The 224,881-nt window shown below is 51.0% G+C and overlaps 17 protein-coding genes, 1 long non-coding RNA gene and 4 other non-coding genes across 38 annotated transcripts; 9 read left to right on the forward strand and 13 right to left on the reverse strand.

The window, feature by feature from the left end:
• Nucleotides 1-19,909: 19,909 nt before the first annotated feature.
• SLC2A6 (solute carrier family 2 member 6) lies at nucleotides 19,910-24,780 on the forward strand. The gene is made up of 10 exons (XM_053996483.1): nucleotides 19,910-20,010; nucleotides 20,525-20,687; nucleotides 21,000-21,206; nucleotides 21,819-21,918; nucleotides 22,468-22,679; nucleotides 22,805-22,957; nucleotides 23,245-23,353; nucleotides 23,594-23,767; nucleotides 24,041-24,186; nucleotides 24,272-24,780. The coding sequence occupies exons 1-10, from the start codon at nucleotides 19,910-19,912 to the stop codon at nucleotides 24,425-24,427; spliced, it is 1,521 nt and encodes a 506-aa protein (XP_053852458.1). The 3' UTR covers nucleotides 24,428-24,780.
• A 4,323-nt stretch (nucleotides 24,781-29,103) lies between these two features.
• Nucleotides 29,104-35,658, reverse strand: CACFD1 (calcium channel flower domain containing 1). Of its 2 annotated transcripts, XM_053996700.1 has the most exons (5): nucleotides 35,308-35,658; nucleotides 30,672-30,744; nucleotides 30,130-30,255; nucleotides 29,916-30,023; nucleotides 29,104-29,528 (listed from the first exon to the last, which is right to left on the reverse strand). In XM_053996700.1, the coding sequence occupies exons 1-5, from the start codon at nucleotides 35,432-35,434 to the stop codon at nucleotides 29,435-29,437; spliced, it is 528 nt and encodes a 175-aa protein (XP_053852675.1). In that variant the 5' UTR covers nucleotides 35,435-35,658; the 3' UTR covers nucleotides 29,104-29,434. The 2 variants fall into 2 exon arrangements, with proteins under 2 accessions (XP_053852675.1, XP_053852674.1); XM_053996699.1 differs by lacking the exon at nucleotides 35,308-35,658 and having other exon boundaries at nucleotides 30,672-31,170.
• Nucleotides 35,659-36,690: 1,032 nt separating this feature from the next.
• Nucleotides 36,691-55,801, reverse strand: ADAMTS13 (ADAM metallopeptidase with thrombospondin type 1 motif 13). 6 transcript variants are annotated; one of them, XM_053996051.1, is made up of 29 exons: nucleotides 55,538-55,801; nucleotides 55,166-55,232; nucleotides 54,078-54,361; nucleotides 53,792-53,933; nucleotides 53,299-53,435; nucleotides 52,596-52,679; nucleotides 52,394-52,518; nucleotides 51,999-52,145; nucleotides 51,516-51,650; nucleotides 50,860-51,010; nucleotides 50,137-50,241; nucleotides 49,561-49,712; nucleotides 49,397-49,460; nucleotides 48,758-48,884; nucleotides 48,279-48,427; nucleotides 46,824-46,944; nucleotides 46,119-46,199; nucleotides 45,676-45,857; nucleotides 45,125-45,260; nucleotides 43,406-43,535; nucleotides 42,553-42,742; nucleotides 42,197-42,341; nucleotides 41,761-41,890; nucleotides 40,731-40,935; nucleotides 39,955-40,252; nucleotides 39,342-39,488; nucleotides 38,697-38,873; nucleotides 38,186-38,370; nucleotides 36,691-37,906 (listed from the first exon to the last, which is right to left on the reverse strand). In XM_053996051.1, exons 1-29 carry the CDS (start codon nucleotides 55,601-55,603, stop codon nucleotides 37,748-37,750), a joined length of 4,221 nt encoding a protein of 1,406 aa, XP_053852026.1. In that variant the 5' UTR covers nucleotides 55,604-55,801; the 3' UTR covers nucleotides 36,691-37,747. The 6 variants fall into 6 exon arrangements, with proteins under 6 accessions (XP_053852026.1, XP_053852028.1, XP_053852027.1 ...); XM_053996053.1 differs by having other exon boundaries at nucleotides 42,197-42,311; nucleotides 53,299-53,438; XM_053996052.1 differs by having other exon boundaries at nucleotides 42,197-42,314; nucleotides 53,299-53,438.
• Nucleotides 55,802-55,942: 141 nt separating this feature from the next.
• On the forward strand, nucleotides 55,943-60,819 carry REXO4 (REX4 homolog, 3'-5' exonuclease). The gene is made up of 8 exons (XM_053996060.1): nucleotides 55,943-56,273; nucleotides 56,705-57,063; nucleotides 57,346-57,498; nucleotides 58,241-58,434; nucleotides 58,916-59,004; nucleotides 59,226-59,300; nucleotides 59,562-59,636; nucleotides 60,246-60,819. Exons 1-8 carry the CDS (start codon nucleotides 56,079-56,081, stop codon nucleotides 60,345-60,347), a joined length of 1,242 nt encoding a protein of 413 aa, XP_053852035.1. The 5' UTR covers nucleotides 55,943-56,078; the 3' UTR covers nucleotides 60,348-60,819.
• On the reverse strand, nucleotides 60,683-72,896 carry STKLD1 (serine/threonine kinase like domain containing 1). Of its 3 annotated transcripts, none has more exons than XM_053996059.1 (19): nucleotides 72,792-72,896; nucleotides 72,172-72,267; nucleotides 71,715-71,759; nucleotides 70,339-70,413; nucleotides 69,622-69,726; nucleotides 69,369-69,439; nucleotides 68,683-68,798; nucleotides 68,215-68,327; nucleotides 67,965-68,125; nucleotides 67,400-67,530; nucleotides 66,689-66,772; nucleotides 65,917-66,033; nucleotides 65,233-65,367; nucleotides 64,230-64,358; nucleotides 63,279-63,416; nucleotides 62,590-62,718; nucleotides 62,188-62,325; nucleotides 61,792-61,871; nucleotides 60,683-60,971 (listed from the first exon to the last, which is right to left on the reverse strand). In XM_053996059.1, exons 1-19 carry the CDS (start codon nucleotides 72,804-72,806, stop codon nucleotides 60,909-60,911), a joined length of 1,941 nt encoding a protein of 646 aa, XP_053852034.1. In that variant the 5' UTR covers nucleotides 72,807-72,896; the 3' UTR covers nucleotides 60,683-60,908. The 3 variants fall into 3 exon arrangements, with proteins under 3 accessions (XP_053852034.1, XP_053852032.1, XP_053852033.1); XM_053996057.1 differs by having other exon boundaries at nucleotides 64,230-64,475; XM_053996058.1 differs by having other exon boundaries at nucleotides 64,230-64,475; nucleotides 72,172-72,318; nucleotides 72,792-72,887.
• A 93-nt stretch (nucleotides 72,897-72,989) lies between these two features.
• Nucleotides 72,990-86,070, forward strand: SURF4 (surfeit 4). Of its 2 annotated transcripts, XM_053996285.1 has the most exons (7): nucleotides 73,043-73,133; nucleotides 74,193-74,269; nucleotides 80,091-80,277; nucleotides 81,130-81,206; nucleotides 81,797-81,840; nucleotides 82,771-82,957; nucleotides 83,183-86,070. In XM_053996285.1, exons 2-7 carry the CDS (start codon nucleotides 74,243-74,245, stop codon nucleotides 83,447-83,449), a joined length of 789 nt encoding a protein of 262 aa, XP_053852260.1. In that variant the 5' UTR covers nucleotides 73,043-73,133; nucleotides 74,193-74,242; the 3' UTR covers nucleotides 83,450-86,070. The 2 variants fall into 2 exon arrangements, with proteins under 2 accessions (XP_053852259.1, XP_053852260.1); XM_053996284.1 differs by lacking the exon at nucleotides 74,193-74,269 and having other exon boundaries at nucleotides 72,990-73,133.
• A 255-nt stretch (nucleotides 86,071-86,325) lies between these two features.
• Nucleotides 86,326-89,420, reverse strand: SURF2 (surfeit 2). The gene is made up of 6 exons (XM_053996286.1): nucleotides 89,297-89,420; nucleotides 88,711-88,865; nucleotides 88,388-88,491; nucleotides 87,776-87,967; nucleotides 87,069-87,220; nucleotides 86,326-86,424 (listed from the first exon to the last, which is right to left on the reverse strand). Exons 1-6 carry the CDS (start codon nucleotides 89,402-89,404, stop codon nucleotides 86,341-86,343), a joined length of 795 nt encoding a protein of 264 aa, XP_053852261.1. The 5' UTR covers nucleotides 89,405-89,420; the 3' UTR covers nucleotides 86,326-86,340.
• A 64-nt stretch (nucleotides 89,421-89,484) lies between these two features.
• On the forward strand, nucleotides 89,485-94,529 carry LOC128817552 (surfeit locus protein 1). 2 transcript variants are annotated; one of them, XM_053996138.1, is made up of 9 exons: nucleotides 89,485-89,585; nucleotides 90,298-90,379; nucleotides 90,499-90,626; nucleotides 90,957-91,039; nucleotides 91,803-91,994; nucleotides 92,496-92,568; nucleotides 92,939-93,101; nucleotides 93,643-93,724; nucleotides 94,056-94,221. In XM_053996138.1, the coding sequence occupies exons 1-9, from the start codon at nucleotides 89,499-89,501 to the stop codon at nucleotides 94,120-94,122; spliced, it is 957 nt and encodes a 318-aa protein (XP_053852113.1). In that variant the 5' UTR covers nucleotides 89,485-89,498; the 3' UTR covers nucleotides 94,123-94,221. The 2 variants fall into 2 exon arrangements, with proteins under 2 accessions (XP_053852113.1, XP_053852114.1); XM_053996139.1 differs by lacking the exon at nucleotides 93,643-93,724 and having other exon boundaries at nucleotides 94,056-94,529.
• Nucleotides 94,530-95,042: 513 nt separating this feature from the next.
• Nucleotides 95,043-98,949, reverse strand: RPL7A (ribosomal protein L7a). The gene is made up of 8 exons (XM_053996140.1): nucleotides 98,895-98,949; nucleotides 98,229-98,349; nucleotides 97,815-97,964; nucleotides 96,932-97,072; nucleotides 96,521-96,600; nucleotides 96,066-96,196; nucleotides 95,632-95,701; nucleotides 95,043-95,201 (listed from the first exon to the last, which is right to left on the reverse strand). The coding sequence occupies exons 1-8, from the start codon at nucleotides 98,895-98,897 to the stop codon at nucleotides 95,097-95,099; spliced, it is 801 nt and encodes a 266-aa protein (XP_053852115.1). The 5' UTR covers nucleotides 98,898-98,949; the 3' UTR covers nucleotides 95,043-95,096.
• Nucleotides 96,271-96,344, reverse strand: LOC128817893 (small nucleolar RNA SNORD36). The gene has a single exon (XR_008440324.1). It is a non-coding gene; the product is annotated as a small nucleolar RNA SNORD36 (small nucleolar RNA).
• On the reverse strand, nucleotides 96,754-96,831 carry LOC128817898 (small nucleolar RNA SNORD36). The gene has a single exon (XR_008440329.1). It is a non-coding gene; the product is annotated as a small nucleolar RNA SNORD36 (small nucleolar RNA).
• On the reverse strand, nucleotides 97,146-97,215 carry LOC128817900 (small nucleolar RNA SNORD24). Its single transcript, XR_008440331.1, has one exon. It is a non-coding gene; the product is annotated as a small nucleolar RNA SNORD24 (small nucleolar RNA).
• LOC128817899 (small nucleolar RNA SNORD24) lies at nucleotides 98,034-98,106 on the reverse strand. The gene has a single exon (XR_008440330.1). It is a non-coding gene; the product is annotated as a small nucleolar RNA SNORD24 (small nucleolar RNA).
• A 42-nt stretch (nucleotides 98,950-98,991) lies between the features above and the next one.
• MED22 (mediator complex subunit 22) lies at nucleotides 98,992-105,986 on the forward strand. 4 transcript variants are annotated; one of them, XM_053996141.1, is made up of 4 exons: nucleotides 98,992-99,136; nucleotides 99,585-99,665; nucleotides 100,885-101,093; nucleotides 104,629-105,986. In XM_053996141.1, exons 1-4 carry the CDS (start codon nucleotides 99,014-99,016, stop codon nucleotides 104,825-104,827), a joined length of 612 nt encoding a protein of 203 aa, XP_053852116.1. In that variant the 5' UTR covers nucleotides 98,992-99,013; the 3' UTR covers nucleotides 104,828-105,986. The 4 variants fall into 4 exon arrangements, with proteins under 4 accessions (XP_053852116.1, XP_053852117.1, XP_053852120.1 ...); XM_053996142.1 differs by having other exon boundaries at nucleotides 104,635-105,986; XM_053996144.1 differs by having other exon boundaries at nucleotides 99,118-99,201.
• A 450-nt stretch (nucleotides 105,987-106,436) lies between these two features.
• Nucleotides 106,437-109,197, forward strand: SURF6 (surfeit 6). The gene is made up of 4 exons (XM_053996137.1): nucleotides 106,437-106,605; nucleotides 107,002-107,217; nucleotides 107,809-107,900; nucleotides 108,361-109,197. Exons 1-4 carry the CDS (start codon nucleotides 106,512-106,514, stop codon nucleotides 109,030-109,032), a joined length of 1,074 nt encoding a protein of 357 aa, XP_053852112.1. The 5' UTR covers nucleotides 106,437-106,511; the 3' UTR covers nucleotides 109,033-109,197.
• A 3,434-nt stretch (nucleotides 109,198-112,631) lies between these two features.
• GBGT1 (globoside alpha-1,3-N-acetylgalactosaminyltransferase 1 (FORS blood group)) lies at nucleotides 112,632-120,722 on the forward strand. The gene is made up of 7 exons (XM_053996431.1): nucleotides 112,632-112,776; nucleotides 113,477-113,592; nucleotides 114,370-114,432; nucleotides 115,613-115,663; nucleotides 115,763-115,798; nucleotides 117,755-117,889; nucleotides 119,018-120,722. Exons 2-7 carry the CDS (start codon nucleotides 113,528-113,530, stop codon nucleotides 119,700-119,702), a joined length of 1,035 nt encoding a protein of 344 aa, XP_053852406.1. The 5' UTR covers nucleotides 112,632-112,776; nucleotides 113,477-113,527; the 3' UTR covers nucleotides 119,703-120,722.
• A 162-nt stretch (nucleotides 120,723-120,884) lies between these two features.
• Nucleotides 120,885-122,317, forward strand: LOC128817892 (uncharacterized). Its single transcript, XR_008440323.1, has 4 exons — nucleotides 120,885-120,970; nucleotides 121,244-121,303; nucleotides 121,400-121,511; nucleotides 122,156-122,317. It is a non-coding gene; the product is annotated as an uncharacterized LOC128817892 (long non-coding RNA).
• A 2,781-nt stretch (nucleotides 122,318-125,098) lies between these two features.
• On the forward strand, nucleotides 125,099-181,723 carry RALGDS (ral guanine nucleotide dissociation stimulator). 4 transcript variants are annotated; one of them, XM_053996167.1, is made up of 18 exons: nucleotides 125,099-125,222; nucleotides 173,635-173,745; nucleotides 174,163-174,356; nucleotides 174,716-174,790; nucleotides 174,937-175,130; nucleotides 175,501-175,622; nucleotides 175,756-175,971; nucleotides 176,089-176,192; nucleotides 176,516-176,600; nucleotides 177,278-177,355; nucleotides 177,451-177,537; nucleotides 177,836-177,868; nucleotides 178,026-178,147; nucleotides 178,306-178,401; nucleotides 178,547-178,748; nucleotides 178,961-179,320; nucleotides 179,453-179,567; nucleotides 179,726-181,723. In XM_053996167.1, exons 1-18 carry the CDS (start codon nucleotides 125,205-125,207, stop codon nucleotides 179,899-179,901), a joined length of 2,388 nt encoding a protein of 795 aa, XP_053852142.1. In that variant the 5' UTR covers nucleotides 125,099-125,204; the 3' UTR covers nucleotides 179,902-181,723. The 4 variants fall into 4 exon arrangements, with proteins under 4 accessions (XP_053852142.1, XP_053852139.1, XP_053852140.1 ...); XM_053996164.1 differs by lacking the exon at nucleotides 125,099-125,222 and adding an exon at nucleotides 157,786-158,181; XM_053996165.1 differs by lacking the exon at nucleotides 125,099-125,222 and adding an exon at nucleotides 157,786-158,181 and having other exon boundaries at nucleotides 178,994-179,320.
• Nucleotides 181,724-182,335: 612 nt separating this feature from the next.
• GTF3C5 (general transcription factor IIIC subunit 5) lies at nucleotides 182,336-189,932 on the reverse strand. Its single transcript, XM_053996170.1, has 11 exons — nucleotides 189,777-189,932; nucleotides 188,911-189,133; nucleotides 188,478-188,676; nucleotides 187,164-187,359; nucleotides 186,695-186,799; nucleotides 186,111-186,225; nucleotides 185,364-185,444; nucleotides 184,763-184,860; nucleotides 184,035-184,117; nucleotides 183,599-183,741; nucleotides 182,336-183,000 (listed from the first exon to the last, which is right to left on the reverse strand). The coding sequence occupies exons 1-11, from the start codon at nucleotides 189,924-189,926 to the stop codon at nucleotides 182,843-182,845; spliced, it is 1,551 nt and encodes a 516-aa protein (XP_053852145.1). The 5' UTR covers nucleotides 189,927-189,932; the 3' UTR covers nucleotides 182,336-182,842.
• A 10-nt stretch (nucleotides 189,933-189,942) lies between these two features.
• On the reverse strand, nucleotides 189,943-196,881 carry CEL (carboxyl ester lipase). Its single transcript, XM_053996168.1, has 11 exons — nucleotides 195,083-196,881; nucleotides 194,656-194,806; nucleotides 194,104-194,226; nucleotides 193,567-193,764; nucleotides 193,338-193,468; nucleotides 192,810-192,917; nucleotides 192,469-192,586; nucleotides 192,012-192,198; nucleotides 191,563-191,766; nucleotides 191,129-191,326; nucleotides 189,943-190,756 (listed from the first exon to the last, which is right to left on the reverse strand). Exons 1-11 carry the CDS (start codon nucleotides 195,146-195,148, stop codon nucleotides 190,552-190,554), a joined length of 1,689 nt encoding a protein of 562 aa, XP_053852143.1. The 5' UTR covers nucleotides 195,149-196,881; the 3' UTR covers nucleotides 189,943-190,551.
• Nucleotides 196,882-197,248: 367 nt separating this feature from the next.
• Nucleotides 197,249-202,630, reverse strand: LOC128817848 (bile salt-activated lipase-like). The gene is made up of 11 exons (XM_053996733.1): nucleotides 202,452-202,630; nucleotides 202,025-202,175; nucleotides 201,472-201,594; nucleotides 200,935-201,132; nucleotides 200,706-200,836; nucleotides 200,178-200,285; nucleotides 199,846-199,963; nucleotides 198,809-198,995; nucleotides 198,360-198,563; nucleotides 197,926-198,123; nucleotides 197,249-197,485 (listed from the first exon to the last, which is right to left on the reverse strand). Exons 1-11 carry the CDS (start codon nucleotides 202,515-202,517, stop codon nucleotides 197,281-197,283), a joined length of 1,689 nt encoding a protein of 562 aa, XP_053852708.1. The 5' UTR covers nucleotides 202,518-202,630; the 3' UTR covers nucleotides 197,249-197,280.
• An 8,054-nt stretch (nucleotides 202,631-210,684) lies between these two features.
• Nucleotides 210,685-222,868, reverse strand: GFI1B (growth factor independent 1B transcriptional repressor). The gene is made up of 7 exons (XM_053996210.1): nucleotides 222,451-222,868; nucleotides 217,444-217,572; nucleotides 215,934-216,080; nucleotides 215,123-215,385; nucleotides 214,719-214,856; nucleotides 214,114-214,279; nucleotides 210,685-213,677 (listed from the first exon to the last, which is right to left on the reverse strand). Exons 2-7 carry the CDS (start codon nucleotides 217,556-217,558, stop codon nucleotides 213,499-213,501), a joined length of 1,008 nt encoding a protein of 335 aa, XP_053852185.1. The 5' UTR covers nucleotides 217,559-217,572; nucleotides 222,451-222,868; the 3' UTR covers nucleotides 210,685-213,498.
• Nucleotides 222,869-224,881: the final 2,013 nt, after the last annotated feature.

Raw genomic sequence — 224,881 nt, forward strand, 5'->3', positions numbered from 1 at the left:
AATTATGAACCCCCAAGCATCCAAGAGTCACTGGCAAGCGGTGGCACAGCTGATGCAGCTGCATGCAGAGGCAGAGCTAGCAGACAGCTTTCAAAGGGTTCCCCAGCACCTAAACCCACACAGCTCTGTTCTTTGCCCGGATCCAGCCCTCAGGATGTTTACAGGATGCTCTCAGGGTTTGTGTGCAAGGCTTTCCTCCTTGCTTGCACGCTACTGGAGCTCTTTGCCATGTGAGGGCTGCTCAGGGTGGCCCCAAAAGTCAGGCCCAAGTGCTCTGATTTGGAGTGAAAGAAGTAGCTCAGCACTGCCTGCAAGAGATGCCTCTGAGGGTGCACAACAGCTTCCTGAGGGGTCACCCCCATGGGCATCCACGGCCACGCTGGCTCTTCCTGGGTGTTTGTCACCCCAAATGCAAATACTCAACGCTGACCCTCCCCAGGATCCTGACCAGCAGTGCCAGCAGCCTCCCTCGCTTGCTGCAGCCAGGGATCAGAGCCTCCTTCACCCCAGCAGCTCATTTTGGGACTGTTTGGTCCCTCCTGGGCTGCAGTGACAGGCCCAGCCCTGCAGCAAGCCCTGGGGACATGGGCACTGTGGGCACGGTGAGAGCCTTGCGGGGATCCAGTGCTGGGAGGAGGGCACAGGGTGACCACAACACCCAGCTGGGGCTGAGCATGAGGGACCAAAGGTTGGCAAACCCCACGCAAACATGGAGGGCATGTTACCTGAGGAGCAGCTGAGTAGATAAAACCTCCTGCTCCCACCTGCCACATACTGAGCTGCAAAAAAACACCCAAATTGTCTTGCACACAGCAAAAGGTTTGCTTTGTCCCCTCCTCTCCCTGCTGATGCCCCAGGGCGATGCTCCAGCTCTGCCAACCATGCATCCCTTTGCACCCCAATGCAGGGCCAGCACCCACGTGGGACTGACACACACCTGGGCACAGCCACAGGGTCCCTGCCCTGGCACCAGCCCCGAGCTGATGGCAGCACCCGGCACCCCGACACGGGAGGAAGGTGCAGGGCTGGATCCACTATCCTGGGCAGGATATCCCCTGCAGCACCAATGCAGGGAAATATTATAAACATCTACAGCAACGTAGACAAAACAGTCTCTTGTAACCTTTTAGCGCTGCCGAGAGCTTTGCCTGTAAGAGCTCTTGAGCCCCTGCCAAAAATTCTGGCTGTTTTCATAAGAGTAGGTGTTTTCGTCTAAGGTGCAGTCTGAGTGCTGTGACCTTTGTCATGTCTGCTACTGAAATTTCCTGCTTCTCTGTTATTCTCTTCTTTGGTAAGACGATATGAAACCCAAAACTTTTATTGCCCCTTTTAAAGTGTCTTTATAGCTCCCCGTCTACTTCATATACTGTCTTACTCTTCAATGCTGGGATATTACTTATGGGATCCGGGCTTGATGCTGCAAAAGGCATTTGGGTTTCACAGAGCCCAAACTGCCTGGGCTTTTTTAAGATCAGCCAGAGGGGGGGAAGAAAAAAAAGGCAGAAAAAAGGAAAAAAAGGAATGAGAGGGGAGGGACTGGGCTTTCCGCTCCGGAGGCATCGGCATCTGCTACCAGCGCAGTCTCTCCCGCCTCTGCCAGGCCTCCGTGGGCACAAAACTCAAAATTTGCTTTGTGTCTGGGTCAGCATGGCGTGCCCACGGACCCCGTGGGGATGGCATTGCACAGCATCTCTTCCCCTGCCTCCATCCCCTGCCAGCTGTGCCCCGGAGCTGGCAGCTCAGATGTGGCCGGACAGCACAGCTGGTGCCAAACCCAGTGTGCAGCAGCTGGGGCACATCTGCCCCAGAGCTGGCACTGGGGGAGGCCAGCCCTGCTTGGGGGGCTCCCATGCACCCCATTTCCCAGCCCAGTTCTGGTATCAGAACAGACACATGAAGGATGTGTCCCTAGGGAAGGGTCGTGGGTGCCCAGGCTCCGTGCTCCCAATCCCATCCCTCGGGCTGTGGAGTGTCACCTCCCTGTCATCCTGGTGACAAAGATCCCTTGGGATCCCTGCACGCTCCCCAGCATCCCCACTGCAGTGGGAGCAGGGATCTGGTGTGCCAGAGGGGAGAGGGCTGGTGGAACTGTCCCCTCCAGGGGACATTCCCCCACACTTGCCTACGGCAGGGCTGGTGGAAGAGGGAACCAGAACCTACTCCTGCTGGAGGGGAGGCTTCCAGAGATGTCTAGTCAGGCTCAGCGCCAGCTAATCTTCCAGGCAAACTTTATCCAGATCCTTTTGGCTGCAGAAAGTGAAAAGCCAGCCAGACCCATACATAAAAGCCTGGTTTCTGCTGCCAGCTGCATGGGGCACTCCAGAAAAAGCCTTATCACCATGTGATTCTGAGAGACAGCTTCAGGTTTTTTCCCCTTCACGCTGCTCTTCCCTCCCCACCCTCCCACTGTCATTCCTCCACGCATGTCCAAGTGTTGAAACCAGCCAGGTTAATGCAGATGGTGGGGCCAAGGTTTTCCTTGTGCCCACGTAGAAGCTGTCAGGCCCCAGTGACACCACCCCACTTCAGAGAGTGGTGTTGCTCCATCCTGAGGCACCAGGAGTTCATTGGGAGCAGCCTTCTGCTTGGAATTGCCAAAGGAACCAAAGTTTCCCCTGGAAATTCAAGAGTGGTGGAAGGGGCAGGAGCTCTGTGGGGAGTCCAAGGGAGAACTCTTGCCCTGGGCTCCTCCATCACCCTCCAGCTCTGATGCGCCTGTGCCCTGTGAGAGGGATAAAATCAGGTCTGCAGGGGCAAAAGCAAGTCACCAGTCATGTCCTACACAGCTCTGGGGCTCCACAGCCCCAGGACATGGTGCAGATGCACTGTGAGAACCTAGCCTTGTCCATCAGCCTGGAAAAAAAGGGAGGTGGAGCAATGGAAGCACCTATTTGGGACCACTTGGTATCTCTCAGCTTTGCTCCAGCTATCCCAGCCCCAATGAACATCCTTTTTGGGTGTAAAAAGAAGGTCTCCTCCTCTGCTGAGCAGTCAGAAGGCACACAGGAACAGCAGGATGGAGTTAGGGCAGAGGCAACCACAGGAATCAGTAAAGTGGTACCTCCTGTGAGGGTGCCAATCTGCCTAACCCAGCATTTATGGGAGAAAAAACACTTTAATGCATCAGGATTCTGCTTAAAATGCCACACAATGGTCCAGCACATTTCTCTTCCCTCCTTTTTCCTCTCAGCAAGATCCCCAGCCAAACTTCCCAGCCCAGCTGGTGCAGGCAGGGCAGCCCCATCCCAGTGCCACTGGCAGCACTGGGGTATTTTTGGGGCACTGCAGACAGACTGAGCCACTCAGCTCCGGGGTGTTTTGGGGCTCAGCTGCAGCACCACAGCCAGCCTGAGGTCCTGCAGGGAGCCCCTCACACCCTCCCAGGTGTCCTTTTCCCCTGGCAGCACCGGACACGGACGTGGCTGTGGACTCAACCCAAACCACCAAACCCCGGGGCAGGGCAGATGTGGCACAGCCGGGCCACATCTGGGCCTTTCCAGGGATGCTTCCCCAGCTGCAAAACCCCTCTCCAGGCCCGGGTTTGGTGTCTCCAGCCTCCCCACTCCTCCGGCAGAGCGGTCCCGGGTCCAAGGTTTTTGGTTTAGGCCAATCTCCCAGAAATTCTGTCATCATGCAGTGCATCACGCACGCTGCCGGATCCGCATTACACAGAGCGTGGCCCCGCTCCAGCGCCTCTCAAAGGCAGTGGAAAAACCCTCCCTCGCTACGATGGGAGCTGGCTCGGGCCCTGTATGATCTGACAGATACCATGGAGCTGTCTTGAGCTGGGAATATCTCGTGGCCCCAAAGTTTTCTCCTGGAAAGGGACAGGGGCAGGGGGTCTGCAGAGCGGGTGCTCCTGGGGAAAGCTCCCGACCTCGCAACCGCCTTCCAACGAGCATTTAATGAGCCACCGTTATCTGATCCACGTGCTCCAAATGCAAGGAAAACGCTCAGGTTTCCAACTGCACACATCACCTGATGCTCATAAAACGAGCTGATGTGTCTGGGAAGCCCCAGACCCAAAGAAACATTATTTAAATGGAGGTGAAAAAAAAGTCAATTATGCTTTAAAAACACCCGTGTGGGCAGACAGGGATGGTGGCTGCTCTCCCCTGCTCTCCTCTGGTTTTCCAGCAAAGCAAATGCTCACTGATAAAACTCACAATCTCCTTATAAAGGCAGGATCGTTTTGCCTGTAAAAGGGAAGGTTTGGGGGAAGTTTTACTCACGTCTCTACTCTCTTTATGTCTTTATTTGCATTTTCATTTCCACAGTAGTGGAGCTAATCTGAATGGAGCAGGAGCGAGGGTCCAGGTTATAACCAAAGTATCAGGTAGCACCTTCACATCTGGAAGGGATTTTGACACAACTTCTCCCAGACTGTTACAGACAGTTTAAAAGCAAAATCTGATAAATAGCAAATGTTTAACAAGTCAATAGGAAGCTGCATTTGCAAGAACATGTGGCTCTAGCCGGCCTAGCACCGCCGCACTGCCAAGGCCCTTCAAACGCATCCGCACACATCCCCGCAGCACGCGGCGAGGGGCTGCTGGGCTCTGCCCCGGCCCAGGCTCAGTTACAGGGGGAAGGATTAAACACAGATGTGTCTTTGTATGGCCAGACATCTCCAGCTTCAAAGCCTGAGAGGGTCCCGAGCCTCCCTGCTTTGGTGGCGGGGACTGGCTTCTCCCTCCCGGCCTAAACCGAGCCCCGCTCGTTTCCGCGAGCCCCCAGCCTCGTGTTTATGGTGGGATAGGGGACAAAGGGAGCTGAAGTGCCCAGGAAGGCGCCACAGAGCCCGTTGTCACAAACCTCCTGGTGTGCTGGGCACTGCTGCCCCTGTCACGGGAGGTTTTGGGGCCGCAGTGACCGATGAGGCCCCACGCTGATGGTCACAAGCACACATTTTGCACAGCTTGGGATCCGTGAGGGCTCCAATCCACAAGGCAGAGGTGGATTACACCCATTTATGCCAATTTACGCCTTTAAAACTCCTTTTACAACCCTTGGGAGCCACATCCTCCCCAGGACAGAGGTCACTGGCCACACAGGCAATGCTCTCCTGAGAAAAAGTGCCATGGGACACAAAATCTTTTTCAGTGTTGCAACCCTGCCTGGTCTGGGGAGACATCACTCCCAAAATGTGGGAAGAGGCATTAAAAGGGAGAGAATTATGCAAGGAGGGGGGAGCAGAGGGGGAGGCAGAGGAATAAGAAGTGACCAGGAAAACCACCAGAAACCCTCCAGGATGCCTGCCTATATTTAAAGATAACGTGTCCAGCTCTCTTGCCAAATCCCACTCATTTGGAGACGAGCTCATGTTTTGGATTAATTTTAAGGCAGTTCCTAAAGCATCTCACTTGCACAAGGAAGAATTTATGCCTCCTTGGCCAAGGTGACCTTTTAAAATATCTCACTCACTATTTTTCAGCCTCTCACTCGTTTAAGATTGTCATTGCCCGGGTGCTGCGGGGCACTCGGTGCACACAGTTTGTGTTCTGGCATCCTCCAGCCCCACAGAACATCCTGGAGTGGGGTTGGGTGTGAGGATGGGGAGCCAGGGAAGGATTTCTCTGCAAATCAGAGCCCTTCCCTCATCTATGAGCATCACTCAGCCAAGCACTGAGAGCAGAAATAGCCCCTCCTGCACACCCACATCTCCCCAGGCACCCACCACGGGCTGCTTGAAAGTTTTCCCTTTAAACTCTTCCAGGTACTGGGTTTTTTGAACTAAAATATTGTGTGAACACGTGAATGTGCTTTTTGTCTGAGGAATTAAATTACAGATATTGCCCCCAAATGGTGACTGTCCTGTTGCACATGGGTTTTCTGCTCTGAGCCTCCCCAGAAGGAGCCACCTCAAGACATGCCCCAGCTGCTCAGTCTCTACGGGGAGGATTCATCCCAGACGTGTCATTCCCATCTCCCAGCCACAACATGGAGACAGTTTTGGAGCAGAAACATGAGAACAGTCACCCCCCAAACCTCCACCCATCCCACCTTCTCACCCAGGCATCTGCAGCATCCTAATCATCCCGGAATCCAAAGCACGTCCACGCAGGGATTTCAGATGCTTCCCATTCAGCTCCAACATTTGCAAAATGCTCAGCCACTGACTCACAGAGGGCCAGGACAGCCTCACTGCACCATGGCAGGACTCTACACCAGCCCAGAGGGGTTTTTGACTTTTAAAAAAAAGGGATTTTTGGGAACCAAGCGGCCCTAGGTACCACACAGCTTTCCCATCACACTCAGAGTGAGCAAGCAGGACGTGGGGCATGGAATTTGCTCATTTTTGCTGGTGATCCCAGATGCCACACTGGGGTTTTGAGGGAGTGATCGGAGCAGTGGAGGGGAAAAGCATCATCTGTGAGGGATTGGGAAGGGGGAGCTGCAGGGAGAGCTCAGTGTGGGGGTGCAGAAGGTGCAGGAAGGGAATCCAGAGGCTGCAGGATGTCACTCAGCTGCTGCTTGGGCTTTTGGGAGCAAAACAGGTAGGGCCAGACACTTTCTCTCCCTCTCACCTCAAGCCCTAAAGATCAAGTGACAATAGCAGTGATCAAAAATTGTCCCTTTGGCTGGAAAAAAAAAACATAAATCACAAGATCTCGCTGTTCCCTGTGTCCAAAGGCACCAAAAGCAGCATGAGGACATCCTTCCCACAGCAGCTGTGCTGCATGAGCATCCCTTAGGCCTTGGGGGAACTCAGACACACAGAGGCAGCCACAAAAATGAGACAGATATTTGGGGTTTCAGTTAAGCACAACCAGCAAGAAAAGTCAAGCTTGGGTTTGACTGGGTTTGGGAGATGAAGTTTTAGGGCAGCTCCATGGTTTGATCTAAAGCAGTTCAACCATAACCTCATCCCACGAGGGAAATGCAGAAATTCAAGGTGCTTCTTGTGCAACAGATGCTGCTCCCTACCCAGGCAGGTCTGGGACAGTGCTCAGAGCTTTGCTACATCCCTGTCCAGGCTAAAGGAGAGACCACACACAAAACGTTTTCAGGATGCCAGCAGCTGTGCACAAAGCATTTGGTTTACATTAATTATGTCTGGACAAAAAAAATAGAAGGGGGAGAGAAGGAGAGCAAGCGAGCGGAGAAGAAGGCAGGAGGGATGCAGGGAGGCTTCTGCATGCTGCTGATAAGATCTGCTCTGATCCCACGTGGAGGTCACAGCACATGCTGGGTGTCTTAACACCTCCTGCCACCCAGAATAGCCCTGTGAACACCTCTGGGAATGCCAGGCACAAACACAGCCCTTGACACTCTCAAAGACTTCGTGGGACCCTGTCCCCTGAGCTTTGTTCCCCTTCTGTTTCCTTCTTTCTCCTTCTCTGAGCAGAAATGTTCCCAAGAAAGCTGGAGGAAGGCAAAGCAAATTCTGCTGCTGGCAGCTACCAGGGTGGGAAGCAGCACATGAGAGGGGAAGAGGTGGATGGTAAGAGGAGTCATTAAAACCAGGAAAATCCCCTTTGTTCCACAGCTGTGCAGAAAGCCCAGCAGAGGCTGAACAAAGCCCTTCCCCATCTTCTCTCCGGGGTGTGCTGCGAGCAGTGGGGGCTCTGCAGGGTCAGGACCTGTCAACCCCCAGGGATGGACACTCTGTACCAGACCAGACCTGTGGGCCCCCTGTCCCCTCTCCAAGGGCAGAGGAGCCTGGTGAGGTGCAGGCTGAGCCTGCCTTGCCCTGGGCAAAAAGGCTGGATCGATCAGATCCCCACGAAGTAAAACCCACCATGAAAGGTCCATGATGCTGCTCACTGGGGGAGAGGGGAAGTGCTGCTCTCACCTCGGCCCCAGGCTCAGCAGCACACAGAGGGACATGCAGACCCCAGCTCCCAACAGAGGACACCTGCCTGCAGGGACTGGGCTGAGGGGCCACAAGAAGCTGCCTGTGACCTCCAGCAGCTGCACCCCTGCCATGCCCTGCACATCTTCCTGCCCCACATCCCCATCCCACGCAGCCTCCCTGGGCTCTGTGAGCCCACTGGCACTCCAGCAGTCGCTGAGCAAGGAGCTTGCTCTGACAGGAGCTGCACAAATCCTAAATCCATTCCCATCCCCCAGCAGGCAGCAGCCACCCAGCCAGGTCCTGCTCCAAAACAAGTGATGTCAGGTGGCAGCACTGCCAGGCACAGGCAGCTGGAAGAGCTGTGCTGCCATCCCAGAGGACCGCAGTGGTCAAGCCCCTCCCTGGCAGCAGCTGCCCCCTCCCAAAATCCGCTGCTCTCCGGGGCAAGCCTCGCTGCTTGATAAATTTTGGCGTCGCAGCAGCAGCGTCTCAGGGGGCCCAGCCTGCGCACGCCAGAGCTGGACTGACCCATGTCAGAGGTGATTAATTTATCAGGCTTTTGGCACCCACCGCTCCCCGCCAGAAAAACAATATCCCAAATTCCAGGCCCTCCCGCCCAGCAGATGTGTCTGCGGCCAGGGCGGCCGTCCCAGCCCAGCTCGCAGGAGCCGCTGCGGGGATGCAGCGCCCGAGGCTCCCGTGGTGCCGGCTGCTTCCCATCCCTGCGGGGAGCCCAGGGAAGAGCCTCCTCCGGGAGCAAAACCCGGGGCTTGGTGCTGGGCTGCCACCCCGTGGGTCCAGCCTCTCCCCCTGAGCAGGATGGGTGCTCAGGAATGACGGGGTGTCACCTCACCGAGCCCTCCAGCCCGGGATGAGCAGCACCATCGTGTCACAGCACTCAGCAGCCCTTGGAGCATGTCTGGGTTTGAAGCAAGCAAGCACTGGTTCAGGCCTAATTAAGTTAGCATTCATCTGTTATCATCAGGAAAGCACGCCAGGCCTCGAAGGGACAGATTAACGAAGTTGTTGTCGTTAGTGGAGAGGGTCAGAGGATGGGGATGGGGCACAGCATCACTGGGGGTGCTTGTTGAGCTCTGAACTCTCCATCCCTGCCCCTACCAGGGTTTAAAGCAGGAAATCAAGAGGGCAGTGATATCACTCAGATGCTGCAGAGCACTTGGATGCCAGGCAACCAAGAAATGGGAGATTTTCCGTCCTCTCCCTACTCCTCTGCCTCCCCCTGGGATTCCAAGGAGGGATGAGAGCCCCTTTGGAGCACAGCAGCAGCCAGCCCCTCTGCCTCCCAGCACTGGCCATGGGCAGACCTGCTCCTGGCCCAGCTCTGAGCTCGCCCTGACGTCAGGGCGAGGGGTAGAGAGCGAGGACACGGAGAAACAACCCATTATTTATCCCTAAAAGGTCACCGAGCACCTTGGAAGGGGCTGGAGCTGGATCCACACGGCCCAGAGGGGGCCAGTGTCTCCTCGAAGGAGAGGTTTCACAATTCATCTCATTTGCTCGCTGTGGCATTTTCATCACGGTAGTTCGACTTATGCAATTACATAAAAAACATCTAATGAAATCTCGGTGACACAAAACATGAACGTTTATATTGGCCTCCCCGTGCCGCGGAGTTGATTTTGGCCGGGCCGTCCAGACAGACATTCTGCATTCTTCAGAGATTAAGCACTGAAACGCTCCGGAGAAACCCAGCTGCCCGCTCCCCCTGCAGCCGCGCCGCTAATTCCAACCACATGCTCGCCGGCCGGGAAAAGGGAACGAGTCCCTTCCAAACACACGGGCACCCCGGGCACCCCCCGAGGGCATCCCGGCCGTGAGCACCCCCTGGGTGCTCCTAAATAAACAGCGCGGCGAGGCTGAGAGCTCGGCAGGGAGTGGGGATAAAGGGTCCTGCAGTGGGATTGTTGTGGAAATAGGAGGAGGAATGGGTAATCCGGAGTCGGAATGGGTAATCAGGATTGCTGTGGAAATAAGTGGAGGGATGGGTAATGCAGAGTCGGAATGGGTAATTGGGATTGTTGTGGAAATAAGAGGAGGGATGGGTAATCAGGAGTCGGGACCCTGCCTGTGCCACACCTCGCTGGGTTATCAATCATCCTCCAGAGGAAATCGATGAGCCCGAGAGGCTCTGGGCAATGGAATCCTCACCCTGCTTTAGTTGCCACCTCCCCACTTTAAAAGTTCTTCTGCCTCCCATTAAAATGGAGCTGATCTTTAAAATAAAGGAAAAAGAAGCCGAGGATGAGGCGTGGAGGGCAGGGAGTTTGTCCTCAGCTGTGCACAGAAAGCTGGGCAAGGAGTGACAGCCCTTGGGGTGGGGACAAGGGGAGCAGATACCCCATCCTGATACGGCCACATCACCCCTCAGGTGTGAGTGAGCCCTGAGCGCCCCAGAGCACAGACAGGTGCCACTGGGTGATGCTGCTGGGGGATGGCCACAGCACTGAGGAGCAGAGTCACCTTGCTGCCACCATCCAACACAAATCCCTGCTGCCACCATGGCCATTCCTGTGTTTTAAGGCTCAGAGCAGTGACTCCACTGCAAATCCCCATCCCTGTGCCTGTTGGATCCTGAGGAATGCAGCACATCCGTGGACGGGCTGTCCAGAAAGGCACCTGTCACACCAGGTGACACCACCAGAGCAAAAGCCACTGCAGTGATTTTTGCAGAGCTCCAAACCCTGCACAAGACCTCACTGGTGTCCCAGGACAAAGCAGGGCAGATCCCAGCCAGCGCCAGCTCAGGCCACCAGCAATTCCTCCAAGTGTTGGTCAGCCCAGGGACAGGGACCAGCACCGGCTCACTCAGATGTGGCCACCAGGCTCCTGCCCCACACCACTGACCACAGCTGGAGCTCTTGGAAAGCCCCAAACTGTCCCTTTTGTGACAACAGAGGGTCTGAAGCACAAAACCCACCAGCCCCAGTCCTTCAACCTCATCTTAAGGGCAGAAAATTTTGACATGGGCAAAACAAGATGTCAGGGCTGAAACTGCTGCTGGCACTGACCCTGCCGGGGCGTGGGAGGGATCCAGCAGTAACAAGGGGGGCTCAGTGAGCAGCAGCCCCCTCCCTTGGGCTGCAGGGAGTACCAGGTCTGCCCAAAGCCCCCTCCCCTCTGGCCCCATGGGGCCTGCCCACACGGGATATCTGCAAAGGCTCCGGCTTTACGCCCTGCACGGAAGGAGGAGGAAAGGCTGGAGGGGGGGGAAGAGGGAGAGGAAAAATAGCCCCTTATTCCACTTTCATCAAGGAAGCAACCAGCCGTCCAAAAAATTTAATGTCATATTTTAGCAAGAAAAACAGCTGTTGTGGTACTTTAAGGCCCAGCATATTTTGGCCAGAGCTGCATGTTGTGGATATTGGCTGAGTCAAGGTTAGCTGTTAAAAGGCAGAAATTCTAGACCCATATGAAGAAACATCGCGTTCCTCTATATACAGATAATATTTACTTCCAAGCCTGTTTTGTTTTGTTTTCTTCTCCCTCCTGGAGTGAGGCCTGGCCCCGAGGCTGTGGCTGCCCTTGGCATCGCTGCTCCCTGGGCAGGACAGAGCAGTTTGGGGGTGATGGGAGCAATGGGAAAAGCAAGGGAGGCTCAGCCTGGCACCTCATACTTGAGCTTCACCCTCTGATTTTCAGCCCTGCCAGGCTTTGTTTGAGCCATGCCTGGCGCACAGGGACAGAGAGAGGGACAGGAGCTGGGAGGGACGTGGTGGGTCCATCCCAGCAGCACAGGCACTGACAGGGGGTCAGTCACATCCCCACAGTGCCACAGCAAGGATGGGGGCACACGAGATGCCACTGGTCCTATGGCACAGCAGCCACAGGCCTTTCACCACTCACTTTGAGTCAAACTTTCATTCCTCCCAAGGGGGAAAGATGCCAACAAATCCATGGCAGGAAAAGGGGGAGCAAGGTCCCAGGCCATCAATCCCCCAGTCCCCAGGAAGGGCAGCTCTACCCTGGGTAAGGTGCCAGTATTAACCCTACAAAAAATGAGTGTAATTTTAACACAGTGCTTTGCAGCTTTATCTTTTTTATAAGTTTGTTGTGTCAGAGCAAATCTATTTCTACGTTGTCACCTGTTTAAACACCTGTATCCAGAGCTGTCCCCAAACTGGCCATGCCCAGGCTGTCAGGGGACAGGCATGGCACAAAGGTCTTTGTGAGGCAGCTCCTTCCAGCTCCCACCTGTGCTGTGAGAGCAAACAGAGCTCCTGGGGTCACCAAGGTGGGGCAGGAGTGAATTTCTACTGGAAATGAGACCCCAAAAGCCCAAAAAGAGGCCATGGAGTCCCCAGGTCCCCAGACCCGTGCGAGCACTGTGCCACCCAGGCTGGAAGTGACTCATCTTCTCGTAAAGCTGGTTTGCTAAGGAAGAAAGAAAAGCTTTTGCCACGAAACAATTCCTCTGTGCCTGCCAAGCTCAGCAGGAGCAATCCACGCTGTCTCTGCTTCCCTGGAGCACCCCACTGTGGTGCCACCTTCGGAGCTGGACCCTCATCTCCCTGCAGCACCAGGGTTTTCCCCTCCACTTCCCGCCCCATGCCACGCCAAACCCTCACCACAGAGCCACTAAACACAGCCCCACATGGATCACTAAACCCAGACATTTGGAGAGGAAAGGCTGCGGGTGAAGAAAAAAAAAGGGGAAAAGAAAAAAAAAAAAGGATTAAAAAAAAAAAAAAAGTCCAAGGTGGAACCACAATGTTTATAAAATGGGTCACTGAATTATACATAAAAATATTTTCCTTGTGGATGCAATTACTTCCTGGACTTGTTATTCCACAGATGCTTAAGTTCGCCTCAAGCAGCTCCAATAAATGCTTTACAGTCTGCAAGATCAACAGTAGCAGCGCTGGAGCGGATTGAGCAGCGCTGGTTCAAATTTGTCAGAAAACCACACAGTGTTTTCATGCGCACGTTTCAGAAACCCAAACAAAACCATTCCCAACCGTCGTGCTCCCTTTCCTTACGCTTTCTAATGGCTTTCACATGAGCTCCTCCAGACACGGGCACAGCCCCAGGGGCCGCAAACACCCAAAAAGTCCAGGGAGCTCTCGGGAGGGGACAGGCACCGAGCGAGGGGTGGCACCTGCCATCCCTGCTCCTGGATTTCCACGTCCCATCCTCCTGCAAGGTCTGGCTCACCCGTTAGGGACCCGGGGGGCAGTGGGATGTGCAAGGGGCTTAGGAGGCTTTCCCAAGGGAAATGAATTTTGGGGTCAGCCCTACCTGCCGGGTGACCGAGAGTTCAGGGGCTGCAGGGGACACGCGGCCTGTGGGGTTTAAAAGTGCAGGGACAACATCCCAGAGGAGCTGCTGCAAAGCTGGTGGGAAGGGAAAGGAGCTCCGTGGCATGGGCACATGAGTTAATTGCCATGGCAAGGACACGGTTTTGGGGTTTTTTCTTCTCTATCCAGTCACAAAATTGAGAGAAACTCAAAGTCATGAAGGTCCCTGAGGATATTCTAACGAACATAGGGCTCACCCTAAAGGCTCCTGAATCAAATCCTGGCGCACCACGAGCTTCCAAAACCTCCAATCCACCTTGGTTTAACTGAAGCTGTTTAGTGTCACTTTCAGTGATATCAAATGGGAAAGCAGTTGAGGGCTGGGGTGTTGGGGACAACCCAGGATCACAGGACAGGACACTGTTATGCCATTAAAATAATGTAATATCTGCCCAGAAATCCTCAAGAGTCTCTGCAGGGTTAACAGGTGGCTGTAACAAGATTATCCCATTTACAGATCAGCAGCGGGGCAGAAATGTGCTTTCAGGTCTCTGCTTTCACTCCGAATTTCATCCACGAGATTTTCTGGCAGCAGGATAAACAGGTTAAAAGGTGCCTATAAAAATGGGCTTATCAGAAGCTCCTGATTCTTCTCAAAGCATCTGCTTTGAGGATGCAGCTGCCTCCCACTGGCCCTTGTATGGGAATCCCAGCTCATCTTGGCCTTTTTACAGGATACTGCAGCAGAGGGAGGGAGAAGGCAGTACCAGGTCTGCCCAAAGTCCCAAATTAGCCACAAAATAAATAAAAATAAATTAACATTCCTGCCTTGGATCCCAGCCAGGGGATGGAGCAATGAGATGGGGATGCAGTCACCAGCAAACGGGTGCAGGGTCTGTGGGTCCCAGTGCAAACCTCCAGGGAAATGACTGTGGCCAAAGGTGGGAAAAGCAGGGATCCTGCACCATTCCTGGGGATGGCCCTGACAGGCTTGTGAATGCCAAGAGCATTTTTCTTCCCAAGGCGAAGCAGCTGGGCAACACCACACAGAAGGTGCCCTGCAGTATGTGGGATTCCACCGGAGCTGGCTACACCCAGCTCCAGGTCCCTGAGCCAGCAGTGCCCAGGTCAGAGGGGTCAGACCTGCCTCAAGTGTGACTGGGGGCGATGGGCAGGGCACTGCAGGGACAGGAGGTGTTGGAGGGGTCAGACCTGCCTCAAGGTGTGACTGGGGGCGATGGGCAGGGCAGTGCAGGGACAGGAGGTGTTGGAGGGGTCAGACCTGCCTCAAGGTGTGACTGGGGGCGATGGGCAGGGCACTGCAGGGACAGGAGGCCCCTGGGGACAGCACAGAGAGCATCCCTGGTACCCTGTGCCAGCCCTGACAGCAGCTCAGGTGTCCCCGACTGCCGGTGTCCCCTGGGCTCAGCACCCCACACAGCCCCTGTGGGCTCTCCCTGGCTGCTGGCACACTCCAATCCCTCTGCCCCACGCCCTGGCACCCTCCACCCTCCCAAACCCTCCTGATTTTGCCATTTGGAGCTGCAGTCATGCTCCAATGTGTTCCTCATTAGGAGGGGCAGACAGCCCAGCGCGGAGTCTGAGCCCTAATCTCCTTTCCAGTTGGTATCCGTCAGCAGATGTACAACAAGTGCTGGGATATTTTAGTGGGCATGTGTGGGACAGAGCCACTGGGTTTGTTTTTTTTTTTTTTTTTTTCCAGCCAGGGGGGATGGATAAAATGCCGTGGCTCCAGGCTGTGATGGACAGCAGGCCCAGGGAAGGCAGCTCTGCTGTGGTTTATTTTACCAAGAGATTTGTTGGAAGAAGTGGTGATGAAGTTAACAGCCTGCAAGCCATAATTGGCTCACATTAAAGCAAGGAAATGATATGTTTTGTTTTCCTCTTTTTTTTTTTTTTTTAATCATATTAAACAGGCAAAACCCACACAGAGCCAAAGAAGGAGCAGGCAGCAGCTCTCAGGAATTCAGGGGGGAGATTTTTTGTCCCAAGTGTAAAGAAATCCAGTCCTTGCCATCAAAGAAAAAGTAACTTCAAAATACCCAGCAGAAGTGGGCAAAGGAAGGGAGATCCAAAAAATTCAGGTTGTGGCATCACAACAGGCACTGCTCCAAAGCCTGGTCCACAGCTCCAAAGGGACACAGTAAAAAAAAATATTAAAATTTTTCTTCAAATAATTTTATTTATCCTGCCACCTGCCAGCAAATACAGGCTATCTAAAACCTTGCTGGTGCCTCTGGATGTGCAGGATATTTCCTGCATTTGTTCTTAAAATTCAATTTTTAGCCCCTGTGGCTGCATCCTGATGTGGGCTGAGCCTGGCAGTGGCAGAATCATCATCCCAAGGTCACAGGTCAGCGTCAGCCTCTCAGACATCCCTGCAGGGATTCCCATGGATGTGCAGCCCTGTTGCCCTGATTTTTAAAAGTGTTAGGTTTTCTTTTATAGTTCTTTTGAAAGTTTTAAAGTTCTTTTAAAAGTTTTATATGCCTTCTGATAATGTTTACATATTTCTACTGGAGTTTTCACGCACTGTCCATGTAAATAATGATTGTTTTGCATTCTTCTTTGTGGGAGGAGAGAATTGATGGGCTGTTGGTTTGACCAGTGTGGTTGGAGAGGTGGCAATTTCACCCTCCAATCCGCTGTCACTTTTGGAATGCTATATATTGCAAGGTCAGAAATAAAACTGGCTTTTTTTTTTCTCTTGAACTCACCAAGCTTCTGTGTACTCACTTTGTGTCCAATAGCGACACAGCCCTGTGCTCACCAAGTTTTCACCCAGCACCCAAACCCCACCCTGGCTCAGCACCAGGGCACTGAGAGCCAGCAGGGCCCACCCCAGCTGGGAGCAGCCACATCCCAGCCCATCCTGCCCAGAGCTGGATTTTGTGGAAAACCCAAAAGCACAGCATCCCTGGGGACACCCAGCCCTGCGATTGTCACTGCACAGGTGACCCCCACCACAGCACCCAGGCAAGGCAGGACAGATCCAAGGGGTGCGAGGACATCCAGGGATCCCTCCCTCTCTCAGGAGCCACCTGAGAGAGCCCTGGGGACATTCAGGACCCAGAAGAGTGTCCTGCCCTGACACTGCTCACACCCAAAGCTGTCACAGAAGTGACAGTGAGTGACAAAGTCACCACATGGCATAGGAAGGGCTGGAAACCCAGAACCTTTCCCCACGTCCCCTTTTTATCCACTGTGCCAGTTTCACTTGTACCCACAGCCACTGGAATTTGTGGGTCATGGGGATTTCATGTGACAGCAAAAAAAGTCCCACAAGCAGGTTAAAACATCCCACTTTTGGTACATTCCCCAGCCAGCTGAAGGGCACACACATCTTCCAGCTCATCCCAGCTCCTGAGGTAGCCAGGTTGGAAGTGGGACACTAAAACCTCTCACTCCAAACATGGGGACATGAACAACTCTTCCATTTGCATGGCAACAAGGAAATCCCTCAAATTCAACCATTTTCCAACTTATAAACAACAAAAAAAACCCAGATAACCCCAATGGGAAATTCTAATTTTGTTTGGAAATGTCATTTCCAAATGGCACATGAGAAATCACACTTGGACCCAGCCCTGCTGACAGGCAAATATTTATCCCCACAAAATTTCCACATAAACCCATCACTTTTGTCAGTAGGTCTGGACACTGGGAGCAGAGTGGGAAGGCAGGGAAAGGGAAGCCAGGAGGCACAGGGAGCACCAGCCCTGCCCAGCAGGTCAGAACCACAACGAGTCCTTCTCAGATCTCTGCAAGCTCCGCCAGCCTCATTCCGAGGCAAGATGCAGCTTTTTCCAAAGCATTCACAGCAAAGATTTAATAGGATTTCAATAGGATTGCACCTTTTTTCCAATACATGCAGCCCATGCCAGCCTCCCTTCCCAAAACCTGCAGCACTCCATCATTCAGCTCCGTGTTGGAGCGGGGAGGATCCTGTCCCACACACATTTCTCAGTCTATCAGGCAGAGTTATTCCTCTGCTCTGTGTTTGGATACTCACAAAGCCATTACCATCCCTCTCATGCACATCCATCATCAGGCCTTCAAACTCCAGAAAGCCCCAAAAAAAACTGTTTTCCACTCACCATGCAGCCTGCCAGGCTCTGCTCTTCTACTCTGCGTTCCTTCACCAATCGAAAGACGTTTCAGCAAGTTCAGAATCTGACAAAACAAACAGATGGCAGCCTGAGAGGTGGTGATTTTCTCCTCTGGGGGGGAGTGGGCTGAGGGATTCAGCCAGGGAAGAGCTGAGCTCTGTCTGCCTGGCTGGAAAAGCTAACCTGGGCTCCAGGTGCTGATGCCCAGGGAGCTGGGGGTGCAGGCATTATTTTCCAAAGGCGTGGGGTTTTGGAAAGCTGTGGGAGGAGCAGCTGGAGCTGCTTCCTGAGCTGGGAGTCCCCCAGTTGCACCTCCCAGGGGTGTATCCAACACCAGGCCAGACCCCAGCGAGCACCACCTTCACCCCATGTGTCCCCAGCAGCCACCTCCTGCACAGCTCTGCAAACCCAGCACACGCTGGAAATATTTCATCATTGTACCTCTGCAGCACCCTGACTGCTCCTCAACAGGGACCACGCTCCCCAAAATCACCCTCCAAGCAGCACCACGCTGCAAAACCCCAGCTCTGCTCCAGCCTCAGGATGTGGGGGATGCAGAGAGAACCATCCCTGCCCCAGCCCAGGGCAAACCAGCCCTGGGGCTGCCCCAGCCCAGCACAGACACCGGGCGTTCTTCCATCCTGATCCAGCACTCACCAGCTCAGACTCACAGCAAGATTTATGAAAGGATGTGGCCAGATGAGCGATAGAGATGGATAGCCCCGAGGAGTGACTGATTTCTCCCTTACAAGAGGGATAGAAATTAATTTATGAATTGGGTTAGTTGAGTTGCCAAGTGGCTTTGATGCTGGTTATTTTTTTGCATATGTTCGTGATCTATCTCCCAGCTGTTGGAGGGGGGAAGGTCCTGGGGAGCTGGAGCAATGCATCATTCAGCCGAGGCAGCCAACAGCTCTCAGCAAAACCAGATTGCCCTTTAATCAGCCAGGGGTTGCTCTGCTTTCCCAAAGTGGGCACCTCAGCCCTCCCCAGCTCACCCTGGAGCTGTTATTTGCTGCAGACGTGTAGGAGCCACTGCCATGTGACAATGGCCAAGCACAGCCCACCAGAGACAACGCTGCCACTGAGTCTGCTCTCACCTCACCCACCCCTTGTCTGTTTTGGAAGGACCCACAGCAGGTCAGGGAGATCTGGAGCACGGTGGTGGATCCCTTATTCCTTACCAAAAATGAACTTTTAGGGAAAAAAAAACAGCAAAGGGAGAAGCGAGGATGTGGTGCGAGGACCTGTTCCACCACACCCGAGGGACCCCTTTCCTCAGGGGACACTCAGGGACAGACCAGCCCGGGAGCTCAGCCCCGAGCCAAGAGCAGCACAGACAGCAGCTCCCCCCCGAGCTTCCCGGCGTTACAGGTGCTTGGAGGGTTTTCAAGACACAAAGTAATTTCCTGCTCGAAGCAGTTGACAAATCTGCACAGAAACTGGAGAACCCTCTGTGTTTCAGGGATGGACGCTGCAAAATCGTGTAGTGGAAGCCAGCCCAAACTCATGGAGCAAAGTGCAAGCAAGGGAGGAAACTGATGGTGCCTGCTGATGGAAGGGGAGCCGTGGTCACAGGGACCAGCTCCAGGTCTGTTGTGACCTCCCTGCTCAGACCAACACAGAGCTGAAATGTTTCTGGATGAACTGTCCTGCCCACCCCTCTGTCCCACCAATCCATGACCTTTCTTCCTACGGGGAAATCAGAGCCCCGAGTGCCTGAGTCAGCTGTAAATCCCCTGCAGGCTCAGACAGTAAAGGCAGCTCTTGGTGGTTGCAGAAGGAGAACCAGCTTGTGCAGAGGGAAGACACAGCAGCTCCTGAGGTGTCCCTGCAGCCCCCACGCAGACCTCGGGGTGCAGAAACCATCTACGTGTTCCAAAAAGCACCAGGGGCCAAGGGGAATGATGGAAACAAGAGAAGCACTGCGGTAGTTTGGGGAAACAGAGCTTGTGATAATTAAATGCAAGTGGCTCTGGTTCAGAGCTAGCAAGACACAGACTAAGCCCTTTCCCACAGCATGAGTTTGGACCCGCAGATGTCCCAGCACAACACTGCCCACAGAGCCCTGAGGGGTTGGGGGGAGCAGGGTGAGGGGGCAAATGCACCCATGGGCAGCCTGGGGCCCACCCCTTGTGGCAGAGGTGCTGCTCTCCCATTTCCATCCTCATCACTGCCCTTCATCCCTGTCCCCTGCTCCTTGTGCCCACTCCATGCTCACCTCCCTCTGCTTTCCTCTCCTGCCTCTTCCCCACCTCTGTTCTACACTGGAAACCCTTTCCCAGGGTGGCTCTGGAGGCTCCCACAGATGGAATTTTCCCTTGTAAACAGAGGCAGCACTGGGCCGGTCTGACTGGTACCAGTTCCTCAATGGGAGAGACGTGGCCTTAGCAAAGGGATGTTTCTGCTGGTGAACACAGCTCTGTGAGGACCATCCCTGCAAGTGTCACTGCAGGGGGAGGGTTTGGTGTCCGTGGGGCTGGGCAGGGTGAAGACTGCAGGACGCCTCTGTCACCATCGCAGTCACCCCGTGGCTCTCCTCCTGCTGGTTTTCCACCCCCCCACCCAGTTTCCTGCTGAGGGGCAGCCGGGTGTAAGCCCACGAGGCACAGATTTCTCTGATTAGGCAACGCCAGGCAGCCTCTCCCCTTTCGCTTTCAGCTGCCTCTTCTTCCCCTTCCCCTGGGCAGCCCCAGCATCCGCCCCGGGCGCAGCAGCGCACGGCCATGGAGCACAGGGACCGCGAGCCCCTCGTCAGGAAAACGAGCTCCTCGTACCGCACCTTCCCCGAGAGCACTGCCCGGAGGCTCGACAAGGAGTACCTGAGGTGAGGAGCAGGCTGGGGCCGCAGGGTGGGCAGAGGTTGGGCTGTGCCCCCCATCCCGAGGGCAGTGGGATGGGGGGAGCTGGGGGAAGAGCTGTTCCATATTCCTGCCATTGCTGAGCTGCTTTGAGACGGGATCTCATCCTGCCCAAGGTGGCTGGATGAGCCCACTTGGAAACCTGATGGCTTTGTGTGACTCCTATGGGGGCAAGAAGTCCTGCTGGGGGCCACGGGGGCTTTGAAAGAACCTTTTCCCTGCTCTGCTGGGATGAACCGGCTGCCGCTGGGTCTGTGGGGCCACCCAGCTCCAGCTTCTGCTTTTGTTGCTTTGTTGAACCCCCTGAAAACTGCCTGGCACAGAGAGAAGCACTAGCACAGAGAAACCCCACCAGCGCAGAGCCATTCCCCAGGAAAATCCCTCCGTGGGTGCCACCAGAGCCTCGGCAAAGGCTGGGGGAAGCAGGTTTAAGTTTCTGCTGGCACCCAACACGTGCGTGTCTCTCCGTGCCTCCCTCAGGAGCCTCCACAACAAGCGGCTCTACCTGGCTGTGTTTGCCGCTGTCCTGGGCAACTTCAGCTTCGGCTTCGCCCTGGTTTATCCCTCCCCCGTCATCCCTGCCCTGGAGGCTCATCCCAGCCCTGCGCTGAGGCTGGACCAGCACACAGCGCCCTGGTTCGGGGTAAGGAGCGGGGTTATCCCTGCCAGGCTGCGGGCAGAGCCGGGCTCACACAGCGCCCTGGTTCGGGGTAAGGAGCGGGGTTATCCGTGCCAGGCTGCGGGCAGAGCCGGGGGATGCCAGGCTCACACAGTGCCCTGGTTCGGGGTAAGGAGCGGGGTTATCCCTGCCAGGCTGCGGGCAGAGTGGGCAGAGCCGGGCTCACACAGTGCCCTGGTTCGGGGTAAGGAGCTGGGGGGCAGGATGGGGGCAGAGCCGGGGGATGCCCGGGAGGATGCCAGGCTCACACAGCCCCTCTCTCTGCATGCCCCGCAGTCGGTGTTCACGCTGGGAGCGGCGGCGGGCGGGCTCAGCACGATGCTGCTCAACGACTGCCTGGGCCGCAAGCTGAGCATCATGTTCTCGGCTCTGCCCTCGGCGCTGGGATACGCGCTGCTGGCCGGAGCCCAGGGCCTCTGGATGCTGCTGCTGGGCCGGGTGCTGACGGGCTATGCCGGCGGAGTGACCTCTGCCTCCATCCCGGTAATGTGCCAGGGGAATGCAGGGCAGCAGGTGCTGAGGCCGGGCTGGGGGTGGAAGGGCAGGAGGTGCTGTGGTACCCTGGATGAGCTGGGGGATGATGCTGGGGCACCTCGCTGCTTTCCGGAGGCATCAGCAGAGCCCCAGGGCTGTGTCTGGGCGAGCGGGGATGGGGAGGATGCAGCAGGTCAGCACCAGGGCTGGGGAGGGTGTGCCCGCTGTTGGTGCTGGACTTCCTCGCCTGCAGGAAAGACAAGGCAGGTCCTCGGCCCCTGCTCCTCCCAGCAGTTATTTCCTCCCAAACACCACGCTCGTGTTTCACACAGAGGGGAAGGCAGGAGTTGAGTAACAGCAGGGCACCTCTTTCCAGTAACGGAGGCACTGGAGCACTTCTCGCACACAGCGGGGAGGAGGGAAGTGGTGCTGCCGGCCAGGCTGTCCTCTCCTCTGGCCAGATGCAGCTGGACCCATCAGCTCCCCACCCTGAGAGGGCAATTCCCCAGCAATTTGTGTTTCCTCTAGTCACAGGGTGTGAGTTTGAGGTGACAGAGGGCAGGAGCAGCGGGTGACAAGGGGATGGTGCAGCTCCGTGAAGTGTGTGTTGTCCCTGTCCAGGTTTACATCTCGGAGATCTCCCACCCGGGGGTCAGGGGGATGCTGGGTGCCTGTCCCCAGATCATGGCAGTGCTGGGCTCCCTCGTCCTGTACGCTCTGGGCAAGTATCTCCGTGGTGTCCCAGTGTCCAGGGCAACACTGTGGGGAGGGAGAGCTTAAAATAAACAACCTTCTCAGCAGGTGAGGGTTTGTTGCCCTCATACCCACCACCACAGCTGTGCTGGACAGGGGGGCTGGACAGGGTCATTCATGCCCCGTGCCCTGGTGTGTGTGCTCTGAGGGATGAATCCATATGGAGCCCACATGGACCTGTGGCCATCGCTGTGCCCGCAGACCCAGGTCCTGATGAGGTTTTGCCAGGGCTCAAGGGCAGCACACAAAGATATCCCTGTGCATCACCTGCCAGCACATGCCCTGGCTGCAGCAGGATCTTGCTGGATACTCCCAGATTTGCTGGCATTTCCCCATATCATACTGCTGGAAATGCTGCTGTGATAAGAGAGAATACATTCAAAATATATTTTTTTTTTAAATTATGACTATTTTTCCTGATGGGTTTATTAAATGAAATCATTGGGGTGCCCAGGTGAAGGCAAGGCCAGGACACCCATTCCTGAGTGTTTTTCCCCTAACTGTGCTGCTCTGGCAGGGCTGGTCCTGGACTGGCGCTGGCTGGCCGTGGCCGGGGAGGTGCCAGTGCTTGCCATGGTCCTCCTGCTCTGCTTCATGCCCAACTCGCCCCGGTTCCTGCTCTCCCAGGGCAAGGAGGAGGAGGCTCTGGGCTCCCTGTGCTGGCTGCGGGGTGAGGACACAGATTATGGCCGGGAGTACGAGCAGATCAAGGACAGCCTGAGGAAGCAGGTGAGGAAGCTCAGCACAGGGAAATGTAACATGAAAACCGCAAAATCCATCCCCTGAGCAACTCCTGAGCCACCCTCTGGATGCCAGATGGTTTCCAGAGGTGTTTCTGCATTTGTCCCCTCCAGAGCCGTCGGGTTTCCTGTGCTGAGCTCAAGGACCCCTTCCTTTACAAGCCCATCCTGATCGCGGGGGGAATGAGGTTCCTGCAGCAGCTCTCGGGGGTCACCTGCATCCTTGTGTACCTGCAGCCAATATTCAAGAGAACATCTGTCATCCTGGTGAGCCCTGGGCTTCAGCTCCTGCTCGGGCTGCCTGGGCCTTCACTGAGGGTTGCCCAATGCTCCCACTTCCCTACAGACATAAAACCCTTTTTTAAAGGACCTGCCTTGCAAAAGGCTGAGGGAGGATGGGGAGCAGGACTGGCCCCACTGTGTCCCTGCTCCTCCTCTGAGTGCAGGCTCATCATCTCCAGTTTCCTACTGGGAGAACAGCCTTGGCCAAGTCATCAGCAGCTGTAGGCAGCTGCCCCTTCCCCCAGCTCAGCTTCCCCACTGGTTTTTTGCAGAAAGCAGAGTACGATGCAGCTCTGGTTGGCCTGGTGCGTCTGTCCGCGGTGGCCATTGCTGCTGTGTCCATGGACAAAGCTGGGAGGAAGATTCTCCTGTTTGTATCAGGTATGGCTCTCTCCACTTCTCCCACTGTCTTCCCAAGGGAAGCTCTTATTGGGGGATTTTCAGGAGCTCTGCGAGTGTGCAGGAGTGGGAACTTCAGCCCTACAGGGCTCAGGAAGGGAGGCAGGGAAGTCTCTTTCCCTTGGTGGTGGTTCAGCTCCTCAGCAGGGGCATTCCCAGGAGCTTGGCGTGGAGAGGATCACTCACCCATCATTCTCACTGTGCTGCTGCCTCTCTCCACAGCTGGTGTGATGTTGGTCTCCAACCTGACCATGGGGCTCTACATCCACTTTGTGCCAGCTTCTCACAACGGCACCGTGGCCAACACCACCCTGGTGAGCTCTGCCAACCTCCCTGCTGAGCCAACAAACTACATCACCCTCATCCCTCTCCTGGGAACCATGTTCTTCATCATGGGTAGGTGCAGAGAGCACAGGACTGGCCACCAGCCAGGGGAGGGTGTTTCTCATCCAAGGCAGAGTGATGTGGAGCAAGGAGATTGGGTTTGGAGGTGGAAGGGAGGCAGATGTCCCTGGAAGAGCAAGAAAGGTGGCATCTGAAGTCACTTTGAGGAATGACACGAATGGGAGGGATAATGATTGCTGTGGTTGCAGGGCAGGATTGCTCAGGGCTCTTCTGCTCTCCTCAGTGACCTTCAAAGCCTGGCCCCCTTGCCCTCCTCCCCTGCAGGTTACGCCATGGGCTGGGGCCCCATCACTTGGCTGCTGATGTCGGAGATCCTCCCTCTCAAAGCCCGTGGGGTCGCCTCGGGCCTCTGTGTGGTCGTGAGCTGGCTGACAGCCTTCACCCTGACCCAGTTCTTCCTCCCAGTCGTGGTGGGTACTGCCCAGGGGGTGTCAGCAGCCCCTCCTCAGCCCCCCTCTGCACCAGCTCACAGCTGCTTTCTGCCCCGCTTTCCAGAACGCCTTTGGCCTCGATGTGCCCTTCCTGTTCTTCGCTGTCATCAGTGCTGGGAACATCTTATTCACAGGCTGCTGTGTCCCTGAAACCAAAGGCAGGTCCCTGGAGCAGATCGAGGCCTTTTTCAGGACTGGCCGGAGGTCATTCCTGAGGTAGGAGCTGTCCTTGCCCAGGCTGAGGGCAAAGCAAACTTGTGCTGCTGGAAGTGGAGGCTGGAGCTCCATGTGGGAGAGGAAGGGGCACCAATGATCATCTTGCTCTGGCTGTAGAAGTTGCCAGCTGGAACTTTACCTTCTCCTCCTGTCACACAACACTACCTGTCAACCCTTGGGATGGGAGCAGGTCACCAGCAGGGACAGGCTGGAGATAAAGGTGTCCTGGAAGAATAACAGTGTGGACAGGAGACCATGGTTGCCCTTTGCTCAGCAGCCCGAGGGCTTGGCTGGAGCTGAGTTTACAGCTGGAGCTGTTCTGGCAAAAGCTCATCATGTAGCTGCAAGAATAAAACAGTTTTGCCTCCAACTGCAAGACATTGCCTTGATTTGCAGAGAAGGGAGGGATGGGAGAGGCAGAGCAGGACTGTGGCAAGGGGACCACAGCAGCCTGCAGCTCCCCAGAGGAGTCTCAGGCACTCAAGGACTGTGAAAGAGGCAGAGCCAGACCTTTTGTATAAAAAAACTGCCACGTTTTATTGCTCTAAAAACACACATTACACTAGAAGCCTAATGAATAAGACCAAATACAGTTCACAAAGAAAACCCAGGACAAAAGAATGGGAACAGACAAACATCCAGCTGTAGTGCAAGTGATTCCCTGTGGGAAAGACACAGTGAGTACTGACAACACTTTGTGCTGGGGTGGGGTTTGACCCACAAAGAGGGAGGTGGATGTGCCTCCACCTCTATTACTTTGAGATTTCAACTGCATAGTTAGTAGCAAACCAGTCTTACCCCTTTCCTGTGTGTGCTGCAAGACTAAGAACCTTTCATAATTATTTTTTAGAGCTAACCCGAGGTAAAACATGGCTGCAGGAGGTGGTTATGGCTGTGAGGAACAAATGGCCTTGCTCAGTCCAACCTGACTCCTCCCAAAAGGGCAGAAGCACAAAGGCTGAGCTGGGACATGATGTGCCCAAGCATTTGTCCAAGCTCCTGAAATGCACTTGGCAGCCTGAGGGCTGTTCCTGGGACATTCAGCCTGCTGTCCCGAGGAAGCAGGGGGTAAAACAGCGTGTTTGAGCCAGCCCTCCAGATGTGCCAGCTGCCATTCTGATCTCCTGCAGCAGGAGATGAGAAATCACCTAAGAGAAGATGTGCTTTATCACAGCATTAATTTAAAACAGCCTAGGACAGAGGGAAAGTGGTGGGCCAAAATAAAAAAACACAGAAAACATTCAGTATTAAACCTACCCTTTGCTGCTGAGACCCTTTTCCAGAAAGATGTTCAGCCCTGGCTTGAACACAACTTTTTCTAAGCATGGCCTGGCTACAAGAGGTCTCAAGAGCCTCTGGTTTCCACTGACTTTCTGAAGATCAGGATTTCTGGCAGCCCTGTGCTCGAGCATTCTCTTTCTCACATGGCTATGGACCAGGTCTTGATATCTTCACTTCAGTGAAACCCTTCCCTGAAGACAGTGGATGTTTTTTCCTGAGGAAAAAATGACAGAGATGAATTGAGCTTCCCAGGGCTCAGCCTAAGGAGGAAATGCCCCACTAGGAAACGAGGTTGGACTCTTCAGCTCCTGAGAGAACCTCACTGGAGGAGCATTTTCTGAGTGACCTCCTTCCTTCAGCACAGCGAGTCCCAGGGCTTTTGCTACAAGGTTTGGAGTGTGAGAAATCACAGTGGCCCTTTCCAGAGGTAGAATGGTGTTTTTATTCACTGCACACACAGAGAATCAATGGGTGCTGCAGAAGCAGCTCCTGCCCAGAGCAGCGAGCTCTGCCCTGCTCTTCACGCCCCGTGGGCAGCCCCAGGGGACACGGAGCTGCCACGCACGAGTGGCAGAGGCGTGGAAGAGTGGCACAGTGCATAAATGCAGCCCTGGTGACTGGTGTGTGACAGGCCACTGCTCCCCAGAGCTCCTTCCGCTCTTGGTGCCAACAGCTCACTGTGCTCAGCGTGTCACCCCTCCCTGAGCCCTCACATCATCTCCTTTCCAAGGCCTGGAGAGCAGACCGTGCCCCACAGAGCCCCTGTGGATCAGCCATCCGGCCTGGATGCCCTCAGCAGGGCTTGGGTTGAGCCTGTGAAACCTCCAGAGCAGGGTTTGAACTTCATTTGTCCTTGCACAGCTCCAAGCACCCCGAGGGTGCTTCTAAACACAACTAACAACCACCATGCACTGGCATTTAACTACTGTGATGCTACTCTACTCTAAAGCTCCTTCCTGTCTCCACCAAACGGGCCCACATGGAGGTGAGACCATCCACTGACTGTCACTACAGCTCCTACAAGCCACAGATGCTATCACAAGCCTGTCTGCAATGCTGGCAGCATCTGGCTTGGTTCCAGCTGCATCAGACAGCCAAAATTCTCAAGGGTTCCCACTCCAGACAGGCCCCTGCAGGAGTCACCACCCTTGGAGCATGGATCTGAGACACCTCCAGTGGTGACAGGCACAGACACTTCAAGCACTGTGGCCAAAGGTTGCAGCTCAGCTCTTTCAGGGGAGTCCCTGAGGCCCATTTTCAGCTCGGGGCTGAGCTTTGCTGCCCGCTCCTGATGGCAGATTGATGCAGATTTCCCCCTTGCCTCTGCCCCAGGGTCAGACCCTGCTGCCACAAAACACTGTGACAGCACTGCTGGGACTTCTGCCTCGGTGCCAAGGGAGCAGAGTGGACCCTGCAGGTGCCCTGGAGCAGAACCCACCTGCCCCAGCCCCAGGGACCATTGCAGGAGGAGAGGCAGATGAGGGTCCCACCCTGCAAGTCTCAGTCCTTGAGCTCTGCTTTGCCTTTGGCCTCCTGACACTAAAGCTACTGCAGAACTACTCACAGAGCAAAGCTGCCACTACCAGAGACATCGACATGCATCAGTGTGCAACATTCCTCTACTAAACACTACAGAACTCCCCACACCCCCCTGAAATCAAAGCACGTGCCCATTCCTGAGGCAGCACCAGCACCCAGAGGTTGTTCCCACATTCATCCATCCCTGCAGGCAGCAGGAGGCTGTGGGCCAATGGCCCCTGCATTACATCCAGCACCAGGGATCAGCCAAGGGCTGGGGGCTCCAAACCAGCACAGCTTTGAGGGAAAAAAGCTGCCTTGATGGAAAAAATCCAGGCTGGTGGTGCCTGCTCTGCGTCCCAGACAAGGGGTGTTGGAGCAACCCCAGCTGAAAGGTGGGGGGAAAGGGGCTTTGCACAAAAAGGGTGCCCAAATCCAGAGGCAGGGGCCTCTGGAAATCCTGACTGGTGGGAATCCTGACAGCTCCTGAGGAAGAAGCAGCAGCTCACAGGAGCTGGCAGCTTGAGGAAGGGCAGGGCCTAAGGAGAGTTTTCAGCATGGACAGACTCCTCTGACAGACAGCACTGGCCTCCAGCAGCGTTTCTCAGAGCACAGCACAACCCCTCTGTACCCAAGGATTCAAACAGGGACACAGAGCGCTAGTGGCTGTCCCAATCCAGCAGTTACAGCCCAATTTTCCTCCCTTTTCTCTCCCAGAAGAGGGGGAAAACACAGTTTGTCAAGCTTGTGGCCCAGAACAAGACAAAGGGGTCAAAGGACAGCACAGGTTTTTTGAAGAGTCTGAGAAATACTCTGAAGGCTGAAATGGGATTCTGCAGCAGCCAGGGTTCTCCCTGTTCTCAGAGACCCCTGGTGAAATGAGGCTGCCCTGTGAAGGACAGGAAACAGAGCACTCCCTTCTCCTATATCCAGAGAAAATGAGTCCCATCAAAGTACTTAAATAACTAGAAAAAAATTATTCCCCTTTTTCCTAATCAAAACAAAAAGCAACCATATAAAATCAAATAAATTAAAATCCCCGTGACAAACTGGGATGAGAAGAGGGGGATCTGGACTTAGTGAGCAGTTTTGTACTGCATGGTACAAAGCAAACAGAAAGTACAATGTGAAAACCACAAAAAGAGCCTGGAATAGCAAAGTAAAACATCCCAGCTGTCCACACTGAAATGGTGCAGCCTCCTCTCTGTTTGCACAGGGAAGTTGTGCCACCTTCCCATACAAAGCCAGCTCAGGATTGATGTAAAAAACCACAATCCCAAAGACAAAGGCTGTACCAGGCAAGCAGAGCAGGTCCCTCCACAGAGGGATGCAGGAGAAGAGTCCCAGGCTCACAAGGCAGGAATGCTCCTGCACATCAGTGACCCTCACACCAGCAAAAAATCCCACTTGGCTCAAGAAACAACATCCTTTTCAGCTGTGGTACAGCAAATATTGTTCCCTTCTGCCCCAGTAAAAGAGTGAAGCTTAAGAAAAGTGCCCTTATTAAGACAAAGTAATTAATTCTCATAATTCAAGTAAATGGCAGTCACTGCCTGCAGCTGTATCCAGAGGAAGCAGGGACTGTGCTTTGGAGGTCCCAGGACCTGCCCAGCAGCTCTGGCAGCTCCCCTGCAGAGATGGATTTTATCTTTAGATGGGTTTTTTTTCTGGAAATCCTTTCCTGTGCAGTGATGCCTCCAGTGCTTGGTCCCATAATTAAAATAGTGGAAGAAGACCAAGCTTAAGCACCAGGGGGTTTTGCAAACCCTGGGTTAGATGTTGTACCTGGGAAGGGCCATCCCAGGGAGTGTTCCTAAACACGTGGAACCTGCACTGGCAGGTCCTCTGCCCCTCCTCACCCATCCAGAGGACAGTCCAAAAAAAAAAAAAAAAAAAAAAAGAAAGGCTGGGAAAGCAGCACTCAGAGAGCCAGCACCTCTGCAGCAAAAAGAAAAGAAAATATTAAAAAATAGGAGCACTGTTTGGGTTGAGGGCTGAGGAGAGAAGGAGCGACGTGCTGAGGTCTGGCTGCTGGTGTGAGGAGAGGACAAGAGGACACAGCCTGCCCCAGCCCCTGAGATTTCCAGTTGCTGCAGTGTCCAGGGCAATCGTGGTGCAGCAGGGAGTGGAGAGGACAGAGGGAAGGGCAGAGTGGATTTCCTCATCTTCACCATCTCAGTGTCCAGGAGATGCTACCCCGAGCTCGTGCCCTTCAGAGAGCCTGTCCCTCCAGGCTCCCCGTGAGCTTCTCTTCATCCATCTGCTTCTGCTGCTGGTGGATGCGGGCGTAGGAAATGGCATCTCCCCTGTGGAGAGAAGGGACAGCGTGGGGATGGCAGGGATTGTCCCAGCTGGGGCCTGCCTCTCGTGCCAAGGGATTCCAGGGGTCAAACCACTCTTGCTGGCCCTCTCCACCCCCCAAAGCTGCTCTCTGCCCCAGAGCTGGGCCCATCCACCCAACAGCTGCAGAAAGAAGAGCGGGACCCTCAGAACTCCCAAAACTCAGAGCTTCAGCAGCCCCCGAGACCTTCCCTCCCAGGGCTCTGAGGCGAGGGAGATTTTCCCTGGCCGCGTTCACACCTCAGCACGGTTCAGGCAAGAGGAAAGCAGAGCCTCAGGGAGGCAGATGAGGCAAGGCCTGGAGCTCCATCTCCCCCTTCCCTGCCCTCCACGAGCAGCTGGACCTCTCTTACTTCTTTCCAAGGGCCGACAGGCCGTAGAGCACCCCGGTGGCGAAGGCGATGGCGTTGCCCAAGAGCGTGGTGAGCGTCAGGCTGAGCATGACGGGGAACACGGCCATCCTGGAAGACAGGGGCGGCCCTCAGAGCAGGGCCCCGCTGCCCGCGGGATGCGGGGATGTTCTTTCCCCGGGATGTGCCCACCATCAGCCCCCAGGAGCATCCTCACCCGCAGTAGAAAGCTGCTTTCTGCCAGGCCCGCAGCCTGTCGGCCCTGGCGGCCACGGCGTTGGCGAACTCGATGAACTGGCAGCAGAAAGGGGCCTCGCACAGGAACAGGACGAAGGCGTTGAGCCTCCAGAGAGAGCAAACCAGGGTTAATCCTGCTTTTAGTCACCAGAGTGGGCGTCAGCAATGCCCCCCAGGCCCACAGAGAGCTGACATTCCACGCTCTGTGCAGGTGGAGGGAATGGCGAGGCTGAGCCTTGCTCTGCTCTCCCCACTTCTTGATAATTTCCAAATTTCCAAGCCCTGCTGCCCCAGACTTATTTTGGACAAGGGTATCTCAGTATTTACCTAAGAATGCATGAAGAAATAATATAAACAGAATAAACCTAGCATCTCAACCTGCCTGATGGAGCAAGATCTGGCAGTTCCCAGAGCATGAAGGATGTTTCACTCCCATCCACTGCCCAAGCTTTGCCCCCCTCCGTGGGGTGTGGTTAACAATACCTCCCTCCCAGCAGGAAAATGGAAAGAAACCCTGCTCACATCATCCACACGCCGGCTGCGATGTTCAGGGGGTTGATGGTGACACAGTTCCAGAGACCAGCAAAGGCACAGGCTGGAAAGAAAGAGGATTTCAGTGACCACCATGACCAACTCTGTATGCCCTTGGCCAGCACCTGTGGGCACTGCAGGGCAGCACAGGATGATGGGTGGAAAGGTCTGGTGGCCCAAAAGGAGCCTGGAATGCAGAAAAGAGCCCTCCTCTGGTATCCTTTTGCTCCGAGTGCTGTTCCAACAATTATTTCCCTTGTGTAGAACAACATTTTGTTCCACATGGAGTCCAGGACGTGCACCTGGATTTTATGTGCCAAGGTAGACAAGCAGTGCCAGCAGGTTCCACCTCTGAGCAGCACAGGGCAAGTTCAGCAGAAACATGACTTGCACAGAGGAAAATAATAAATACAGCAGAGGTGAACCCAGCCTCTGACTCACTGCTGGTCCTGTGCAGCTTCACCAGAAATGGGCAGAGTTTGGGTCTCTGCTGATACCAAAGGAAGTGAATAAAGCCCAAAATAACCCCAGTGCTCCTGGCTCTGTAACTCGGGGAGAGGAACCAGGCAGCAGTGACCAAGCTGAGCTGCATCCACCTCCCTGCTGCCTCATTAAACTTGCAGAGTGTTCCCGGCACCTGATACGGCCCCTTCCCTCTGCCAGGGCCAGAGCTGGCACCGGGAACTCGAGCCCGAGGAGACCCGCTCAGCAAACAACATCACACTGCAAAACTCCAGCTAAAATGGATTCTAGAGCCTTTAAAGGCTGTCTTGGGGATGATGGAGAGCAGCAGAGTCCCTCTCCGAGGATGAGACCAGCCCTGGATAGAGGATTTTGGGTGTCTGCTGAGGGGATCCCTGAGCAGAGCTGCTGTGAGCAGCCCTGACCTTCAAAAGCCTGGCACATGCTTGCAAGGTTTCCTTTAAGCAGTCACTGCTGAATCCTCAAAGTTCCTTTAAAAATAGTTGTTTACCAGGCTGGGAAGCAGAATTACAGGCAATGACAGGACAGATTGAAGGTCATCCCATGAGCAAATGACCTCCTGGTCTTAGGAAATACCAAAAAACATTATTTTTTAACACTTCCTAGAACTAAGTCCACAGGACGCAAAATCTTTTGGAGAATCCTGTAAGAACAAGATCAGCTAGCAAAGGGGATATTCCAGAGGATGTGCTAATATCCATGCTCCAAGGGCACTTCTCACCCCACCATCCCACAGGTTCCGGTGTCAGTGTCCCCACACTGCAGGGGAAACTGAGGCACGGGGGTGGGATGATCTGTTCAGGTGCAAACAGCTGGAGAGGAGCAATGGCAAGCAGGATTCCTGGGAGCTGTGGGCAGCATGGAGAGCAGGGCCCAAACCAGGGGGCTCTAATTCCCTGTGACCACCAAATCCTTGGATGCTGATGGAAAAGGAGCTCGGGGGAAGCACCCCAGGTTCGTGGCATTTGTTGTCCCCCAGGAAATGACATTCCTGACAATAATGCTGAGTCACTTTCTGGCACTTTATAATTAGCAGAGCAGCAAAACCTCTCAGCTATCCCCAAAACACAGCCAGGGCTGGGGCAGGACCCTGCCTTGCTGAGCAGCATAGCAGAGCACAGAGCTCCAGGCAGTTCCCAGCAGGTCTCCACCACACAACAAACCAAGGGAAGCAGAATGTTCTTTTCCAAGCTAGTTGTTGTGTGGTTTTTTGTTGGTTTGTTTTGTTTTGTTTTTTTGTGTTTTTTTTTGTTTGTTTGTTTTTTGTTTGGCTTTTTTTTTTTCCTAATCAAACCAACCAGGGGTTGTTTTGCCAAGTTCCTGGTTTGGTTTTGTCCCCAAACACTCCAAAACAACCCTGCAGCACAGTGTCCCTGCAGCAGTCCTGGCTCAGCAACCAGCCTGGTTGCCAGAGGACTAATGACCCAGGAAGCAGAGCTGAGCAAGCCCCGCGTCAGCAGGAGCAGCAGGAAAGGAGTCAAAGGTTTAGGATCACAGGAGCATTGCCCCCAGAGCTGCTGCCAACAGCCACAGAACAACTTGGTGACCTTGGGTCTCCTTTGCAGAGCTGCTTGTCCCACACAGCCTGGTACATCCTTGTCCTGCCGGGGCAGGAGCTGATCCCACCCCTGCCCAGCCAAAGATTTCTTTTTAAAATATTTTCTTTTGGAACAGAGGCCTCACAACAGGGTTGAAACACAGATAATGCTCCGTGGCACGTAAGCTATGGGAGACAGACAGTTCTGCCATTTGTTTAACTGCTGTCCCATCTCGAATCCCTGAGGAAGCACAAATAACTGGGAGCTAAAATGAGGGGGGAAGGACACCCTTCCTACAAAGGCTCTATTCATTTCCAGCAGCTGGTCACTGTCCTCAACACAAGCCTATTTTTGCTCCTAGAGTGTTTTACAAAAGCCACAGACTCTCCTCGTCCCATTACAAACAGGAACACAAGGAGAGAAGGGACTTGGCCAAGGTCACCAAGCCAGCGTGTGCAGGAGCCAGAAAGGGATCCTGAACCTTGTCTGTCTGGTTCTTGCTCCAGCCCTTGGATTTTTCTGGCTGAAGCAAGCTGTGGCTGCAGGTGTTTGCATGTGGCAGATGTTGTCTGCTGGTCTCACCTCCACTAACGAAGTTTCTCTTCCTTTCTGAGGGAATTTTTCCTTCTGTAAGAAATATTCCAGCCCTGTAGCAGCATTACAATCCAGTTGCTCACAATCCTTATAAATTAGTTCTGTTCTTTCACAGCGAGCTCTGAGAACAACAGCAAACTCCAGCCTTGCTGGTTTACTCATCACCTCTTCTCCAAACCATCCACCTTCAACAAAGTGGTGCTGAACAAGCAGCATTTTGAAGAGGTAGCATGGGGCACTGGTTGTTTTTTCCACAATCCCCCTTTTCCCTGTTCATAAGGAGATTTTGTGCCTCTTTCTCTGCCTGATAAAGAGACAGTCAAGGCTCCAGAGCCAGCTGTCGCTCCCCAGATCTTTGGCAAACCCTGTAAAGAACCTGGCTCTTCTTCCAAAAACTTCTCCCAGACTCACCCAAAGACATAAAACTCTCATCTTTCCTGTAAAAACAAGCCACGAGGTCGCAGAGCCGTGAACAAAAGGTTGGGAAAATAATCCAAGTATAATTCAGCTGCTTTGAAACACAAAGACAGAGAGGGAAAAAGAAGAAATTTGCACTTTCAAACCACTCAGGAGCTGCTGTAGCACGAGGCTGGCAGTGCCACCAGCACGACCCACCAGCTCTTCACCCTCCATCCACATCACCCCAAGCTCTGCATGGGATAAAACTGCAGGAAAAGTGCTGAGGCTCCTGCTACAGCCACAGCCCGTGGGAAAGAAGCTGCTCCTCTGAACCCCCACCTGGGACCTGCTCCACAGACACTTCCCAGCTGGTTCTCCTGGCTGCTGGCCGGGCCAGGAGCGCGGGGGCCTCCGGCAGGGCACGGCGAGGCCGGGGTGTTCAGAGCAGTCCCACCAAATCCTGTCACACCTCCAGAATTTCAGCACCTAGCACATGGAAGGGTGAGAGCAGCACATGTTTTACCAGCCCGGCCAAAAAGGGCTTTCAGGAGCCTGCCCGGTGATACCACAGGGTGCAAATGTCAGCTCCAAAAACATCGTAGGGTTGTGCAGCCCAGCCCCAAGGCAAAAAGCAGGCATGGGAAGAGAGTGATCAGACACAAAGCTCCAGCTGATGGAATAAATCAGGGCTGATTGCACTGGCTGAGAAACCTTCTTGTTTAACATGAAGTCGTGGACCTGAAGCAGAAGAAATTCTCCATCCTGTGCTCTGCAGGAGATCAGACTAAGCGGTCATAACAGTCCCTCCTGCTTTTAAGAGCTATTAATCTCTCCACAGAATGTAGCAAAACAGCACTCCAGGACAGGCTGATTTCTGGCAAAGTTGCTGAGACTCTTTCCCTGGGAAAATTTTTTTCAGCAGCAGGTAATTCTGAGCTCAGCCAACTCACTCTGCGTCTGCAGCTCCGTTCTCTGTGTCCCACCAAACCCCTTAAAAGCACACAGCACAAACCAAAACCATTCTTCACCTTCAGTAAAACCCACGGGAAGGCCTTCTGCAATCAGCAACGGGAGCAATGGGAAACATGCTCTGACAGTCAGGATGGAGGGAAAAAAACCAAGTTGTAGGAACATATAAGCACCCAAAAGTCAAATAGGATAAACCAAACCCTGTGTGGCCACTCCTCCAGCCCTGACCTGACCCCTGTGAGCCTGGTGCTCATAGTAAAACCATCTAATTTGCCTGCCAGGCACCAGGGCTCAGCTGCTGCTCCCATCAGTGCCAGGGAGTGCCATAGCCAAGAAGAACCTCGGGGATTTGCAGATTGCCCCGTGACGTCCCCGCTGCCGGGTGCCAAAGTTCAGCAGGCTCGGTGAGCACAGAGCACATCCCTCGTGGGCAGCTGAACCCACCCTGCTCCAGGCACAGCCACTGCTCTCCCTTCTGCCCCAAACACAGCAAACCAGCCCCCAGAGCTGGCACCAACCCATCACCCCAAAACCCCTTCGTGGCACAGCCCCCGTGCGCCAACGTGACCCCCACAAAGGTGGCAGGACCCCGACAGGAGCTCTGTCATGCAGGAGGGGGCACGCAGAGGGGAGGGGATACTCACACATGCCCCCGATGACCCCGGCAATCCTGCAGAGCCACCTGTACCACCAGGTCATGCCCTCATCGGCGGCCGCTGGCTCGGGGGCTGCTGCTGCTGCTGCTGGGAACTGCTCATCCTGCGAGCTCATCTCCCCCGGCTGCCGGGGCCTCAGCGCCCTGCTGCCCACCTGAGCCCCCAGGTGTCACCCCCTCCTCCAGCCAGCCCAGGGGACAGCCCCTAAAGCCAGGCCTGGGCCCGTCCCCGTGTCCCCATGCAGGGCCTGGCCCCCCAGGGCTGACAATGGAGGGTGTCTGGCTGCAGAGCGGTGATGCCAGCGGGCCTGGAGCTGCTCCACGGCTGCCTCGAGCTGCATTGTGGGTCCCCCCCGGCAGCAGGCAGGGCTTTGGCTTTGATGTCACTCGCATTAAAAGGCTGTGGGCAGAGCTCTGCTGCTCATATTCATCAGCACAGGCACAGCCACGCACCTCACAGCAGCTCTGGATGCCCCCTGGAACAACTGGGTGTTGTTATCCAGGCCAGCCAGTGTTTGCTTTTCCAGAAAGGGAAACAGGAATCCTCACACTGACGGGAATTGAATGCTGTTGTAAAATTCTGCTCTCCAGATTAGAGGGTTGCACTCCTCTTATCTGACTGGAATCAGCACAGGCACAGCCACACACCTCACACCAGCTCTGGATGCCCCCTGGAACAACTGGGTGTTGTTATCCAGGCAAGCCAGTGTTTGCTTTTCCAGAAAGGGAAACAGGAATCCTCACACTGACGGGAATTGATCTCTGTTGCAAAATTCTGCTCTCCAGACAAGAGGGCTGCACTCATCTGACCGGAATCAGGTTTTCTCCCTAGAAATGGGAGCAGAAGTAGCACTTTGCAAGTAAATGCCCCAGCTGGCAATCTGGTGGTGTCCAAATGGGACAGGGGAACACCCTGAACTCTCCTAAATGATGGAGGCAACAGCTGCATTTTGTGCAGATGAACGTGGAACTCAAGCAGAGCCCAGCTCTGCACAGTCGATCTGGAACAATAAATAGCAGTGAGACTTGGGATCCAGAGCAGAGTGGGAAGACAGATCCCATCTGCTAAAAGGTTACAAAAAAAGGGATTAAGGAAAGGATGTCTTTTCATTACCATCTCCTGTCAGACAGGAAATGAAGGCCCAGGGCCTGCATCACCCACGCACTGCAGAGGGATAGCTGATGTATCCAGCTCCTCGAGGATCTCACTTCAGGAATCTATTTTCTGGCTCCTCCAGGAATGGAACGTAAATCCGGAGGCTGGCAAGCAAAAATCTCCAGGTTTAACCAGCAAAAAAAACAGCTATTAATTAAGAAGAATATTTGTGGTTGTAGAAGGATGTCAGAGAATCCAACTGACAGAAAGCAGGAGCAGGGTTAAAGCTGCCCAGGCAGAACCATTTATTGCATCCAGCATGAAGAGCAAGAGCAGATGTGACCAGCCAGGCTCCAGGTGCAGAAAAGACCCTTTAAGCAGTATATTGTGATTTTGAGGAGGATGACAGATTTGGACCAAAGCACAGCCCAATGTTCAAGACACTAAAAAAAAAAGAAATAACCTAAAAAATACATTTAAATGAAGCTTGTGTGAATATTTGCCACTGCTCTAAAATCCTGCTTCCTACCACAGCTTGTCCATGCAGCCTCAACCATAGTTCTTGTCAAATAAAGATACAGATTGATAGCACAGCTGTTGTTCTTATCTGAGTAAGTCAGACCTGGCATCAAACCTGGCATTAATTTTTTCATTTTCTCACAGAAAAGGAGTGGTGGTATCACTGTCAGATATGCAACAGTAGAACCACAGAAAGGGTGGCTGGGGAGGGACCTCAGGATGTCATTTAGTCCTCCCACATAAAGCCAGCTGTCACCAGGGCTTGCCCAGCAGGGCCTCAGTTCAGCCAACATTCAAGCTTTGAGTGACCTGTCCTAGGGTGGCACTGCCCACCCCACACATCTCCTTGTGCTGGCAGTTTATCCTCATACACATCTCTGCCTTCTTTATTCCATTCCAGAACTTCACTGTGCCTCAGTTTTGAGGGGCATTTACACTGCAAGGGAGTGAACTGAATGGTTAAAACATTACTTGTGGTGTGCAGAGGTTTATACTGGAACACCAAGAAATCAAATTACTCTCCTAAAAGGCCCCACCACATTACAGAGGCAGGACCCTGACACACTCCAGTGCCCAAGTCACCTCCTGCAGACATGTTAAGTGTATTAATGCCAACCAAATCAGACAGAAAGGAAGATTTGCTAAATATTTGGAGGTTACATGTCTTTTGTATGATCTTTATCAAGACTGAGATCCCAAAGGAGTCAGCAGACATTGTTCTTATTCAGCAGATGAAGAAGCAGTTGCAAGAAGATTAAATGTGTGCTGTGAGCAGGCAGCAGTGACCAACTGGGCCTTTCTCAGGGCAGTGCTTTTATTTGGGCTCAATAGCATGATATTCAGCCCAGAAATGGGTTCTGTGATCCTTAACGTTTTCATGGAATTCAATTTCAGCTTGGCTTCCTGTTGACTGCCACAGGAATTGCTGCTTCCCATGGAACACCACTGTCTTCATGGTGCTGACATCTCGGACCTGCAGGAAGAAAAACCAAACCATTTTATCTCAGCAGGCTAGACATGAAGTAAGTGCCCAAAAAATACTGGAGACTTGCAGATTGGTCACTCAGGGAAAAGCTGTGCTACAAAGGTTAGAAGAAATACACTAGATATCAGAAATTCTCCTTCCCATCAGAGATGGGAACACAACAGAGATCCAAGGCCCTGGTTTGTGACTGAACTATGGGTGGAAATCTCTAATGGAGATGGGTTTGTTCCCATCCAAATCATCCCACTGGGGTTCCTGCCTCCTCACCAGGATGTAGTTGAAGTGAGTGTGGTTGCCCTCAGGGCCCAGGTCAGTGTTGAGGGCACGGATGGAGATGCGCTGCCGCGGAGCCACCGTGATGAAAGTCCGGCACACCACCTCCTGCCTCTCAGCAGGCAGCTGCACAGGATTCACTATTTCACCCTGGGGGCCAAACAGCTGCTGGTCACAGTCTGACAGGGCAAAGGGAGGAGAGAAAATGGCTTAGAGAAGTATCCAGCACCTCCAAGAAAGAAATCATTTAAATTAAGCACAGGCAGAACAGTTTCTTTAGGGATTTTCAGCTGGGGACCTTCAAGCATCAGCAAACACCTGTAGGGGGTTTGCTTGAAAACAAAGGGGGAGTCCACAATTAACACTGATTCCAACACTCCTCAAGAAGGGCATTGTTAGTTGCTAAAAATGAAGCAAGGTTTCCATAGATTTCCATAGGCAACCACCATTCATGGAACTCTGTGAGTCTTAATCTAAAGCAAGAGCAAAGCTTTCAGTCCAGTACCTTGGTAATATTTTTTGGTTGCAGTTCTGCTGTTGTACTGCAGAATGACCCCATTTCCTGGCAGCACAACACGCTGTTTCACAATCAGTGTGTTGGTTCTGGAATTTATCAGTGACAGAGGGAGCTTCCTGCAGCCTGTCCGCCACATCATTCGCCCAAAAAACAGCAGGACCTCACCTGGAACGGATGAGCACAGGGCCTAGAAACACTTTTATTTTAAAGTAAAAGCCAAAGTCTCTCTTAGACAGGTCTGGAATCAAGTAATTTCTGCATCTTGTTTCTATCTTATCAAAATCTGTCACTGAGAACAGGCCAGTTAACTAATGTAACTGCTGATTCCAGTTAGAGGGTACATTAGTTTTATAACAGGCCAAAACAAGCAGCTTCTTTAACCCCATAAGCTCCTTTCATCTCGTATCTACCAACAAAACAGGTAGGAAACCACTGTGTGAGGGGAGGACAAGCAGCATCTTCATTTTGTTCCATCTGGCAACAACTTGGTGGAACAGAAAAACTCAGTAAAGTGGTTTCAGAGATTACAGAGGCTCTGAGGCAGCCAGAGCTTCTCAAGGCACCAGAAAAGGTCCAGCATGAGATGCAGCTTTGCCAAAGGGCCAGGCTGGACCCCAGAGCTCCAGGCAGTACCTGCACTGCAGTTGAGGGAGCTCTCCAGGATGGTCACCGAGATCTCCTCCCTCAGGGGACGCCCGATGGCCACGGTGCAGTCCCTGCTCTCCACGCCTGTCATGTTGATGATGCCAGTGGCATTGAGAAACAGGTTTCCACAGACATCTGGACAGCAGAGACAGGTGAGAAACACACCCAGGAGGAACTATAGGAAAACAATTCCCTTTGGGGCACAATGAACAGATAAGGTAACATGTTCTGGGTAAAGCACAGGAAGAGTCATAGAATCCCAGAACATCCTGAGTTGGAAGGGACCCACAAGGGTCATGGAGTCCAGCTCCTGGCCCTGCACAGGACTACCCCAGCAATCACACCATGTGCCTGAGAGTGCTGTCTAAACACTCCCTGAAGCCTTGAGCTGCAGTCCCACAGGCTCCCAGGTCAGAAGAGTTTTGGGAAGCACAGGGAAGCAAGTCTTTGTTCCTAGCTCAGGTAACATGGATGTGCTGGAACAGCAGGTTTTCCCTCCCAGCCAGATGTATTCCCTCCCATGCTCCTGTCCCTGTCTGGCAGCAGGATCCCCACAGCCCAGCTGCACACAAGAAGCTCCTTTTGGCCGTGTCCTCCTCACCTCCACTGGGCTTTGTCTGCTCCCAGGGCCCAGCAGACAGAGGGACATCCAGGTCCTTGTGTCCATGCTCGGGGGCAGCTGCAGCTGTTGGCAGGTGTGTGGCTGGTGTCACTGGCTGCAGCTCTGCCCCAGGGGACTGGGTCCCCTCGGGCTCAGGACAGGGCCCTGCGGAGCAGCCACGCACCACGATGGCCTTGGGGAAGTGCCGGCAGAAAAGGGGGTTCACGGGCTTGTGGGTCAGAGAGCTGAGACAGAAATCCTGCCTGGTCTGAATGCCATTCCCACAGGATGCTGAACACTGCAGAAGAACAAACCCACAGGATTTTATCCCTGCATTCCAGGTGCTACTTGGAAATAAATGAATTGATAAGCTCATGCATGATCTGGGGGGTGTTCACTGATGCTCTTCTACCATTTGCCCTGTCAATGCTCCTGTTCCATCAGCTATAAGATGCCCCACCTGCCAGGGGACCTTCCAAACTATATATTTAAATTGCAGAACCACTTCCTAAAAAAATCCCAAAATATCTGCATTCCAGGAGAAAACATGCCAAAACCATTTCTAAGCTGCAGCCAAAACTTGAGCTGAGGAAGGTGGGAAGCAAACCTACGGCTGCTAAACACAGGGCAGGGGAAAGGATGGAAAACACTCCTGGAAACAGTTTAGCATTTCTGTGGGAAGCCAACAGACAAGGCAGAAGTTGTCATTTCTCCCCTGCAACCTCCAGGGAAGGGAAGAGGTGAAAAAACCTCTGCATCTGAAGGGGAGTAGGTACCTCTGACCACTCGCTGAAGCTCCACTCGTAAGAGCACGTGCGGATGACACAGGGGACACTGGTGAGGGGCTTCTCTGCCACAGGGCACAAATGTTCCTCCTGCAAGATCTCCTGGCCATGGAGGGTCTGCACACAGCTGACCAGCTGCACTGCTAAGCCCAGCCCACAGCTGGAGGAGCAGGGCCCAGCTGGGGTTACCTTCCACCTGACAGGGCAGGGAGGACAGAAAGTGAGTTAGTGATGAATCCCCACCCTGTCTCTCACTGCAGCAAAGGCACTGCAGTTCCCTCACCCTTCCTCCTTCTTCATCCTCTGCCTCACATGGTCTATGGTACTTAGAATGCAGGCTGGGGCAGCTTTGGAGTTGGATACAGAGGGCATTCCCATTTTGCCAGGAGCACACAGATTTCAAATCCACACTGAATCTTACTCTGCCCTCCCCAGAGTGACACACACAGGCTTAACTGCAGAAACAATCTTATCTCCCTTCAAAACACACACACCACTGAACTCTCAGATCAGGATCAGACCCCTGGGAGTGGCATCCTGTAAGAAAAGTGGCAGTAGCTTTCCAGATCCACAGCAAATAGGGCAGGGCAAGTTCACCACAAATCCTAAGGAAACTGCAATGCATTTCCTTCAGTTTTCAGAGCAGCTGCTCCAGATTCTGAGAGTATTTAATTCTTGCTACTTTCCTTGATGCTCTGTGAAAATTGTACAGCTGGCAAATGTCACCACCTTTTGCAGCTATAGATTTGTTCCTGCTTCCCCAGAGTAACAAGGGACTGAGAGGTCTTCAGTTTTTCTCTGGACTCAGACTCTGAGGACTACCCTTATTTCTGTCTGAGATCTACCAGCCCAGGAAACACTCTGAGTTTGCTGAGTGTGGAGCAGTGCTACAGTTTTTGCAACTGGCTGTGCTTCCAAAGAAGGGAAGAGTAGCCTGACCCTTCCTTTACCATGTCCCTGCAGACAGAGAGAGAAAGGAAAGACCCCTCACTGTCTCATTGTCTTCTGGCAACTGCTTTACCTTGGTGGGCAGGGGTTGAGATCACAGACTTCCACCCTGCTCTCTGGCTTTGGCACTGGCTGACAGTTTTCCTCCTGGGTTTCTTCTTTGGTGTCAAAAGCCACACAAACATAGTGCAGCTGAGTCTTACCTAGGAAGGGAAGCAATCTGACTGTGTGGTTTGGATGCAAGGGTTGAAAATAGGTCAGAAATGTCACATCTGTGTGTACAAAACAAGCAAGCTCTGCCCAAGGCATGGCACTCTTACTGCACTCATCCCCCCAGCTCTGAACCACAGCCAGACCACCCTCTAAATTATTCTGTTCCAAAAAAACTGTGATTACAGCTACTCTTAGAACCATAGAGGGGGAAAGACCAGCTGGGCCTTGAGGTTCCCAGGCACTGAACTCACACCTACAGCCAAGCAACATTTCCCTGCAGCACAGAAAGGCCTCACCTCTACCACAGGAGACAGAACACTCCCCAGCTACAGGGCTCCAGACATACACAGTCTGATTTTCCAGCTGGACATGCCCAAGTGACTCCAGAGGCTGAAGTAAGTGTGCATCTTCCTCCTCAGAACAGAGCAAAAAACAGCTGCCCTAAACAAACCACCACGATGAACTGAGGAATCCAGCAGCATAATTAAACAGGGATGGAGCTGTCTAAAGGGTCAGGGTGAACTTTTAACTGGGCAGAGCAGTGTTGCAAACCACCCCCCAGGCTCCAGGAGTGAGCTGGTGGTTCTCAACTGGTGGACAAAAGTGCAAAGCTCCCAGTGAGGTTCCTGAAAAGCCAAGGCAGCAAACTCACTTTGTCCCAGCCCAAAGGGCAGACATTGACCACACATGGCACAAGGGAGAGGGGTTTTTCTTCTGCTGGGCACAGGCTGTCATCCACCACAGTCTCCAGGCCATCATGGAACTGCACACAGGTCAGGTTCTGCTGGGCAACTCCAGTCCCACAGACAGCAGAGCATTCATCTCTCTGAGACATCTTCCACCTAAATGGGAGGCAACTGCATCACCCCATTTCCCACCTGGACAGGGAGGTTTATTACTCGGGTCACTGGTCACAGAAATGGGTCATGCAGAGTATTCAGCTCCTCTGCTTCAAAAGCCTTGTCTGGATGTGACTGAGAGGACAATTTAAGTCCTTTCACTGACAGCTTTCAAGAACTTAAAACACCTAAGCTAAAGGGCTATAGCTCACAGTGCAATCACTTTTTATTGAACAGTAAAAGGTCTCTGAGGGCAATGTCTGGGCAGGCTTGGCCCTTGGTCCTCCTTCCCAAATAATCAACACAAGGATCAACCCTCTTTGTTGGCACCATCTTGGAAAGGATGTGAGAGGCATCTTCTTCTGGATATACCCTTAAATATCTTCATTTAGCAGATTACTGCAAACCATTGAAGGACTATTTCCCATTCCTTCAGCTGACATCTCCATTATCTCACAGGACCAGGAAAGACAGAACACAGTTTGGGATCTGCTACCCCATTATAATTAGGAGGAAACTACTTCCTACTTATCTTTTTTTTTCTTTTTTTTTTTCTTTTTTTTTTTCTTTTTTTTTTTTTTTTTGACCTTGCACAACACAAATACAGAGCCTGGGTTAAGTGGCAGAGCAAAGCAGGAATTGAGCTGAGCTCCCAGGAGCACCAACCTGTAGAGGCACGGCTCCATGGCACAGGGCTTGTGCTCTGGGAGAGGCTGTGGCAGCTCCAGACACCACTGATCCTCTGTTACTTCATTCTTGGTCTGATCAAAGCACACGTGAGCCACTGGCTGCACCCCTGGGACACAAAAGGAAAAGGAATTGGAGTTATAACCCAAAGTGAACAGCTGCCCTCTGTTATGGAAGGAAGATGCAGTGATTTTGCTTTACTCAATCCCCTGGGTAAGAAAATGAGCTGTGTGGGAATTCAGACTTCCTGTAAACACACAAACACCTTCTTTGTGCTGTAACCTCCCTCAAGAGTTTTAAAGTGATTTTCCAAGGTGAGCACCCTAGCAGAGGAGAAGTCTGATTGATAACCCACTGCCAAAATGGAAAGGTTGCTCTAAACTGGCTGTTTGAAAGAACAAAGATATCAATCATAATTTGGAACAAATTACTTCTAATGATCTGACTGATGAGGGACAGCAAAATAAGCTCTAGGAGGGAGCTGGTTTTAAATGCCACTGTGTAGAAGTGACCAGGTAATAGCACCACACAGCCCTCATGCTCAAACAGCACCAACCTCCTCAAAAGCACCATCAACAGCTAAAACCAGAGGCACTGGGAGAGAAACTGGAGACTTCCAGTGCCTGCAGCAGGCAAGGAATGAAATACTCATAAGCTACAGCTATAAAGAAGATTTTTAACAATAATGAACATAAAAAGCAAAGCAGATGAAAAGTCAAACTCAAAGAAATTACAAGCAAAGCTAAAAGGAGTCTCCTTTCAGTGAATGGGCTACAAGGAGAGCCAGGCATTCCTGAATCTCAAGCAGCATGACCCCGAGCACCAAATGTCCAGAATCCATCAGCAGCCTTATCTTTGCTGTACCCTCCTTGTTTTCAAATAATGACTATTGCTAAGGAGGGCCTGTGCATCACTTTCAGCTCTCAAGGTGCAATTTCAGCCCAGATTCCCAACTTTCTGTTATTTTAAGTCCCGAGTTTCTCATTCTTTTTTTTCTGTTTGTGGCTGCATTAGCTGGAGGCTCTGGAGCATTTTGAGCTCTTTACTTCAGGCTGAACTGATTCAGCAATCAGTTCACCTGGGGGATTTGCTGGAGAAAAGCTCTCCAGGCATAACTAGTTGTGTAGATTGACTTACATAAATATTCATTAATGCATTTTCTAAATCCTTGTCACAGAAGTCTTGAGAGGCCTGACAGTGTCATCTGAATTATCTGGCAAACAAGATGTCAGGCCATCTATCAGAGTGAGCTGTTACAATCTGCATTATGATTCCTTTAGGGAGACAGAAAGGATTAGCCATGGCACAGGAATAGAATTCAAAGAAGGAAGTTTCATAATTAGCTCTGAGGCTTTAGTTAGACACCAGATACCCCTTTGGTCTCAGACTTCTGATGTTTAGCCAACTTCAAATTACAGTCTTCACTAACTTTGAAAAATGGGAGAAAATTATTTAGTCTTAAAAGCAAGAATTCAGTTAAAACCTATTTAAAAATCCTCTCCATGATCAAACACTTTCAGTATCATTTTGATGATTCAGCTCATTTGCTGATTAGTTAATTTAATTCAAAAGCTCCACCACTTTTTCCTTTGGTTCAGTCAAACACTAGCAATCATTTCCAGCAATCTGCTTTGAAATTCAGTTCAGACCAAAGGAGAAGTCTCCATAAAAAGTAAAGACTGAGTCCTGCTGCCTCACCTTCCCCACAGGTCACTGAACACGGGCCAAGCTGAGGAATCCACAGATAGGTCAGGCTCTCCCTGGGGACAAAGTAGCTGAAGGTGATGTCTGGGTTGGTGGCATTGCCATATTCTTTTGTGTACCTCCTGTAGACCTGGGGAAGGAAAAACTGTGGTCGGTGCAGAAGAAAACTTGGATTTATTTCTTAGGATGGAGGAAGGAGAAGCCAGTCTCTCTTCTTTCCATCCAATCCTGAGCCTCACTGCAATGCCTCAGTCCCAGCCAGATGCAGTCAGAGCACCCACCCTGTGAATTCTGGGCACTGAAAGTGACTAAGCCAAGCAAAGGTTTAACTCAGTGTGGTTTCCTCCACACAATCACTCCCAGTCCTGCCTGTGGGCAGCCAACCCCCAGCCATTCCCAAGAAAAGGAATACCATCACTCTTCAGTGAACACCATCTCCCCCAGCCTTGGACACAAAGTTACCTGAATCCACCACACCTGAGCAAAGCCACCCAAACCAGGCCACTTCTGACTGGTCCCCTTCCAACTCTGCTGCTTTAATTCACCTGTATTTCAATTTCTTCCTGTGTTGGCCCATCCACATGGATTTCCTCCAGGCTTGGCAGGTTGTCCTGGGTGAGAAACACTTGGTATTTGATCTGGTTGCCCTCCAGAACTGACGGGTAGGTGACATTCAGTGAGATTTTTCCTTTTCCAGCCACCACGTACTCTCCTTTAACCTTCACAGCTGGAGAAGCCAGAGGAGCAGTGAGGTTAAGAGACATGATGTGGTCACCAGGATCCCCTGGTGCTGGCAGCTGCTGGCTGCCCACTTGGTAGGAACCAGCTTGATCCAAGTTTGGCATCCCATGGAGCGTGGCTCCTACAGCTTCCCACTGGAGAGCCTCTCACAACCAAAATGCAGCACCAAAAATTCCATTTCTTTGTTTACAGAGACTCCTTGCAGCCCTGCCTGTATCCCCCCTCCTCTCCTTTTCATTCCACTCACCCAGGTGTGTGAAGAGAGGCCTCCTGTTGGTGACATGGACTGAGGTGGTGTTGTAGGGCAGGGACAGAAATGTCACATACTCTGGAAGGGTGGAAAGGAGAAAGATGTGGTCACCTTCCATCACTGAAACCCTGTGGGAAAGGATGGGGATTGCAGCTCAACTCCTAAATTCACCCTGACCCTGCTCCTTGCCTTGACCACAGCGATGGTGACACAGCAAACACAACTGAGCTGCATTCTGTGTCCTGTTCTCACATTTCTTTGGTTCTTTTTAGGTTCTCTGCTAATATCTCTACATGAGACTGCAAGAGCCAGACCAGTTCCCAAATTTAACATCTCAGGAAGCATGGACAACACTCTCAAGGACATGGTGGGATTGGTGGGTTGTCCTGTGCAGGGCCAGGAGCTGGACCCAATGACCCCTGTGGATCCCTTGTGATATTTATGATTCTGTGAGCTGATATCACCTCCAGCTCCCAACAATTTATGGGACTTCCCAAACAGTTACATTTCTGACCCACATCCTGAGAATTATGACCAAAAAAAAAGGCATTCTGCCTACCTCCTTCAGCACTGACCACCCAAAATCCATCTCCATACCCTCCATAAAATAAAACCAAGCAGAAGCAGAAGGGAGAAGTCATATGGAGAAGATTTGGAACACTGACTGCACACAAACAGAGCCTGAGGGGGAAGACTACACACCTTTAGCTTTCCCTTCTGTGTAGGATCCACTCACTTCAGTGCAGGTGGAGTTGTCACCCCCACAGACCTTGCAGGGATCCATGGCCTTCCTGGAGCCCATCTGGCCATCACACCCAAATGCCTGAGCAGAGGGGAGAGTCTGTCAGCCTGGCCTGCTCTGAGAAAACAAGTGAGCAAAAGCAACATTCCTGAGCTCCTGAATCTGCCCTTTCCATTTGGAATCTGGATTTAGGAGGACAACAAAGGAAAAGATGTGTTTGCACCTAGGGCTGCCACTGGACAGCAGTGTGCAAAGCCAGGGACTGGGAGGTTTTAGCTGAGAGCACAACTCTCAGTAACTGTGACATTTTCTTTCCCATAAGAAGCAGCCCAAAAAATCTCTCCTGTTACCTAAACCCAAAGCTCTGTGCTCTCTTCTATGAACTCTTTCTGGAGGGAGGAAGGGAGGAAAAAACAAAAGCCCACGAGAACACTAAACATGAATGGCAGGTTCTAAAGGAATCTTTAGCTCCCCAGACTCCAAAGCCAAACCTAGCTCACATCACTTCAGTCCCATGGAACTCAAAAGAGAGATTCTATCCCCATTCCCACGAACAAGACTAATTTACACAAAGCTACAGGAGGATCTCAGCAGGCTTAACAGCAAAACATGTGCAACTGCTGAATTTATGCTGCAGCCACTGATCCCAGGCTTTGGAAGCTGCCATAACATGCATATTTATCACTGCTGCCAATAAAAGAGCCAAAATCAGAGCAGGTTGTGCCTACACCCTCTGCTGTTCACGGAGGGAAACACTTCACAAAACATGGTGAGCACGAGGATAATGAGAAAAACATAAAATTTACAAAGAGTATTCTGGGAATGTAAAGAAACAACAGAAAACATCCAGCCGGGTCAGCACTGAGCAGTTCCTAAAACGCAGACAGCGCGGGGGAGTTGTAGCCAAGGTCATCAGGAAAGAATGCCTTCCTCAGGTCCAATCCAGGAAAAAACTCCACAAGTTAGACTTCAGTTTTGATCAGCAATACTCCAAAAATCAGTCTGTCAACTTGTGATGCCCAGGTTTTGCTCCTTATCTTGCCACTGACTCAGTGATTCAAGTCATGGAACTTCCCTCCAAGACAGGGCATTTTATGGGGCTAATTACAGCAGGCAAGCTGAGCAGCTAATGATGTCTCTTCCACCAACACATAAACCAATTGCTTCTTGGATTAGGGATGAATAGCCCTGTGTGTTTACTGCATAATTAGCAGAATGTCTTATCTAGAGGGCATTGGATGCAAAGACAGAACAGTAGATTTTTGGAGTCCATCCAACACACCAAGAACAAAACTCTGTTCTGAGAAGAGCTCACTCTGTTGTTTGAGACACTGTTTTTTCCTAGCATGATTTCCCCTGACTCCTGTGGTGCAGATCACCTGCCAGGGGCTCACCTGCACTCCCCAGTCACTTACTCTGCATCTCCCCATGACACACAGATGGAGATCCCCGTGGTGCTCCGTGTCATCCTGCTCACACCTGGTTCCATCCAGGAAATTGTCCCCACGGCTCACCATGAACTCCTTGCCCACAGCCCTGCACATGTGCTTGCAGAGCAGGTCCCCTGGAGCAGGCAGGCACAAGGAAGGAGTTATTCTTTCAGGAAGGCACGTGGCTGCCCATCAAGCAATGGGAAAAAACCCAGAGAGGTTTTGGACTCCCATCACTGGAAGTAACCAAGGGCAGGCTGGATGGGGCTTGGATAGTGGAAGATGTCCCTGCCATGGTGGGATGAGTTTTAAGGTCCCTTCCAACCCATACCATTCTGGGATTCTATGATCTCTCAGAAATCACCCAGGTTTCATATGAAAACTAAAGCACTCAGTGAAACAACCTTTTCATTCCAAAGTACAGAGGCCCATGAGCACAAACTGAGGTTCCAGATATTCCTTACCTTTGGCAAAGCCAACAGCAGAGGTCCAGGTATAAAAGGATGGCGTTTCTACATCAAGGTACAGTGGCTTTAAATTTGTGGCTGCACATTGTTCAGACATGAAGTCCTGCTGGGTCATCAGACAGGCCTGGATCCCAGAGAGATAATTGTGTAAGGAAAGGAAGTGACTGAGCACTGACATTCAACCCTCTAGCTAAAGGCAAAGTGCAGTTGCTGGTGATTAAAACACCCAAACAACTGCAAAGAAAGAAAACCACTTTAAAGGAAGGCTGCAGGATATGCAGAGAATTGTGCTTGGAAACTGATATCTTTGCAATTTATACAAAATAAATAGATAAGGAAAACAGGAACAATACAAGAAAGCCCATCTGAAGAAAACCATCATTGTGAGTCACTATTTTCTCAGCATCTGTCCTGCTATGGGGCATAGAGAAAATGCTTCATTACATGTGAACAAGGCTATTAAATAATCCTGCTGCCTTCCATGGCACAAATACCTTGCCCGCTGTCAGACAGATGGAGCCTGTACACCAGATCTTTACCAGAGCAGTCAGCTGTGGGAAGGACAGTCACAAAACACCCAGCCCTCAACGGGTTCAACAGTGAGACAGATGTTCAGATGCTGCTGAGCTCCATTACCTGCGTATTGCACATCTCTGCTTGCATGCTGGCACCGTGGCACTCCTGCCCCCCAAAAGCAGGCCTGGAAATGACAGAATTCCTCAACAGAGGCAGGTTTGTCCCAGGCAAAGAGGAAGACTCAGCCCCGAGGCCCTGGGCACAGGCAGGTCCCCATGTCTCACCTGGGGTTGTTACAGAAGCGCTGCCTCAGCACCACCCCCCCGCCGCAGCTGCGGGAGCAGGGGGAGAGGGGGCTCCAGGCAGACCAGTGCCCATGGACCACAGCCATGGGGTTCAGTTCCTCCAGAGAGCTGCACTGACCCTTGGAGCACCACTAGGACCAAGAACACACAGAACTGGCAGCAGTGAACACAGCAGGGCTGGGATCTAAAAGGTTGGCACAAGTCTTTGGCAGGCCAGTAACAGAGAGTCCCAAGGTGAATGAGGCACCTTCTGACAAGAGGCTGAAGAGTCCCCTTCCTAATTAGGGTCTAACATGAGGCTGGGGTCAAAGCAAAGAGCAGGCAGGCCATTTCCAGTAGGAGAACTCAGATATCAGGCTGTAGAACTGCAAAGCAACTCCAGAGATAAAGACAAGGTGGAAAGACCAAGATGAGGACATAACGGTACCAGTTTAAGACTGGTTTTAGCTCCCTGGCCAAGGGGCAGTGAGTGCCAGGTACCTTCCAGACACTGACAGAGCTTTGCTGTCTGAGCTCCACAGCCCCCACACCCACTCCTGGTGGGAGCCTCCTTACCTTGTTGATCCCACACTCAGTTCCATCCAGGAGGGGAACCAGAAGCCGAGTACAGCTGGATTTGTCTGCTGGCTGTACATGGCATGAGAGAACTTTACAGATGTCCTGGTGTGACAAGAAAATCAGAGAGTTCAGGGAGTCAGGCTCAACAACACAGTCACAAAAGTCTAAACAGGGCATGTCCTGGGTTTTCTCCCAGACACCAAAGAATGCAAATTCCTTCACTTTTCCTGCTATTGGGCAAAAGCTGTGAGCAAGTCAAAAGATCATCACTGTAGTGATCACCAGCTGTAATGCTGGAAGATGATCAACTGAAGCAATTAAAGTTTCACCCACCTTAGTGTTTCCTCATTAACAAAACATGTCCAGATGGCAGCTATTAAACACGCTGTGCTTCCCAGACAAAGGGATTTCAGCCATGGCAGGGAAGCTGGAGGAATCCAGTGAACAAGAATTCCCCAAGGCAGGACTCTGAGTGGGTGTACCCAGCACTGCCAGCTGTGCACAACAGCACCCAACTGTGCAAACCTTACAGGAGATTTATGTGGAGGAAGGAGGTGATGAAGAGAAGGGAAACATTTTGAAAGCTTTGCCAAGAAATCTGTGGCAGAAAAGCACCTTCGATCCCTTCAGAATAAAAATGCTGCCATCCATTTCTCCTGAATTTTGGCTCCTGAACATTTCCCTGCTGCCCTTAGCAAGACAGACAAACTTTCTACCTACAACATTGGTGTCAGCAAAGGTGCAAGCTGTGGCCATACTCCCAAAGGCAATTTTACACTGCTCATCTGCTCCGTAGTACAAGCCAGGCTTCCACCCTGGGATGCTGCCGTCCATGTCCGGCAGGTCATTCAAGCAGCTTGTTTGGCCTGTACTGATAGAAACATGAGGAATAACTTTCCCAGCTGTGGGTAGTGAGGACAAGGACATGTTTGCAGACTTGTGCTGAGTTTCACTCTGGGAGTTGGCTGCTGCTTTCCCAGACAACACATGCTCGCTGTGGGCTGGGATGGATTTAGTTGCAGCAGCTGCCTGGAGATGCTCACAGTTCCCTGCTGCTGGAGTTCTATCCCATTCCTGTCCTGCACCCAGCCAGCAAAGCCTGCAGTGCATGGATGCTCTGATGTTGTAAATAAAATGTGCAGGCTGAGCCAGTGTCTGAGAAATCCAACCCAGCCCAGGCATGTCGGGCACCAACCAAAGCCACTTCCAGCTACGTGAAGCAAAAACTGGGTTTAACCTCAGCAACAATTGCTAAGAAATAAACAAACCCCAAGCTTTTCACTGTTCCTCGTTTTTCAATAAACTTTTTCCTTCACTGAGTTTTTTTCTCCTAAGCTCCCAGCACAGGGAACTGAAGAACCCCACCATTCCCTTACCTGACAAGGGCCAGGAACTGCTCCCGGCTGCACGGAGACCAGGTGAGGTCGATGCTGTTGTGGTTTCCTGCTGAGCCCATGATGTAACCACTGCTGCTGCACACATTCCCCTCTCCATCGTGGGCAATGCCAAGGCTGTAACAGAAGCAGCACAGAGCCCTGAGGAGAAGAAGCCCAGAGGCTGGATTCCCTCAGAGCCTCCCTTCTCTAAGCAGGGACTGAGCTCCCTCTGCAGCCCTTCCTTCTACTGTTGTCACGAAGGGTTTCTCTCCTCTTTGCTGCTTCTAATTGTCACAGGACATGCAGGAATGTAAAAATGCAAGGAATTCTTTCCAAAATAATCCATGATGATGACCAAAAGGGTTAGAATAATCCATGGGGAATTCTTTTTACGTCAAGAGGTCCTTTTGCTTCTTTCCTAAACTGGAGGATTTTTTTCCCTGAATAAAACCTACTGGGCTGCTCTGGCAGTTTCCTACTGACCTGTGCCCAATCTCATGGGCTATGGTGACTCCAAGGTCAAAGCCAGTGTCCTGGGTAATGACACAGCTCCAGAAGGAAGAGCAGACTCCCCCTAACTGAGTCACTCCACGAAGTTCCTTGTTCCCATCAGGCAACTCCAGGTCAAACCTAAAGTAAGAGAGACATAAAGAGGAAAGAGCAAAGAACCCTCACACCTAAAAAAGTCAGGTCTAGACACTCAGCTGAATTTATCTGAGCTTTGCCAGCTAGCTAACATTTCTTTTGACACAAGTGCCCACTGCTCCAATTTGATGATGATTCCACAATTAAAAATCCAAACGTCCTCAGACAAGCAGAACGGAATAAAACTACCTAATCCTATTTCCCAGTCCCTCCCAGGGCAGGGAGCTCAGCACCTGGTGATGTAGAGGACAATGTCAGCATGCTGGGGGTCAGAGTCGTTCTGGGGGTTCACCTTCTTGCTCCACTCACAGACACTGATGAGGGAGGAGGTGATGTTGGTGGTGATGTTCACCTCTGCCTGGAGGGAAGGCACACGTTGGCACATTCCAAACAGCTTGGAGCTTGGGCAAGCCTCAAACACAGCCCTCCCCTTACCTCTGGCTCTCTCAAAACCAGCATTTGCATGAGGTGAACTCTGAAATGAGCCCCCAGTGAGGCATCTCTGAGCAGCTCTGCTCCCTGAGAAGAGACAGAAAGGATTCAATAACCAAGGGGCCTTGGGGACTCCCACTCCCTGTTCCCAAAAACTGGGCTGCACTCATTACAAAGGTAACTACAACACTAACATATGCACTACAAATGTTAAAAAATCTGTCAAGAGGTGAGAAGGGGTTGATTTGTCAGAAACTCTGAAGCAGGGAGAAGAATCTGCATGAAAAGTTTCACAGGGTAGAGTGAATGCTAAAGACTTTTCTGCAGTACACACAGAGAAAAATTCTTAATAATAGCAAAAAGAGACATGAAAATTCTGCAACAGAAATAAAACAGTGAAATGTAAAATATAAGATGGATTCAGTGGATTTAGCTCAATCCCACTGAAAGCAACAGGGTGAGAAAACTTTACCTGAGTTGCAACATAAGTAATGAAATTAAGAGCTACATTTTCTCTGTGGGTTGTAAATCCTCTAAGATCTTCTTTTACTCCTTGTACAAGGGAATTTGGGGGATTTCATGCCCAGGGAAGCACAGAGGAATGCCCTGCACATGAGCTCTGTACCAGGGACAGGTGACCCCAACCACGCTGAGGTCCTGCCTGGGGCTCAGCCTGGGGCAGGATCCCAAGCCCAGAGCCACTCACAATGTTCAGGTTGGCCAGGATGTAACGCTCCGTGTCCTCTCTGTGGTGCAAGTAAACATCTGGCCCTGCCACCACCATCAGCTCCAGATGTTTGACAGCTGCCTCAGCCCTCTTGTGCAGGCGAGGAGGAGCCCACCCTGCTGGACAGCACAGAAGGACACCAGGAGGTTCAAATGCACCATGAAAGGTCCCACAGATCCACTCCCTCTCCCCAAAGGCTGCAGGAACTCAGCTGCAAGTCCACTTCTCCAGGGGCTTGCTCAGCATTCCCACTTCTGGTGGTGTCTTTCACCTGCCAGCAGCTTTAGCAACACACCTGTGCTATCAAAATAACAACCAGCCACATCAGACACACTGGGCACACCTCGGCGAGGTGAGAAACCTTTTCAAGTCTACTCGTGACTTTGTGAACACAAATTTTTCCTCTGAGCTCATGGAAGCAATGCTCCAGGAGACAGCATTTCCAGCAGGGCTCCCTCTCCATGGCTGTTACCTCTGGCTGGCTTTGCCTCTCTTGCAGCACTTTTGAAGAGGATGTGGGGGCTGGAGAAGCCGAGGTCCTTCAGCAGAGCCACATCTTTGCTCCTGACTGGCCTGATGTGAACCTTCTCCTCACCCACGGCGACCACTCCTTGCTGAAGCAGATAAAATTCCACCTCTGAGTTATTCCAAAGGTATTTGCTACCCACGGGGACTGCAAAGATTTATTCAGTGGATGGTTCACACACGTTTGGTGCGTGAAGCTGCCAGCCCCAGAGGCTGTTCCTGCTCATACTCACCAGCTGCCCTTCACAGAAAGTGACTCTGCTCCTGGCCCCAGGAGGCTGCAGGGCTTTTCCACCTGCAAAGCAGCTCCCTGGGAATCTCTTCAGTAAAATAAAGGAAGAGTTCACCACCTGGCTGCTCACAAAGGAGGAGGAAAGGAGGGCGTGGTCCTCTAGGAATTCAAAGGCATAGAGCTGCCCCCAGGCCTGGATGGAGCAATGCTGGACCCGACAGGGCCTCAGCCCAAAATGTTCTTCTTTACAAGGGCAAGCTGGCTCAGCCACAACAAACTCAGGTACTGAAAGAAACGAGACAAGACCAGAACAAGGGCAGCATGAGAAAGGATGATGCACAAACCCCCAGTGTAAGGTTTATTTCCCCAGGAAAAATACCCTAAAAATGGCAGCTGTAGCCTCTTGGGGTCATGGTGCCAACAGCCATTCACAGAATTTCTGTGCTTTTGTGTATTCCAAAGTGAGGATAACCTGACTGGGAACACACAACAGAAACTGGTGCTGAATTTATTGCAGCTTTTGCTCTCTCAATAAGGAGAACAGTTCATCTAAAAAAGGCTGAGAGTTTTGTTCCTGCAGCTTTTAACTATTACTGAGTGGGAATTATCACAACGCAGACAAAGACACTGGGATGAGCACTAAGTGAACTCACAAGGAGACAACACTCTTCCTTTAGGGATTTAAGACTTCAAAACATCTTTATTCTGAACTATCATCAATCCAGACCCAGAATTCAAATCTCTTTGTGCATTTATTTGAAAAAAATAGTAATAATTAACAAGTATTTAAAGTTATCCTTAATCTAAAGCTTTTGTCAGAAGAAGAACACCCATACAGAGAATGGGGAGTGCAGCAGAAATGTGCAAAGAGGTTGAACACCTCTCCTTGAGGAGATTTGAAACTGACACATCTCTCCATCCACTCACACTGAAACCCAGCTTGTCTCGCTTGCACTGGGACTCAGAAACACCAAATGCTGGTCATTTCAGGGGCTGCTAATCAGTTGTTAATTAGCACTGTCAACCACACAGGGTTACAAATCAAGGGCCAGATGTGCCCTAAACGGAGGGAGACTGAGTCCTGCATACCATCAGGCACTGAGCTGGTTCCAAAGTAAGACAAAACATCTTCCCCATCCAGAGCGCCGAGGAATTTCTGCAAGAAGAAGAAGAGCAAAAAACAAATGGACACAAGGCTCTCCCTTCGCTGGAGCTGAGCTGGAAGGAACGCCAGCAAACAGCTCAGCAGTCCCAGAGCCAAGCCCTCATGGCTTTACTCCGCGTCGAGCACGGGCTGCACAAGGGAACAGCTTTATCTTCGTGATTAGCGAGCTCGGACGCAGTTTGGCTTAGAGCGGGTCGTCTCTTCTTCTTTTTCCTTTTTTTTTTTTTAGTTTTTTTTTAGCTTTTCTTAGAAGCGCGGCAGCGTTCCTGGAAGGGCCGCTCGGAGGTCAGACTCACCTCAGGGAGCCAGCACAGCCCCAGCGGGAGCACGGCGAGCGCCCGCAGCGCCAAGCTGACGGTCATGCCGGACGAGCCGAGCTCTCCGAGCCGAGCACGAAGAGTTTTCGGCCCAAGGCATCACGTGGAGCGGAAGGGAAGAGCAAAAAACAGCCTTTGAGCAAACAGCGTCTGAGCAAACACGCTCCGAGCGGGCCCGCGGGGGACGCGGCCGCAGCGGCAGCTGGAGCGCGGCCGGCCTTGCGCAATGTCCGCGGCTTCTCCAGCTTGTGCGCCAGCCCCGCCGGGCCAAGGGGCGGCTCGGGGGCCGTGTGGCCATGGGGACACAGCCGTGTGGGGTGGGGGGCACCCCGCGACCCCCCAGCCCCGGAACGCTGGAACCGCCCCCCTCGGCCCCGGAACCCAAGCGCGGGCCGGCGTTCCCCGCCGGGGCGGTGCGGCGCTGTGCCGGTCCCCCTGCGGTAGCGGCGGCCCGGTTGGGACTCGCTGCCTCCCGATCCCGGTCCCGATCCCGGTCCCGATCCCACCCCGCTAACCCTGCATGGCCAAACAGAGCCCTGCGGAGCCGCAGGCGGCGGGGCCGAGCGGCGCGGCCCGCGGGAAGAGCAAGAAGAGGAGGAAGAAGAGGAAGGCCCTGGGGGAAGCGGCGGCCGCGTCGAAAGGCGCGGGCATGGCGGCCGTGGGTCCCCCCCGCAACCCGCAGGAGTTCTCCTCCAACTGGAAGGCGCTGCAGGAGGTGAGGGGGGCCGGGGGATGCGGTGGGGCCGCCCCGGGGAGCCGGGGCAGGGAGGCAGCGGGGCCACGCCGGCAGTGCCTGAATGCAGCTGCACGGTGGAAGGGACGCGTTCCACTGTGCCAGGCTGCTCCGAGCCCCGTCCAGCCCGAGTCACTTCCAGGGATCCAGGGGCAGCCACAGCTGATCTGGGAAATCTGTGCTAGGATCTCCCCACTGTCACTGAGAAGAATTTCTTCCCGATATCCACCTAACGCTGCTCTCTGGCAGTTTGAAGTCATTCCCTTTGGCCTGTCACTCCAGGCTCTTGTGAATAGTCCCTCTCCCCCCCTTTCTTTTAGGAACTGGAAGGACACAATTAGGTCACTCTAAAGCCTTCTCTTTTCCAGGCTCTTTTCCTTTATCTTTCTATTTTTTTTTTAATGTCATTTTAGCTGCTGAAACAAAAGGCAAATAACTCCAAGAAGCCCATCTCCACGGGTCAAACAGACAACAAAAAGAAGCAGCCACTCAAAGCAGCCAAAAGCCCAGGAGTCCCAGCAGTCAATGGGAATGGGAATGTGGTAAAAGCCAAATCCACAAATAAAATGGACAGTGGTTCTGCTAAAGCCAGTCCTCCTTTGGCCAAGCCAGAATCCAAGGGGGTTACAGCAAATAAGAACTTAAATGGCACCAAAAGCAACGGGAAAGGCTGCAAAAAACAAAAGAAAAATGGCATTGTTGTGAAGGAGAAGGATGAGCTGAAACATAAGAGGAGGAAAGCTGAGGAACACGTGGAGCAGCAGCCCAAAGAGTGAGTATTTCAGGCAGCAGCTCTGGATGTGAGTATTTATTTTGGGAGGAGCACAGAGAGGTTCATTCCAAACAACTGCACTTTTCCAGACTAAATTCTGAAAGAAATAAGGAACATTTTGCCCCTGCTCCTCAGACACAGCAAGAAACCTGCAGAGGTGCCAGTCACAGACTTAAATTTCACAGGATTTATCTCTTGGTTTAGAAAGTAAACATACTTTTTGTACAACAGACACCAGATTGCTTTGAGACTGCTAAATGTAATTAAATCTGTTCTTCCCAGGGCTGACATCTGGTTTGATGACGTTGATCCCAAAGATATTGAAGCAGCATTAGGACCTGAAGCAGCAAAAATTGCCAGAAGGAACCTGGGACTTGAAACAGAGCAATCCCTGTCTGTGGAGCAGGTGCTGGTTAAGGAGAAGGCTTTTGATGGGTGAGTGACATTGCAGGGGGAAGCATGGCATCAGAGTGTGAGAAATGGAAAGATAGAAACTTCCAGAGACACTGAAAGGTTTGATCTGCAGCCTTAGAAGAAGCTTAGATTGATGTAAAAATAAAGTACACAGACATTAAGCAGAAAAACTTCTGTTTCTATAAACTCATAAACTTATGCTTCTCTAGCTGTAAGAGTACACCTTAAGTAAGTAACAAACTGTATTAATAAGATAGTGAAGGGTTTATAATGTAAGAGTGTAATTGTATTTAAGCTAAGAGTTTAGATGTTATAGCAGAAACATGTGTGTGCACATGTGATAATATCCCATTAGATAAAAGTATACACATTGCAGTAGAAATAAGTAATAAAAAAGCAAAATAAACTTTGTAGCAACTGTCCATTAGATAAGACAGTTATATATTGTCTTGTAATGAAGAACTTAAACTACTCTTGAGCTGTAACTAACTACTTACTCTCACAAATATCACAGCCTCTGAGACTAATGTTTGTCTGAACAGTAAATTGTTTTTAACCTGACTCTAGTCCCATCCCTTCAACCACACAACAATAATAATGATATCAGAGCTAGCAGACTGGCTTCTGATAACTGATGTGCACAGTGAGCTGACATCTCCCTGCCTCTGCTGCCAGGCTTTGCCCTGCTCACAGCGAGGTGTGAGCCTTGTCAGCTGCAAGGGGCCCTGCAGAGGTGTCCCCAAGGTGTCCCTTTGCCTTTCAGGCTGACCCGGGCCGTGGCCATGGACTGTGAGATGGTGGGGGTGGGCCCCAAGGGCGAGGACAGCATCTTGGCTCGGGTGTCCATCGTCAACCAGTTTGGGAAGTGTGTTTATGACAAGTACGTCAAGCCCACGGAGAAGGTGACAGACTACAGGACAGCTGTCAGCGGCATCCGGCCTCAGAATATCAACACAGGTACCAGGGGTTTCCCCCAAAGAGGGAGAATTCACTGGGTTGTCACAGAAACCTCACTGGCTGAGCTTGGAATAGTTTGAGACCTAATTTGGGAAAACAAAATGCTGAGATTTGAGTTAAACTTAATGCTAAGAAAAATTGTGGGAAGATGTGCTTTTCTACAGCGATCACTAACACCCTTGATGGAATTAACTGGTGGAATATGGTGTAAAAAAATAATTTCCTTTTCATGCTGTGCTCTTTATAGAATTCTCTACACCCTTGAAGGAATTAACTGGTGGAATATAGCATAGAAGGAATTAACTGGTGGAATATAGTATAAAATAATCATTTTCTTTTCGTGCTGTGCTCTTTATGGAATTCTCTATGTTCTTGCAAGCAGAGATTCACTGTACTGTACAAAAATTACAGTCCCGTGTTGCTTCCCAGAAAGGATGCAGTGGTTGCTCATGGAAAGTGTTTCCTTGTGTGGCATTTTTAGGTGAAGACTTTAAAACTGTTCAGAAGGAGGTGGCTGAGATCCTGCAGGGAAGGATTTTAGTTGGACACGCCTTACGGAACGACCTAAAGGTACACTGAAAATGAAGTTCCTGATACATCCCTCTGGATCAAGGGAACACACCTGAGCTCCTGGAAACCTCCTCCCTGTCTGGATGAGCTGGGTCTTGTCCTTTCATGGCTTTAAAGTGTCTCTTAGAGTGGATGGGAGGAAACAACAGGCAGCTGCACATTCAGCTCTGTAAAGTTTCATGCAATAACACATTTTAGACTGAAAATGTGATTTCTTCTAGGTTCTACTTCTTGATCATCCTCACAAGAAGATCAGGGACACACAGAGATACAAACCTTTCAAACAGAGAGTCAAGGTAAGAGAGTGCTGGGAAGGTGCTCAATTAACAGACTCCAGTGCTGCTGACTCACTCCTGTGCTTGCTCTTACCTGACCCTGTTCCTTCTTTCCTACCTGTGCACACACAAATCTCCTAATTTGTTAATTATTCCTGCTATTTCACCAGCAGAGGCTAAGATGTGCTATTCTTTGAGGAACATAACATTTTTCTATAACACCCATCTCTGTTATTTCAAGTCCTGTGAGACAGCATGGTTTCTGATCTGTTCTGTCTCTAGAGTTCCAGGCCATCCCTGAAGCTGCTCTGTGAGAAGCTGCTCAATGTTCAGGTGCAGACAGCAGAGCACTGCTCGGTAGGTACCTCCTCAGAACATCCAGCTCTGGCCTCTGGGTTCACAGTGCTGTGCCTTCATCCCAGTGACACTCAGCAAGCTCTGCTTGGACAGCAGCAGCAGTGAGGTTGTCATCTAACATTGCTCAGTGTTCACTCATTTCGTAAACAACTTGTGCACAAGTCAACTCTTAACTGAATTCTTGTAAAAATTCCCAAGGGGAAGGGTAATGATCAAGATCTGTTTAGCCTAAAAGCAGCATTCTGCACTGCTGCACTGTGGCAGGATGGGTAAACAGTGGGAGAGGCTACACCTGAACCTCAGCAGATCCTTTATTTCAGTGGGCAGGAGGATGGAAAAGAGGAATGAACTGCGGAAGCAAAACTGGGAGGGGAGCTCATAGATACTGTATCAATGACAGAATTCTCTCACTACTTTCCAAGTAACAATCAGAAATGCAGAGCCTTGTGGTGAGCCCTGGACTCTAAATACACAATTTATCCCTTTCAATAGGCACAGAGCCTAAATGGAAAAAGAGATCATGAAATGTTAATTGGAAGGATGTATTAAAATGATGGAAGATTTAGCTGCTTGTTATCTCACATCCTTGTCTGGTCTGTTCTCTTTCAGATCCAGGATGCACAAGCAGCTATGAGACTTTACACCCTGGAGAAAAAGAAATGGGAAGCTGCTGTTAAGAACAAAGCTAACAACAAAAATGGTAAAACTTAAAAACACAGGGTAGAATCTTTCATCTCTGCAGCATTTGGTGGTTTGATGTCACATTCCACATTTAGAGATTAGTCAGAATTGACAGCAGCTATGTCATAAAATCAGTCCAAAGACAATGCTACAGTAACCTGGAAGGTCAGGAATGCTGCTGGTATCCCTGTGGATGGGCCCTGTTCCTGATGCCTGCTACTGTGTTCAAACAACCTTTGTAACAAATGCCTGCAGTTGGGAAGAACTTCATCAGTTAAATTTCTTCAATGGAAATAGACAATGAATAAGTTAAAAAATTAAATTATGTTAGGTGAAGGAAGAAACTGTCATTGCTTTGTCAAAACTCCGAGGATTAAAATCTTTATTTCAAGTATGTTGAGGTCCATAAAGTGAGGTCTACTACAAGGTGAATTCTTAAATATTGCTGTTAGTTACACAGTTGTGGTACCCAAACCATCAATAAATACCTGTTTGCATATTATTAATAGTCCAGTATTCTTTTTTTCTGGTGAGAAGAATCTTCTAATGGAGGATCCAGGCTTTGTATCCAGCAGTGGCCAAGTCTTGTTCTCAGACAAAGCGTTTTTCCTTCCTCAGTTTCAAAAGTGTTGCATCCACCAGGGTCTGAATCTCCTGGCGGGAAATGTGAGAATTGTCAAGCAAAAGATGACCTTGTTACTCCACTTATTTTTGTATTCATTTATTAATAAAAACAATGTGTCCAACCTAGGTCTTTGAAGTGGCTGTTGTTACAACAGGAGAGGGAGCTTTCTCCCTTTCTGTGATTTTTTTTTTTTCTGTGCTACCTTGTGACTGCAGTGTTCATTGAAGGGGTGCAGGCAATACCTGCAGAAGAGCAGTTTGTGACTGTCTTTGAAAACAATTCTGTAAATACATTACTAAAATCAGCAAAATTAAGACTAACTAGTTCTATTGGCTTGATGAACAAACCTAATTATTGGTTTCTTGCCAGTAAGTCATTGCAAAATAAATATTAGTGTAACACATTAAATAGCTCTGATAACTTTGCTGGTTTTTTCAGTGTGACTACTTGGTGAAATTTAATGTAAGTTCAATCTTCCCACAAACTGTCAGAAAGTTTTTGTTGGGTTTTTTTAATTTGTTAATGATGCTACTTCCAAACCAAAAATAAATTGGATGTAATGTATTTATGGCTTTATTCCTGCAAACTTTAGCCTGGTTTAGCATGAAGACTGTAGTAAATTATTGTAATGTTGCAAGAGACCAGAACATATTTTTTTAAATTTCAGCATTTACAACAACAAGAAGAAAAACAACTTTCAACCACTTGTTCTCAGTAATTAGAACTATCCTTACAAACTCACTCTTCACTCCACATGCAGCTAAGTCTCTAAATTTCTGCACTATGATCAGATCCTTCACCAGAAATAATATACTAATATACTTTATTATCACAGAGACTTCTCCATACCGTGCTAAATGGAAACTGGAGTTTTATTTCAGACAGCAGCTTTTCCATTTTCTGGGACCTCATATTCAGCATAACCTCATCTGCAGTGCCAATGAACAAGAAAATGTATGGTTATAGCACAACTGCCAGTGGAGCAGGAGCTAAAGGGGAGAGGACAGAGCTACACAAGGAGGAGGCAAGATAAGATGAAGTGAAAATGTTTTACCATCAGAGCAGTATTTGTTTGGAACAAATGGAGTGAATTCTCAGGAGGATGAATTGGAACTTTCTCAGACACAAAGTAAGTGTTTCCTGAGAGCAGCTAACATGTCCCTGGGAGCTGCTGTTGTGGTTTTACTGATTTTGGGGCTGGAAGAGAGGAGGAGACTCAACAAGTGACAGCAGCAGCCATCTCACCATACTGAACCATCTCGTTCATCAGCAGGCACAGAGCTTCTGCCACCCCTGGCTCGTTGGAATGAAGGTGATATTCATCTTTGATCAGCTCTATTCCACTGCCCTTTGAGTCCAACAGAATTGCCAAAGCTGCAGTTTCTGCAAGGAAGACAAACACTGCTGGGCTCTTTGTAGCTGCAGACTGCAGGATCTGCTTCCCATCCCCTCACCAGCTGGCTCCTGTCACGTTTGCAGGAAGTTGTGCCCATTATTTTCAGTCTTCCTAACAACTACTCTGAAGCATATTTGGGAACAAGTAGAAGACCAGATATGCAGCTGACACTGTCATGCAGGCAGAAGTGATTTTAATGATTGTTTTCATGCTGATTGGTAATTGGTAAAAGCAGAACTGCTGAATGTTACCTGAGAGCCTCACAAGGCTGGCTAATGCCAGGCAGCCATTCTTCACCAGCACTGCTCTTTCTGGGTTCATCCTGAGTGCATCCAGCAAAAGTGCTGCTGTGGGCTCATAGTCACTGTCAGTTAAGCAACCTTTAAAGAAAATAAAAAAAGCACACAGACAAGCCCAAAATTTCAGTATCCTTCAGGCCAAAAGAATAAAGAGTCCTGAACACTCAACTTATTCTACTGATGGGGAATAGAAATGTGATTGCTGAGGGTGTTTTGCTCAGCTTTTCCCAGTGGAACAATGGCACAAGGACAGGCAGTAGGTAAATGTGAAAATATTGTTGCATGAGGAAGAAATAAGACAGGGTAGTACTGCAAGGATCGGTTCTTTAGTGCAAATGATAATGAAAGATTATTTCTTTAACATTAAATACTGTTTCAAATCAACCAAGCAAAGTAGCTGCCCACCAGTGGACTCCCCATTAGCAGTACCTGGTGATTTAATTGCTACAGCTCATCAAAAATGGCTTCATTGGGGAGCCACAGAGCAAGTGCCGGGAAGAGCGACCAAGAGAGGATGCAAGTTCCTAACTCTGCTGCCATCTGCAGAGCCTCCTCCAGCCCAGCAGCCTGGGTAGCAGGACACACAGACATCCCAGCCTTTTCCACGCCCAAGGGACAACAGAGGGACTGGGATCACACACCTTGGAGTGCCAGTGCCCACAGAGCTGAGCAGGCAGACTCTGCAACGACTCCATTCTGGAGGTGTTTCTGAAGCACTGCTGAGGTGACAGGGAGAGCACTTTCCAGCACTGCTTGGTCTGCATTATTCTCTGAATTACCTTAACAGAAAGGAAATGAACCAGGCAGAGTTATTTAATGAAGCAATGATATCATTGTATGTCAAATTATATCAGTAAAACCTTAATGGGTGTTGGCATTGGAATAATGCAACATTGTTTTAGTCTGGAGGGCAGCAGAGGGAAGGAATCAAAAATGTACAGAACCAAAGCAAGTGCTGCAGGACTAATAAATAATTCTGTTTATTGGAGAAAGCTGAACTTCTGCAGGAACTAGTGTTCTTTGTCATTTAAATTATGCATAGGGATCACAGCAAGAAGCCTCCAGAAATAACCACAGTTTTGACAGGATCCAGACTGCAGGATGGGAATTCAGCTGTCCCATAAATCCAATGGGTAATTTGCTGCACAGAGGGAATAAAACACACCAGGTGAAACTGTGCACAGTCTGTGCTTCCAGCTTTGCATGATGATCAGAACACCACAAGAACACTTCACAGAAACAAATCAGTAAACATAAAATCAGGTCACATCTTGGCCTGAATGGCTCAAATTTGACACCTTATCACATAAAGGGTTGCTAAAAAACCCTGCGTTAATTTTTGGTTTTATCTAGTTTAGCTCCGGATCACAAAGTGATGGTAGCAGTGCTGTGGAAACAACTCTCCAGAATCACAAAATCAGATTGGTTTGGGTTGGAAGGAATCTTAAAGATCATCTCATTCCATCTCCCTGGAACGAGAATGGGAGAAAATCCAATCCCAGCGACAGGAATGTCTGAACTCAATTAGGCTCAATACCTGCTGCCCTTCAGTCACATGAGTGCAGGCACAATACTCGCTGTGTTCTACTCACCACTCACAGCCAAGCTCCAGAGAACGGCACAGCAAGAGAAGCAGATCTTGTCATTATGAAGAAAACGTCTTAAAACTGACAGAAGGTCTGGAATGATTCCAATTTTCCTTAGGTTCTCCGCAGCTACTTCTGAAAACCACAGAAATTCTATAGAATCTGGTATTTTTGTCCCACTCACTGGCCTCGAAACGGGCAGCACTAAGGTGTTTAAACTGAGATAACAGACCGGTAACATGAGCCCATTAGCTGGACAAAAGGAAGCAAGAGAACAGACCGAATTCTTTAATATGCACTTAACACATCTGATTCTTTCAAATGCATGCCTGGCCATCCTTTTTCCTCACAGACTTGGAATTCACAGAGCAGGAAAGGAACCGAGAGGGTGTAAATTACAAGTTTTCACCTGTTTCCATTTTAACGATTCAAGCTAAGCTTCAGAATTAGGAAACTCTGGATAAAAATAGTTTGGTCTTAGACATGACTCTTTGTAATGATTTTTTTGAAGGTTTCCCCCTTGTTGCTAAATCCTACTGTAACCATTTCTAAAAACAGTTTTTGATGACTGTTGAACTGACACTGAAAACAACTAAAATATTATAAATATTTAGCAATTACAAGTTCAGAAGAAAAGAAAACAAAGTAGAGAAGTTAGGGAGAATGGTTTCAATTCATCATGGCAGAGTCCAAAATAGAATTCAGGTTCTATGCCCTCATTTTCTCAAGCACTACTATTTGCAGAGCTTGTACTTGTTTACAAAACTAAAGGAAATACAGAATTGTATTTATTAAAAGTGGTCCTGTAAATCCCTGAAGCCTCAGCATTGTATCTTAAACTTTGAGGGGTGTTATCAATATCTGGTCAATCTTACCAATATTAAATTAATAATTACCCACAGACATCCACACCTCTTAGTGAAAGCACAAGTTCTGCACTGTATCTTGGATTTGTTTCAAAAAGTAAAAATAAATTAAGATTCCCCAAAGAATGAGCAAGGTGACCCACCACTGGCTGAAACCATCATCAATAATGTGCAGAGCATTGAAAGGAACTCTTCATTTTCAGAATGTTTTCTCACTGTGTGTAACAGGCAGCTGGCCACACTCTCATCCAGGGCCATCATCACCCCCTGTTCCAGAGCTGTCACCACAAACATTGGAATAGAACAAAAATTTCAGTGGTTTTGAATGAAATCTGAACCCCCCCTGCCTTGCAATCAGCACAGCAAAACATTCAATTAGCAGCATTTCTTCACATAAAATAAGCAGAAGTTACTTTAAACTTTTATTTTCTGAAACTCAACTCTTAGTATTTTTAAGCTCGTATCATCAGGTGGTTTTGGGGTAAATTGCCTTGAAAGTGACAGCAGGAGCCACACGAGACCCAAACCCACTTTTATGGTTCAAAACTTAAACACCAAAACAATAAGAGTCTCCTTTATGTCCTCTATTAACACTCTACATAACATGAAAACAAACTTGGCTGGACAAGATCAGCACCTATATTTAAAATTATCTCTTAACACAGAATTGCTGGATGCCAGTCCTGAAGGAAGGCCATGGGAATTCAGAAAGCTGCTTAACTTCCTTTAGTGCTTTGAATACATCCCCTAAAATTGTTAATGGAGCAGGTAATGGGTTCAGAAATCTTTACAAGACCCAGCAGAAGGAAGAAATCAAAAAATTGTACCTTGACTAAGAATTTCAAGCAATAAAGTGCAGCCTTCTACTTGTAAATCCAGAGAATCTGTGTGAATCTTCATGGCAAGAGTGATCACTTCTGTGCATGTTAGCAGATGGGGGAATGCTGTGGGGGAAAAGAAATTCTTTGAGAAAGGTTCTTGAATCAAAGAGAACAAAACAGAGTGAATTGTTTTAATCTGTGTGGGAAATGTCTCCTATCAATTAAAGCTAAGAATAACCCTGAGTTTTAACATCATAAGCCAATGCCAGCATTAAAATGCTGTCAAAGGACAGAGCATTTTATAACTGATTTAACACAGTGCTTTGAATTAAAAACCTTGATCTGAAAGCTTCTTTTGAAAAATGTGAAGCTGCTGGGAGAAAATACACAGCTTTACAGACACACAGGAATTAGCCATGTGTAGCTTCCTTTTGCTCTGCCAGCCTTACAGCCCCAGGAATTACCCCCAGGTCATGCCAGGGCTTGTGGAAATTACCTTCCTCAAATGTCAGTTTGTTGCCAATTCAAATATCAGAGGTTTTTTTTTTTTTTTTTTTTCCCCAGTGCCCATTTTTATTATCCAGTAAAGCCCCTCTGCTGGTTAACAATAGCATGTACAGAACAAGCACTAACACAATCCCATCAGCTACTGGTCTGCAGAAATAGGAAGAGAGCAAATTCATTCTCATTTATGGGCATTGGAAAGGTTTTCCTCTTCCTATGATCTCAAAATGTAAGGAAGGAACAGAATGAATAAATAGATCAAATAGTGCCTTACCACTTTTATCCTTTACAAAGCTGGCAAGGTGCTGAATGCCTTTAGCCTGGACTTCTTCAATATCCCAGGAAGCCTGCATGAATTCTGAGAAACCAAGGAAACTCTTCCAACCATTCCACACAAACACTTACACAGAATTCTCAAACTGTCTCTGTTTTGTGCAAGATGTGAATTCATATGAATGAAAATAATGAAATTTGGGATTGTTGAAAAGAGAGTTTTCCCCCCAGCTCATTAAACATTTCAATATTACCAAGTGTTATGATTCACAATGTATTTGGCATTATATATATATATATTTGAAGACCTGTAGGAATATTAAACCAGAGCAGGGCTAGGAGCTTTAAATGCATTATTCCAATAGACTTTTCAGATTAAAATAACATCTTCCTTATTTAGAGGGAAAATAATGGAGCAGATCCCTTATGGCATGAAATAGCAAACATGTTACAATGCTAATAAAATAAGTGGAGCTCCCAAATTCCCAGAGGAATTACGTCTAACCCTGTTTAATTTTTTGTAGTAGGAATGCCTGAGAACCTTAGGAATTAAGAGGAAAAGTTGCATAGTGATCCTTGCTCCAAAGAGTATCCATTTTATTTCAGGTAAAATGAGTGTCCAAGAATTTATTTCCAAGTAGAACACATCCTGACTGGAAGGGTCTATTTCCTGTGAAAATCACCTTTACATTAATCTTATTCTCCTTATTACCTAGAACACTTTCAACTCCTCCCTGAAACAGCACATCTGTTATTGTGGGAGGCAGAGACTTCTTTAATTTTATTGAGGTGCCACCAGCAAAAGTCAGGCATTTCCCAACAAATGGAACAGTGACCAGATCCCTGGAATTTTGAGAGACAAAAGCAGCACCAGTGAGTTAGAACTGGTAAATTAGAAAAGAAAAAATCTACAGGCATTGTTTCATTTTGATATTAAAAAAATCTAATATTACTTCTAGATGAGATTATTTTTGACAGAACTTAAACAATTTACTTCCAGAAAGCTCAAGAAAGAGCTCATATTGCACAAGCCATGCTTAGGTGTCAAGTTCAGGCTCATAAAATTGTGTATAACATGAATTTATAATAGAACAAAAAGGGACACCTGCTCCTCTCTGTGTCCACTCTGAAGGAACATCAAGTCTTTAATAACTCAGTTTGTTGAGGCAGGAGGATAAGCAATGTTAACCCTTTCCAACAGCAGTGAACATTCCCAATTTGTAGAGGTAGGAGGGGTTTAGGACAAAACAAATCAAGGGAAGGCAGCAAGAACTCACCTTGCTGTGGGTCTCAGGCTGGGCTCAGTCTGTAGCATCATCAATAAAAGTGGAAAGAAAGGCAAATAGCTGCTTTCTCCATCCTGCATCAGGGCCAGCACTCCTTCCAGGCAGCTGCTGTCCCCCCTGATATCCTGCAGTAAGGAATTTATCTCTTCTGCCTGGGAACAGCACAGTGTCAGAGCTCTCACACACAGATATCCTGATGAGCCCAGGATAAAAAAATCCCTAATAAATCACTCTTACACACATTCAGAACAAAGCAGCTCATCATATCAAGGAGGACACAGCCCAGGGACCAGATGTCAGATTTCTCAGTGAAAGAAAATCCAAATGTTTCTGGAGCCATCCAAGACTTGCTTTCTGTAGAAACAGGAATTATATGGTGACATTGCTTCCAAAAACTACAAAACACACTGTAACTAATGGACATTTTCCTAACATGTTCCTGAGGACAAAGCTAAAAAGGATTCCAACTGTACTGATTGCAGAAACTCACACACATATCTACATTTTTCACTTGTGAACACAATTAAAGCTGCAGAGAAATGCCTATGAAAATCCTATTTAGAAGACAAATAGTTTAATGCAGAGAAAGGAGAAGGAAGATAACTTTCTCCTCTTTCCTAATTTTTCTCTAAGGAATGAAAATATCCACCACAACTGAAACCTTTTAAAAATACAGTAGGAAAGAAAAAATAGCAAAACAAATATCTACCTTCTTCCACTCTGATTTTCCATTTCAGCTCATCTTTCATAAGTGTTTCAGTACTGAAGTCACTCAGCATGAAGGATGGTTCACCAGTCACAAGGATGTTTGATGGCTTGAGATTTCTGCAACACAAATATTTTCTGTCAGCCTGTGAAATTAGAGTCTAATGACATATAATTACAAATTCCCTGCATCTTTAGCCCTCAGAAGGTTTGGTTTGGTTTTTTTTTTGGGGGGGTGGGGAAATTAATTTGGATTTTTTTGTCTGTGTTCTGTTGGTTTTCGTATTTTTTAATATACAAGTGATAATCAACCAAAATACAATTATTTTCCTCTCTAAACACTTTAAAATTTGTGCTTGGGACACAAATTGATCTGAGCATGGAATGCAAGGGTTGTCTTTTTTTCAGATACACAAACTTTTGTCCATCACAGCCACCAAAATGTGAGCATTTACAGAGATGAACAATTTTTTAAATATTAAAAAAAAAAAAAAAACAAACAATGAGTATTCCAGACAAAACTCAGGAAATAGGTAAATTTGGAAGAAAAAAAAACTAATCTAAAGTCTGGAACTTCTACCCCCTACTTCTCCTTTTGGAAGAGTAAAATTCCCTGCCTCTGAGCACTGCTGAACCAACACTGCAAAGAACAAGGACCTGACAGACAAAGAAAATGAGATTTCTGCTCACCTGTGCCAAATATTTCGTTTGTGTATGTAAAACAAAGCATCCACCATCTGTCCCAGGAACTTCTGAACCACCTGTGGAGGGAAATAGACATGAAAGTGTAACACAAACACAGTAAGTTTCAAATATCTCTCAGAAGTGAGCTTCCAAAACCACCCTCCTGTGCTTTGAAGGCCTTAGGGAGGATTTTTAGAAAGAAGGAATACCATAAAAGCAACAAGTCTCAGTTCAAACAGGTGCCTCCTGTACTTTTTACCATGTCTGTTATCTTCTCTGACTTCTGCCTCTTTTCTTTGATTAGAGCTGAAAGATCTCCTTGGCCTGAGTGCTGCATGACCAGGCAGAGGAACAGAGATGAGACCTGCAATAAAACATTGCACCAAAATTGCTGAATTGTTTGCAGGCAACAGAGACAAAACCAAACTGGTGGGTGTGATGTTCACAGTACAAAAGGCTTCTGAGGTGAATATTCTCTCACAGAAGAGACAAGATTTAATTTCTTTCATTAAAAATACAGCATGCTCATTGTTTTAGCAAATAAAACAAACCACCACTATCAAGCATCTTATCTGAAGCTGTATAGGATGATTCAAATCAATTATACATCCATAAAATCATCAAAGGTTCTGTCCAAGCACTGAAGAAAATTAGGTAATAAGTGAGGGCTTTCAGCTTCTTATGGTCCCCTATAGAAGGGTTTTCATGCAGGCATGAAAATCAGAATTGCACACTAATTCCTATCAGAATCTGGGAGTCTGCCATGTGATGGACTCCAATCCATACATATTCACAGCTTTTTAGTGTGTGTATTCAGGAGCCAAAAAAAAAAAAAAATCAGGATTGTTTCAAATTAAAAAAAACTTCTTTTTTAGCATCTCACCCCAATATCCCCACATTTAAATCTGTGAATAGGCTCATGTGCCTAGAACATAAACCACACATTCCAGTTTAACTAATCCTGTTCCATTCTCACCTCTTTATTCCAAGTCAGAAACAATTCCTTGTAAGTACAGATGTTAGAATGGCAGAGTTTTAGCAAATCCATTGCCTGCACAGAAGAAGATAAAATAGAGAGAGCTTTCTATAGCTACAGAGTCCTTCCCTTTAACAGGACCTTAAATAACACCCAAAGCCAGTTCCTCACTTGTTCATATCACATTTCTGATCAAACTCTTCCAAAGTGCCATCTCTGTTAAATATTTGCATCCACAAAGGTGGAAAGAAGGAAAATATTTCACCCAGTGCTGCAACAGCTTTGTGAGACTCGAAGATATAAACTGATCCACTGGGAGATAATGTGTGAAGCACCTCCTTCTTCAGTTCCTAACATCCTAACATGAAAACGTTTCTTAGAATATGTCAGGATGATTTCTCAAGTGCAGCCATTGTTTCCTGTAACCTCCATGCAAGCTTGAACCTCAGCACATATAATGGCACGAGAGATTTTTATCTCCTTGAAGGTGGTTTCTGTGCAGGGCTCTAACAAATCCTAACCACTTCAGCACATTTGCTGATTGTGTGGAAGATAAAAAGAATTCAGGTTACACTCCTCTAGTTGTGTTTGTGGCTGTGCAGGCACAAAAGAAAAAGCTAAAAAGAGCCAGGCTCCCAAATGGCACAACTGCATTTATTTTAATAGATGTAATTCAATATTTATTTCAACAGAAAATTGGATCAAGTTTTACTGGTAATGCCGTATTTGGTACAGAAAGAGGTCACCTCTCTGACCAGGATAAAATATCTGCACAAACATTTATTCACCTTCTTTTCCAACTCCAGATGCTGTGCATACTGGGCACTGGAAGACTCATCCATCATGTGCTATTCCACTATTTTATTGAAAACATTTTTGGTCTTTTAAGAGTATTTCTGATGCTACTTACTCAAGGCATTACGACAAAGTTTGCACCAAAAAAAGAAGAAAAAGGGTACAAAAAGGGACAAAATCATTCACATTAAAAATGTCCAACTCTAAAAAAAGAGCATATCATGAAATATGTTATCTAGACATCAAGTTATTAATAATAAAGTACAAACAGACCAAGGTTCTTCTTCAGCTTAAAGGCCAAAAGGATGAGTTTTGTCCTTTGGCTTCCCAAAACAAATAAAAAAATCTGAGAAAGAACTGCCCTCTGAGAAGAGCTGTCCATTTGAATTTACATATCCATAAATAACAACAATTAATACAAACCCTGGCCTGAGCCCAAGCAGAGGGCAGAGAGCACACCCCACAAATAGTCCTACCTGATTTACTTATTTACTCAGCTAATCCTTGCAGATAAAAGACTTGGTTCTACCAAGACTTTGGTCTTTGTAAGTGAAGTAGTAAAGAAAACACTGCACCAATACCTCCTTCAAGGCCACATTTGCTTGGTGTTGGTCAATGCATTCAACCTGCAACCAAACAAAAGACAGGGCTGAGACTGTAACAGAAACACCAGGGAACTTCGAGCCACAACACTCTTACCTGGGTGAATGGACTGCAAATAATATAAATTTTCAATGATAGGTCAAATCTCTAATGTTTGGGGCAGTTTTGGTGTCAGGAGATGGGTAAAACAGAGCTGAAAATATGTGTGTGACAGTGTTTCAGCTGAGAGCACTGTGGGGACCTCACTAGGCTGCTGCCCTTTCCCCACTTTGAGCACCAACATTCCACTAAACTGAGTGGAATCTCCCATTTTCCCAAAAAGCAGCACTATAACAAGCAAGCCCACTCTTACCCAGCAGCTCGTGCTACTGTCCTGGTGCCCCTGGCGACAACAAACATGCCAAACTCCCGTTTTCATAGCAACCACCAGCTCACCTGCTTTATTGCATATTTCTTCTGGGCACCCCGGTCTGTTTTCAGCTGAGCCACCAGCATCGTGCCCAGTGCCCCGGGCTGGAGCTGCTGCAGCACCTGCCGGGCACAGCACACACCCAGAGCACCTGCTCAGCTAGGGCAGCACAACTGAGGCAAAAAAAAACCCCCTTCCATAAAAACCCTGCACGCAGAAAACACCTCCAGCTCCCCGCGGCAGGACGAGGGACACCCCAACCTTCACCCCAGCTCCTGAGAGGAACACAGGCCTTCGCTTCCCTCCTCTTCAGGGCATTCCCCGTGCTGAAAACACCCCCAGAGCACCCACAGCCCCTCCAGGACCGCGTAACCCCCCAGGGCCCCTCAACCCCATCTCCTATGGTCGTGTGCTGCTGCAAGGGGTACCCACACCATTCCCCAGGGCCACGGACCCCTCATAAACCCCTCCAGCGTCACTCAGCCCGCTCAGAGCCACCCACACCATGTCCCCAAGGGCACCCTGGTCACAGACCCCCCCCTCAGGGCCAAGTACCCCACACAGACCCCTCCAGCACCACCGACACCCCCACAACGCTGCAGCCGCCCGCTTATTGCCGGGTAGAGCTTGAGCCTGGGGGCAGCACCTCATATTTTTCCATGGCGGGCACACAGCCCGGCACCGCGGGGCAGCGGCCCTGGGGGCGTGAGACCCCCCCACTCCCCTCACACACACACAACAGTGCGGAGGGGGCGCGGCCCCTTTAAGAGCGCTGAGGGGGCGTGTCTGAGGGGCGTGTCCCGGCGGGCGGGCCCCGCCCCGCGCGCGCCGGCGCGGCGGCGCCTTCAAGGCCCGGCCCGTCCGACGTGGCAGCGCCTGCACCGAGCGCGGCCCGGCCCCGCCACCGCCCCGCCCGCCCCGAGCCAGCCCGGGCCCCGCCATGGGCCACAACGACATTATGAACACCGCCGAGGACTTCGCCGACCAGGTGCGTGCCCGCTCGGCTTCTCCTCCCCCCCACCCCGCGCCCGCCCGGCGGCCTTTGTGCGCCGGGGCCACGCTGAGGGGCCCGGCTGAGGCAGGCCGGGATGGCGGCGGGGTCGCTGCCGCCTCGGGGCCGCGCTGTGGCGGGGCGGTGGGTTTATGGAATTATAGAGCCATGGAGTGGTTTGGGCTGGGAGGGGTCCTAAAGATCGTCTGGTTCAAGCCGTGCCATGGGCAGGGGCACCTTCCACTGTCCCAGGTTGCTCCAAGCCCCGTCCAGCCTGGCCTTGGGCACTGCCAGGGATCCCGGGGCGGCCACAGCTTCTGCGGGCGCCCTGTGCCAGGGCCTCATAGAGGATAATTCCTTCCCAATACCCAGCCTAAGTTTCCTCTCTTTCGATTTGTAGCCATTCTAATTTACCTTCTCACCCCCTGCTTCTGGAAGTAGTCTGTTTCTGTCTTTCCTGTGAGTTGTCTCCGAGGGCAGCCCGGGCCCGGCTCCCACCGCCGCCCCTGCCCTCGGGTGAGCTCCCGAGCCTCTCGTACAGCGAGTTCTCCTTGGGGACAGCGCTTCTCTCCGGAGGGATTAAGTGGAAGGAGAGCAGGAGCCGTCCCGGCTGGTGGAGAGGGCACAGAGGGGTGTGGGGAGCCGGTGTGAGCTGGCAGGGATGGGAGAATGACCGGGTTATCCAACCTGACAGGGTTAGATGGGATGTTAGGGAGGAATTCCTCCCTGTGAGGGTGGGCAGGCCCTGGCACAGGCTGCCCAGAGAAGCTGTGGCTGCCCCTGGATCCCTGGAAGAGTTCAAGGCCAGGTTGGACAGGGCTTGGAGCAAACTGGGCTAGTGGAAAGTGTCCCTGCCCATGGCAGGGGTTTGGAACAAGGTGAGCTTTAGGGTCTTTCCAACCCAAACCATTCTGTGATTTCATGAAACCCTGATCCATGTCTGGGAGCCCAAACTGGAAAAGGTTGGTCAGCACCGTGGTGCTGTGCTCAGGACTGGGGCAAAAGGAAAGCAAACAAGCTGATGTTGTCTTGTAAACCTTCTTACGTTTATTTCAGTGGAGGCCCGAGTGATTTCTCTGTTAAATAGAAGTTTGTGATCTCTTACAATGTCTGACAACAGGAATATTTTGAGTGTAAGTAGCTGCTCTGCTGGGGATGGTGTTGCAAAGATCGTCACAGTCATGGTGATTCATCTAATCGACAATAAGAGGCAGCAAGTAATCATATTCAGCAAATTGACTGGAAAATCTGATTCTGCCTGGTTCTACAACCACTGTGATTTAGTGTGAGTTGTGTGGTGCACAATAACACGTCACAGCTCTGAGGGGGCTGTGCTTGCTCTGTGTCTTTCACTGATTTCACTGGGAAAACCTGTTCTGCACTTCCTCCCCACCCCCAGATGGAAGAAGGAAAACTCGATTTAGAGACAGAGCTTCTTGTGGTGTGTGGAATACTCAGTTGAAGGGATATCTGGATTTTCTTGGTCATTCTCTGCTTACCTTGTCCTCTTGCTCTTTTTCTCCTTTTTAGAGGAGAAAGTAAACCATCACTGCAGTGTCCACATTACTTGCCAAAATTTGCAACACTTGTCCTGACCTTTTTATAACACCTCTCTATTTATTCCTGTGGGGTTATTTCTAGATGTCCTTAACACCCCTTTTTTCACTCTGCTAAAAGCTCTTTGTCCAGCTTAAATGTAGTTTACCTCCTCCTGAAGTAAGTTTTAAATGGCACAAATTTACTTGTGCTTGGCCACATCGTGTTTAAAGATGAGTCCTGTGTTTAAGCTGCAGAATGTAGAGTTTTGCTCCTCTTACCATCAGATTGCAAAATAGTTTTTATGGTGTTCTGAGTAATAACTCCTGTGATAATTCTGCCTGGTAGCTCAATCAGAACCTTTCAGTGCTGTTTGTGCTGCTAAAGCTCAGTGTCACACCAATGTAGGAGTGACTTGCTAAACACTAACCTTTGGTATATATTGTGGAGTTAACACTTGGCATTACAGGAGCTGTTAGTTCATCTTGGATTTAAAAAAAAATAAATACTTGGAATGTTTGGGCTGAAATTGTGTTGAAACTCCCCTGATGGAGGCTGGACAATGGCTGTTCTGGGAGCTGAATGCATTCTCAGTGATGTTCTTGCTTTTTCCACTCTCTGTACTAGTGCTCAACACATAATGAGTCTTAATTTCTGTAGCATAAAACCCCTGTGGGAGAATGTTAGAGCTAATTCCATGGCTTATCAGGAAATCCTGTATGTCTCTTACAAAAGCAAGAATAATCTGTTCCTTAAATTCAAGCAGTAAAGCTTAGCTTTTCTCAGATACTGTAATTTCCCTTTGAATTAACAAATTGTGCCCTAGATGCCAAGATACTCAGCAGTAGTAAGTGGCTCTTAATCCAGAGGTGAACTAGTGCACTGTCTTAACAGGCAGCTAAGCTTGCCAGACAGCCTGTTGTCAGTGAAAGGGCTTGTCCTACTTCTCCCAAGGCTACATTCCCCTTTTCTCTCTCACCAGCACTCTTGTCATTGAACTGGGGAGCTGAACTGGCAAGAGAAAAAAATTGAGGATTTTTTTTTCACTTGGTTCATTTATATCCATGTTTAGGTCGAGCGAGGTGCAATACTGGGGGTGAGATTGCTGGTAATAGGCTGCTCTGAGCTGTAAGGAATTGCAGTGGAGGGGATACCAACACCAGCCCAGTGTTACTAACTCAGTAATTTACATACTCAGAAATTAAGCCCATTTTTAGTGATTTTTAAAACATTACTTGGCACCCCCTTCAGTGCAAGTACTGAAAATAGCTGTAACTGAGGCCTGCACAGAGTGTTTAGGATTGTCTCTCCTTTGTAATCCCTTCCTAAGAGGGAGTAGATCTCAGGCAACTTTCCTACTGTCTGTAATAATCTTTAGGAATAAATCCTTAGGAATGTGGGTGCTTGGTATTTCTGCTGTTCAAAAAAAAATTCATGCACAAAAATGCGAGGAGACTATTGAGTCATTGCACAGCAGTGTGAGGGCTGCAGGGAGAGCCAGACTGGGGGAGTTTATTTAGTTTTCCAAGATAAATGCTGATGTATCCTGCCAGATAATTCTGATACAGAATCACAGAACCATTTGGGTTGGAAGGGACCTTAAAGCCCATCTTGTTCCACCCCTGTCATGGGCAGGGACCTTCCACTATCCCAGGTTGCTCCAAGCCCTGTCCAACCTGGCCTTGGACACTTCCAGGGATGGGGCAGCCACAACTTCTCTGGGCAGCCTGTGCTGGGGCCTCCCCACACTCACAGGGAGGAATTTCTCCCTAATTTCTAGCTTACATTTCAGTTTCAACCTATTATTTCTTGTTCTCAATATCCTATTTTCTAGAAAATGGAAGGGAGAAGAAAACAGTTCATTGTTAGTCTGAACTTTGTCAGTTAGATTAAAAAAACTGAAATTGGAAATATTCTCTAGAACTTTATCATGGCAGAGCACTGATTGTTTATCATTATAAGCCAAGTAGCTTGTTCTGGTTAGGCTGAGGAAAAATTTTCCCATGAAGAATGAAAGTAAAATGCAATAAATTACTAAAAGTACCATTTTAAAGGTTTCATTAATAAATAGCCTTTTGGAAAAGGGAATTGGTATAAAGCACACTTCAGAAGGGAAAAGCATTGAGGAATCTTCCTGCAATTAAAAACCTAATTAATATTGCTGGCAATGCTCTAGTGGGTCAGAGCCTTCTTCCTGCCTCTGGAAATCAATGGGAAATGCTATTCCCAGTTTTTTACAGTACTTTGTAGGCACTGGACTAATGAATGTGATGGGTTTTGCTGTCCCTGTGATTTTGGGGTGGAATCTCTTTGAGTGAATGTATCCAAGCTGGTGAAAGAAAGTGGTTGTTTTTTTTTTTTCTCTGTGGATTGAGCATCCTTTTCCAGGAATGCTCAGTGGTGTCCCAGGCTGCTGGAGCAATTTGTTCTCCCAGAACAAAGCAATCCCTTAAAAGTGTTCAAGATATTTGGGATATGCCTTATCAGAAGCTCTAGACTAATAATGCTGTGCAGCTCAGGAGGGTTTCTGTATAGATGAGCAGTGTGCTGTTCCTCACCATAATCAGAACTTCCCTGATCCAAGAATACACAGGAAAAGGCTTTGTACCTGGACACAACATACCTGCAAAAATTCCCAACTCATGTCCATTTATTGGACTTAAAATACCTGTAATTGTACCATGGTATATACACTTTTATCAAAATAGAGTGGACTTTCAGCAAATGTGAAACTCTTGGAGGTTGGGTTCAAATGAATCACTTTATTGCCTCTCTTTTGGTCAGGCCTTTATGGGTTTGAAAATTTCAGTCCTCCTTTAGAAAAATGGGGGATTGAGCAGAGCTTTGATTAAGGGATCCCTAGATCTTCTTGTACATCTTTGGTTGTTAAACTTAAAGGAGCATTTAAATCTATCTTTGCCTTTCTAATCCCATTAGAGGGGGAAGTGGCAACACAAAGCCCCTTTGGCATATGTCAGTGACAACACAGAACCAGCTGTTCTTCTTTAAAATAGTTTTATTTAGAATTTTCTTGTCTTTTCTCATGATGTTTCACCTCTTCCAAGGAGATAGGACATGTGGAGAGCAGCTGATGCAAAGCCAGAGCAGAAAAAGCCCTGCAGTTATTTGATGTTGTGAGTTTAATGCTGCCACCTCCATCAGTGGATTTGGATTTGGATGTGTTGTGTTCAGTGCAGGGTGTGTTTCAGGTCCCATTTCTTAGCTGCAGATATCAAACTGCAATATTCCCATGTGTGCCACTTTATCTGTGTGAATCTTAAAGGAAGTGGGCTCAGGGTGCAGCTTTTGAGCCACACAGTGCTGGTGCTGTGCAGGGCCAAACCCAGGGTGACTGGTGCTATTCATTGAGTCCCACTGCTGGAGCTCTCATGTTTCTTGTCATTTATTCCATCTTTAGTTAAATTACTCGAGTGATTTACACCCAGATCCTCTAACTGTTTGATCACTTGATGCCTGTTACATTCTCTTCCTGTAGTTGTGGTGTAGTTGTTCTCTTCCTTTCTCTCTGGATCTCCTGATTCCTTTGGCTTGGGTTTTTGTTCCCACAGGCTGTTTCTGAAGCTTGCTGTGTACAGGGGTTCAATTTGAGTGCAGCTCCAGGAGCTGTGGGTGCCCAGGAGTGATGTGTGTGCTGTGAGGTTGCTTAGCACTGGAGCTGCCATGGGCTGCAGCCTCTCTGACTTGTCTGGAGCCCATTGGATGTGTGCACTCGTGTTTAATGGGCAGTGTTAAATTCCCTCTGTGTGCCCAGAGAACAGGTAAATGTTAAATGTCTTCTTGGATCCTTCAACTGTGCTGTTTGTGGCTCCAGGGAAGGGGAAAATGAGGTCAACTCCCACTTCTGAACAGCAGAGATGAGGCTTGGAGGAAGATGTTCTTTAGTATTTGCTTCTTTTTTCAGCCTTTCCACAGCACTGTTTTTATCCTTTTCTTACAGATTACCAGCACTTGTCGTCTTTTCATTTCTTTCTAGACCAAAGTTGCTTGTTCTATATCTTACAAATGACTTCTGGTTTGTAAGAACTTTATTCTTAGTATTCCTCAGCAAGTTTCCTCAACCTCACAGTGAAAAACCCAGGAGGGAGGAAAGCTGTAAAGCAAGATGTGTGTCTCATTCAGTGAGTGACAAAGATCAGAAATTCTCTTCTGACTCATTCATCCAACTGTTGACATGGCTTTAAAAAGCCTGAAGTGGCAGGCTTCAGGAGGCAGAGTACAGCTGCACTTAAAATGCACTTGATTAAGGTGAATTTTGACCCTTAGACTCTGGATACAGGCAGTACAGCAGTGCAGTTTGTTCCAATATTAACTATTTAATTGACTATTAAGGATGTTTGCTGATTTTTTTTCTTGTGATAATCTGTAGTTGCACAGTGAGCTAGGCTTGTCATTTGCATAGCCTTTAGTATTGACTGATTGCTGCTGGCAGGAATAAACTGTCAGAAGTGGCTTTTGTCTCCTTCCTGCTGGAAGTCTCAATTAAGTAATAACCAGTGCTGCCTAGAAAATAGGATGGCAGTTAAACACTTGTCCTGACCCACTCCACAGCCCTATAGAACACGACCCCATAGACTCTGGCAATTCTGTGTTTGTTCCTTTAATTGTTGTAATTGTACAGCTGATCCAGGAGCCTGCAAGATGAAGGCGGCCCAGATGTCTTCTATTCCCAAAAACTAAAGCTCAGCACCTTTTGCATGATGATATCATTTCCTTTTAACCACTGCACTGAAGTGTGGCTATAAACCTCTGTTTCCTTTCTGCAGAAGCTGCTCCTTTGAATGGAAGTAAAAACCTGCCTAGAGAGGACAGAGGGTGCAGTTCCATGCAGTGGTTACGTGGAGCTAAGATCTGCTGCTGCTCGAGTACATGTGCTTTGTTTGCACTGAGCTGTTGGAGGGAACGAGCTTGGCAAACAATTTAGTAATGTTTTTTAATTTGTACAGAACTTGTCTTCTGTCAGTCTGGCTCCCTGAATCCGGGTTGTTCCAGGGTGCTGAGTGCCTGAGCACATGGGTGGGAGCAGGATTGCCCTTTCAGCTCTGGGCTATCTGATAGCTGAGCTGTAACATGAAACCCTGAGATAGAGAAACTAAAACCAAGGTCAGCCTTCATTAGCGAGAGCTCCATCAAAGCACAGTTCCTGTTACACAGAAATGTGCTGCTGGATTCTGCTTTTTTCCAACTCCTAGTCCAGTGGAGAATGACAACAGCTTTTCCCTGCTGCTCCCGGTGGGTGAAGAAGCATTTCACTAAATCCAAGTCCCAGTTTCTCTCTGGATGTTGGTGACCCTGAGCGCATGAGAACTGCTGACCTCAGTCTGCAGAGAGCAGGGCTGTGTTATCCCTGCAGTGTCCCTTTTCCTGCCTCCCCTGCTAATGCCCTGTGTGTCCCTGCAGTTCCTGAGGGTGACCAAGCAGTACCTGCCCCACGTGGCCCGGCTGTGCCTGATCAGCACCTTCCTGGAGGATGGCATCCGCATGTGGTTCCAGTGGAGTGAACAGAGGGACTACATCGATGGCACGTGGAACTGTGGCTACTTCCTGGCCTCCATCTTTGTGTTCCTAAACCTCTTCGGGCAGCTGAGTAAGTGGCTCTGGGGCTGTTCAAGTGCAGGCAGAGCACTCCAGCGTGGCTGCAGCCCTGTGGGATGCCTCACTGATTTTCTGATAACTCCTGACAGCTCAGAACTGATAGTACTACATGGGCTGAATGAAAAGAACTCTGAATTGACCTGCTTCAGCCTTTCCTGGAAGCAGCTGTAGACAGTTCCTTGTGACACACTGCCTCTGAGTCAGAGATGCTAAGAATCTGTCAGGACAATCTGGTTTCAGTTCTGTACATGCATCCATAACTACAAACCATACCCAGAGTTCTCTAAACTAAATACTCCTGTTCTCTTAAACAGGGCAATGTTGAGACTTTCTCAGCCTCCTGTTTTTATGGGCATTCATCTCCAAGGCAAATTCTTACTCAGGAGAGGGTGCATTAAGCCTGAGTGAGGTGCTTGTGTAAGAAATATTTCCAAAGCCCAGGAATCAAAATAATCCCAGGAGGAGTGCTCAATGCTGGGTGGGCTCAGGCTGTCAAAAATGGAGAGAGGAAAAATCCTGTTCTGTTTATATTATGTCCCTGATTTACTGTTCCTAATTGCCAATTCCTTATCTTGTGTCTGGATTTAGATTTTTTGCCCTCACTGTTTTGTGTAGAGGGTCACCTTAATTCAGTGCAGTTGCCAGTCCTCATGTCAAAGTGACAAAGGCTGTCAGTGCTTTCTGATGGAAGACTTCAGAAACATTCTGGGTTTTATCCTTTCAAGGAAAAGGAATACAGCATGATGGCCCTAACAGTTATCTCATGAAAGAAAAACTAAAATCCAAGTTAGCATTCCTGCAGGAGCTTTTCCAAGTGTAACTGTGTTCAATTTCCCCAACTCAGGTGGCTGTATCCTGGTGCTGAGTAGGAACTTTGTGCAATATGCCTGCTTTGGACTGTTTGGAATTATAGCATTACAGGTAGGAGGCTTAAATCTTCATCCCTTCTAAACTGTAGCTTTCAAATCTCTCTTAGCCCCAGTACTCCCAACATGTTTAAATATAACTTGCAACCCTGGAATTTTTCTCCACCCTGGCTTAGTGCCAGTCCTTGATGGCATTGAACTATTTTGCTGCTTCTGTTCTCCTGATGTGCCCAATGTAATTGCAATTAGTCAGCTTGGAGACATTCATTCAATACTTGACCTTGACCAATTTAGCAGAAGTAACTGGCAATTTACCTGGATGTCAGTTAATGAGCCAAATGTGGATCTTGCAGTTGCTTTGGCCTTCAGCTGTGTTCCCATCACAAAGGATCCTATCTAGTAGCATCCTTCCCCTACAAAACCAGAGAATTTTGGGGGCCCTAAAGCACAAATCAAATTCTGGCTTCCCTTCCCTGTGTTACACAGACTCACTGGACCACACTGATGTAATTACCTTGTTTCCCTCACTATATTGTATTTTTAATCAAATTCTGCTGTGGCTGGTACAAACTTGAGATTGCAACAGAAATTCAGAACTTCAGTGTCATTTATATGGTGTTTTAACTTCTTTTATTCTTTGCCTAGACTATTGCATACAGCATTCTATGGGACCTGAAGTTCTTGATGAGGTATGCCTGCTTCTGCAAGTTTTTATGGAAACAGAATGAAAACTGACACTTGGTGGCAGAGGAAATGACATTTGTACATAGTATTTACTAAAAGATTTTACAAGTGATGCATTTACATTAAAGAAGAAATGACAGCTCCTGAAAAAATCAGGAGAGTCTGTGTTAAACTGTAGGCAGCAGGCTCAGGAAGGGAAAGACTAATCCTAACCCACTAGGATCCAAGAGCTTCTGCTGCTAACCTGGCTGAGAGTTCAACCAACTGTCTACACTTGATCAGAGTTGCTTTTATTTCCTAAATGGCTAAAATAGCAACTCTGCTTCTGCATGACTGAAGCCATCTTCTGAGAAAACTACAGCATGCGGCCGCTGGAGTGGTTTCTGGGATTTTAAACCTTTTAACACCTTCCCTAAGGAGAAGACAAGATTATAAACCTGAGCTTTCCTGTCAGGCCCTGGGTGATGGCTGGCTGTTGCCTTTCCACCCCTCTGAGGGGAGGCCAGCACAAGAGCTACACTCTGGGCTTACTACAGCCCTGTCAATGTGTAACTTCTCAGCAGCACTGCTGCTCTGTTTTCTCAAAGCAACCTCTGAACTACTTTGGCATATATGGCTAAACCTGAGGTACAGAATAACTTGAACACAACAAAATTCGTGTTGTAACAGCCCCTGAAGCAACTGTGCCTGAGTGGTGGGTGCTGGACTTCCCTGGCAGGCTGTGTTCCCACAAATCCTGGGTGTGCTCAGTGCTGCTGGGGAAGTCTAACACAGACCAACACATCCCACGGTGCAGAGCAAGTCACTCCTCACCCTCAAATAGAGAGGATCCTTACTGAAATTGTCAGATAAGACTCTACAGATATAGATCAGTGCAAGCTGTACTAAACTGCCTTTTTTTTTTTTTTTTTTCTTTTCCTTCCCCATTTGTGTAGGAATCTTGCCCTTGGGGGAGGCTTGCTGCTGCTTCTGGCTGAGTCCCGCTCGGAGGGGAAGAGCATGTTTGCTGGTGTCCCCACCATGAGGGAGAGCTCCCCAAAACAGTACATGCAGTTGGGGGGACGTGTGCTGCTCGTCCTCATGTTCATGACACTGCTACATTTTGACATGAACTTCTTTTCTGTAAGTATCCCAGCATGAAAGTGTGAGTTGAGCAACTAGAATGTTGCTCAGGTGGGCTGCAGGATCTGCTCAATGCTATTGAAATCTATAAGTAAAATTAATACTTTAGAAAATGTTACTAGGTTATGTATCCCATGACAACTGAACTTACAAGGTCTGCTCTGATGTTGGTCTATTTAAGAACTGTGTAAGTAAATGGTTTTTTTCATGCTTTTTCCCTTGCAGATTCTGCAGAACATTGTGGGCACAGCCCTGATTATCTTGGTGGCAATTGGCTTCAAGACTAAGCTGGCTGCCTTGACTCTGGTCATCTGGCTGTTTGGCATCAACATCTACTTCAATGCCTTCTGGACCGTCCCAGCCTACAAGCCCATGCACGACTTCCTCAAATACGATTTCTTCCAGACCATGTCTGTCATTGGAGGGCTCCTCCTCGTGGTTGCACTGGGTCCTGGTGGAGTCTCCATGGATGAGAAGAAAAAAGAGTGGTAACAGGAATAGCAACACTTCTTGGGACATACTGTACTAAGTCCAGAACTGATTCTCTATGGATTCAACAAAAACTGCCAGCATTTTACACGTACATGCCCCCTTCCTATAAAAGGCACAGATGTTTTGAATTTGATTTACTGTGGCACCAGTAATACAATAGATAAAATCCTATTTCTTCAAGGAATGTTGCCTAGGCTTATTCTAACTTCCTAGATTTGGAACTAACCCAAGGAGCCTGCATTTTGCTGATGCTTCAGTGAATTGCAGTAGAACAGTTGCTGTCTGGAATGTCAGCAATGTCTTAAAATTTGCAGAAAGGTGAGCAGATACAGCTGGGTCATTCAGTGTGGTGTTGGGTTGTAGCTATAACTAAAAAAGTGGATCCCCTTTCTTGCCCTTATCAAAACTGCCTTGTGCATAAGGAGTTCCATGGCTGGTTATAGCATTGCTTATCAGGGTGGAAAGCAGCATCAAAGAAAACCTAGAAAATCACTGTTATTTTGCTGCTCAGAGGCCTATAATTCCCTTTTGTTCAGCAGGGAAGGTTCTTTCCTGCTCCAGAACAGAAGGCAAAAAGAAAACCCTGGAAGTAGTTGTACCCCTTTCTGGGTAAGAAAAGGGAGAGGATTTTCTAACATGTCCTAATTCTGCCCTTGAGGGGAACAAGGGGAAATCCTGTATTGTTAATAATGAATCCTGTATTGCTAATCAGATTTAAAGGAAGTGGGGGAGATAATCCTGAAGAGACAGAACGTTAGATTCTGTGAAAATTCTGTGCCAAAAGAATTCTTTATTCTGCATTCTTTCCCCAAAAGTTGCCCCTCCTGAATTCCCAAGAAGGGAGCCAAGTTGTGCTGCAAGTTCCATAATAAAAGCTCCTTTCTGCTATTAACCAGCTTCCATCCATATATGCCCCAAATTCTTATTTGAATTGCAGGTTAATGGTGAAAATGTCTTGAGAATTACAGAAACTCCCCTTTTCTGTGCACTCAGTACTTGCCAGATGAGAGCAGTCAGTCTCTAATCTGTAGTCTTTGCTTCTTAGATTCTCTTCTGTCAGTGTCTTGGCTGACTGAAGAGCTGGGCTGCTGAGCTCTCCAGGACAGCCCCTTCTGTGCCACCTCAGAGCACCCTGAGCTGTGCAGGGTGGAAATGTGGAAGTGGCCCCTGTTGCCAGCTCTGCAGACACTTACAGCTGAGGAATGTGAGTGCAAAGCCTGGGCAGCGGAGAAGCAGCCAGGGATGGACCTTCCCTGGGAGGAACTCAGGAGGGTGAGGAGAGGAAGGCCCTGTTTGGCTTCTCAGTGCCACGACCTCTGTGCCATGACCATGCTTAGTGCTGCTCAGGGGAGGCCTTTTGTCCTCTCTTAGTCAACTAGGTGTGAACCTGATTCATTAGATTATGGAGGAATTCTAGACAGCATGAGCCCTACCAGCTTCCTACCATTACACTGATTCCTTGCTCTGTTGCCTCCCCTGAGGAAGATGCTCAGCTCTTTGTTCAAGGAGGAATTCAGCTGAACATCTCCATTGGGAGCTGTTCCCCAGGGTCTCCTGATAAAGGACACTCACCTGGACAGTTCAGTTAAACAGTTGCTTTTTAGGAGAGAAAACTGGGCTGAAAGAACTAATGAAAACTAGAAGAGCACTGTTGAAACTTAAACCAGTGATTTCATCATCTTAAGGGGATAATAGCCTCTGTAAGGGCAAGATGTGCTGCTGCTGGAGGAAGCCATTTGCTATCCCAGAATAGTTAGGGTTGGAAGGGACCTCTGGAGATCATCTACTCCAAACCCCATGTCCAGACTGATGGGAGGGGAATTCAGCATTAAAGTCAGGTCACTGATAGCTTTCTTTTCAAGGAAGTTTTGCAAGAGAAGTCTTCACCTCAAGTGTTTCATGTGCCTGACTCTTCCTAGCTAAACAGACTGGTCCTTTCAGTCACAGATCTGCAGCACAGGAGGCTTTCACTGTTTCACTGCAGGTCTTACAACGGTTCTAGACTGATCAAGGCAGCCACTCTCAGATGCCTGAACTGCTGTTGATGTTCATAGTATTTATAAATGACACAAACTGTTCCTGCAAGTAGCCCCTTGTCTTTCTCAACTTCCTTGTGTCCTGTGTAACTAAGGAGCTGGATGACAGACTAGTCTGAAATATAGACCAGTTTCCTCTGCAAAAATCAAGTCCCCTTTCCAACAAAAGATCCTAGAAGAGGAACTGTTGCTGTCCCCTGCAGCAGGAATACTTCAGTATTCCAGGGGCATAGTTAGGTGGAGGGCATTATCACATACTTCTAGGCAGCACAATGTGCAGACTTATTAACTGTGAGTCTAATGCAGAAGATTCTGGTTTCCTACATACACTGCTGTACTTGTGCATCTCCCAGAAATTCAGTGACCTCTCCCCATGGCTGAGAAGCTCTCACAAGCAGGATGTCAGCTACCAATTGGCTCTGCAAAGTGTTCTGGAATTCATTCTGAATATATTTTTGCTTTCTATGTGGAAAAAAAAAAAAGTATAAATTCTCATTTTATGCTGTATTTTGTACCTTAGTTGTGTTTGAAAATGTTTTGATTTTTGAAAACAATCAAAATAAAACAATGGCATCTTTGTATCCACTTGGCGTGTGTGGCTGGTGATGCTCCACCGCTGAGCTTCTGTGCTTTTCTGCCTAACAAAAACCAGCTTTCTGGAAAAAACAGCTCTCTGCAGCAGACATCCTTCCCTCAGTGTGATGCTGGCTTGAAGCTCTTGGAATGCAACTTAATTCCACCCCATTATTCCCCTCCATACCTCTCACAGTTAACTGGAATAGGCAGACACTTCATCATGGGCTCCCACTGGAATTGTTACACAACAGGCTTCAGGCCAGGTATTTAGCATAGAATTTATTTCCCATTGGTTGCTTTCTTGAAGTTTTTGGGTTTTCGATGATGGCTCTTGAATTTCTTCTTTAAAGGGCCTGTCTGTTTCTGTAGAGAAAAAAAAAACTTAATCAGCTTATTTCCAACATCCAGATCAAGCTTTGCCTGAGACAGCTTAATAGAAACTGAGTGTGATCTCCTTCAACAGCCAGAATGAGCCCAAGTCTGCTCATGAAGCCAGGATCCTGCAGCTCAGCAGCCCTTTCTGATGGTTTCATTAGGTACAAACTGACAGGCTCCCTGCAGCAATGAAGCCAAACTTTATCCAGCCCTAACTTTCTAGTTTGAAACATTTATAATGTAGCGCAGTGCCTTGAAAGTGGCAGAAAAATGGTCTAGAGAAACTTTGTGACTGCAAAACAGTTTAATTTTTTTTGTGTATTTGGAGAACAATTACAGTACCCACAGGACACACATCAGCTTTCCTTCTACAATGGCGTGGGGCAGGATCCCACCCTAGATGAGCTCTCTGTACAGGCAGGAACATCCCTCACTACCCCAGCCAGGATAAATACTGCCTGGCAGGAATTCACACCTCAGGATGCAAGTCACTGTCTGGCACACAGGGAACAATCTATTCTGAACAGCTTTGCACCTTCTGCTGGTTCCCAGACAGGAACAAGTGGCACACCTACGGGCTGGGATCCCAACTGCACAGCCCCTGCTGCTGCAGGCAGTGGGATGGCTCCCACCTTTCCTCTCTTGCCAGCTGCTCTGCTGCTGTCCCTCCTTGCCCCGTGCTCTCCGTTCTGCTTGGCCCCGTCGTCCTCGCTGTCTGTCACAAAGTCATCGCTGCCCTTTGTGGTCTCTGGAGCTGATGGGTTTTTTTCTGGGAAGAGCGCAGCTAAAAAAGATCCAGCTCAAATCAGTTCCCTGTGCACACAGGCTCTGCCTCCCCTCGCTTTGCTTTAAAGCTGCTTTCAGTCACCACGTGGCACTACTGAAATACTTGGGAAATAAACACGCTGGTGTTTTATTGGAAACGTGCCTTGGTGCTCTTTCTGTTCCCATTCTGGGAATGTCAGCACAGGTGGTGCCATGTACTACACCTCTGCTCCTGCAGCAAGATGGATTTGCACCTCCAGATCTAAGTCAGCAGAACGGCCTGACCACCTTCTGTCAAGGATTTGCTGAGAAAACAAGGGAAGTGCAGATTCCTAAAACAGCAAATCCCAGCAGATCTTGTATCCCTTCCCTCACACCTTGCATGATCCAACTCGTTATTAGCATTAACTATTTCTTATTTGGTGGTAAGCTTTTCCAAAACCCAAGGACTCCCAACTGGATGAAGTCAGGTGCCTCTGGCACACCAGCATCAGGCAGCAGTGTAAAGAAACCAGGAGACAATTAACTAAGCAACTCCCTTGAGGACACGGATGACACCAAGGTTCTCACTCACGTGGGTACAGGTCACTCATGCTGTCATCTGTCTCCTCTCCATCCTCCTCGCTGGACTTTGGCTCCCAGAACTCCTCTTTCCTGTGAGGCTGCCTGCTCCCGTTCGTTTGGTCATCGGGGTGCTGTGCCCGCTGCTTCTTCTGTCTCAGGCAGGCAGGGACGTACTCCACTCCTTCCCTCTGGCATTCCTCATCTAAGAGAGAGGGTCAGGCAGCACTGATCAGCTGCCCAGCCCCTGAGTCCTTCCATTCCCAGCTCAAGCTTGTAGGAAATGCAACTCAAAAGTCCAGCATGCTCCAAATATACATCTACAGCAACACTATGGACCAGGGAAAATGTTAACACAGACTCTGTTGGACACATGAATCACAATCCTTGGGGGAGTTTCAGAGCTGATTCTCTTAAGGAAGGATGTTCCAAGGTATTTGCTAGAAGCCAATTGCTCCCTATATCTGAGACCTTCCTTCCTAGCTGAGGAGGACACACACACTGTTGTCAACACACTGTTGTCAATTTAAACAAAGCTGTCCCACCCATTTCAGAGAGATCCACTGGAATCTCAACAGCTTGGGAAAGAAATGCTGCCTGGTACAGCTTCAGAAAAGCTACTTACACGTTTTCAGGGCCTTCTGGTAGCGCTTCCCTTGGACGTGACGCAGGACGTGCTCTGGAAGCTTGTTGATGTGTCTGAGGGTGAGCTTGCAGAACAGCTGGTGTCTGACAGACACAGAAAGGGCAGCAACAGTTAAAGTGTGCTGTGACTTCAGAACTTTTCACTTACAAGCACTGCAAGTTGCTCAAAGTTGATAAATACTTCATAAAGCCTTTCCCAGTCTCCCCAAATCCATACAGACCTAAGAACTTTGTAAAGCCCAACCACTTTATGTCTGAGATTGAACAAAGTGTAAAGCACAACACAGGAGGGAGAATACGTACAAATTCTTCGTGCTGGGCACAATGTGGGGCTCAAACGTGCCATAGTCGAACTCTCTGGCTGCCTTTATGAGCCGCTGGTACTTCTTGCCGCTGGTGTAAGCCTGCAGCTCTGACAGGCGACAGGGCAGCTCATGTCCTGTCAGCCTGCACCTCACCTGAAAAACACATTAATGGTCAGGAAACCCAGGGGTTTAGCCCACCGAATCTCAGAATCCATTCGGATGGAAAGAACCTCCGAGATCATCGAGTCCAACCCATGACCGATCCCCACCTTGCCAACCACACCATGGCACTCAGTGCACGTCCAGTCGTCCTCCAGGCATGGGGGGCTCCACCACCTCCCTGGGCAGCCCCTTCCAATGTCTAATCACCCTTCCCGCATCCACCCCAGGGCTGGGGAGGGCAGGACAGAGCAGCGCTCTGCTCCTCGTCCTTCCAGCGCTGGACAAACACCTCGGGCCAGCAGCTCGCTGGGGCCGAGCCCATCGGGTACCACGCGGTGCCGGCCCCATCACGGACCCTCAGGGAGGCGGCCCCATCCCCTCAGGACCCTCACGGTGCCCCCCAGCCCTTCACACGGCCGCACCTTGCCCGGCCCCGCGGGGCTGAGCAGCGGGTGCTGCCTCAGGAAGAGCCGCTCTGCCTCGGGCACCTCCGGCACGGCCGCGCCGCCGCCCGGGCCCGGCGCCGCCATCGCGAGGGGCCGGGCCCGGCCGCGTTTCCCGTTCCGGGCCGCGGGCAGGGCGGGGGCGGCGCGGGCAGCGGGGCCGGGCCGGGCCGGGGCTGCCATGGCCGCGCTGGGGCTGCGAGCGGGGTCCAGGCTGCTGAGGGAGCCGCGGGCCCGGGGCAGGCTCGGGGCAGCGGGGCCGGGACGGGTAAGCCGCAGATCCTGTGCTTCGATCCCGTCCCCTCATCCTCTCCCCAGACCATGTCCCCTGATCATGTCCCATTATCCTGTCCCCTCACCCTGTCCTGATTCAGTTCCCTGATCCTGTCCCCTGATCATGTCCTGATTCAGTTCCCTGATCCTGTCCCCTGATCATGTCCAGTCATCCTGTCCCCTCATCCTATCTTGACTGAGTTCCCTGATCCTGTCCCCTCATCCTGTCCCCTCATCCTGTCCTGATTCAATTCCCTGATCCTGTCCCCTGATCCTGTCCCCTGATCCAGTCTCTTCATCCAGTCCCTTGATCCAGTTCCCTTATCCAGTTCCCTCATCCTGTCCCCTCATCCTGATCCAGTCCCTTGATCCTGTCTCTTCATCCCATTCCCTCATCCCATCCCTTTGTCCTGTCCCCTCATCCTCTCCCCTGTAGGCCTTTGTTTCTGTCAAGAATAGATTAAGTTGTTGTGCGTTTGCTGATAGCGTGGATGGAAGTTCATTGCTCTGCTGTAGGCAGCTCTGTAACGGAAACTTTATCTTATTTCATTTAAATTATAGCCCAACCCAGAGTGTTTCACAGGCAGTTGCTCATTTAGACGTAAATCAATGGATCATCAATCACGCAATCATCAATCACTGATATCACCTAAATACAAGTTTTATAAAGCAGCAACATTACAAAGGATCTTTCTTATTCTGTGTAGGCATCACAGTGCTTGATCAGAAGAACATTTTTTGGATGCCCTCTAACTAAAGGAGGTTCTGGTCTGGTTCAAAAGACTAAAGGTAAGAAAATATTTGTCTGGGCTTCTGCCCTGTTTCACCCTAGTACCAAGATGTAATATTTCCTGCAGGAATTTGGCATCTCTTCTCTGAATCCTGTTCCTCATTCTGGTTTTCTGCAGATGTTTGTTTGAGGTTCTGCAGACCACAAAGTTCTACAGCAGCTGCTGGCACATCTGGAGAGGATGCCTTGCTGAAATGGGGCCTTCTCCTCGTCCCTCTGACCACATTCGGTCTCGGCACATGGCAGGTACAAATAAATATTTCATTTTTTTGAAAAATGAGCACTTGAGGACTGTCAAGTTTTTCCATCTGTTTGATCTAGTTCAGACAACAGGCAGGTTTAAAGATTTGCTGTTATTTTACATTTCTGTTTTCCAAGTGTCCTCTTGTAAATCTTTAAAGGAAGTATTTTTTTTACTCAAATTAAATTCAGTAGCCTCTACTTTCATACCTCAAATTAGCCTGATTTAGGCCAGGTCTGATGAGAAAATTATGACCAAGATTTTAAGGCTTGTTGGGGTTGTTACATTGCTCTGTTCTACCCTAAGGAGGTACTTTTGTGTTTGTTTATTTCCAGGTTCAGCGGCGCAAGTGGAAATTAGATTTGATTGCACAGCTGGCATCAAGAATCACAGCAGATCCCATCCCTCTGCCATTAGAGTATGGAAACAGGGATGGTTTGTTGTCTACAGGGCACTGACTGGGAATATTAGATATAGACCATGCACAAATGAGCTTGTGCTGAACTGACCTGCATGAAAATGAAGGGATGCAATGGAAATTGGGATGTGTCAGCAAATTAGGAGGAGATACTGATAATTTATTTATTTTTAGTAAAAGAATATGTCAGTTCTTTCCTATGGGATACTCTAAATGCATGGGGAAGGATGAATCTCTGTTCAGGAGAGTGTGGGATGTAATTCATAGCATTTTTAATCCTTCTGGGGAAAGAGGACTTGGGTGTCTGTGGTGTCCCAAAGGAATTTTTACTGCAGCAGGGAGTCTTGGAGCAACAGCAGGCCCTGCCCAACATGTGGAGCAGTTGTGTCAGATGTGAGAGAGATTTTTAAGGTCACTTGGTTACCTGGCACAGCTCTCAGAAGGGGTCACTTGTTGGATTTCATGGTCTGGGATGGGAAAGAAACGCTTCCCATAGCTGGATGCACAGGCAGTGAGTCCACCTGCTCTGTGATACTGTGGAAAAGAGCTTCTCCCTGGATGCTCCTGATCATCTCTAATTGATTCTCTGGGGCAGTTGAAATATATTAAGCCATATTCTGTGAGCTGTTTATCTTCTGCCTCTGTTTGCCAACAGGCTCCATCCAGAGCCAACCATTAGGGAAAAGGAGAATCCTGCAATAAAATCTCCTGATTGAATTCACCTAGCACAGCCATGATTTTGTTTTCCTCTTGTTCCATGCAGCCCCATGGAACTGAAGGAGTTGGAGTACAGACCTGTGCAGGTCAGAGGGCGTTTTGACCACTCCAAGGAGCTCTACATCCTGCCCCGCTCCCTGCTGGACCCCGAGCGGGAAGCGCGGGAAGCCGGGAGGATCACATCCCACCCGGAGAACGGAGCCAACGTCGTCACCCCCTTCCACTGCACAGAGCTCGGGTGAGTTAGGAGAGCCCTGCTCCACGGGAGCACTCACTTCTCCTTGGAATATCTGAATCCTGGTGGTTGGGATTGTATCTATCACTCATAGAATTCACAGAATGACAGGTTGGAAGAGACCTTAAAGATCATCAAGTCCAAGCCATGGCCCAACACCTCAACTAAACCATGGCACTGAGTGCCACATCCAGTCTTTTCTTAAATAAATCCAGGGATGGTGACTCCACCACCTCCCTGGGCAGACCATTCCAGAACTTTATCACCCTTTCTGTAAAAAACTTCTTCCTATATCCAACCTGCCTTAAAAGGCATTTCTCAGTCTGTGACATCACTGAAGCTCAGTTTGAAATTCTATTTAAATTCCTTTATAATGTGCATTCAGGTGACAGCAAAAGTGGCAGCAAACATGTGGGTTGCTTCCTTCTTTGGTCTTTAGTTCTAGGCAGCAGCAAGAATAAATTCCCTTTCACGCCTGAGCAGTGCTTCTTTATGTAACTCTAGGGTCACAATTTTAGTCAACCGAGGATTTGTGCCCAGGAAGAAATTGAAACCAGAGACGAGGCTGAAGGGACAGGTAAGGGGGATCCAGGGAATGGGGGGTGCTACTTTGTGCCCCTTGGTTACCCAGAGGCACCACTCACTAACCCAGAAAAGCAGGAGCTATGTTCAGCATCATGGGAGGTGATTTAATTAGTCATTGCACTTTCCAAAGACAACAAACCTTTGTTTCCCATCTCTTTGTTAAGTAAATAATGTGTTTTACAAACAAGGAGCTGTTCTTGTTCTGCTTTTTTCCCTGCTGTGTTACAGCACTGCCCCACTGCAGGGAACAACCACTTCATTTATGCTCAGACCTTCAGGTGCCACATTTTCCTGACAGGACTTGATGTATCAGAATATGAAATCAATCTTGAAACATTCTTTCTTTCTGCACTCCTCCTCAGATTGAAGATGAAATTGATCTCACAGGGGTGGTGAGACTAACAGAAAAAAGGAAACCCTTTGTGCCTGAAAATAACATTGAAAAAAACCGCTGGCACTACCGGGACCTGGAGGCCATGGCCAAGGTGACTGGTGCTGAGCCCATCTTCATCGATGCAGATTTCAGTAAGTCACAGAGCAACCCAGCCCCATGCCCAATTTACATCACTCTCCCTCCCTTTCCCCTCAGTTCTCTTCCTGTGCTCTGCCAGCCCACTGGTTTGAAGGTGACAGGGAGCCTAGGAGAGAGCTGGAGAAGGACTTTTGTCAGGAGCATCAAAGATAGAACAAGAGGGAGTGGCTTCAAACTGCCAGAGGGTGGGGTTAGATGGGATATTGGGAAGGAATTCTTCCCTGTGAGGGTGGGGAGGCCCTGGCACAGGTGGCCCAGAGCAGCAGTGGCTGCCCCTGGATCCCTGAGAATGTTCCAGGCCAGGTTGGACAGGGCTTGGAGCAACCTGGTCTAGAGGAAGGTGTCCCTGCCCATGGCAGGGGGCAGAATGAGATAAGCTTTAAGGTCCCTTCCAACCCAAACCATTCTGGGATTCTGTGAACTTGGGAACACCACTGTCTGAGGAAGAGCAGGGTATGTAGCAGATTTATCACCTTCTTCCCCTCCTACACAGTGTGCAGATAAGGATTTAACTTGGCTGTGTTGTCCCCACAGGAAGCACAGTCCCAGGGGGGCCCATCGGGGGCCAGACCAGGGTGAGCCTGAGGAACGAGCACATGCAGTACATTGTCACCTGGTAAGGAACGAGCACATGCAGTACATTGTCACCTGGTAAGGAACGAGCACATGCAGTACATTGTCACCTGGTAAGGAACGAGCACATGCAGTACATTGTCACCTGGTAAGGAACGAGCACATGCAGTACATTGTCACCTGGTAAGGAACGAGCACATGCAGTCTGTTGTCACCTGGTAAGGGACCAGCCTGCCTGGAAGAGCTCTTGAGCTAGAAAAGCCCATTTTGAACCTAAATAGCTTGTGCCAGGTGGTTTGACTTGGTTATTGCAGCTGTCTTAGGGAGGCCCAGTCCACCCTGGAAAAGTGCCAACGTGTGATTTTCTTTCACAGGTACAGTTTGTGTGCTGCAACTTCCTTCCTGTGGTACAAGAAATTTATACAGAAGCTACCTGTGTGAGGGGAAGGAAGAAACATCTTTGTGCTACAGTCAAGAACAGACTTTTATGGATGACAGGAGCCCAGTCATAAATAACTGAAGCACCTGGAATTCCAAAGCAGTTTCAGCAAACATGTTATCAAGCTGCAAATAAGACTTTAAGCAATCCCTGCAAACTGAGCTCCCACCACTGTGATTTGGCTGCAGCTTGGGAACACTGAACTTCAATAGTAATCACAAGAATACATTTTTCTATCGTGGTTGGTTGTATGATACAATTTTAACATCTCCATTTTTTTTTCCTTTAAGACAAACCCAGAGGATTTTGTGAATCAGTCTATTTGCAGCAAGTAGTCCTCCCTGAAGTCAGGAATGGCTCACAGCAGTTGCACAAAATAAATAAAGGCCGCCAGGTCTTTGCCTTGTGACTTGCATAATGCATCTTACATGGAACAGCAGTAAACCTGAATTAGAGGTTACTGTGGACACTCCAGTCTAGCTGGGGAAGGCAGCCCGTGGTTTTGCAAGAGGATGAGAGCTGGCAAAAACAAGCAACTACCACAGCTGGAGCCTTGGTAGCCTCCACAGTGCCACCAGACCAAGTCAGAACTCAGGAAAGTCTTGATTGTTCCCCCCTCCACCTGCCCTCACTGCCAAGAGGCAATTTAGATTTGCAAAACCAAGCCAGGCTTAAAGCCAGAACTAGCCCAGCCCAGTCAACTTCAAAATCCCATGTGCAGCTGAGCTGCTGGGCTGTGTGTTCAACAGAGAGTTATTACACAGGACTAGTAATTAAGGAAGGTTATTCCAAGGTAAGTAATAACCAGCTCTGTGCAGCCGTTTCTGCCCAGCACTATTCTGTCACTGGATGGAAGGCACAGAAATACAGCAGTGCCACTGTGCTACTCCCTGCCTTGAACACTCCCATGAACAGAGACCACTGAAACAGCTGGGGTTTATTATGTACAGAAAACACGGTGCAATGCAGTACATCTTCAGCCCAGCTTTGTAGCCAGCTCTTTAGCCTTTGCTTTTTCCAGCTTCGCAATGCGAGCCACCGATTTTGGACCCAGGACGTTCCCGCCCCAGTGGCGACGGATCTGCAAGGAAGGGACAACAAGTTAGAGACTTCATTCCATCTCTCACTGTGGCACTCCATTCTGCACAAGGGGAAGAGCTCCCTCAACTAAAAAGTCCTGCACATTTCAAGCACTGCACTACATTTTGGGGCAGCAAAGAGAAAAGCTTAAAATCTTTCCCAATGAGGGATATTGGATTCAGCTATCCCTTAACTCCTGGATTTGGGATATGGAATTTAGGTAGCAGAAGCTGTTGTCCTCTCTACAATCCTTGCCCTAGGGTTGCTGTTTACTTCTAACCTGGTGACAGCTTTCACATTTTACCCCATCCTCAGGTAAAGAATCCAGGTACACTGTAAGCAAACCTAGGTACAACACACCCAAGTATAAATCCCATTTCTCGCTTCTGAACAGTGTAAAAAGACAAGGCCAGCAGCACAGAGAATCTTACCTCATCATATCTGTCATTGTAGTTGGTCTTCACAGCCTCCACCAGCTTTGCAAGGGCTCCCTTATCCTCCCTGTTGATGACAGTTTAAGTTCCTTTAGAGCCTTGATTTAACTTTTTCCATAAATATTTTGCCACAGAATTTGAGAGCTTCTAGTGGCAACCCAATTTTTCAGGTTAAGCAAAAGCATCACTTACAGAGGGTTAACATTCTGAATCTGCACTGCTTAGATTTTAGAGTAACCACCCTTTTGGTAAACCAAAATAATCTGCACCTTCAGGAGTTGATGGAGACATTTTTAAGACACTACAGAGGTGGTATTTAAATTTTACTATTTCAGAGAGACCCAAGTTTGCCACCCACCTGCCCCAGAGCCTGCGCTTAGGGCAGTTTGCTTTCTCCACAAGACAAACAGGTGAGCTCCCAGAACACTTACGGGTTAACCTGGGTGAAGGCCACGGAGGTGCAGGTCTTCCTGTGGACCAGCCTGCCCAGCCTGGCTTTGCCCTTGATGATGCAGTAGGGAACCCCCATCTTGCGGCACAGGGCTGGCAGGAAAACCACCAGCTGAAAGGGAAGGGAGCGCTGAGTTACTGAGGGAGAACATCCCTTTGTGCTGGCTGTCAGCCTGGGCTGTGGCAATTGCTCAGTGTTAAAAAGCTCGTTTTGTTCTTCACTGCTGCTTCAGGTGAAGAAATTCAAAACATCATTGCAAGGGCCCAGCCTCACTGCCCAACCAAAACATGCACAAGCATCCAGTTCTGGCAAATGTGTATTTTTTTTTTTTTTTTGTGCATTCTCTTTCATGCAGATTATCCTAAAATCCATTTTTGCCTTACAAACAGTTCTGACCCCACCCTAAGTTACACAGGTAGCCTGTAACATGCTCACCTCAATAGGGTCTACATCGTGGGCAATAACAACAAGCTGAGCTTTCTTGTTCTCCACCAGAGTTGTGACAGTATTAATACCTGAAAAACAAATTCTAGATAAGCTTTGATTCCTCTCGGTCATTTTCAGAGCTTTCTTGCAAACCAACTCTGATTCCACAGCACAGCATCACTATGGAAGTTACAAGAACTTCTCACATCAGTGGCACAAAGGCATTTCATGGACAATTTGCTAAAGCTCAGGGTTAAAAAGCTCGTCTATTTTGCTCTTCACTTTGAGCTCAGGTGAAGAAATTCATAACATCATTGCCATAGCTTGTCCAAGGCTGGTTGAAGAACCAACTCTTCCATCAGTTTTCTCTCTCACAAAGTGCCACACTCCCATATTCCATCAGCTCAGGTACAATGTTACCTGCTCGGAGGACTGGTGGCCGCTTGGTTGGAGCATCTCCCTTTCCTGCAGCTTTCTGCTCAGCACGAGCCAGTAGCCTCTGCTTCTTCTCTTGCTTATTTTCAGGCCTGTATTTGTGTGCCAGCTTCAGAAGCTGTGTGGCTGGAAGAGAACACCTACTAATTAGTTGCATGACCTGAAAATCTAAGCGTGTTCTTTTTTAAAAATACTGCAGTGCATCAGCGATCTTGGTGGTTGTCATCACTTTTTTTCTTTTTTACAGCAAAAAGTGATCATCATGTGCACAGTCCAAGAGAAGAGCACCCTGAGAGCCCCTATTTACATGCAGCTCTGATGGCACTGAGAGCTCCTTGTCTGTCTGGATGAGGAAATACCAGGGCACCCCCGCAGCAATTGTGATTAGAGGTGGTGCGTGGCTCTTTTAAAGCAAGGAGCATCTATGAGGAGGAAATTATTCTACACAGGTCCAAAGTTTTTTGCATTCACAGGAGCCACCTAAATCCCTTCTTCCTTCAGTGCCAGTTTTCCCCCCAAACCTGCACTCCCATAGATGTCTCAAGCAGTCTGTTTATACCACCCTGGGTAGTTCTACATCAAGCTGGAAGAATGGAATCACAGTTAAGATTTAATGCAGGGTTTGGGTCAGTAAATAGAGCTTTGGTATTTTCTATATCCCTTTTCAGGATGCACAGCAGCAATCCAAGATTTAAGCCAGCAAACTGATTTTGACACCACCCTGGTCTCTATTAAAGCCTCCCTAAAACACTTCCGCAGACACAGCCCAGCTCACCTTTGTTAAGGCTCATTTTGGTTTTTTCCCCTTTTCTGAGGCACATCCCATTCACAACCCAAGCCAAGAGAACCTTGTGGGGCACATCCTCACCTGTCTGGCGGTCCAGGGCCTGGGTGAACTGGTTGATGGCAGGAGGCACCTTTAGGCGTTTGTAGAGGATGGACCTCTGGCGCTGCAGCCGGATGTAGCGTGGCCATTTCACAAACCGGGTGAGGTCACGCTTGGGCTGGATATCCTGTCCTAAAAAAAACACAGCCTTTAGCTCAGGGCTGCCCCAAATCCAGAGCAGCAGCACGGCAAGGGCACAGGAGCATCAGTGATCTTGGTGGTGAAGTGTCAGCACGACCACTCAGATAGCAAATATTCTTTCACATCATCTGCGCCTCGTACAAGAGCAGCACTGCACAAAGTCTGCAGTGGTTTTTAATGTTTATAACTTAGACATCTGTTCGTTGAACAAGAAAAAACCATGGGAGCGACTATCCCAAATATCCACTTACTCACCAATGCCAAAGTTCTTGGGCCTCTTCTCAAAGAGGGGATTGACAACCTTCTTGGCCTCCTGCTTCTTGACTACAGCAGGGGCCGGTGCCACCTTCTTGCCCTTGGCCTTCTTTCCTTTCGGCTGCAAGCAAGAAACACACTCTGCCTTCTTTTGCCTCCAAAACTTGCGTGCTTGGAAGAGTTACCAGCCCACCCTAGAAATGTGTTTATTTTCCCAGGCATTTCACCAGCCTGGCGGCCTCCCATACTCGCCCTACTCTCTCAGAGAGAGAGGAAATCTTTTGCTTTACATTTACAAGGTTTATAAACCACCCCGAGAGGGAAAAGGATTAAAACGAGCGTGATGATCGCTCCCCCGAGAGCAGCCGATACCCCCACGGCGCGTTACTGACCACCGGGACCCGACCTACCCCCGGAGCGCCCTGCGGCCTGGCCGGGCTGCCCGAGCCGGCAGCAGCCGCAGGCTCCCGGCCCGGGCTGCCAGGCCCATACGCTGCCTTCCCCCATCACCGCAAATCGGGCACGGAACACCGCTCCACCGCCTCCCCCGCCAGCCGAGCACCCTCGCGGCGCTGCCGCGGCCCATCGGCGGCGGCGGATGACAGCGGGCGGCCGCCGATGGCGGCGGATGGCCCCGGCCCGCCCCGCGCCGCCGCCATCACTCACCATCTTGGGCGGCGGGAGAGAAAGGCGGAGCGAGGCATGCCGGGAGATATCTACGGCGCGCGAGATCGCGCGAGAGCGCGGGAGGGCGGGGCGGGGGCCCGTGAGGGGAGGGCGCGGCCATGGCGCAGCCCCGGGTGCTGCCCCAGAGCAAGGAGACCCTGCTGCAGTCCTACAACAAGCGCCTCAAGGACGATGTCAAGTCCATCATGGACAACTTCACCGAGATCATCAAAACGGCCAAGGTGGGCCTGAGCGGGCCGGTCGCCCCCGTGGGAGCACGCCGGGTGCTAAGCGGAGAAGGGCGCGGGTACGCGAGGAAGAAGGGGCTGTGAGGGGAGGACCTTTCGTAGAATCCCCGAATGTGAAAGGCTTTAAAGGGACCTTAAAGATCGTCTCGTTCCACCCCCTCCCATGGGCAGAGACGCCTTCCATCAGACTAGGTTGCTCCAGGCCCTGTTCAACCTGGCCTTGGACACTGTGTGAATTGAACTGTAATTCACATACCGATGTGAATTTCACATGCATCATGTGTGATCTCATTTCACATCTATAGGACATTCATACACATATCCACATCTATAGGAAATCCACACACATATCCACATATATATTCCCCTATATTGATAGCATAGTAATTGTCTGTTTGAATTTTAAATATGTAGAGGTGAATTTGTGTACTTTTTTCTTTAGATCGAGGACGAAACTCAAGTTTCTCGAGCAACCCAGGGTGAACAAGATAACTACGAGATGCATGTCAGAGCTGCAAATATTGTGAGTAGCACTGTGGGCAGCACATCCTGCAGAGGCTGTTTGGTTCGTTTTTGGATCTTCATAACACTCCCAGGGACCACTGCCAGGAGAGTAGCTTGGGGTTTGGGGAAAGTTGGGGTGGTTGGGGAAGGTTGGGTCAGAATTCTGCATAGAACAGAACAGGAGTTGTCGTTCTGGTTCAGTCCTGATGGTCTTTGTTAACTGAACCCAGCTCCACTGTGTTGGAGACTGATCTTCCAAGGGATTTTACAGAAGCCCCAGATATAAAACCTGTATCCACTGTCTTCTCACTTCTCCTGCAAAGCACCCTCATATTGTGTGATTTTTTATTGAAAGTTTGGGCTGAAGGGGCAGCTTGGGAGATCATGGAACTGGAGCAAAGCCCAGTTCTGCTGTGTGATCAGCCCTCTTCTGATGTGTGATCAGCCCAGTTCCGATGTGTGATCAGCCCAGTTCTGCTGTGTGATCAGCCCAGTTCTGCTGTGTGATCAGCCCAGTTCCGCTGTGTGATCAGCCCAGTTCTGTGTGATCAGCCCAGTTCTGTGTGATCAGCCCAGTTCTGATGTGTGATCAGCCCAGTTCTGTGTGATCAGCCCAGTTCTGATGTGTGATCAGCCCAGTTCTGTGTGATCAGCCCAGTTCTGATGTGTGATCAGCCCAGTTCTGCTGTGTGATCAGCCCTCTTCTGATGTGTGATCAGCCCAGTTCTGTGTGATCAGCCCAGTTCTGTGTGATCAGCCCAGTTCTGTGTGATCAGCCCAGTTCTGCTGTGTGATCAGCCCAGTTCTGTGTGATCAGCCCAGTTCTGCTGTGTGATCAGCCCAGTTCTGTGTGATCAGCCCAGTTCTGATGTGTGATCAGCCCAGTTCTGTGTGATCAGCCCAGTTCCGCTGTGTGATCAGCCCAGTTCTGCTGTGTGATCAGCCCAGTTCTGCTGTGTGATCAGCCCAGTTCTGCTGTGTGATCAGCCCAGTTCTGCTGTGTGATCAGCCCAGTTCCGCTGTGTGATCAGCCCAGTTCTGTGTGATCAGCCCAGTTCTGATGTGTTATCAGCCCAGTTCCGCTGTGTGATCAGCCCAGTTCCGCTGTGTGATCAGCCCAGTTCTGCTGTGTGATCAGCCCAGTTCTGCTGTGTGATCAGCCCAGTTCTGCTGTGTGATCAGCCCAGTTCTGTGTGATCAGCCCAGTTCTGATGTGTGATTTTTCTTGCTGCTGCAAGGTCCGAGCTGGCGAGTCCCTGATGAAACTTGTGTCTGACCTGAAGCAGTTCTTGATCCTCAATGATTTCCCCTCTGTGAACGAGGCCATCAACCAGCGCAACCAGCAGCTGAGGAGTCTGCAGGAGGAGTGTGACAAGAAGCTGATTGCACTGCGGGATGAGATCTCCATTGACCTGTACGAGCTAGAAGAAGAATATTACTCTTCCAGGTACAAATAGGGCAGTGGACTCTGCCTTACAACTCCAGGCCTTTTTGGGGTAGTTAGTCCAGACCATCAAATAGCCCTTAGAGTATAGGTGTTGAGAATGTTTCCAAAAAAATTTCAGTCCTACTTTTAATTAGGTCAAACTCTTTTTCTTCAACTAAAGCAACTGCCTTTTCCTTGTAGATACCCTACAGGGTTTAAATGTCCTGGTGAAAGAGGTGTTCACAGCATCCCAGGTTTGATAGGTGATTTCCTTCTGTTGTAATCATTAAAAAAGAAGATGAATTTCCTTGGGGGAGATCCCTCTAAAGGAGCCTCTGGCTCTCTGCCTGCAGAGACCAGCTTGCTGAGCTGGGTCCTGATGTCAGCTGGTGTCACCTCACCTTCGTGGTGAGTCCTTTCACAAGTGACCTGCTCACACATTGTGCCTTTTCCTTCACAGTCCTCTGCCCCCAGCTGCCTCCAGTCCTGCTGGGGTCAGCATTTGCAAGGAGCAAAAAGACTTGCTCGCTTTCATTCAATAATGAAGTATTGTGATAGGATTTTCTAAGGAATGACTTATTACTGATTTGTTTGTGGGATTTTTAATATTTTTAAAGCCTCTTATTTAGCAAACAGACTTTAGAGAATTCAGACACTTTATTTTTTTTTTGTCATGCACTCCAGCACTTCTAGTTAATGATGCAGTTAATGAAAGCAGAAGAAAACAAATATAAACCTAGTTATTTTGGCTGCACTTTCCAAGCTAAGTGAAGTCAGTGCAATAATTCTAGGACTTTTAAACAAACTTTAAAAAATCTTACTTAAAATTTTACTGACCAGGTTTTCTATGTTTGCCTTTTCCATTTTTGTAAGAATAATGAATGCCTATAGCCCCAGCTAAGTCAACTAAATTGCTCAATATCTTTGAAAGTAAGGCCATTGTTTATGAGTAATATATGTATTTTAAGAGTAAAAAGATAATAATATGACACGACTTAGAGGTAAAAGTTTAGAGTTGTTTTTCCAGCTTTATTCAGTTTTTTGAGGAGGTTGTGATGATCACAAACCCAAGCACCCGTGCAAGTGCTGACAGGTCCATGACATAGCAGTGAGCTTATCCAGAGCGATGTGGTGTGGGGTGAGAGTGCCCCACATGTGCCAGGCATGCTTCCCTCACCCTGTCCCCAGACTGCCACCTCTGTGTGCTGGTCACTCTCACTTTTGGACTGAGGGGCTCTGGCCATGCTGGCATGGTCTGTTCACCTGCCTGGCCCCAGGTGCCACATAAAGCAACCCTTGCTGGCAGAACTAACATGGAAGCACAAATCTTGGTGTACATCAGATGAATTTGCCTTCCTGCTCTTTCTCATGGGTCATGAGGTGAGGAAACCTGGCAGCTCTGCAGAGCTGTGATCTCACACTTTGTTATCATGTAGCACTTGGTCGTTTGCTTCCTCCCTTCCTGTGCTCTTTCCTGTCTTTTTCTGCACCAAAGAAATTGTGTCTGTGTAAATACAGAAACAGTGATTTATTCAAAGTCCTTTTATAATTAGAATACTACAATATTTTTAATGAAATCTTATTGTCTAATGTGGGGGAAAGGGTTTCTGTTATGTCACGGCCATGTTTCAGTGGCTGTCAACACAACAGCCTGTTTGCCCCCAAAGGGGAGTTCCTTGCTGTCCTGGGAATGCCTGCTCAGTTGTAGGGTCAGGTGTTTGCCAGGCTTTTTATGTGCACATGGGGCTTTTGATGAGACCCAAAAGCAAGTCCTTGAAACTAAACCCAAGAAGATTGTCCTGCAGGAATCTTTGCTTTCCTACCCTGTGATCAAGTAGTTTTCTAGAGCTGTCCCTCTGCCCTCAGACTGGCTGGGTGCCTCAGGGGAGTAGTGAAGTCCCTTCCACGCCCTGAGGAGCCCTCCCAGGACAGAGCAGCAGGCTGGCCAGTGCTCCTGGGCTGTGCAGAGCTGCTCACTGACCCTGACTTTTGAGGAGTGTTAGCTGAGAGTGGAGCTTAGACTCTGGAACTGTTCTAAGTGGGGCAGCAGCAGAAGCAGTCACGCTTCTGACACAGCTGAAACGTGGTTAGCAGCTCCCCTGCCATGATGTGTGGATGCTGTGGTCAGGTTCTCCTGGGAAATCGTGGCCTGAGGTCTATGACAGAACAGGAGTTGTAGTTCTGGTTCAGTCCTGATGGTCTTTGTTAACTGAACCCAGCTCCACTGTGTTGGGGACTGATCTTCCGAGGGATTTTACAGAAGCCCCAGATATAAAACCTGTATCCACTGCCTTCTCACTTCTCCTGCAAAGCCAGCTGGGTGATGCTGCCAGAAAAGAGCTCAGCTTGCACCTAGTGCTTTGTGTGCTTGTTCCCCACAATGGTAACTGCAAGTCCAGCTTGCCCTCTCTCATCCTAACCCCCAGACCTGCATTTGTGTTCCATTGCTCCCTCCTCTGAGATCACAGGAGCTGTCTTGAGTGTGGGGTTAAATCTCACATGTTTCATGTTTGTGCAATATGAACTGTCTCATATTTCTATACTTAAAATATTTTCCTAAGCATCAGTCCATACATTACAAATGTAAATAAAGCTGCAACAACAAAATCACTTGACCCACTGGGTTTGTTTTTCTCTGAATGCAAGCTGCTTTTTGCTCCAGCACTCACTTTGTCTTGGGTGTCTCTTGTGTGTGCAGCTCCTTCTTCTCTTTGGGATTTGTGTTGGTTTTGTTCCAGTTCCTTCCGTGTTTCTTTTTAGTTTTGGCCCTTCCACATAATGTTTTCCTCAGAGTATGGGCAAGAATCAGCCAGTTGTTTAAAAACCTTATTTTCCCCACACTGCTGGTCCATCCAGTGTTGGAGTCCAGCCAGCTGCTTTTAGAAGCACTGTTAGCTAAGGCTCTATGGGAAAAGGCAGGAGCTGTCAGTATTTTATAATCAAACTGGGAAGCTTCAATGGAAGACCCAAACCTGTGGAGCACTTTTTTGAAAGGGCAGGGGTGCAAATAGGGTTCTTTTTTATTGTGACAGGGACAGGCCCCAAAACAATTGTGACAGGTTTTTTTTTCTGAAGTAAAATTTAAAGCAGGATTCCTATTTTTTCCTCACATAGGTTGCAGTCTAATTCCAAGTAAAGCAATTGCGGGTAAGGTCCATGTTTCACTCATCAGTAGCAGAAGTCACATATTTGGGAGTGTCAGGACTTCAGCTTAGATCTTTTCAGAGATTTGGAGTGTCTGGATTGGAATTGAGCCTCTGTTTCATTTTGTAGCCACAGTTCTTCTCTAAAATTGCCCCAGTCCTCACCAGGCCCAAGAGATTTTAGGACCAGTCCTTAGGGGGGTTGTCTTAGGGAAGGCCAGTGTCACATGACTTAGGATGATTTCATGAACACAGACCTTACATCCAGCTTTTTTTTTTTTTTTTTTTTTTTTTTTTTTTTTGCCATTTTCTTAATGCTTTGCTTCTGTCTTGCTCCCTCCACCCTTTCCATCCCTCCCCTCCTCTGTCACCACACCTGCTCTCTCCTCACGGGGGTTGTTTGTTCTGGAAAGCTACAGTCTGTGTGACAGCAATGATCTCCCACTGTGCGAAGCCTACTGGAGACAAGACTTTGCCACGCTGTCCCCCGAGAGCCTCTCGATGCCTCTGGCAGCTGCCACAGCCGAGCAGAGCGTTGCCACCTCGCAGAGTTCCACCCCGTCGCACCCGCACGTGAACGGGCACGGGGCGGGCCCCGCCGAGCATTCCTGAAGAGGATCCGCCGCTGCTGCCGGGCGCGGTTCATCCCGAAATGGCCCCCTGCTGCAAGTCTTCCTCCTGCTGCGCTGAGCAAGCGGCTCCTGCTGTCGGGAGGAGGCACTGGAGCTGTGCTGGCAGGGCTCTGCTCCCTGCATCGCTGCAGTGCTTCCTCCACGCCAGGACCTTGCCAGGAGTGTTCCTGTCCCTTAAGAGATAGAGAAATGTAGACACAAAGTGAATCTCATTATAACAAATTAGAGTCAGGCTTGCTTTAACGTGATAGTTCCGTGTAGAGTTCATTTGAAGTCTTAGAAGTTTGTTTCCATGTGAGTGTTGGGAGTTGAATTTCTTTGGGATAAACTTGAGCCAAATGTGGGGGCAGTGAGTGTGTTGGGGTTTTTACTCTGCTTCCCAAGGTTACTGACATTCTGGCTGCTTTAAAGCTCTCTCAGGATGGCATCTAACAACCTCTGGTCTACTGTAAAAAGTTTTATAGTATTTTTACACAACAGTCTTCACTGTCAAAATGCTTTACAAACTTGAACTCTTGATTTGGAAGGAGGTCTCCCAGGAGACCCTTATGGAAGAGCAGTGTTCCCCCCTTGGAAGAAGAACAGGCAGACAGGGATCAGACTGAGGGATCAATGACGCCACTTGCTCAAAGCCACAAAGAGAAGCAGTGTCATGCTTTAGTCAGTTGATTCCTTCCTCAGTGTTTACACAGAAATTCCTGTTAATGTAGTCTGAGCTAACATGGAGCCACTGTTTATGTTGGCTTTTAGTTTTGTCTAATGAAAAAATCTTGAGAGCAGTGAGGAATACTCGGTTACTCTCAGTTTCCTTCCAAAGAAACACATTTGGTGCTTGGTCTGCAGCTGTTCAGCAGCTCAGCACATCTTCTGTCCTTTCCTTTTGTGGTGGCTCTGCCTTGGCTCGAGCTGTGCAGCTGAAAGGGAGATGCCACTGAACTGAACAGTGTCACCACAGCTTGGTGTCACAGGCACCACAGAGCCACCAGGGCATTCCAACAACTGAGCTGAGCTTCCCCAGCTTTCTGCTGTAATGTCTCGTTTCTTAGCATGTGAATTTTTGTTACTATTTTTTGGTTTATTTTTTTTCCATTTATTTTTGTAATTAGGTGATTTAATAAAACTGACTGTTTTGTATAATTTTTAAGGCGTGTGTTTTCAGCCATGAGGCTTTGTCAAAGTGTCACAATATGAGCGTGCACATGCGAGGAGGGGATCAGCTCCCTGCAGCTGTTCCCGTACAGGGGCTGCAGAAACCATCTCGAAACTCGCCCGTGCTCTGGGGACCTCACCCCGGTGCAGGGGGAAGCTCGGTTCTGTCCTCCAGTAAAGGGAGGTTTGGCAAAGCAAGGATTGGGACCTGCGGCGGAGGCGAACCGGGGGCTGCCCGCGGGGCTCCGGGGAGGTGTCTGCAAGGAACGGGGGTTGCAGCCCTCCAGGAGAGCCCCGAGCAGCCCTGGTGTGGCTGAGGGACGCCGCCGCTCCGCGCTGGCCGCGCCGAGCCCGCGCAGCCCCGGCGGGGGCGGCTCCGCGGCCGCTCCGTGCGCCCGGCGCTGCCGTCACTTCCCGGCCGGCGCGCTTCATCCATCACTTCCTGCCGGGGGCTCCACGAGGAGGGCCCCGCAATCCCCACGCTGCCCCGGGCAGCTCTGGGACCCGGGGCGGCAATGGCCAGCCTGGCCGCCCAGGACTCCTACCTGCAGGGCTTGGCCAGGAGGGCCGGCGTGCAGCACGCCCCGGAGTCGCGGAAGAGGAAATTTGGTACTGGAACTGTAACGCTTTGGTTCTGTCCTCTCCGGCCGGTTTGTGGGAGGATTGGCGCGACAGCCGTGCCCCCACGGGGTGCTTGGCCCGGGATTGTGCCGGTTTCTAACAAAAAAAACCCAATCTGCTCAAACAAGGAGCTCCCGAACACGTTGCGCACATTGTACTGGGAGCCCTGGAAGTCAGTGGTCTCCATTCACTGTGGTGATGGATGTGGAGAGCTGGAAGTGTACAAGGATGCTTGGTCTAATTCAGTAAATCCTGAGCCGTATAATTTTTGAACATTTAGATATGCCGTTGCGATGCTGGAACATTAATGTTCAGTAGTAACTGAATGTTACGAGTGGGAATGTAGCATTGTCCTCTTTTGTGTAATTTGTTTTTGCCTTCTAGTGTCTAAGCCAGGCCAGCCCGAGGATGCTGGCAGACAGGCCAAAAAACAGAAGAAAAAGAAGCCCAGGAAGCAAACTGAGAAGAAGAATGCTCCTTCAGCCAAACACGTGGTTTCTAACACCAGTAAACCCACTCCAGGACAGAAAGCAGCCCCTCAAGCCAGCAAATCATCTCCACAGGGTGGTACACAGAACAGAAAGGAGAGTTTGCCTACAGGTAAGAATTCCAGCTTTGCCATGGTCTAACTGAAGTGACCTGGGCTGAGATGGCTGCTTTTCACTTGCTTCACACAAGTCTAGTTTGGGAAGCATAAATTGAGAACGTCATTGCTTATTTCATGTGCCCCAGAAGCTTTTGCCTATGGACAGGAATTTGTGCCATCACCACTGGGTGGCTCTCTGGAAACGGTGTTTAACCGAACTGCAGAGGTTTTGTGCATGTGAGTAACTTTGGGAATTACACGTGGATGCAATCCCTGTCCTGCCAGCTCAGCTTTCCTTTATGACAATGAAAAGCCAGATCACAGAGAAAAGATGTCCTGAGCCTCTCTGTTCCACAAGCCTGGGACTTGTCTTTGGCTTGCCAGGCAGCCCCAGGGCATGCCAGGCCCACTGCTGGCAGTGTTGAATGATAAAAGGGGAAATTCTAAAGAAACCAATGAAATAAAAACTCTGGGTTTGTTTGGATTTTCCGTTCCATTCAAAGCATCTGAAGAGTTCCCAGAGTTTTTCCCATAGCCAGAGAAAGTGCTACTGTTCAGCTGATGCTGCTTTTTAAGTATTTTTATTTTCTCCCTCTCATTTTCAGGAAGTAAAAGTGAACTGAGTTCCCCTTCTGTTTCTGCAATCAGTCTGTTGCGTCAGAGACTCCATGAGAAGATTAAAAAGGCTTCTGGACAGGTATGGGGACTCTGAATGTGTATCCATGTGTGTGTTTGTGCATTTGAAATCCTCCCCAGCCTCCCAGGGCATGTGGGGACAGGATCCCACAGGCTCAGGGTTCGAGCTGATTCCAGCTCGTTAGGAATTGCCTGTAGGGATTGCCAGGTGACCTGTGTATGTTCTCTGGAAAAACCTGTGAGAAAAGATGGGGTCAGCTTCAAAGAGAACGTGCCTTTGGTGATTTTTAGGAAAAAAGCAAAATAGTGAGAGCCTGCAAGGGAACAGCTACGGGCTGTTGAGGGAGAGCAAAGGGTTTGAAATGTTGTTACTGTGTTTAGTGTCTCTAACAGCTGAGTCACAGCTTCACATCACAGGTGGTGCTTCTTAGGAGGAGTTTGAAATCAGGAACTGGGGGACAGCCCACTTTTACTTCTGCTTTAACCCTTTAAGGCTTCTCATTCATGTCCATCCTCCTTAGGATAATGCCAAGGAGTTAACCCCTGCAGTCCTGGAGAAGAGGCAGCGAAGGAAGTATGAGAGAGAGAGGAAGAAACGCCGGCGAAAGGAGTTGAAGATGAAGGCAAAAATGGAGAAGAAAGAGACTGAGGAGGTACCAGCAGAGCCAGAAAACAAAAAGGAGGAGAGCAAAGCTGCGATTGTCTTCAACAGGGTTGAAGTTCATGAAGAGAATGAGTTAAACAAGATCCAGAAGAAGAAAGAGAAGAGGAAAGCGGTGAAAGGCAATATCACTCCTCTGACAGGCAAGAACTACAAGCAGCTGCTGAGCAGGCTGGAGATCAGGAAGAATAAACTGGAGGAGCTCAAGGAGAAGGACGAGAAGAAAGCTCAGGAGCTGGAGACCAAGATAAAATGGACAAATGCTCTCTATAAGGCAGAAGGGGTGAAGATCCGTGACGACGAGGAGCGCCTGAAGGAGGCCCTGAAGCGCAAGGAGAAGCGGAAAGCCCAGCGCAAGAGGCAGTGGCAGGAACGGACTGTGAGGGTGGTGGAAAAGATGCAGCAGCGGCAGGACAAGCGCAAGAAGAACATCCAGAAGAAGAAGAAGGAGAGGATAGAGAAGAAGAAAGCCAGGGCCCGGAAGAAGGGCCGAGTTCTGCCAGAGGACTTGAAAAAAGCTGGGTTAAAGTGAGAGCGAGGCAGCTCTCCTGGCATTGGGGTTCCAGGGTGGGCTGTCTGTCACACGGGGCTGTGTCACTGTCCCAGGCTGTGGGGCAGGCACTGCCACAGCTTCCAGCCTCATCATGCTAAAAAAACAGTTGTATGTTTGTTAATAAAGTTTCCTATCCTAAAGAAACACCTTCTGGCTGATTTCTAATAGGAATTATTATTTTTCTAAAGGGGAAATGTCAGTTGCTGTCCCTTCCTCTGATGTGCAGCACAGTGTCTTTGCATCCTCTGGGAATGGGAAAGAGGAAAAGGTAAAAAGACCAAACACGGGATTCACCTCAACACAAAGATACTGCATGTGTCATAAAACCTTTGCTTATATGAACTTGAACAATACCTTTGAAAAGAAGAGTGCATCTTGGACACATTTATCCTCCCCACTACACGAAAACTGGAAATAATTTTCAATTTTAGACAGTGCTGCTCATTTATAAGTTATGTTTTATCAGCATTAGGCCAATAGAGACATAAACACACATGTACACGTGCATGGATTTATTATTGTGGGGCTAACTGAACTTTTCTGGATCATCCCTACGACACACTGACTGATCCTGATGGTTAGAAGGATTGGCTCCAAGTCTGTCTTTGGCAATAATAAAAAATTAGGCAAACCCCAAAAAAAAATTCTGGCAACCACAGGTGCCTGCAAGGGTTTCTTGGCACAGTTCACCAGTGCAAAATTGTATTTGGTCATTACCAATTTTGTCCTTTATTGTTTATACAGAAATACAAATGTGAACTTGAGCAGCTGTTTGCCCAGCTCAGGAGGGAAAGTACAGCTTGCTGCTGGCAATTCAGCCTGGGGAAGATTGGTGGGAACAATCTATCCAGAAAATAAAGCAGCTCTGCCCCTGAGATCAGTCAAAGCTTGCTGATGCCCTCCTGATCTTGGTTGGTGTGAACTGATAACTTGTACTGAGCTCAAAGAAGTTGAATTCTCGATTCTCTCGATCTGGCTCTTTGGAAGAAGCTCTCTTTTGCCTTATGCCTAAAGCTGATGAATGTGCTGTGAGGGGAATGCAGGCTGTGCTGTGCAGTGCTTCCCAGCTGGATCCCTGCCAGAGCCCAGGTAACTCCCTGGTGCTGTAATCTGAGCCTGCAGAGCCAGGAGCCCGAGCAGTGGATTTGTGCTAAATTCACGTTCAAGCCTCAGGTGTGACTGAACACATTTGTGTTCCTGCAGCCTGTTCCACACTCGAGTCCAGCAAGGAAACCTCTCCCCGGGCACAGAGGGAGCTCTCCCCGTGGATATCTTCTCTTTCTTCACTTTCTGAACAGCCCTGCACTCACAGCTTGCCACTTGAGTTGTAGAAATCTGAAATCCACGTTTGGAAATCTGAAATAGTTGCTCTGCAAAGAATATTTTCCATGGAACGGTCTACAAGTGAGGTATTTATCAGCTGTCCAGAATGCTTTCCAAGCAGGGCTTGAAGATAAAGTAATGCTTTGTTCTGGGAGGTCAAACAAGTTCATTTGGGAGTAACAGAGCTACTTTCAGCCATATCCCTTTTAAAAAACTCTCTGAACAAATTCGAGGAACCTGAGTAACTATTAAAAATGCTTTAGCTCTGATTTCTATTTCTTTGGAGATTCTTTCATCAGCTGCAACCACATCTATTAAATTTCTGTTTGTATTCATGGTAAACTGTAAATCAGTTGAGGTAAACCTCAGTGAGATGGTTTTAGATGCAAAGGATGTTTCAATCTCAGCTGGCTCTAGTGCTCTGGCAGGTTTGTACCACAGAAACTGAAAATAAGGGGGGAATGCATCAGCTGTGCTCCTAATGATGTAATATTTCAAAATATGTGTATTTCTCTTCCTGAGGGAATAGATGTTTACTCTGTAAAAAGACACATGGAAGTGCTCTATGCCCATTACAACAGCTGAAACTGCACTAAAATAACCAAACACCCACATCTTTTTTTTTTTTATTCTGTGTTAATTTTACTGCCCCATTTGAGGACAACTGTTAGTCCCCTTATTCTCTCTGTTCTTGATCCTCTGTCCTTCCCCATCACCCAAATTCTGTGCTCTCAGCCTCTGTATGCCATGGAGATAGAGCATGGGCCAGGTGCAGAAAATGGGAATTCCCAGGAGACTCTGCAAAGGGATTGTTTGTGTATTTCTTTATGCTTTGGGTGGAAATGTTGAGAGGATATTTATGCAATTGGAAAGTGGCATCAAGCTGGGAGGGGCTGCAAGCCCCAAGGGAAACAGGATTCACTCAGGGCTTGATGTTTTAGGAAAACAAATAGCCTGGAAATTTGAGTTTGTTTCCATGAAGTCAAGTACAAGGTTTTATGTGCCTCTCACTTGGTTGGGAGAGGTTCCACAGAAAACACATGGATTGCATTTGGGCACAGGCTGAATGTCATCCCAGTGCTGAGCTCTAGCAAAGCAGGCAAAAGTCCTGTGGGAATGTATGAACTGTGACAGCTTTTCAGTTTTGGGGGGCAATCCAGCTTTACTCCTTACTGCTGAGGGCTCAGCAGGGGAATTTGGGGTGCTTTGACACCAATTTCATGAGAATGGGCTGATTAGAGAGAGCCCAGTGAGATCTGGCAGAAATAATCCCACATCTTGAAGTTAGAAAATTACAAAGAAAGATTGAAAGAGGTCACAGAAGAGAAGAGGGAAGGAAACATCAGAGCCTTCAGGCATGGAAAGGGAGACTGCCCAGACCTGGACTGCAGCAAGTGAGACCCTGGTTGGAAATTTGGAAGCCTGCTGATGAGAAGGGCTTTCCTACCTGCTCTGCGTGCAGCCATCTCTCAAAGAATGCCTGAAAAACATCTGTTTGAACCCCTCTCTGCACATTTGTCTGCTTTGCATGTGCTGGAAGCATCAAGCACAAGGTAAGAAACGTGGCACTGACAAATCCTGGTGTCAGCATAGCAGCTCTCATGACACAACTGGCACAGGAACGAGATGAAGCTGGTCAAAGCACAGAACAACTGCCTGAGGGGGAAGGCTGTTTGTGCTCCTTTCTGTGTTTATGGAGCTGCAGCATTTTTAGGCAAGAATCCAGAACTGCTCAGCATGAATCCATGAAGGCTTTAAGTGGTGGAAGGCCTTAAGATATATATTTATATAGATGCACACACATACATTCATATATGTTATATATATATTTAGTCATTATTTTTAAGTAGGATTTTGTGATGCTTCCTGGTGAAAGCTAATTAGATCCTCTCAGAGGAAAGTGAGGGAGAAGCACCAGAGAGGATTTCTGTGTGACACAGTAAAGCAGATTAAAGAACTTTTTGCCACTTGTCCTTTTTCCAGCCAAAGAAATTAAAGCAGGAAAGTCACTCCTGCCTGTTCAGATCCATTGACACTGTCCTATGCCTCACCAAGGGCCGGTGATGATCTCTGGGATTACTTCAGCACCCTCCAAGAAGCATCATGTACCACTTCCTCCCCTTATTATAAATGCTACCATCTTTGTAAATGCTTGATAAACAGCCTTTTTCTCATTTTACTTTTTTTTTTCCTTCTCTGCAGGCTCCAATCACATTCAAGAAAGTAGAAAGCTGTAACTGGAAATACATCTGGTCCCTCCAGCCAGCCTGGAAGAGCTCTTGGTGTGGAGGATTGGGTCCTGAGGAAGCAGGAGAACATGGGTTGGGTCCTGAGGAAGCAGCAGTGAGATGGAAACCCACGAGCCTGATCCACAGCTCCCTGCTGCTGTCCTCACTGATGGTGATAATGAAAGAATAACAATTAATGTGCTTGTAGCCCCTTTGGAGACCTCACACAAATGCATTTTGTGTTCCTCACAGGGACCAGCCAAAGTTCACACTCTGGGCAACTTTGCTTCCCTGTGAGCAGAAAAAGAGATTGATTTGAGCTTTTTAGGTAGGACAGGTGGGCTTGGGAAAGTTGATTTTCATGGCTGTTGTAGAGGGAATCATTTCCTTGGTTTAACCTTTACCCAGGGTGCATTAGGATTGTGAAATGTTCCTTTGCTGGTCTCACACCTCAGTTTACCTTTCCTTCAGGCACCTTTGCAGGGAGTGCCCCTGCTGGTTACTGGACAGGGAAAGGTGGAGTTAATCAGCCCAGGTGATAACTGTGTTAGCTCTCTGATAGGACAGGAGTGGGTGATTTGATTCAATTGCAAAGGGTGCGTGCTTGAGGTGAAAAAGTGGATTCAGATCAGAAGGGCTCCCCATGTGCTGGAGCTGGGGTTAAAGCTCCCTGGAATGAAGAACTTGCTCAGACATTTTACAGATTCTGCCTCAGTGCCCTGGCTCTTACAGTCTGATGCCTTCTGTGTTTATCACTTCAGAAAGACTGAAAGAGAAGCTACCAAGAAGCTTCATCCTCCTCTGAGGAAATGACCAATTTCTCTCAGAGTGAGGTACTTCCAGCCTCTTCCCTTTATGTTTGTCCTTTGCAGAGTGAAAGCTGCTGGAGTTGAGAAGTTGCCCTTCCTTCTCCTCTAGAAGAGATGATTTCCAGGAAAGTGCTGCTGGGATCTCTTGTCTGCCTGGGTGCTGTTGCTGCAGTTATCTGGTAAGCATTTGCTGCCCAGCTCGGTCATACCTAAAACATCCTGTGTAGATCCTGTGGTAAAACTCCTAGAACACAAAAATAAAAGGCTGTGCATTTTATGGGAAGCCCCTCTTCGAGCTGTAAGAAAGAGCAGCAATTTGTGTAATAGATAAAGGAGCAGTGGTAGAGGGAGAAAGCCCTAAGGGAAAGAGGAAAAAAGCAATTAGGTCCAAATCAGGCTGGTAACACCGAGGCGACTCGCAAACAGATGCTTGAGTATGGAATATCCCAGTTACATTTCAGCTCAGGCCTTAACAGAGGTGATTATCTGTCCCTTCACACAGTCCAAACTCACTCCAGTGTCACCAGGGACAGCTTTGTAACTGTCAGACATCACAGCTTTCAAACACTGAGAATTTTGTAACTGAATATTCTGACAACTGTGTATGACTTATAGATTCTCTAGAGCAAACTCAAACATCATTGGAAGGGAGTCTGAGATAAGGCATTTCTGTTAAGTATTAAAATATTAATTACTAAATTATCCTGATTTATTGCATTTTTATGATGTTGCAATTTGCTGTACTTTCACCTTGTGGGTAGCTGCATTATGCCTCAGCAGCAGGACATTGTGTTAAAATGTGAACACAGCAGATCCTACACTAATTAATAAAGTAGAAATGGAGTTAGCCAGAGTTACCTCTCAAAATCTTTGCCAGGTCCTTGGGTGATCTTGGAAAATCCTATGAAGGTTTCCTTCAACATTTCCTAGCTTAAAACATTTCTTTGCTCTCACAGGGCTGTAGCTGGGAGTGGAAAAGTGCACTACCTGCCTTACTACCTTCCCTGCCCTGAAATCTTGTAAGTATTTTGTTCTGTGCCTAATGACTAACACGGATCATTGTTGCAGTCCTGCTCTTCGCTGACAGCACAAACAGTGATTAACAGGCGGCTTGTTCTTTATTTATGAAGCTGCAATTAGTCACTCTCTTAAAGCAAAAAGCTAACAATGCTGTTGGGGCCTGCCTGCCCTGCAGGACAGCTCTGGGTCTCACAGGTGAGGGAGGCTTTGTTTGTTGTGGGTCCCAGAGCCCAGGACTAAAAGGTTAATGCAGCTTCCTTATCAGGGTGTAATCACACACCTGCACTTGCACAACTGTGCTCTAAGTGTCCACTCACTAGACAGAGACACCTAAACCAGAGAGGGGAGATGAGCAGGCACAGGAGGAGCTCTGGCACAGTCAGGAACAACGCCCCAGTTCTCATCAGGCTCCTGTTCTTCCCTCTGAGATCTGTGCTCTGCCCCCACTCCATGGATGTGGTTGTGCCGTGGCAGCACTTGAGCTCTGAGCTCTAAACAAATGAAGGGGAGCTGCTTCTGAGCTTGTACCTGACCTAGCCTGGGTGCCAAAAGCTCTCCCAGAGCTGCACAGGAGAGAATTGACACTGTGCAGGGGCCAGGGCCATGGCCCCAGTGACCTCCTCACTGCCACATTGCACCAGAGCTGGGACATGACAAGCTCTGGCTTTTCCCATGACCTACTGTTCTTACAAAAACTAAACCAAGCCATGAAAATAGGAAAAAAAAAAGATGTTTCACAGAGGTATTTCTGATTATTCCAGCCCATTCCAAACCATTGTGTCTGGTCAGGTGCTTATTTCTCTGAATGTTGTTGGAAATTTGGTTATTTCAGGTAGTTCGGCCCTCCAGGTGACCAGGAACAGTTTTGCAGAGCATGGAGCACATACATGACCATTGCTGACAGTCCCACATGGATTTTGACCCCTAAACCCTGATTTCCCCTCAGATGGGATTGCTGCCAGCACCTCTCTGTGTGTTCTGTCCCAAAGCTGTCCCTTGCCTGGCAGCCCTGGAGGTGTGTGCAGGTGATGCCTAACCCTGGCCAGGCAGGGCAGTGTCCACAGCAGCTGGGGCTGGATTTGGACAGCTGGCAGTGCAGCAGCAGGTCCTGAAGCCCAACTTGGTTGATATTTTTAGAAGAGCATAACAATCCCTTTCTTTTCCCACCCCATCATGCAGCTCCATGAAACTCCAATATACAGAAGAGAAGCTAATCCAGCTTTTCCCCCAGTAAGTACTGGCTTTTTATCTCCTGACCTTTAAACTGCTGTTCCTCTCTTTCCAGGCATATTCATGTATTATTCAATGGATATTTCTTCCTTTTTACAGATTATTTTATCAGCAGCCAAGAGTGCTGGCGCCAAAGTAAGTTTCTTTGTTTGAACTTTGTTTCTGCTGAGTGTGGTTTGGGCACTTTGCAGCACTCACAGTTCCAGAGTCCTGGGGCACACTGAGCAGGACCTTGTTCCATGAGAACCCAACCACAGGGGTGTGTCAGCAGCTGCCTGTGCTGCTCTAAGGCTGGGTTTGGTTACTGCACACTTATTAACACACTTCCTGTTAATTCCCAATTATCACATTAGCACACACACGCTCTGTCGTGGCCAGGAGCTCTTTTTGAGGTGGCAGATCTGTAATATCTTTAAGTGGGAAATACCTTCTGGAGCTGTGCTGTAGCTGGAAGCAGCTGTGGGAGAGCTTTGAACCCATTTCAGGGCAACATAAAGCAGGTGCTCTGTGTGACCTCCAGCAAACACAGCCAGATCTCTGAGACACAGCCAAAGCAGGGAGTTTAAGGGAAGATTTGGGACAGCAGCTCTAAGAAGTGGCTTGGACAAACTCTCTGTGCAGCTCAGGTTGTTACAGCCTCCTTTGGCCCTTTATCTGGAGCAGTTAAACAACCACATTCTTTTGCATGTTAATAAACACACCCTGATGGCACACACACACACACACACACATATATATATTATTTCCCCCACATATTCAGGATGTGCTCAGCCTGAACATTTCTTCCATATTGGAATAAATTTCAGTGCTAAATCAGCTGGAATATACTGGGCTAAACAAGGGGAGAATCTCAAAGCTTTTCATGCTCTGTGTCTTCTGGAGGGAGTTCACTGGCACTGAGAGGATGACCATGACTCACTGGGGAACCCAGGGCAGCCCTTTAAAATCAAATTTACAAGGCTTAGAGAAGGGAGCGTGCCTGTTTCCTTCTCTCTCCTATAAAAAGGATCGTCAACCCAGAAACAGGACAGATCAGTTAGTACATTTTCTCCAACCCAAATTCTTCTCCCTGTATAATTTAATCTTTCAATCACAGGCATTGCTGCAGGAAGGAGTGAAACTGTTATTCTTGTATCCTCTCAGACTGAGACTATTAGATCTGGCTTGGAGGATGTGATTGGATCTGCTGCCTGAAGCACCAGGCTGCTCCCCACAGCTCCCCCAGTCTGGTTCTGGTGCTGTTTTTGCCTTGGGACTGTGTCAGGTGGGAGCCTGGCAGCCCCCAAGTGTGGCCACGGTGCTGTGTGTGACAAATTTCATTAGCAGAGTGCTCCAGCTCCTGGTCTGGAGCAAATGTGAGCAGGCTGGGGTGAGTTCCACCATAAATGCCACCTTCTTTTAAAATCAGAAAGGTAAGAATGAAACCCTGAAAACAAAGCAGCAAATTGAAACAGCATTGCAGAGCTGTAATAGGGCAGAATCAGTCTCTGCTGCATTTATATTCGGTATTTCCACTTCCCTCACTGGAGATTAAGGATTTTTTTCTAACTTTGTTAGAAAAAATTTGAATGCTGGCTCACATACAGCATTTTAAATTATATCTGAATGTGTTGGAGCTATATATAAATCCTGGAAAAATAAGCTGTCATGCTGCAAGCGGTGTTTTAATAACACAGCAATGGGGTATTTTTATAATAATTTTCATATTATTATTACTTGTGTTTTAATCTGCATGTAGCAATCTGCATCAGGCTGATAGCAAATAGGCACAGCTTCCCATTCTGAGAGTTCAGTGGTCATTAAACTCTCCTCAGCAGAAAAGTCCTTAAATGAGATTTTAGCAGATCCTCAGGTTTTTGCTGATGTGTTAAGTGCTTAATTTCAGCCCAGGAATTGAAATATCCATGCTCTGTAACCTCAAAGAAGAGTGCAGAGAGAAAATATCTGAGGCTAATACCCTCCATGGTGAATTAATGCTGATTCACACACTCCTCTAGCTGCCTTTTTGTGCTTCTTTCCCATTTACTGGCCTCAAAACCAACAGGAACAGTTACATTTCATTTACATTTCTGGTTTTTTTCCCCCCTTCAGGCGCCAGGATGTGCTGACAGTCACACCATGGCTGGCCCCCATCGTCTGGGAAGGGACTTTTGATCCTGAGATCCTGGACAGTGCCTACAGACCCCTGAACCTCACCATAGGGGTGACAGCCTTTGCTGTTGGAAAGTAAGGGAAGCACTCAGTGGACACAGCTCTTGGGGTGATGCCCTTCCTCTGTGGAAAGATGATTTTCCTGAAATTTGTCCCAGTTTACAGGGGGGTTTGTGCCCATGTAGTGTGTCTGTAATCACACGAGCCCGTGGGATGACAACACTTGAGGTACCTGAGGTGTGGGCAGTGCTTTTTAAGAATTAGCAGGTGCCTTGGGAATTAGAGCTGGTCAAAATGGGGATAATCCACTTATTCCTTGTTCTCCACTACCCCTGTTGCATATGTGGTGTGTGGATTCTTGCAGTGATAATCACTGAACTCCCCTCACTCCTTGTCTTGCATTTTCTAATGTGAGAATTAGAGAATTCTCTTCATAATCCACCACGCAGCCCCTTGGAATCCCAGAATGGTTTGGGTTGGAAGGGACCTTAAAATTCATCTCCTTCCACCCCCTGCCATGGGCAGAGACACCTTCCACTAGACCAGGTTGCATCAACCTGTCCTTGGGCACCTCCCAAGGGATGGGACAGCCACAGCTTCTCTGGGCACCCTGTGCCAGGACTCCCCACCCTCACAGGGAAGAATTTCCAAAATCTGTTCTAACCCTGCCCTCCTCCAGCTGAAGGCCATTCCCCTGATGCCTTGTGCAGGCTGACCTAGAACAGAGACTAGATGGAGCTAAAGAATAAAGTAGGTGTTTATTAAGAGGCCTCAATGGATCCACCTTGGGCAGCACAACCCAAAATGGCCACTAAAAAAGGACAACAGGTCACGGAGTCTCTCACTTTTATAAGTTTTGGTCCATTTGCATATTGGAGTTAATTGTCCAATTACAGCTTTAGGTTATGAAGTCCCATCCTGCTTGTTTTTCTCTCTTCATTCCATGTTGTTTGTGCTCTTGGGCCTGAGGTTTGGATCATTTGTCCTTGGTGCCCAGCTGGAGCAGGAATTGTTTTGTTTCCTTGCTCTGTGAAGAGAGCTCTGAAGCCCAGACCCACACACTAAAGCAGCACAGAATCTGAAAAATAGAAAACCTAAAACCTGAGGCATCACCCCTTTCCTGTATCACTCCACACCTTTGCAAAAGGTCCCCAGCAAGGCCCTCCTTGTCCCTGCTGTGCCCCACGGGCTGTGTCTGCTCAGGTACTCGAGGTTCGCGCGTCGCTTCCTGGACTCGGCGGAGCAGCACTTCATGCGGGGCTACCGGGTGAACTATTACATCTTCACAGACAGCCCCGCCAGCATCCCCCAAATCCAGCTGCAGCCGGGGCGCAGGCTTGTCACCGTCCCCGTGCAGAAATTCTCCAGCTGGCAGGAGATCTCCATGCGCAGGATGGAGGCCATCAACCAGCACGTGGCCAAGGAGAGCCATGGCGAGGTGCACTACCTCTTCTGCCTGGACATCGACATGGTGTTCCACAGCCCCTGGGGCCCCGAGACCCTGGGGGACACGGTGGCAGCCATCCACCCCGGCTACTTCGATGTCCCACGAGAGCAGTTCCCCTATGAGAGGAGGAGCTCCTCAGCAGCCTTCATCCCTAAGGGAGAAGGGGATTTCTACTACGGAGGGGCCGTGTTTGGAGGCTTGGTCAAGAAAGTCTATGAGTTCACCAAGATGTGCCACATGACCATCCTGGCAGACAAAGCCAACGGGATCATGGCAGCCTGGCAGGAGGAGAGTCACCTCAACAGGCACTTCTTGTCCCACAAACCCTCCAAGCTGCTTTCTCCAGAGTACATATGGGATGACAGGAAGCCCAAGCCCCCCGAAATCCGCCTCATTCGTTTTTCCACAGTGAATAAGAACTACAAAGAGGTCCGAAACTGACCATCCCTGCAGAGAGATCCCCCATGCAACCAAAGCCACCAAAATTAGCTCCTCCAGAATGTGCCCCACCTTCAATTTTTGTTCCTGGTAGGAGCAAAAACTGGGAAGGGGATGTGTGGATAGTTCCTTTGGAGAACAGAGTCTAAATGCATTTCAGAAGCAGCAGCCAAAGTGCGGGTGAGACTGAAAAGGTTTCTGGATTCCCACTCTTTGTAAATACATCCTGCTTGAGGCTGTAGCACACAAAAAAGCATCCACAGAGACAGTTATCCAATGCATGGCTGTAGTTACCTTTGACGAGTGTTTTCCTGAAGCCTGGTGGAAATTTAACAATATCAAAATGGTATTTGACGTTCCTGTGGAGGAGAAGACCTTGGGTTTTGCTTAAGACCTTTTCACTTAAAAAAAAAAAGAACATTGCAGGGCAATAAATTTTCCTGAGTTGTGATTTAAACTAATGCCTTTTGTCAGAATCAGGAGGAAACTTGCACTCGGAGCTCGTTATCCCTGAGTGGTGTGCAGCAGGATTTCTTGGACCTTCTCAGCACAGAGCTGGTGCCAGGCATTGCCCATAAGAGCCCTGGTCTGACAGGACAAACAGTGTGAACTCATCTAGCAGTTATCTCCCAGATTCCAGTCTGTGCTTTGGAGACCCAAGTTTAGACAGAGCTGGCACAGCTCAGAGCAGACTGAACTTCTTCGGGTTTATTTCAATCACAGATGTGCTCTGAACCTTTTCCCTGGGTCACATGTCTCTGTGGATCATGTAATCTTTTCCAACACAGAAAATCTGGTTTTGAGATGTTCATGTTCCTCTCCATTGCTTCAGCCCTTTCCAATTTTTCTAAGCTCTGTGAAATAAATTGGCGAGAAGCTGCTGGAGCTGACAGCACGAGCTGATGCCTTTCCAGCAAGCAGGATGAGTTCATTCCATAATGAAATGCTCTGGAGAAGCTGGGAGTTCAGCGTGGAGCTGGAAGTGGGCTGGGGTTAATGTTTTCTCTCTTTGGATGTGCTGAGGAGCTGAACCAGGCGTTTAGAGCCTGGCAGCTCCCTCGGGTGAGCATGGGGGAGCATGGCTGGCAGCTGAGGTCACAGGTGCCACCTCCCTTGTCACAGCAGGGCTGCCATAAACATCATCTCCCTCTGCTACCCAAGGGCTGAGCACGTCTGTCAGTCCCTGTTCTCTCAGAGGGAGCAGGAGAGAGGCCACGGGAGCTGCGGGGAGCGGCAGCGCTCAGCGGGGAGAGGAGGAGCAGGGTGAAAGGGTGAACGGGCTGTTTCTAAGGGAACAGCTTGGGGAGGGGGGGAAAGGAAAAAAAGAAAAAAAAAAGAGGAAAAAAAAGCTCATTTGGCAGAGAGAGGGAAAATAGGGAAGAGGTGCCTGACTGTTCCTGCTTCTCTTCACATGAGAAAATTGCTGTATGGCAGCGAATCAAGTATTCAAAGCTTTAGGGCCCCACCACTGATTGCAGATGACTTAACGAGCCATTTCAGTCCTGTGAGCAGGCTGGAAATGGCACTTGCCACTGTCATTGCAGGCATTTCATCTTCCAGAAGACTAATTAGAAAAGCTTTCACGGACCCATAATATAGATAAGGTACCTGAAATACCTCCAGCCCCAAAGCCCCAGTGGCAGCTGGGTTGGCTGATTTGTGCTTAATCCAGCAAAAGGTCTTTATTACATTTTCTCCAGACTGTTCTTAGTGATGTGGTGCAGGAGGAAGATGCCCCTTTACGTAACTAAACCAGAACTGAAACCCCTGCTATGATGTTGGGTAACCAGGCACCTCACCTAAGCCAAAATGGTGAGGAAAAATACTTATCCAAATATTTCCAGAAACATACATTTCCAACCAGCCCAGGATTAATATTGTCTGTTTCTTAATTGTTAAATGAGTTAGTGCCTCCAGGCCACGCTGAAACTGGGTTCTCATTATGCTAATTATACATATATGCATATGGATTCTTTACCAGCCAGAAGGAACTGTCCAGTCAAGCCAGATAATTTTATCTCCTGGTGTCAGTACGTGTCTGGGCTGGGCTAGACCTCGTAGAAAAGTACTCAGATTCCAAGAAAAACGTGAAGTTCCATAGCAGCCACAAATCCATAGATCAGCTGTGGTAATGGCCAATTCCCCTTATGCCTTAATTCTGCTGGAAATTGCTCTGGGTTTGCAGCCAGCTCTGGGTTTGTGGCTTCATTCTGCCACATTAATTATTGGATTCCTGTGCAGATACTCATAAATCCTCGGTGAGAGGAAGTTCTGCAGCACAAATGATGGGTGATAGAGGGTGGTCTGTGTTTCTGGGGTACCTGTTTTGAACAAATTGTGAAGGGCTTGGTCTGAGCTCTGCATCTGAGCTGCCTTTTGGCCGAATCCTCAGCCCTCTGATTGACACCAGAATGGCCTGGTTTGTGCTGTGCCAAACATGTTTGTTTTCCTGGCAGGCCTGCAGCTTCTCCCCAGGGGAATGGCTTGTGTTGTGTGACACAGTTCTGCTCCACGGGGCTGTGGCTTGAAGCAGTACCTACAAACTCCCAGTGCCTCCAGGGAGCAGGAGAATATCTGCAGAAAAAAACCCCACAGTGCTGTGTGGGAGATGCTCCCTGAATCAGCTCCTGCCCTCCTGTAATTAATGAAAGGCTGGACTTCTGTTGTCATCTCCTGCTGATTAATCCCCTTCCCCCAGCAGCAGCAGCCAGCTTTCCTTCTCCCAGTTTGGACTGTGCAGCTTGTGTGCACTGTGGGAGCTTCTCCAGGACTTGCTTTCTGATGTGCTTTCCCCACCCACACCCAGTGCACAGTGGGGAAACTGAGGCACGTGGTAGGAAGGCAGCAGAGTGTCACTCTCACCATGGGGGACAATTTGTCTTACGTGTTCTTGTGCCAGAGGACTTTGGACTTAGAAATGCAGGGAAGTGCATGAAAACTGAATCACCACATGTAAATAAACCCCACTGCCTGGGGATGTGATTGTGCTCTCAAGGTATTTCCCGCTGAAGCCCTTAACCCAGCCTCAGAGCAGCAGCTTGTTGCCTTCCCAAGGGCCCCTTTTTCCCTCCATCCCTTTCTGCTCGGCTGGAACAGACTCATCATTCATAGTCCCTCTAATTTAAGCACCCATCTGACAGGCTGTTTCTTTCCTTCTCCCTGCTGCTGTCTTGCCCAGTGCATCCACCCCCAAAGGGCAAATTTCTCTGTGTGATGTGAAACAGAAACTTCCAGCACTGAATATGGTTTGTGGTGGGGCCAGGTTCTGATCCTCTCATTCTCCCCACTGATAGGACAAGAATCATTTCCACTTAGCCAGATTAGGATTCTTTTCCTCTCTGGTTTGGATTTCCCATAACCCTCCCACAGGTGACGTTCCCTGACAGTTTTGACCAGAAATGTCATTTTGTACCACACAGCAGCAGTCATGGAAGGACTGGCTTAGTCAAACCTTCTGTGGGTGAGATCTGTGACTGTGGGGCACGGAAATGAGATGATCAAAGGGGATGAGGAGGGGTAAGAACATCAGTTACACATTCCCTGCACAAAACCAGCTTGTGCAAAAGCCACGTGCATCCGGCTGGCTTCATGCAGCTGGTGGTGGAAAGGGGCTGGAAGGCTGGGAGCTCCCTGCCAGGGCTGCTGGGTTCACTCCCCTGCCCTTTGTGTCACCTGTTCAGCTTTTTGAGGGAGGGACTGTCTCCGTCTCTTGTTCTGTGTTTGCACTCAGTGGGGTTTTGCTCTAATCTCAAAGGGCAGCTCTTAGCACCAAGGTTATTATTTTGTCACTTGAATCCCACCTGCTCCGCTTCACCTCCTGCCCCAGCAAGTCCCCGTGGGACCCCAGGGGTGACACACACAGAGCAACAGCTGCTCTCCAGGTGGAGTGACAGTGGCAGTGACAGGCCGCTCTGGGGACAGCAGGAACTGGAGAAGGAGTTACAGGAGTGGGTTGGGTTGTACTTTACTCACGGTAAATCCCCAGCCCTGGAGTTCTGCTCCACACAATCAAATGATTTAGGGAAGCATCACTAGAAAAACCCATCTGAAGAGTGACATTTGAATGTCTGCCTGCCCACCAGACTCCCTCCTTTCTCCACGAGTGTTGCTGCACTGACGTGACTTTTCCTGTGTATATTTAGCTTAAACATAGATCCACCAAATGTCGCTGTTTTGTGTAAAACTAGTGTAAACCCTTATGAGTAGAAAGGCAGTTTTAACCACAAATCTCCACTGCTTGTATGCCCACATCATCCCCCTGCTTCCCTGCTGAACCTTTAGCCAATTTAAAGCGAGCCAGATGAGTACAAATGACATTTAAAAAGTGCTTCATTCTGGTGGTGGTTTTTAGTGAGCTTTGCCAGCAGCAAATCACATCGTTCTAGACCTTTTGACGTGCGTGTTTTTCTCGCTGTTTTTCTCACTGACACCGTTACTATAATTAGAACGATGTTGCTCTGTAGCAGCATCTAGTGCCAGAGGCAGAGCCCTGGCAGCACCTTTTCCTTTCCTGGCTGCGCTCCCCGGCCAGAGCTGCTGGTTCAGCTGGCCCGGAGCCACGGAGGAGCGGGACGGGCAGGTGCGGTGGGCTGTGCTCGCTCCCGCTGTGACCCTGCACAAAGCTGGGGCCGGCGCGGGGTGTTGGTGCCCAGGAGCCGCCCTGCAGCGGCTGGGAGCACTCGGCCATGGACGGACGCAGCCTTCGCCCGGCTCCTTCTCCTCCTGCCACCGCTGTAATGGCTCATGTCATCGGCCTCATGATGACAAACGACGGGGACCGGAGCCGCTCTGTTTCTAGGGCAACCCCGCTGGCTCCCCAGCTCCCGCACAGACCGTGCGCCCGCGGCTCCGGCAGCGCTGCCCGGGGGTCCCCCCGTGCCCCGTTTCGGTGCCGGGCTCAGCGGAGATGAGCAGCCGGAGGTCCGTGTGGTGCCCTGGCTCCCTGCCCCGGCCTCTCCTCCTGAGCGGGACAGCCCGGGGGGGTCCCGGGGGTCTCTCTCAGCCACGACCCCAAGCTCCTCTCCTGTTTGTACCCGCACGCAGCGCCGCGCCGGCCCCGCTCCCCAGCCACAGCGCCCGCTCCCCCGGCGGGGTCTGCACGGTGCCTTCGCACGGCTCCTGCCAGCCCCCGTCATCCCCGGGGCTAAACACACCCAAAGAGCGAAGCGGCGCCGCGGGTACCCCCGGAGCGGTGCCCGTGCGGCTGCCCCCGCTGCAGACGCGCACCCCCCTCCCGGGAACGGGGCCGGGCGGAGCCGGGAGCCGCCCCCTCCCCGCCGGCAGCGGCGCCCGCCCCGCTCCCGCCCCGCGCTCGGCTCTCCCGGCCGCGCTCGGCGCTCGGCGCTGGCGGCTCGGCGGGGGCAGCGGGGGCAGCGGGGGCCCATGGCCGGCTCGGAGCATCGCCCCCGGCCGCCGGGCAGCGCGGCGGGGCCCTGAGCGCGGCCCCGGCACCCGCAGCGGGGCCAGCGGCTCTCGGCGCGGCGCTGGGGCTATGAGCGGGGCACGATGATGATCGACAGCCAGGTGAGTGCGCGGGGCAGCCGCCGGCTCGGTGCCCCCGAACTGCCCCGGCCCGGTGCGCTGCTGCCGGGCTCGGTCCCCTGCAGAACCCTCGCTGCGCGGGGCTCAGGGCGGCCCACGCGTGTCCGCGGCGGGTGACCGATGGGTGCGCGGTGCCGCGGAGCCGGGGGGCTCTGGCGGGGCTTGCTGGGGTCTGTAGCCGCAGGTGTCCGTCCCTTGCTGCCTGCTGGGGCCGGGGTCACTGTACGTGCCAGCAGCCCAGGCCCCTGGTCTGCAGCGGGGGCTTTGGAGGAGGAGACGCAGCAGCTTTGCCGGGGGAGTGCGTGGAAGTCTGTTTTTCAATGTGGTTTTTTTTCTTAATTTTTTCGCTTTCTGTTTGTAAAATGGTTAATGCGGCTGGGAGAAGAGGAGCTGAAGGATGGGGAGCGAAAGGGACACGGTGTGGGACGGGGTCTGAGGGCGCTGCGATGCTGCAGCAGCCGCTGTGCTGCGATGCTGCTGGCAGGCTGGCGCTGCTGCGTGCTCTTCCAAGCCGGGGCCGGCTCTCCTGGCACCGCTCAGGCCAAGGGGCATCAGCAGGTCCCTTGTCTCTGCCTAGCGTGTTTATGAGGCCAAAGAAGCTAAATCGAGCCGCGGTGGGCTAAAGCTCTGCGCTCCCAAACCCCCTGGTGCTTTTGGGGTAGGGGAGGATGAAGCAAAGGTATGAAATTTGGGGGTGGCACCAGAACATGACTCTGGGCTTGGTCCTGATGTTCCTCTGATTTTTTACTTTCTCTTCTTCTTCTGTTTGATCCCAACCCTGGGAAGGGGGGGCTGTGCTGCTGCCCTTGGAGGGGGGTGCTGGGAACGTAAGTGGGCAGCAATGGCTCCTTGGAGACCAGGAATGAATAAAGGGAAGGGCTGATGCTCTGCTGGAGAAGTGGGCTGGGATCCATTTTTGGACTGGAAAATGTGCATTCCAGAGCTGCCTCCTGCACCCTGTGGGTCTCTTTAGTCTGGGCCTCATTCACCTTGGTCCAGCCCAATAAACAAAAGCTAAATGAGCTCTCTTGGGGGCACGTGTGTGAGGCAGGCCCTAGTGCCACACCGGTGTGTGCTGGATGGTGGCATGTCCCTTTGGAAAAGGGGATTGGCAACCAAAATACTGGAGTTTGGGCCCTGACCCTGTCTAGGGTCAAGAACGAGAGTTTTCTGTCATTATGGAGTGGGAAGATTGATCTTGCTGGGAGATCCAGAAGATTAAAGGTGTAAGGTTGTCTGGAAAAAGATGTCCAGAGCTCAGCCTCCCAGGCTGGGGAGTGCATGTGGCATCCTACAGAATGTTTTGCATTAAGGTCTCTGTTTTAGTCTTCCTGTCATGTTTTTATGCTTAACCCATTTTATATATTTATTTATAGGTATATTTTATATGGGTAAACTGAGGCACGTAGAGATATTTGTTCCAAGCCCGGGATCCTGCGTGAGTGGACAGCAGAGGTTTAAAGTCCTGGTTCCTCCTGCTGAAGAGGATGAGCCACTCTGCCTTTTAAGGGGTGCAGTTCATTGAGGTCCCGCTGTTTGTGGCTACCAGTTAAGAGGAATTTCCAGCTGCACCCGCAGCCGCACCCTGCCAGTTCTGAGGGCTGCACAGCTACATTTTTCATGCCTTGTAAATGTTCCTCTCCCTGGTTGCTAAGGGAAAGACCCACACAAACAACTGGTAAAACTGAGTGTTGCAAAGTAAATAAGCTGAGCAAACAAGGAGGTTTTTTTTTCATCTCTAAGCGCTGCAGGTGTGTTGTTCCAGGTGTCCCGACATGTGAAAGCCAAGGTTCACGTGCAAGGGTGAATTTCAGCCTTTAAAACTGAAACCTGCTCTTGAGCTGGGTCAGAAGGTGGCTTCCATCCCAAACCAAGCTCCCAGAGCTGCAGACTCATCCCCTCAGTCCCTCTCTGGCCGTTTGGGCAGGAGAAGGGAGCAGATGGTGGATGAGCAGCCTTGGGCTGGCTGGGGGCAGGACGCAGAGAGCGAGTGCAGGCGAGCTCAGCTCGGTGGGAGCTGCATTTGCTTCTGTCTTTCCTTTCATCTGCTCCCAGCGTCTGAAGTGGCTCCAGCGGCTCGGAGTTAACTCTTGGTGTTGCTCTGCAGGGGCAGGGGGGCGAGTTGGCAACAAGTGACAGCAAGGGAGGGTCCAGCTGGCAGCAGGGGCTGGGAGGCAGCAGGTGGAGAGATGCAAAGTCCCTCCTCGGCATGGCTCAGCCACTCCATCTGGAGCTCCCACTCACGCCTGAGTGTGTGTGCCTGGGCTGATCAGACATGAGCAGAGGATGCAGCGACTGCTGCAGGCTCCAGAATAAATCTCTGGGACGCTGTAATGATGGATCTGACATCCCCTAGCTCAGTGCAGTGTGTTGTCTCTGAGCCAGTTTGCTCAGTGAAGAAATGAGGGGCTTTTCAGGACTTTGGTTATTCTGGGCATCTTTGGGCTTGTGTTTTTCATCTCCTCGTAGTGTTTTCACTCTGTCATTCCCTAAGTGGTGCCTGAGTGCTGGATCTGATCAGGGCAATCAGGGCTTCGGGTCTCAGGTGGTGATCTCCAAAGCAATCTGCACTATCCATCAAGATGGATTTTGCTTCTGATACCTTTCCCATTGCTATAGCAACCCATCTGACGAGGATGCCAGCACGCTTTCCAGGCAGTGTGTGCAGGGAAACTGCTTCACCTGCCACCAAGCTGCCACCACTCGTGGGGCAGGGCTGGTTAGCTGGCAACTGCACACAGGTGCTGAGCCTGGAGGGGCAGAGGAGCTGCTGTCAGCTCCCTCAGGCTGACCCTGCTCTCTCAGGTGTCCCCACCACCTGGAGTTTCCCTGGGATATCGGGGTGATACAGCACAGCTGGGGGAGTGCACCATGCCTAGTGCCAGGATCTGGGATTTCTCTCCAAAGGAGATGCTCAGGATGGTGTGCAGGAGCTCGCCAAGTCTCGGTGAGTGTTAGGGAATGCTTCCCTCTTCCCCTTCCCCTTGCCTGAGGAGAGGGTTGGAAGATTGGTTCAGTTCCAGGGGCTGATAGGGAAGAAGGGGTTTTGCCTGCTTTTGCCAAGTGAGCCTGTTCCCTCCTCCATGTCCTTCACACTCTGCAGTCACTAGATGGGCTCCAGCACGTTCTCTGTTCTGCTCTGCCTCTCATCCTGCTGTCCGGTGCTTTCTGTGCGAACCGGCGGCCATCCAGCTGTGGCTGCCCGCCAGGACAGCTGTGGGGCCGCCTTCCCCCTGCAGTGATGCTGCTGATGGTGCCGCCTGGGGGTGTGCTGTGCCCGGTGGGACTGCCAGGCTGTGTGACCCTGCGTGGGCCGGCCAGGGCTGCCCGGAGCCCGGCGGGGCCGTGCAGCAGATGGCACTGTTGTTTTCCCGATGAGTTATTGCCGGGGGTTCGCTTCCTCAGCGCTGGGGAGGGTCAGCGGTGATGGGAGCGGGGACAGAGCCAGCGTCCGGCTCCCTGGGAAAGCCCAGCACGCCAAACCGGGCTCTGCTGCGACAAGCACGGCTCCTCCTGCGTGAGCAGTGCCCGAACACCGAGCTCTGCTTGTCGCAGCACCAGCCCCGAAGCCGCCGTGGGAGAGCTCAGCAAGGCCGCGTCAATCACCGCGTCCTTCCCATCAAAAGAAATCCCTGATCCCCCGCTCCCTTCTGTGCTTGTCGCCGCTCTCACCGGCCAAGCCCTGCCCCAGCAAACAGCCGGGACCCAGCCGTGACCTTTCCCCGGGGCCGCAGGCAGAGCTGCCCGTGCCGCTGTCGCATCCGCGCCGCCGGTGGCACATCAGGAGCGCCTTCCCCGTGCCCGGGGCGCTGTGCCCGGGCTGCCACAGCCCTGGCGCTCAGGGTGGCTGTGGCAGCTGCTGCCAGCTGTTTGGGTGCTCCCAGACTAAATCCATCCCGCCCTGCCCGGCTGCCACGGGATGCGCTGGCGGCGCCTCCAGATGTTGACAGCTTTTCCCGATGGGATCGCCCGAGTCCAGCCCGCGTGACCTGCGGTGGGGCTCACCCGTCTGTTTTCCTTGAGGATTCGCGTTTTTAAGAGGCTGGATTTCGCGGGGACCTTTTGGCTCCCAAGGCAGCGCGGGTGTCTCCGCGGATTTTCGCTGTCTGCGCTGACATCCCCGCGCTGCACGCCTTGGCCGCGGGTCAAAGGCAGAGTTTGGAGACATCAGCTGACGTCAAAGGCGGCTCGGTGCCGCGGGATCACAGAGTTTCCGCTCCCTCGAGGCCCTGCAGTGCAGCCGGAGTTCATCCTCTGCAAGGATTTACAGCCCCCTCGGTGCTCCCGGCTTTGCTGTGGCCCTGAGGGCTCCTGTCTCCTGTGCTTGGAGCTGCCGAGCCTCACATGCTCCCTGGAATCTCTGTAGCTGGAATTCAGTGTCCTTCACCACCCTGCCTGGAGAGAGGTTCCAAAGATGGGAGAAAGGGGACGCAGGGTGAAGGGGCTGGGGAGAAGGAAGGAGTGCACTGGTGGCCTGATGGGTCAGAGAGGGTGGAGAAGCCTTTCCTTGGTCTGTCCTGCCCTGTGGGGCATCTGGGGAAATTCAGAAGCTTTAGAGCTCTGGGATGTCAGAACATGTGGGATGTCAAGGCACCCCAGATCAGGCCCCACACTTCCCTGTAGGGTCTAGAAGAGAAAGGGAGGAGGAGAGAAGCTGAGTGAGGTGCGGTGCAGACACTGGAGAAGCACTCCAGGATCCTGGAGGGGACGTGCAGGTCACCGGCACAGCCTGGGGGTGATGCTGTGCTGGGGTTCAGGATGTCAGCCTGCTCTCCGAGTCTGCCTCGTGGGCTTCTCGGGACTTCCGCTGTCCCTTTTTATCTTTCCTCTTCCGTGCAGTCCCACTCCGTTTCCCACTCCCCTGCCATAAACACCCTGCCGGGGCTGGCGGCAGGAAGCAAACCCTGCAAAGCGCTGGAGGAGCCGGGCCGGCTCCGTGCGAGCCCTCAGCACGGAACGGGGAGGTCGAGGTCATCCCTCAGCACAGCCAGGAGGTCCCTTTGAAATCCCCAGCAGCCGCCCTGCCCTGCTCCCTCGGCCCCGCTGGCTCCATCCCACAGCGGATTTCCCACCGAGTGTTTCCTGCCTGTCCCTCTTGGCAGTGTCCCACACAGACACAGCTCTTCACCTCCCCGGGGTGTGACACCCCTGGTGTGAATCACAACGGGCAGCCAGGGTGGCGTGGCAAAGCCCAGGGCAGGCAGGAACACCCTGGTCACACCTGGGGACTGCAGCATGTCCTGAATTGCAGGGAACAGTGACACAGCCATGGTCCTGAATTGCAGGGGACAGTGACACAGCCATGGTCCTGAATTGCGGGGAACAGTGACACAGCCATGTCCATAAATGACAAGGAACAGGGGCACAGACATGGTCTTGAAGTACAGGGAACAGGAGCCATGTCCCTGAATTGCAGGGAACAGTGACACAGCCGTGGTCCTGAATTGCAGGGAACAGTGATACAACCATGGTCCTGAATGACAAGGAACAGGAGCACAGCCATGGTCTTGAAGTACAGGGAACAGGAGCACAGCCATGTCCCTGAATTGCAGGGAACAGTGATGCAGCCATGTCCTTGAATGACAAGGAACAGGAGCACAGCTGTGGTCCTGAATTGCAGGGAACAGTGATACAACCATGGTCCTGAATGACAAGGAACAGGAGCACAGCCGTGTCCCTGAATTGCAGGGAGCCTTGGCTGCTCTCAGCCCCTCTCCAAGGAGGCTGGGCAGCCCTGGGGCAGAGCCATTGGTGGAATCTGCTGGGAGGGGATGGGGGAGGCTTCCCACGGTGGTGGCTGTGGTCGAGGTGTGCAGAAGTGTTTGCTGTGGGTGTTTGTGTGTCCACCCTGGGAGAGGGCAGCTGGCCCAGGGCAGGAGCAGCTGAGGGATGGGGTTGGGCTCTGCCTGTGTGGAGGCTGGAGGAGCAGGGCTGGGTGTCCTTTCTTTTTTCATCATCATCATTATAATCATTATTGCTATATTTCAATAATTAATCTGTTCTTATCTCAGCCCATGAGATAAGTCCTGGGAGAAGTCCCACATTTTCTGCCCCACCACCAGCAGGCCAAAGGGAGCACAAATCCTCCCCTCGTGCAAATGAGGGCTTGTGGATGTTTAAGGGCCCTGTTTTTCTTGGCTAAGAGGTTGAAAGTCCCAGCAGGCTTCAAACCCTCCCGTTCAGCATTTCCATGGTGACAGGAAGGCTCTTCTGGTGGCTGTGCCATCCTCGGTGCCACCAAAATAACGAGGCTGGTGCAAGCCCTGTGCCTTTTGGGGGGTTTGGAAGGCAGAGTGTGTGTCCAGTGTTGGATTGGACACTGTCCTCCATGTCCCTGATTTTGCCTCACTGGGATAAGCCCAAAAGGAGGAAGGAGTTGTTTAGGAGACCGTGCCCAGCCTCCTGTGCTGTCCCTGCGTGCGTGGCACTGCTGGTGGTGCTGTGGCATCACGTCCCCTGACAGAGAGCCCATCCTGTGCCTCTGCATCCGTGACCCATCAGGGCAAACAGCAGCCCGGGCACTTTGCAATGCTGTGTGAATAGCTAAAGGCAGAGGAAGGCTGATAAATGCTCCCACAGGCGGGGGAAGGAGCATTTCTGCCGCTGGAAAGGCGTTCGTGTCCCTCCTCCTCAGGCTGCAGCTATCCCCAGCTGCCGTCCGGAGGGATCCCGCAGGAATTCCAGCCGGGTGAGGCACAGCCAGGCGCCCATCCCTGATGTGGCACCTGCAGCTCCCTCCCTCCAGGTGTGGCCGCAGGAGCCGCGGCTGCTCCATCCCTGTCCCTGCCCGGGATTGCTCCATCCCAGTCCCTGCTCAGGATTGCTCCATCCCTGTCCCTGCCCGCGGCTGCTCCATCCCTGTCCCTGCCCGGGGCTGCTCCATCCCTGTCCCTGCCCACGGCTGCTCCATCCCTGTCCCTGCCCGGGATTGCTCCATCCCTGTCCCTGCTCAGGATTGCTCCATCCCTGTCCCTGCCCGGGGCTGCTCCATCCCAGTCCCTGCCCGGGGCTGCTCCATCCCTGTCCCTGCCCGGGACTGCTCCATCCCTGTCCCTGCCCGCGGCTGCTCCATCCCTGTCCCTGCCCGGGGCTGCTCCATCCCAGTCCCTGCCCGCGGCTGCTCCATCCCTGTCCCTGCCCGCGGCTGCTCCATCCCTGTCCCTGCCTGCTCCACAGCGTTTCCCCGGAGCTCAGCGGAGCCTGGGGGCTTCTCCCGCCCGCATGGCTCTGGATATCCGGGACTGCCTCGGAAATTGGGATTTTACATCCCCTGCGTGCTTGATTAATGGCTTTTCCCCCCTCTCTGGCTGTCGGTGCTGAGGGGGGGAGGGCTGCACTCTTGAAACGTTTTACAAACGCAATGAAATGAATCCTTTCTCCTTAGAAAGCAGCGAGGAAATTCCCATTCTCCCACGGAATGTTTATATATTTTGGGCCAAGCTGTGTATCTTTTGCTGTCAAACACCCATAAGGAGGACCAGGTGCAGTGATATTTGTCAGTATTTCAGGGGCCAGCTCCTGTGAATTTGCCTGTGTGGGCACCATGTTCCTGTGAAAAGTCTCCTGGCTCAGTGACCTGCAGCCAGAGCTTGTGTTTCGTGGTGGGATCCAATTTTTCCCTGTGCTGGCCACCACTGACCCCTCCCTGGCCACTGTGGGTGTCACAGCCCAGCTTTTGGGGCATTTGCCCAGCATTTACTGGGGCTGGGTGCTGCACAGGGTGGCTGTGACTGCTTATACAAGTCCCCTTTGCACTCTTCCCAGTGCTGCTTGGAAGGGTGTTTAGTTAATAGGATTATAAAGCTTTCCTGTCGTCAGGCAACGGAAATCAATGGTGGGCCCCTGGGAATGAGCCTCATCCGATTTACAGCCCAGCCCAGCACAGGTGTGTGGCCAGGGCTGCTGAAGGGGGGACGTGCTGCCCCCTCCGTGGTGTCCCCCACGCTGCTGGGGCCTCCTGGAAATAAGGAAAAAAGGATGTGAAGCTATTGGAAAGTGTTTGGACCAAATTCCTTCCTGAAGCGTCCCTTGAATGCCAGGAATTGAAAATCCTTGGTTCTGTAGAAATGGATTTTTGCATCAAATTCGGCGGTTTTGGCTTGAACAAAACAGAGACAAAACTTCAGCTATCACTCCCTATCACCCTGTGTATAAAGATGGGGATTCTTGGTGTAATTACACCTCAGTTCTGTTTTCAGCACCCAGTCATACCCCTTTACAATTACCATGGGGGATGCTTTTCATCTGTGGAGAGAGAGCCTGTGCAGAGATCTGTGGGGATATCCAAAGAAAATGGATAAATTCTGTGGATTTTCCAAAGAAAATGGTAAAGGGTCCAGTGGGGCCATCTGAAGGCACTTGGCTTTTTGCCTGGAGAAAAGGAGACACTGAGGTCTGCACTTCCCTCACGAGGGACAGCTCTGACCTCTCTTCTCTGGTGACCACTGACAGCACCTGAGGGAATGGCTGGAGCTGTGTCAAGATTTAGGTTGGACATCAGGGAAAGGTTCTTCCCCCCGAAGGGTGCTGGGCACTGCCCAGGCTCCCCAGGGAATGGGCACAGCCCCAGAGCTCCAGGAGTGTTTGGACAATGCTCCCAGGCACAGGGTGGGGCTGTTGGGGTGTCCTGTGCAGGATTTTGATGATCCCATGTGCTGCATGTTCCCCAGCTCCTGTGACTGCTGCTGGGCTGGTGCACAGGAATTCCTGGAACCCAGGAATTTTCCCTTTCTCCAGTCAAAAATGATGGCTTGTCCTGAAAGCTGAGAGCAGGTGCTGCTCTGCTATTGCCTGGGGGGGGTTTGCCCTCCTCTCTGCTGTCAGCAAAGATCTGGAGAGGGCAGCTTGGCAGGATGGGCTCGTGAATTTGTGTGATGCAAAGGGAGCTCCCAGCTGCTGCCCCCAGCATGCAGCCCAGCCCCTCCCTGGTGGGCTGCACGTTTCACTGCACAGGGGCAGGACTGGAAAAGCCCAGCTCTGGCCACAGCCCAGGAGGTCAGGGAAGGGCCTTTGTGCTCTCTGGATCGTCTCCACCAGATCTGACAGCCTTGGGGTCTGCTCAGTCCCACCCTGCCTTGTCCCTGCCCTCCCGCAGGGGATTCCAGGCTGGAATGCCTCCCTCTCCCTGGCTGACCCAGGAGGGAGAGCTCTGCACAAGGCACCAGCTCCCCTTGCAGCCAGGAAAGCCACTGGAACCTTTCGCTGTCACAGGGGGAGGGTGGGGAGCAGCAGGGAAACTTCCAGAAAAATCAACCTGCTTCAGGAATCTGGCCGTGCAAAAAGTGTTCCCCATCCCCTTGGCTGCTAGAGAGGGGACTGCACGTGGTGGAGGCTTCTTTAATCCCTGGGAGGCTTCAAAACAGGCGTGAAGAGGGAGGACTGGGAGAGCCCTTGGCTCAGGGTGCAGGGCTGGGAACCTGCAGGCTGCCAGGGCTGTGTCTCTTATCTCTGGAGCCCGGGGCTTGCTGTCTGCCAGGGAGCAGCGGTGAGGATCTGCAGATAACCTCTTGGCCATGGGTAATGTGGCTTACAGCACGTGAGGAGCTGGGGCTGTGTTAAACAGCTCCAGGGCTGGGGAGACTGGAACCTCCTCCTCTGGGTTTGTTTAAGCTCCAGCTAAGCCCTGCAAAATGTGCTGAGGGGAGCAGCCCTGCCCAGCGCTGGGGGCTCGGCCAAGTGGGTGAATCAGGGGATGCCCCATGTCTGGCAAACACTCCAGACTGTGCTGTGCTGGGCACCAGCTCTCATTGCCTGCAGGCATGTGCCCAGAGAGGTGCCCTGGCCCTGCTGCCAGCCTGGTCCTGCCACAGACAGCTGCTGCTCTGGCCTGCTGGCAGGTGGGATGAGTCCCTGTGGAAAAATCACCAGTGGGGATTGTCCTGGCTCGCTGATACCCTCAGCTCTCCATTCCCCCAGCATCTTCCTCTTCTCCAGCAAAGGCATTTGCAGTGGGAAGCAGCTGGTCCTGCTGCTGGGCTGGCGTGGGCACAGCTGAGCCTTGCTGTCACCTGTGCTGAGCCCACCTGGTCCCTGCAAGGTCAGTGTCCAGAGCTGGCCCTAGAGGGGACAGGAGGTGCTGACATTTGGGAGCTTATTCTTGTCCCCAATCTGCCTGTGCTGCAGGCTCCCCTGCCAGGCAGGTGTTTGGGGAAATTATGAGGCTTTTCCTTAGGTTTGGAGCTGCAGGGGATGTGTGGCAGTTTGTGCCAGGTCCAAAGCCTGAGGTGTGTGCCCACCCTGGGAAGAGGGGCAGCCGTGCAGGAGCACAGGCAGCCCAGCAATCCAGGCACCAAGCAGGCGTGGGCCCTGTGCCAGGGATTTTTCGGCAGGAGAGCCACGCCCGGGTCTCCCCCATGCGGTGCAGTGGGGTGGGGACACCACGGAGGTGTCACTGAAAGGGCTTCGTCTGGTGGGAAACCATTTTGGGGTGAGCCAGGAAGGGGTGATGGGAGCGGCTGCAAGGAGCTGTGTGGTCCTGTCCTCCTCCACCCTCCCGGGGTGAAATGAGGGGCAGGAGGGAGTGGGGATCTGCCCGGGGACACGGGGTCCTTCCCCACGCCGTGTGTGAGCGCTCCTGGCACCGCTGCGTCGTGGTGGAAGGGCAGGAATCCCCTCCTAGAGCAGCTCTGCCCAGCCGCGGGTGTTCCCACGCTGAGCTCTGTGCCCAGCTCCGCACGAAGGGCGGCTGTGGGATCCCCGTGAGCTGTTGCCATGACAGCCCCGAGCACGGCTCCCTCCCCGTGCCCGTGCCCACCGGGAGCGCTCGGCATTCCCGGCTCCCCTGGCACCGATCTCAGCCAGGGCCGAGGCTGCACTACCGCGGGCACAGATCCCTTTCCCCCTGCCGTGCAGGGAAGCAGAAAGGAGGTGTGTGGGTTCCCGCTGCTCCCTTTCCCAGCCGGGAGCCGCGGTCCCGGTCCCGTGGAGCGCGGCAGGTCCCCGTTGCTGCGGTGACAATCTCCATGGAGACCGGCCGGGCACAGCTGCATCCCGGGCACCGCGGCAGGGGATGTGTCCCCATCCCCAAGGGGACGCGCTGGCTCCCGGGGTGCACTCTCAGCCCCCAGGGGAGCGTGGAAATGGAAATGCCTCAAGTGGCGAACGTGCGGAGGAATCCCAAGGAAACTTAATTGGTTTTCCCCCACCCCTCCTTTAATGGTTGCTGGCTTTCACCCCACACTGGTAAATGCTGCTCTGCACCTATTAAGGCCGTCTCATGCTTCGCACGGGCTTGATTTTGAATTAATTTTGCATGTGTATCTATTGTGGGGAGCATGGGGATTTATTCCGGGTGCTGGATGCCAGACAGGCTTTCCAGAGGCGTGAGGTGCAGCACGGGCTGTGCCTGCTCTCAGGAGTGACTTTGAGGAAATGACAGTGGCTTCTCCAAATAAACGCCTAAAAACAAGGGTGCAGATTCAAATCAAGGGGATTTATTCCCACAGCTAGTCTGGGAGAAGACAGGGTGTGGGTGCTTCTATATATCCCATTTGAAATCCTTCTTAGATGTCAAGGTGGTTTTGATTTTCACTGGGAAATAGGTATCCTGCCTGCACATGGTCTCCTGGAAGTGCCACCAGGCTCCACTTCCATGTCTGCCTCTCTAAATCTACCCACAGGCTTTCTGTAAACACCACATTTCTCCAGAGAAATGCTGTTTGGTTGGGATTTCTGTGGTTTTGAAACCAGATTTCCTCTTTCTATTACTGAGAAGTGTCAAAAGGGAAGAGCTGTTGGGATTTTCCATTTGCCATTTACTAGTCATGGCACTTTCTTTCCCCTTTGCCTTTCTATCAGCCTCACACAGTGAAAATAAACCTGCAGGTTTTGTGTCATTTCTCTCAAGTACCGCACTCTGGTGCAGGATGCTGTGATGTTTGGGCATGGAGTTGCAATTTCCTTTGAAAAACAAACTCACCATTGTTATTCCTGGGGAATTTCTTTCATTTTGTGGAGGTCTTTGATGCTTGACATCAAGCATTGGAGTCAGTCTTCCCTTGTGAGTCACTGGGTGTCAGGAATGCCCAGCTTCTTGGAAGAGGTTGGTCACTGGTTTTTGGAGCATCCCAAATGTTCAGCAATGCTAAGATCCTCCTGTGCATGAGTTTGTCCCTGAAAGCTGCATTCACCTGTGCAGGAGTTCAGTCGTGGGGTGCTCAAAATGATGTTTTTGCAGGGTGACAGAGGCTGTTTGGGCCTTAAGGAATGGCTGCACTTCCCACTGCAGGAGCCATTCTCTCCTTGGGGCGGCAGCGGAGCGGTTGGGAGCAGGATGCACCCAGCATAGGAATTGCAATGAATTTGCCCTGCAGTTGCTCTGTTCCTGCCAAGACTCTTACTGGAAAACAGTATTTTCCCAGTAATGGTTGCTAAGCACTGAGGTCTCGTGATGGGCTTTATCTGCTCAGCTGGAGCTGCCACAATAAAGCTCCAGAGCGAAATGAAACGGGGAAACATCAGCGCCTGTGCTGGGGCTTCCCTGTCCTCCAGAGGCAACCCCAGGAGGAGATTTCTCCTTCGCCCTGGCAGAGCTGGCCCACGCTGCTGTGGGGCTCCAGCAGCACCTCAGCCCTGTGCCAGTGGGGATGGCTCCTCTGTTTTCCCTGCGCAGGGATGGTTTCGTGCTGGCAGATCTGGGATCCCAGCACGGTTTCCACTCACGTCAGCCAGACTGGAGGAGCAGGAGGATGAAGCTGTCGTTCAAACATCTGCGTAGGATCATCCTGTCTGGGCTGGTTTGACAGTGGGGTTTTGTTTCGTGTTTCTGCCGCAAATCTCCCAGTGGGAAGGGCTCAAAGGCACTCTGCTGGTCCCACTGAGGGACCGTTCCCCAGTGACTGGGGCAGGTGGCTGGGGACACTGGTGGGTGGACATGCATGAGCTGGCCCCAGCAGAGGAGGGGAAGGCTCCACACCCTCTCTGGGGCTGTGTGAATGCCCACAACATCTGGCTGGTTACCTCTGATGGAAGCATTGCATGCACAGTAGCTCCCATGTCCCATCAATCCACCGTGTCCCGTTCCTCTTGGTTTGAGATGGATCTCTGGAGCATCTCTTCTTTTGTCCAACCTCTGCTGCTGTTCCTTTGCCTGGTGTCCCTCCTGGGACTCTGCACTTGGAGTTTTATTTTCCTTTGCAGCCTGCCTGTGTGGTTTGTGACTTTTCCAGAAGGATTGTCCCTTTTGGCATCTTTATGGCTGCCAGGTGGGAGGTCACTGAGCAGAGCACAGCAGAGGTGTTTGACAACCTCTGAGTCTGTCCCTAGCCCTTGAAGTCCAGGGAAGCCCCAGAAACCAGGGAACCAGCAGGTGATGGGACTCCTACACCTCCACACCACCTCTGCAAAGATTCCTGTTCCCATGGTACAGATCAGCTGCTGGACAGGATGATGAGTTCCTGAGAATGGTAGCCCTTGGAGACTCTGACACTTGAATGTGAAATCTGTGTCCTTCTCAGGATGTTTGGAAGCTGCAATCTCAGCTGACCAAGCCCTGCTTGTTACTGGAGAGTTGTTGTTGGAAAGCCGAGTTCTGCTGACCAATTGTTGCAAGCAGGTGAGTAACCTGAGCTGGGGCTGAAGCACAGGTTTGAATCACCTTTCCTGGAACCAGAGCTGTGGGCACTGCCCGTGCTGAGGGCAAGGTTTGGTGCTGCTAAAATGTGGGACAGTGCTCTGTGGGAATGCACTTGGCATTGAGTCACCAAGGAATCATGAAGGAGCAGGATGGAGACTGCCTGTGCCAGGGAGTTTCCAGGGCTGTGGCACTGCCTTTCTGCCCTGGAAAGAGTTGCCAAAATTCTATCAGTCAGCAGCTGGGGCATGGCCCTGGGAATTTTGCCTTGTCCATGTGCTCCAGCTGTGATCTCCCCTCTCTCCTCCCCTGCAAATCCATTCCTGGGGCTGCTGCAGTGCTGCCTCCTTGTCCTTGCGGCTGCTCATCTCAGCCATATGGTGGATTAAAAAAATCTGCCTAATTTCCAGTTAAAACTTAATTTATGGTGGGTTTATCCCTACTTGGCCTTGTTCCAGGCTTGCCCATTAGCTCCCATTCCTGCAACATGTAAGGGCTGGTTTTCTCATCCTTGCATTTCCCCCAGGAATGATGGGCCAGACCCCGCTCCAGTCCCACACTCAGCTGGGAAGGGGCACGGAGGGTCTGTGTGTGTGTGTGAGACCCCTCTAACCCCGGCCCTTGGCTCTGCCTCCTGCGCGGATGAGTCAGCCCGGCGCTGGCTTGGCGCTGAGCGGGGCTCTGCCAAGCCCGGCTTACCTAACGCCGCAGGAATGCCTGGCTCAGCGGGGCTCCTCGGCTCTGCTCCGACACCCGGCCGTGCTGCGAGCCGAGTTCGTGGCCTCGGGCAGCGGCTGCGTTTGGGAAAGCTGGGAAAAGGCTGCACAGTCCCAGACCTTTGCCCTGCGAGAGACTCCTCAAAGTGGGACCCACAAAGCCACCCCAAAACGCCTGCCTGGAGTAGGGTCTGTTCATCCTATTTATGTCACCCCTGCCGGGCCCAGCAAGAAGGGCAGTGTAAGGACATAAACTCCTGTTCGTTTGAGGGCAGTGGGGATTTTAATTGGCATTTCACCCTGGTCCCTCTGTTGGGTATATAGCTGGCCCCAGTGTCTCCCCTGGTTGGGTGTGAACCCCCCAAACTGCTTCTGTCCTGCTGCTATCGCTGGGAAGAGACACCCCTGGGTGCCACCCCTGCCACTGAGCCTGGGCTCTGCAGCTGTTGAGGGTGAGGTGATGCCTCATGGGCTTGGCCCCAGGTTCCCTCCTGTTTGTCAGAGCAATAACATCCGTGTGATCTGTGTCTGCAGGTGATAACGCGAGTTGCTCCGTGTTGAGACTCCTACCCCGCTGTTACTGTTGGTGAAAATTCTATAGGAAGGTGCTTCTCACAGCAAACCACCCGATTTTGTGCCGTGCTTCCTTTAGCAAAGCTACTTAGCAAAGTGGCTCCACTTTGGAGTCACAGGTTCTGTGGTGGGAAAGGGACCTGGGAATGCTCACCTGGGCAAAACCTTCCACGCACAATTGTCCTACAAAGGAAGTGATCACCAGTACTGGTGGTCTCTCAGTGCCATGCTGCATTCTCAGTGCCATAAGGTTCCCGAGCACTCTGGGGATGGGAATTATTTAAGCCTCACTGTGGTCCTTGGAGTACAGGAAGGCGTTGAGCTGGAACTGCCTCTGACAATGGAAAACAGGGATGGGAGAAGAAAGGGGGAGGCTCCAGCTCCGACCATTCATTCTCCCTCTGTTTCACACCCTCTCATCCTTCCAGCTCTGCCTGTTTGCCTGTCACAACAGCCAGAGGGAAATGCTGTAAGTGCCGCAGACGCGGTTTGATCATAATCACAACCCAACAGCAGGCAGGACCTGTTGTGCGTCTCCAAGACAATGCGCGGGCTCGGCGAGTGCCACGCATGTCGATGAGGCTGGGGAGCTCCCGGCGGGGCCGAGCAGCAGCCGGAGCCGGCGCCGAGCTTACCCCGAGAGAAAGGAGAAGCTGGGGGCAGGCAGGGAGCCGGGGCAGGCTGGCCGAGGGCTGCTTCCCCAGCCTCGGCCGCACACACGCACGCACACGGGCGCGCTGCTCACACGCGCGCACGCTCAGCTCCCGGTGCGGCTCCTCGCCGCTCTTTGATTCGCGAGGGAGGAAATAAGACCTCGTAGGAGCGGCAGGAGCAGCAGCTGTTGGCAAGATGTGCTGACAAAATCGGACGGGGAGAGAGAGAGAGATCTCCGGTCGGCTTCGCCGCCTGGGCGGGAGCTGCTTCTGGGAGAGGAGCGGCGGAGGAGAGAGAGGAGGATGAGCAGCCCCTCCATCCCCGGGAAGATGGAGGCTAAACCTTTGTTCAACGTGCAGAAGGCTCTGGTGCAGCCTGTGCAGATGTGCATGTTGGATATCCCCCTGAGCGTGCAGGATGACGATGTGAGTAGAAGGCGAGGGAGCTGCGAGCCCGGGGCCGGCTCGGGGACACGGTGGGTGTGCGAGGGGCCGTGAGGTGCTGTGACCCCACCCCGGCACCATCCGGGGGTGGTGAACTTCTGGCAAAGTTGACGATGCCAAGAGCTGGCACCGCCTCCAGATGTGACCGTTTCCTCTCTGAAGTGCTGTATCCTGAGGCAGGCTGTGGCGCTTGCCAAATCCAGGGCACCAAAACGAAAGGAGGGGTTTGGGAGGGAGGGGAAGCCTTGCTGTGTGGAATAAGAGTCGTGTTGTGGCTCGATGCAAAAGGGAGTGTTTGCTGTGCGTCTCCTGGCTCTGCTGCCCTGGAGTGGCTGGTGGGTGTGAAGCCCTGCGAGGCAGCTCTGCCTTCACACACCTTGGTGGCTGCCTGGTGTCACCATCTGCCAGGCTGCCCTGCCTGGTGTCACCAGGCTTCGGTCCTGCCCTCCCACTCTGCTGCAGCTGCAGGGTTTGCTTCACCATGCAAAAATTGGTGTCGATTGCAGCATTGAGGCAGAGCTTTCCCAATGTGGGTCAGGGGATCCCTGCTGAGGGCTCCTCTTGCCCCTCACAGAAACACACTCCGAATCTGGCTGTGCATGAGGGACCCTGGGATAAAGCTACTGGAGAACCCAAAATCAGGGGCGATGCTTTTTAGGGCTGGTGGGTGGTGAGTGGTCGGCGTCTCACCTGTGTAAGGGTTTTGGGTGTGATCCAGGTGCTGTTAAAATTTGAGGCCAAACTTGCTTTGATTTTTGGAGCAGGGAAAGCCCATCTCTTGCTGTATGTGCTCAGGGCGTGTAGTGTCACTGCAGGAGCTTTAAATCTGGATTTTCTCCATGGCCACCAACTGTTCTGTCACAATCACCGTTACCTTCTCTTCAGCATTGTCTGTGTGTTTAAAGAGGTGAAATGAGAGCACAAAAACGAGCCCAGTTCCCCGGGAGGAGGGAGCACTTTCCTGCAGGGTGGTGTGTTGGATCCTGGCAGGGCTGGGGAGCCCCAGCCCAGCATCCTGAGTGTCCCTGCAGGGACAAGGGACTTGCAGGGAGCCTCCTATTTTTAGAAACAGCCCGGGGGGCTTGGCCAGGATCGACAGTGTTGCTGCACTAATGAGGATAATGAGGATACCTGTGACGGCCACTGCGGAGCTGCTGGGGTGTGCCAGGGGTGGGCAGGTGCCTCCTGCAGCATTCCTGGGAAGGAGGGAGGGAGGGAGGTGGCTGGAGCGGGTGAAGCAGTGCCTGGGTGCTTTATTCTCCTTCAGCTCGATTCCTAAGCAGCAGATTTCTCCAGGTTTATGCCAGGCCATCTCCATTCCTGCTCAGCAGTGCAGTCTGGTGCTGGACTTCTCTGCAGCCCCTGCTGCAGCAAGGGGGATCCTCAGGGTTTGCCCGACACAGGTGGAGGCTTCCCCACTTCCCTCCCTGCTCTGGGCATTGGCTGGGACCGGGCACAGGGAATGCCCTGGCCTGGGTCACTCAGGGACCTCTGCTTGCTTATCCTATTCCTGGTTTTTAGCAGAAAAGAGAAATAATTTTTAAGGGGGCTATGCAATATGTTAGTACTGGGGTTTTTTTCTTATTTGGCTGGGTTTTTAACAATTCCTATGAGCCCTCTGGAGGCTGCTGGGTGACAGCCAGTCCTGGCAGTGAGGCTCTGGTTGGTAACTGGCACATCAGAGTGTCCCCAGATCGCAGGTCATGGCCAGGGCATTAGTGCAGGACAGGAGAGGTTAGGGCTTTCCCGGGGAAACTCCAGCTGCCAGGGGGTCACACTGGGACTGGGTCTCCAGCGTCCCCATTTTCACATTGCCCAGCCATGTTCACTGGTGCTTTCAGCCCCTGCCCTCTCCTGCACTGGGCAGACTGGGATGAAACCCCCGTGGGCAAACACTGACTGGCAGCACCTGTGAGCAGGAGGTGGGCCAGGGACTGCTCTGCTTCTCCATGCTCATGTACCCCTGCTCTGAGGCTCAGTTCCCATTCCTGGAACGTGGGGCCACAGCGGGTCCCATGGCTGGAATCTCCATCTGCTGCAGAACACAGATGGGGAATTTCCCCAGCAGGGAAATCCTGAGTGGCGTTTTTGTCTGTGAGGTGATGGAGAAATTCCTCTTTCAGAGCTGAAACATTCCCCCAGGCAGGCAGGGTTTGGTGTCTCACACCCACCCGCAGGTCCCTGCTCATCTCCTGCCGTCGCTTCCCCGGTCTGCGTGGGCAGCGGGGAGGGAGCAGTGTTGGCATTTCCCCCTCTATTTCAGAGCTTTAATTTCTATTTCAGGCTCATTAATTTCGTTTCTTCTTGGAGATTACACAGGCAGGTTGGGAAAAGTTTAGGGGCTGCATTACCTGGGCTCTTCTGCAGGATCCTGTCTGTCTGTGTCAGTCACATCTGGGCCACCCCTGAGCCTGAAAAATGGGCTTTCCTCCTGCTGCAAACCATTCTCTGAACACACCACTGAGCTTTTTCAGGCTGGATTCCCAGGGAGCAAACAAAAAGGAGCAAGGCAAAGCCCAGGTTGGGGACACCTCACAAAAACAGGAACCTCTGGGTCGAATCTCTTCTCCCAGGGCAGCAACTCTGTTGGGTTCTCAGCTCATATTCCTGTTTTTCAGGGAAACTGCTCTGCCCCAGCAATGGACTGGGTCTCCTCTGGGGGACGTTTCACCAGCAGGGAGGTGCTCATGCCCACGTTCAGTGGGTGGGTGGGGGTGAACATCCCCCCCAGGTTACCCTCGGTGTGGTGCTGTGTATCAGGCAGAGGAGGCTCTCATTTCTGCCTCCCTTGATCGCTTTCAGTGGGGTTGTCAATCCCCCCCTTTCATAACTCAGCCACAGCAGTTGCAAAATTGCCCAGACTGCCTCTTTTGCTCTGATGGGGAGGGATTTCCAAAGCTTTGCTAATAGAAGAGCAACAGTTTCTATGTCTGCAAGGTGGGGAAATCAATGAGCAGGCTGTTGCAAGTGATATAACGGCTTTTTGTGGCATCTCAGGCAGTTCCCTGACGTGATGGAGCTTTATGGCTCGCTGATTGTCACCTTAATTGGCGACATCCCCTCGGTGCCGGTGCGAGCCCGCGGGGCTGGGGGGGAGCCGTGAGCCGATGTCCCGCGGCGGTGCGATGCTGCTGCCCGCTCCCAGCGCATCCCTCCTGCCTGGTGAGCCGCTCCAGCCGCGGCTGGGCATCCCAGGGCACGCCAGGCTGATGCCGTGCAGCGCTCACGGCGTTGTGCCGTGATGGAAAGCGCTGGGAAAGCTTCCCTTGCTGCAGGGGCCGGCAGGTCAGGGAAGAGCAGCACGGCCGGGGGCTCTCCCAGCACTGCAGAGTGAGAAGCGATCGGGGGAAAATCTCATTGTCCCGCCTGGGCACTTGCATCCTCCACAGCCTGTCCTGGCGGTCTCCTCATCTTTGCCTTCTTCCTTTCTCCTCTCTGACGTCCTAATAAGTGCAGTCGGTCTGACTTCAAAGTGGTTAGCAAATATTTTCCACTCCAGTGAGCTAATTAGTTAAATTACATTTCACATGCTAATTTATTCCTCTAATATCTTTTTTTTTCCTCAGCATACTGAAATACAGGAGAAGATAAAAGCTTGGTTTGACCTTAGAGCCAGGCTCAGAGGAGCTGGAGATGGGAACTAATGATTAGTTCCCGGGTTTGCCGTAGCACAGGCTTATTCCCTGCCGCATTTGAGACCTCATTCGGCGGAGTTTTAAGAGTTTTAGCTGCCTGCAACCCGGGCATCCTGGGTGAAACGTTGTCCTGTGGCACACAGAAAGAAAACTTTCAGACCAGCAGTAACGAGCTGCTAATTTCCGGCTTCATTGTTCCTGTCCGCAGCACCGGTATCACCTTGGAGTGCTGCATAAATAGCAAATTAATCCTTGGGAATGGTGTTACTTCCCCCATCGTGGCTGGAAAGGCTTAAACTGGAAGTCAAACAGGGCCAGGGAGCTGATGCTGGTGTCAATCCCAGACTGAAGCTGTCGGGGCTGGAAAGGCTTTAACTGGGAGTCAGACAGGGACAGGGAATTGCTGCTGGTGTCAATCCCAGGTTGAAGTGATAGCTGCCAACGGCCCCGTGGTGAATCAAAGTCTGCCGTGTCTGTATCAAAGGCTGTTTCTTTTCCACTGTGCGCATATGGTAGATGTTATCGAGAGGGAGGAGCTGAAAATGAGCTCTAGGACCATTTCCTGACCACGGCTGCAGTCAAAAACAACAAATTCCTCGATCCCTGCTCTTGGCCAAACTCTCCTTTTCCCTCAGGCAAATCATCACTTGGTTTCTTTGGAGATAATGAGAAACTGTGGAAAAAGACTCCCAGGTTTAATTCTCGTCTGTAAGGGCAGAGATTTAGGAGCACGCTGTAAAGTCTTGTGATTTCTGAGAATTGCCCTGGCAAGGCTGAGGGCTAAGCCCACCCCACACCATTTGTGCACATCCATGCAGTGCTGGGGTGTCCCTGCAGCCCCCGGGGCTGTGTGTAACCCCTCTGCTGCTCTGTGCCTCTGTGCTGGTGTCCCAGTGCTGGTGTCGGGCATCAAACACTGCCCCACGAGCCATCTGAACCCCTCCAGGTGCACACGTGAGGCCATGAACACACTGCTTTGTGCCTCTGGCTGATGCTGTCCCAGGAGGGACAATCCCCGTTTCCAGCCCCGGGCGAGGCTTCAGAGAGGGAAGAGTTGGTGTGGTGGCTGAGCCCTTACACTGGTTTAAAAGGGATGGGGAAAAGGGTCCCCAGTTGCTGCTGTTTGGGTCACTGGTGCTAAAACATTCACCTGTGCCTGTGTTCCCACACCGAATAAACATGAGAAATACAGCCCTGGGAGTGCCAGGCCAGTAATACCAGGGTTACTACAAATAAGCAGGTAGCAGGGTGGTGTTGATGCAGACAAGAGCTGCTGCAGTGGAATGAGAGCACAGACCTCTGGAGCCTCAGCCAGCATCTGACGCCGCTCCCTGGGGTACAGCCTGTCTTGGGGCTCCTGCTGGCCAAGGGCTTGTCATTATTGCCTGAACTCTGTCACCTCTGGGACAGGCTGTCTGCAGGTTTTGAGGTGCCTGGTGCTCACCAAATGTCTGTGCCTCGCCCGTGTGTGGCCACACCGGTGGGTCTGCGGTGGTCACCTCACGTGTGCTCACTGCAGGGGCTGCACTTGCCTGACCAGCTCCCACTGCTGCCCTCGGAGAGTTACTGGTGCAATTAAAGCTGGGCTGATTCTCTGTGTACTGCGAGGCAGAGAAGGAGCTGATGTTTCCAGCAATTGTTCAGTCGATCTATTTTCAATGTATTTTTCCAAGTGGCTTGGGCTGGGTCTGTGCTTCTGAGAAAACGAGGTAAAACACCCTCGGCTGGTGCACATCCAGGCCAAGGCTCTGATTTTGGTGGCACTACAACCTGTCCCTAGCTAAGAACGTGATGTTCAAGGTGACCTCCTAGAGTGCTTCTCTGCTTCTTTGCTCTTCCTCCCCATCCTTCAGCACCAACATCTCTGTCTGAAGCTTGAGGGCAATGTGAGAATTTGCTCCTCGTGCAGCTTTTACTCTGTAGACGTGGTTTTCCCGGAGGTACAGGCTCTGCTCTTGCACTTTCCACCTCTCCAGTGAAATGGGATCTCTTCCCTGCACTTTCAGCTTTCTCTCGCTCTCTGCTCTCAGTTTCCATCCCGACGATCCCGTGGGATCGGCAGAGCCTTTCTCGTGGCTCCGGGCGCTGCCGAGGCAGCTGCACAGCCAGCTCCCGGTGCCCGTGTGCTGCTGCCAGGAGCCGGCTCCATCCCTGCCCCCGGGGCTGGGCACCCTGACTCGCGGCAGATCGGCCGCGGAGCAGCTGCCTCCTGACAGTTCCATTCAGTAAGGGCCCGTCAGTGCAGTTTGCTGTCTCTGTCACCGTGCGGCGGGCTCGGGGAGCGCCGGCAGAAGCAGCTCTTATAGGAGGAGTGTGCCGTGAGCGCTGCCAGCGCTGCCCAAGTGCGCTCAAATAAGACAAGTCCAGTTTGCTGAGTGGTTTGGCACAGCACAGGCCGTCAGAGACAGGCTGTTTGCTGCCTGCTTTGGGTCTTTGCCACAGCACGGGGACTGTTTGCCCCTGGCCATCCCGCCCTCCCTAGGCGGAGGTGCTGAGCTGGAGGTGAGGGTGTTGCCTGCCCGTGGCTCCATCCCCTCCTCCGCACAGCCTCCCGTTCCAGGTCCTGCAGCCGGCCTGGGGCAGGGACGAGGCTACCATCACCACAGAATCAATGACTCGGAGTGTGCCAGCTGCAAACACGGGGGAAATGGAGGGTGTGCCCCATTCACAACCCTTTACACGTAACAGCAGAGCATGGGTGTAACCGCGGGCATCTCCCATCCAGGAACTCCGTCCCAGATGACCCCATGCAATTATCCCGTGTTTCAAGGAGCCCTGGGGTCGTGCAGCAGCCGAGACAGCTGAGAGTGGCAATCCTGAGTGTGTCTGACACGCCTTGAGCTGGACCCTGCCTGGCCTCGGATGTGGCTGCCACCACAGAGGTGATGGCACCGCTCCTGTGGCCCGTGGCATCGCTGAGACGTCCTCTTGTCACACACAGCTGCTCCTCGGGCAGCACCGATGAGCCCCGGGGCTCTCGGCTCGGCTCCAAAGCCGACACACGGCTCTGGAGGATCCTCTGCCCCTCGCTGCTCGCTGGTGTCCCCGTGCAGGAGAGAGCAGCTTGCTTTTGTTAAGCATTGCCAAGCACAGATAGGCACCACTGCTGCATCCAGGTAGGGCTGGATTTAGCCACGGGAGCTTCAAATAGTGCTAAGAAACACCCCTGCCAGGAGCCCTGTCCTGTGACAGCTAGATTTGGCCACTGCTGGCTGTTAAATGCTGTTGAGATGCAAAGAGCATCTTTGGTTTCCATGTAATTGTTCGTGAGGTGGTAAAACCCTACAGGGAGGGGGGACAGCCAGGTGCAGCTCGGTGTTGGCTCTTTTATGAACCTGGAGAGCTTTGTGGTGTCAACACTGCTGGAAGGATTGGCTGCACTGCCAGAGTTGCTTCTCCCCAGATCCTCCTGCCTGCCCCATCATATGACAGTGGTGTAACAGGACAGGCAGGGCTGCTGGTTCAGCTGGGGCAGAACTTGTGATATTTGGTATTTTTAACTCCGGGCTCCTGGAGTCACATGCGTGGCATCACTCGTGGTGTCTGGAGAGGGCAGCACATGGTGCACCCCAGTGTTGTGGTCCAGAGCTCAGGCTTTGGGGCACCACTTCTATAAAGATGCTGGTGAAGGCCTGACTTTAAGAACCTCAAAGGCTGTTTGCATCCAAAATCTGATTTGTTGTTTTTGTTCTGTCACCGCTGTGCAGGCACCTCCTCAGCCCTGTGATCACTCCTCTCCTGGCTTCTCTGGGCTTGTGCTGGGGTTATCCCTGGGTGTGCTGGGGCTGCAGCAGCTTTTGGCAGCAGGACATTGGGGTTTGGTTCCAGCTGACAGCCCAGGAGTGGGAAATACCCAATCCCATCCTGCTGACAGCTGCCTTTGTAACTCGGGTGCTGTGAGCTCCCAAAGGACAGCTGTGAGCATCAGGCCCTTCACCTGGAGGCATTCAGGAGCTGTTTGGGAGGACAAGGCTGGTTTGGGTGTATTGAGGAGGACAAGGCTGGTTTGGGTGTGACAATCTTGGCAGTGTCTGGCTGTGATGTTGGTGACAGGGAAATGCAGTGCTGACCTGAGACAAAGGGGCTTCCTCTCCTGCCTGCCAGGAAAGCAGCACCCCAAAATCTCCCTTAATAACCCCTTTCTGCTCATCCTTCTCCCTTTAGGCTCCCGTGTGCATTGCTCTGAGAGTCAGGGGTTTTTCTTTCATCACGGTGCCTTCCCCAGCACTTCTCCTTCCCATACTGGAAACTGAGTGCGAGTTAGAAACTGCAACGGAGCGAGGAAGGAGGGGCCATGTGGTTTGTGGCGCCAGAGCCTGGGCTGGCCCCGCAGAGCGGCTGGGAGGCACTTCTGGGGGCTCTGGGGAGAAGAGCTGAGGGCAGGGGAAGCGGGATGGAGGAGCTGTTCCAGCCCTGTGGGGTCTGGCAGTGTCATGGGTGTGGGTCGGGGAGCCCCTGACCAGGGGGATCCCGCCTGGGCAGCCCTGGAGCTGTGTGGAGGCAGGAAATGGAGATCGATCCCTCCCCACCCAGCTGTGTGCAGAGCAAGAGGGAATCAAAAGCAGCTGAAAATCCCGGATTTCCCTTTCTGTTTGGCGGAGAGGGATGCGGGAAGCACAGGGGAGGAGGCAGACAAGTGAAGTGGGTGCAGCTCCACCTTTTCCCGACGCCTCTGCACCCACAGCCCCTGAGGGCTCTCCAGCCCTCCCCAGTTATTTGTTTATCTATAATCGAAGACCTGGCTGCTGCTGACAGTCCAGCTGGCCTCACAATGGCACCAGACCCCGTCTGAGACCTGTGACACGCTTCCACTCCCAGGGCCCCTCGAGTGCCAGCTGTGCCCTGGCACACCCACCCTGGGAAGGAGCTTTGTCAAAGGTGACTCTCAGCCAGGGCTGGGGCAAGGAGGGGGAAAGGGAAGCTCCCCGGGGGTTTGGCTGTTGTGAGAGATGACTCAGTGCATGCCCTGGCTGGGTGGCACCGTCTGTGCCACCGTGTTACGTGCCCACGTGTCATGGAAACCCTGACACTGCTCTGTACCCGCGTGGCACGAGTGGCACTGGGAAATGAGCCATCGATATGGGTCTGATCCTCACTGCTGGGGTTAAAGCCACCCTGCAATGCTGCTGGCAGCTCAGGAACGGATGGATCAGGCCATGCACTCTGTGCCACGGGAGGCAAAGAGGGGAGAAGCTCCTCAGGGCCCCACTGCTGTAAAAGTCTGGGTGAGCCCCTCGGGGAGCAGAGTGTTCCACTCACTGTCTGCTCCCTGACCCTCCTGCAGGAGCTTGGGTCGTGTTTCCTCGCTGTTTTCCCTGCAGTTAGGGGAGCCAGAAAGAGCTTAAAATGTAATTTCCTACCAAAATCAGGCTGATGCTGTCACGGTGTCCCTCTGGCTGTGCCCTCTCTCCCCAGATGACTTCTGAACCCGCCGACCTGCGTCGCGCAGATCTGGCTGAGGGCTCGCAGATAATTAAGTCTATGCAGAGATGATGAAATGAGATGGTTGAGAGGAGGAAAAGAATCTTGTAAATGCCCCAAAACATCTGTAGCATGAGTTCATGTATTATTAGACACCAGCAAATCCACGTGGGAGATGCTCTTTACAAACACTTAACCACAAAAACATTTTCATTCTCAGTTCGTACATTTTTAGGCACGAAAACCAGTCTCGAGACACAAAACCATAGGAAGCAACACAAGTAGTTTTAGTGCTCATGGGATAACCTTTTATTTTAATAAAACCTGAAATTCTTTTGGCACTCAACGTGATTCCCAGAGCCAAGGCTTGAAGGAAAAACAACATAAATCATGGACTCGAAAGCAAAAAGTTGGGAGGGTCAGCAGCACTGTGGCTGGACTCAGCCGTGGTGTGACCTGGTGGCACTTGATGAGTTTGTTGATATTTCTGCCACTGTAACTGAGGGACAAACCTGGCCCTCAGTCACTGGCATACAGTATTGTTTGGGAGAGCACTGCTCCTCCATGCCAAAACCCCCACAACAAAAAGAGTTCTGCTGGCCATGGAGAGAGGCCCTGGAATAACTTCCCCCTCTAAAACAATGCGGAGCGGAAACGTTTCAAAGTGGTAATCACCAAAGGGAAAATAATTTTTTTTAAACATCCTTTGTCTGAGTGCCTAACAATACCTGGGAATACTGAAAGACTTTTCCAATTCTTAATTGACTTTTCAGCCATGTCACTGTTTGTTTCATCTCTGCAATAGCTGGCTCAGGGCTGGGCAGTGAAACTTTCCCTCTCCAGCTCTTGCCAGCCCCTTTTCCTGAATCTCACGTGGACAACACCAGTAAGTGTGTGCTCAGGCTGTTACAGCAGAATGTTTTCATGTCCACTCACTGCATCCCTGCCCAGCCCGTGGTGAATTTGGCCCAGATGACTTGGCAGGGGCCGTGCAGTGTCAGCACCGGGGCGCGCTGGCTGCTGCTCCAGCTGCCGGACGTCTCTGCTGCTGCTGCTCCTCCTGCAGCTCCTCTCCCTCATCCCTGGGGCTGTGCCGGCCCTCTGGCTCCTCTCTTGGCTGCTGGCTTTCAATCCCATCAGCTCTTCACTCTGCTGGAGCCTGGCTCCAAGGTTTCACTCCTCACTTCAGATCAAGCTTTCCTGCAGCTTCCCGACGCGTCTGGGTTTTGATTTATGCTTTCCCTGACGTTTGTGCGGTGAGAGGAGATACAGGACCATTGTTGGAACATCCTTTTCATATCCCCTCTTAAGGGGCTCTGTTCCTGTTTAACTGGGTTTCTTATTTTCAGTAATCTCAGTTATTTATTGATGTTATTAACGTGGTGCGTGTGTAACTTTCCTGTTGCTTCGTTTATCCCCATGACCTGGCATTTAAATCTGTTCCACCTGATTTCCTATACTGGGATAACTTTGTGCAAATCTGTTTTATTTCCCTACCTGTATCTCTTCAGATCAACTCAGCACCTTGCAACCTGTTTGGCTCCATTTTTAAGCTGGCCTTTGGATATGATATGATATGATATAATATAATCTTGTGCAAGCGATCAACTCCATGTGCTTCTTCCCTGTGCCTGTGCTGTGGCATCACTTTTCTCTTGGACTTCTCAGCAGTTCTGTGGCCTCATTCCCTCCCCTGTGTGTGTCCAGGCACGTCCTTCCAGCAGCAGGGCAGTGAATGGTGCTGCTCACGTTCAGGGAGCTGAGTCTGAGTGTGCTGGGCTGGTGACACAGACGAGAATGAGCAGAGTGGGGTCACAGCGGTCCCCAGGGGATGCCCTGCACGTGCAGAGGGCAAGGGGAGCCTCTCCTGGCCTTCCCTAGCGCAGGAGAGGCAGTGGGAATAAAGCTGGAATAAAGCTGCTCTCCTGGCTGGATGCACAGGCCAGTCCCAGCTCCCCACCTGTGTGCCTGGCTCAGGTGAGGTGGGTGTACCTGTCCCTGCAGCAGCACAGCCCACCAGGGCTGGAGCTTGGGCTGGGGCAGGAGCTGAGGAGGAGGAGGAGGAAGAGCTGCTCTGCCAAGCAAAGTTTCCCTGTTATCCACTGGGATTTCTCCGTGGATCAGTTTCCAGAGCCTCGTGTTTCTGGGATTCTCCTTTTACACGATTCAGCTGAACGTGTCATTCTGGCTGGTTGTTGTGGGTGGAAAATTGTACTGCCTGCCCTTGGATGTGTTTTTGAAAGGTGAGCAGAGCCAGAGCTTTGCTCTGCTCTGTATCCACCCAGGCAGTGGATGTGTGTTTTCAATATAAAATGAAATCTCACTATTTCATTAAATTTTTCTGGCAGATGAGAAGGAATGGCTTGATTTCAGAACTGAGTTCCCCTTATCCTGAGGGGCTACACCTATTCCCACCTTTCCCTGCAATTTTTTTGTGGCTCCATAACCTTTCCCCTCTTTTCTACCAGTGGTTTTCCTTTCCCTGGCTGTTCTGCAGAGAAGCCAAGCAAGCAAGGATGGAAATTAAAATAACGGAGCACCTGGGAGGCTTGAACCCGCCACACACTGATTGCTAAGCAACAGGGAGAAATGTTTTTCCTGTTTTCCTTTTGGTTGCAGGCACCTTAGGTGGTATTTCTTGAAAGAGTTGACTGAAACACTCTGGCAGAAAGGTGATAGGAAGATAAAAGCTGCCTTTAAAGACAAACAGCTCAAGAAATAATGGTCCTTAGCAGAGGAGCTCTGGTGTGTCTGCAGCAGCTTAAAGCCTGCTGAACTCTGCACTCCGGGGAGAGCCACGTGGGAAAAGGGAAAACGCTGCCACCAGGAGCTGCAGCGTCCTCCCGGTGTGGGGATGTCCCTAACAAAACTCACTGGGTGTCTTGTGACCATGAGCTTTGGTCCCTGCATCCCCCTGCCAGCAGTGCCCTGAGGTCTCTCAGTGCTTTTCACACCTTGGGCTCTGCTGTCTTCAGCTTTGTGGGCACATTTTGACAAGGGTCTGGAGTGACAGGACAAGGAGCAATGGCTTTAAAGTGAAGGAGAGTGGATTTAGATTAGATATTAGGAAGAAATGCGCCCTGTGAGGGTGGTGAAACCCTGGCACAGGTTTTCCAGGGATGCTGTGGCTGCCCCTGGATCCCTGGAAGTGTTGCCAGGCTTGGAGCAACCTGGGATAGTGGAAGGTGTCCCTGTCCATGGCAGGGGTTAAACGAGATAATCTTTTAGGTCCCTTTCAACCCAAACCTGTTGGAATATAAAAAACCCAATCCCCCCAAAAAAAATCTGTGATTCTGCTACGGCCAAGGGGGTGGTGTAAGGAGTAGGATGGAGGGGAAATATTCCTGCAAGCTCTTGAGTCTCCAAGGCTTGTGGAATAATTGCTGAGCTTCAGGAGCCGGCAGCCTCGGCAGGAGCTGCCGTAGCACGGGGGCTGCAGGAAATGAAACACAGAATAGCTGGATGGAGACTCTTAGATCCTGATTGCCCGGGGATTTGCTGTGCTTCCTCTGCTAGGAGCTGACAGTAATTAGGGGCTTGCCTGGCTGTGTTAATGCTTGGTGTGGAGGAGAGCTGTGCTCCCGAATTAACCCGGCTGCCCATGGGGGGCTGAGGGGAGCGGGGGGTGCTGCAGCTGGGGAACAGCTGTCCCTGGCACAAGGGGCACAAGGGGCAGGAGAGCCCAAGCCAGCCTTCCTCCCTGCCAGCACAGAGTTCACAGTGCCTGATCTGTCAAAAACAGCCCCAAAAAACAGCCAAAACCTGGAGGCAGAGTGACCCAACTGCCCTGGATCTGAAATACTCGGCAGAGAATCTCCTAAAATCCATGCCTGCTGTAAGCTGTGGCAAGTGGTGGGTGGCTCTCATCTAAAATCTGGTTAAATCAGGGCATTGATCACGCTGGGAGTGAGAACTGGATCTGTGAGGGTCTGAGATCTGTTGGTCCCCAGTTTTGTGGGGACCCAATCTCACATCTCTGTACAGATTGTATGGACAGAGCAGTGACGTAATTTTCCCTTCTTGCACAAGCTTTCCCCCTCATCCTGAAGTGGAAGAGATAGTACTGGTTGTTTACTGTTTTATTATTATTATTATTATTATTATTATTTCTTATAAAATAACCTTCCAGCTGAGCCTGAGCAGTGAAAACAAAAGTCTTTTCCAATTAAAATTGGAATGCCCAAAAGATTTTGATCTAGCACATAATGCCTAACCTCCAGTTAGTAATTCTTGTAACTAGGTAGCACTTTTCCTCCAAAATGCCTCGAAAACAGCAAGAAAAAGGGCTTCCCCAGCTGCACAATAGAAGGAAGTGCTAAGGGCCCCATGTCAGAGCCTGACACAGACTCGCCTTGTGAGCTGGTGCCAGAGCTGGGACAGAGGCCGGATAATGTTGCAACTCCCACATAAAGCAGCCCAGTTCCCCTCAGAGGCTGCTGGTTTGGGTCCTGGGTCCCTTGCTGGTCCAACAGTGAAAGCTGGAGGTGTGTGATGCTCCAGAGGGGCTCAGTTAGAGGTGGTGAGGGTTATTCCTGCCTTCTCTGCTCAGGGCTGAGATCAGCTCTTGGCATCGGTCCCGCTGTGGTTTCACTGAGGCTCAAAGGGAGTACGGGTTTGTCGGGGTGCTGGCAGTGCCCTGGGGGTGCTGGCACTGCCCTGAGGGTGGTGGCAGGAGCACTGGGTTGTTTGCAGCTGATGCCAGGCAGGAGCAGCTCCTGTGGAAGTGTTTGCGAGCCATGCTTTGGGGTGGGCAGCCTCACTTGATGGCAAAAAAAACCAAACCCACAGCAGCACTGAGCGCAGGAACTGGGTCACTGTGAGTTTTGCCCTGTAGGAAAGATGCTGGAAAGCCCCACTGAGCAGCAGAGCAGGGAGATGAAAGCAAAGGAGGGCTGGAGGATGCAGCTGAGGGAATGCTCAGACACCACTTGCTGGGGAGAGACAACTCGGGGTCCAGGCTGAGCCCAGTTATTAACTGAGGTCTGAATCTGCAGGTCCTGACTATAACAGATTGACCCAAATTGATTCCCAGACCAGAAAACTGGCTTAAAGTTTCCAAAAGCTTCTCTGTGTTACCCTCTCCACGTTATTGACCCTGCAGGAAAGGCTGGAGACTGTGGCAGAGGAGCAGAGCTGCTCCGGTGTTGGCTGTGTGGGTTTGTGTTTATCCAGCCAAGAGCTGATTTCAGAGTGGTGGAAAGACAAAAATCGGTGGATTTCCCACAGCACCCAGTTCCTGGGCCTGCCAGAGTTGATGGGACATTTACAGATGCCAAGGAAAAGCTCAGTGCGTTGTGAAAAGTTTCTTGCTGAGTTTGCCAAGTGCAAATTGGCAGTATATTTTTTTAATGAGTCACTCAAGCATTGATCGTTTTCTTAAATCCCTGAAGTCATGTGCATGTCAATTAATCACATTTTGCAACAATTTCTTGACCTTCAAGGAGGGAATCCTGAGGCTGTGATACTGCCTGTTCCCTTTCACCTGTGTGCTTAGAGGCAAATAAGAAGCCCTGAAAAGTTATTTGTTTTGAATCTCATGATTTTCAAGAGCCTTGCCCCTGACAGCTGAGTGTTTGGGGTTAGCTACGCAGAGCAAACATCCTGAACTTGGGCTCCTGACCCTGCTTGGAGTGTTTTGCTTTTCAGACCCAGAAGGTTCCCAAGAGAGGAGAAAGGAAGCTGACTGGCTATTTTTAAACCCCTGCAGTTGCCTTCCTGCCTTATATTATTTATTATCCATTATCAGAAGTGTTTTTCCCCTGAAACCATCTTTAGTGGTCAACCGAGGGATGGTGAAAATTGCCCATCAAACAGAGCTGCATCTTTCTGCAGAGGTCAGACGAAGCTGGAGGCTCTGGGAGGGCTCTGCCAGCTGAAAATGAGTGCTGCTGTTGTTTGCTGTGTGCCCTCGAGCCATGCCAAGCGATTCCAGGGGTGGGCTGTGATTATTCTGCCCTAAGACTCAAAAACGAAGCAAAGCAGAGTCTCCCTCCCAAATATTTCGCAGCCCAGAGAGGCAGCACTGATTTCTGCTGGAAAACAGGTCCCTGCCTCTGATTTTAGCGTGTCCTGAGCAAAGGGATGCACGGCCCTGAGTTTCACAGCACATCTTGCAGTGCCACGTGGTTCCTGCATGACGTGTCAGTGGGGCTGGGGACACCTCTGCAGGGAGCAGCATCACATCCTTCTGCGGTGGAGAGAGCTGCAGTGACCCACCTGGCACTGCAGGGTGACCTGGGCAGGGATCAGGGCTGGATCTCCGTGCCTGGGCAGGCTTAAAGTGTGTATTGCCCCCAGAGATGTGGGGCTGCCACGGGCAGTGCAAGGCCCTGCTGCTGGGCTGGGTCCCCTTTCCCAGGATGTCCAGGAAGTCCCCTTTGACCTCTTTGGCTCCAGATAAAGCAGGACAATAGCCCACGTTGTCCTGGCTCATCCTTCTGCCTGGTAAACTTTCCAGTTGGAAGCCTATCACAGCCTGGCAGCTTTGTTAATCCCTTCCTGCCCGGGCAGGAGCTGCTGGTGCCCTGGGCAGAGCTGGACATGTGAGCCTTGGCTCCATCCTCACTGGAAATAAAGCTGCAGGGCTGGAAGGCCCTGGGAGGCCGATGTTATTTCAGCTGCAGAGGGAGCTGAGGCATGAAAGTCCGGGTTTTGGTGGTGTCAGCAACAACTGCCCGGACCCTGTGATGCAGTTTCTGAGCAGTGTGTGAGGAGGGAAGGGGAAGAGCAGGGGAGAGCTGGAGCACGCAGTGCTCAGCGCAGGGGGCTGATGAATGACAAACAGTTCTGCCCGTTTCTCTCTGCCTCTGAAAACAAAATTATGTCGCAGGGGTTCTCTAAAGTGGGATCTGCAGCCCTGCTGTCCCCCAGGCTTGTTTTGCTTTCCCAGAGTCCCTGCTGGGCCGAGAGCAGGTGCCCTGGTCCCAAATCCCCCCTTTGCCTGTGCGTGGGGGGCCTGGCACCGACTCACGTGGGTCACATCGCTTCATCCCACAGGGGACACCGCCTGCTGCCCCGCAGGGCTGTGACCGTGTCACCAAGCCCAGCTGTGGCCAGCGAGGGGCCCAGCTGTGGCCAGCGAGAGGCTGAGCACTGCTGGTGGGGGGCTGAGCTCCCGGGCTGAGATAATGCCCAGATGAAAACACGTGCTGATGGTGTTCACGCGCTCGCAGTTAACACTTTTTCTTTGGCTAGCGGTGCGTGAACCCCAGGTGCTTCACGAGCACCTGGTGACACAAAGATCCCCTCCCAGAGCCGTTGTCACCTGTGTGCCTTTCCCATCAATGGAAACACCCCGGCGGTTCCCCCGCCCAGCTGGGACTGGAGCTCTGGCCGTCCCCGCAGCCCCCCGAGCATCCTCCTCCCGCCGGCCGCCCCTTTGTGCGGCCTCGGGGCTTTTCACGCCTCCCGTGTCCCCGTCCCCCCTCCCCGAGGGGGCCGAGCCGCGCCGGGCCGGCCCCCGGGGGGCGGGCGGAGGCTGCGGGAGGAAATCCAGTGCCTGGTTTACAGCCGAGCTCCGTCCCGGCCCCGCCGTGACATCAGGCCGCTGTTTCGGCGCGGGGGCGGCCGCGGGCTCCCGGCGCCTGCCCCGCTGCTGCGGGCGCTCCCGCACCGCTCCGCACCGCTCCGCTCCGCCGCGGCTCCCCCCCGAGCATCGCCCCCACGTCCCCGCTGCGGCTCCCCGGGCAGCCGGGGGGGCTGGCGGGGCCGGCGGCGGGTTGCGGGGCCGGGGATGCGGCGGCCCCGCCGATGGTGAGCCGCCGCCGGGCCCCGCCGCACCATGTCCCCGCCGGCCCCGAGAGGATGTTCGAGGGCTGCCGGCGGGCGCGGAGCCTCTGGGGCGGCGTCAGGCTGGAGGTGGCCGGCGAGAGCAGCCCCGTGGTGCTGCACAGCTTCACGCAGCTCGACCCCGACCTGCCGCCGCTGGAGGTGAGTGCGGGGATGCGGGGATGCGGGGTTTGGGGCGCGGGCCGGGCCCCGCTGCGCGCCCCTCGCGGGTTTGGGGGGCTCCGCCTCGCTGGCAGCGCGGGTAGGGCTGGCCCGGAGTTTGTGGGCATCCGCAGAGTGTTTCGCAGAATTCTGTTTCATGGAATCACGGAGCGGTTTGGGCTCGAAGGGACCGTAAAAATCATCTTTCCCCACCCCTGCCATGGGCAGGGACGCTTTCCACTACCCCAGGCTGCTCCAAGCACCGTCCAGCCTGGCCTGGAACGCTTCCAGGGATGGGGCAGCCACCGCTTCTCTGGGCACCCTGTGCCGGTGCCTCACCAGTCTCACAGAGAATTTCTTCCTAATATCTAATCTAAATCTACTCTCCTTCAGCTTAAATCCTACCACTCCATGCCCTTGCAAAAGTCTCACCAGCCTTCTTGTAGGCCCCTCCAGGTGCTTTAGGTGTTTCTTTTTATTGAACAAATGGGTGTCCCTGCTTGGCTTTTTTTTGCTGTGAGTCCCTGTGCCCCTGGGGACTGGCAGGCAGCTGCCAGGCTCTGTAGGGAGAAACCAGATGCTCTCCCTCCAGGCACCCAGGGAAAGGGGCAGATTGTTGAAACTTCGGGCTTTTAATATTTAATTTGAGACTCTGGCTGCGGGAGGCAGGAGTCTGCTCAGATCTGAGCTGTTTGTAAAGGCTTCAGGCTTGTCCAAACCACAAAAGTGTCCTCTGGGAAGGTTACGGGCATTGGGAGGACTTTCCTGGAGGATGCAAAAATATTTGTGCTTGTTTGGGTTCAGCCTCGGGTGGCTCAAAGTCAGGCTGGTCCCAGCGAGGCCCGAGTGCTTTGTTGATGGCAGTTGCATGTGGAGGCACCCGAAATAATCTGAGTCAGAGCTGGGCCTTTTATCTTACTAATGGATGATCGTCATCGGTGTGGTGGGAGTGTCGCTGATTGGGAGCAAACGGTGTGTCAGGAGGAGCTCAGCGGGCGGAAGGTTTTGCTGCTCAGAAGTCGCAGCCCTGGCGGTGCAGGGGTTAATACCAGCGAGGGTCAGCAAGTCTGGCTTTGCTGGGATTTAGAGCCAGCTGCAGATGTGCTGCTCTGGATGCTTCCCGCTGGAATGGGGGCGGTGGAGGGGGGGAATCGCCACTAAAACCTCTCTAGTTGCTGTGCAGATATCCGCTGAGGGCAGCCAGCGTTTCGGGGAGGGCAGTGGCTCCTTCTGCCAAACAATCAACCCCACAACCTGTGATGGAAAGTCCTGGTCAGGAAGGGATGAGCTCAGGCTCCGGCTGTTCCGCTTCACCTCTGGCCTGGTGGCAGAGCTCATCAGCTCTGTGAGAGTTCATGAAAGCTCCATCCAGCTTGTTTTCCCCCCTCTCCCCTCCCCGCCCGTCTCTCCTGGGGGTGGGCGTACTGACATGCTTCGCAGTACATCATCTGGTTCGTGTTATGCCTGGCAGGAAGTCCAGCCTCGGCCCGCGGCGCTCCGGGAGGCTGAGGGGCCGCGCTTTTGGCGAGGAGAGCAGGAGCAGGGGGAGAAAAGAGGGGGTGATGCAGCGTGCTGCCCCTCTCTTCCCAGGGGACAGCCTGCCTGGCACAATGTGCCCCGCCTGGAGGAGGCTCTGGAGCTCAGGAGAGGCTTTGGAGCATCTTGGGCGATGCGGCTGTGAGGGAAAAGTGATGGTGCTGAGGGAGGCTCATGTTTTATGCATGGCTCCCACTGGCCCTGAGCAAACCCCGCTCACCTGAGCATGGCACGGGCACAGCTGCCAGCCAGAGCCCCTCCCGAGCTGTCTGTGCCCACGTTTCTGCCCTGGCCTGTGCGTGGGTTTGTGCTGGGGAATGGTCAGAGCACAGCCCCAGCAGCTCACTCGAGATTTCCTCCCAGTCCTGAACAGAAATTCCTTCTTTTTTCCTATTTCCAAGTGATGGTGAGAAAAGGGGCGGCCCAGAGGGGTGCACTGTGACCCGTGGCCTCCTGAGCAGCTTTGGGAGGCACAGGGTGTTCATTGCATGAGCGGGGAGAGGAAAAAATGTGTCACTGTTGTGACAACTGTGGCGGCCTGGTGGGGTTGCAATCCTCAGGCAGAGCTGCAGATGCACACTGAGAGGAGAAGGCAGATTATTTGAATAAGATCCCCCAGGGACCATCAGTGTTCTGCTGAGCCCCAGTGACAGTCCCCGGGACACGGCGGGACCTTTGTCACCTCAGCCAAAAGGGAGCTGTGCTGGATTTTGGCAGAGCTCGTGGGTGGACAGTCTGGTCCCACAGGGAATGGAGGATCCCTGGAAAGCTGCTGGGCAGGCTGCAGGGAACGTGGCTCTCTCTGGTCCTCGCTGAGCCCCCAGGGGATGGCAGCAGGGAAGACTTTGCCTGTATCCCACAGCAACCGTATCGATCAGCAGGCATCACTGTGAGCCAAGTGTTCTCACCAGGATTTGAACCACGGGGGATGGAAAACTTAAACCGACTGTCTCAAGTGGGGGATTGACAGAGCAGTTTTGCAGACCTTTTGTTTTGACCTTTTCAGTTCCAATCCATTCCATATTCAGCAGTGAGTGTCAATCCTTCCAGTCCTGCAGGAGCCACAGAGTGAATTTGGTGGCCCTCCTGGTCCTGCTGGCCAGGAATGGCCCAAAACACCACTGCAGATGACACAGACTGAAACTTTCATGCAGCTGATGTTGCTGAACCTCTGAGGAGGCTGGGCTGACTCATAAAAAAAGCCCTTATAAAAAAAGTCCTTGTAATTCTGGCTGTGTTTGTTTTCTGAACAATTAGGAGATTTTCAGTTGCTAAATGAATCCTTGAAAACTTGAATTGCTCAGCCCAGATGCCTTGTAGGTCAGTGCTTGTTCTTTACAGCTGTGAGGGAGAGGCAAAGATATCTCTTAAAAGCCATTTTCTTTTCACTTCCTATGGTGCCTTTGGAATAAGATCCTTTTCTCCCAGCCTGTTCTCCTCCCCCAGGCACAACCTGATATGTCCCTTGCAATTTGCCAGATGAACATCATCTGTTGGTATTTCTTGGATGGGGACCTACCTTCTGGCTCCCTTCCAGAGAGGTTTGGTGGTGAGGCCTGGAGCAGGCTGGGATGCTGATTGTTGGTGGCTGATGCAGGGTGGGAATAACAGAGGGTGGGAGGGTTTTTTTTAATTATTATTGCTTGATATGGTTGAAGAGAAGCTTCCAAATGTGTTTGTGTAATAATTGTTTTACTCAGAGGCTGCTGTGCCATGTTTCCATAAGGGTGGGGATTCCCATACTGGGGTCTCACTCAGGTTTTAGTGGATTTAGTACCAGACTGGCAGCCCTGGAAACTGAAATCTGTGGTTGTTCACAGGCTGAATGGGCAAACTATCCCCCAGGCCAGCCCTGTGCTTCAGCATCACTCAGCTTCAGCCCCCTGGCCCAGATCAGACTAATGCTCCACTGCAGCCTCTTTTTTTCTGGCTCTCAGGGTGGCATCACCAGGCAGGGGCAAGTAAATGCAATCTTGGAGTATTTCCCCACTTCCCTGGGCCTGGCTTTGGGGTGTGATGAGCAAAAGGAGCATCAGGCCAGCTGTGCCTGCAGGGATGGGTCTCATTTAGCACCCACCACTGTTTGGGATTTGGGATCTGGCTGTGACCACCCCACTCTTAGGGCCAGAGCATGACCTGTTTTTAGGGCCCCCTGAGCTGCTCTGGCCAGCAGCTCCTCCATCTCCCTTCCCAGCTCTAACCAGCCACTGTGTCCCCCGAGGGGAGTGTAATTGAAGGAGGAAAGAGCTTATTTAGGTCACTCCAGACCACATTTAAAGGCTGGGTATGCCCTGCTCACACTTTCTCTGATGCCCTTATCTCCGGAGCTGCCTAATGACTGGCTTTCAAACGTCCATGCTCCTTTTATTTAAATATATCCTTGCAGCGGGGCTGTCTCAGTTCTCAAATATTTCTTCATCTCCCACGGACTCAGCAAGAGGGGGGAAAAAAATGTGGTTGCTAAGGAGCAGGATTTGGATACAAAGCTGGCTGAGCTGCTGGCGGGGGGCCCCGGGGGGCTCAAGCACAGCTCATGGCCAGTCAGGGTTTGTGCATTGCTTTGGTGGGATGGCACCTGCGGGGTCTGGGCGAGGAGGATTGGGGTTTGGAACATTCCTTTGGCCTTGAGGAGGAAGAGTTGAGTTGTGGGACTCGCTCCTTTTACAGGTTAATGTGCTCATCTTGTGATGTTTGTGTGGGTTAGATCCCACTGCGGCACCCGTGGCTGGTCCCAAGTGTGTGTCTGTTGTTCCAGGGCTCTGTGGGATCTTTGTTTTGCAGAGAGAAGCATGTGTGGGCTGAAAGGTGAGGCTGGCAGTGGGGTTTGGTGCCCAGGAAGAAGCATCACGCTGAAACTGTGTGGCAGCCTCTGGCTGGAGCATTCCTGGGAACACCAGCAGCAGAGCAAGGAGAGCAGGACAAGGGATGTTTGGATACTCCAGTTATCAGGTGTCTCAGTGCCCAGGTGGGGACTCACCTGCACGTCACAGCAGCCCCAGTAACGATGCATTTGGACTTTGCTCCTGAGTCGTTAGGGAAAGGGAGTGCTGAGCTCGGCACGGAGCACTAATCCCAGCAATCCCAGTAATCCCAGTAATCGCAGCCGCTCCTTGGGCGGGCAGGTTGGCTGCCTGAAGGGAGTCACGGGGAGGGGGTCTGAGCAGGGGCAGAGCTGCAAGGGCTGCTCTGGGCACTGGGTTGGCACAGGGGGTTTGCAGAAGGGCCCTTGTGGATGGGCCTTTTGTTCCCTTAGCACCTGGGAACAGCTCTGCCAGAGGTGCCGGGAAAGTCCTTTCCCAATTCTCAGCACGTGGCCGCGTGGGCTGTGCTGAGCAAACGCTGCTCTCCTCCGGTGCACTGAAGTGGTGACTGCAGCTCCCCAGACCTCGGTCCCTCACCTGCTTTGGGTTTGTTTTTGTGATGTTATGCAAATCACCTCTCCGGTTTTCGGTTACATTCCCGGGGCTGTGTTGGCGCGGGTTCTTGTAGGGCAGCACTTTTACATTAGATAACGCCGAGTTCCCTCTACCTGAGGGTCAGGAGTTATGTGACAGCTGAATGTCACTGGAGATTAAGCACAGGCAGAGGCTCCTGGCGTGGCCCGTTTGCCTCGGCTGGCCCCACAGCAGTTTGTTTTCATTACACCGTTGGTATTTGGATGAGCTCTGCTGTCAGAAACATGCTGGGACGAGAAAGGGCGTCTTCCCTCCTCATGTGGGGTGCTGGGAGCAGCTGCCTGGGGAGCCCTGGGCTCAGCAGAGGCAGGATGGGGATGGCTCCGGCTGCCAGGCACCAGCCGAGTCCTCGGAGTCAATGGGAGGGAAAAAAAGTTGGTCTAACTTGCAAACAGAGCAGATTGGAGAGGAAACTCATCAGAGGCAACTTCATCTGCAATGCTGAGACATTATTTTTAGAGCGGCTTTGCTTTCTGCTAACCACAGTCCAGCAGCTGAACTGAGGGCTTGTGTGGAAACTGCTTTGCAAAGGGCTCGCTACTCATCTTACCAGAACTTCTTTTCATGTGATGGAGCAAAACCACGCAGCCTTTCCCCGCTCCTTGCAGCGGTTGGGTCTCCATGGAGACTCTCAAGCTGAGAGCCTGCCCCAGGCTCCTGCTCCAGCCAGTGTGTGTTTGTGAAATTATGTGTTTGCTTTGGGTTCACCTCTAGGAGTTGGAGCTGACTTCAGGAAACCAGGGTTTAGCCAAGCTGGGCAAAGCAAAGCATTTTGCCTGGGACTGGCAGGGGCAAAGCTCAGCTGTGGGAAGTCAATAAGGATGCTGAAGCATGTGGCTGGGGGGTTCAGAACCTCTCCTTCCAGTTTAGGCTGAAACACGGGGCATTTTGGTCAGAGACTGTCTAAAAGGCTCAGTTGGTGGCCTGCTGCTGGCAAGGTCTGGCTCTGTGCACTGGAGCAGCAGCAGAGCCTGGGAGCTGAGGCTGATGGTGTCACCCCCACCCCTCCGATGCTGTGACCCCAACAAGCACTGCAGACCCTCCAGGGCAAGGCCAACGCTCAGGCTGGTTTATCACCTTAAAGCAGCCCAGCTTTCCTCCAAAAGCTGCTATTTGTTTGCTTTTGGTTATATTTTCCATGGCTATCTGGTCGCAGCTGCAGTTCTGCTGGTCAGGAGCCTCGTGCTGAGCGATGCGTTGGCGGTGCCCGTTGCTGGTGACACTCACTGGGATTACTGGATTTCCAGACAATGTGCTTTACTCCATTCTGTCCCGGTTGCAACAGTGAGAACTGGCACGAAGACGGGACAGGCCTGGCTGGTTCTTCCCTGGCAGTGCTGGGGTGACTCAGAGCGTAGCTATGGATCACACCAGTGTCATAACAAACACTTCTTCCCTGAGGTGCTTCTTGGGGGGTATTCCACAAACTCCATCTCTCCCAGTCCTCATTCCCATGGATTTCGGTTCCTCAGCAAAAGTCAGCTCTGGGAGGATGGGGCTGTTTGAGGCTTGACTGCTCTTAATCCAGGGAACACCAAAGGAAAGGAGTCAGGGAAGGAAGGTGGGCACCTCTGCCCTCTTCACATTGATGCTGCCCCATGGTCACTGTGCACTTCAGCTTTTTGGACATCCCAGGGTGTGACCCTTATTAAATGGGAGGGTGGGCTGCAGGAGTGCTCCCTGTGGCTGGTAATGGCAGAGGATGAACGGGGCAGGGTGGCAGGAACAGATGAGTGGGGGTGGGAACGTGCTGTGGCCAGGAGGAACAGGCACCTGTGTGGTGTTGGAGCTGCACCGACATGATTCATGGCCAAACCCGCACCTACAGAGCAGGGCTGCGGGTCTGGGGAGGGAATTTGTCCTCCCAGCCCGGACACCTGCATTCCTTGTGCTGCAGGTCTGGCACACTCAGCACTCAGGGCTGGACCCGGGGCCAAACCTCACTGCTGAGGCTCCCGGTGCGTGTGTTCTGGCACTTGACAACAGCGGGAGTATTATCTTTTTCCAGTGGTTTTCTCCCCAAAGGTGCCAGTTAATCGTAAAATCTCATTTGCCTCAGCTGTGGAAATCACCCGGAGCTGGCGGAGCATCCCGTTCCCCCCCCAGGTGCCGGCATGTTGCCACCTGCTCATGTCGCACCTCCTGCCTCGTTGACACCTATTTAAGTAATACTCCCAAGGTGAGATTTTGTTGATTACAAAGCAGAAGTGCTTGCTCTTGCCTCTTCCACCTCCCCACGGGCACCGCGCGGGGAGGGGAGCAAGTAGCGGGATGCCCTGCCAGGGGAGAATCTCTGCGGAGCGAAGGGGATGGCCTGAAACCCGCAGCTGGGCTGTGCCGGGACACGCTGGGGCTGCGGGTGTCAGGAGGAGGCTGGGACGAGCCCGGCTGATCCCCTGATCCCGGGAAGCACATGCCAGCAGCAAATGGAGGAGCCGCGCGTCATCCCGGCCGGGGTGGGAGCTGGGCGCGGAGGGCACGGCCGGAGAACAAAGCCTCGCATTTATTCCTGCCGTCCTTTCACCGTCAGCCCCTCTCTGCCTGGATTGTTCCTGCATTTTCTCTGCTTCAGCTGTTTACTGGGTCACCCTGGTGCAGACACGCACACAAAGAGCGAGCCATCGCCGAGCCCGTCGCTGTGCCACCGGCGCTGCGAGCCCCTCTGCGGCCCCGGCAGCACAGTGGTGCCATTGATCCGGCTGGCAGAGCGTGCCCGGGGCCAGCCTGGCCTGCAGGCATGCAGAGCCCCCCAGGCATCCTCCTCTGCCATGGCTGTGGCCATGGGATTTTGAGGAGGGGGCCCCTAAGGGTCTGGGCTTGTCAGCTTTGCCCACATTCGGTCACACCGGGTTTGGTGGAGGGAATGCCAGTTGACGTAAGGCAGAGTAAACACAGGGGTGGACACGTTTATTGCACTGGGGTTTATTTCGGTTCAGCTTATCTAAGCTCAGGATGTGTCTCAGCTAATTTGAAATTAACCTTGTTCAAATGGAAGTGGAGGGGAAAGGAGCAGTTTCTGTCAGCCAGAGTGTGCCCAGGCAAGGCTGTGGCTTTTGGACAGCCCCCAGTATGTGCACCTTCAAAATTCCAGGGAGATGTGGCTTTGCTGTCTTTTCCCCTCTGCAAGCTGCAGCAGGCGAGTCACTGCTCAGACATTTACATTTACAGTTTAACCAGGTTGCTTGGGAACACTGTGGGGTAAAACTCCCTGGGAACATCAGTGTGGGGCCAGTGGGATCTGGCAGTTGTGATCTTTGCTTTGCCCTTCCTGCATGTCCCACCTTGTGTGTGCCCAGGTGAGCACTTCATTCATGCAGGACATGGATGTGCCAGGGCAAGGGGCATGTTTGACAGAAAGGGCTGATTTTATTGCAGCTGATACTTCTTAAGATAATTTTTTTGGCTGTCTGGGCTGGTGCATGGGCTGAGAGCTGGAGAGTGTTCAAGGTTTTGCGTCTCAGGGAATGTAAAGGCTTTTGTGAAGATGGAGTCACTTGCAGGTGCTGACGCATGCAAAGGACAAGCATTGCCCTGGAGCTGCCACAAGGAACAAGTCTGTGTGTCCTGGTGAACATGTGTGAAGCCAGAACTGACATTTTAGCCACGTCTATTCCAATCAGTTTCAAGGAACATAATTTCTGAGTGCCATCTCCATCCCTTTCCCAATACACCTGGCAGCTGTTGCTGCTGCAGAAATAACACATGTGCTGCACCAGAGCCCTGCTTCAGAGGTGGAATTGATGGAGTAGCATTAGGTCAGGTAGGCTGGAACTCTTCAGGACACCCCTCGTGTTTTAATTCACATTTGAACGAGGCACTGGGGAACTGTCATGTTGCATGTGACTTCCAGGTGCTACTGTACACCCAGAAAAACATCAATCGGTTTTTGAACTTGTTTCAGTTACGGCTTTTTTGCAGATTTTTCTGTTCCATCTCAGTAAAATGCAAACCTTTTGTTCCGAGCCGAAATGACTTGGGATGCGACTCTCGATCTTTATTTAACCTCGCAGAGCAGTACCTACATTAATTTTTTATGCACCGTTTTTCACCAGCCGTGTCGTTCTGGTTTCACTTCCAGTAATGCCCCGGGGCCGTGGGCGAGTCGGTGGCGGGGCTGCATCCCTGTGCTCCGAGCCTGCCCCCGTGGAGGCGTTGGCTCTGGGCAGGGATGCTGCCGGGGCCATCACGAGCACAGGGCTCAGGGCTGTGGAGCAAGAGCCAGATCTGCTGTGTCGGCGGGATCTTTTTTTCCCTCGACTTAGAGAGGAAGCAAAACCTGCTGCACTCAGTTTTCTTTGAATAGCCTGCGAGGGGAGCCCATCCCAGCACGTCCCCTGAGGTGGTGTTTCCATATGGGGTGCAAATGGCTGGTGGTCATCTCTGCTCCTGGGTGTAGGAAACTCAGGGTTTGCAGTTCATCAGTCATCCCTGTTGTGGCTGGAGTTTGCTTTTCCCTGGAGAGTCCCCCTGTCAGCCTGATCCCCCAGCACCTGTGTTTCACCACCTCAGGGGTCTGATCCTGCCCATTGAAGGCTGGGGATGGAGTGGCCATGCAGAGTCTTTGATTTCCAAACCACAGAAAGAGCGAAAAAGTCTCTCCATGTGGGAAGGCCCTTAGTTTTCTTTAAAAGCAAACCAGGAGCAAATGGAGGAGGAATCCTGCTTATCTGCTCTGTCTCGTTCCTGGACCGAGCACTGAGCTCCTAATCCTTGCTCCAGCCACTGACTCACTGCCTGTGAGTCACAAGATGCCTCTGTGACCCAGCTGCCAGCTTCCCTTCTCCCTGAACTGCCAGGCTGGAGAAGGCTGCCTTTGGATACCCCCTGCAGCCCCTCCGGGTCACAGACACAGGGTCAGAGCTGCTGTTGGTCTCAGGACCCACAGAGCCCGAGGGAGGAGGTGTAAGATCCCTACGAGAGGCAGATATGGGGTGATGTGGCCTCTCTTTCTCTCTGCCCCATCCTGGTGCTGGGTGATGCACTGGCTCCAGGGCTGTTCCCCTGGGGCACAGCTTTCCATGCTGAAACACCTGGAGCAGAGTGTCAGGAAAACCCAGCTGTGGAGCCCAGCAACTGACAGGGAGAGAACAGGCCCTCAGCTGTTGCCACTGGCCTGGCGTCCTGGCCAAAACCACCCCTTTTTCATGGTGGCTTTAAGTTCAGCTTCTGGCCCTTTTCCTGTTCTTTTCCTGTTTCCCCTTTTGTTGCTGTGTTTTTATGGGCTGCTGGAATCGGTCCTGGTTTGAGGCAGCTCGGAGCAGGAAGGCAGAGAGTGTTGAAAACCCAAAGGAATGGTGTCTTTCTGCTGAACATCTCTGCATGGGGAGCAGGGGCTGGGTACAGCCGAGCTGTGGCAGGGGACTGAGCTCCATCAGCAGCAAGAGGAGCACTCGGGGGAAAGGAGACAGTGGGAGATAACTTGCCCAGCTGGAGAGAAACCCCCCAGGGCCACCATGGCCATGGCTGGGATGGTGTTTTGGACCAAAAGTGCTCCTGCCCTCAGCGGGGCTGCTGCTCCAAAGCACTTGCCGTGAGTCACCAGCGTGGGCACCTTTCCTTCCCCTGAAACAGGGGATGTTTGTCAGCTTCCTCCCCACTTCGGGTAGTCCTTGTAGCCTTCCTGAGCACAGCCAGGGGAAGGAAACTGAGTGCCAGGAGTGGATGATCCCTCAAGGCAGAGCCATGGGGGAAGAGCCACCACAGGGCTTTTTGCTGGAAGTCCCCACGGGGAAGAGCGCTGTGCTGTGTGTGCTTATTTTGGACGTGTAGGACAGAGGGTGCTTCTGCTTTTGTGGTCTTTATCTTCGGTTCACAGAACTGAGCTTGTTTTCCTTTCACTACCCGGGGGTGACTTTTTTTCCTATTTCCTTTTACATAATGTCATGCACTCGCCTTTGCAGAAGAGGTCCCAGGGTGGCTGCTGCTCCTTGGGGGTGAAATGAAAGTGCACTGGGGGTTGGTGTTGGACATGGGCTGTGCTGGAGCCGGTTTCCTTCCTTCCCAGAAAGGCCCATTTCCCGTTGCTAGTGGGAAGGGATCATTCTGAGAAGACTGTAAAGACCAAACTCCCACTTGCTGTTTCTGGCTTTACCACCTTTCATTGGGTTCTTTTGAGCTTGTGCAAGCGTGGAGCTTCAATGGGAAACCCCTGGTGACGTCTCCGAGGCTCAGCTCTGCCTTTTCTTGTCTCGTTAACCAGTGGGACTGTTAATTCCCAGCAGGCACACATTCCTGGCTTCCCACGGGCAAGGGTTAGTGTTTGTTCCTCTCTTGTGACTGGTAGCAGCAGCCCCTTTGAAATCACGGTGCAGAGAGACTCTTGGTGCTGCTCTGTACCTGTCTGTGGAACAGGGGTTTTGTGTAACTCAACAGAAAAGGGAGCAGAGTAACACAAATATCTTGATTGTTAAACCAGCTGTGGTCCAGAGAGCATCAGCAAAAGCACTTTAAGCAGTTGTGCCTCCTCCATGTGTGCTGAAATTAATACCTTTTTCCACTAACAGTTCATTATTTTTGTGCCTTTGGAGGCCTGTGTGCTAACCTGGGGCACGTGGGACCAGAGCTCTTAAGACCTGGTAATTGTTGGGTAATTGTCTGTGTGTAAGTGTGGGGACGCTGCCATACTCACACTTAATCCCACATTTTGCTCCTGTTTTACTAAAACCACCTTAGTGACTGAGCAAAAACACTTTCCAAAATGCAGAGCCTGAGCCAATGTTTTTCTTTGCTGTTTGGCTTTTGCATTTTCTCCTCCTTTCATCTGTTGGGAAGAGCCGAAGGCAGAGTCCCTGCTGCTGCTGCTCTCTGCCTGGCTCTCAGGGTCCCTCACACCCTTCCTCCAGGCTCACAAACCTTGGCTGCATCTTAGAGCTCCTTATTAATCCTCTGTGTGAAGACGTGGGGTTTGACACCACGCCGAGTACAAGAACATTCACCAGAGAGCAGAAGAGTTTATTGCACGGAGCAGGAATTCCTCCCTGGTGTAGTCACAAAGGCTTTGAACCATCAGTGGGAGCTCCAGGGCTGGCTGCAATTGGAAGAGGCAGTCCCCAGGCCCAGGGCAGCCATCTGGTGCAGACTCCCGTTTCATATTTCAGGGGATGAACTCCTGCAGAGTTCACTCACGGCTGCTTCTGCAAAAGCCTCTGCTCTGCACAACTGGGGAGAGTTAAACATGTGGCTTTTCCTTGTGCCCCTCCAGCCAGAGGCCTTTTTCCTGCTGTGTGGAGAGGACCAGGATTGCACACTGAGCTGGAGGAAGCAAACCAAACCTTCATTTTTCTGTGTATTCTCTTTTTTTGGTGCCCATCTTGAAATGCGTTGGACCTCACTTTCTGGGCTGCTGGGTCCCACCTGTATGAATTTGATGGGAAGTGCAGATGCCATAACCATCAAATCTTGTTGCAGACGTTTAAAGCACTGCCTGGGCCTGTTGGATTCATCCCTTGTGCCAACACAAGGGGTTGTTCACCCGTGCCTCACCCTCAGGCTGAGGTGGAGGAGGGTTTGTGTGCTGGCTGAGCCTGACTCATGTTCCCTTCTTCTGAGGGGCAGAAAATTCCAGCAGATGTGCAGGGCAGGCAGTGGGGAGCAGTGACTGTTGCAATATTTACCAGCACTCATCTCTTTAGAGACCATTTTGAAGGCATTCAGCTTTGGTTGACTCGCTGGAAATCCTGATGTGAGCGCAGGATTCTGGGTGGCCAGCACAAACATAAGCCACAGGTCAAGGTTTTGAGTCTGTCCCTGTCCTGCTCCCAGCTCATCTCCTCACCTGCAAGGGGAGAAACGTGTGCTTGGTGCAGGTGTTGGAATGAGACTCCTCTGGCTCTGTCCTGCTGCTGCTTTTTTGCTTTGGGTTGGTTTTTAACCAACATGTGCGGAATGCACAATCAGCATCTCGGAGGAGCAGCCGGAGGAAAGAGGAAGCTCACACGGAATATAAATAGCCAAATTTTAGAATGTCCCAGTGTAGCAGCTCTCCTGGCTCTTGGCAGGAGCCTGCAGACCGCTGGGAAGCCACGGCCTTCGTGTGTGGTTTGCAAAGGGGGAACTTTGGGGGATATCACACAAGTCAGCAAGGCAAAAAATGAATGAATCTGACATTCTTGGATATGGGAAGGAAATGAAATTTGCTTTTCTGCACATCAGAATGGGGTGTATTCCCTGCACGTGACATGAAATGCAGAGTGAAAACCCTGCACAATTGTGGCAATACTTTCCACTGTAGTTGTACAGCAGTTGCCAATGATTCATGGGTTGATCCTGAGGTGGTTTTTTCCTCCCATATGATTTAATTTATGAATTTAATTGCATGTCAGCAAGCATCTGATTTTTCTTGATATTTTTGTCTGGGGTTTACAACTGCTCAGCCAAATCCCTTTTCTGAGTTAGACTGTACAAGGCTCTGGTCCTGCTGGACCCAGAGCTTTCCTCTCAACGTAAATGGGAGGTACACAGAGGTAGGGCTGACATGCAGGCTGGGTGATGAAGGCTGGGAAAGAGCCTAGGACAAATTAGGAAGTGTTTCCATGGCTTTTCTTTGGTGGTTTGTTGTTGTTGTTGTTTGGTTTTTTTTTGGAAACAGCATCTAAAGGTGGAAGAAGGCCAGCTTGGTTAGGTGCTGTCAGTGCAGATGGTTGATCCAGAGTGGACACAAAGCTTTAGCTGTGCTGGCAGCCTCTCCCAAGGTTGTGCCAGTCCCCAGGGCAGTGTACTTGAACACAGTTTGTGCCATAATTTATCCCAGAGCACAGAACAAGAGAGGGACAGACGCAGGTGCCAGGAAGGATGTTTGGTGTCTGCTGCCTCATGTGGGTGCTCTCAGGGTTGCTCAATGAACCCTGGGAAAAGCTCCTGATGTTCACAGCAGAGCCTCACAACTCCCTGAACTTCAGCAAACCAAACCTCTCCATAGTCTGGCACAAAGTGAGAAAAGCAGGTTCAGCAGAAAGTGAAAAAGTCAGTAACCCTGCCCAGGGGGATTCTCTGCCCTCATTCATCACAGCCATGAATGAGAGGCTTTTTCAAGCTTCCCCTTAGTCTCTGGGCTGGCTGTGCTTCCCTGCCTTGATTCCTTGTGAGGAACAAGCCCGTGGCTTGAGCAGAGCAGTGAGCACTGCTGTGGTGGTGCTGATAAAGGAGGGTGCTTCAAAAGCATTTGGGTGCACATGGGATCCATCCATCAGCTCAGGTGCTCTGCTCCTGTTTCCTGAGGTGTGCAGCCTCTTCTGAGCCTGGCTGTGGCTGTCCCCGTGTTCACAGGGCAGTTTGGGGGAGGATTTTTTTGCAGGGAGCAGCATCACTTCTGGGGCTCCATCCTAAATCCTTTCATGGCACTTTCTTCCTCAGTGAGCGCCGTGTCAATGCTGTCAGTTGTTGCCAATGCTCAGGGCTCTTTGGGGGGCAGTTGCAGGGAAAGCTGAGGGCTGGCTCTGGCAGGAGAGGTTTGTCCCCACAGCCCTGTGTCCCAGTGATGGCCACTCCCCCTCTAACCAGCTTTCTGCTTTCGGGCATTTTCTCCTTCTGCTGAGCTGTGGGTTTTGGTGAGTGTTCGTCCATGCCCTGCCATTTGGTGAGGGGGATGGAGGGCGGGGGAGATCCCTGCAGTGTTTAAATGGATCTGGATAAATCTTCTTAAGGGAGGCACTGAGTCAGCAGAGCGTGGTTAGGGAGGAGGAGGAGGGGGGAACCAAATTGTCCTTGTGGGGCTGGAGCTGCTGCTGAGCCCGTGCTGGTGTGTGGTGCTGGGGGAGGCGTGTGCCCGGGGATCTGCTCTGAGAAGCATCACCCCTTTCCTTGCTGAATTGTTGGTGCTCTCCATCCTCCAGAGCAGAAATGGGAGCCTCAGAATTGGATGCCTGTCACCCAGAGGTGCCTGAACCCTGTGCCCAGACTGGTCCTGGCTGTGCCTGATCCCACCCTGGTGCAGATCTCTGGGATTTCCCCCCAGCTTTGAGCTTTGGATTTCTGCCTGGTGCTGTGGGCAGCTTGGTTTGACAGTGATTATTTATTAGGGAAGTGCACCAGGGTGCTTGGTTCAGATCACTGAGACTCTGCTCAGACCAGGAGCCAGTGTCACCTCACGGGAGAGGCAGAGACTTGGGGAGGGGAGCAGCCAGGGCTGGGCACTGAGCTGTGCTGCCACTGTCCCTTCCCCTGCCTTGTGAGGGGTCTCACCTTGCACTGGCACAGCCTGGCTTTGCTGAAGGGCTGAGACATGGAGCCAGGGGATGTGGGACAGACCAAAAGCAGCTTCCCAAAGTCCTGGCTCCACTGTGGGCAGGCTCAGCCAGCCAGACACACTGGTGTCACCTGGTTTGCATTTCTGAGCAGGTGAGGGAGACTCACTGCCAGCCAGCTGCTGCCTTTGGCTTGCTGGGATCTCTTGTAGGAGCCACAAAAGCATCCCTGCCACGCTTTGCTCTCCTTATCTCATGGTGTATCTTGTCTTTCCATGCAGAGCTCCACACAGGAGATCGGAGAAGAGCTGGAGGATGGTGTGATCTACAGCATATCCCTCCGGAAAGTGCAGCTCCACCACACGGCCAACAAAGGGCAGCGCTGGCTGGGGGTAAGCTGGGGGCTCCTCCTGCCACCGGGGAGGATTCAGATGTTTCCCTGCCATGGGAATCATGTACTGATTTGGGAGCAGGGAGTGGGAGCACCCTTGCCCTCTGCTGCATGGGAAGGGGTACAGGTGAAACAATCTGCAGCCCCATTTTGAAAAATAGGGCAACTCCAATTTGTATGTAGATTTTGGCAGCTCTGAGGCCTTTCCTGGGGTTTCCCAAGTGCTCAGGTGTTCTCAGCTGGGTTGCTGGTGTTTGCTGTCTGAGGAGACTCAGCTTTCCTATTCCAGTCAGGAGACCTCAGGCACTGTGGGGATCCCAGCCTAGCCTTGAACTTGTGAAGCTGCTGGGAACACTTTGCACTTGGTGGTGTCTGTCTTCACCCAGCCCACTGACTTGTTCTGCTCCCGTCCTGGCAGTTTGAGAATGAGTCAGCCTTAAACCTCTACGAGACGTGCAAGGTGCGGACGATAAAAGCCGGGACCTTGGAGAAGCTGGTGGAGTACCTGGTCTCAGCCTTCAAGGGCAATGACTCCACCTATGTCACCATCTTCCTGTGCACCTACCGGGCCTTCGCCACCACCAAGCAAGTGCTGGACCTGCTGCTTAACAGGTGAGGCTGCCCTGAGCCCCAGCACACAGCTGGGGGTGGCCAGGAAAGCCCCAGCATCTTCTGCTGCAATGCCTTGGGGTTTTGGTGGCTTCTCCCAGCTCCATCAGCGCGAGGGTTTTGGGACAGGGAAGGGAGGACACAACTTTCTGGAAAGCTGGAGCTCTTCCAGTGAGGTGGCCAGTGCTGGCTGCTTCCCTCTTCCTCTAACAGGGGGGTTGTGGCAGAGGGAGGGGAGCAGGACACTGCGTAGCAGGTTCATCCTGGCCCGTGGCAGAGCTGGGGGTGATGTGGATGAGAAGAGGCTGCTCTGAGAGGCAGCTGAGTGCAGGGTGCTCACTGCCTCCCCTCTGCCCCACCAGGTATGGCAAACTCCACGTGCAGGCAAACGGGGACCACGCCAGGCACACTGTGGACGAGAGGATGGAGCTGAAGAAGTAAGTCTGCCTGTGCTGTGGTGGCTCTGCTGGCAGCTCTTTGGGAGGGCTGTGTCATGCCAGCGCTGCTCCTGGGCTTGTGGGGGTGCACACAGGTTTCTCCTGGCACCTGATTCTCTTTACCTGTGTTTTCCCCCTTCCTGCAGCACCATCTCCTCCATCCTGGGGGCCTGGCTGGACCAGTACTCGGAGGATTTCCGCAAGCCCCCCGACTTTGCCTGCCTCAAGCAGCTCATCTCCTACGTGCGCCACAACATCCCCGGCTCCGACCTGGAGCGCCGAGCCCGCATCCTGCTGGCCCAGTTCCAGCAGCAAGAGCAGAGCGAGGCCGAGGCTGAAGGTGGGGTCCTCCCCCGGCTTGTAGAGCTTATCTGGGGCTGCAGGTGGAGGGAATGCTGCTGGTTGGCATTGAGGGTCTCCAAAACCTGAGCCACGTGGCTGAACACTCATGAAATCTGTTTACAGGGGGGGTCACTGGGAAGCCAATCCAGCTGCAGCAGGGATGGGATTTCTAAATGGATTAGCTAATCTGCCTTTAATCCTCTGTAGACACTTGCACCCAGGTTTAAAATGACTATCCTTTTATCTGAGCCTTGTTGCTGGAGGTGCAAAGCCAGATGGGAATGAAGAGCCCGGGAGGTGGGGTGTGGGTGTCTGCAGGGGGCTGGTGTGGGCACTGCAGTGCTCAGCCTCACCCTTGTCTCCTGCAGCTGTGGACCACGGCAGCTGCACCTTCCAGCTGGTGGAAGAGAACGGGGTTGGGGATGGGAAGCCAGATTTCCTCTCCTTCTCCCCAGAGATGGTGGCAGAACAGTTCACACTGATGGATGCTGTGAGTAGTCACCCACCAGCTGGGTCAGTGGTGCTCTGGGCATGGGCCTGGCTCTTCCCACCCCTTTTTCCTCCTGGCCTGTTCTCTCCCCAGAGAACACAAAGTAGCCCTTCTCCATCCCTTTATCTTCCAGGAGCTGTTCAAGAAAGTGGTGCCTTACCACTGCCTGGGCTGTATCTGGTCCCAGAGGGACAAGAAGGGCAAAGAGCACCTGGCCCCCACCATCCGTGCCACAGTCTCCCAGTTCAACAGTGTGGCCAACTGTGTCATCGCCACTTGTCTCGGGGACAGGTCCCTGAAGCCGCAGCAGAGGGCCAAGGTGGTGGAGCGGTGGATCGAAGTGGCTCGGGTAGGACAGCTCCCCTCCCACCTCCACCCAAGGGATGAGCTTTTGCCCTGCTGGAATACCAGCAGATCCTCCAGCTTTTTTTCACCCGAATCCCGTTATCTCCTTGTCTGCCCTCAGGAGTGCCGCATCCTGAAGAACTTCTCCTCGCTCCGAGCCATCCTCTCGGCCCTGCAGTGCAACGCCGTGCACCGGCTGAAGAAGACCTGGGACGAGGTCCTGCGGTAAGGAGCTCCTGCAGGGCTGCTTCCAAGGGGAAGAATGTGCTGTGGCACTTGAACGTGTCAATGGGATCACCTCAGCTCCAGCATTGCCTCCTGGAGCGTGCCCAAAACCCAGGCACCAGTGTAAGGTGTCAGGGACCTCAGGAGGGTGAGGAAATAAAAGCATCATCACCTCACCCTTCCGTGTGAAACACCTTGGAATAGCTCCCAAACAGCAAGGAGCTGAGCACAGCTGGGGTCATTTGGGTGAGCAGAAGAGAGCCCAAGGAGGAAACCCCACCATGGCAGCATTGCTGACTTTTCCCCTTGTTGCCCCTGTGCAGGGAGAGCTTCCGCACGTTCCATGAGCTCTCAGAGATCTTCTCCGACGAGAACAACCACTCGCTGAGCCGGGAGCTTCTCATCAAGGTAAGGGGAAGGAGGACCCACATTGCCCTGTTCCTGGCAGGCAGCTCAGCTTTCCATGGCGTTCCAGCCACAGGGATAAAGCCCTGGCAGAGCTGCTGGAGTCGCAGGCATGGGTGCAGGCAGGGTGTGCTGAGTCTGGGGAGCAGGCAGGGGTTTCAGACCAAGGCTGGAATTTCTGTTTCTCCACCCAAAACTTACTACTTGGAGCTGGCAAATCAATTCAGGGAACAGATGAGCACTGGGATGGGATCCAGAACACCAGGTGATAGCTTGTCCCCAGAGGCAGCTGCATGTTAACAGTCTTGTGCAAAGCCCTCTTGATTCCAGGTGGGGTGGTGGAGTTGGTGAAAGGCTGCAGCAAAACTGTCTTTATTCCATGTGGAGCTTCTCCACAGATCCCAGCCTAGCTCTGGTTTAGGGACTGAGAGGAAACAAAATGCAAAAGGGAACAAAACATCCCATTAGGGAGGCATTTATACAGAAATGAATTTATACAGAAATGAGAGCAGCAGTTCCTATCCACTAAGGCTCTCCTCTCTGTGAGCCATGAAAAAGCTTTGATTTCCTCCTCTTTCCTACAATGAAAGTTATATAAATGAAAATGGGTGTGAATTTTAGCTAATAGGTATTAGTGCTATTTCCCACCTGTGCTGATCCCACCTCTCCCCACCGTCCAGGAGGGCACATCCAAATTTGCCACCTTGGAGATCAACCCAAAGAGGGCTCAGAAGCGGCAGCAGCAGCAGCGAGAGATGGTGAGTCTGGCAGGGCTGTCCCTGTGCCCCGTCCCCAGCAGCTGCCTGGGCTGGTCCCAGCTCTGCTGACCCCACTGCCCCTTCTGTCCCCACAGGGCGTGATGCAGGGCACCATTCCCTACCTTGGCACCTTCCTGACGGACCTGGTGATGCTGGACACGGCCATGAAGGATTTCCTGGATGTATGTACCTCCTCCCTGTCCTCCCCTTCCTCCCAGAGCTTGGGCTGATAAAAGGAAGGCTGGTCCCCCCTGTATCCTGTGTCCCACACTGCACATCCTGTATCCCACACTGCACATCCTGTATCCCACACCACATCCCATATCCAACTCTGCCCATCCACCTCTGTCCCAAGGAAATAGGCTACTTTTTCTCAGCAGGGTTACTCACACTGCAGTGGCAGCAAGACAGAGATAGACAGGGGAGGGAGTAATATTCTTCTGCCTGCTCCATACTGACCTTCATCTCTTTCTTTTCCAGGGTGGGCTGATCAACTTTGAGAAGAGAAGGAAGGTGAGAGCTTTGCCCTGGCAGCTGCACAGCAGGGCTTACCTGGTGCAATCACAGGCTGTGCCAGTCACTTCGGGCTTGATCCCTCTCCTTTTTTTTCCTTTGTGCTCTTCAGTTTTGGGGGAGGGGATTCTGGTCTCATGGCTTCCATTTGCTGCAGGAGTTCGAAGTCATTGCGCAGATCAAGCTGCTCCAGTCAGCCTGCAACAACTACAGCTTCACCCAGGAGGACCAGTTCGTGGAGTGGTTCCACAGCCTGGAGCGGCTCAGTGAGGCCGAGAGGTGAGTGAGAGGGGTCTGGGGCTGTGTTGGTGCCTCGGGAGGTCCCACCACTCATTTCCTCTGACAGCAGCAGCTGCTCCGTGCTCCCCTCTCTGCTCTACCACCCTCACACTTGGTGGCAGCACAGGGAGCTCAAACCCTCCTCTCTCCTCTCCCAGCTATGGGCTGTCGTGTGAGATTGAGCCACTGTCAGAGTCAGCCAGCAACACGTTGAAGGCCAAGAAAAACACGGGCATCATCAAGAGATGGAGCGAGTGAGTCCCCGGCGGGAGGTGGGGGCCAGCATGGGGCATCTCTGGCTGGACATTGCAGGGGACCAGCGGGCATGGCCACTGTCCTGCCAGCCAAATGCACCCTCACCCTGCTCCCTTCTCACCTGCCCCACCTCTCTCCTGGCAGCCGGCAGCCACCGAGCACCGAGCCCTGTGCCAGCGGCAGCTCCCACTCGAAATCCTTCGACCAGCTCAAGTGTGGGCAGTACCTGTGCAGTGGGGACGCCACTGACTCGGTGAGCGTCACCTCGGCCGGCTCCAGCAGCTCCGACGTCGAGGAGATCAACATCAGCTTCATCCCCGAGTCCCCCGACTGCCAGGAGAAGAAGGTACATGGCAGCTCTCAGGGTCCAGGGGTCCCAGGGCCACTGTGGCCATCGTGTGGGGACTGTCCCACCTCTGCCCTGGCGCTGGGGCTGGGGGGAGCAGGCGGGGGGCCCGGGGGCTGCTCGGGAGGCCCCTGCCCTTGGCTGCTCTGGCAGCACGGCAAGGCTCTCGTGCCTCCGGTGGCTGTAGTTGTGTCGGTCCCCCGTTGTCACAGGTCAGTGAGATCCCTCTGGCCTCCCTCCCCCAGCGCTGGTACGCCCCGTCTGTGGCCGATGGAGAAGCTAAACCCACTGTGTCCTCCGCATCCCCTCTCCTCCCTGCCCTCCAGTTCTGGGAATCCACCTCCCTCTCTTCCCTGGACACGTCAGGCATCGGCTCAGGCTCCAGCAGTGCCTCCTCCTCTTCCGTCTCCTCCACGCCGGTGACGGCCTCCCGCACACACAAGCGCTCGGTCTCCGGCATCTCCAGCTACTCCTCACTCTCGCTGCCCCTCTACAACCAGCAGGTCGACGACTGCTGCATCATCCGAGTCAGCCTGGCTGTGGACAACGGCAACATGTACAAGAGCATCCTGGTTAGTAAGGTCCCCAGGGAAGCACCAGGGAGGGGTGGGTGGCTTGTCCTGTTTAGATATGGGCGTGGCACATTTTGGAAGGAGTGGGAGGCTTTAGCAGTGCTCTGAGCTCCCAGCACTCTGTGCTCACAGGTGACGAGCCAGGACAAGACCCCCGTGGTTATTCGCAAGGCCATGGCCAAACACAACCTGGATGGGGACCGGCCTGAAGACTATGAGCTTGTCCAGATCATCTCGGAGGAGAGAGGTGTGTGTGTGTGCTGGGGTGTGGGGGCTTCCCGGGGCAGCACCGGGCTGGAGCTGGGATGAGAGGTGTCCCAGTACCTGGAAACAAACCTTAGCCCCACTCTGGTCCCTTTTCAAGGAAAGGGCACCTGACTGACCCTCATCTTTGTTCACTTCCAGAGCTGAAGATCCCCGACAACGCCAATGTCTTCTACGCCATGAACTCCGCTGCCAACTATGACTTTGTGCTCAAGAAGCGGGGCTTCTCCAAGGGGGTGAAGATCAAGCACGGCTCCAGCTCCACCCTGCCCAGGATGAAGCAGAAAGGCCTGAAGATCGCCAAGGGCATCTTCTAGCCTCAGCCCCACTGCCACCCATCACCGACGGGGCCTTGGGGGCAGCTGCTCCGGGCTTGGCTGTGGCCGGTCCTTGTGCTGCCCTGCAGGGCAGAGGAGTGACCCTCAGCCACGGGCGACGGCCGTGCACCTCCCTTCCGCACCCAGAGCTCAGAGTTTGGCAACTGGTGTCAGTCTCCGCCTCTCTCTGCGCAAGCCCCCGTTCCAATCAGGTCTTTTTTTCTACACAGGAAGGCAGCAGTGGGGGGGATTTGTCTATTTTTTGTTTTGTTTTGCTTTTTTAACCTTCCACGGTGCGACACTCGGCCAGCCCGGCCAGCCCAGAGCTGGAGCCCGCCTCTGCCGTAGGTGCCTTGTGTCTGAGCGAGCCGAGGAGCAGTGACTTGCAGAGGGGCTGTGTGACAGAGCAGAGCAGGAGCCACCATCACCCTGGAAGGGGCTGCCAAGCCTCCTTCCCAGCTTTCCCAGTGTTACCTCCACGTCTGTCCTCCCTGCCACCACCACAGAGCTCTGCCTGTCCTTCCCTTGGGAGAAGCCACAGGTGCCCTGGGCTGGGAGGTGAGCTGGAAGGATGCAGCCCTGTACCAGTGCTGAGCCCTGTGGCTGTGCCATGATGGAGTGGATGCCTCGTGCTCTCCCCAGCTGGAAGCCTGCGTGGTCTCGCTCCTCTCCCGATCCAGCACATCCTCCAGCTGGACTGGGCCAGTTCAAACTTGCACCAAAGATCAAATGCCAGTGTCTCTTCTGCCAAGGGGGAGCTTCAGGCCATGCCCCCAGCGTTGCCAGCCTGAGGAGGAGGAGAGCAAAGTTCTGTTTGAAACTGTGTAAATAGAGACTTTGGGTCTGTGTGGGCACACGAGGGGCCGGAGAGCTCAGGGTGCTCCAGGTGCCCCAGCTGCCACTGCCTGACCCACAGAAAGTGCCACTCACCTTGGGCTTTAACCGGACTTTTTCAAACACTGACTATGGGAGAAGCAGCAATGAGACTTTTTTTTTTTTTTTTTTGTATAAAACAAAAAAGTTTACTGATTTTTTTTTTTTTCAGTATTTATTGGTTGTAAATAGAAGAAGCAAACTTGTACATTTTACTAATCCAGCCTCCCCCTGCCCTGCAGCCCAGTCCCTGTCCTGTGCCCCCCTGGTATTTAAGGCTGCTGGGAGGGACGCTGGCAGCAGCAGCAGCATTGCTCTGCTGTGCTCACGGGGTGCAGACCCTGCCAGCCCCCCCTCCCAAATTCTCTACCACTAATTGCTCGAGCAGGGGCAGACATGCTTGTTTTAATCATTGTAAGAAACACTAACCAAAGGGGGACCTTTTGTTGCTCCTGCCTCCGTCTCTGTTTTTTAAGCGCGTCATTCCAGCAGGTCTTTCCCGTTTCCCATCCGTCAGAGTTCCCAGGTGGTTGCGGTGCCTTCCCCTGCTCCAGGACAGGGACCACACTCCAGGGGCTGGGGCTGCTGGGGAAGAGGCTGCTTGGGTGTGAGCGTGGCTGGCACGGAGCTCATCCAGCCCCGTGGCCCCGCGGGCGGCGCTGCCCATGATGCACATGATGGGAGCTCTTGGCTCCCTGATGCAGGGGCAGCCTCCTGCCTCCCCCCTGCCCAAAGCCCCTTCCCCTGGGCACCAGCACCCCTGGGAGGGTGTTCCCTCTGCTCCGTGCCTGCCCACCCTGGGACTGTCCCCTCCCCTCCCGCCGGTGCCACCGCGGGGACTGGCTGTACCGTATGTATTTTGTACCACTTCAATGAAGGAGCACACTGCCCGGTGTGACTTGTACACAGCAATGTAATTAGTCTTTGCAATAAAATACTGATGCTCAAACGTCTCTGCCCCAAGGCAGGGCTTGTTCTGTCCTCCTTCCCCAAAATGGCAGCACCTTCCTGGAGAAAGAGGGATGGACCTGACTGTGGGGGAGTTCATACTTTATGTTCACTCTTGTGGGTTGAAGTTTGTTTTGAAAACCAGGCTTTTTTGGCTGAGGGACCACGGCTCAATTTTGAAATGAACCTCATTCCTTTGAACCTGTGAATTGAAACTGTTGCATTTTCCACGTATAATTTGTAGGGTTTACCACTTTTGTTACAAGTAATAGCTTTAAAAGGAACTGTAACAGCCCATAGGGCCTCTCAGTGGAGGAGGAGGTCTTAAGTCCTTTTAAAAAAGAAGCTTTCAGGTGTGCTCACAACACACTGGGGAATGCACAAGATCCAGAAAATGCCAGTAGCTCTTTAATTTTTGGGGCTTCCATTTGGTGGGAACAATGCAGCTGGCAGTGGCCAACTTCTGTGCACCTGAAGCTCTGCCCCTCTGCCAGCTGCCTCCAGTCCTTGCTAACTGCTAGCTGGGGAAGTCAAAACAGACCTGAGAAGTGTATCAGGTAATGAGGACAACAAACACTACACCCCAGGAAGGGAATTATTCACTGCCAGAAAGTGTATTTTCCTGCAGGTTTTATTTCCAAGACGACCAGTGGGGCTCAGTGCTGAAGGCATGGCTCAGTATTTTCACTCCCTCTGGACAAGCAGACGGGCAAAACCTGCCTTAGGGACTCCAGCAGCACTGGGCTGCTTCTTCTCCCAGCATCTCCTCAGGCACCTTTTCTATTTTCCACATGGCCACCAACCTGGAGAGAGTGCACTCCCACACGTGGAGAGATCTGGGAATGCAGCTTCTCCCATATTCTGGTGTGTTACCAGCTGGTTTGGATTCTGGGCTTGCTCTTGGGAATGCATTGAGCTTGCTGGAGGGTTTCTCAGCCAGCAATTCTGAAAATGCAGGCAGTGGCTCCCAAACATCCAGAATGCTGCCCACCAGCAGTCAGTGCAGAGAGAACATCATCAGCTTAGTACAAGCTCTGCTTTCCCAGATCCTGAACCCTTGGCTCTCAAGGAGCAAGAGCAGAGACAGTCCTGTCCACAGCAGCCACACTGCTCACTGAGTTCACACATAGTCCAGAATTTCTGTCTCCATTTCATTTTCACTCCCGTCAGAAGGCTTGAAGTCCTCTTCCTCCTCCTCTTCATCATCCTCATCCTCTCCAGACTCGTATGCCAGCTGTTCTTTGCCGTCTTCATTGCTTGTTGTATTTGAGAAAAGAGCTTAAATTGGGAAGAAAGAAAGACACTGTGATGCCTCTCTCAGTGCAACGTGGGAGCGTTTGCAATTGGGTTCCCAGAACATGTGAGAGGAAGGCAGCAGCCTCAGGGGCACAGCTAATATTGCACATCTTAACAGAATCTGATCAAGCCCAGAGCAATCCCTCTCCACACTCCAGGAAGGAGAGCAGAACAGCAGCAGAGCTGCAGTGCTGTGCCTCCTCTTCTGCCTCATTCTGACCCAATTCACTGAGACATTATTGCTTTGGCCCAGCATCATGAAGAAATCATCTCCTCACTTCTTGGTCAATCAATAATATCAATAAAAACTAAAATGCCACCAATAGATACATCAGAATTAAGATCTTGATTATCACTGTGCAAAAGACACTTAAAAGCTGAAGGGCTTTTGATGCTGGGAAGATGAAATAGAGAACCTTAACTCCCAGCCATCCCTAATGCTAACCCACATTCCCAGTGCAGGCCAACAGCCTCAGCTCCCACACTGGAATGAGCTACATCCCAGAGAACACACAGGAGATGCAGGAACACTTCTGCCTCAGTGCCAAGGACAACATCCTCATGTTCAAAGCATCCTTACCAGGTCTGGTGGATCTGATGATCTGCTTTATCATCAGGGACATGCTATCCCTCAGGTCATCACTTGTCTTGGCAAGGCACCACCCGTCCCGCTCCGTGCATTCCGACTCCGTGCCGTCATTCCGATGGACGATCTTCTGCAGGCTAAAGAGCAGCAAAAGGGAAGGAAATGTTAATCTTCTGCACTCAGGTGTGAGTTTCAAATGAGACAGATTGGTTTACTTCCATTTCCCTTCACTGAGCTGGAACAGCACAGTTGGCTATCCAGATAACAGTCAGATGGGAAAGGAAGTTCATGTGTGAAAAGACTGTTCTGTTTTTATTGAGCAACTAAACACCTCTGATGTCCCTGCTCAGGGGGAGAGGGGTGAATGGACGGAGTATAAACAACAGGCTTTGAAATCTGGCTCTAAGACTCAGCTGTCAGAGTGCAGTACCTTTCCACGTTTAAGTCACAGAGCTGGTAGAACATCTGTCGGTAAGGGGGTAAGGCTCCTTCTCGGAAAATGTAGATGGATTCCTAAGAGGAGGAAAGAAGGAAAGGATTCATGTGCATTTTATGCTGTAATCAAAGTACTTCCAATGGGCCGATTCAAGAACATGGTACTTCCAAGAGAAACAAGTTTTAACGCATAAATCTGTATGTGGCAGAAGATAAAGCTGAATGAGGAATGCCCCAAAATGTCCCTGCAGCCACAGTCACACCAGCACTGCTGTGCAGAGAACACACTTCACCCCTCCAGCCTGCAGCTCTGTCTGCAGCCTGTCACTGCCTAGCAGTGCATCATGGGCTTCCTTCTAGCAAAAAAAGGAATAGTAAGACTCATTTATTTATTTATTCCACCCTGTTGGATTTTGCAGCATGATCTGATAAAGACATGGTGATTTTTTTGCACTTCGCTGCCCATGAAGTTCCAATTTCATCAACTGAAGCAAAATTCTCCTCACATCTAAGATGAGGGTGGAAAGCACCAATCCCACCTTGTAGCATGTAACAAAATACACTCAGGTGGTGTTGCATAGTGCCATATCCAACTGGGAGCTTCCCAGGCAAATCTGAGCACATCAACTCACTCACAGCTGATCCCTTGATGACTGGTAAGTCAGGAAACATCCCAATTTCACTGAGATATTTCAAGATTTTGGTATAGAAAGTCATGCTTACCTTCAGCTTATACCTGCTGGAGGGGGGCTTTTTTGCCCCAGATGTACCAGCTGAACCCAGCCCCTGTTTCAGGTCGTGGACACTGACTGTGTGACTTCCTGAAAGGAAAACAAAGAGTTCTAATAAGGGACATCTTTCATATTGGACTGTCTCTTCTCTCTGTTGATTCAACAAAACCAGACCAACCAGCAACAGAGCACGTGCTTTGCTCATTCTTCAGAGATGTTACTGGACAGTCCCAGGAAAAGTGCTGACTTGGGAAGCTTTTTCCAGAGCCCATTTGTTCATAATTTTAACCTTTTCTACTCTCCTTTGACATAGAAAAGAGAACTTCCCCCATTCTCTGCACCTCAGTGAATTCTGAATGCCCAGTGTGGTTTGCAGAACTCCCTCCTGCCTGCTAACAGATATTGTGGCTCAGCCAGACTCCCACAACACTTCCCAGCAGATTTTTTTTCTGGCTTAACAGCAGCAATATTATAACCAGAACACAAGCTCCAGTTTTGGCTCAGCTAGAACACAGGAAGCCCCTTCACCACCTGTGACTAGGATGGGGCAAACAGAGAAGCAGAAGAGCCAGGCCCTTCTGGCCCAGCATTACCTTGTTTCTTGACAGTGATGGGCAGGCTGTAGTTGTACGTGCTGCGTTTTGCTTTCACAGGCATGTCAGTAGCAGCATAACCTAGAAGTGAAAACCAAAATCCAGTCATGACCTGAGGGCAAGCACTCTGCAGAATATCCCGAGCTCAGGAACACAAGGGCTGGCCTGGTGTGGGAAGGGCAGGCTGGTCTTTGGGATGTGCTGGCTTTAGCAGGGTGGGGAGAAGAGATAACAAAACCCTTTAACTTGGAAATGTGATCTAATGTCAATGAGTGGATGTCAGCTCTGTCATGGACTTATTAGATGGCATCAGAAACTCCTTTTCCTCAACTTCTCCTTTGCAGAATCAGAGCAGGGAACTCCACATCCAAGGTCTGAGACCCAGCATCCTGCAGGAAATGCTGAGGTCCTTGAGGAAAAGCTGCTATGTGAGCACCAGAATTCCTGCTTGGTGCCTCCCCTGAGTGAGGAGGAGGATGCTCTGCTACACCCACTTGGGCTTGGAACACACGGAGGAGGAAAGGCAGAGTTTAGAATGTGCCAAATGAGGAAAGAGCTATTGCATACTGTGAAACAAAGTATTACAGGAGTTTTAAAAGGAACTACAGTAAACAAGGAGCTCAAAAGGTGGCATGTTCATCAGAGCAGAAATATGGCAAAAGAGTTTGAAAAACACATAAAAAGAAAAATACTACCAGGATTAACCAGAAAGCAGAGAGAGCAGCTCTGTGGGTTGGGCCCTTTTACCATATTTCATTCCACAGCGAATTCGGAAGTCCAGCACTTGATAAATCTTTGCTTCGGGGTGTTTTCTGGGGTCATACCCAAACCTAACCCATAAGCTTCTCCAAGGACCTGTTAACTGCACAAACACATGAGGGAAGATGGTTACAAAAAAGCACCACAGTGTTGCAACTTCCTTCAGTACCAAGGTCCTTGGAAAGTTCTAATATTTTTCCTCATTGCCCAAAGATATTTGTTTTACCAGCTCTTTGCTCACTTGCCATGCCAATATTTATACACTTGGCAATCAAAGCATCAAAGCACAAATATTTGTGTGCTTTTACAAACCAACCTGCAAGGTCACAGCCAAGTGCTTGTGTGGAAAAATTCTGCTACCACTGCCAGGTGAACAGTCACTTGGAGTGTTTGACCTGCAGAGGTGGTTAGAACCTATGGAGCAAACAGTCACTGAATCCTCCTTGGCTTCAACTTTGGTTCTAAAGCGTTTCCTTCCCCCTGTCTCTTTACATTAAATTAAACTCAGGTACTTAGTGGCAGGACCAGGAAGAGCCAGGTGATGCTCCCTTGCTCACAGATGTACCACTCACCATGTAATAGGCCAAATATGGCAGCAGCACCTTCAGCTTGTCTGGATGGACACTGATGTTGGCTTTGACTGCATTGCGAGACCACACAGGACGCACTTCAAAGAGCTGAAATGACACACAGCAACCACACAACAGTGGCAAGGGGTTCCCAAAGGCAGAGCAGCTTTCCAAGTGGACTCAGGTCCATATCAGGGCCTTTGGCCCTCCATAGGAGCTATTGGATGGTGATGGGAGAACTCGTGGCTTAATGGGGCTTAATGTGAGTTAACAAAAAGGGGCTTAATGTGAGTCAAGCCACAGATTCAAAGCTTGACTTGCAGAACTGAAATGAACACAGCAGAGTCAGTAGCATCTACTCACAATTGTATCAGGCACTTACAATCACCAAGAATTTCTGGGAAAAAAAAACGTACTTTTTCCTCCCCAGCTTGCTGCAGGACAGTGGTCAGACCAGGAATAAAGCACACACCTTTCTCAGCTCTTCCTCCACCTTTTTATCCACAGGATTGGTGCACACTTTCTTCCAGTTCTGTACAGCAGCATCCAGTGGTTTAGTTGGGATTTCTTCATCATCAAAGTTGACAAAGATGGCATTGTGTGGGCGCCGGGCCCTGCTGAGGCCAATCAGGTTCTCACCAGACACCTGGGGATTGTTGTATCCCTCCCTAAGGAACAGGGAAAGACAAAAGGGTGAGCAATGGGTTGGTTTAACTTTGGCCCAACCTCCCTTGATCACACACTGGTACCATAAAAGACTCTCGTGGCACCACTGAAGAAAGAAAATTTAAATAAATCCCAAAACTTCTAAACTACATCAATTTGCACACTGACAAGAGGAGCTCTGCCCTGCCTGGCAGAAAACCCTGCAGCACTCAGGAATGATCTGTATGAAATGTGTTGGAAACATATTATGAGACATGGATTTGGACCTCAGTTTTGAATATTTGAACTCTGCTGTATGGGCTCTGTTTTATCAATGTTCCTTGCACTACAAATTACTCATCTCACACAGAACTGCAAAAGAAAGTGTATTAATCTTAATTTATGATAAACAAGAACTGTGAAGTCTTTTTTATTAATACATCAAAGTATTATCTCCAAGGGGAGTTACTTTCATATTAATGTTCAGTGTCTAATATAAATTCACAGCATGAAGACCACCTCAGATAGGTAGAGTTTCTCTGATGTATATCTGATTACCCATATGTAATTTGAACATCTACAGAATATGAAGGGCATAATCAAAGAATAATTAATATGTTCACCCTCTGTTTAATATGTGTTTCACTCTCTGCATTTGCTCTCCTGGAGCTACTGCAGCTGCTCACTGGGACAGAGGCAAAGCAAGAGGGAACTACCAACTCAATCTAGATTTTTTTTTTTCTTTTAAAATTGACAGTGAAGGCCAACAGTGAGAAAACAAAAGATGTTTCTTGTGGGAGATCTCCCAGATTGTTCTTCTGGCAAAGCCAGTTGGGGCCAGGAGAGCACAGAACACATGGCATTGATCCTTGGAAACCCTGCCCTTGGCTCCAGCCCTCTGGAAGCAGGCAGGAGCTGTGTCCTGCATCCCATACTGTGTGAGGTGAGCTGGGACAGGCATCATCTTCACCTCATGCCCAGCTCCCCTCACCTGGCAAATCCTCAAGCGGAATTTTGTTGAGGTTGCCACTGCCAGGCAGCTTCTGGTGGGTTTTTGCCTCTGTTTTGCCAAATCAAGAGAGATAAAACAGCACAAGGCAGGAAATTAAAAGGGTGAAATATCATGAGAAAAGACACTGACCTGTGCTGTATATCTGGGCGATAAAAATAGTCCACAGGAGTGTCCAGACGTGAGAAAATGGGTGGTGGGATGTAAAGAGGTAAATCTTTGTTGAAGAATTCTTCCTTCTCTGGTTTGAGCATCAGGACTTTGTCATACATGGAGGTTTGTTTGCCATCAGGGCCAGAGTGCATTGCCAGGTACTGGAAGTCAGACATTCCTGTAAGAAGCAAAAGTTAAAACACTGTGAAGTTTGTTGTGAATCCAACAATATTTCTCACACTGAACTTTCAGGAAAAAGAGTCTGACAAGTTTATGCAAAGGTTTGTCCAGCAAGGAGGCTGTAACAACACTTGATTTTCCTTCCAGTCCTCAACTGCTTAGGGAGAAACACTTCCCTTTCCCATCAAACACACTCACCTCTAAGCCACGTGCACACAACCCCAAGGGTTACCTTGAAATTTGTAAACAGTGGTGACAATCCCAAGAATCTCCATCTCAAACTGGACTTCTGGCTGGATTTGTTCCTCGGGGTCCACCTGCTGCTTCTTCCTGCTCCTCCTCGTGACCCTGAGCAGCATGGTGGAGGTGGGGAAGCGGTTGGCACACACGGGGTGGCAGTAGGGGTCCTTGGGGCGGAAATACAGCTCCAGCCTTTTGGCAGGGTCGGCGTAGATCTGTCAGCAAGGGGGGCACAGCCCCTGTCAGCGTGGCACCCACACAGCCTGCGCTGCTGTGCCAGCCCCCAGCCCCACACGCTGCCCTGGCACCGGCTGTTCCCCTCACTCAGCCCCAGGGGGATCACTGCTGCCCCACCAACCCCCGCAGCCACTCACATCCTGGCTATCGGGAAGAAATAAATAAAAAATATAATATCCTGGATATGGATATGAGGAAGAAAGTCTTCCCTGTAAGGGTGGGGAGGCTCTGGCACAGGGTGCTCAGAGAAGCTGTGGCTGCTCCATCCCTGGAAGGACAGGTTGGAGCAAGCTGGTCTAGTGGAAGGGGTCCCTGCCTACAGCAAAAGGGTGGAATTGAATGAACTTTATGGTCCCTTTCAACCCAAACCATTCCAGGATTCCGTGATTTTACTGCACACCGCCTGAATCCGTGCTCGGGGACAGCAGGGAAGCGGCATCACCCCCAAACCACCCATGGGCCCCGCGTGGGGACATGCTGGGCTGCAAGGACTCACACAGAGGGCCCCACTGGAGGCTCTCCCCGGCCCCGACCCCTCCCGCCCCCATCCCCTCGCCCAGGGCCGGCCTCGCCGCCCCTCACCCTCTGCCCAGCGAGCCCACACCCCCCGGCCCCCCTCACCCGCGACACCCCCTGCTCTCCTCCCAGCGTCCGCAGCATGGCCCCGACGTCCCGCACGAGCCCCGGGTACTCCACGCACACCAAGCGCGGGGCGCGGGGCAGCTCCAGCACGGCCGAGCCCCGCGGGCCCCGCTGCCGCGCCGCCGCCATCGCTGCCGCGCCGCTCCCTGCCGGCGCCGCCCCGCGGGCCGCGGCACGAAGGTTCCGCCGCACGACGGTTCCGAGGCCGGGCCGGGCTCGGCCTGCGGGGCGGGCTCGGCCTGAGGGCGGCCCGAGCTCGTCCTGTCCTGCTCGGGGCTCCTCAGCCCAGCTTGCCGCCGTAAAGAGATGCAGAACCACCTCCCCCCGTGGGTTATTTTTGTCCCTGTCCTGCCTGGACAATGAAGGAAAACAATCCTGAGCTGAATGCTCACGCACAGCTGTACGTTTCTCTGATCGTGCAAGGAGTGTGGTGTTAATTCTCATTGAAACAAGGTTTTAGTCCCTAAGAACTTCATCTGTCGTCTCAGCGATGTTTAATGCCACAAAAGGTGGCAGATGAAGGACACAAAGGTCAGGGTGAGAATATAATTTGCTGCAAGGACAGCTTGGCCAGGACTGACTGTCACAGCCAGGGGAACACACGCTGCCCTCAGGATGTTCCATCCTGCCTGACCTTGACATTAGCAAGGAAACTCTGTCACAGCCAACACACAGAAACAGAAAACAGAGAAACAGAGCCACTCAGCTACAAGCAAGGCTTTAATGATTTCTAAAACATGGGTTTTTTTTTGCTTCAGAACGTTAACTCCGACTGGGAGATGTCAGCAACCTGTGGCAGCTTCAGATAGACGGAGTTCCAGAAGGTCACAAACTGGGATCTCAGGTCCTGCTTCACAGAGTCCTTGTTCATCTTGTGGTTGATATCCAGGTAGTACCTGCCATTGTTGGTGTAGGCTGGCCAGGAAACGGGAACAGCTGAATGCCCTTCGTTGGGATCACTGGGGAAAAAGGAGACACAGAAGCTCAGTTTTGAAGGTTTTGGCAGGAACCCTGCCTGCTCAAGTCAGGCTTTAAGTGAGAGGAAAAGAGAGAATCTGACAGTGAGACAAGCCGTAGGAATTCTGCCTGCCAGAAGTGAATTCATGACCTGCAGTCTCCTCCATCCATCCCCACTGGCATCATCCGAGCTTCACAAAGGAACTTAACTTCTCTATGAATGTCAGGATTCAGGAATAAACATCAGGATTCAGGAATAAAAAATATAGACATGGAACATCCTGATTTTGGGAATGATCCTGAAAACTTCCTGGACAAAACCAGCATCCTGAAGGGCTGCATCAAGCCCGTAATGTGTAATGGGAAATACTCACCCAGTCCTGGCAAAATTGGTCCAGTAAGCAATCATGGCCTCTGAGACAGTCCTGTGCTTCGGCCAGTAGCCCAGGGGGGTGGCAAAGGGCTTCCCAAACACGTACTGCAGGTCATCAGCATGGTCTGCCCCGACCCAGCCAGGGTAGATGGGCATGCGGGACGGCTCGGAGAACACGTAGCTGTAGGTCTTGCCACTCCTGGGAAATCAGAGAGACTGGCTGGGCAAGGAGAAAGCAGAAAAAGGGCTGCAAATCCCAACCAACGCTCCAAATACCGTCAGGGCCAGAGATTGAGAACTGGAAGGTGCTCACATGCATCACCTCCCATGGGGTGGTTTCAGGAGAAAACATCCTGAGGCCATTTTTAACTTCCATTTCCAATCCTCACCCTAACCCTCCTGCATCTGCAACATCCCCAGGGCTGAGCTGCTCACTTGGCATTCTGCAGGTGCAGGTCCAGTGCCAGCTGTGTGGGAATCAGGAAGATGTAGTCAGTGATCAGCTCCACCACTGTCTTCTTCACGACCTCCTGCTCGGGTTTGTCACCCCAGCTCTGCGTGTAGATGTTGTAGGTGGCGTTGGCTCCAGCCTCGCCCCTGTCCACGGTGAGGCCTTTGACCAAATCATAGACCTGGTCACTGCAAAGACAAGTGATATTGATTAATTACTGACCAGCAGCTTCAGGTAGGGCAGGGCTCTTGCCTGCTCCTTCCTCTCGAAGGCTCTGGGCTCGGAAACCAAAGGCCTGGGCACCCAGGCTTGGAGTGACATCCTGCTTGGAAGGTTGTGCCCTGTCCACTCAAGTCTGACTCCTTGGCGTTTGGGAGCTACACTGAAGAGCAGATGTCTCCTGCTGAGGGTTCTAAGGGCATCTGTGACTCACGCAGTGACTTTCACCAGCGGGCGGTTGATGGCGGGTAAATCAATGCCGGCAAAGATGTGCCCGTCCATGTCATTGACCCCGGCCACGTAGTCGATGTCGGCAGCGTTGGCAAAGAGCTTCTCGGGCACGTCTGGGAGGAAATCCCCATCCACAACCGGAGAGAGGGCGAGGGTGTGCACCAGGGGCACTGCAGGAGACAAGAGTGGAGTTTGTCAGGTGGTGAGGAAACACAGATGTGTGGTCTGGCGTATCCCGAGAACAGGCTGAGGTGGGCAGTGTTCATCAGGTGCAATGTGCATCTGCCTACGGAAAGGTGACTGCAAGAGCTCTCATTAATGTCCCTTTTCTGAAGGGCACAAGCACCACATCAACACTCCTGGCAGTTGACCCAGTGTCCTGCAGGAGGTTTGGAGAGCCCAGTTTGGATGAGGTACCAGAGCACAGGCCAGGGACTTACTGGGCAGGTTGGTGAGCTGCAGGTGGTAGGCCAGAGTCAAGGCTTTGGGGTCAGAGCTACGGAGGCAGTTGGCCAAGATGTTGGTGTTGTCTGTGGGACAGCCCATCTTTTCTCCAAGCTGCAGGAGAAGAGAGAGAGAAACATCCTAGCATTACCTCCAAAGCCAGGAGTTGTTTTTATGCAGTCAGATATGTGGGTTAATCTCATTTTAATCTCAAAGCAGCAACTTTGCACAGCTCTGTTGGGCACAGCTCCTGCCCAATCCCTTCCTAGCCAGGCTCTCATCTAGGAAATTGTTTTTTTTACTTTTTATAGTTTTCCAGGTACGACTTGCATGTTACCTTTTTGGCCCAGACGAGTGGGTCCCTCTGGATGGCCCAGCTGCAGACCCCAACACCACTCTGGCTGATGGCTCTCTTGAACAGGCCCTTGTTCTTTGGAGACAGTGTCTGGGGGGCAAAATGGAAACAAGAGCGGTTTGGGTACAAACTCCTGAGGAGACCATGGCCTACCAGACCCCACTGATCACCTCACAGCTTGTGCACCCAGCCTGGGGAAACTGCCAGCTCTTGGGGTGTTCAGTAGTCTCAGGAGTTAAAGTTAAAAAGTGAGATGTTGAGAAGAGGAGCAGAGGAGGGGGACATGGAAAGTAAAGGCTGCTTCTCCACAGAACCCCTGGCTGCACTGGTGGGATTGATGAAGCTGAAGGAGGAGCAGCTACAAAGCCCTGAGGCTGAGCACTGCTGTCCTGGCCAGGGCAGGACAATAGTGAGGCAGCAGGTGGGGAGGAGAGCAGATGAGTGCCAGGGCATCCCTCTCTGCCACGGACAGAGCAGGGGCTCAGCTCGGAGCCAACGAGGACCGTTCACCTGCAGGGAGACACTGGCGGCACCGGCCGATTCCCCAAAGATGGTGATGTTGTCTGGGTCACCCCCAAAGGCCTTGATGTTCCTCTTCACCCAGGCAATGGCCATGTGCTGGTCCTTGAGGCCGTAGTTCCCTGAGGGACAGAGATCAGCCGGCAGTGAGCAGGGGCACAGCCAAGCTGTCCAACCGGGCACCCGGGACAGGGCCCCGGGGAGGGATCAGCCGTGCTACCTGGCAGGTTTTGGTCCCCGGTGCTCAGGAAGCCCAGCGGCCCCAGGCGGTAGTTGATGGTCACCACGATGACGTTGCCCCGCACGGCGATCTCCTCCCCATCGTACAGGTAGTTGTCCAGGAAATTGGCTCCCTGGCTGCCTCCGACCAGGAAGGCACCGCCGTAGATGTAAACCATCACAGGCAGATTGGTAGAGACTGGGAGGAGAGGAACAGGGGCAGAGTGAGCCCGCACTGAGCTGGGAGGTGCTGCCCCTCCATCCCCTCAGCCCCTCCCTGAGCATCGCTCCACCTGCCCTGGGCAGGAGCTGACTCGATGCTCTGCAAGAAAATCCTTGCTCTGCTCAAGAGGCTGGCCCTCCCGACGGGGTGAAGGTGAGGTAGGATGTTGTCTGACACAGTTCCCACCTTTCCCCCTGAAAATCACTGCTCAGCACCTGCCCACTATGGAACAGAACTGCTGAGAGCAGCTGCAGCACAATCTGTGCACACAAGGCAGGTGGGAAAGTCCATCCCAGGTCCCTCCCAAGCTCATACCCTCTTTTCTCTCTTGAGGGACCCAGATGTTCAGGTAGAGACAATCCTCGCTGCCACGGACATCAGTCTGTGTCAGCTTCATCTGCATGCAGCGTTTTTTGAATTCTTTTGCCTTCAGGGTTCCTGCAAGGAAAGAGGGAAACCAGTTAAGGGCATCAGCTCCATTCTCTGGTTGCAAGGTGTCTGCTCACCCATCCTTTCCTCTCTGAGTGCAGCGCAGTGGCAGCAAAGCCTCCCCTGCCACTGTGCCTGGGATGAGGGCGTGACAAACTGGGAGACTTTCCCTTATGAAGCAGCTCTGGACAGCCAAGGCATGGGGAAGGCAGGTGCACGTGCCATGCCTGAGCTTTGTTAATTCCCGGCGTTACTTGAGTTTCTTGGGAACATTTCGGCACAGACTCTCAGACCCTTCAGGAGACAAAGAGCTTTTTCTTGGCCGTGCTTATTAGATGCAAGCAGGCAAGAACATCTTTAGCTTGAGAAAAACAGACTTATAGAGAGAAAAGCAAGAATAAAACGCCAAACCAAAGGCATTCAGAAGCTGGACCTTACCATCCCAGCCAGGGTGAGGTTGGGGGTCTTCCAGTCTCTTTGGAGGAGCAGCAAATGGAATCCCTTTGAAGATGTCAATGTAGCTCCCAAAGAGTCCCAGTTTCTTGCTCTCACCTTCCACAAATCCTCCCTCGGTGAGCACCACACCCAGCTGCAGGAGGTACCACAGAGAAGAGAAAATCCATTGCTCTGTCCTTCATAACTCTGGCTTCCCACACTGCCACACATTCACATGCCACCCTCCCCATCCGTGCCCTTGGCACCCTGGGGAAAGCCCTCCGGTGCCACTGGAGCTGTGTCTGTGCAGGCATCCTGCAGGTGCCCTGGGGAGCAGAGAGGCAGCAGCAATTCCCCCACAGTCCCAAAGACAAATGGCAGGAGGAGAAACCCTTCAGCTTCAGGGTGCAAACCCAGCCTTTGTACTTACGGTCGCAGCCCAGGCTACCCCGAGGTAGGAGCACAGGGCCAAGCCCACGATGTGCCAGCGAGCCATGGTGAGGGCAGCCCTGAGGGGACAGTCACAGCTCAAGGGCTGTGCTTATAAAGCCACCAGTGCAGGTGTGTGCCAGTGCCATGGGCCAGGCTTGGCTCGCAGCTGAAGCAGGGCAGCTCCACACCCTTGTCCTTCAGTAGCCTGAGGCCAGTCCATGGCTGATGGGCATGGCCATGTGAGAGCCCTGCAGGTGCTGCTTCTGTGGGCTGGAGGCCAAACCAAAGGAAAATTCCAGAGAAATTAAACCTAATGGAGTCTTGAGAAGCCTCATCCAAGCGCAGGGGGCTGAAATCATACTAAGCTTTGCAGTAGAACATATTATCAGCAACCTATGAGAAGCCTTGGATTCATAACACACTGGGGAATGTAAAATATACAAAATGACAGCAAGTCTTAAAGCTGATTCCATCCAACAGCAGCCAGATTGCTCATTGAGTTCACATATAGTCCAGAATTTCTGTCTCCATTTCATTGCCACATCTATCAGAAGCCTTGAAGTTTCCTTCCTCCTCATATCATGGCAGCAGCTCTTTGTCATCTTCACTCTTTGTTGTGTTTGTCAGAGAGAGAGGGGAATTAACAGATACAAACAATAGCGTTGAAATTTATCTGTAACAGAAAACTCATCTGTCAGTGTGCAATACCTTTCCACATTTAATCCCAGAGCTGGTAGAACATCTGTTGGTAAAAGAAGCAAAGAAGTAAAGGATTCCTGTGCATTTTATGATGAAATGAGAGTCTTCATAGGAACATGCAAAAATGGAGTTTGTGTTCCAGATTACTCAAAAGGGACTCAGCCAGGTGAGCAATAGGTTGGCTTAACTTTGGCCCAACCTCCCTTGATCACACACTGGTACCATAAAAGACTCTTATGGCACCACTGAAGAAAGAAAATTTTTAAAAATCCATTCAAAGCTACATGCAGTTGCACACTGACAGAGGAGATCTGCCCTGGCTGGCAGAAAACCCTGCAGCACTCAGGAATGATCTGTATGAAATGGGTTGGAAAGGCTTCACCCTCTGCATTTGCTCTCCTGGAGCTACTGCAGCTGCTCACTGGGACAGGGGCAAAGCAAGAGGGAACTACCAACTCAATCTAGATTTTTTTTCTTTTAAAATTGACAGTGAAGGCCAACAATGGGAAAATGAAAGATGTTTCTTGTGGGAGATCTCCCAGATTGTTCTTCTGGCAAAGCCAGTTGGGGCCAGGAGAGCACAGGATCACATGGCATCGATCCTTGGAAACCCTGCCCTTGGCTCCAGCCTTCTGGAAGCAGGCAGGAGGATGGTTCTACTGCAGGGGCTCCCTGACCCTGGCTCTCCCCAGGGCTGGGCTCCCCATCCTCCGGCCTCTCTGCATGGAGAACCTCAACACATGCACCTGTGTCCCATCCCCTTGACACCCCGTGCTCTCCTCCCAGCATCCACAGCACAGCCCTGATGTCCCACACCAGCCCTGGGTTCTCCACACCAGCCAGGTCTATGGGGCAGCTCCAGCATGGCTGGGCCCCCCTGCTCTCCCCACAGGGTACCAGGGCCTGGACAGGCCAGGTCCAGTGTATGGTGTGTGGATGGGGACATGTGGTGGACAAGGCTTGTAGAAAGTTGTGCTCCTTGTCCTGCCCTGCTCAGAGATGCAGCTCCTCAGCCCAATCCAGCCCAACCTCTGCCCTAAAACCAGTGGGGACTCACCACCCCCATGGATTTATTCTGCCCCATCAGTTCCTGAGCAATGTCAGTGCATAATAAATAACAGGCCAGGACTGGTTCGCATTCACCTGTTGCAGCTGTATCTCTAGGATCTGGTTGGCAGTAACAGAAACCTTGATGGTAGCACAGGGAAATCTGGAGGACAGGTCAGGATTGGGGCTGTCCTGCCTGGGTTCACAGAGGCAATGAGGAAAAACAACCCCAGGGCCAACAGCTGGCTGAGCAGGGAGAGACTGGACCCCAGCAGCCAGCAGCTTCCCTGGGACATCGGGGTGTCACAGCCAGGGGAACACACACTGCCCACACAATGGATGTCCTTTCCTAGCTGACCTTAATGTTGGCAAGAAAATCCTCTCATGGCAAACAAAATGAGAACCAGAGCCACTCAGTTAGAAGCCTTTAATGAACTATCTTTAAAGGGTTCAGAACGTTAACTCCGACTGGGAGATGTCAGCAACCTGTGGCAGCTTCAGATAGACGGAGTTCCAGAAGGTCACAAACCGGGATCTCAGGTCCAGCTTCACAGAGTCCTTGTTCATCTTGTGGTTGATATCCAGGTAGTACCTGCCATTGTTGGTGTAGGCTGGCCAGGAAACGGGAACAGCCGAATGCCCTTCGTTGGGATCACTGGGGAAAAAGGAGACACAGAAGCTCAGGTTTATCAGGGCAGCTTGGGAATGCAGTTTAAGTTCATGACCATGCAGAGTGTTTGACACTGGGACAAGCCATAGGAATTCTGCCTGCCAGGAGTGAGTTGATGACCTGTAATCTCCGCCATCCACCCCCACTGGCATCATCCCAGCTTCACACAGGGACTTATGTCCTGCCTGAACACAAGGATTCAGGACTAAACCTCATAAAGTGGAAGCAGAGATCGTAGGTCATGAAAAAGTCTCTGTCCCTCCCAAGTGCACTGTGGATAAGGAGAACCCAGAGCAAACTCCAGCCCTGTGAGACACAGAGCCCTGCTCACAACACAAAGACAGAGAACTTCTGGGGATGATCCTGAAAAGCAACTGGGCAAAAGCAGCAGCCTGAAGGGCAGCATCAAACCACAGATCACTCACCCAGTCCTGGCAAAATTGGTCCAGTAAGCAATCATGGCCTCTGAGACAGTCCTGTGCTTCGGCCAGTAGCCCAGGGGGGTGGCAAAGGGCTTCCCAAACACGTACTGCAGGTCATCAGCATGGTCTGCCCCGACCCAGCCAGGGTAGATGGGCATGCGGGACGGCTCGGAGAACACGTAGCTGTAGGTCTTGCCACTCCTGGGAAATCAGAGAGACTGGCTGGGCAAGGAGAAAGCAGAAAAAGGGCTGCAAATCCCAACCAATGCTCCAAATACCGTCAGGGCCAGAGATTGAGAACTGGAAGGTGCTCACATGCATCACCTCCCATGGGGCGGTTTCAGGAGAAAACATCCTGAGGCCATTTTTAACTTCCATTTCCAATCCTCACCCTAACCCTCCTGCATCTGCAACATCCCCAGGGCTGAGCTGCTCACTTGGCATTCTGCAGGTGCAGGTCCAGTGCCAGCTGTGTGGGAATCAGGAAGATGTAGTCAGTGATCAGCTCCACCACTGTCTTCTTCACGACCTCCTGCTCGGGTTTGTCACCCCAGCTCTGCGTGTAGATGTTGTAGGTGGCGTTGGCTCCAGCCTCGCCCCTGTCCACGGTGAGGCCTTTGACCAAATCATAGACCTGGTCACTGCAAAGACAAGTGATATTAATTAATTACTGACCAGCAGCTTCAGGTAGGGCAGGGCTCTTGCCTGCTCCTTCCTCTCGAAGGCTCTGGGCTCGGAAACCAAAGGCCTGGGCACCCAGGCTTGGAGTGACATCCTGCTTGGAAGGTTGTGCCCTGTCCACTCAAGTCTGACTCCTTGGCGTTTGGGAGCTACACTGAAGAGCAGATGTCTCCTGCTGAGGGTTCTAAGGGCATCTGTGACTCACGCAGTGACTTTCACCAGCGGGCGGTTGATGGCGGGTAAATCAATGCCGGCAAAGATGTGCCCGTCCATGTCATTGACCCCGGCCACGTAGTCGATGTCGGCAGCGTTGGCAAAGAGCTTCTTGGGCACGTCTGGGAGGAAATCCCCATCCACAACCGGAGAGAGGGCGAGGGTGTGCACCAGGGGCACTGCAGGAGACAAGAATGGAGTTTGTCAGGTGGTGAGGAAACACAGATGTGGGGTTTGGCATATCCCATGACTCAAAAGCTCGGGAAAGAACAAGCTGAGGTGAATGACAGCTTGAGCAGTGACTTCAGTATGTGCAGGAGGTTTCCCTGGTGCAGGGTAAACCTCGTGACGATGGCTGAAGGAGAAGAGCAAGAGATCTGCCAGCCATACACTATCTGGGAACATCCACAAATCCACTCCTCCTGCAAATCCCTTTCCAAAAATCTCAGCCAAAGATAGGAAAGAGGTGAACTTCTCATCCCACCTGGCCATGCTGTCTGACTGTCAGGACAGCCAGCCCAGAGTGTGCAGTTGCACGGCAGTGTTTTGGTCACTCTCTGTTCTGAACAAGGCTAAACGCTGTGGTTAGTGACCAGGAGCAACAGGAGAATCTTCTTGGGAAAAGAATCCCCAAAGGCACAAAAGCAGCAGCGTTCCTGCACTCCACCCAGCGACTCAAATAGAAATAGCAGGGATGTGGTCTTTTTTGTTTGTTTCTTTGTCTACAAACTGTTTCTGGGATTGCTCTTGCTGCTTTCACAGAACAGGAAGCCCAGACATTTGCTCTGCAGCCAAGGCATTGGATAATCCCTCTGCCACTGCTGCCATTGCATGGTGGGCAGTGTTCATCAGGTGCAATGTGCATCTGCCTACAGAAAGGTGACTGCAAGGGCTCTCATTAATGTCCCTTTTCTGAAGGGCACAAGACCTTCAACACCTCAACACTCCTGGCAATTGCTCCAGAGTCCTGCCAAGAGCTTGGGAAGCCCAGGGTGGCTGATGGAACACATCATGGGCTGGGGGACTTACTGGGCAGGTTGGTGAGCTGCAGGTGGTAGGCCAGAGTCAAGGCTTTGGGGTCAGAGATACGGAGGCAGTTGGCCAAGACAGTGGTGTTGTCTGTGGAGCAGCCCAGCTTTTCTCCAAGCTGTGGCAGAAGAGAGAAAATCCTTGTGTTAGCTCCCAAAGACAGGGGTTATTGTAACAGAGGCTGAGCTGTGGGTCAGTTTTAATCTCAAAGCAGTGACTTTGCACAGCTCTGTTGGGCACAGCTCCTGCCCAATCCCTTCCTAGCCAGGCTCTAATCTAGGAAATTGTTTTTTTTACTTTTTATAGTTTTCCAGGTACGACTTGCATGTTACCTTTTTGGCCCAGACGAGTGGGTCCCTCTGGATGGCCCAGCTGCAGACCCCAACACCACTCTGGCTGATGGCTCTCTTGAACAAGCCCTTGTTCTTTGGAGACAGTGTCTGGGGGGCAAAATGGAAACAAGAGCGGTTTGGGTACAAACTCCTGAGGAGACCATGGCCTACCAGACCCCACTGATCACCTCACAGCTTGTGCACCCAGCCTGGGGAAACTGCCAGCTCTTGGGGTGTTCAGTAGTCTCAGGAGTTAAAGTTAAAAAGTGAGATGTTGAGAAGAGGAGCAGAGGAGGGGGACATGGAAAGTAAAGGCTGCTTCTCCACAGAACCCCTGGCTGCACTGGTGGGATTGATGAAGCTGAAGGAGGAGCAGCTACAAAGCCCTGAGGCTGAGCACTGCTGTCCTGGCCAGGGCAGGACATTAGTGAGGCAGCAGGCGGGGAGGAGAGCAGATGAGTGCCAGGGCATCCCTCTCTGCCACGGACAGAGCAGGGGCTCAGCTCGGAGCCAACGAGGACCGTTCACCTGCAGGGAGACACTGGCGGCACCGGCCGATTCCCCAAAGATGGTGATGTTGTCTGGGTCACCCCCAAAGGCCTTGATGTTCCTCTTCACCCAGGCAATGGCCATGTGCTGGTCCTTGAGGCCGTAGTTCCCTGAGGGACAGAGATCAGCCGGCAGTGAGCAGGGGCACAGCCAAGCTGTCCAACCGGGCACCCGGGACAGGGCCCCGGGGAGGGATCAGCCGTGCTACCTGGCAGGTTTTGGTCCCCGGTGCTCAGGAAGCCCAGCGGCCCCAGGCGGTAGTTGATGGTCACCACGATGACGTTGCCCCGCACGGCGATCTCCTCCCCATCGTACAGGTAGTTGTCCAGGAAATTGGCTCCCTGGCTGCCTCCGACCAGGAAGGCACCGCCGTAGATGTAAACCATCACAGGCAGATTGGTAGAGACTGGGAGGAGAGGAACAGGGGCAGAGTGAGCCCGCACTGAGCTGGGAGGTGCTGCCCCTCCATCTCCTCACCTCCTCCCTGAGCATCGCTCCACCTGCCCTGGGCAGGAGCTGACTCGATGCTCTGCAAGAAAATCCTTGCTCTGCTCAAGAGGCTGGCCCTCCCGACGGGGTGAAGGTGAGGTAGGATGTTGTCTGACACAGTTCCCACCTTTCCCCCTGAAAATCACTGCTCAGCACCTGCCCACTATGGAACAGAACTGCTGAGAGCGGCTGCAGCACAATCTGTGCACACAAGGCAGGTGGGAAAGTCCATCCCAGGTCCCTCCCAAGCTCATACCCTCTTTTCTCTCTTGAGGGACCCAGATGTTCAGGTAGAGACAATCCTCGCTGCCACGGACATCAGTCTGTGTCAGCTTCATCTGCATGCAGCGTTTTTTGAATTCTTTTGCCTTCAGGGTTCCTGCAAGGAAAGAGGGAAAACCAGTTAAGGGCATCAGCTCCATTCTCTGGTTGCAAGGTGTCTGCTCACCCATCCTTTCCTCTCTGAGTGCAGCGCAGTGGCAGCAAAGCCTCCCCTGCCACTGTGCCTGGGATGAGGGCGTGACAAACTGGGAGACTTTCCCTTATGAAGCAGCTCTGGACAGCCAAGGCATGGGGAAGGCAGGTGCACGTGCCATGCCTGAGCTTTGTTAATTCCCGGCGTTACTTGAGTTTCTTGGGAACATTTCGGCACAGACTCTCAGACCCTTCAGGAGACAAAGAGCTTTTTCTTGGCCGTGCTTATTAGATGCAAGCAGGCAAGAACATCTTTAGCTTGAGAAAAACAGACTTATAGAGAGAAAAGCAAGAATAAAACGCCAAACCAAAGGCATTCAGAAGCTGGACCTTACCATCCCAGCCAGGGTGAGGTTGGGGGTCTTCCAGTCTCTTTGGAGGAGCAGCAAATGGAATCCCTTTGAAGATGTCAATGTAGCTCCCAAAGAGTCCCAGTTTCTTGCTCTCACCTTCCACAAATCCTCCCTCGGTGAGCACCACACCCAGCTGCAGGAGGTACCACAGAGAAGAGAAAATCCATTGCTCTGTCCTTCATAACTCTGGCTTCCCACACTGCCACACATTCACATGCCACCCTCCCCATCCGTGCCCTTGGCACCCTGGGGAAAGCCCTCCGGTGCCACTGGAGCTGTGTCTGTGCAGGCGTCCTGCAGGTGCCCTGGGGAGCAGAGAGGCAGCAGCAATTCCCCCACAGTCCCAAAGACAAATGGCAGGAGGAGAAACCCTTCAGCTTCAGGGTGCAAACCCAGCCTTTGTACTTACGGTCGCAGCCCAGGCTACCCCGAGGTAGGAGCACAGGGCCAAGCCCACGATGTGCCAGCGAGCCATGGTGAGGGCAGCCCTGAGGGGACAGTCACAGCTCAAGGGCTGTGCTTATAAAGCCACCAGTGCAGGTGTGTGCCAGTGCCATGGGCCAGGCTTGGCTCGCAGCTGAAGCAGGGCAGCTCCACACCTTTTGTCCTTCAGTAGCCTGAGGCCAGTCCATGGCTGATGGCCATGGCCGTGTGAGAGCCCTGCAGGTGCTGCTTCTGTGGGCTGGAGGCCAAATCTCCTCAGGTATCTTTTCTATTTTCCACCTGGCCACCATCCTCATCAGACTATATTTCCCACACTCAGTTATTTGGGAATGCAGCCTCTCTATTATTTTTCCTCTCTGGTGTATTACCAGCTCATTTGGATGCTTGCCTCTCTCTTGGGTGCTTGTTGAGCTTCCTAGAGGAGTCATTAGTCAGTTATTATGAAAATGTGTGCACCCATTTATCCACAGCATTGGTGCACTCTTTCTTCCAGGTCTGGACAGCAGCATTGAGTGGTTTAGTTGAGTTTTCTTCACCACTAAGATGGCATTGTGTGGGTGACAGATCCTGCTGAGGCCAATCAGGTTCTCACCCCAAAAGAGGGAATCCCTCTCTAAGAAACAGGGAAGGGACCAGGTTTGCACTCTGCCTGTGCCTCACAGAGACATAAGGCTGTCACTGGAACATGTGAAAATGAATTTTGTGCTCCAGATTCCAAAAGAGAAGAGACTCAGCTGTGTGACCAGTGGGTTCATTTAGCTTTGGCCCAACCTCTGCATCAAGGGGCAATGCAATAAAAAAATGCCATTAATTTTTTTTTCCCTTTAAAAAGTGCAGATGAAGGCCAACAGTGAGAAAATGAAAGATGTTTCTTGTGGGAGATCTCCCAGATTGTTCTTCTGGCAAAGCCAGTTGGGGCCCGGGGGGCACAGGAACACATGGCATCGATTCCTGGCAGAAAGCCAGGTTTGCTGCATCCCAGGATGTGTGGGGTGTGCTGGGAGGGGCAGCGCTCTTCACCACATCCCCAGGTCCCCTCACCTCAAGTGGACTTTTGCTGGAGTGGCCCCTGCCAGGCAGTTTCTCCCTGTGCCTCCTCTGTTTTGCCAGAGCTAAAGGGATAAAGCAGAACAAAGCAGGAGCTTCAGCAGCTGAAGGTCTCCAACCCATCTCCCCCCTGTTCCTGAGCTCTCCCTTCCCCACAGGGATCCAGCACATGGAACATCTCTGGCACAGCTGAGTCCTGTGTCCCCCACCACTGTGGGGTCTTTGAGTCAGGGTTGGTGGCATGTCTGTGTGTCTGTGTTACAGCTGCTGCTCTTCCTCCTGCTCATCCCAGCAAGGTGGGAACTGCATGTGTGGCTTCTGTGAGAGCTCTGGCATGGGGGAGAAACACAACCAGCCCCAAATATCCAGGATCCAGCCTCCACCCACAAAACCGTAAGCCTGGCTTAGAAGTTGTGATTAATGATAGAAGAACTGTTTTCAGCCTGTAGGGTGCAGCAGTAGCACATTTTAATGGAAACAAAGAACATCAGCTTGGAAGGGATCTCAAGGATCACCTGATCCAACCTCCCTTGGCAAAAGCCCGGTCTAGTTAAGACAGCCCAGCTGATCTGAGAAGTGTCCAGTGTTGGGGAATCCACCACTTCCCTGGGGAGGTTATTCCGATGTCGGATTGCTCTCACTGTGAAAAATTGTCCTCTAGTACCCAATCTCCCCAGGAGTCACTTGTACCCATTACCCCTCGTTTTTTCCATGTGACTCCTCCTAAAGGGAGTCTCCATCTTCTCTGTAGCCATGCTTTAAACATTTGAACTTGGTGATAAGTTCTCCCCTTTTCAGGTGGGCTGACACTGGAGTTCTAGAGCTCACCTGAGTATTGTCAGAGCTGAGGGGAGACTCCCAGAGCTATGAAAGCAAGTGGCAGCACAGCACAGGGAAATGCTTTAAAAGGAGCCACCCCTGGCACTCTATAGGATTTACACAGCAACAATATCCCGGGTGAGCTCGAGGGGAAAGCCTCTGGGTTGTGCCACAGTTCCTTCTTTTGTGTTTCCTAGGGAAGAGCAGCAGTGTAAGTATGTACCCCAAAACCCTGTTCCCTCTGGGAATGGTTTATCCATCCCGTATGTGTCCACAGTTCCTGAGCTCCCCCCCCTTCTGTGCTTACTTGTTGTGTTGCATTTAATTCAGGGGAAGGCTGCATCTTTCTCACAGATACTGGAGGACTCGCTGGGCAGAGAGATTCCCCAAATGTGGTATGAGCTCTCCATAAATTCCAAACATTTATTTTCCCTAAGATTTCATGGCATTCTTGGAAGTCTGGGTTTTGAGTAGAGTGGAATGCCTTTAGAGGAAATATTACATCTCTTAGCAGAGGTTTGGCTGGAGTTTCTTTTTTGCTTTTTATTCTATAGAGCTGTTACACTGATCCTGTGTTTTATTTCAAGCAGGAAACAAAACATTTATGGAAAAGGGCTATGATATAAAAATATGATGCAGTGGCCAAAGCTGTCAGGAGTTAAAACATTACTTCCAACTACCCTCTGCTAATAACTTGCATCCCTTTTTCCAGAAACAGTGACATTTAAAGTTCCTGGCAAGGGGTTTCCAGATTATTGGAAATCTTGGTTACAGAGAGCAGAAACTCCTCCTGAAAACAGCTTTTTTAGGGAAACTCTGTTCCATTGTAAACCAGAATGGACTGTTCCGTTCTCATCTACACCAGTGAAAATCCCTATCAGCCCTGTGCAATGCCCAGATAGCAGAGGGTAGAATATGCTTCATTTCCTTCCACATTGTGTTCTCTTACTCTTAGCAATGTTTCACAGCATTAAGTATCCAAACTACAACACCTTTTTTCATGTTATTATTGCTCCCCTTCAAAAATAAACCTTGTCTTTATTGGGCATTTTCATCCTTGGCTCGTGTAACTTCACCGACTTTTATCTCCCTCCTTCGAGCCGCAGCTTTCCCCGCTCATCTTTGTAATCTGACATTGTGATTTGTTCACTTGTGTGCTTGTTTTTCCCCTCAAAGAAGATTTGCTGAATCATTGGGGAGGAGGCAAGAGCTGTAGAGGCAGCTGGTGGCCAGTGATAAAACCAGGGCCACATCCAGCCTTCAGGGTTTGTGGGTGACAGCCCTTCAGTTAAGGCCTGAGTCACATTCCCTTCTGAGCTAAGATTGCTGGGCACTTGGGGATTGAGGAAGAGAGGATGAGAAGGTGGTGCCCCCAAAGTAGAAATTAATGTTCCAGGCGACCACAAAGCTTGTGTTGTATCTTCTGCAAAATTAATAATGATGCTGTGAGAAAACTTGCAGGCTGGGGGCTAAATCCTGCTGCCTGATGGATGTTGTGCCCTTTTGAAATCCTTAGGCACTATGAGCTATTCAAATGCAAAGTATTACCAGTCCTGCTGAGTTCTCCACCACCACGGTTGTGGCACTGTGCAGCAGGCACAGGGACATGGCTCTCTGACTTTCCAGCTGTTTCCCTGCATTCCAGGTAACATGAGAAACCTCAGCTGTCTCATGCACACTTACTCTGAAACCCAAGGTCTTCTGCCCTGTCAGCTCTGCCTTTAAGACATTAGAAAATTAGTTTTGTGCAGATCTCATAAGTGTCATTCAGAAATAAAGTCTTACCAATAGTACATTCTACTTTTCCTAAGAAAAGGGTTTTAACTTGGTACGTTCTACTTAGTTTGAATACTTCAAGGAGGTAAGATAAAGTTAACAAACAAGACTGCAACAAGCTCACCTGAGTTCCATTTCTTTTTGTCCTACTCAAATTTGGGCAAATATTTTAAGGTGAAAAAAATGCAGGTTGGCAGATCCCAGTGCAGAGACCTTGCTTTGATGCTTTATGGCTTTTTTGTGGGGTTTTTCATGATGTCACTCCAGTGTATTGCTGTGCATGTGCAGGAATTCTACCTTGCTCTTATCTGCAGATCTTGAAGCTGCTACAGGCTGGATCTAAATAAGGAGCTGAGGCAGGGATGTCTGACTGACACACTGCTTCACCATGTCCACGCTCTCAGGATGGGGCCCTTTTAGGAGCAGGAATGCTCTGTCATCTCCAACTTCCCCTTCCTCAACTGAGACAAGAGATAACTTCTATTTTATAAAGAGAAAAAACCAGTGAACTTGACCACTGCTAAAAATCCCACCAAAGCTCCTAATATAGATGAGCCTGGGATGGAAGATAAAGTCCCATGGCTTCAAAATTATTCAAGAGGAAGGCAGAATCAATGGAGATGGGTTTTTAAAGCCCTTGCTCCTCATGAAGAAGCTTTGAACTTCAGAATTGTGTTGGCCAGTGCAGAATGTGGCTGTTGGCGCTTGCTGGGGAGCCCTTGATGCACAGAGGAATTAAATGGCTTAGAGGTTGTTCATGACCTGGAGAACTGCAGATTATGGGCTGGAGCAGAATCAGCTGTGAGAAACCCAGCCTGAGAGTGGTGCAGAAACCACAGGGCTGTGACTCAGCTGGTGTAACTTTAGATGCCTACAGATACTGGGCTCCCTCTCTTCAGGGAGAGAAGTAGGTGCATAAAAGGCAGGACTTCAGCCCTGGTTCAGGTATGTCCTTTAAGAGAGAAAAATTGTTTCCTAGTTATGTTTCTTATCAAGAAAGGGAGCCTTTGAGTCACCAGGTCACAGCAGAGATCTCCTGACCTACTGCTGAAGGTTTCCTGCCTCATATCCCATGGAGAGCAGGGGACAGCGCTGCACCCAGGCAGCCAAGGATGAGCACATCCTGCCAGCACAGGGGCAGGGCTTGATCTCAGTAAAATCCCCAGATACAGGCAGGACCCAAGACACCAGCCTGAACCAAAGGTGGTGGGATGCAGGCTGAGGGCTGTCCATATGGTCTGGATGGATCTGATAACAGAATGGTCTGGCAGGCTAAAGAAATGTGTTAAAGCTGCAGGTGTGACACTGGCTCATCCTGCACGACCCAGCTTCGTCAGGGAAACCAAGCAGAGGATGTGCCCTGCAGGGATCTCTCATTCCCTTCCCTGTCATGGCTGAGGTGTTTGCACAGGGAGCTTGCACAGGTCCAGGGGAGCTCATCCAAACACAGGAGGGTGTCCCTGGTATGATCTTCAGCTGTGTTGATTTGGTTATTGCTGCCCTAGGAGAAGCTGTGAAGGGGTATTTGCTGGCTCATGCTTTTGCAGCTCAAATGGGAACAGTCAGGATTTCCCCCCTTCTATTCACTCAGGGTTTTTTTGTATTTTTCAGAGACAGAGCAATTATGTGTACACCAAACCTTAGTGACTGGTGCAACTGTGAGGTGGTAGATCCCCCTCCCAAACCTCAGGGAAGGCAGCATGGGGGAGAAGCTGCTCTGGGCACTGAACAGGAGCAGCTCGCTCAGTAAGCATCGGAATTGTTTGTTGTAAATCTGACTCTCACACTCAGCAATGCTCTAAGAAAACCTTCCTGTGCACTCCCTCAGGTCCCAGGTATTCACATTTGCAGCTCCCAGGCTGCACTTACCCGGGTTATTTGCATGGATGGGGGGCTGCTTGGGTGCCTGGGTGGCAGAGGCAAAGGGCTGACAGGCCTTTCCTGCCAATCTGTCTGTTGTTCAGATGAAGTGGTTGGAAAGTGCTCACTCTCCAGTTCCCTCTTTGGCTCAGGCACTCTGATAAGGCCTGGGCTGTCCTATCTTGCCCTGGGAGCTGTTCCTCCTCCCTAACAGGCTCCCTTCCCCAGCTGACAGTTAGCAGCCGGCAGTGCTTGATAAACTTATCAGACCAAAGCTGAGCTCAGTGCATGCTCAGCTCCTCCCCAGCCCCAGATTTCCCCATTCTTGAGGACTCTCTGCTCTCTGCCTGCCTTGCTGGCTGGTACAGTGAACACAGTGGGCCCACAGGTCAAAATCAGCCCAAGGACCAGATTGAGACGTGCTCAGATTGAAGCAGCACATTCAAAGTGAGGGCATTGAGTGGGATGTTTAGAGCTCATATCCAGCTCTGTCTCTCTCCCTGCAATATTATTCACAAGTCAAAATGCTCTTGTCTGGTTTATCCTCCCTGTGTTGCTGCTTGCCCTGTTCCTCTGCTGGTTTTGAGTTTAGTGGTTTAATGCAGGGTCTCTGTGCCTGCCTGCAGGATTGCTGAGCCAGCTCTGGAGCCAGGGTGCTCTGCTGGATTCAGCTCCTATCACTGGTTATTGGTGTCACAGTTGGGCGTTCCAGCCCAGATCAAGGCTCCATTGTGCGAGGTGCTGGATGTGGGAGATAAGGAGGAGCAGTCTCATTCCTGACTATCTTACCGTTGAAATAAACAAGTGAAATGAAGGGGAGAGGGGGAATGATTATCCTCCTCTCACAGATGGGGTGAAGATCTTCTGAGAGCTTCACAGTGTGCTGAGCAACTTCAGGAATCCAGCAGTCAAGTCTTGCCCAGGGTCATGCAGGAAATGTGTGGCAGATCTTAAGTCTCAGTTTAAAGTTGCAGCCTTAAGATCAGTGTGTGTCCATGGTGACTGTTAGTTTTAAGATGGTGGGCCAGGAATTCTGCAGGGATCTGTGTTCTCTTATTTCTCATCCAGCACAGAGATTCACCATCCTGGAATAATTTTTGTGTGGCTGTTCTGGGTTGCATCCTCTGAGTGGATGTGCTATTCCAGGTGAAAAGTGGGGGGGAAATCTCTGCTTTGTGAGCAGATTAAACGTTTAAAAAATGGTTTGTGAGGTACTTTTTTTTTCTTATTCTGTAGCAGCACTGCAGGATGAGCTCTGTATCCAGTCCTATGTTAGGCCCTTAATGGCAGGCAGAAATGTTTTCCCTGTGGAAGGAAATGTGTATGCAGCTATTTCTGGGAGATTGCCCCACACCTTCAAGTTTCCTTTTGTGTGCTGTGCTGATGGGCTGGATTTAAACTGCTGCTGTGTCTCCATCACCTGAGACTGGGGGGCAACCTGCTGTGAAGACAATGGACTCTGCTCTTATCTTTTTTTCACTGAAAACCCTTTCTTGTGATGTCTAAGGTGGGAAGGAAGTGGATGCAGCAAATAACTTTAACCGTAGAACCTGCACCCAACTGGAGTCTAATTCTTCCCTGTCCTTCCTCTCAGTTCTGTTTAGGGCTTCCTTAACAGTTGCCAACACAAGAAAGCTTCAGGGTCTTGCCTTCTCCAGGATTGCACTCGGTGAGGTTATTACAACCTGAAGATAAGTCCAGCCCAATGCTGTGCTAGCTGGGAACACCCCTCTGCTTCCTGCAGGTGTCCCGTGGCTCTGTCCTCATTAGGAAGACAGATCCATCCCGTGTCCAAAGTGAAATCCACCCTTAATCAGAGCTCTTCTGGCCTGCTGCTCTCAGTGCCTCAAGGCTGTCTGGAAGACACAGAGGCACCTCTCTCCTCCTGACAGATGCCCGGAGTTAGTGCTTTGCATGTCCCTCATTTGCTAAACAAAACAGCCCAGAGACCAGGATTTTTTTTTTCCCTAGCAATAAAGGGAAGAAGGTGTGAAGGGGACTGGGGAAGTACAGGATACAGAGCCGGCTCAAAGAGAGGCAAAAACAATCAGCTCTTTCTTCAGCCACAGAGATTAGTTGAGATTTTGCTTTTTGCTATCTGTTTCCTTGACTGACTGACCAGAATGTTTGTGATGCAAGGGGAGGTGGTGAGAAAGGGGTTGTACCAGAGTGATCAGAACTGAGGAGGATTTGCATGCTTGGAGAGCAAGGCCAGGTGTGTTTGGAGTTGGTGACAGCCATGGCCTGGTCCTGACGGGTGCTGAGCATCCTTGGGTGCCCGTGGTGCAGATTCAGCAGCTCCAAGGATCAGGGCAGCCCTTTGCCTGCTCTTTGTTGCATCCTCTTTTTGGGAGGGAACATGGGGCAGTGGGGCTCTGCTTTGTTTTTCCTTCAGGCTGCTGGCATCCACAGGCCTCAAGCAATGCCAGGGCTTGGGCATTAGGTGATCTTAAAGTGGCAACTCATTACTGGAGAGGAAGAAACTTTAGTGTCTTAGTGGAAAACACGGCAAGTTAATTCCCTGTCCTCTCCTCCCTTTTGTCACCTCCTGCCTCTGGCTTGCTCGTGCCTTTGCTGGTGTTTGCAGCCTTTGCCTGCACAGGCTGTGTCCCTGATAGGCTGCCTGTGGGAATGGGTCAGCCTGGATCCCCTGCACTGCTCTGGCCACAGCTGTGCTCTCTAGAGCTCTGCAGCAGCACACTGCCTGCAGCCATCCCAGGCTGCTCCTCCCCTCGCTGCCCATCCAGCCAAAGTTGTCCCTGGATCTCCTGGGATGTGCTCCCCAGGCTCCTCACAAGCACCAGGCTAAGTGTTAACAACACCAGTTCTCTCCTGGCACTGCCTCCTCCAGTGTAGCTGCTCTTCAGGAATGTCTGGGCTCAGTAACCCACCCGGGAGTCCTGGGGAAATAGCACACAGGGCTGGGGTGATGTGTGCTGTGTTTGGAGGGAGGAGCTGTAGGAGCACACAGGAGAGAAGATCCCAGCTGTCCATTGAAGGTTATAGCTCCTCTGTACCTTGGAAACCAAGGGCAGGAATGAAAATCTAATGGCTACAGCAGCTCTTCTTCGTGTGGCTCAGAAGAACCAGCTGTCTGGTTTGGTTTTATGAGTGGTCACAGGCACCCTTGCCAATTGATGTGTGCCAGCACTTGACTCCAAATGGCCAAAATTGGGAAGCTTTACATGAGTCAGACACCCCTGCTGTCCCCAGGGAAGTCTGTGCTGGTGTGCCTGTGTGGTTTGGGCCTGGAGGGTTTTGCTCCTGAGCAAAGTGATGCTGACAGCCTCTTCGAATATTTCTGTTTGCAGATTAGTGGAGGACAAGGGGAATAACAAACACAGTTTGCATTTTGGGCAGTAATTTTAATAATCTGAAATGACTTTACCTTGAGCAATGCTTGTGCATGTGTGGGTGCTCACAGGTGTGTGTGGGGCTGGGGACCAGTTCCATCACAGGTTATGCACCTTCCCCAGAATGGCTCAGGGAAGGACAGCAGGGATTTTTGGGGGGCTTTGGCACTGTCTGTTGGACACACATTCCGTGCACGTGGTGTGGCCCTCCTGCTCTGCAGAGCTGGCTCTGGCTCTGTGGGCTCTGCACCAATCTGTCTCCAGGATGAAAGTCTCTCTAATGGGAGCCCTTTCCTGCATGTGAATTTCCATCTTTATTCCCACTCAAACCATAAAGAACAGTCCTAGACTCTTTCCCTTCTCCTTTTGCACCCCATCCCCACTGCCTGTGTCCCCAGAGTCAGGTGTGAGCCGTTCTTTAAATGAGTGTTTTGAACATGAAATACACCATGTTAGCCCAGTTACTAAGAAGGAACAGATTTATCAGATAAATCCCAGCAGGCCTGTACATGTCACTGTCTGGTATAGTGCAATAAAAATATACAGTAGAATAAGTATAAATACATATTTACAGTGTACAAGTAAAGCCAGGAGTACAGACTCTGGGTTTGAGCTTCCAGGTACATATTAATGACTTACAGCTTAGGCACAGCATAAAAGGGGCAAGAACATTTTAGGTCTTAGGAGAATAACTTGGGATTTACAGCAGTGGAACCGAGGGCAGTTCTCTCCTGGCAATACATCAATTTTCCTCTTGGATCATTTTGTCTTTGCCCATGATGGGCACTCCTTCATGAGCCTCTGGAGTGAATGGCCACAGCCTGCTCCCAGGGTAATTCCCACTGGTGTCATTGTCCAAGGCCGTGTGTTCAGGGATGCAGTTATGGAGTGAGCCATGTGCTGCTACAATGCCCCAATTAACTGAAAACACTTGTCTATGTTATAATAATGTTATAATAATACTTTGTCCTTCCTGTTAAGAACTCAGGGGACTCCACAAACCTGAGTGAATGGCCCCACGCCACCAGGAGGGGTGGAAAAACAAAAGCCAAGTGCAGCGACTTGCCAAAGGTTATAGAGAGAGAATCTGGCAGAGCTTGGAAGGGAACTGGTTCTTTACTTGCTCCAGTGCTTTGCTTCAACCCCTAGACCTGGCAAAAGGAGGAAATACCACTGGTCTCTTTGTATAATACTTGTGAGGTACTTGTATGCTCTGCCAACATGTACAGGCTCAGTCACTTCCTCCTTGAGGAGAGTGCCTGGCAAGCAGAAATCTGGCCCTTGACATCGATATCCAGGGTCACTCCTGCCCATGCAGTGACTCAGGACAGCTCTAAGCTGGCATGTCCAGCATGCAGGGAAATATTGTGGGACATACCAGCCCTGATTCCAAGAGCAGCCAGACTCTCCCATGCTACCAAGACATGGTGATTATTAGCTCGTGCCTGGTGCTGTGGTCTGGCTCTTCCTGGAGCCTGCTTGGGATCTCTGCAGCGTGGTGTGTCTGAGGAATGTATTTAGAGACCCCTGTTATCTGCTAGGGATAGGAGCTGTTTCTTCAGTATTTTCCTCCCACTCCAAGCTAAAAATACAGCACAGTTAACTTGTCATTTGATCACAGTAAATGCTCTGCTGAAAGAAATGACTTTACGGTGTCTGTTGGCAGAATTTATGGCCTGGGCAAGTCTCTGCAGAAGGCCAGTCCAGGTTGAACACAGCTGACTGAATGCAATCTATTTGCATGCCCTGGGCTTATCTTCCCAGCCATCGGAGCAGAACATGGTTACAGCACGTGCTTTGTACAGACTGTTGCTGCCACCAGCCCAGGAGTCCCCTCCTCCCCACTGGGCAGCCTGATGAACTGGATTCTGCTCCTGGTGTGAAGCCAGAGTATCAGTGACCTTGGAGGAATTCCTCTGGATTTACACTTGAGCAGGTGATGTCAGATCTGGGCTGGTACCTGTTGCAATCGAAAAGTGAAAGCTCCCACAGGTTTCTCTGGGATGTGCAAGGCCCTGTGGTGCCAAGCACCAAAGCCAATGCACGACTTGGCCAGTCCCCAGGGGAACACAGGACACCGTGGGAGCTTTTTGGGCTGGATGGAGGTGCTGTGGACAGTCTTATTCCCTGGAGCATGAAGTGAGAGCTCCAGACCCCTCACTTGAGGCTGTGCTGGGTCTCTCGGTGCCGGCGCAGATCCACCTTGCGCTGGAAGCCCTTAGCACAGAGCTCGCAGCTGAAGGGTTTGAAGCCCGTGTGTTTGCGGCTGTGGGTGATCAGGTTGGAGCTCTGGCTGAAGGCTTTGCCACACACCTGGCATTTGTGGGGCTTCTCCCCTGCAGGGCACAGAAAATGATAAAAATAAAACACTTTAACAGGTGAACAAAGAGAGATAGAAATGCATTTTAGCAGCGTCAGACCTGCTTGGGCATCAGGTGCTGCCAGCCCAGCTCTCCTGGTGATGTGTCTGGATTGAGATCCAGCACCAGAGGGTGGGAAGAACCAGGGACAGTCCTCTCCAGCTGAGCGACCCATTCCCCGATCCAGGGCTGGGTACAACCCCAACATGCACCAGAGGCTGGCCAATAACCACCTCCTTGTCAGGCAGATGTGCTTCAGCCTCCTGCTGTCTCACCCCACATGGAATAATGACTTTGCAGTGCCTCTGGACGCTTATCCCCAGTCTAAAACCTCTGTGTCTGGGGACTGTGCATGTACGTCAGCATGGTGGGCTCTAATTTTGGTTTTCTCATGGAATATTTTGTTTCTCACCTGTGTGGATGTACGTGTGCTTCTTCATGTCTGACTTCTGGTGGAAGCGCTTCCCGCAGTACTGGCAGGGGTAGGGCCGCGTGTCCGAGTGGATCAGCAGGTGAGTGGAGAGGGTGGAGGAACGTTTGAATGTCTTCCCACACATCTTGCACTCAAAGCTTCTTTCCTGTTGGGGAAGGAAAATCATGGGATGTCTGGGGCTGCAAGACATGTGACAGGGCTTGAAGAGTGATGAGAATTGTAGATTTGATAAGCAAATCTCCTTGGCTCGTGGACTGATAATGCTGGGTGCAGCACAAAGGGAACGTAGGGAGGGTTAATTATGGAAATGGATCACATCTTGTGATCCTGCACCCTTTAGCAGGAGGTGAGGCACAGAAGAGCGAGTAGCAATGATCCTCCCTTCCCTTCCAAGGAATTCTGAAGGGCAGACTGAGATTTGTGAGACCAAGAGCTATGAGCTGTGGTTTTCAGGGCTCCTGTCCTTGTCACTGTGTGCCACAGGAAAGACATCACGTTTGTAACCTAGGAAGTGTCACTTCCTCTGTAATGGATGAAGCAAGAGCTGAGGTCCAGAGCTGGTTCTCTGGAACCATGCCACCCACCTGGGAGTGGATGTTGGTGTGCTGCTCCAGGCTCACAGCGTGCCCAAAGGTTTTGCCACACACTTCACAAGCAAAGGGACGGGTCCCGCTGTGAGACCTTCGGACATGGACCTCCAGTCCATGGGGAGTGGAGAACACCTGCAAAACAAAATCTCAGTGATTTTCTGACATGAGGTGGCTGCATCTCCATCTCTGTTTTCAATTCCTTCTCTTTATTTAATTCTCCCCTCTGTGAGAACTCCTGTGAACTGCAGCATTCCCACTGCCTTGTCTCCTGACTGCAGGCCCCGCTCTGAGCCACACACTTTGGTGTGCCTGACTGAAGAATGGGTTTCATGCTTCATGTGTGCCATGAAAATCCCTGCAGGCCCTCCCCACCCCAGAGGTTCTCATCCAACACACACCTTGTTGCACTTCACGCAGTGGAAGGTGTCCATGTCTGAGGAATAATGCAGGCTGTAATCCAGGGGGGGCTCGCTGCTGGGCAGGAGGTGGCTCCCATACAGGCTCACGGGGTGCTCCAGCAGGGCTGACTGCATGCTGGAAGACATCTGCTGGTAGCTGTATGGCATGTGGAAAGCATCCCAGGAAAAGCCAGCTTTGTAGAAGGTTGGGGTGCTCGCTGTGTTAGTGCAGTCCTTGATCTGCAGCCCTGGCATGGCCATCTCTGAGTTTGCAAAGGAGAGGGAGAGGCGAGTGTCACACCATTGCCTGAAGTTGGGCACCTGTTAAAAAGTTCCCCATCTTGCCTGACCCCAGGAGTTGCAGTTGGCAACTTCCTCTTGATTCAAATCCTGATTCCCCAGGTAAAGTTCCCATCATGACTTTGATTTCAATCTGAGGAAATTTTATGGCAAAGAATGCCGTGGAAATTTGATGGCTAAGGGAATATTGAGCCCCCTGCTAGCCCTCCTTGATGAGGTGTTTGAACAAGTAGCCTGTGGGCACCTGCCTTGACCCACGTAGCACAGAGCTGCATTAATGTGGGGAGGTTCATTCGTTGGGAATCACAGCACAATCCTTCATTCTTTCTGGTGCAGACCAGAACTGTAAAGGGAAATACAGAATGCTCCTGATGAGCTCTGCCTGTGGCAAGTTTGACCACTGATGTCAAAATAAGAGCTCTCATTTACTGAAAATCTGGGCCCAGTTTTAGGGACTCCATAACCAGCTCAGCCCTAACCTCTTTTGCAATTGGGGTTTTGGGTAGCCAACCTTGAGCTGAAGGGCCTGGCAGCATCCTGCTCAGGTACTGGACAGGGACACCGTCTTCTTTCAGTTCAGGTGGGTCCTTTTCTTGTTTTGGAACCACACATCCCAGGTCCTGTTTATTGATGTCCTCTGGTCTCCTGTCTCCTGTGGCTGTAAAGAGCAGTGTCACACTTAGGTCACAGTTATGTCACTCTTGCTGCTACAAGAAGAGTCTGTTTAGGTGAGTTTTGCACTCTCGTGTGAACTCCTGCCTGGACACAGCAGCCCATGCTCAATTCCCTGAGGAAGTGCAGAGTGATGCAATCAGCATTCAAGGTCTGCCCATTGCTGAGGAAGGGAAATTCCAAGCAGGATGAGATAGGCAAGGCAGAGGGGGCAGGATGAGATGATAGGATCCTTGATACCTGATACAGTTAGAGAAAATCAACCCTAGAATTATGTCTGTACGAATAATTTCCCTATTTAAAACCATTTCCGTTTGTGTGGGTAACTAACAATCACTAACTTATTAACCTCCCCACCCCTCTCCTGAGAGAGTTGGGTATTGTTAACATGGATTTATGGACAGCCAAGTAGGGAAGCAGAGAGGGGAGGCAAGTCCTTATGCACTGAGCTTGTCTCCTCCTGCCCACACTCCCATTTACTTCTCCATTCTTGTCCCAGCATTTAAAGACATCAGCCAACCCTCGTTAAACTTTGTAGTAAAAATCTAAAATCACAGAACTAACGTGTATCCTTTCTGCTGGAGATGGGATTGATCTGCTGAAGGACAGCATTTATCTCTTGTCAAAACCTGCCACTGCACCGGAGACACAACAAATGGCCAAAGGATGATGGCAGGAATGGAAATTAAAATGTTACCTCCTTTCTTTTTTATCAAACTTATCTCAGGGCCGGACTCTAATTTGATAGCTGGGGCTAGAACAAAGGGTAAACTGATCCTAAATTTGAATAAAGAAAATTTGAATGGAGCCTGAAGGGAGAAGATAATTACCCTGGCCCTGCCACTGCTTGGATGGCTGTGGGAGAGCAGGAGCAGAGGGAGCACAGCAGGGATGGGCTGTGTTGGGTGTTGTTAACACCAGGAAGAGATGTAACACCCCAAGGTAGAGAAGATGCAGTCGAGAGAGAGAGAGTGGGCAGTGAGCACAGGAAACCAGACATGGAGGTGGCAGAGCTGGGAGTTTGTAGAACACTGACAAGCCAGTGCAAGCTCTTTTCCCAGCTATAAGTGGCCTGAAGTTGGTCATTTTTCCCAAATATGACCAACTCCACACAGCATCTTATAGCTCAAATCCCCCCAGCAACCCAGCAGGAAACAAAGGGAGGATCAGAGTGGATTTGGGGCAGAGAAAGGACACACTGTAAAGGATCAGCTTGCCCTTACACCGACATCCCTGTGTGGAAGCCCTTGGATGCTCTTTAGCTCACTCATCCTGCTCCCTTAGCTGCCTACTGAATTATTGATTTACCTCGGTGCGTTCCTACAAGCCCAGGGGCTGGATTGACTCACCAGTGAAGGCAGAGGAGACTGGACCCCACGTGAGTACTGGCAGGTCATCTTCCACACAGCGGTGCTGGTGATAGGTGTGAGCCTTTTTGCTCTTCACCAAAAAGGAACGTGGCATCTTCCATTCACCTTCTGGGATGAAACGCAGAGAAACACCAGGTAAACCTCTGTGGCTTGGGGAGCAAACTCCCACTTGCTTCAGATTAAGTGCACTCTGTAAAAATCACACTTCACAATTAACCCAGGCTGAGGCAAAGGATTACAGAAAAAGAAACAGGGACAGCTTAACCCAAGAGCTGTGTTACCAAAACAGACCAAAACTGTCTGTGGCAGACACGTTGGAAGCCAGGACCTGTCTCATAGTTCTGCTCTGACTACAGGACAGGCTGCATTTCTGATCTTCTCCTCCCTGACAGGACACAGAGGGAACCACGGGTTAGAGATCCCCATTGGAGAAAGTCTGAGTGTTTGTGCTGCACCTCGAAGGGCCCCGTCCCAAGCCATGGCCTGGGTTCTACTGTGAAATTATTATATAAACAATAATGATAGAAACAACACCAATAATAGGAGAGAGACAGGGAAATCCCTGCAGAATGATGTGTGGAGGGTTTCCCTCTTACTTGAGTAGTTGGAGTTCTGGCTGACAAACAAGAGAGCAGAGGCAGAGCAGGAGGGCTGGGTGAGAAGTCACCTTTTGGACCCAACTCAAATATTACAGACCGTTGAAATGGCGGGTTAGGGACAAACATAAAATGCTGAAATTTAATCATACCAAATTCTCTTGCAATGCATGTGTTATCTTTGCTACCCAGATCCCAGCCCACCCTGTGCCCACTCCCTGGGGCTGGTAACTGCTCTGATGGAGGTAGGGTGCCAACAGGGACAATGTTGTGTACAGTAATATCAGCTGGTGCCTTATTTGCATGTGTATTTGCATTTTACCTTGTAATTGTTTGGGATAGAGGCACTAAAAACAAATCTTGCTATATTTCATTTGAAAAGTCAGCATTTAAGTCCTGACTCTCTGTTGACTGGAAACTGTTATTAAGTTTTGTTCCTTCCTGAGAGCAGTTCAGTAGAACTTACTTATTTACTAAAGAAAACCCCCCAAAATCCATAAAGCTGCAGCCTGTTAAGCGGGAATTATATGAAATGTCTGTCCAAGGACAGAGCAGTCCTGAAATCCCAAACAGGCAGGGAGGGAAAGGTCTGTTCTCCAGGGTTCAGAAGTATTGCCCCTTCATGCTAAATATAATTACAGAGCCCAGTGGTGTTTTGTTTGAAGGTCTGAGGGCCACATTTACAGTGGTGCCTAAAGCTGTGGGATTCCCACAGCCAGGTCTGCTGGGGACAGGGGGATTGCCAGCGTGCCCCCAGCCCAGCTGCCTTTGGATATGCTGCTGTCTTTTTAAATCTGGTGCAGGATTCCCACTGTTCCATCTATGATTTCAGGGATAACTCTTGTTGGCTCTAACAATTTTTTCTTCTGAAATGACTCACCTGTTTTTCTTCATCTTTTTCCAAGAAATTTACGTGTAGCTTGAGATGAATAATAGAAAGCTGAGGCTAAGAGCAGACTTTTAATTTAATTTTAGAAAAAGGACAGAACAGCACTGAGGAGGGACCATGAGCAGGCCCTTGAGGGAAGGGGCACTGAAGTACACACGGCTGCTTTTTGCTCTCCTGGAACTCTCTAATGAGGTTCATTCAAAGAGCTGGAAAGAGTCTCTGCCCAGTGAAAAGCTGCAGGCACAGAAATAGCTCCAGCTCAGAGCAAACAAGGGCTGTTCTGCAGTGGGGTATAACCCTTCAGCAGCTCTGCTCAGCCCGTGTCCCTCCCGTTCCAGCAGCACTGCTGAGCTCTGGGTCAGTCCCAGCTGAGCCACCTGTGCACAGACCCAACCCTGCATTATACACCTGCCACAAGTTAAAGTGCTGCCTCAAACCCTTCAGACCTGGAATTTCCACTCCTGTCACAGGGGTTTTCCCATGTGGTGGGGCAGAACTGTGTCCACAATGAGGGGTATTCACACCAGGAAACTTCACACATTGGATTTCTCTGCCTGAATTAACCAGCTCGTTCCCCTGGGCTTCCTCCACAGCGGAGGAAGAGGCTGTGGCAGTGGGTAACCCCAGGGTGAGAGCCTGCATCCAGCTGTGCCTGCTGGAACTGCCACTTTCCCTGCCCTCAGGCTGGCAAATCCTGTGGCAGCAGCTGGCCAGCTCAGCCCGGTGAATCAGAGGACTGGAGATGGGTGGTTTAAGCAATCCAGCAAAGTTTTATGGCAGTGCCCATAGCACTAAGTACAGCCCCTCATTTCCAGTGGTGCCTGAAAGCAGATGTCCATGAATAAAAAGAATCTTTCTGGGTGTGTTTGCCCCAGCCTGTGTAAAAGTCAAATTTGGTCCAGTATCCTGAGTGCTGATAACGACTGAGCACAACCATCCTCAATGGACTGAACGTTGCAAAAGGAAGTCACCTTCCCCCACCCCAATTTACAGAAAAAAAGGAACTGGGAGCCCAAAGCAGAGTTAATTAACAACTGCACTGGACTGGCTTTGTGATTCACACAACCAGGCTAGAGGAAAGCTACAAGCAGAGATTGTGGGAGGAAAAAGGACTGTTTTTCCTCGAAACTCCAGATTATCTGTAGCAAGAGATCAGCTGCTCCTAATGGCTCACTGTATTTCCCAGGAAAAGCAGTGGTGTGGACCCTGCACCCTGCTATGCTTTAGAGTTATTGAAGCTTCTGACAGAATCTAGCTTCAACCTCTTGCTGAAAATTAAACTTTCTTTTTTTGTTCATTTCAGCTCCTGTGGCAGCTGTTTCTACCTGGACTGGTGAGTGCACAAGGGAAATGTATTGCTTGGGCAGGAGTGCCCATCCAAAATGGAAGCGTTCTGGTATTTTTATTAATTCAATATAGGACATAAAACCAGTAGGTGGCTAGAATTGGCATTCTTATTAGCCTGCCATTCTTGCAGCTGTAAAATAATGTTCTAATGTGCCCTGAGGAAAAGACAGTGGGAGCCAAGGGGAAAAAAGCAGCTTCACTATTTTGGATACCTCATCTGAAGCACCTTAGAAGGGTTTCTTTCATCAGTTATAAATTCCTCAGTCAGATCTGAAAGCAGATCCAGCATTTGAATGTTCAAACTCAAAGTTCCTTCATCCTCAGCAACGCTTTTGGATGATTTTGCAGAGTATCCCAGGTAAAACTCTAATGGGACACCGAAACATTGCAAATGGGCTTGGTGGCTTCTGACTCCAGGATTCCCATTTTACTGGATCCTGTGCTCCTCATGAAGCCCTTGCTCTCACTTCAGTGCACAACAGCTCTCAGTACCCAAACCCACAGGACTGGTCCTTGATGTAATTTAGAGGAAATTCATACTCTCAGTGAATTATGAATTATGAATTATGAAGCCTTTGGTGGGGACAGTGTTTGCAGGATTGTGCCACACTAACCCAATTTGCAGTGAAAGCTTCATTCTAAATCTGACTTGCATTTTTCTCTAAATTCAAGTAATTCTGTTTTCAGATTTCCAAGGATAATTGCAGAGAATAAACCCTTTTTCTTGCTACACTCAGTGAAACATTACATTTTAACTGGCATTACAAGGCTAGTAGTCACTAGTAGTACATTACACCACATCTTCAGATAAACTGATGAGCATACAAAGTTTTAGGCTAAAAAGGGCTTTTTCCTTTCCATTGCTTAATTTATATGATTTATATTTATATCTTATTATTGCCCTTTTCCTGCTTTTTTTTCCTTCTTTTTCTTTTTCTTCTGGAAAAAGTGAAGCTTCCAAAAATACAGAATAGTTTCTCTTTCAAAAGACAACCTTTTTTTTTTTGAAGAAAAAAAGGTGCAAAGTAGAACACCATGTGTCTGTGGTTTAAGAGCCCAAATAAAATAAAATAAGAAGTTTTATGGACTCTTGACTTTTTAAAATATAAAGTCAAATTTGAAAGATTTTCAGCTGTTTACAACAAAATTAATAATTTCTTCACTAGTCCACCCTTGCAAAATTGAATGTACTTGGGGCAAGTAATTTAAACATCACTTTTTTATTGGAAAAATCAACAGGACACTTTTAATTCTTGTGGTAAGACTGGATAAATGGACATTATGCCAGGGGCAGCAAATTATGGTGGAAATTTTGTCGAAGAATTTGAACAGAAATGCTGGTATAGCTGCACCACCCACAAAAAAAAATATTTAGACTGTTAATTGCAGCACTTGTTCTCCAGAAAGCTCACATAGCTCCCTGTGATGTTGGGATTGGCACTGGCTTTAGGAAACTTTGCCTTAGGGTTCCATGGATGGAATTACACAGTGCAATCTCCCAAATCCCAGATCTCCTTAATGTACAGATGCAATTTCAATGTGAACTTGCAAATCATTAATGTATTGAATCAATCTTGTGATATGAGAAGTGCCTATAAATAGCTAATTCCATATGCTAAAAAATTGTTAATCAGCCTGTATTTAAAAAGGGTGGAAAAATAATAAAAGATGGCTTCAAAGCAAAAATCCTGAATGGGAGAGGAATTGTCACCTACAAAAACTGGCACAGGTGATGGCAGCAGAGGTGTGCTGCTCTCTGAATGTAAAGGTCTGACCCTATAAAATAAAAGGAGAAAACACAGTTTGCCCTCTCCTCAATGGCAAAATAAAAAACTCCACAGCTCCTGCTGATGGAGCTGGCCAGGACACAGGTACCTGAGACCATTGTCACATCTCTTATATTTTGCTCTATTGCCATTTTCACATGTAAAAGTGAAGTACAGGGCATGTCATTTCAAAAGGTTCAATTCAAATGAGTCAGGTGAACTATTACCATAAAGGAGCCCTCAGGACAAGTGGCTTAGGCAGTGGAATATATTACATATTTGCAGACACAAGCGAAGAAGAAGAAGGAGGAAAAAAGCTTAGAAAAACATATCAGAAAAATGAGAAAACCAATGCAATTAAAAGTGTTTAAAAGAATAAATCAATCACCTGTTTGAGGGACTTTGCTTTACTGGATTTGCCTTGAAATCTCCCCAGACACACGAGACGTTGTCCTCTCTCGGGACTCCTCTTCCACTTTTTCACTTGGTCGCAGTCAGTTGAAATAGATACTTCTCCTTTTTTCTCTCTGTTTTTTTTTCCCCCTGTTCCCCTCCCTGATTTTTCAATCAGATTATTTGTGTCAAAATCTGGCGGTGAAGAAACAGCCAATAAGAGGCAGAGCCCAGAAAGTATTTGCTTATCAAAACTTCCCAGGACTTTGACAACTTGAAGAGAATTCACGATGCCCAGCTCGAAGCCCTGGGGGCAGCACCCTTCACTTTTGGGGGCAGCTTTGCCTTCTGCAGGAATACTCCTCTGTCATATTGACAAAAAGCATGACACAGGAAATAATGTACTGAGCAGGCATTTGTTATTTTGTCTTTTCCTTCAAAAAAAAAAAAGAAAAAATTAAAAAAGCCCTTAAGAAACCTGTATTTTTACAGACATTCATCCCCGCATCATATCTCTCACAAACAGACACACCATCTGTCTCACACACACACACACTCACATACTTGGGGCTCATAAACAAAACCATCGAGCACATGTGCACAGAATTATTTTATTCCAGAATGGATCTTTTATCTCTCCAATTTCCAAGGAAAAACGAATAAATACTTGCATGGTATAACCGAAGAAGATGCATGTTACTCACCCTTAATTTTCCCAGGCATATGTGTGTGCAATCCACACATATTTTAGGCATTGCTCTATCTATATACAGCTGTATACAGGGTATAAATATAGATTTAAGAAAGCTCATTAAGCAAGCTCATTAACAACAGCTTTGCAAAAAGCTCTTCAAGAGCAATAATAAGAATTTGCACTTCTATCGCTTGCTTTCAAAAAAGGTTTGAGAATGGGTTTGCAAATGTGAAATAATTGAGTGTCAAAGTAACGGCCCAGTGGAAGGAGGGAGGATGGAGCAGGGGCAGAGTGACTGTCCCCAGGTTGTTCTCTAGCACAGGTGGGAACAGGAGCTGGAGAACAGTTTTTTCTTTTAGAATCCTTGGATATCACTCTTATTTGGAGACAAACAAGGAGAGCTGAAATCCCCAAATACTTGGGAGAGAGAGAAGGGGAGTAATTCCTTGATTCCACCTATTCTCCAGTTATCCCAACCCTGCTGGCTGTGCAGGTGCACAGTGGCACGAGCTGTGTGTGCCCTCAGATGTCCCTTCCTGTGTCACAGCTCTCTCTGTGCATGGTGGAACGGAGAGTGCAGAGGGGCCTTCCAGGAATTCATCATTCCAGAGGTAAGGAAGTGTACAGCAGCCGTTGTGTGCTGAGTACTGGACTGCCACCAGCAGGAAAACTCCTCTGGAGATGGAGTTTCCTGCTCCCTGTGAGCTTCCAAACGCATTTCACTGCTTCCTACAGCTGCGTGGCTCGGCTGGGTCCCTTTTCCTGCTGCAGCTCAGGGTGGGGAACACCAGGAAGGAACAACCTTTGTTCTGCCCCGGGCTCAGCGGGAGGCTGGGGCTTCCCTGACGGAGCAGATCCAGGGACACTCGGGGCTGAGAGCAGAGGGACTCTGCATCCAGCCATGGAAGGGCCTGCTGTCCCCAAGGCTGTGCCAGCACAGGCACGGGTGCCAGCCGTGGCATTGCCCCATGGCACCGGCCGGGCCGTGCAATGGGCTTGATGCAACTCGGAGATAGGAGCGTGGATTTCACCCGCATTGAGAAAGATTCAGATTTTGATCTTAACCCATCTGTCATAATACTGAGCATAATTAATTCTTGTTGTTTATAGAAGCGAACAATCCCTTTTCCTGCTCCCTCCTCCCCTCCATATTTATCTAGCTGAGTTTTGCATGAAAGAAACGTTCCCAAGGCATTGTGCTTGGAAGCTGATTTGCATCCTCTTAAACACAGGCATTTGAGGGATTACATTTCCCGCTACAAAAACAAGCATTGTAACAGAAACCCAAAATGTACATTGCAGCTTCAGGGTTTGTATGAAGACAGTTACAGGAATTAAACAAAACAGGAAAATGACAAGCTGCTGAAAAGGACTGAGATGTAGTTTTATGAAACATTGGAGCTGGCTTCTGCCAGCACCCCTGAGCACAGACTTCCCATTGATACACAGTGCAAATGGCTGCAGAATGCGCCTCTTAAACTCAGGACAGTCCAAGTAAGTTAACCACAAACAAAAAAAAACCCTAGAAAAGTAGTGTGAAAAGCTTTAAGGTCTCCTCCCGGCCACTCTAAGATTCTATGTTCAGTAAACCCCCCGCAGGCAGCTGATTTCAGAGGTGCTGCCAGGAGGACTGGGCACAGCCCTGTGGAAAAGGAGGATGCCTCCAGTGTCAGTAACAGCTGGAGCAGCTCTTCTGCCCCCCCAGGTAGCCATGAGCTCACAAGGCCAGATG

The sequence above is a fragment of the Vidua macroura genome, chromosome 21 (genome assembly GCF_024509145.1).
Source record: "Vidua macroura isolate BioBank_ID:100142 chromosome 21, ASM2450914v1, whole genome shotgun sequence".
Taxonomy (NCBI): Eukaryota; Metazoa; Chordata; class Aves; order Passeriformes; family Viduidae; genus Vidua; species Vidua macroura.

What these genes read in the sequence shown, in the direction of transcription:
- SLC2A6 (XM_053996483.1), top strand. Translation starts at nt 19,910, where the DNA reads ATGGAGCACAGGGACCGCGAGCCCCTCGTCAGGAAAACGAGCTCCTCG. An exon ending in CTCGACAAGGAGTACCTGAG is followed by an intron (nt 20,011 to 20,524) that starts GTGAGGAGCAGG and finishes TGCCTCCCTCAG; the next exon opens with GAGCCTCCACAACAAGCGGC. An exon ending in AGGACAGCCTGAGGAAGCAG is followed by an intron (nt 22,680 to 22,804) that starts GTGAGGAAGCTC and finishes TGTCCCCTCCAG; the next exon opens with AGCCGTCGGGTTTCCTGTGC.
- CACFD1 (XM_053996699.1), bottom strand. Translation starts at nt 30,964, where the DNA reads ATGTGGAACAAAATGTTGTTCTACACAAGGGAAATAATTGTTGGAACA. An exon ending in GCAGCCGGCGTGTGGATGAT is followed by an intron (nt 30,256 to 30,671) that starts GTGAGCAGGGTT and finishes CTCTCTCTGGAG; the next exon opens with GCTCAACGCCTTCGTCCTGT. An exon ending in AAAGCAGCTTTCTACTGCGG is followed by an intron (nt 30,024 to 30,129) that starts GTGAGGATGCTC and finishes CCTGTCTTCCAG; the next exon opens with GATGGCCGTGTTCCCCGTCA.
- ADAMTS13 (XM_053996050.1), bottom strand. Translation starts at nt 55,603, where the DNA reads ATGACCGTCAGCTTGGCGCTGCGGGCGCTCGCCGTGCTCCCGCTGGGG. An exon ending in ATTGTCCTCTACATCACCAG is followed by an intron (nt 52,146 to 52,393) that starts GTGCTGAGCTCC and finishes CTCTTACTTTAG; the next exon opens with GTTTGACCTGGAGTTGCCTG. An exon ending in CTCCCTCAACTGCAGTGCAG is followed by an intron (nt 38,874 to 39,341) that starts GTACTGCCTGGA and finishes CATCCGTTCCAG; the next exon opens with GTGAGGTCCTGCTGTTTTTT.
- REXO4 (XM_053996060.1), top strand. Translation starts at nt 56,079, where the DNA reads ATGGCCAAACAGAGCCCTGCGGAGCCGCAGGCGGCGGGGCCGAGCGGC. An exon ending in CCTTACGGAACGACCTAAAG is followed by an intron (nt 59,005 to 59,225) that starts GTACACTGAAAA and finishes GATTTCTTCTAG; the next exon opens with GTTCTACTTCTTGATCATCC. An exon ending in CTTTCAAACAGAGAGTCAAG is followed by an intron (nt 59,301 to 59,561) that starts GTAAGAGAGTGC and finishes TTCTGTCTCTAG; the next exon opens with AGTTCCAGGCCATCCCTGAA.
- STKLD1 (XM_053996057.1), bottom strand. An exon ending in CAAATGTGGCCTTGAAGGAG is followed by an intron (nt 70,414 to 71,714) that starts GTATTGGTGCAG and finishes TCTTCTGTGCAG; the next exon opens with GCAATGGATTTGCTAAAACT. An exon ending in GCTTGAAATTCTTAGTCAAG is followed by an intron (nt 65,368 to 65,916) that starts GTACAATTTTTT and finishes TTGTGGTGACAG; the next exon opens with CTCTGGAACAGGGGGTGATG.
- SURF4 (XM_053996284.1), top strand. Translation starts at nt 73,086, where the DNA reads ATGGGCCACAACGACATTATGAACACCGCCGAGGACTTCGCCGACCAG. An exon ending in TTGGAATTATAGCATTACAG is followed by an intron (nt 81,207 to 81,796) that starts GTAGGAGGCTTA and finishes TTCTTTGCCTAG; the next exon opens with ACTATTGCATACAGCATTCT. An exon ending in GACCTGAAGTTCTTGATGAG is followed by an intron (nt 81,841 to 82,770) that starts GTATGCCTGCTT and finishes CCATTTGTGTAG; the next exon opens with GAATCTTGCCCTTGGGGGAG.
- SURF2 (XM_053996286.1), bottom strand. Translation starts at nt 89,404, where the DNA reads ATGGCGGCGCCGGGCCCGGGCGGCGGCGCGGCCGTGCCGGAGGTGCCC. An exon ending in GCCCCGCGGGGCCGGGCAAG is followed by an intron (nt 88,866 to 89,296) that starts GTGCGGCCGTGT and finishes TGTGTTTTTCAG; the next exon opens with GTGAGGTGCAGGCTGACAGG. An exon ending in CATGAGTGACCTGTACCCAC is followed by an intron (nt 87,221 to 87,775) that starts GTGAGTGAGAAC and finishes GATCTTTTTTAG; the next exon opens with CTGCGCTCTTCCCAGAAAAA.
- LOC128817552 (XM_053996138.1), top strand. Translation starts at nt 89,499, where the DNA reads ATGGCCGCGCTGGGGCTGCGAGCGGGGTCCAGGCTGCTGAGGGAGCCG. An exon ending in GGGCAGCGGGGCCGGGACGG is followed by an intron (nt 89,586 to 90,297) that starts GTAAGCCGCAGA and finishes TATTCTGTGTAG; the next exon opens with GCATCACAGTGCTTGATCAG. An exon ending in TCGGTCTCGGCACATGGCAG is followed by an intron (nt 90,627 to 90,956) that starts GTACAAATAAAT and finishes GTTTATTTCCAG; the next exon opens with GTTCAGCGGCGCAAGTGGAA.
- RPL7A (XM_053996140.1), bottom strand. An exon ending in GGCCCTGGACCGCCAGACAG is followed by an intron (nt 97,073 to 97,814) that starts GTGAGGATGTGC and finishes GTTCTCTTCCAG; the next exon opens with CCACACAGCTTCTGAAGCTG. An exon ending in GCCACCAGTCCTCCGAGCAG is followed by an intron (nt 96,601 to 96,931) that starts GTAACATTGTAC and finishes TTTGTTTTTCAG; the next exon opens with GTATTAATACTGTCACAACT.
- MED22 (XM_053996141.1), top strand. Translation starts at nt 99,014, where the DNA reads ATGGCGCAGCCCCGGGTGCTGCCCCAGAGCAAGGAGACCCTGCTGCAG. An exon ending in AGATCATCAAAACGGCCAAG is followed by an intron (nt 99,137 to 99,584) that starts GTGGGCCTGAGC and finishes TTTTTTCTTTAG; the next exon opens with ATCGAGGACGAAACTCAAGT. An exon ending in ATGTCAGAGCTGCAAATATT is followed by an intron (nt 99,666 to 100,884) that starts GTGAGTAGCACT and finishes TGCTGCTGCAAG; the next exon opens with GTCCGAGCTGGCGAGTCCCT.
- SURF6 (XM_053996137.1), top strand. Translation starts at nt 106,512, where the DNA reads ATGGCCAGCCTGGCCGCCCAGGACTCCTACCTGCAGGGCTTGGCCAGG. An exon ending in GTCGCGGAAGAGGAAATTTG is followed by an intron (nt 106,606 to 107,001) that starts GTACTGGAACTG and finishes TTTGCCTTCTAG; the next exon opens with TGTCTAAGCCAGGCCAGCCC. An exon ending in TTAAAAAGGCTTCTGGACAG is followed by an intron (nt 107,901 to 108,360) that starts GTATGGGGACTC and finishes CATCCTCCTTAG; the next exon opens with GATAATGCCAAGGAGTTAAC.
- GBGT1 (XM_053996431.1), top strand. Translation starts at nt 113,528, where the DNA reads ATGATTTCCAGGAAAGTGCTGCTGGGATCTCTTGTCTGCCTGGGTGCT. An exon ending in CTTCCCTGCCCTGAAATCTT is followed by an intron (nt 114,433 to 115,612) that starts GTAAGTATTTTG and finishes CCCATCATGCAG; the next exon opens with CTCCATGAAACTCCAATATA. An exon ending in ACAGCCTTTGCTGTTGGAAA is followed by an intron (nt 117,890 to 119,017) that starts GTAAGGGAAGCA and finishes GTGTCTGCTCAG; the next exon opens with GTACTCGAGGTTCGCGCGTC.
- RALGDS (XM_053996164.1), top strand. Translation starts at nt 158,002, where the DNA reads ATGGTGAGCCGCCGCCGGGCCCCGCCGCACCATGTCCCCGCCGGCCCC. An exon ending in GAGCGAGGCCGAGGCTGAAG is followed by an intron (nt 175,131 to 175,500) that starts GTGGGGTCCTCC and finishes TGTCTCCTGCAG; the next exon opens with CTGTGGACCACGGCAGCTGC. An exon ending in CGGCTCAGTGAGGCCGAGAG is followed by an intron (nt 178,148 to 178,305) that starts GTGAGTGAGAGG and finishes CTCCTCTCCCAG; the next exon opens with CTATGGGCTGTCGTGTGAGA.
- GTF3C5 (XM_053996170.1), bottom strand. Translation starts at nt 189,926, where the DNA reads ATGGCGGCGGCGCGGCAGCGGGGCCCGCGGGGCTCGGCCGTGCTGGAG. An exon ending in CATATTTGGCCTATTACATG is followed by an intron (nt 186,226 to 186,694) that starts GTGAGTGGTACA and finishes GTGTTTGTGCAG; the next exon opens with TTAACAGGTCCTTGGAGAAG. An exon ending in TCGCTGTGGAATGAAATATG is followed by an intron (nt 185,445 to 186,110) that starts GTAAAAGGGCCC and finishes TTTCACTTCTAG; the next exon opens with GTTATGCTGCTACTGACATG.
- CEL (XM_053996168.1), bottom strand. Translation starts at nt 195,148, where the DNA reads ATGGCTCGCTGGCACATCGTGGGCTTGGCCCTGTGCTCCTACCTCGGG. An exon ending in CGGGGACCAAAACCTGCCAG is followed by an intron (nt 193,469 to 193,566) that starts GTAGCACGGCTG and finishes TCTGTCCCTCAG; the next exon opens with GGAACTACGGCCTCAAGGAC. An exon ending in CCGCTGGTGAAAGTCACTGC is followed by an intron (nt 191,767 to 192,011) that starts GTGAGTCACAGA and finishes TTGTCTTTGCAG; the next exon opens with TGACCAGGTCTATGATTTGG.
- LOC128817848 (XM_053996733.1), bottom strand. Translation starts at nt 202,517, where the DNA reads ATGGCTCGCTGGCACATCGTGGGCTTGGCCCTGTGCTCCTACCTCGGG. An exon ending in GCAGCTCACCAACCTGCCCA is followed by an intron (nt 198,996 to 199,845) that starts GTAAGTCCCCCA and finishes TGTCTCCTGCAG; the next exon opens with TGCCCCTGGTGCACACCCTC. An exon ending in CCGCTGGTGAAAGTCACTGC is followed by an intron (nt 198,564 to 198,808) that starts GTGAGTCACAGA and finishes TTGTCTTTGCAG; the next exon opens with TGACCAGGTCTATGATTTGG.
- GFI1B (XM_053996210.1), bottom strand. Translation starts at nt 217,558, where the DNA reads ATGCCACGTTCCTTTTTGGTGAAGAGCAAAAAGGCTCACACCTATCAC. An exon ending in GCCAGGCCCTTCAGCTCAAG is followed by an intron (nt 215,386 to 215,933) that starts GTTGGCTACCCA and finishes TTGCAAACTCAG; the next exon opens with AGATGGCCATGCCAGGGCTG. An exon ending in GCACACGTACATCCACACAG is followed by an intron (nt 213,678 to 214,113) that starts GTGAGAAACAAA and finishes TGTGCCCTGCAG; the next exon opens with GGGAGAAGCCCCACAAATGC.